At 45.1% G+C, this 227241-nt stretch overlaps 4 protein-coding genes and 1 long non-coding RNA gene across 11 annotated transcripts; 2 read left to right on the plus strand and 3 right to left on the minus strand.

The window, feature by feature from the left end:
- Positions 1 to 14814: 14814 nt before the first annotated feature.
- Ccz1 (vacuolar fusion protein CCZ1) lies at positions 14815 to 100258 on the minus strand. Its single transcript, XM_050174212.3, has 13 exons — positions 100037 to 100258; positions 92490 to 92587; positions 91504 to 91597; positions 89456 to 89578; positions 83850 to 83924; positions 78170 to 78300; positions 72492 to 72536; positions 66164 to 66301; positions 56558 to 56700; positions 48953 to 49064; positions 45750 to 45899; positions 34517 to 34644; positions 14815 to 14921 (listed from the first exon to the last, which is right to left on the minus strand). Exons 1-13 carry the CDS (start codon positions 100109 to 100111, stop codon positions 14866 to 14868), a joined length of 1368 nt encoding a protein of 455 aa, XP_050030169.2. The 5' UTR covers positions 100112 to 100258; the 3' UTR covers positions 14815 to 14865.
- A 278-nt stretch (positions 100259 to 100536) lies between these two features.
- On the plus strand, positions 100537 to 144093 carry LOC126526307 (phosphoribosyl pyrophosphate synthase-associated protein 2). Of its 2 annotated transcripts, XM_050174209.3 has the most exons (12): positions 100537 to 100747; positions 108265 to 108317; positions 115016 to 115039; positions 118078 to 118144; positions 121791 to 121963; positions 125673 to 125788; positions 126664 to 126751; positions 127331 to 127453; positions 133247 to 133317; positions 137232 to 137378; positions 137884 to 138070; positions 142155 to 144093. In XM_050174209.3, exons 1-11 carry the CDS (start codon positions 100668 to 100670, stop codon positions 138040 to 138042), a joined length of 1101 nt encoding a protein of 366 aa, XP_050030166.1. In that variant the 5' UTR covers positions 100537 to 100667; the 3' UTR covers positions 138043 to 138070; positions 142155 to 144093. The 2 variants fall into 2 exon arrangements, with proteins under 2 accessions (XP_050030166.1, XP_050030167.1); XM_050174210.3 differs by lacking the exon at positions 115016 to 115039 and having other exon boundaries at positions 100538 to 100747.
- A 10995-nt stretch (positions 144094 to 155088) lies between these two features.
- Positions 155089 to 203817, minus strand: LOC126526309 (uncharacterized). 3 transcript variants are annotated; one of them, XM_072289705.1, is made up of 5 exons: positions 201632 to 203817; positions 201007 to 201115; positions 185664 to 185873; positions 175828 to 175962; positions 155089 to 163978 (listed from the first exon to the last, which is right to left on the minus strand). In XM_072289705.1, exons 3-5 carry the CDS (start codon positions 185857 to 185859, stop codon positions 163239 to 163241), a joined length of 1071 nt encoding a protein of 356 aa, XP_072145806.1. In that variant the 5' UTR covers positions 185860 to 185873; positions 201007 to 201115; positions 201632 to 203817; the 3' UTR covers positions 155089 to 163238. The 3 variants fall into 3 exon arrangements, with proteins under 3 accessions (XP_072145806.1, XP_072145808.1, XP_072145807.1); XM_072289707.1 differs by having other exon boundaries at positions 175828 to 175959; positions 201632 to 203816; XM_072289706.1 differs by lacking the exon at positions 201632 to 203817 and having other exon boundaries at positions 201007 to 201606.
- A 4176-nt stretch (positions 203818 to 207993) lies between these two features.
- Positions 207994 to 211280, plus strand: LOC129386833 (uncharacterized). The gene is made up of 2 exons (XM_055075080.2): positions 207994 to 208181; positions 208438 to 211280. Exon 2 carries the CDS (start codon positions 209428 to 209430, stop codon positions 210700 to 210702), a length of 1275 nt encoding a protein of 424 aa, XP_054931055.1. The 5' UTR covers positions 207994 to 208181; positions 208438 to 209427; the 3' UTR covers positions 210703 to 211280.
- Positions 211281 to 220357: 9077 nt separating this feature from the next.
- Positions 220358 to 223516, minus strand: LOC140219806 (uncharacterized). 4 transcript variants are annotated; one of them, XR_011896014.1, is made up of 4 exons: positions 222694 to 223516; positions 222097 to 222557; positions 221380 to 221539; positions 220358 to 220562 (listed from the first exon to the last, which is right to left on the minus strand). It is a non-coding gene; the product is annotated as an uncharacterized lncRNA (long non-coding RNA). The 4 variants fall into 4 exon arrangements; XR_011896015.1 differs by having other exon boundaries at positions 222097 to 222553; positions 222690 to 223516; XR_011896013.1 differs by having other exon boundaries at positions 220360 to 220562; positions 222097 to 222202; positions 222329 to 223515.
- Between the last annotated feature and the right edge of the window lie 3725 nt (positions 223517 to 227241).

Here is a 227241-nt window from a genome sequence, read left to right on the forward strand (position 1 = left end):
TTAGGGGATGCTTTGACACAAGCAATGAGAAAGGCGCCTTACCTCGCAAACAACACTGCTCTCTTTCGAAACAAAGCCTTTTCGGCCAATGTTCTGCAGCCGCTGATTCTTCCGCAAGCCGTCACGCTTTCCTTGTGCTATAATAAAAACTGCATAACCATCTTCAGGCTTCTTGCTGCAGTTATATGCAGCAAGCACAAGCACTAGCACAAGACCACAGGAAACACAGCGTGCGACGTTCGCTGCGGCGAGCCAGCCGAAATAAGGAGAAAAATGGCTCCAACAAAAAAAAAACACAAGCAAAACGCAACATCTACGCCTTTCCAAGAGCAACGGCAGAGAGACCAATCATCGTGCAAAAAAAATCGCAGTTTAGTCCGAAAGGCTAAGCACCGATTGCGATAGCAGATTATTGGATAGCTGTAGGAAGTAGGGATAGTAGATTTAGCGGCTGTATAAACTTGTAAACATGCGCTTACTAACTAAATTAACAATGACAGAATCTGTAAGCGTGAGTGAACGAGGACATAGGAAGAAACACACAAAGAGACAGCGCTGTCTTTGTATGTCTTCATCTTTCTACGTCCTTGTTCAGTTGCGCTTACACATTCTATCATGCATTCAAACCAACTAGCCCGCCAACGTGTTAAATTAACCAGCATGGTCTCATGCGCGCAAGGTAAACATAAACACATCTCGCTCGATGAGCGCGGAAATTCGCTGTCAATTCAGGAGTGAGGAATCGCGGCAGCAGCAAGTGAACTGACGTTCATGCATCTATCGCTTCAACGCGAACGAAACGTGGAAAGCACAGCGCATACGAAGCTACCGGCACTACGCACACTCTGCAAACATCGCAGATAGCTTTGAAGATGAGGCCCGCGCGGGCGCGCACTTTCGCCGCGTCCAAGATCGCTTTCTAGACACGTGAGTGCCGGCAACGCGTCCCTATACGGCGTCCGCCAAAGGTACTACGGCGTTCTCCATTCGCGTGCCCAACGCCGTAGTAGACGCCTCGGTTGTCTCCACTCTGTGCGAAGAAGACAGAGCTATTTTCCGAAGACTTCAAACAAACTCAATAGTGACTCCTCTTTTCCGTCACTATATTCAAGGCCTACCTGGGCCACCAAAATGCCCGAACTTCATGGAATATCTGTCCCTAGAGCATTGCCTATGACATTGCCCTCATACTCAGTCCAAGCTGTAGTCAGCCCTCTCCACCATTCCCACTAACATCCAGCCACGCGGTCATGGACGTACTGGCTCACTCCACCACTCCAAGCAACTAACATTGTCCTACCGGTGCTTATCCAGCACGTCAGAGACGTGTTGGGTGAGGACTGGTGGCTGACCCACCAGAGGTGAGTGCCGGACGCTGGCGTAAACATAAAAGTTTTTTTCTTTCTCTCTCTGTGCGGAGCGGCGGGCAAGGAGGACATTGAGGCACTCTAGCAGCCGCCAGAGAAGAACGCCCCTCGTCCCTCGCCTGATCGACCCCCCTGCCTTGCGCGCCACAGCAGAGGTGGTGGTACAAACTTTATTTAGTGAAGGCCAAAAAATGAAAACAAAATTAAGATGCCGCCGTTCCGTGGGTGGCCTTCAGGCTGCCGGTCGTGGCCACCAGATCATGCCTGGCGGCGACTTCCGGTGCCCAGATCTTTAGCCGTAGCTGGACATCCGGCTCCGAGCTGGCCAAAGCAGCCTCCCACAGCTACGGACTATATACATGCCAAGAGGCAGGGGGAGAGTGTTTCGGGCATGAACAGAGAATATGAGCATAATATGCTCGTGGGTGTCTGCAGAGCGTGCATTCGGGTGAGAAGGCACCGGGGTGAATAAGGGCAAGTCGGGCAGGAGAGAGGAAAGTGTGGGCCTGTAAATGGCGCCACGTGCTCTGTTGGAGCTTAGAGAGGGATTTGTGAGGGGGAGGGAGGGCTAGGCGAGAGTGGCGGTAATGAAGGGTGATGTCATGGAAGGTGAGGAGGGAGTCACGCGTGTCCATCCCGGAGAGGAGCCAGCTCGGTCTGTCATCTCGCGAGCGATGGAATTTGCCGCCGCGTTGCCAGGGTGCCCCGCGTGAGCCGGAACCCAGAGGAGTTGGATACAACGAGAACCACAGGAGAGGGCACGCATCCAGGCCGCGTTCCTCACTCGCGCAGTAAGAATAGTACGTACGACGCAGACGCGAGACTGAACCGCGTTCGCCAGTGCACCCTCACGCCTTCACTCGCAGATGTAGCATACGGCGTGCGGCGACGGCTTTGTAGCCCTTGGACTTTATACGGAACCTCACGGAGACGCCGACGGCTGGAATGCGCCTGGAATGTCCATATAATTGCTGTCGCAATAAAACAGGCTCAAAACCGGTTCCCGCGGAGGGGGCGACCAAGGGGCTAGGAAGAGGCGAGGAGGAAGCGCAGCTTCGGCGGAGTTTGAAGATTGCAAATCATTTTAAATTATGAAGTGATTCACGGTGTTATGGCTGCCATCAGTTGTCACGGGGTGGCTACGTCAGGCGGCTCGATTGATAACTGTAGAAGCGTCATTAAAAACATACGTAATTATTATCCACATCTGGCGGCATTTTCTCTACTTCCTTTTTAAATAAAAAGATGTTTATTAATAAATATTTTTACGAACAGTTTTCGATTTTCCTCCCTGTTTGGCTGTCACCTTGGCTTTCTCCCTTAGTAGATCGCTTAATTTCTCATCTCCTTGCGACTCTTGTTTCCAGTTGCCAATTTTGCTCGAAAAGTGTTGTACAGTTAGGGAAAAACCAGACGAGGTAACGGGTGATAGTCATATTGCTTTTGGTTTGAACGGTTATTGCAATGTCTGAAGTTGGACGCTGTTTCCCAATATTTTATTTTCCACCTTATCTAACGCATATCGCGCATATATGGTTCCGAGGATCTGCCAGCGTCGCGGCGAGCCGTCACTCGAGGAAATAATGAAGCAAAAGGAAAAGTTAAACGCAATTGTCGTTTTCTCCGGCCACAACTCGTTCCACAAGCATACAGACCAGCTGACAATGAACCGAATCCCTTTCCTGGCCCCTGGATCAGTCTAAACAAAGAAGGTTGAACTAACGAAGCAACAGCGTTGCGCGTGATCGTTGAATAGACAGTGAAATAAAAATTGTGTTGGGCATTATAAATAAAATACTATAATTAAAACAATAAACTACGCCCTGCCTGCTGCAATAGATGGTGACAACTGAATTGATCTTGAGTTAATCGCGCGGGCACCAAATCGATGAGAAAATTAGCCTCCACACCCCAGAAGGTGCCGATAACTGCCATCCAGAAGGAGTGAAAAAATTGAATATTCTACTCTGTGAAGATGGAATGGCAGCGAAAGCTGACAGTCAAAGGTCTCAAACGAAAAGCAAAGTGTTTCACTTCGCTGCTGGTCGGCCTGAAGATACTGCAATATCGGGCCGACCGGTGGCAAAGGTGAAGCAGGCGTTAAGCACTCCCCCTACGTGGGCCGCTCCCGAAGATAGTGCGACACCGGGCCGACCCCCGGCGTAGGTGAAGCAGGCATTAAGAACACCCCATACGTAGACCGATGTCGAAGGTATTGCATTACCGGGCCCACCCGCGGCGGAGGTGAAGCAGCCGTTAAGCGCTTCCCATACGTGGGCCCATCCCGGAGATTCCGAAGGGCGCGTTATAAGTTCCCGAGTCCACAGGGGTATGTGCCATTGATCTTGGACCCTTTTTGCAGCTTCAGCCTCAGAGTTGATAGCAGCATTGGACTCTCGCCAAACTTGGATGGACTCCAGATAGAAATGGTGGCCCCACGAGACGTAAAGCGTGCCCATGCGTCAGCCTCTGGCTCAGACAGCGGCCCGGATCTTCGCGCCGAGTTACAGAGGCCCAAAAAACCTCGGCCTTCTTCGAGAGGGTCGAAGAAATCGCGTGTGTACTGCATATCTTCTGGAGTCGTTCCCGGGCGCCGACTTGAACAACACAACCAGGTCAGTTTGGTGATGCTTCTAATTAAACATGGCTCACACCCTGAACATTATTTTATCAAACCCACAGGGGTTGCGAAGTCCTGTGAAACAAGCCTACATTATCAGCGTGGCTCGCACAAACAATTGTGACATACTGTGTTTGCAAGAAACAAGTGTTTTCACCATTGGACATATTCTTACTTTCAAACGCACTTTTAACCTAGACTGCTTTTTCTCGTTCGCGACATCACGCTATAGTGAAGCTGGTATTATTATTTTCAACAGAGCACTCTTGCGAGATCATTATGTCTTTTATGATAGGACAGGGCGGATATTGGCATTTGATGGTGTAGTATGTTCATTTAGGTTGCGGATTTTGTGCGTTTATGGACCCGTGCAGGCCATTAGGTCCAATAATTTTTTCGTGGCCTGGATGTGTATTTCCTGGACGGTCGTCATGTGGTGCTTCTTGGGGATTTTAATTGCATTTTAGACACACAAGCACATGTGCAAGGCCTGGGCTGGGGTCGCCTTGATTGGAACGCATGGGAGTTTCGTCGCTTCGTCCAGCACTTTTCGTTGCTGGGTACATATAGACTTTTTCATGGTTATTTATTTGCCTGGACGTGGCGACGCGGCGCATCGTCAAGCACGTTAGACCGTGCCTATGTGCCAAGCAATTTAGCTCAGTATGTCACCCGATCTGATGTGATAACTTCACCTGCATCCCGTATTTCCGATCACAAACCAGTTATACTTGAAATTTACTTCCCTACTTCTTCATCTGTAAATCCTTGGCGTCTAGACATCCGCATTCTACATGACGCGCGCTTGCGCTCTTATTTGTCAACAGTCTTGCGCGCCTCTGTTTCTAAATCTGACCCAGAGTCATGGGACACGCTCAAGGTGCAGTGACGTCTGCATTGTTCAGTTGAAGGACGTGCACTCAGATGACATATGTCAGAAGAACTGGTGGAACTGCCACGAAGCTCCGTACTGCCCTTCAGGTCAGTCAACTGACTCCGTTGATGCTGTCATGGCAGCGTGAGCTATGGCGGCGTTTCCAACGCCTCATCGCAGTGTCGTCTTTGTCAGCTGCTGCTTGGCGATGCAGGCGTAATCCGTGTGCACACCCTGAAGGTCTGCGCTTTGCAAGAAACTCACTTTTTAGACAGCCAAATGCATTCGGTTCTGCGGCCCCAAGAGCACATCCTGTTACATCGCCTCCCACGCGTGATTATTCGCACTTTCTAACGCATTTTGAAAACATGGCGCATTCGACTTTGCAAATAGATCCTGGCTCTAAAAGATTTCGTACAATGCTTAGTGGGCTGCCTCAGGTTCCACTTGAGGTAGCTGACCATCTTTGTGCACAACAATCAGCTGATGAAGTGAAGGCAACATTATCTTCCATGAAGTGTGGCTTAGCTCCAAGGCCAGATGCGTTACACTTTCAGTTTTATCTAATGTTCTGGGAAGATATTGGTGCCACTTTCATATCTGTTATCAGCCGCTGCATTCAGAACTTTGAATTCCCGTCTAGGTTTTGCGATGGTCGTACTGTGCTGATGCCTAAGCACGATCCATCATCAGTTTGTCCAGAGGAATGGAGGCCAATCACGCTTCTCAACGTTGACTACGAAACCTTCACAGCTGTTGTCACCCGACGCTTGTGATGCCTTCCTTAATAGGACACCATCAGACATGCTCAGTCCCTGGCAGAGAGATACAGTCTCTCGTTCGTTACGTGTGACATAATGACATACACGCTGAACAGGTCAGCACGTGGTCTCTTAGTTTCACTAGATCAAAAAAAGGCATTCGATCGCCTTGAACATAGCTACGTTTAGTGTACTGATCTCGTTCGACTTTTCGTCAAATTTTGTTAAACTTACTAGGACTGCCTATTCAAATATCCGAAGTACATTGTTCCTTTATGGTCGTGAAAGTGTACCATTTCCCGTTACTCGTGGTATTCATCAAGGGTGCCCACTATCCCCAGTACTCTGTGTTCAGCCTTGAGCCATTTCTGCGCTCAGCAGTGAGAGACCCTTAGGCTACGTATGCGGTCTCCCACTGCCTGGTAGCGCTGTTGTGAAGGTGACAGCCTTCGCCGATTACATCACATTATATCTCAGGAATGAAGATAGCTTATCGCGTAGCCTTCGAATTTTCGCTGAGTACAGAAATATTTCAGGTGCTGCGCTAAATTTTTGAAAATAGTGTTATCTGTTCGTTGGTTCATGACAGACACACCTAAGTCCCTTTTTGCATCGTCAAAAGAGCGATTCTCTTCGTATTTTAGGCCTTGATTACGCCTATGATGGCATATTAGACTTTGTGGCTCTCAATTCTTGAAGGTGTAAGGCGAAATATTCAAGATGTTTAAGGGTATGATTTACCCCTATTAGAAAGAAGGTACTTAGCACAGTCTGTATTTTGCGGCTGAGTGTGGTACGTTTGTCACGTTGTACAGCCACCATTACGGGTTACTAGGCCCTTGCAGTACAGAACTGTTCTGTCACACGGCGCTTGGGCAACCACGCTCTCGCAGTGGGTTTGCGTTCCCATTCGTATCTGTCCGCTGCCGGCTGCTTGCTCTGCCATTTCTGCTCCGCCTGTTACAACGTGATCAACTCGCCTACTATTTCCTTGGCACAAAAATTCATTACAATGTACCGGGCGTGCATTTAAATCGCAGACTACAAGAGATAAACGCACCTACGTTCTACTGTACGGCCGTGGCATTTTATCGCCACATACAACAGGTATGTCCTGATGTAGACTTTCTCGAAAACCGTGTAGTAGATACTATGTCAGCCTTACAGCTTCCTCTAGTTCCCCCAGCATGCCTCGCACGTTCCAATAATGTGTCATGGGATGCGATAACAGCGCCATTTCTGCCTGGCCACTTACGCGGCCTCATTTTATGTCTAGAGTGGCAAGTGCTTCCAACTCGTGACCGGCTAGAGCGGTGGGGCGTTGTCCCATCTTTGATGTGTCCCACTTGCCCCCTTCAAGAATCCAATAAACATGTGCTGCTGCAATGCATCGTTGCCAGGACATTTTGGAGGGCCGGGCATACTGGTTTCCTTGGCCTTGGAGTTAACCAACTGGTCGCTGCTCACGTGTCCGCTTTGCACGACTGTTAATTGCTGCGGGGGCCTTTTGTCTGTGGTGTAACCGGTGTGAGGCAATTGCCAGGGGGCATCGTCACCGCACTCTGTTTCCACTTCTGGGCAGGCTCTACATTGAGCTACTGTCGTTTCTGTCAGAGGAGTTGTTCTTCCCTTGGAGAAGAAGAGTTCCTTCAACAGTGGTCATGCCGTTTCCTGTCGGTGGCTGACGGAGGCATGTGGCTTAATTTTTGACCAGCCTGGTTCTTGTCGCCAGGCCATCAGAAGTATTCATTTAATGCGCATAGAATGTAGGCGCCCGTGATTTCTGTGTGTGTGTTCTCTCATATAGGTACATGATGATTTTTGTATATACACATCATGCACATCACTTCAATATTGTGTAAAGTGTCTCTGTCACATCATCATTGTACATAACCATTGTGTACACTGTGTACATGAAACATCATTTTATACATGTGACACTTAGTTTATGTGTAACTGTGCCTTTCCGTGGGTCTATGTGATTATATCTTGGTAAGGACTCGGACACCACTTTGAAAACGTGTCGTGTATACAATGCTTTGTTTTTTATATGTTATCGTCCTGGTGGAATTGTGCCGCGATTGTGACTCGGTGTTTGTATCGTCTCTTGTCCAAATAAACTTTTTCTAAACCCACCGCCATAGCCACTGGGCTACCAAATCGGGTGGTGACACCCAAGATACGTTAAATATGCAGTGTTTGTTTTCCAAATGCTGTCCTTTATAGAACTAAAACTAGAAAAAAGGAATGCAGTAATTGGAGAGCGTCGTGCTGCGCGAGTGAATTGCAGTGAAGCACACCAAGAGTGCAAAGGGGTACTGTCACAAAACAAAATGTGTTCCCTAGTTATGGGCGTCTTGCGCCGGAGTTTGAGGTATAGTAGCGGTGCCTGGTGGCGGTGCGCGAAACGTTATCTGGGTAGTACCGGCTTGGGTAGTATTGAGCCCTGGATGTGGCGAAGCTCGTTCCTAGGCCGAGTTTTGCGTCGATTCGCACTTTTTTCTGCCCTGTTGCGAGTAGGAAAAGGCTCGTCACTTCTCACAGACCACGCTGACCACGCTGCGAGCTAGCCGCAGCCTATAGTTTAACGAAAACGGACTTTCCGTAAGACGTAATGCTGGAAGCAGAAGGAATCGGCGACGCCGATCCGGAGAGACTTAGCTCAGCCTCGAAAAATCGTCCCCGTCGTTACTTCTGCGTCGTGTGCTGCCATGAACAAGAAGGCCTGAATCCCAACATCAGATTCTACCGTTTTCCTTCAAGTCCTCACGAAGCGGAGCGTCGGGCGCGCTGGATAGCTGCAGTTCGTCGCGCTGGGTAAGCGAAATTTCGCGCCATGCTGACTGCTTCGCCTGTCTTGAAGCTTGCTTGATTACCTGCGTTCTAAAATTCGGCCTTTGGACCTATACGGTACCGACGGCAGACCGACATAGCAGCAGGCATGGCTGGTGATTCACAATTCCAGGCCCGGCCACAGCGACAATTAAAAATTAGACTGGCGAGAAGTGGTGAAGTGACCAGGTGTGTGCAAAGACCACAAATGGTCGGGCTGCTTCGGTGACAATTCACTACCCCACTAGGAGCAGCACCGGTTAGAGAGTTAAATGTGCTCATCCTTGACCTCAAGCCAGCATGTTGAGGGAGCGCAGCAAAGTAGTATTCAAGTTTCAAGTTTTATTGCTTCATTCATTAGTAGCACATATATGCAGTAGAACTTATACAGAAAGAGGTCCCACAGTTATAAACTGCAGCGGGACCTCTTGTTCTTAGTTACATAATAATGTATAAATAAAAAGGCGTCAGTTGCGGTTATAAACAAAGAATGGATTACACAATTTTTACAGTGTTAAAGTAATAAAACCTATGGCAACACATCACAACATAAAAGAAATTACATAATAAGCAACATAAACATACTTCAAAGAATAGATGCAGTTTGCAGGGTATTAATATAAGCTCTCAGTGAACGTTGGTATGACGATAATGTAGGTGAGGATTTCACGTGAGTAGGTAAATTATTCCACATTTTCACACTAGCAAAACCAACAGTTAGTTTGCCATAGTTGCTGCATGATTTTGGAAGTAAAAGGTTATTTTGTAAAGAGAACCTGGTAGTGTTAGGATTAGCAAGACTATTCCTGCCAATGACATAATGTAATTGTGGGTTTTGAAGAAGGCGGTAAATAACGATGCTGTGGTTGTACCAGATAATTTTATTTATAGTGAGGATACTTAACTCAGTGAAGATGGGGGTAACATGAGCGTTACAAGGAGCTGAAGCGATGATACGGACAGCGTTATTTTGGATGTGCTGCAAGGGAGCTATATGACAGCGATATGTAAGACCCCAAGAACTGATACAGTAATTTAAATGGCTATAAATGAAGGCATAATACAATGTTAGGAGAGTGTGCTTTTGAAAGTACTGTCTAGCCTTTAAAAGCACCCTGATACCATAGGCAGCTTTCTTTTTTATGAAGCTGACATGCAAATTAAACTTTAGAAAGGGGTCTAATTGAACACCTAAAAATGAGCACTCATTAGATGGTAATATTGGGTGAGAAGCTATGTACAGTGGTAGAAGGTTATGTCGAGGTTTACTGTGTGAACTAAAAACCACAAACTTTGTTTTCTGAGGGTTAATCAGCAATTCATTTTTTTTGCACCAACTACTGACATTATGTAGTTCATCATTTAAAAGCTCGGTTAGCGTAAAGATGTCGTTATGTGAGGCGTAAATAGTGGTGTCGTCCGCGTACAAAAGACATTCTGTAGAAGTTAGGCAGTTGGGGAAATCATTAATGAAGATTAGAAATAAGAGGGGACCGAGTATGAACCCCTGTGGAACGCCAGTATTAATTATTTTTGTGTCAGACAGCACTCCCGAAATGCAAGCCTGTTGCTGTCTGTCGTATAAATAGCTCCGCAGTAGTTCCAAAGATGGACCTGTTATGCCATATGCGCTGAGTTTAGTAAAGAGAATGTTGTGATTAATGGAATCGAATGCCTTCGAGTAATCGATAAATACAGATCCTACGAATCTGCCCCCATCAATTTCTGCTTTTATCTTGTCAGTGAGGGTGATTAAAGCTAGGTTAGTAGAATATCCAGCATGAAAACCAAACTGTCTTGGTGTTAATAATTGGAACTTGTCCAAGTAATTAGATAGGCGCTGTGCTCATAGTTTTTCTATCACTTTACTGAAACACGGCAAGATAGATATGGGCCTGTAGTTTGCTAGTAAGGTGATGTCTCCTTTTTTGTGCACAGGAATTATTCTTGACTTTTTCAAGTCACTAGGAAAAATGGCAGTTTTAAAGATTAAATTGACAACGTGACTGCAAGCTTCACATATGCTGTCAACAATTTCTTTGATATGATACGAGCATATGGAATCTAACCCAGGACTGCAATTTTTAAGATTCATAATTGTTGCTCGAACTTCACTGGGTGTAGTTGGGAACAGATAAAATGATTGTTGTGTCAAGCGTGGCATGTGAGTGTCATTGCCCCCAGGGATATCAGGCACAGTACCAAAAAAGTTGCTGAATGCGCATGCAATATCATCAGGGTTTGTAAGTGTGCAGTCTTTTTCTTTAATTTTCGTTATTCTATTCCTAGTAGGATTCTTATTCAGAAACGCATTAAGTATCTGCCATTGTTTCCGAGAATCGTTCCCGGTTTCATTTATTACATTTTCATAGTAAGTTTTCTTTGCTTGTTTAAGTAGATATGTCAGTAAGGTGCAAAACTTCTTGTACCGAAGCTTAAGGGATTGGTTAAATGGTCTATGTTTGCATTTACGATAGAGGTTTTCTTTCTTGCGCATGCTCTTCAACAATCCTGGTGTAAGCCAAGGGTTTGATGGGGAGGCAAAATGTTTACGGCACTTAACTAATGTTGTTGCTGAGGATATAGAAGCTTTAATTGTGCCAGATAACTCAGTATAAGAGGCTTCAGCGTCATTTAATGATGTTACGCGCGACCAATCTGAACTGTTAACTAGCTCTATGAAATGTTCTTTGTCAAACCTGGGTTTAGTGTACAGAGTTTCCATGGCGTGATTAAGACGTGGAAAAGAGAGCACAATTGGAAAGTGGTCGGTTATGTTGCTTCGTACGATAAAAGCTTTAGGGGGATAAAGCAGGTTTGTTAGTGCATGATCGATGAGAGTAGTCGAGTTAGAGACGCACCTAGTGGGTAGTTGTAACAACGACTCGATACCGTATCCATGACAGATGCTAATGAATTCTCTGCTGTAAGCGCAGTTCTCATCCAGAAGATTGATGTTTATGTCTCCCATGATAACCATGTTCTTGTTTTCATTCGAAACAGTGTGCAAGATTTCATCTAGAGCGCAGCAAAACGTGTTTATACTAGAGCTCGGTGATCGGTAGATGCAGCCAAATACAGTGCTTTTTTCACCGGTATTGAAACATGAATTATTGATTTCAATCCATACTGCTTCGCAATCGGGCATACTAAGATTTAAATCTATCCGGCGTTTATACTCTATATCTTGTGAAATAAAGATTGCGGAACCGCCGCGGTCGGATGACACGCGATGACAATATTCCGGAGTGTATGATGGAAATGAAAACAAATTCTTATCGCTATCGCTTAACCATGTCTCTGTTACACAAACCAGTGAAAACGAAATATTGATCGATGATAACAGCAGGTGAAACTCATCATAGTGTTTTTTCAGACTTCTTGCATTGAAATGAATAGCTGAGCAGCTGGGATTTGACAACAACGATGCCAGTTCGTTTGATTCAACGTAAGCCATGTTGGAAGAAGAGGAGTGCTATTACGCATGGTTAGTGAAAATCGCGAGATCTGCCTCGTTTCGAATTCGAAAAACCCTGCTGTCAGTGTTCTTCCTTGCCTTGATTAGGCAGTCGTCAGTCCATAGGAACTGCCAGTGATTTTCTTTTTTCAAAGATAGAGCTCTCGAAAATATCTTTTTGTTTTCCTGTGTCAGATGGTCGTTGACGTAAATCGGCTTAGACTCAGTTCCATGAAAGCCTATGTCTCGAGTCTGTAGACGCGCCTTACGCGCCTTGCTTACGAATTCTGCTTTCTTTGCCCTCGAGGTGAACCTTGCGATTAAATTTTTCGTGCTTGAGACAGATGGCACTCGATGGGCAATTTCGATGTCGTCCCTCGATACCGGGCAGTCAATTTTACTTCCAACAGCCTGAAGAATCGCCACACAGTTTTCGCCTTGAGTGCAGGGTACACCCTTTAGTTCAACATTATTTTTGCGTGAGTATTGCTCTAGCTCACTTACTTTCTGTTCCAAGGCTGCGTTTCTAGTTGTAAGTGCCACGTTTGTAATCTTCAGTTCCTCAAGAGTTTCATTTAAGTAAGCCAGGCTTCCCTGCAATTCCTCCAAGTCTTTCTTGAAGTTACCATCAAACGTTTCTGGTTCAGTGGCCATCTTCGATTTAACGCTCGCCAGAACTTGTTGAGCCACCGTAGCCAGTTTTCCCTGCAGAACACTTTCTAGCGCATCAAGACGCTTCGCGAGTTCAGCATTTGAGGGCATGATGGATACAAAGCACAGAGACAAAAACTGTAATAGTGGCAGCAGTTGCGATATGCAAGAGTTAGGAAAAAATGAGAACCAAAGCCCACCTGTGTGGGGAATAGCAGATGCTTATTAGCAGGAATGCCAGAGGCTCCCTCGTGCACGCTCGCAACTGCTGCCACCAGTGTCGATGACCTGGGCGCGTTGCGTATATATAGGCTCAGAAGTAGACGGTGCTGCCGCTGACGGAAGTGACGGTGCCTCACTGCGCAGAGGTTGGCGATCAGGCCTTAGTCCGCTGGGCCATGCGCAGAAGCAAACTTCAGTTCGGTGATCAGGCCCGAGTCCTCTGGACCATGCGCAGAAGCAAACCGCAGGACGCAGTGTCGCCGGATCCGCGCTCCTTGTGATATCTGTGTAGGGAATAGCAGATGCTTATTAGCAGGAATGCCAGAGGCTCCCTCGTGCACGCTCGCAACTGCTGCCACCAGTGTCGATGACCTGGGCGCATTGCGTATATATAGGCTCAGAAGTAGACGGTGCTGCCGCTGACGGAAGTGACGGTGCCTCACTGCGCAGAGGTTGGCGATCAGGCCTTAGTCCGCTGGGCCATGCGCAGAAGCAAACTTCAGTTCGGTGATCAGGCCCGAGTCCTCTGGACCATGCGCAGAAGCAAACCGCAGGACGCAGTGTCACCGGATCCGCGCTCCTTGTGATATCTGTGTAGGGAATAGCAGATGCTTATTAGCAGGAATGCCAGAGGCTCCCTCGTGCACGCTCGCAACTGCTGCCACCAGTGGATACAAACTGCTGCCACCAGTGGAGTATTGATTGCAGCACATCGATGTTCGAGAGCTGTCATTAAAAGCTACATCAAGCGAGCAGCGCACGAGCTCGCCCTGGAGCGCGATTCGCACGTACGTTACTGCGAGCTCATATGCATTGCATCAATTATTTATCAGTTGCTAAAGGGACAGATGGCAGCTACTACAGTGCAGGCATAACTACTTGTCTAGCGGCATGCAGTCAACAAAAATTGCAGGACGCCCGCCGTTTCGCGGCAGGTCGAAAGACCGCTGCCGTCGCGACGCGTACGATCGTGCGCTCGAGCTGTTCGTACATCGCGCCATGCTGAAAGACCGTTGCCGTCGCGGCGCGTACCGTCGTGCGCTCGAGCAGTTCCGTACACATGACGCCTGCTTATCGCTGCTGAGAATTCATTCATAGCAAGCATTTCCTCGCCTTTGTGCGCCTGAATCTAGCAGCGTGCAAACCTTACCTGAAGTTCAACTTCGTACGTGACTCGCTTCACTTGCGATTGACAATGCGCTAAAACTTCGCCGCTTATTTCTTGAACGGCGTACACGTATTCGGCGTTGCATAATTTCTTGCCTTTACGCAGCGTGCCACCCCTGAAAAAATCTTCGGCGCCCGATATTCGCTGCAAGCCGTGGTACAACAAAACCGAAAGCGGCGGGTCCATATTGTAAACGTGCTTTCCGAAGCAGACGACCGATCTTGGTACTACCCAGTTCAGGACAGAGGGTGCTTTTTAGCACCATTTTCGCAGCGCCCCCTGGGCAAACCAAGAGCCCCATACATGCGCGCAATCGCAGTCTTCCGTCACAGTAAGAGCATCGAGACGCCTAATAATTGTACTGGCAGGCTTTAAAATCTATTTCGGTTGTGGCTATAACACTTTGAGCCCTTAAGGTCAGTTAAAACCATGCATTCGTGTTTTCGAGGTGCCGAATTTTTCGGACATTTTTGCGGTCTACGGAATCGGAAAAATCGAACATTGACTCTCTTTGCTCACATTTATAGCAAGCATACTTATTCTTGACTCCCGTTACAGCTTGTTGGCATAGTCTGCATAGGGGCTGCGGATTTGTGACAGGGAAGCTGGTGACAAAGCCATGACGAGTGGTACGACAGCCGTACATTACACCATTTCCTGCACCTTTTCAAAAAATGGCTGCCACCTACAAACGCTGTAGAACCTGGTCTATATTTACCCAAAACATTACTGTCTGGCAGAAGTTCTGAGAATGGAAAGCAATTGCCTCTTAACCTAGCTGGCATTATCTTGTAGCGCACGACACCCAAAGCATCCATTCATTCTTCAAATAGTGCAAAAGATGACTAAGTTGACTCATGAAAAACTCAGGGCAACATATTTATTATGTACAGAGAAACAATGGCAATCGTGCTCAGTCAAGAAAGAAGATGTTCTGGAACTGGCTGGCACATAGCCTCTTGACTTCATCTGTCAAATGAATAAACAAGTAAGAAAATATTAGGTTAAGCAGTTCGAAGTTGAGCACCACAGTACTGCATCTTATGACATTCATACAGTACACCAAATGTAATTTGACATGCAACAGAAACCTATCTCGTTCAAGCAAAGCACTCTGCACCGGAGCTGTCCAGCTTCAGCAGTGTTCCACCCACAACAACAAATGACCACTATCATAGCAATGTGACGACAATAAAACATAGGAGTATGAAGAAAGCACCAAAGCATGTATTGAACCCAGGACCTTTCCTCTCGAATTGGTCCTCCAGCAAACTGTGCCGGGACAACATCAAGTGTGATTGCTAATACATCAGAAATAACTAATTAAGCATCATTTACCGTCCATGCAACAATATGAGAGTCTGGAGTTATGCACTATATATCCTGTGTGCTTTTGGCACCTATGATGAGCACTGAGCTGACTATGGCAACACAGTTCTGCAGAACACAGCAAAGTGAGGAAGGCTCATGAAAGTGAAAATTGTCATCCATCCTGCTCTACCACGACACTACAAAACAAACCTATATCAGTTTTTCAGAAAGATTCGCACTGATAAAAAACCTGTCCTGGTTTGGTTAGCTCTGCCATCTGAGCTAACCAGGAGGCTAGCAGAGGCTAGCAGACCAAAGTTATTTACAACTTAAAGTGCCACAAAGCACCGCAATCACGCCACTGGGTTTCCTTTGTAACATTATGCTACATTCGGATAAATGACAATTTTCCTTTTCATTCTTGTGTCCAGCTGCTCATGATTTTGTACTCACAATATTTTTTTTTACCTTCATGCCCTAAGTTTGTGTGTGCATGCATACCATGTGTCTTATTTTGCCCCTTCTACTTGGGCCTCCAAGACTGCAGTATTATAGCCAAGCCTGATTACCATATTTACTCGAATGTAACGTGACCGAGATCGTAACGCAAGGCCTGACTTTCCAGTCACCCAAATGTAATGAGAGATGAACGGAAAAAGAAATGGTACCTTTGTTGAAAGAATCACAATTAAGAAACTAGTCCTCTCATCATCATCTTAGGAGGAGGCAGAGCTTTCCTTCGGTGGTATTCTCGGATGATCACTTTGTGAGATAGTTTCATTATCGCAAAATTGAACGTGACTCGGCACTGAATGCCAAGAGTGTCGGCCATATAGTGATATAGTTCAAGTATCCGGTACAGGAACGAGCCGAGCCTGGCGAAAGCGAAACTACCTCTGAAAGATCGCCTGAGGATGAAATAATGTTCTGTGCCATGGAACTCGCTTCAGATTAAGCAGCTATTAAAAGACCGCACAACCATTTCATTCAGGGGCAGTAGCACTCCCTTACGAGGTCCAGATATAGAGTCATTTCGACCAGCTCCGCAATTAAATATGCCCTTGTGCTGATCCCACCATCCACGTAACACGACTCGTTGACGTTGAGCCGTCGAGCCATGGCGGAGTTTCCCAGCTCCTCGACTATCAAAATTGCTCGCCTCTCGAAGCAGGCATCATACTGAACATGCTGCATTGCCATAACGTCGCGAATCAACCGAGTCGAAATGTGAAAGGCCGCAGGGCACTGCAGCACTGTGACTGTAACACCAGTCGCAAGCACAGCAAAAATGGCATTGATTCTAACAAAAAACAAGTTTTGACTTTCGACGGCTTGTCTATGGAATGGATCGAGTCGTAAAGACAAAGATACAGGTTGCCTAAGTAACATAAACTGCGGGATATAGAATATTCGTTTTTCAAATACAGTAAACCCTCGTTAACACGAACTCGCATATGTCGAAATATCGGTTAAGTCGAAAGTTTTCCATGCCGCGCCTTCCCCACCCATAGGTGTTATGTATTCGCATCCGTTTATCTCGAAGCATTTTTCGGGCGTAATACGGATATCTCGAAATTTCGACCGGGATGGCTGAAGGCAAAGGCCGTTACCAAAAGGTGATACAGGCTCCGAGCGAGCGCTTGGTTCCTATTAAAGTGCCGAACGCGGTCACGATCGAAGGGCGAATACAAAATTCCCGCGGATGCAGCCGTTTTCCGTCAACCACGTCAAGTAACCTTGGAAGCAGTCACGTGGTGTGCGCCGCTTGCGCGCGGGTGCTCATGGGTTTTATCGGGTAGTCGTGCCACCGCATTTCGCACGTGCGGACGTTATTGTGCGTGTGCAATTCTGTTCTTTGTTTCGTCGCTCTGTGCGCACGACGCGTTGACTGCAATTTTTTTTTGTTGTGAGTGTGGTGTGTTGTCAACGGACGACGACGATGTCCCGCCCCAAGCAGTGTAAGTCTCTGACGCTGGAGAAAAAAGTCGCGTTAATCAAGGAAGTGGACAAGGCGGGAAGATCGAAAACAAGCATCGCCAAAGAATTCGGCATCCCCTTGTCGACGCTTTCGACAGTTTTAAAAAATCGGCAGAAGGTCTTCGATGGCTTCGAGCAAAGTTTTTCCAGCGAGCGGAAGCGGATTCGAGCCTCGAAATTCCCGGACGTCGAAGCAGCACTCATGCTGTGGCTCCGGAATGTCAGGGCAGCCAACCTTCCCGTGACAACCCAAATGATGATGGAGAAGGCAGACACTCTGGCGTTGCAGATGGGCCACACAGACTTCAGTTGCAGTAATGGCTGGTTTGAACGATTTAAAAAAAGAAATAACGTGGCCTCGAAGCCTATCCACGGCGAAAGCGGTACTGTTGATGAAGGGGCTGCAGACACCTGGCGCAACCACCGCCTCGCTGAGCTGCAAAAGGCTTATGCGGACAAGGACATTTTCAACCTCGACGAAGCAGCACTGTTCTATAAGATGCTGCCTAGCCACACATACACGCTGAAGGGAGAAGCGTGCTCAGGCGCTAAGCAGCGCAAAGACCGAGTGACGATACTTTTTGGAGCCAACTCCACCGGCGATGAAAAACTGCCGCTGCTTGTTATCGGTAAGTTGCTCAATCCAAGGTGCTTCCGAAATGCACGGCTCCCGAGAGATGCGACTTACCGCGCCAATAAAACGGCCTGGATGACTGCAGCGCTCTTTGAAGAGTATGTACGTGCTCTTGACCGCAAAATGGCAAGGGACGGCCGGAAAGTGTTGTTCGTTGTGGACAACTGCCCCGGCCCCGGAAAAATCAACAACTTCGAGGCAGTCACGCTGGAGTTCCTGCCTGCTAATATGACGTCCGTGCTCCAGCCGATGAACCAAGGAGTCATTGAGGTTGCTCGCAAGTTCTATCGGAAGAGTCTCCTGCACCGCATTTTGTGCTCATACGACAGTGGTAAGAAGTACGAAATAGATTTGCTGGGTGCAGTCCACCTGATCGCCGAAGCCTGGCGACAAGTACGGCCATTGACGATTGCCAATTGTTTCGCGCACGCAGGATTTTCGCGCGCCGAGAAATCGCTCGAGCAAGACACTAACGAGTTCAGTGATTGCGATGAACTTTGCGACGAAGTCCGCAAAGCTGCCGGCTGTGCCAGCAATGCCGAAGACGGCGAAATCGGATTTGAAGAGTACGCGCTCTACGAGTCTGACGTGCCCGTTACCGGAATGTTGTCCGACGCCGACATTGTTCAAATGGCAGTGAACGACGGCGATCACGCTGACGAAGAACCACCTAGAGAAGTGCCGACAACTGCAGAAACAAGGAACTTGCTACGTTTGCTCCGCAACAAAGTTGAATGCAGCGGCGGCGAACAACGGCTCATGCAGTGCGTTCAGCAGCTCGAGGACGCTTTTCTCGCGCCGAATGCCAACGCCAAGCAGGCAAGCATCACCAAGTTCTTTTCAAAACAATAAAATTCAGTTTTTCCTGGGAATTCTGCGTTTATTGCAAAAGCTCCCCTCGTGCTGTGGAGCGTTTGTTAGCAGTGCTGGTTATCACTGGCTCTTTCAGTGACCTGGTCACTGAAATTTTCGGCATTTTGCTTAACTCGAAACTCTGCTTATCTCGAAATTTTTCCCGGATTTTACAACTTCGAGTTAACGAGGGTTTACTGTAGTCAATTTTGCCATTATTCGGACGAGAGCATAGAGTTCAAGTCACGAAAATTATGAAAGAAAACTGGCATTACAATGAGTTTTTAATAATAACAATACAGTAAATCTGGTACGCCGAACCCCGTTAGAACCTGCTTTCTCTTCTTTTTTCAGAAAAGTCGATTGCGAGCTTTTTGCCTATTTAAATGTGCAATTCATGGGAAGAAGTATCGCTAAAAAGTTTTTCGTGCTGGAAAACTGGAAGTACCGGTTTAAAGTGTAATATAAACGTGCCCGAACTGTATAGCATTTTTGTTTTATGCGTTTAGCGTTATACGTAGGGGTGTGTGAATATTAGAGCATTATCACATATTATATCTTTATTATTCCTATTCGATTCGAAAAATCGATAATAAAAAATGTTACATTATTCGGTTGGATATGAATATTCAAATCAAATCAAATATAGTGCTTGCTGTGCGGGATCGACGGCTCTTAGCATTTGTTCCTATTTAATGTAAAAATATTGGGGCAATTTCGTGTTGAATCTTGCGATCATTTCGTGCGGCTAGCGAAATTTTTCCTGTAGAATAAACTTAGCCCTGAACGCCTAAACTGTGCGGGAAAGCCAGCTTCTCAGTAGCAAGGGGCACGTGTTTGCGGACAGCAAGGGTGCACGTTTAGAGCGCAGCTCGTAGGCGCCCGTTTCTACGGCGAACGTCGGCGACGGCTTGACCGAGCGAAGGAGCACAGCGAAGGATGAAAGAGTGAACGCGGAGCACAGCAGGGGATGAAAGACGCGAGGAGGAAAGTGGAGGAGGAGGGTTAAAACACGTTGGTGGGATAGTTGGTTTGAATCCACGATAGAGTATGTAAGTGCGACTGAACGAGGATGTAGAAAGAAATAGCTAGATAGAGGCAGTGCTACTGTCAACTATATATATTTGTTTTCTCACGCACCAATAAATATACACCGAAGGTGCGGAAACAAACGAGACAGCAAAAAGAAACATTTAGTGGAGCATGTCGGTGAACAGTACACATGTCCAAGGCATGGTCAAAGCGTACACTGCAATGGTTGCAACTATAAACTGAGGAATCATGTTCTTTTTTTCACATAGCGACACTGAAGACTTGCTCACGCACCTTTCTTCTAATTTTTGCCATTTATTAGGCCTCCACAATCTCCCTTGTCATCCTGCTATGAGCCCTATACAAAATAGAAGTACTTTCAAACATGGGTTTGCAGGGACAATCTCGGCAATGAATGCCCAAATCACCCAAGATTACCCTAGTGGTGTTATATTGATGCCCTTTTGGTCTCGTATTGATGCATCGGCCAGTTCGACCAGAATATGTTCTTCTGCACAAAAGTGGAATGGCATAGGCAATGTCAGTGCAGGTTACAAATTGTTTGCGATGTTGAGTAGGACATGCATTCCTTTTGTTATTCTCTGAATTAACCTGTTTGCATAGCTTCTGTAAACGCTCAGAAGCAGGGAAAACCATGTCCACTCCAACTTTGCCGCTATTCTTCTGAGATTAGGTGAAATACAATGAATGTATACAATGTATACAATGAATGTATACAATGAACTGCTTCCCTTTGATGCATTTTTACACTTCCTGCTCAAGCCTTCCACAATAGAGGTGAGCATAGACGTCGGGTAATCAGAATCTGCCAGGTGCTTGGCCTGATCTCTGAAACTGGTTTTCACTTTGTGGTCACATGACTTCATCAGAGGATTATTGAAACACAACGTTAGTACTGTGCATTTTACGAGTTTTGAATGAGTAGAATGAAATGGTAGGACTGGCTTATTGCCTCTCGGTTGCTAACTTCAGCAGACCTTTTGGGGTGAAAAGTACAATCCCATGTCTAAAAACCTTATGAACTTGCCTACGGGGACTCCATGCATCAACGACAAAGGAGAGTCAACACTTCAGTGAATGAGGTTACGGTTTTTGAAACCACCAAGTCAAAACTATCTGATTCGTTATTAAAAACAATTTAAAAATTGTCAACAAATCTGAACGCTTTCACGACATCAGTATCATTTTTCAGGCATTCATCATGAACCTGGTCACAGTTAGCTAAATATAAGTTAATAAAGCAGGGCGCAATACATGACCCAATGCATATGCCATCTTTTTGCTTGACAACATTTCCCTCCCAAGTCACACAAGTTGAGTTAAATAAAAACTAAGAAGTTCTAAAAATCTGTGGCAAGTCAAACTGGAAGAATTTTGAAATTGAACTGCTCCAACCTTGTCAATGCAGTCAGTTACACATTTCATCACGTCATTCTGCGGGAGAGAACAGTACAGGTCTTTTAAGTCAATAAAAAAGTGACAAGGTTCCTGTCTTGCCAGTCCTTAAAGAATTCCACCACTTGTTCAGACTTAGTTAACAAAAATGGGTCATCGATTGGCAAGAACTTTAAGTACTTTTGTAAAAACATCGCTACATGTTTCTGCGAGGTTTCATTCTGACACTATCACTCGGAGGGGACATTCCGGCTAGTGCGTTTTTGCTGAGAAAAACAAATAAAGGTCCCCTTTGTGCATTTTTTGATAGACTGGGATAAGCCATGTTCTTTGAAACTTTTCCAGAGCTTTTTTGCTTCATTTTGTACTTTCTGTGTTATGCCTTTGTGAACCCTGAAAGTTGGTGAAATGGCTTCCTGAGCCTTTGAATTATACATCGTTCCGTTGATCACCACGAAACCACCCTCCTTATCAGCGGCGATAAGTGTCAGTGCATTGTCTTTCATGAACATAACAGTCTTATTCATGGAGAACCTCTCGCCAAGAGGACAGGACTGCGTTAGCACATCCACTCACTCTGATACACAGCTTTCTGACTCGGCTTCAAATGCTCGCTTTGATGCTTGTTGTACCATTGCCAACAGATCGGGAGCAGACTTCTTCAGCTGAGTCGCAAACTTTGGCCCATAATTGAGTACTTGCTGTACCTTGTCCAGTAGAACCACGTCACCGACTATGTGTAGCTGGCTCATTGATGCTGAAGGCTTCTTCTGTACTTCCTGCCTCAGGCTTGGTAGAGCATGCTGCCATAGGAATTCCGTCGTGCGGTCGACGATGCGGGAGAACTGTCACCACGAGTGCTCACTTGTCGCATGTTCCAGAAGTAGCCGCAACTTTTCTCTGTAGATTCACACTTTAGCTGCCATTCCGAGCGTATCAGTCTCCAGATCCGAATCCAGTGGTTAGTTTAGGTTTGACAGCAACCGAATAATGCGAGAACTTCAGGTCGCAGAATTTTGTGTGAGATGCAGAAGCTGAGCATGTGAGCTCTGCAAGCTGCTGAAGCAATCAGTGGAACAATGCAGCATGGTTCAACGAGATACCATGGTGGAATGCCCGATGCATTATAAATGTAAACAGTTTGTAACCTGCACTCATAACGTTGTTAATGCCATTCTACTTTCATGCAGAAGAAGGTATGTTGGTCCAACTGGCAGATGCATCAACGAGACTAAAACAGCATCTCTATGAGTATCGCTAGGGTACTCTCAGGTCATTTGGGCGTTCATTGCCGAGATTGTCCCTGCAAACCCATGTTTGAAAGTACACTGCTATTCTGTATACAGCTCATAGCAGGATGACAAGGGAGATCATGAAATTGCAAAATTAGAGGAAAGGTACGTGCGCAATCCATCAGTGTCACTATCTGAAAAGGAGATACGATTCCTCGGTTTATCATGGTAACTATTGCAGTATATGTTTTGACCATGCCTTGGACACCTGTACGGTTCACTGACATGCACCACTGAATGTTTTTTTTTCTCACTCATTTGTTTCCGCTCATACCATATATATTTATCAATGTGTTCAAGAATAAAAATCGATAGTTGAAAGTAGTGCTGTCTCTGTGTATCTGTTTCTCTCTATGTCTTCGTTCAGTTGTGCTTACACGCTCTATCATTGAGGAGGACAGTGCAGTGGAACCATGAGGTGGAAAGCAGATGAGGAGAGTATGGCGAAAGCGTGAGAAGAAAAGCCTTGCATGGTGACAATGGCTATGAGATAGCACCAGACCAGCACGCATTGTCAGGGAGGTTTGTCTGCAGAAGCTGCTGTGAATTGCGCCCACACATCATACACACGCTGCCTCTCGTGATCTCCAGATTAGCCAGGCACTCGTGCAATACTTGGCTCAGTTTGCAACGTGCCACATGACACAGATTATCTGCGCCAGCCCATATATCGCGAAATGAAAACACGTATAGAGCTGTGTTCAAATTTCGCATTAGCGAATGTCATAATCGTCAATGAATTCTTTTCTTCTTCTTTTCTTTTTTTGCAGTGCCACCCCCAAGTCTGAGCTTATTGCTTGACAGCAAGTGCGATGAGTGATGATTGGCACAGAGTCAAATGTACCCCATTTTACTGGCATTTATGTGGTATAATAAGGCACAGGCTGGTGAGGACGGCTCGTGGGAATTACTAAATTTTCCAAGTTAACATCAGCCAAACACAGACTGTTTTAGTTTTTTAACACTGAAAATGTAATTGCAATGTTCCGAAATATAAAATGAACACAACTTGCGAACAAATGCATGCGCATATCAGTATTGGAAATTCGATTCAATATTTGTTGCCAAGTATTCACATTTGATTCGTATTCAAAAATTTTGGTATTCACACACCCCAAGTTATTAGCAAGTTTAAACAAGTAATATAAAGTTCTTAGAGCATTTTTAGCATGTTTCATTTCTTAGAAACATCCGCTCACACATAATGAGGGTGCATGACGCTGAAAACAAGCTTAGTTTACACTTCGCATGCTTTTTGCTCGTCTAAGGAACACCGGTCTCCTTCATTGTGTTTATAAGTTATAGTTTCCTCATAGCTAGCCGAACTGTGAAGTTGAGAGTGCAAAGGAAAAGGAAACAAAATTTTGATGGGAATCAATAGAAAAAGCCACTGTGTATGATGGACCCAGTAACGGGAGTGGTTCAGAAATTTAACCATTCCCTGGGAACTTGGAATGTAGATAGTGGCTGCAGTATTTTGCAGACAACCTCTGCAGTGGAAGGAAGCAAGCATACATCTTGGAATTATGTCAAACAATGTCTCACCTTGAATGAGCACTCCAATGTTATGATTTGGCAAAGGGCAATAAAAGATACCTACATCAGCCTTCCATTTACTCTCTATAGAATGACCTGTGCCATTTCAACAATGAATAGAGAGGCACACTTGATAAACTGAAACGAGTTAGAATAGCACCCTGCCTTTACACAATCAAAACTTGTCCCATAAATCACCAGCTGCTCAAAGCAAAGGCCTTTTGTCACAGTACTCGTGCTCTAAAACAAGCTAGAAAAAGAAAGACGAAGAGCCACACAGGTAAAACCAAAAATACCTAAACGTCCAGAGGACATGAGAATCTGGAGGGTTCCAGGTCTCCGAAATGCTTTCTGTGTGCATTTGCTTCAATCCTTTCATTGCTGAATTTGACAGAATTGATTTCTTTGTTTCATTTTTTTTTCATTTGTATACGTGCCAACCTGTGAACTTTACAATTCGTAAAGATCCCGTGAACATGACAAAAAGTAGGTAGGGGTTATAGTTAAAATTTTTTAAAGGTTTGACCTGAGTGCACACATTTTGTGGGATACATGTGCACAATGCACATGCATTGATGCAATAATGCAGCAAACTTGGAGCAGTAGAGAAAGCAATGCATGGTCTTTTGATCACAGTGACTTTTGCAGCGACTTTGCTGTTGACAATTTAGCCTGCTTCTGGAGCTTCCTTGAACAACCTTGCTTAAGCGAGTACCCATCTGGTATGTTGCATCTTGTGCTGCAACAACAGGGCAGCATAGGTATCATTAAAGTTGCTTTCTTCTATGTATTTATTGTTTTGCAATTGTGTGCCAACCCATCTCAAGACCTTAAGAATGAACAAAGTACTCCTCTGGTGTCCTCTCACAAACATTTTTCTAAGAGTATGTTGGAGAGAAACTAGGAAAACTTGTTTGCAAACAGCATCTATTTATCACATAACATGAAGTGAGATTTGTAAAATCATAGAACAAGCCTAATTTATAAAATTTATGACAATTTCAGGAGAACTGGCAGGTACGCGTACACGAATAAGTAGAGATTTTCGAGTGAAGATTTTTAAATTAAAACTTTGGACACATATCTCTCACATATAATTGGGTGCACCACGAACCACAACAAATAAAACTGTATGGGATCATTTTACAGAGCCCTACCTTATAGCAAGGCATATCTATCGCAAGAGCATGTAGCTTTCTTTTTATTTCATCATCACTCGCCCAGGATCGTTCAGACCTCGTTATCGTACCTGCCAACTTGAGCATGTTGAAATTCAGCAGATTTGCCAGGTGGGGCTACAGCAACATCAGAAACAGCTTTGAATGGCTGCCACTGCAGTTATTAGACCCCTTTCCGCCAATACATTTACCATCATCATCATCATCATCAGCCTAGTTACGCCCACTGCAGGGCAAAGGCCTCTCCCATACTTCTCCAACTACCCCGGTCATGTACTAATTGTGGCCATGTTGTCCCTGCAAACGTCTTAATGTCATCTGCCCACCTAACTTTCTGCCGCCCCCTGCTACGCTTCCCTTCCCTTGGAATCCAGTCCGTAGCTCTTAGTGACCATCGGTTATCTTCCCTCCTCATTACATGTCCGGCCCATGCCCATTTCTTTTTCTTGATTTCAACTAAGATGTCGTTTACCCGCGTTTGTTGCCTCACCCAATCTGCTCTTTTCTTATCCCTTAGCGTTACACCCATCATTCTTCTTTCCATAGCTTGTTGCGTCGTCCTCAATTTCAGCAGAACCCTTTTCGTAAGCCTCCAGGTTTCTGCCCCATATGTGAGTACTGGTAACACACAGCTGTTGTACACTTTCCTTTTGAGGGATAGTGGCAACCTACTGTTCATGATTTGAGAATGCCTGCCAAACGCACCCCAACCCATTCTTATTCTTCTGGTTATTTCAGTCTCATGATCCGGATCCGTGGTCACTACCTGCCCTAAGTAGATGTATTCCCTTACCACTTCCAGTGTTTCGCTACCTATCGTAAACTGCTGTTCTCTTCCGAGACTGTTAGACAGTACTTTAGTTTTCTGCAGATTAATTTTCAGACCCACCCTTCTGCTTTGCCTCTCCAGGTCAGTGAGCATGCATTGCAATTGGTCTCCTGAGTTACTAAGCAAGGCAATATCATCAGCGAATCGCAAGTTGCTAAGGTATTCTCTATCAACTTTTATCCCCAATTCTTCCCACTCCAGGCCTCTGAATACCTCCTGTAAACATGCTGTGAATAGCATTGGAGATATCGTATCTCCCTGTCTGACGCCTTTCTTTATAGGGATTTTGTTGCTTTCTTTGTGGAGGACTACGGTGGCTGTGGAGCCGCTATAGATATCTTTCAGTATTTTTACATACGGCTCGTCTACACCCTGATTCCGTAATGCCTCCATGACTGCTGAGGTTCTGACAGAATCAAACGCTTTCTCGTAATCAATGAATGCTATATATAAGGGTTGGTTATATTCCGCACATTTCTCTATCACCTGACTGATAGTGTGAATATGGTCTATTGTTGAGTATCCTTTACAGAATCCTGCCTGGTCCTTTGGTTGACAGAAGTCTAAGGTGTTCCTGATTCTATTTGGGATTACTTTAGTAAATAGTTTGTAGGCAACTGACAGTAAGCTGATCGGTCTATAATTTTTCAAGTCCTTGGCGTCCCCTTTCTTATGGATTAGGATTATGTTAGCGTTCTTCCAAGATTCCGGTACGCTCGAGGTCATGAGGCATTGTGTATACAGGGTGGCCAGTTTCTATAGAACAATCTGCCCACCATCCTTCAACAAATCTGCTGTTACCTGATCCTCCCCAGCTGCCTTCCCCCTTTGCATAGCTCCCAAGGCTTTCTTTACTTCTTCCGGCGTTACCTGTGGGATTTCGAATTCCTCTAGACTATTCTCTCTTCCATTATCGTCGTGGGTGCCACTGGTACTGTATAAATCTCTATAGAACTCCTCAGCCACTTTAACTACCTCATCCATATTAGTAATGATATTGCTGGCTTTGTCTCTTAACGCATACATCTGATTCTTGCCAATTCCTAGTTTCTTCTTCACTGCTTTTAGGCTTCCTCCGTTCCTGAGAGCATGTTCAATTCTATCCATATTATACTTCCTTATGTCAGCTGTCTTACGCTTGTTGATTAACTTAGAAAGTTCTGCCAGTTCTATTCTAGCTGTAGGGTTAGAGGCTTTCATACATTGGCGTTTCTTGATCAGATCTTTCGTCTCCTCCGATAGCTTACTGGTATCCTGTCTAACGGAGTTACCACCGATCTCTATTGCACACTCCTTAATGATGCCCACAAGATTGTCGTTCATTGCTTCAACACTAAGGTCCTCTTCCTGAGTTAAAGCCGAATACCTGTTCTGTAGCTTGATCCGGAATTCGTCTAGTTTCCCTCTTACCGCTAACTCATTGATCGACTTCTTATGTGCCAGTTTCTTCCGTTCCCCCCTCAAGTCGAGGCTAATTCGAGTTCGTACCATCCTATGGTTACTGCAGCGCACCTTGCCGAGCACGTCCACATCTTGTATGATGCCAGGGTTAGAGCAGAGTATGAAGTCTATTTCATTTCTAGTCTCGTCGTTCGGGCTCCTCCACATCCACTTTCGGCTATCTCGCTTGCGGAAGAAGGTATTCATTATCCGCATATTATTCTGTTCTGCAAATTCTACTAATAACTCTCCCCTGCTATTCCTAGTGCCTATGCCATATTCCCCCACTGCCTTGTCAACAGTCTGCTTCTTGCCTACCCTGGCATTGAAGTCGCCCATCAGTATAGTGTATTTTGTTTTCACTCTACCTATCGCCAATTCCACGTCTTCATAGAAGCTTTCGACTTCCTGGTCATCATGACTGGATGTAGGGCCGTAGACCTGTACAACCTTCATTTTGTACCTCTTATTAGGTTTCACAACAAGACCTGCCACCCTCTCATTAATGCTATAGAGTTCCTGTATGTTACCAGCTATATTCTTATTAATCAGGCATCCGACTCCTAGTTCTCGTCTCTCCGCTAAGCCTTGGTAGCACAGGACGTGCCCACTTTTTAGCACTGTATATGCTTCTTTTGGCCTCCTAACTTCACTGAGCCCTATTATATCCCATTTACTGCCCTCTAATTCCTCCAATAGCACTACTAGACTTGCCTCACTAGATAACGTTCTAGCATTAAACGTTGCCAGGTTCATATTCCAATGGCGGCCTGTCCGGAGCCAGGGATTCTTAGCACCCTCTGCTGCGTTGCAGGTCTGGCCGTGGTCAGTTGCTTCGCAGCTGCTGGGGACTGAGGGCCGGGGTTTGATTGTTGTGTTCATATGGGAGGCTGTGGCCAAGTACTGCACCAGGGTGGCCAATCCTGCTCTGGTGAGGAAGTGCGTTACCGTTTCTGGTCACTGGGATCAGACCCCACTCCAGGCCTGTTTATGCAATTTGATCAACACATGGATTTTTTTTTTTAATCCGGTGGAAAATTGCGCGGCACCGGGATTTGAACTACGGACCTCTTGCACGTGAGGCGGGTGTTCTACCTCTACGCCACCGCTGCACCGCAATAATTCAAACACTGATAATTCGCACTTTTGGTTAATTCAAACAAAATTCAAATTTTTGGTTGACCCGCTCTGTTTTCAATGTATTTAATAGCCGCTTAATTCAAACTCTGTCAGTCGGTTAATTCATACTTTTTGCGGGTTCGTACCAGAAAATATCCGCAAATTGAATAGCCTTCAGAATTAGTCTAAAGCTGATTGCCTGCCTGCAATTGACAAAGCGGTGAAAACCATGCGGACCACTGGTACAAGAACAATGCGCACCACACCGCACGATTGTGTGTCAACATGCCGTGGTGTTGCAAAAACAAAAAGGGGGGGGGGGAGCAGGCAGATTGGAGGCGCTTTCCACATCGTCTTCCAAGTGGAGCCTCATCTGCGCTGTTATATGTAACGATAACTTCATTCGTCGTGTAAGGATGCTTGTGTGGCTCGTGTGCCTGTGCCTTTGAAAGACCTCTGAGAAATTAAAGTCCTTTCAAAATGACACAGAGGAAGTTGCACGGTTCCGCTTGGAAGACACTGTAGAAAGCGCCTTCCCTGGCGAGTACGAAAGTGACGCATGCGGCATTCGGCCTACTCTGCCTTCCCAGTTTGCCGGCCAAGTCTGAACCACGTGACCTGCCTTCCCACCTGCTACGTGCTGCTGCGCCTGGTGTGCCGCACATTCCACGATCGACCAACCAGATCGCCATGAGGGAAGTACCGAACGCTATCCCTCAAAGAGAAATTGGCTGCTATTGAAGAAGTCCATGCTGGAGTTAAGAAAACTGCAGTGGCGGAGAAATATGCAATGACCAAAAGTACACTAACAACCATAGTTAAAGCCAAGGACAAGCTCAATTTAAGTAGAACCCTTTTTGTAACCCTCCAGGTTTCTGCCCCGTAGGTGAGTACTGGTAAGACGCAGCTAATATACACTTTTCTCTTGAGAGATAATGGCAACCTGCTGTTCATGATCTAAGAATGCCTGCCAAACGCACCCCAGCCCATTCTTATTCTTCTGATTATTTCCGTCTCATGATCCGGATCCGCCGTCACTACCTGCCCTAAGTAGATGTATTCCCTTACCACTTGCAGTGCCTCGCTACCTATTGTAAATTGCTGTTCTCTTCCAAGACTGTTAAACATTACTTTAGTTTTCTGCACATTAATTTTCAGACACACTCTTCTGCTTTGCCTCTCCAGGTCAGTGAGCATGCATTGCAATTGGTCCCCTGAGTCTCTAAGCAAGGCAATATCATCAGTGAATCGCAAGTTACTAAGGTATTCTCCATTAACTCTTATCCCCGATTCTTCCCAATCCAAGTCTCTGAATACCTCCTGTAAACACGCTGTGAATAGCATTGGAGAGATCATATCTCCCTGCCTGACGCCTTTCTTTATCGGGATTTTGTTGCTTTCTTTATGGAGGACTACGGTGGCTGTGGAGCCGCTATAGATATCTTTCAGTATTTTTACATACGGCTCATCTACACCCTGATTCCGTAATGCCTCCATGACTGCTGAGGTTTCGACTGAATCAAACGCTTTCTCGTAATCAATGAAAGCTATATATAAGGGTTGGTTATATTCTGCACATTTCTCTATCACTTGATTGAAAGTGTGAATATGGTCTATTGTTGAGTAGCCTTTACGGAATCCTGCCTGGTCCTTTGGTTGACAGAAGTCTAAGGTGTTCCTGATTCTATTTGCGATTACCTTAGTAAATACTTTGTAGGCAACGGACAGTAAGCTGATCGGTCTATAATTTTTCAAGTCTTTGGCGTCCCCTTTCTTATGGATTAGGATTATGTTAGCGTTCTTCCAAGATTCCGGTACGCTCGAGGTTATGAGGCATTGCGTATACAGGGTGGCCAGTTTCTCTAGAACAATCTGACCACCATCCTTCAACAAATCTGCTGTTACCTGATCCTCCCCAGCTGCCTTCCCCCTTTGCATAGCTCCTAAGGCTTTCTTTACTTCTTCTGGCGTTACCTGTGGGATTTCGAATTCCTCTAGGCTATTCTCTCTTCCACTATCGTCGTGGGTGCCACTGGTACTGTATAAATCTCTATAGAACTCCTCAGCCACTTGAACTATCTCATCCATATTAGTAACGATATTGCCGGCTTTGTCTCTTAACGCACACATCTGATTCTTGCCTATTCCTAGTTTCTTCTTCACTGTTTTTAGGCTTCCTCCGTTCCTGAGAGCCTGTTCAATTCTATCCATATTATAGTTCCTGATGTCCGCTGTCTTACGCTTGTTGATTAACTTAGAAAGTTCTGCCAGTTCTATTCTAGCTGTAGGATTAGAGGCTTTCATACATTGGCGTTTCTTGATCAGATCTTTCGTCTCCTGCGATAGCTTACTGGTTTCCTGTCTAACGGCGTTACCTCCGACTTCTATTGCGCACTCCTTAATGATGCCCATGAGGTTGTCGTTCATTGCTTCAACACTAAGGTCCTCTTCCTGAGTTAAAGCCGAATACCTGTTCTGTAGTTTGAGCCGGAATTCCTCTAGTTTCCCTCTTACCGCTAACTCATTGATTGGCTTCTTGTGTACCAGTTTCTTTCGTTCCCTCCTCAAGTCTAGGCTAATTCGAGTTCTTACCATCCTGTGGTCACTGCAGCGTACCTTGCCGAGCACGTCTACATCTTGAATGATGCCAGGGTTCGCGCAGAATATGAAGTCGATTTCATTTCTAGTCTCACCATTCGGGCTCCTCCACGTCCACTTTCGGCTAACCCGCTTGCGGAAAAAGGTATTCATTATCCGCATATTATTCTGTTCTGCAAACTCTACTAATAATTCTCCTCTGCTATTCCTAGAGCCTATGCCATATTCCCCCACTGACTTGTCTCCAGCCTGCTTCTTGCCTACCCTGGCATTGAAGTCGCCCATCAGTATAGTGTATTTTGTTTTGACTTTACTCATCGCCGATTCTACGTCTTCATAAGAGCTTTCGACTTCGTGGTCATCATGACTAGATGTAGGAGCGTAGACCTGTACAACCTTCATTTTGTACCTCTTATTAAGTTTCACAACAAGACATGCCACCCTCTCGTTAATGCTATAGAATTCCTGTATGTTACCAGCTATTTCCTTATTAATCAGGAATCCGACTCCTAGTTCTCGTCTCTCCGCTAAGCCCCGGTAACACAGTACATGCCCGCTTTTTAGCACTGTATATGCTTCTTTTGTCCTCCTAACCTCACTGAGCCCTATTATATCCCATTTACTACCCTCTAATTCCTCCAATAACACTGCTAGACTCACCTCACTAGATAGCGTTCTAACGTTAAACGTTGCCAGGTTCAGATTCCAATGGCGGCCTGTCCGGAGCCAGGTATTCTTAGCACCCTCTGCAGCGTCACAGATCTGACCGCCGCCGTGGTCAGTTGCTTCGCGGCTGCTGGGGACTGAGGGCCGGGGTTCGATTGTTGTATTCATATAGGAGGTTGTGGCCAAGTACTGCACCAGGGTGGCCAATCCTGCTCTGGTGAGAGAGTGCGTTACCGGTTCTGGTCACCGGGATCAGGCCGCACTCCAGGCCTGTTTGTGCAATTTTCTCAACACACGGTTTTTTTTTTTTTGTATTTTCCGGTGGAGAATAGCGCGGCACCGGGATTTGAATCACGGTCCTCTTGCACTGGAGACGGATACTCTACCGTCCCCGTAGGAGTTAAATTAAAAATTAATTTATGGGGTTGTACGTGACAAAACCACTTTCTGATTATGCACGCCGTAGTGGAGGACTCCGAAAATTTCGACCACCTGGGGCTCTTTAACGTGCACCTAATTCTAAGTACACGGGTGTTTTCGCATTTCGCCCCCATCGAAATGCGGCCGCCGTGGTCGGGGTCCGATCCCGCGACCTCGTGCTCAGCAGTCTAACACCATAACCACTGAGCAACCAAATAACGTGACTGTATTATGCCAAAGCTAACGTAAGGGAACCAGACATCATGCAATGCGTATTAGACCTTTCCCACATGTGTGCTCCCCAATGCATGTCTCAATATGAAGCAAATTGAGCTTGAGTTAGATTGCCTACATGCAAATGGCTTGAACTTAAATCGGATTTTGGTTGGATACTTAGCGCATAATGACAATTATGATGCGACTGTGCTGCCACATGCACAGTCGCATCCACATGCCTTCGGTGGCCCCAAAAGGCGCCTTTTAAAATAGTCTGCGAGGTTGCTGCGGCAGCATGTCAGCTTGAGAAATCCAAAAGAAACACTGGAGCAAGATCGCCACAAGCATCTTGCAACGTACTTCCCACTGGCTTGCACGAGAAAACCGCATGTCCGTCAGCCTTGCTTTTATGCAAAGCTTGCCAACATTCCTCTCCAAGGCATCCACGTGCTCCACGTAGTGAAGCAAAAGATCCCTCACGGACCTCATCTACAGGACCTCTTGCAAAGACAATGTTGAGACAGCCTGCCCTACCGCGTCAGCGTTGCCGTTGTGGCCGTCACTGTTGCTATCCAATGTAGGTACATTCGTGACGATTGCCTCATCACTTAGACCACTTCGTTTCCAAATCTATAGCAGTGCGCTTTCTTTTCACCAGCAATGTCGTGCATTGCCGATGATCAGCGGGCGGATCTATTGCGGAAGGGGATTATTTCAGTCCATTCCTGTTCGCAGTCCATTCCTGTTCGGAGGGGTAGAAGGACAACGGAAGAGATGCGTCACGCGAGGCTGGCGTGTATATCTCATGGAAAGTAAAGCACGGCGGCAGTTTCGGGTGGCGAGCGATCATGCAGTGGCTCGCATCTAACTTTTTCTTTTTTTCTTTTCAAGGATTTCGCATTCCATTACATTTCGGCACGGACACCCAGCAGCCAGACTTTATCGTTATGACCGATAATGCGGCCTAGGGACATTGTAGTAAGCGGGTTATTTCCCCATAGAAAACATACAGAAGTTGATTGCGCAGCAGTTTTTCATCACTATAACTGATATATTGTTAACACCGATATTGTTATAAGTGGGTTTGACTGTAATTAAGGGACATGCACATGTTTCATGCAGGCAGCTAATTTTCACTCTTAATGTGTTTCACCGCATAACACGGCTCTATTGCGGCGAAGCTGACTAAAGAGAACCGATACTTATGCATCTTTTTCGGCCCCAATGTAACTGTAGCCCTGTGCTCGGTTTCAGGTAGGTTTTAAGCGGTGCACACTTCCTCTTGTGCTTCGCCTGCTGCTCCGTGCATGTTATCTCCCATTATGATTGTGCAACCTCGGTCGCTTGTTGGAATGTATCCGTCATTGTGACGTATACATTTATCGTCTTCGCAGCAACTTGAGACAGCAAATTTTCCTCTGTACAGCTAAATTTACGTGACCGCCGCATTCAAACGCAATGTAAGATGCGGGAACATCACAAGACGGTAATGTATAAACGTGGGCATAATACATGGGAGTCAATGGGATTTGCGTCAAGACTGCAAAAATGCTATGTAGCAGGCTAGAAATTGCAACGCCGAGAAATGTGTCAACACAGGTCCACTCTACATAATCTGTACTCTTCTCCTTCTCTCAAAAAACCTTTTTAGTGATATGGCCTCATAGATTAAAACCTCGTTAAAATGAAACCACATCTGAAACAAAAATAACTTCGTTATAACCGATATTTATTATTAACATATATTTGTTACACTGTAATAGCAGCAAGAATATTTTTGTTCACTTCGTTAAGTCTCATAATTATGTCTGTTCGTTATATTGAGGTTCAACTGTACCTAAACGGGCATTCATTTGAATTTCCACCCATTTCCAGAGCTCGGATTGGCGTAATATTTTGCAGACACGATTGAACTTGTTTGCTAGCAACAAATTAACCTGGTAATGAGTGCTTTAAAATGTTGAAATGCACAACTCATATAGCATCCTTTATGAAAAAGGAATCTGTGAAAAACAGGGGAAGAAAAAAAATAACAAAATATGGCGCACCATGTATCTGGATGATGTTGGCGCTCTTCTGGTTGAGCACGACGTAAAACTCGCGCTGGTCCGACACCTTGCCGACCACCCACCACTCTGTGGTCGTCTTGGCCGTCATCTCGCCAGCGTCCTCGATCCTGCATTGGTGGGATTTACTCGCAATGTGGTTCACATTCGGCAGGCAAAGATAGAATGCTAGGAGTAAGATTAAAGTAAGTTCTGCTATAGAGGTAAGGATAAGCATGGCTATAGTTACATCGTTTCGCTCACATGCGTAACATAAATGTGCTAAAGAGTAACGAAGAACTTAAAAGCAATAATACAGTGGAATCTGGATCATACGAATCTCACGGGGTCACAAAAAATATTCGTATTAGCTGAAATTTGTATCATCGAAACACAATTAAAACTAGCTAAATTAAAGAGTCAGAGGTGAACTGACTCAGGCACACGTACGTAAAAAGCATTTACTTTTGAAGAAAAGGTCTCTAATGTCCTTCTGCTTCTTTTTCTTTGTCAGGTCACTTAGCAGACTGTTCAAATCCACAAAAACGTGTGCACGTGTCGTCGCTGATTTCATCTGCAGCAATAGCATGCCTCAGAACGTCGAGCGCGTGCCGCGTTTCAGCTGCCAGTGGTGGTCCTTCGCCATCGCCCACGTCTTTGTCATTGCCATCATCGCTAGAATGAGCAGCCTCGCATGTCTCTTCGACAATATCTTCTACGGTGCATGCACCACAGGCTGTGAGATTGTCACCTGCTGTGCAAAAGTCGTCAGCTGTGCACTCGACATTAAGCTGTACCCAATCCTCAATTGTATCTTCCGGCTCTGGGGGCACCTCTTCTGGACTCCTGAAGAAGCCACATTTGCCGAAGCAGTTCGCTATAGTAGTCGGAGTTACCAGATCCCATGCCATAGCTATAAAATGGATGGCGTCCAAGAGGCTTATTCGCAGGTCGCCTTAGTCCTTTCGATCAATTTTAGCAAGTAGGCGGCACACAAGAAGGCTCTTAAAATGGTGCTTTCCGTTCTTTATAATCACAGTGTCAAGGGGTTGCAGGTGCGTCGTTGTGTTCGCGGGTAAAAAGACAAGTTTGACGTTTTGAAGCGTTACTTGCCTTGGGTGGGCGGCGCACTGGTCAAAAAACAGAACAATCTTCAGATTCTTGCAAGCCATCCTCCTGTCAAGGAGCGACAGAAACTCTTCGAACAGCGTCGCCGTCATCCAGGCCTTTTTTTTTTTCGTGATAGATGCATGGCAAATGACTCTCGCGCTTGAAGCCCCGGAGCTTTTGAAACTTGCCAACTACCGTGAGCATAAGTTTCTCCGATCCGTCGGCGTTACAGCATAAGGGAACAGTAATGGGCTCATTGCTTTTTTTGCCTCCTTTGCACGCTTCGCCTTTTAAACAGAGGCTCTTCTCGGGTTGCAGGTTAAAAAACAGACCTGCCTCATCAGCATTACAAACATCACGAGGCTCATACTCCGCGATGAGTGACGGCAGCTTCGCTAGCCAGATGCTGACAACTGCCTCGTCAGCCTTTATAAACACTCTTATAAACAAGACCGTGCCTAGTCTTAAAACGCTGCAGCCACCCACCTGAGGCCTGGAATCCATCGATATGCAAAGCAAGTGCAAACCCGTCGGCTTTCTCCCGCAAAACTTTACCGTCAATATTTACACCAACTGCGGTAACTTCTTTAAACCAAGTCAGGAGAGTCTCCTCAAGCTTCACGTGCTGAGCGGTCTTCGCTTGCTTCGCGTTGACGTTGAATGAAAGCATGTTTTTCATGACAGAGTCTCGCTGTGCAACAATTGTGCTCAGTGTTGACGTTGCGAGGCCTAGCCCCTTAGCCAACTTTGTCCGCTTCCGCTTGGGATCCTCATCGACCTTTCGAAGAATGTCTAAAGTTTCTTTAAAGGAGAGCGCTTTCCACTTGCGAGACATAGCTCGCTGCGACTACGCAAAATGGCGCAAACACAAAGAATGCAGCCCGAAGCACAGCAGCCACTCTGTCCAATGGCACGCGGAAAAGGAGGAAAAGCAACAAAAGCGCTTCAAGCTCTTCGCGCCCAGTCGCGGCCTCCGCGCTGTCCGGCGCCACGTCTGTGCCTCCGCACCAAAAGAGAAAGGGAGAAATCGCGTGACTGCGCGCTATTCTCTTTCGTGGCTGTCGGTGGGGCGGCGTTTATTCGTATCAACCGGCGCGGGTCAAAAATCTATTCGTAACAACTGTTCTCTAGCACGCTGCAAAGTAATGGGGCTCTGCCGGGACCACAGAAAAATTCGTATCATCCACAAGTTCGCATTAGCCGTGATCGTATCATCAAGATTCCACTGTGTATAATAAAAACTAAAATAACACTTTTGTTCGTGCAGTCACTAGCACATGCTTGCACCAGTATTTGAACAATACACTTTTTCTCCTGGTATATTTCCCATTTATTGGCCACTTCATCCTGCGGCAACTGTGCCTTCTTTGCCTGCCTGTGCTCTCGAGATGATTTCTGTCGTTCTGCGATCGCTTCTCGTATCTCCCTGTTCCACCAGGTTTTCGGTTTCCTTTTTCCTTTCCAATGAACGTGTTGTTTCTCTTTCCGTATTTGTCGTTATTACACTTAGAAGCTCAGTACTATATTACCACTCTTTACTTGGCCATTTGCAAAGTTCTTCCTCGGCTCTTGTGACTATATTTGCTATTTGTTCAGCGTTCAAATTTGGACTGGCCATTTTGCTCTCCTTGCTCTCTTTCCCAACTACATATCCCATTTTCAAAATGATGCGTTTATGGTCACTCCCTATGCTGTTAAACCCTTCCTCATCGATGACCATTTCTCTCAACTTATGAATTCCTTCTGTCATCAGACAGTAATCAATGGTCGATTGCCGGTTTCCCACTTCCCACGTGATCTGTCCTTCACACTTAGGCCCTGTATTCACGATCACGAGGTTATGTTGCTCGCAAAGGTCTAGCATTGACTTCCCGTTATTGTCGGTATAGCCATCTAAATCCTGAATGTCAGCATTCATGTCACCTTATAGGATAATTTCAGCATCATTCCCAAAACTCTTAATATCAGCACTAATGCATCCACTAACTCTTTGTTCTCCGCTTTGCAATTATTTCCGGTCCACAGATAAGTAACGCTTAGCCAAGTTTTTTCCCCACTCATTGTACCTGATAACCAAAGATGCTGTTGACATTTTGAATTTACTCTTTCCCATTTGGCTCCATGATGGATGAGCATTTCAACTCCTCCTCCCTTTCTTTCCGACTTAGTTCTGTTGCACCCTTCCCAAACATAATTCTCAATCACTGGCGGCTCTTCCGAGTCTCTAAGGTGCGTTTCCGTAACCGCATACACCACTATTTGTTCTCTATGTAACTGCTCCTCTATCTCTGCCCACTTTTCCTTTCTTTGGCCGCCCTGCATGTTTATGTAGCCTATTGCATGGCGAGCTCTCTTTCTTGCTTTCCTCCTTTTTCTGTTACTGGCTGCGATGCTATACTGAGGTTCCCTTAGGGGACCTTCATTACTACCTACTCTGGCCTCCTGAGCACCTGTGGGCCCCCTAAGAAAGCCGCAGCGCGACCAGCAAGTCAATAGCCCACTTCTTGTGCTAGCATGTAATTGAAGTAGATCCCGTCCCGTTGAAACCCACCACACCTTCTCACTTGCCTTTTTACATCGACAACCTCGAAGCCTTTTTCTCTCCTCATTTTGCATATCGCCTCATTAGCAGCCACTACGGCTCTTTGTATGTGACTGTCACATACAGGCACCTCGGGCACCGTGCACACCACACTCTGCACCTGAGGGGACAGCTCACGCAAGTCGTCTACCCCGTTTGCCAAGCCCTGTCCCTTTCCGGTTTAGGATGTCATTTAGCCCACCTGCTACTATGACAAGGTTGCGCACATGGGCATTTTCCATGAGCTTTGCTTTTGCTCGCTTTATGACAAAGCCCAGTGTTCCCCCCCACCAGAAATGTCCCTACCACCCCTCTTTTATCACCTTTCACCCTCTTCAGAACTAGTTCTGAGCACCTAGCCAGGTTTGAGTTGCCGGTGATAATCACGATTTCGCTCTCTCCCTGCTTCCCTTTGCCCTTTTCCGCATGATTTGGACTCAACAAGGGGCACTGACCCCTGCGCTCCTGCTTTTTTCGCGTGATGGCCTCACGGTAGGTGCCGCTTTTTCCAGCTAACCCCTCCCCACGTTGCACTCATTCGACGTACTTTGCTGGCACTCCCTCCTCTGTCATGTTGGGGGGACTGCGTTCCATTGTCATGACCATTCTCATTCACAATGGTGGCCCTGTACAGCTTTCCCTTGGCTGCTTGAAGTCTTTTTTCCACTACCTTCCCTGCATTACGCTCCATCTCATTTTTGAGCTCTTCGCCCTGTTTGACAAGCTCATCCTGGAAAGCCTCAATTTTCTTCAGCCTAGCATTGACATCACAGTGTGTGCCGATTGATTTGATTCCCTCTCCATTTTCATCCATCCCCTCGTCTGCCTTGAGGGACCTCCCGCACACCGCACGTTTTCTAACATGTATTGCACGGCTTTTTCTAAGCAAATACTATAATACTATAATAATACAGAGCACGTGCCTTCTAGCAAAAACCGGTACGCACAGTATCTACATCCTTAAAATGCCGCCAATTCTCACCGATGCTTTAAAAGCAATCAATGCCACACAGACCTAAGGTATGTTATGTTTTTGCACATGTTCAACCACACGGCCACGCTCTCACTTTCCTACCAAAGCAATATTCCCGATAGCAAAGCACACGCAGTAAGCGCCAGCTGCATCACGGATGCAAAGCAGCTGGCGCCATTGTGTGGCACGCCGCGCCAACTTGTGATGCCCTAATCGGCGCGCTGGCGGAATAGAGTTTCATACAATAATTACTAGAGGGAACTCTGGACTAGTGTCTATGGAAGCTGCACTGAGAATGGTTGTACCAGCATGGGAATTAGGGGAAGTACATGGATTTGCCTAAACTTGTCTTTTTGGCTTCAAACAGCTTTGTGACTTTGTAAACTCGTCATTTTCAACAATGTACTGCATAATAAATAAATAAATCAACATGATTAAAATTGTCCGAGGGCAGGATTCGAACACAGGAACTCTAGCACACAAGCCTGACATTGAAACCATTAAGCCACGTATGCATGTATCGTCAAGCGAACGAAACGCGCTTATGAATTTATTGCGGGCATGCCAGTGCCTGGAGACGCTTGGTGCGTTTCGATTTGGCCACCTGAACAGCTGAATTGTTGCAATTAATAGCAATTGTGCGTGTTCGCGGCGTCTTCTGTACTTCGAATAGCATAGATTGCCCTGACATTTACGACGCTAAGACTTATATAGCGTAATATACAAAGCCACAAGAACGTTTGAATCCACAAGCACGAAGATCAGAGAAATCCATGTACTTCCCATCATTCCCATGGTGGTACAACGAATGCAGCGCCAGAGTTCCCTCTAGTAAGTATAGTAGGAAACTCTATGGCTGGCGATTATTGTGCATGGAAAACGTCACCCAAAAGGCAGAATTTCGATTGTTATATCCAATACGCGGTGAATAACATATCATTATATATGGTTTTTTTTTTCATAGCCCTAATGCATAAATTGATACTCTGAAGTCAAATCATCACTATAGCCGATATATCGTTATATGTGGTATTGTTATAATTGGACTGCACTGTATATACAGTCGAACCCGCTTATAATGATACCAGTTTTAACAATATATCGGTTATAACAATGAAAAGCTGCTGCACTGTCAACTTTTGTATGTTTTCTAAGGGGAAATAACCCGCTTACTACAATGTCCCCACGCTGCGTTATCGGTTATAACGATACGGTCTGGCTGCTGGATGTCCATGCCGAAAGGTAATGGAATGCGAAATCCTCAAAAAGAAAAAAGTGAAATGAGAGCCGCTGCATGATCACCCACCACTGCAACTGCCGCCACTCGTTTCTCTCCGTGAGATATACACGCCAGCCTCGCACACATCTCTTCCGTTGTCCTTCCACCCCTCCGAACACGAATGGGCTGCGCCCATAGCTCTGTGCCGCACCACCCTCTGAAACACGAATGCACCACGCCAACTGCGCTGACAACACTGCCAGCAGTGCTCCACGAGCCGTGTTCTGAAACAATCACCTTCCGCGACAGATCTGCCCGCTGATCATTGGCAATGCATGACATTGCTGGTGAAAAGAAAGGGCACTGCTATAGATTTGGAAACTAAGTGCTTCTAACCGATGAGGCGATTGTTGTGAATGTGCTTGCATCAGATAGCAACAGTGACAGCCACGACGGCAGCAGTGACGCGGTAGGGCAGGCTGCTTCAACATTGTCCCCGCGGGAGGTCCTGTATATGATTCAGTCCCTCATGGGCTCGTTTCTACGAGGGACCTTCCGCTTCACTACGTGGCGCACCTGGATGCCTTGGAGAAGGATGTCCGCAAGCTTTGCGTAAAGCAAGGGAGGCTGATGGATATGTGGTTTGCTTGTGCAAGCCAGTGGGAAGTACGTGGCAAGATGCTTATGGCGATCACGCCACAGTGTTTCTTTTGGATTTCTCAAGCTGAGATGCTGCCGCGACAACCTTCCCGCATTCTTTAGAAGGCACCTTTTAGGGCCACCAAAGCAATGGCTCAGCAGAGCTTGTACGTCACTTGCCACACGTGACCCTTCTTTGCAGTTGTTACCGTATATACAGGATTGTAAGTCGACTCGAATGTAATTCGACCTTCCCATATTGCATGTGACAGAAAAGAAAAGAAGAAAAAAGAAGGGCATACCCGAGGATGCATTCCGTAACGAAAATTTATTAGTAGCTGGCATGGCCACTGGATTCCTCGTCTTCACTTGTGCCATCATCCCCTCTAGTCCTGCCATCGTCATTGCTGCTATGGTCCCACAGCATGTCGTCGTCCAGTGAAATTCTGTATTCGGCAAATGACCACACCATGACATCTCGTGGAACAGCCGCCCACGCCGAAAGCACCCAACCACACGCAGCCGTCAAGGAGGCTCTTTTGACACATCCAGTTGGCGTAAGTTCACGATAATCTGTCGCCAGCTACTCGTATTCATGGCGGAGCAGGTCCTTAGAAGGTGAAGCTCAGGGCTTGTTTCATGACCATGTCACACATCACTGGCAGGGACCGATTAAGCATTTCAGCGACGTAAACCGCAAGCTTAGCCTCCAGCTCCGGAAAGCATCTCGACTTGGCCTGTGGAAACCTCTTCGCTTGCCATCACAGGTGAAAATTCTGCTTCACTGCAGTTGCCACTCTCGCACCACTTGTTCAGGAACATTGAACTTGCTGAGCAGTTATTTGTTTTTTCGGCGTAAAGGATGGCAGCCCTCTGAACGCTGCTGTGAACGAGCACTGAACGTTTAGCGGACCCGGAGCACTCATGACGACTGAGAAATCACGGAAGTAGCCCATGGCTGGCAGTCAAGTCGAACGTGTCAAACTGCTCTTCCATGAATTATCGATATTCCCTGCAAGCGCCGCCATTCTGAGGGTGCCGTCATGAATGGAACAGCGACACTTCCATCAACTATTGACACCCCGCCATGAGTGCTGTGTGTGCTGTAAAATTCTAAAAAATGTTGAAGAACCCTTCCAAAAAGCCAACAAACGTGCAGTATTGCAGAAAGCTACGGGTAGGGCCATAGATCAAACATAAAATTGCTCCATGATTTTACAGGGGACACTTGTTATAGAGATGGGGTGGTAAATTAGGTGGGGAATACAGTTGAGCTCATTTATAACGAACCTGAGCGTCATGCGGCGTCTGTTCGTTATATCCCGAAGTTCGTAGTAAGTGGACCACAGCTAAAAGAAGTTGCTAGTCAAAACAAAAATTTCTTTGCACAAAGGTCCATGATGCTTGTCTGTTTCTGCAGTGCAGATCTGATGAGGACAATCTCCAGTTTATTTAAAGCAGAAGAGTGTTCTTCACTGAGGCCCTTGGCATAGAGAAGTTGCCTGAGGCCCTCTATGTAGCCTGCCGTTACAGATGCGCTCACGAGTACTGGCTCCAACGTTTCATCGTAATCCCGTTCCTACATGTTGCTCTCGGCTCACACTTCACAAGCGATGCTCTCATCCGTGCACGGTTCCACAATATCAGCGTCTTCATCAGCAGAAATAAAGTCCTCCCAACCAATGTCATAGCCCCCCATGTTGGAGTCGACATGCGCTGCCACAAATCGCCGCCAGACTGATCCTCTTCGGAAGCATCTGGCTCTGCATCAGGTATTACAGTGACGAAGCCGGCCTTACAGAAACAGTTCCATATGCACGCAGCCGTCACCTCCACCCAGACTGCCTTCACCATCTCAACGACTGCATGCAAACTAAAAGCGGCAAGTTGGCAGCCGGGCAGTCAACAGTTATGAGCAAGCACTCCACAATGCAGCACCTATACGATGCCATAAAGGCATGTACAGTAAAATCTCGTTAAACCGTACCTACTTAAACAGTAGTTTTGTTTAAAAAAGTGGTGAAGTCCAATCCCCGACTCAGTGGCCATTGAACATGATGCATTTTGTATGTGCATAAACCGTACCAGCTTATTGCATACATATCGGTTATCACATAGTGTTTCCACTTTTCGGTGAGCAATCACGGCGGGGCATCGTCCCCATCAGGCAGCGCGCCCGTCAGAACAGCAAGCCTCAGAGCTTGGAACAACAGCCTCCAAGCACCCTGTGTGTTTGTGCATGAAGCCACATCAACATTATTTCGGCGTCATACAAGCAAGGACTCGCATCATGCCGAAGCTCAGATAAAAAACGGCGGGTGCTGAACATTGAAGAAAAATTGTACATTCTACTATTGAACTTGGCGCGAAGAAGTCGGTGCTGGCACGCGGCAGGAATGTTTTGAGGCAACAACAACAATGACTACAGTGCGTGGTATTTGGAATGCGAAGAAGTTGCTCAGCAGCACTGCTGCGACAGCAAAAAGATGTCGGATACGAGGTTCGACTTTTCGCCATCGTTGCCTCTGTTGCCGATGTGTCGCCAACGGCAATGTTGAGGACGACATAAAAAGCAACAGCATGGGCAATTCAGGCCTCACAGTGGCAGAAGCTGCGCGTTACGTCAGCCTCATGAATACAATCGTCGCGACGAGAACAGCACCCCGCAATGAAAAAGGCGCCCCGCGACTTTTGCAGCACTACTGCACCCGTGCATGGAGAATATGCAACGCCAAAGAGGAATCTGCCATGCGAGTGTTTGCCAAGAAGAGGAGGCTCACTGAAAAGCTGGCTTGCAGCTTCAGTAAATTTGAGGCTGCTGTCGTCACTGCTAGGCCACCGCGGCATCAAACGAAAATAAGACTTTTGTCATGCGAAGTGAATAAATACTACGTGTTTTTGCCCTTTCGTCGCACTCTCTCCGAGTTTCGTTTTTTACAAGTAAGTGGGTGATATGCTATTTCGGTTGAGCAGTACTACCGTTTATTACATACTTTTTCCGAGCTCCTGCCAACTACGGTTTAACGAGGTTTCACTGTATTATGCCTAAATCAAGCGGCTGCACTTTACAAGTGGTATTGGGCGGCAAGAAAAGTAGAGTAACCGCCGTCGGAGAAGTTCGCACGTTGTTGTTGAGCAGTTGTTGAGCAGCAGTTGTTGAGCATAAGCAGCATGTGCAGCCCTTGCCTCTGCATGTTGTAGTCAAACTCGCTGATCCACTCTGCAAATAAATCACGGGCCATCCACGCCTTAGTAGTGTGCCTGTAATACAGAGGCACATAGCCCTGAAGGCAACGCGGCTTCTTTGATTTTCTGATTACAAAAAGCACACACCGGTTGATGCCGTCCATATTAGAGCACAGAAATGCTGTACTGTGCACTTTCCTGTGTTTCCTGCCAGTGCATGAGTTGCCTTTCATAGTGAGCGTTTCGTCTGGCAGCATCTGATAAAATAACAGTTTTGTCTGCATTATACACATCCTGCTCTACACAGCTTGCAGCAATGGCTAGGTTTTTACAAGCAAAGTGGCAGTGTCTTGCTGAAGCTGCCTCATCGACAATCGATGCCGCAATTCCTTGCCACACTTTGAACTGATGTAGCCTGCCAATGCCTGGGCAGAAGTCAGGAAAATGTAGCAGGAATGTGAAGTTTTTGGCTTTGCCCAGCATCATTGGTCCGCCTGTTGTGATCCGATGCATCGACAAACCACTTGAGCAGCGTGTCCTCTACGTGAGCATAGGTGGCCTTGTGCAAGCGTTTTCTGTCCATTGAGTCAGCATCAGAGCTGGCGATCCTTTTCTTTTCCTTTAGAATCGCAAAGATGGTTGATTTCGACAAGTACTTCTTCACCAACTCAGTTTTTAGCACCTTGGGACAGTCCTGTCAAAATTGCTCGCTTCGCTGCCATGTCCAGCGCTTTTCGCTTCGTGACCACTGCAGGCACGGCAGGCTTCCCGTCCGCTATCCTGAATACTGTTTCCGACATTCTGATCGAAAAGAAGAATGGTGTACTTTCATGTTCTTGTGCATGCTTTATGAGAAATTGGCAGGACAAGCCGGTTAATCGCTTCACTGATAAAAAAAGTGATGGATTCACTGATAAAAAAAAAAAAGAAAACTTGGGTCCTTGTGCCAACAGGTAAACTGTGAAATACGTTCTGGCAATATACATGGAAAAAAAAACTGGCAATGTTTTGTTGCCAGCAAAACTGGGGTTGTGTACAAAGTTTTCTTCTTTTATAGTCGCTTCTACGCAGGTCGGGCAAGTCGTCGTATGGACAGCGCACCATTCCTGATTCCAGACTTTATTTAGGCTTAGTATAGCAGACAAAAAGAATTTAAAAAGCTTAACATTTAACACATCTACTGGACGCACCACCCTGCTTGGCATCAATGTTTTAAAACAATTAAACTATGGGGTTTTATGTGCTAAAACCCCGATCTGATTATGAGGAGCACCGTAGCGGAGGACTCCGGAGTTTTGGACCAGCTGGAGTTCTTTAACGTGCACCTAATTCTAAGTACATGGGTGTTTTCACATTTCGCCCCGATCAAAATGCGGCCGCCATGGCCGGGATTCAATCCCGCTACTTCACATCATCAATGTTTTTGGCAGGGTTACGAACATATTTACTATGCGAGTAAATAGGGCTGATGATAGCGCATTACAAATGCATAGCCAGCAAAAAGCAATGCCAGCGATGGCACACTCACTGCTTTAGATCCTCGTTGATGTCAGCCAAGAAGCGAACCAATTCAGGAGGCACCACAATGCCCGTTCTCCTCTCCGAGTGCACCGTCGACTTTTGAGCCAAGTTCATGCGGTTGAAATAGATGTACTTGCTCTGGCCATCCAGCGGGGAACTGAAACCCAACCAATCAGGATGCGTGCTGTCACGGTGGAAATGCACCACATATCTGAGCAAGCAAGAGCTTCCAACTAGCCTCCTTCGTTGAGTGTTGTTATAATGAACGACGTGAAAATCATCAAATACATTAGCAGAGGAAAAACTCTTTATAAGCTAAAATTCATTTCGAAGCCAAAATGTTACCTGAGACAACCCTTGGTATCTGAGTAGAAACAAATGTTGCCATAATGTAAAATAATGCGGCGAATCTCATGCGTGTTGCTGAACATTTAAGTACCACTTTCTTTCTTCGAGGAACTTTGACGTTTTCAAAATATACATAACAGATGGCACTACCTGTCCTGACAGCAGCGAAGGGAGACAAAGAAAGATAGCCTTCTCATCGAGGTGCTCAATTCGGTACCTAGGTTAAGAGAGGATGCAAGTCTTAAAAACCGAAAATAACGAAAAAAAAAAAGCTATTTTTGAGAACTACTTGTTTCGGCAACTGTAATGCCTAATCTACACCGTATCGAAAGAATTTGCTCCGAAACGTACTCTAAGTGTCTGAAAAAAATTATTTTGTCAGTGCAGAAGGCAAGAAACGACCCCAAAATCGTGCAGAAACACCGGAGTTCACGGAGCTATTTTTCGTCTTGCCCGCTGCTGAGTGCTGCCATCTTTTTATCGTTAGAAAGCTCAAAGTTCCGCCTTTTAGTTCCCTGCATCCCTGCTGACAATGGCCACATATAAAAACGCAAACATAAATCAATTAGGGACCGGTCTGACGAAGCTCGCATGCACGCAGCCCTGCTATTGGCTCAGTGTGCCAATGCGGTGAGAGGCGCCTTCTGATTGGCCATTGCTGTGGTAACTAGGCTAGCAGGCAAGCTCTTGTCTGCTAGGCCTGGCAGTGGGTCATTTCGAAAGCCGCTGATATGCAGTTTCATCGTTCATTGTATTGCGAATGTAAGCAGCAAATCGACCCTCTCTAAAAAAAAAAAAGGTTTGAAACCGAACGCGCGTCCAGGAAAGTGAAGCGCAAGCCGTCTCTGCTTCCTATGGCAAGAAAGAGGAAGCAGTTATCCCAAGGTTCAGACGTGCCGACAAGATTGCGCTGGAGATACGTCACTGCGTCGCGCAATCTCACACCACATCGGCAATAATGCAGCAGCCAAGCTAAACATTTTCCTCAGTCCTCGCGTGTAGGTTTACTTTGGAGACCGCACACGATGTGCCGATACCTATTCCGGTGCCTCTAGCATGTACATGGGTTCGCGCTGGTGCATTCCAGATTTTGCGAAAAAATTTTGCATTTTTAATTGTATTGTAATTATTATTTCCCAGTTATGAAGGTTGAAATTTATAATTTCCATGTTTTTTTTTTTCTAGTTTTTTTTGTTTTTCTCAAGTACAGTCGAACCAACTTATAACAATATCCAAATGCCACGAAAATTCCATTGTTATAACCGATAATTGATAAAACCGGGTTGCACGAAAAAGTGAAAGTAGGGGATGGCAGAGCTGATCTTAGCAAACTATAATGGCGGGGAGGCCATTGCCTCTCCCCACCACCTTTCTCCATCTGGCTCCCGATTGAGCTCTTTCGCTTAACTGCTTCCAGATCACACGTAACAAGCCGCGGCTGTCGGCGTTAAAGAATGGCACTGCTATAACTGTAAAGAGGGGTCACGGGTGGCAAGCGATATGCGAGCACTGCCAAGGAGGCACTTTGGGGGGGCCAAAAAGGGGCCTGTTAAAGAATGAAAGGAGGTTGCCACGGCAGCCTGTCAGCTTGAGAAATCCAGAAGAAATGCTGAGGCGAGATCGCCACTAGCGTCTCGCCACGTACGTTGCACTGTATTGCACGAGAAAACCCTATGTCCGTCAGCCTTGCCAACATCCTTCTCCAAGGTATCCAGGTGCTCCACGTAGTGCAGCGGAAGGTTCCTCACGAAAAGGAAGCCCCAGAGGGGGGACTGAAGCAGCTGCCGGGCCTACTGTGAGGACAATGTTAAGGCAGCCAGCTCTACCGCATCATTGTTGCCATCGTCGCCATTGCTATCCGATGCAAGCACGATCGCCTCATCAGTTAGAAGCACTTAGTTTCCAAATCTATAACCGTATGCTTTCTTTTCACCAGCAATGTCATGCATTGCCGATTATTAGTGGGCGGGTCAGTCATCGTCCGCTTCAGTGGCGAGTCAAAAGAGCCTGAGAAACTACGTGGCCAGGAACGATTTCGACGCAACCAACAGACAAACATGGGCGATTACGCTGTTTGCAGAACTGTGCTGAATGAGGAGCCAGTGAGCAAGATGCGAGTAGCACAGTTAGTGCAGTCCGTTTGTGTTTCGGAGGGTGGCGTGGCGTAGAGATATGGGCACAGCCCATTAGTGTTCGGAGGGGCGGAAGGGTGACGGGAGAGAGGCGTGCGAAGGCTGGAAAATGATCGTGCAGCAGCTCTAATTTCTCGTTTTCTTTTATTCTTTTCAAAGATTTCGCATTTCATTACCTTTCAGCTCGCACACCAAGCAGCCAGACTTCATCGTTATAACCGATAATGTGGCATCGGGGCATTGTAGCAAGCGGGTTATTTTACCATGCAAGACATACAAAAGTTGATGGTGCAGCAGCTTCTCATTGTTATAATTGATATATTGTTAAAACCGGTATCATTATAAGTGGGTTCAACTGTACTTAGTTATATCAAGAATTTCAATATACTGAAGTTTGTTATATCGAGGTTTAACTACATGCACCATGCAGAAGAAAGCTTTAGTACAAAATGTGCAAGGTGTATCTCTGCATTGAATGAAATGGACCAGCAAACTGTTTCAAAAGGTTCCACAAAGGGTAACCCTGTATTCCTAGCATACACGTACGTGTACGTTCATTTTCTTTAATAGATGAGGTTCAACTAAGAAGCTTTATTTCTCTCTGTATCACTTGACACATTGTAATTGAAAGTCAACCATTACATATCTGCTTCTTTGAATACGAGCAGCATGAGTTACAAAGGGTTAATTGCTGTAGCCGCCTAGAGAATGATTTCAAACAATGGCTTACAGGCTGGACAGCTTGGTACACTGCTTGCCGATCTCATTGGCGAGTGCCACGAATTCGGTGGAGAGGTAGCCCTCGAGGCTCTTGAGGAATGCCACCGTCAGCTCATGGCTCACTGCAGCAGCACGAGAAGGTAAACACTGAAGAGTGCAATGATGATGGCCAGTAAGCATGATGGCATATGTTGCACATTCAACTTTGAATTAGGTGGGTTCAAACAGTGAGACTTTCAATCTAAACTGAATATGAACATTCAAGAAAAATAATTTTCGAACATCAGATACTTCTTGTTTTGAAACAAAGTAAAATTTAAATATCTCTGCAGTCCACTTGGTGAAATAAACATGATGCATCTTTACATGATATGAAACTTGCATGTAATGCCGTTCACTATTGGACATTTCAAACTGGATGAGAAACCATTAGATCCTGTTATATGGTACACCATGGCAATGACGGTAATGAAAGAAGAGGACGGCACATCACCAGATGCAGTTGCACGTATAGTGTGCTGCGCTCATTGAAGTAGAGAAGTGTGATAGTATAGTAGCACACAATGTTTTAGAGGGACGTAAATATGGCGATAGTGGTTAAATAATTGATTGCTTCGTGTTCAACAAGAAAAATACTAATACAAAACTTCTGTTGTTTCGACCTTGATGGGACAATTGAAATTGTTCAAATTATCCTGAGGGTTGAACTAAACAAGATGCAGAAATAACACCAGAACAAACCACCTATTTAGCAGTATATTTGCCCCTGAATCAAACGCACACCAACTTTCTATGTGCAAAGTAGAAAACTAATGCAGAAATAGCATTAAAGCTCTCAAGCAAAGCACATGGGTGGAAGAAGGCTCTAGTTTTTGGAGCAGGCATGGGAGCAGCAAAAGTGTCATATTGGAGTAGCTTTGGAGCAGTGAAAACCCCATTTTGAAGCAGGTTTGGAGCAATTTAGGGTCTATTTCGGAGCACTTTTGGAGCACATTGAAGGCATTAGATGTAACTGAGAGCATTTCTTTTAATAGCAACTAATTCAGAAACTGCATGAAAATTGACTCTCTATTCCAATGGCCAGAATTATAAAGGAGTGAAATACATAAAAAAATTATTGCTCATGTTCATAAAATAAAAATAAACAAATGGCAGCTACTACAAACAGTAGTTGCACTAGATTAGCTATTAATTTCAGTTGAAAACAGAAAGAAAGCACAACATGATGGGGAAGAACTTTAAGTGAACTGAACAAAACCATTTCACTTCGCTACAACATCACCTACATAGATTACTATGACTGTGTATAAGAGCACACATCAGTGCAAAAAGAATCAGAGGTGATAATTGGCTTGCAGCAATGTAGTACCAGAAGCAACTAGCTACTACCATACGAAATACAAGGACCTCGCCGCTAAACATTAAAAACATGAATAGAGCCACATAATGAGGTCTGCACACAAACACCACCTTAAAGATTTCGTTGGCCTTCATAGACGGAAGAGCTAGGTCAACTGCTTTGATTCGCTGAAGCACAGAGGGCAGTTTAGAGTTCACGTCCCCGAGCAAAATATTGCCATGCTCTACTTTGTCTACGTCCCTGGCAGCCAGACCTTTTCTTATAAGTGCTTGTGCACTTGCAAGTAGAGCTTTTAGGGACGACAGTTGGTTTTGGCGGCTCGACTTCCCGTTGATCAGCTTCTTTCGCTCACAGTATTCAGTTGGCTCCTCCTCCTCATGCTTTTGCTTCTGGGATGTTGCAGTCTTTTCTCGTTCGATTCGCTCCCGGTATGCCCTGTAGGGTTTTCAACGCTTCTTTGAATGTTCCTGGTCAGAGGCACCTTTATAGCATCTCCATTGTACCTCTTCATAAAGGCCTTGGTTTGACCAATGCCTCCTTTACTAGATGCCTGCCGCGTCGCTAGTCTTCCCATTGGAGCGGAGGTTCCCGTAGTTCAGGGTAGTCGCGGAGGGACGGCGCTCGCAGCCGACCCACTTCCTGTTGCGGAGGAAGTGACGATTACTAGGCTGGCGCGCGCTCGACCAATGGCTTGAAGAGAGACCGCGGGTCCTGCCTCCGGGATCGCAACAGACGGCGTTAAAATCTCGGAGGCAGGGCTACGTGATTTAGGTTTGCAGCGGCCACCGCAGCTAGCGCTCGCAGCCGGCCCGGGTTAACCTGGGTGGGGAAGAGTAAAGAGGAGAGGGGCAGGAACCAGCTTCTCGGCTCACGCGGCAGGCATCTAGTAAAGGAGGCATTGGTTTGACGAAGACTGGAAATGCTTACTATAGACAAAGTGCTTCGTTGGTGGATTGTGACAGGACTGTTTTGACAAGATTAGTAAGCTTTGGGTATTTAGCCTGACCAGCAGGTGTCTGAAATGCAAACACGCTTGCCCAATGGGTGACCACATTAGGTGGCAATTCCCAGTCACTGGTTTCGCAGATCAGGGGATTCCACTAGTCAGCGAGCGATGACACATTGCTGGGTGGAATGACCCGAGGCAGAGCATTAGCTACATAGCACAGTGAAGGTGTGAAAGAATTCCCTTCTATGGCTGGGCTAGGTTTAAAAACCTTAACAGAAACAACAGCTTGTTGTCTAGTGGCAGCCTCGAGATCAGGTACTTCGCACAAGCCAAGGGAAACGCTCTTGCCCCGATGTAAAATGCCTTCTCTATAGGATTCCACAGTTCCATTGACTGCTCCATGTCCAGGCCAATTTCAGGTTTTGCCTTCCAATTTGTAGAGGACTGTACATCAAGTTCTTTCAGTTACGACCTATAGCTCCTCCAAATGACTCTTGATGGAGGAACCATCCAAGGACCTGCTTCACAAGAACCAACATCTCATCATAGAAAACATGCAGGAGAAGGTCCTTGCTTTGGAACAGTGTTTAACAGCGATAAATCTAATGCGCACCAAATTTTTTAGCAAGAAAAATGGGCAAGGGTTTAGTATGTGTTGCGCAATGGCATCCGGTTTTTCTAAAGTAAGCTTCGCCACAGTACACTAGTGTTACGCTGTGAAACGTATGCTACGAAGGCAGCTTTGGTTTTATATAATTGCACGGCAAGGCAAGTTTCGGCCCAATTTTCATGAAAAAGAAAGAAAAGGCTCATGTTAGAATCAGATAAATGCTGCAATCAGACATTGTGAGCTGTGGTTATTGCATTAAGATCTTCGTAGTCCAGACTGAAAGTAAGCATTCTCGACAGATGTGCGTTTAGTGCATTCTCCCAAGCTCCACCGAGACAGACGCTGTCACTAAAGGGATTGCCATAAATGTCATCATAGGGGTCAGGCACGAAAGGTGTCTACCAAGTTCACATTTCCGAATTCCCTGAGTTTTCCAGGTGTTCCCTGGGTGCCTTTGCAAAATTTCCTGAGTGACACAGAACTTTGTTTTACGTCAAGACGGGCTGACACCATGTTGATCGATGCTGTCACTCCCTAGTAAGTATGTTGAAAAATAAGCAAAACGACTTAATCATTTTCGAATAGTGACCTAATCAAGTTAGAATAGTAAGGAGTAGTGTTTATTTTATTCATAAAGAAAAGACAAGCGAGGGGTTAGTAAAATGCACAGCAAATAAAATATCTTCGAAAAAATGGTAAAACCCATTTTGAAAATTCTCAAATACGAATAAAAAAAAGGATGCATACTGAAGCAAATCTTTTAGAATATGAGCTATTTCTATAAACTGATAGCAAGCTCACAGGTATGAGGCCTGAACTTTGTCATAACTAAGATTGCCTCTCAACAGCTGGTAATTGCCAACCTTAACTGTCCTGACATGCTCTCAGCCCCCGCACAACGCCTGAGTGTTGCGTTTCCCTGCTTTAAAGAGTTTATTTTGGTTTGGATGGGGGACACCTGCATCTCGACGTCAGCCAACACATTGCTTTTTGAGCTCCAGCTCCTCCAAAGAAGCGGTGGCACGCTTTTTTTCCTGTATTTCTTAATGAGTAGTTCCTTTCTGTTGTCTTCGTCCTTGTGTCCTCGCGTTCGACCCATAGACCATTTGAAGCATCCTCTTAGTTGTACAGTCAACGTCCGATTTTTTGGACTCCCTAGGGGCCGCAAAAACGTCCGAAAGATCAGTCAGTTCTAAAAAATGAATGTATGTCTTTTACTGTCCTTAAGGGCTCAAATCGCCACAGGCACATCTGAAAAAGCTCCGAAGGCATGCCAGTACACTTATTAGGCATATCGTTTTTGTGCTGTAACAGCAAATGGCGAGTGCACGTGCGTATAATTAAGGAATACATACTGTGTCCCGTGACAATTGTCCCTTCCCACGCTTATTAAGCTTCTCTGCGTAACATTGCTAGATTGAAGCAAAGATGACTTTCGCAAACCAACATGCAACGCACCGTGCTTTTCGAGCTTCGAAACCAATCGCGAGGACCACAAAGGCGGAGTCGGTGCCATTGCTGACAGCGCCCAACACGGTACCGAACAGCAAAAGGCAAACGTCGAAGCAGCTAGGCCTAGCGTTGCCGCTGTGTTGGCTGCGGCTGCCAGCGGGACTGCCTGTGAGAGCGCCTATTTGCGTCAGCGAGGTAATCAAAATGGCGGCAGTGGTGGCTTTGATTGCCGTTTCTGACTTGCGGTCACTGCAAAAAGTCCGTAAAGTCGGTCTGCGAAGGGTTCTTGCACCCGAAATTTCAGACGTTCTTAAACATTGATTCTAGGGGTACGTGGTGGTGCCACGAAGCAGTTTGAATTATCGGGCGTCCGGCAAGCCGGTCGTTGACTGCATGCTGGCAACTCCAGCCGACGACGCGGCGTCAAAGATGATTCGTTACGATCCCTCTCTGTTACTCGAGCCACCATTACTGCGACTTTCGTTCTCTATCGATAAAATTAGATCATTTTCCCTGATAGAAGACCAATTTCCTGGGTTTCCCCCGAGTATTTCCAGACTATTCAAAATCCCTGAGAATTCCCGGTTTTCTCGGTTGGTAGACACCCTGGCCGCACGTACGTACTAACTGGTCAAGTTCAAAATACCTGGCGAAGGCCAATTTTAGGGTCGAAATAGTGAAAGCTTGAGCCCATAGAAATAGAATAAAACAGAAAATTGAATAAACCGGAAAACTGAATTAAGAGGGGACATGGCGAAGTCGAATTAACATAAGACTACTGTATAGACTGTTTAAAAGCAAGGCATTCTTGTTGAATGATTGAAAATTATTTCGCATAAGTTATCTGCCCCAAGTATTTGCTCAGAAGCTAGTGCACTTGTGTAAGAACAGTTGCTCCCCTGTACATGGTTGTTTTGTGCTCAGTTGAATGAGTCAGAACACTAATTGATGTTGTATCTATCTGCCTCCTTTGAAACTCCAATATGTGTGACATATATGACACTCCAACAGAAATGAATGTTGGACAATTTCAAATAGTTATGAGTCATAATTCAAAATTTTGAATATTTGCAATCTCACTTTGAATATTAAAGAGACTTTAGGGAGAAATACAATTAGGCTGGACTGACAGATCACACATCAGCAACGATGGATGTGTGAAGTCTTAGTGTTGTACATTTACCATGGCAGAAAGAATGCAAAAATAAATTTCAGCAGAACCTATCTACAATGATCATCGTAGTTATGCAAGAGCCACACTCACACAGCACACATACTCTATTCGACTTCCATTACAGCTGATTGAGTGGAGTGTAACGGCATGCCCTGTTTGGCCTCATTGCTTCTGCAGCCAAACGCCCTTTGCATACGCGTCAATATCCTGACACAGTCGATCCTCATTAATTCAAGCACGCTTCATTCAAACTTTCAGTTTATTCAAAGTGACACAGTGGTCCCGTTAAAGTTATATGTATGAAACGCCCGGTAATTCAAACGCACAAGCATTTCTAATGGTTAATTTGAACATACTGCACTCTGAAAATGCTCTCAGCAGTACACCAAATCATACGGCGGCACTTTCGACCAGCATTCCTCTGACTTCCCCACAGAGGAAGAGCTAGGAGAACCCACAACGCCAAGGAAATTTTTGCGCAGGCATGTGCAGGAGCGCATCACCAATTACTTCTGTTAGTGACGGGTGTCCAATTTTTCGGGCATGCCCAATAATTCAGATGCCTTTGTGGCACTGCCCTGTACCCCATAGAGTCAATGTATAAGAATGTCTAAAATTTCAGTCGCTGTAACATTCGCAGTGCTGGTCGCATTCTACGTTGGAATCTGCAGATAAGATCCCACCGCTCCACGGGCTTGTTCTTCGAGCCTGAAGACGCTCAGTGCCTTCTCCACCCTTTCTGCAATGTCTAGCTCAACTTGCCCGCCTGTGCCACCATGCACCTCAACGTCTTTTCCAAGCGCAAGGACAATGTGATCTTGCAAAACGCTTCAGTGCTATGCTTGGACAATCTTGTTGCCATTGTTGCCTACCTGTTCCCACCTCCAGTTGTTCAAGAACCGTCATCCTCTTGAATGCCTTCCGAAACGGGTAGCTTTGGACGAGCTGTAAAATTCACGGTGCTGGTCGCATTCTACGCTGGAATCTGCTGATAGGATTGCCCCGCCTGCTGCCGTTGGATACGTAACAACGAAAAAACCTTTGCCGTCCAATTTTCCGCACGTTTTTCCATGACCACAGGTCTGAAATGGCATTACTCAACGCCACCAACACCGCCATTTCGATTATCTCGCCGCCTAGAGCCGGCGCTATCGCACGCAGATCCGTTGGCAGCCGTAGCCATAGTGCAGCAAGGCTAGACCTAGCTACAACGTTCGCTACCAAGCTTCTAGCTGTTTGGGGCATTCTTTCACATTGAAACATTTCGCCGCTGTTAGCAATGGCGCCGACTCCACCTTTGTAATACTCACCAATGGCTTCGGAGTGCGGAAGGCATGATGCGTTGTATAATGCCGGGTCTCGAAAGTCAGCTTCGGCCCAATATGGTTGTGTTAGGTGGTGAAGCATACCAAAAGTTAGAAGGGGCAATTATCAGTGAACCTGGCATGTTTCCTTTAATTACACACGCGTGACCCCGCAGTCTCCTATCCCAGTATGAGCACCGAAACGTCTAATAAGTATACTAGCAGGCCTTTACAGCCATTTCAGATGTGCCTGTGGTGATTTGTGCACTTGGGGACAGTACAAGGCATGCATGCATTTGTTCAGACCGCCCGATTTTTTGGACGTCTTCGTGGCCCCTAGAGAGTCCGAAAAATCGAACGCTGACTGTAATTTGCAAACACGTTTGCATAAACCAGTTTTCTAGCCCTTTCGAGGTCAAACTATCGCGATTCAAATGCAGCATGATGGTAGCGGTGCTCTTTTGCTCTATTGTGGAATGTTTTTCTGCCTTTTCTCAGCTGTTGGTGTGGCTCTGAGGATAAGTACTTGCTTAGCATGCTACAGGCCCTGGTTTGATTCCTTTTAGGGACTGGATTTACTTTCTTTTTTTTTTAGATGGTTGAACACTTTTTCAAGACTTTTGCGTACAGCACTTGTGTTTTCCCATGATTATATCCTCTTGATAGCAATTTAGGTGTTCTCTTTTCATCCTGCTCGAAGGGGTACTGCAGACAGGCCAAACCAGTCACTGCTCCTATGCTGCAACTTCACACAAAGGCCCCTCACCGTTGACCAGGAGGCAAACAGTGGAGCTGTACGCCCTGAAGATCAGCAGGTGACACTGCTCACGCTGGCCCAATGAGTCGGACACATATATCCGCTGAGTCCGTGACAGAGTCTCTTCCTCATCGACTGGACCGTACAAGAACCTGCACAGTCACGGCGGAAGTCTTGAGACATAAAGCTTCACATAGGAAGCTCCTATTTATAAAACAAAACCACAACAACAACAAAAATTGTTCTCGGCATCTTCTCAAACGAATGTTTTCATTAAGAACATATTTGCAACTTCTACGTATTAAAGAGAAACCACCGATGCTCCTTAGGATGCCACAATTTCTTTACTAATGCTAAAGACGGAGGTGCTCACTTCACATGCCACTAGCTGGTATCTCCTTGTGAGTTGAGCAAGCAGTGGTCTGGTCTTATCAATATTCTTGCACCACCAATATATTACTCTTTTTATTTGATATTTATTTATGTGTTTATTTATACCTTTAAGGCCTACAGGGTGTTACAGAAGGAAGTTGGGCAACATTTACAGATCTAACAGGAAATGCAGCAGTCATGCATGAACAAAAGAAACATATGCGTTTTAACATACATATTCAATCCATTTGTAGAAACATATATAAATGCACTGCAAGTTTAAATACATCAAGCTAGCTTGCTGGCACAATGGAGGTTGGCAAAGAGTTTCAATCTTGACTTGTCTAAAGAAATATAGTAAAAAAATTTTGTCTTACACAAGGGAATGCAAACTTTGTACTGATAAACTGCACAAGAAGTATAACGTGGCTCAGAAAGAAGTACACTTCTCAGTTTCTCGTTCTGATGGTATATTTTTAAGAATAAAAACAGGCCCACGAGGCTGTCCCATAACCCTCAAACACAATATCATTGTAAAGGGGAGTTCTTGGAACAATAATGGCTGAAATATGACAAGGTATACAAATGTAAACTGAGCTAAAAGAAAGTGAAAAAATTATCTGAAAGCTAGGACAAAGGGTTATCGTATTTACTTGAATGTAATGCAATGCTGACCTTCTAGTGATATGAAAAAAAATGCTTCAAATGTAACACAAGACAAATGGAAAAAGAAATGGTACCGTTATTCACAGAATCACAATTTGGAAACGAATTCTTTTCACTCATCATCGCCGTCTCAGGAGGAGGCAGAGCTTTCATTGGGTGGTATTCTAGGCCGATCATTTTGGAGACAGTTCCACTTTAGCAAAATTTAGCCACTGGATGCGTCCCCAGCAAGTTGCTGTGCCAAGTTTGCGATCAGTTCCAAGAGTGCTGTCGGCTGTGTAGCCGTATAGTTCTGGGATCCGGTGCTGGGACGAGCGGAGCCTCGCAAAAGCGAAACTATTTCTGAAAGTTATCGACCGAGAATCAAATCATCGTCCGTGCTGTCAAGCTCGTTTGAGATTAAGCACTTACTAATCGTTTAATTTGGGGGCAGTACCAAGACACTATGAGGTCCACAGAGCCCTCCCGAGCAGTCCTGTCATCTGCGAATTATCGACTTGTTGACATCGAGCTGCTGAGCCTCGGCGGAGTTTCCCGGCTCTTTGGCCTTCAAGATTGCTCATCTCTCGAAGCGGGTGTCTTACCAAATGCACTGCACCACTGTCACGTCGCGAATAAACGGTGTCGAGGCGTGAAATGCTGCAATGTACTGCAGCCCCGTAATCGTAACACCAGTCAGCAGCAAAGTGAAAATTATATTTATTTGAATACGATTCGATCAAAAAACAAGTTCTCACTTTGGTCGACTTCTCTATGGATTGGATTGAGACTTAAAGGTACAGGTTGCCAACGTAACACTAAAACCCTCGGGATTTAGAATGTGTTTTGATATGGCCAATTTTGTTGTTACAGTAGACTCGCAATAATTCATCATCTTCATCATCATCAGCCTGGTTACGCCCACTGCAGGGCAAAGGCCTCTCCCATACTTCTCCAACAATCCCAGTCATGTAGTAATTGTGGCCATGTCGTCCCTGCAAACTTCTTAATCTCATCCGCCACCTAACTTTCTGCCGCCCCCGGCTACGCTTCCCTTCCCTTGGAATCCAGTCCGTAACCCTTAATGATCATCGGTTATCTTCCCTCCTCATTACATGTCCTGCACATGCCCATTTCTTTTTCTTGATTTAAACTAAGATGTCATTATCTTGCGTTTGTTCCCTCACCTAATCTGATCTTTGGTTATCCCTTAACGTTACACCCATCATTCTTCTTTCCATAGCTCGTTGCGTCGTGCTCAATTTAAGTAGAACCCTTTTTGTAACCCTCCAGGTTTCTCCCCGTAGGTGAGTACTGGTAAGACGCAGCTATTATACACTTTTCTCTTGAGAGATAATGGCAACCTGCTGTTCATGATCTAAGAATGCCTGCCAAACGCACCCCAGCCCATTCTTATTCTTCTGATTATTTCCGTCTCATGATCCGGATCCGCCGTCACTACCTGCCCTAAGTAGATGTATTCCCTTACCACTTGCAGTGCCTCGCTACCTATTGTAAATTGCTGTTCTCTTCCAAGACTGTTAAACATTACTTTAGTTTTCTGCACATTAATTTTCAGACACACTCTTCTGCTTTGCCTCTCCAGGTCAGTGAGCATGCATTGCAATTGGTCCCCTGAGTTTCTAAGCAAGGCAATATCATCAGTGAATCGCAAGTTACTAAGGTATTCTCCATTAACTCTTATCCCCGATTCTTCCCAATCCAAGTCTCTGAATACCTCCTGTAAACACGCTGTGAATAGCATTGGAGAGATCATATCTCCCTGCCTGACGCCTTTCTTTATCGGGATTTTGTTGCTTTCTTTATGGAGGACTACGGTGGCTGTGGAGCCGCTATAGATATCTTTCAGTATTTTTACATACGGCTCGTCTACACCCTGATTCCGTAATGCCTCCATGACTGCTGAGGTTCTGACAGAATCAAACGCTTTCTCGTAATCAATGAATGCTATATATAAGGGTTGGTTATATTCCGCACATTTCTCTATCACCTGACTGATAGTGTGAATATGGTCTATTGTTGAGTATCCTTTACAGAATCCTGCCTGGTCCTTTGGTTGACAGAAGTCTAAGGTGTTCCTGATTCTATTTGCGATTACTTTAGTAAATAGTTTGTAGGCAACTGACAGTAAGCTGATCGGTCTATAATTTTTCAAGTCCTTGGCGTCCCCTTTCTTATGGATTAGGATTATGTTAGCGTTCTTCCAAGATTCCGGTACGCTCGAGGTCATGAGGCATTGCGTATACAGGGTGGCCAGTTTCTATAGAACAATCTGCCCACCATCCTTCAACAAATCTGCTGTTACCTGATCCTCCCCAGCTGCCTTCCCCCTTTGCATAGCTCCCAAGGCTTTCTTTACTTCTTCCGGCGTTACCTGTGGGATTTCGAATTCCTCTAGACTATTCTCTCTTCCATTATCGTCGTGGGTGCCACTGGTACTGTATAAATCTCTATAGAACTCCTCAGCCACTTTAACTACCTCATCCATATTAGTAATGATATTGCTGGCTTTGTCTCTTAACGCATACATCTGATTCTTGCCAATTCCTAGTTTCTTCTTCACCGCTTTTAGGCTTCCTCCGTTCCTGAGAGCATGTTCAATTCTATCCATATTATACTTCCTTATGTCAGCTGTCTTACGCTTGTTGATTAACTTAGAAAGTTCTGCCAGTTCTATTCTAGCTGTAGGGTTAGAGGCTTTCATACATTGGCGTTTCTTGATCAGATCTTTCGTCTCCTCCGATAGCTTACTGGTATCCTGTCTAACGGAGTTACCACCGATCTCTATTGCACACTCCTTAATGATGCCCACAAGATTGTCGTTCATTGCTTCAACACTAAGGTCCTCTTCCTGAGTTAAAGCCGAATACCTGTTCTGTAGCTTGATCCGGAATTCGTCTAGTTTCCCTCTTACCGCTAACTAATTGATCGACTTCTTATGTGCCAGTTTCTTCCGTTCCCCCCTCAAGTCGAGGCTAATTCGAGTTCGTACCATCCTATGGTTACTGCAGCGCACCTTGCCGAGCACGTCCACATCTTGTATGATGCCAGGGTTAGAGCAGAGTATGAAGTCTATTTCATTTCTAGTCTCGTCGTTCGGGCTCCTCCACATCCACTTTCGGCTATCTCGCTTGCGGAAGAAGGTATTCATTATCCGCATATTATTCTGTTCTGCAAATTCTACTAATAACTCTCCCCTGCTATTCCTAGTGCCTATGCCATATTCCCCCACTGCCTTGTCAACAGCCTGCTTCTTGCCTACCCTGGCATTGAAGTCGCCCATCAGTATAGTGTATTTTGTTTTCACTCTACCTATCGCCAATTCCACGTCTTCATAGAAGCTTTCGACTTCCTGGTCATCATGACTGGATGTAGGGCCGTAGACCTGTACAACCTTCATTTTGTACCTCTTATTAGGTTTCACAACAAGACCTGCCACCCTCTCATTAATGCTATAGAGTTCCTGTATGTTACCAGCTATATTCTTATTAATCAGGCATCCGACTCCTAGTTCTCGTCTCTCCGCTAAGCCTTGGTAGCACAGGACGTGCCCACTTTTTAGCACTGTATATGCTTCTTTTGGCCTCCTAACTTCACTGAGCCCTATTATATCCCATTTACTGCCCTCTAATTCCTCCAATAGCACTACTAGACTTGCCTCACTAGATAACGTTCTAGCATTAAACGTTGCCAGGTTCATATTCCAATGGCGGCCTGTCCGGAGCCAGGGATTCTTAGCACCCTCTGCTGCGTTGCAGGTCTGGCCGTGGTCAGTTGCTTCGCAGCTGCTGGGGACTGAGGGCCGGGGTTTGATTGTTGTGTTCATATGGGAGGCTGTGGCCAAGTACTGCACCAGGGTGGCCAATCCTGTTCTGGTGAGGAAGTGCGTTACCGTTTCTGGTCACTGGGATCAGACCCCACTCCAGGCCTGTTTATGCAATTTTATCAACACATGGATTTTTTTTTTAATCCGGTGGAAAATTGCGCGGCACCGGGATTTGAACTACGGACCTCTTGCACGTGAGGCGGGTGTTCTACCTCTACGCCACCGCTGCACCGCAATAATTCAAACACTGATAATTTGCACTTTTGGTTAATTCAAACAAAATTCAAATTTTTGGTTGACCCGCTATGTTTTCAATGTATTTAATAGCCGCTTAATTCAAACTCTGTCAGTCGGTTAATTCATACTTTTTGCGGGTTCGTACCAGAAAATATCCGCAAATTGAATAGCCTTCAGAATTAGTCCAAAGCTGATTGCCTGCCTGCAATTGACAAAGCGGTGAAAACCATGCGGACCACTGGTACAAGAACAATGCGCACCACACCGCACGATTGTGTGTCAACATGCCGTGGTGTTGCAAAAACAAAAAGGGGGGGGGGGGGGGAGCAGGCAGATTGGAGGCGCTTTCCACATCGTCTTCCAAGTGGAGCCTCATCTGCGCTGTTATATGTAACGATAACTTCATTCGTCGTGTAAGGATGCTTGTGTGGCTCGTGTGCCTGTGCCTTTGAAAGACCTCTGAGAAATTAAAGTCCTTTCAAAATGACACAGAGGAAGTTGCACGGTTCCGCTTGGAAGACACTGTAGAAAGCGCCTTCCCTGGCGAGTACGAAAGTGACGCATGCGGCATTCGGCCTACTCTGCCTTCCCAGTTTGCCGGCCAAGTCTGAACCACGTGACCTGCCTTCCCACCTGCTACGTGCTGCTGCGCCTGGCGTGCCGCACATTCCACGATCGACCAACCAGATCGCCATGAGGGAAGTACCGAACGCTATCCCTCAAAGAGAAATTGGCTGCTATTGAAGAAGTCCATGCTGGAGTTAAAAAAACTGTAGTGGCGGAGAAATATGCAATGACCAAAAGTACACTAACAACCATAGTTAAAGCCAAGGACAAGCTGCGGAACAACGCAAGCTGCTTCGCCCTGGATGGAAAAAGGCTTAGAGAAGCAGCGCACCCTGATCTGAAAAGTCGGTTCTCCTTTGGCTTAAGTGCGCACGGAGCTCCAGCCTTCCAGTAAGTGGACCAGTTCTGCGGGAGAAAGCCGTAGAACTGTCTGCGCACTAGGGAATTGAAGGTTTTAAGTGCAGTGCTAGGTGGATTTCGTGATTCAAAGAACGACACAGCTTTGCCTTCAAAACAGTAAGTTGTGAAGCGGCAGCGGTCAATGAAGCTGTTTCTGCCGACTGGCAGCAGACGCGACTTGAGAGCCACCTAAATGAATACTCCCCGACTGGTATATATAATGCCGACAAAATGGGGCTGTTTTTTAAGTGCCTGCCAGATCATACCTTGTGTCGCAAGGGGGAGCGATGGACTGGCGGAAAGCTAAGTAAAGAAAGGCTAACCGTCATGGTTTGCACTAACATGGATGGAAGCCACAAGCCAGAACTTTTCGTTGTGGGGAAGGCAAAGTCCCAAGGTGCTTTACAGGCATTTGAACACTCCCAGTTGCTTACGCAGGAAACACGCATGCACGGATGATGCAATCCTTATCTGAGGATTGGCTCCGCAAACTGGATGGGCAGATGAAGAGGGCAAAAGGAAAAATATTGGACTTCTTTAACAACTGCCCGGCACATGGCGACGTGGAGAGGCTGGAAGTAATTCGCCGCAAATTTTCGCTTTCCAACACAACAGCTGTCCTCCAGCCACTCGATCGAGGCACAATAAAATGCTTGAAGATGAATTACAGGAAGCTGCTGCTCAAGAGAATGTTGCTATGCATGGACAATTCCATGCCATACAGTGCAACACTGCTCTCATCGTTGGGGATGCTCGCCGACACCTGGAACGCTGTAATGTCACCAACAATACGGAATTGTTTCCAGCATGCTTTATGCATCCCTGGCACTTTGCCCAACTGCCAGCAAAGTGAAGCTGAAGATTGCTGCAAGGATGACGACGCAAGCGTAGTGCTTTCTGCTCTGCAAGCGCACAACATAGCTGTCGACCTCAGTGATTTTGCAGCTGCTGATGACAACCTGTGTGTGCGCAGGGAGGACACACTTGACGACTTCAGAGCCGAGCTGGCGCGACCACAATGCAGCAGCGAAAGTGAAGAGGAGGAGTTGGATGAGCAACCCAATGTGACACCTGCACAGGCCTTCCACTACACTGCTCAGGTCCGCAAGTTTCTGACAGCAACAGAAAGCTCTCAAAACGAATTGGCTGCTCTTACTAGCATAGAGAGCGTCGTGCTGAAGGCACATGTAGCTACGAAGCACTTGACCATTCACAATTTCTTTAAAACGTCTGGTCAGCAATAGATGGCAATTGTTGTGGACTTTTCACCTCTGGGTCTGTATTCAGAGTTTTTCACTTTTGAAAGACATTTTTGATGTGACCCTATTGGATGACAATCACCAAACTCGTAATACGGATCCAGCTTTGTTTTTTCAAAGGTTTGGTTACCAGTAGGTGGCCAGTAAATTGGTTGTGGACCTTTCACCTCTGCCCTCTGTTTATTTTTTGTAGTTAAAGCATGGAAATTCTTAAAGATGTGATTAAAATGGATGCGTAAGCATAATGTGTACTATCATCCTGCCCAGAATCCTATATAAGAGAATTTCTGATAATTCGAACTTCCTGATAATTCAAACAAAATCCCGAGGTCCCTTCGAGTTTCAATTAATGAGTCTACTGTATTCGAATGTAATGCAATGGTCGAGTTTAAGCAATGAAAATTTAAAAAAAAACTTGTGCTACAATCCTGTAAACACAGTAGTTTCGAAAACCTAGGGTTGAATTCAGTGTGTTAGATGTGTATCTTTGCACTTCACTACTATCAGGATGCAGCGGTAGTAACAGTCAGTGAGTCTATTACTCCTTTTCAAACTTAGCAGGCAATGCTGCAGAAGCTACACAAGTGTGTGTTTCGCAGCATGGTAGCTTTTGATCTGAGATGCTTTTTACAGAATAATTACCTTATATACTGCACCTACAACTTGCAGGTGCAAAGCTGCATCTAATCATCCATTATTTATGCACAGTATTGTGCTTTTGCTGCAAACATGAGCAGTGTGCTGACGCCACTGCTCACTCATTCAGTGGTAAATAAGCTTAGATGTGCGACGCCTTCCATGTAATAACTAGACCATGTTCTGCTATTAAAGTCATCGACCGATTTTCTGGACATGCCTGATAATTTGGACCCCCTTTGCAACACCACCATGTAGCCCATAGAGTCGTCAATATATAAGGATGTTAATAAATTCGGACGTTGAACCCTTCAACGTCAGATTTTTCTGATTTTTTTCCGTCCCTGCATGTACGAAACGGCATTAATTGATGCCACCACTACCGCCATTCTCATTATGTCCCAGCCTTGAAACAGTGCTCTTGCACACTGATAGGCTGGCAGCCGTAGTAGTTTTGAGCTGTTGTTAGGTCTAGGTGCTCCGATGTTCGCTAGCAAGATTCTGGATATTTGGTGCCATGTTTTTCATTTCAAGAATTGGTCGCTGTCGGCAATAGCGCCAGCTCTGCTTTTGTCATCTTCGTTGATGGCATGTAATCGTGGAAAGCAAGATGAGGGCCTCAAGTGTTGCATAATGCTGGTTCCCTAAAGTGTGTTTCGCCATAATATAGTGGCTATGTTACGCAGTCAAGCATATACACTGTATTTCGGTGAAGCATTCCAACAGTGCAAAGCGGCCACTGTCACTGGACATAAAATGCGTTCCTTAATTAAACATGCACGCAACCCACCATGTCCTGCCACAGTAAGAGTACAGAGGTCCTTAAAGCTATATTGGGCTTGCTGTGTAGATTTCAGCCCTTGAGAGCAGTTAACACCATACATTTGTTTTATTGGACTGCCCGATATGTGGGATGTTTTCGTGGTCCCTAGGGAGTCCGCAAAATTGGACGTTGACTGCATAATGTTTGTGGGGATGTGCGACTCTCGCGCGTCCCCCAGATATCGTTTTCCCCCATCTCCTGCAATCCCGCTTCGCCGCGTGGCCTCCGTGACGCCCGCGGCGGTCGATGTGGTTGAAGCGCAGTGCGAGAGATGGCGCGAGTGTTGCGCTGCTACCAGCGGGGTTACTTGGGTGCGGGAGCGGAAGGCGCTTTCTTTTTGGGTCGAGACAGCAAGCAGCGCGGACGTGCCGTGCCGCGCGTGCGCCGACCCTTGCTTCTGCGAGACCGTCTCGCGTGGCCGCCTTCGAATGCGCCACCGTTCGCGTGACCGTACACGCAAATGACCAGGCATTGGGATCCAGCATGGGGCGAACATATTCGCTCGCTATCCGGTCGCGGTGAGTCGGACTTCTAGATTTGTCGCGCGCCCATCGGCATGTTTTGTGGATAGCAACTCGGCTAGCAGGCATTGATCTATGAAAGGTGCAATAAATGCCCTTGTGATTGTTTGCACTACTGTGTTGTCGTTCCTTTGTCCCAAGAGTACGGAGGAGAATCCCACAGGTTAAATGTTACATAGAATTTTATGAGGCATACCTACGCCATTCTTTCTCATGTGGAAGCTTTACTTTTCATCACAAACCAAAGCACTCAGCTGCATTGCCTGCTATGTGTGAAACAGAGTACATAAAGCATTGCCAGGGTCTCACCTGCACTGGGTGGCACCCGTTGCTGGTCTCGGTGCAAAGGTACAACCTGGAAGCAGCTCGCTCTCAACGGTGCTTTGCAACACATCGTGCACCAGATACTGGTAGAGCACCTGCATGTCCCCTTGCTCCAGGCCACTCCTGTACAGAGGCAACAGAGAATGAGGCACGAGCCAAGTTGTTTCCCTGCTCAACATTCCACTAAAAAACTGGTATACAAAGATTATGCAGATCCAATGCACAAGTTTGAAGCTATCTGAAGTGAAGCTTTAGTCTGAAATGGCAGATTAAATTATACACAGTCGAACCTCACTATATTGAACCCGTTTACATAAAATTATTTTGTATATCAAAGAATTTCTGAACAAGGTATAGTTACAATGGGTATATAAAGCAAAAATCATGCTTATATCAAACAAAAATAGCAGCGACTCCCTGTGTAAATAACGTCAAGCGGTGCAAAAAAGCCCCCAGAAGTTGGCTTTCCCACCCAATGGAAGGGAAACTCGCCGACAAGTCTCAAAAGTGTTTTAGTGCGGTGGCGCGGCTCCATCCACCCGTTCTCCCTACCATCACCGTGCCACCTTGGGTGAGCCGTCGCACCCCCCTCCAAAAAAATGATCCCAGCACACCCGTAGTGCATGCTCAGACAGCCAATCAGAGGCTCTTGTGCCCTCGTCGTGCAGTGCAAGCCGTGCAAGTGCAAGTTGTCTCGTTGCTTTTCTCATTCATTGTGTTTGCACCTTGTGGGCCTTCTCCTGCAATGTTGCCGTGATGGCTAGCATGAAGCGGTAGAATTTGCCTTTCACCATGAAGCTGAAATCATAAATCGAGTCAAATGCGGTGAGAAGTCAGATGTCACAGCATACAAGAATCCAAGAATCCAAGGGGGAGATTAGGGCTAAAGCGGACAAATGACCCAAGTATAAGACCCATGAAACGACGGCCATTTATAAGACTTCAAGGCAGCCATGTACAAGTGGTGACTCTGAAAATTCCGATGAGTGTGATGAAGCCACGAAGTTTGGAGCGAGCTGTCAGAATTTCCAGAAGCCACTGACCGATAAATGGTGGATGAGTTTGTGAGAGCGGATGATGGTGTCTCGGCCACGGGAGAGCCCAAAAACAAAGACTACATTGCAGACATCGTACTGAACACAAATGAAAGCGGGCACAATGAGGAAAGCAATGATGGTCCTTCGCCCACATTCTCCGAAGTGATTGGTGCACTCGCACTAGCCTGGCGCTTCAGCACGAATGTGGAAGGTTGCAGCCTCAGCAGCTCCAACTCTTTAGACAATGTGGAGAAGTGCATGCTGTTGCAGGCAGCATAGTTGCGCAAGCAGAAGAAGATACAGGACTATTTCATGTGAAACTAAGCTAGTTTCATCAATGAAGTGCTTTTATAAATGGTATGCATTTTTATGACATCCAATTCTTCAGCAGGCTTACCGTACTTACTCAAATCTAACTTGCACTTTTTCCCCATAGGACGGGTCCAAAAATTTCGTGCGCGTTAGAATCGAGTACGACCCTAAATCTACGTTACCATATCGCCACCGACATTTAGAAATGGCCACCTCATATGCGCTTCGAGCCTAGTGCTGTAGCTTTGTCCATGTGCTGTAGTATGTGTGCTTAGACAATGCTTCCTTTGGCTTAGGTTAGTGCACTATCTGTCTGCCCGTTTTCTGTGTTTGCTCTATCAGCATAGAAGTGCCGACTGCAAAGACATGCCGAGTTCATCATGATGCTGCAATTAAAAGGAAAGCGACCACTTGTGAAGAGACGGAGGGAAATCGGGCCGCATCACGGGCGTTTGGAGTTCCCGAAACTTGCGTGCGGGAATGGCGCAAACAGGAGAGGCGTTCTACACCGGCGGCTGCTACGTACGGCGTGGCCGTGTGGCCCCTACCTTGAAAGCGATCTGCGATGGTGCATCTAGGTGCACCGCACTGTGTTCTCGTCGCTTAGTTCGTGTCGAAGCAAGAGGCCGCACAAAAGTCAATTCCCTCGCTCCTGCTACCACAGTTCTTCAATCCAGAGTTTAAAGAGTTTCCGCGGTCACCGAGTGAGACGTGTTCATGTTTGCTTGTGCGCGCATGACATCATGCTTGTTAATTTAGTTATTAAGCAAATATTTAAAAGTTTATACGGCCTATAAAACTACTACCTTTACTTTTCATATAGCTGTCTACTAATTTGCTATTGTAATCGATGCTTCGCCTTTCGGGTGAAACTGCAACTTTTTTTATTTATCGCAACTTTTATGCATCGGGAAAATGAGAGAAAGTTGTATTTCTGTATGTCAAAATGAGCTGCACGGTACTGTAAAGGACACGGTAAATGGTCACGGTTTTAGGTCACGGTAAATGGGTGCGTGTTACAATCGAGGGCGTCTTTTTTTTCTTTTGGTCACGAAAACCAGGTGCGCATAACAATCAAGGGCACGTTAGAATCAAGTAAATACAGTATATCAAATTATGCCCTATATTGAACTGATAGATGTTTTTATGTTTCAAGTTCGATATAACCAGGTTTGACTATAGGACAAAACCACGGATCTGCCCATACATTTTTGAGGGGTGGACATTTTGTGGCTACGAAAAGAAAGAGGTTGAAAGAAAAAAACCAGTCACAAAACATAAAGGACAAGAGGTGAGGTTCCCACCACAACCTCTCCTTTTGTCCTTTGTATTTTGTGACTGGTTTTTCCTTTCCACTATGTACCAACTGGCCCGGATTTCAACCCTTCTGCAAAGAAAGGGGGGTGGGAGGGGGTGTACGCACGAGACTAAGCCTCTTCCTTTCTCTTTCTTTTTTTCCGATGTAACCATTTCACCATTTTGAATTGCAAGCTTACCAGTTTTGGATGCTACAATGATGAAATTAACATGAGTTGGCACTACATCCTACCACGATCGCAAAAGTGCATCACGACATAGAAATGAATAGCTTGTTATTGTCAAAATATGTGCGAAACATGCGCTTCCTGTGTGCTTGTGGCAGCAGTAACGAATCGCAACGCCAAGTTTTTTTTCATTTTCATTTACTTCTTTTGCTTCATTTCTGCACAGCGAAATGCAGTACAGTCGAACCTGACTATATCGAACTTGCAAAAAAATGCCTATGAGTTCGATATAGGGCATAATTCGATATAAACCTGCTAAAGAATTGGACATCATAAAAGCACATGCCATTTATAAAACCACTTTATTGAAGAAACTAGCTTAGTTTCACATGAAATAGTCCTGTATTTTCATCTGCTTGGGCAATTTCGCTGCCTGCAACGCACGCACTTCTCCGCATTGTCTTAAGAGTTGGAGCGGCTGAGGCCGCAACCTTCCACATTCGCGCAGAAGCACCGGACTAGTGAGAGTGCACCAATCACCTTGGAGGATGTGGGCAAAGGACCATCATTGCTTTCCTCATTGCACCCACTTTCACTTGTACTCAGTACAACGTCAGCAATGCAGTCTTTGTTTTCAGGCTCTCCCGTGGTCACGACACCATCAATTGCACTCACAAACTCGTCGACTGTCAACTCGTCAACAGTTTCTAAATATTCTGACAGCTCGCTCCAAACTTTGGCATCACTGGCAACGGCTTCGTTGAACTCATCAGAATTTACAGTTACCACCGGGCACGTGGAAGCCGGCACGTCTGAAACAATTTCAGATGAACCATTTATACACGACTGTGCATACTTGTCAGGCGCCACGGGCACCGGGTCACGAGTTTGTCCGCTTTAGCCCTAGTCTCCCCCTTATTCAGGACCATGCCGAGAGTGCTCCTCGGAATCTTGCACGCCGCGGGGTCATCCGACTTCTCACCATGTTCGACCCGATTTATGATTTCAAGCTTCACGCTGAAAATCAAATTCTGCCGCTTCATAATGGCAACACTGCGGGAGAAGAACCACAAGGTGCAAAAAAAGTGAACCAGAAAAGCAGCGAGACAACCTGCGCTTGCGCCATCTTGCACGACAAGGGCGCAAGAGCCTCTGATTGGCTGTCTGAGCAAGCGCTGAGGGTGGGCCAGGATCATTTTTTGCAGGGGGGTGTCGACGGCTCACCCAACGTGGCACGGTGATGGTAGGGAGAACGGGTGGATGGAGCCGCACCACTGCACTAAAACACTTTGAGACTTGTCGGCGAGTTTCCCTTCCATTGGGTGGGAAAGCCAACTTCTGGGGGCTTTTTTCCACCGACGCAGTGCGGTCACGGTAGGAAGAACAGTTGGATGGAACCGCGCCGCCGGTCTTTCCCGCCGCCGCAAGGGAAAGCCAACTTCTGAGGGCACTTTTGCACCACTTGTCGTTTCATATATTGGGAGTCGCTGCAATTTTTGTTCGATGTAAGCGTAAATATTTTGCTACATATACTCATTGCAACTATACCGTGTCCAGAAATTGTTCGATATACAGAATAATTCTATGTGAACGGGTTTGATATAGTCGGGTTCGACTGTACTATGGCTATTTGCAGGTCAGATCGCTCCATTTTAGAATGGTGGTGTTGCCTCAGTGGAAAGTCGCTCTTGTCACACACTCCGCGGTGCGATGGCACCTCCCGACGGCCTATTTTCTACTTGATATTTTGTTGACAGTGCAATAGAAAAGTGTTATTTTAAACTTCTACGTAACTTTCTTTCTTTCTGATATTTCCTCACATGTAAAAACACCTGAGGATAGAAAAAGAAAAGCATAATTGGAAATTTTGACTCGTCAACTGGAGCGGCAGGTGGTAAACCCAGTGCTATAGGCAGTAAACTGGAGCAGTGAGCGGAATTCCCACCGTCACCTACTATGGGGGGAATCCTGAACAGAAGTAAATGTGATGCATGCAACTATATTTATTTTCCTTTTACCTAACATGTGATCAAATGCAATGTTTACGTGCATGCACTACACCACTCACAAGCTACAGCCAAATACAAGCACCAAATCGGACGGATGCGCAGGTGTGGGACATCAATGCAGTGATGCCACGTCGATGAAAGTGACCTAAGATGCTTGTTGACTCTTGAGGCAAGAGTGGTGATGAGAAGTGCATGCATAGAGCGCTATGACACATATCTAAGTACACTCAGGGATTCTAATGCCTCTTGTGTCACAGTGGCACATAACCATTAAATAGGTTGCAACAGATTATCGATGATTACAGACAGCTGAACTCGTAGGCTTTCATACTTATGACAATAAAGTCAGGTACATGTTGAAATCAAGAAGTACGGATGATAGCTCCCTGATAAACATAAAAGCACAGTAAACTCTAGGTGTTCACAGCAACTACATTGTCCAGATGATAAGCTGATAAAACACAAAAATGATGCACGGCAGCCATGACGCATTTCTAGCTCCTGCAATCGCTTCCGATGCTTGCAGCATGCAAAAGCATGGTTTTTGATTTCAGCTTCAGTTGCTCCGAGAGAGTCGTCTCCTAAGGTGCAATTTCATCGCAACTCAGTGTTGTTAGACTGCTTCAAGGTTTAACTACTGCGATATAGAAAAAATCAAATACAAGTGCTCTACAGCACAGAATGCAGTCAAATTTTGCCAGCCTGATGGGGGACGCATGCAGTTTAACCGGCAATGCATAACTCAATATAGAAAAATTGGTGCAATGGCCCCTTTAATGCCTATTTGCATTTAAACAACACACAAAAGACAGTAAACCTGGATCAGCAGAGACTGATAAGCCAAACAGTGTTTTTAGATAACAGTGACTTTTTAGCGACTTTGATATTACGGTCGAACCCGACTGTATCGAACCCGTTTACATCGAATTACTCTATATACCAAACAATTTCTGGTCAAGGTGTAGTTACAATGAGTATATATAGCAAAAATTACGCTTACACAGAACAAAAATAGCAGCGACTTCCGATATATCGATCGTCAAGCGGCGGAAAAGTGCCCCCGGAAGTTGGCTTTCCCTCGCAGCAGCGGGGCTCTCACCGCTCTTCCTACCGTGACCGCGCTGCGTCGAGCGAGTCGTCGACACCCCCCTGCAAAACAATGATCCTAGCCCACTGGTTACTGGATCCGGCTCACTGATTATGGAGTGGCTGATGACATAGGCAAAAGGGAGAAAATAATTTTTGTACGAAACTGCCGGTTTTCTGCAGCACACAGTGGCATAACATTTGGCTCAAATGTTCATGGGAGCTTCATCTACAGATTAGGAACACGTTTTTTTTTTTACTATGTTCAAAAAATGTTTCATGGCCCCTTGAAATTGACGATACATCAGTAAAATTGTATGACGAGCTTCATGCCTAACTTTCAGGGAAATTCGGGGAAGTTGACAGGTGCACAGCATGCACTCACCAGACAAGGAGGTCGTTGCAGAGGAAGACGGAAGACCGGATTTGTCTGAAAATTAAATTTTACTTAATTAGGACACGCTGCTGTACTGGTACACTGAAAGCATAGTATTGGCTGTGCTTGTAAGCAATGAACACAACACACATCAACAACCTGCTTCAGCCTATTTCTACAACTTACTGCTACTAAGTACTGGTCAGTTAATTTAAAATACAGTCGATTTCCGTTATTTTGATTCTGACAGGATTGAAAAAACTGGTCGTATTATCTGGCAGATTGAATTTAAAGAAAGACAGAAAAGGCACCGAAATACGCTGTTGATTCACTTGGTAATATTTGCCTTTAAAGTTAGCTTCACCAAAACAGCGGTGTTATGGGGTGAACCATGCGACGCAGGGAAAGGTGCCACTGTTACATACGCACATGTGTCGTCTCCGATCACAGTACGAGCACTGAGATGCCTAATAAGTTTACTCGCAGGCCTTAACAGTTTTAGACAGACCCCGCGCTCCTTTGTTGGCTTTGAGCGTCCCCTCAACTTCTGCAGTCTTTTCATCTTACTGCCTTCCTTTTCGCTAGCTTTCCCAAAACGCAGACGAATTTCTCTCGGTGCAGGGCGTGTGCACCTGCGTATAATTAAGGAACGCATACCAGCTGGGGTCTGTAAGGGACAGTAAACAGAAATGACAGAGCAGTCTAAACCAATAAAGTATTTTTTTCAAACCGTTATTTTTGTTAATTACATGGTAAGAGGCTGATTACTACATAGGTCAAAGTTTCATTTTCTGAACTTCACGTCAAAACCACGGTGCTGGTTGGTACGTCATGGCTTTCAAAGTATCTTCTCCTAATTGGGCTGTCGGAGTTCAGTAACAGTTCCTGAAGCGTGCCAAAATCAGTGTTTGGCACTTTTAGAACACAAAGCAGTCCATCTTTTACAATAAGAATTTAACTGGCCGCGAGCAGACAACATTGCAATTAATGGTGTCACTACGAGAAACTTCAAGGCAGCGGCACCACCTGTCTTCTATTCTTGCGAATCTTTTTCTTTTCTGGCTTAGCTAGCCTCCCCTTGTAGTAAATGTGGCTTTTTGGTATTGGAGAAGCACAATTTACACATGTAGCTCAAGTTACTTTTCTCTTTAGTGTCCCTCTAACACGCACCCCCAGACAAAGTACACAAGTGTATTTTTTTTTTGTATTTGGCTCCATTAAGGTGCAGCCTGCAACAGCCAGGAATCAGACTGGAACATTGCAGTTTGTTCCTGCTCCCTGATAAACTATTCAGTCTAATTTCATCACAATGAAATCAGTGGAAAGTCAGTGCCAGGAATCTTACAAATAACCATGAAATAAAACATGTGGTTGGTTTAGTGACACATAAAGAAATTTAGTCCTAAATGTCTGGTATTTTGACATGGGTGCTCTTGTTAGCAAGCAGCAATAGGGTCTAAGCAAAATGTAAAGCGCGAGGCTGTTGACTTGCATCAACGCACCATCCACCATCTTGTCTACGGCAGGGCAAAATGAAACTGCTCGCTTGACAGCATAGCTACAAGCATAGCTGCTGCTTTCACCCATGTTTTATTGAACCGGTACTATTCGTTATGCAGGGACTCAATTGTACGGCACATAAAAATTGAAATTCAAGGCCATTCCACAGGAGACCGCTGGAATACATGCATCAGAACTTCACATTCTAAGTCACAGACTGACTGGTCCATAAAGTTTCACCCAGCTAATAAGAAATCAGCGAGAATCAGCCATCACATTATTTACTATCTATATCCTTTCCCATTTCCTTAAAAGTTCAAACAACTCTTTCGACTAGGTAGTTACCACATTTACTCAACTGTAATGCACAGATTTTTTACAGAAAAATTTTCTCTATAAGACATATGCACTACGATCAAGTATGAAACCAACATTGCAATAGGTGGTGTATACAGTTGAGCCCGCTTATAACGTACCCGAGCGTCACGCGGAATTCGTTCGTTCTATCCAGAAGTTCGTGGTATGTGGGCCACACACAAAAATTGACATCAATCAAAACAAAAATTTATTGAGAAAAAAAAATCGGTGATCGTTGTCTGCCTCGTCAGAGCACACCCAATGACGGCGGTTTCAAGCTTGTTCAAAGCTGCGATGTGTTCGTCACCCAAGGCCTTAAAATACACAAGATTTCTAAGTGCCTCAATATGGCTCACTGCTGTGGTCACGCTTACGGGTGCTGGCTCCGACGGATCGTTGTCATCGTCCGATGCTTCGGCGTGGCTTGATGCCCGCACTTCCCGGACGGCGGTCTCGTCGCAAAACGACTCCGCAACTTCAGCAGCGTCGTCCACATCAACAAAACCTTGCCAATCAAGATCGCAGGCGGCCAGGTTAGCGTCAACAATGTGTCGCCACAAGTCGTCGTCAGGCTGGCTTTGTTCAGTGTCTTCAATGCCTGCTTCAGGTGCGTCAGCGAAGCCGGCCTTGCGAAAACAATTCCGGATGCATTCGGGTGTCACTTCCATCCACGCCGCTTTGATCATTTCTATCGCCGAGTACAGCGAGACCTGCAGAGGCACATTGGCAGCGGGGCGATCAACTGCAATCAGCATCCGCTGCACAACACGGCGCCTGTAGGCCGCTTTAAACGACCGTATTACACCCATGTCCAGCGGTTGCGCTTTTGAAGTTACATTTGGCGGCAGAAAAAGCAACTCAACTGCCGTTAAGACAGCTTCGACATGGTGGACGGTACAGTTGTCGAGAATCAGAAGAACTTCGCGCCCTTTCTTCGCCATGCTGCTGTCAAAGTCAATAAGCCATTCCGCGAACAACTCGCGTGTCATCCACGACTTCGAGTTATGCCTGTAACGCACTGGTACATATGTGCGGAAGACGTGGCCTCTTTGATTTACCGATGACAAATGGCAAGCTTCGATCGCTTCCATCCATGTTGGTGCACAAAAGCACAGTTATGCGAACTTTGCTGTGCTTGCCGCCAGCACATTTGTCACCCTTCATAGCGTGCGTTTTGCCAGGCAGCATTTGATAGAATAGCGCCGTTTCATCGGCGTTATGCACATCCCTTTCAGCATAACTTGATACACGGGCCAAGTTTTTAGACATCCACGTGTTGATATCTTCGTCACTTACCGATGCAGATTCGCCGTTGATGGTCTTGAAAATAATTCCGTGGCGGAGCTTGAAGCGATGGAGCCAGCCATTGCCAGGAGAAAAATCTGGGAAGTCCAGGAGGAACGCTAAGTCCTTTGCTTTGGACAACATCAGCGGCCCGCTGATGGGAACATTGCGTGCTCGAGTATCAAGGAACCACTTTAGAAGTGCGTCTTCAACGTCTGCATATGTGGCTTTCCGTAGGCGCTTCTTCGTCGCGGAGTCCGTGGCGGCACTATTGTAGATTTTGTCCTTCTCTTTTAGTATCGTGGATATTGTCGATTTCGACAAACCATACTTCTTCACCAGTTCGTGGTTTTTCGCGCCTTGGGAAAGGTCTTTCATGATCAACAGTTTCGTGGCCAAGTCCAAAGCTTTTCGCTTCACTGTCGAAGTAGACGCTGGCGAATCTGCCATCTCGGATAGGCACAGGAGCACACCAGTAGGAAACAACGCCGACAACGCTAGCACAACCACAAGTAAGAAAAAGACAGTCCCGCAGTCGTGTGAGGTGTGAGGCGCAGCGTTAAGGGGGGGGGGGGGGGAAGGGAGAAGAGGGGGTACGAAAGCACGTGATCACGTGCTACGTTGTCAATTGGTGGAAAAGTTCGCCGCTGCCCTGACGTCGACGATGGCGAGTGGGGTCCCGTGGCGAATGAGCTGGCACTTTCGACTTGTGTGTTCACGCTGCTGATGCGTGCTGCGCCGGCATTTTTTTTTCTCTCTCTCTCTCTCGTTATTGCGGCGATCCCCTCGCCGCATCGCCGCTCCTCCGTGCCTCCAGCGAGACGCCGCAGGAAAGCCAATTCTCAGAGCGTGCACAGCACAGGGTCGGCGGATCTCACCACGTGGAAAGTGGTCCGCGACACCAAGGCGTTCACTGTAGCCGATCGGCAAGGCTCGCGGGCGTTCGTTGTAGCTGAGACCGAGCGCCATAGCCTAAACATATATTCTGACGGTCATGCCGGACTTGTTCGTGATAAGCGAGCGTTCGTCTTAAGTGGGGCCGTTATAAGTGGGCTCGACTGTATACCCAACTTCCCCAATATCTGATTCCACCTTCCATTTCTCGAATGTCGTGCTTTGCCAGGCTGTGGATGTTGGAAGCTCCTGCGAGTATAGGAAGATTGCTATCATTGGACGTCACCTATATCCAGTGCCCAATTAGCACCTTCAGTGACTTCAGAGTTTGATTTTTTTTGCAAGAGAGAAAAAAATCGCTATTTCTCTCTCTAACTATAAAAACCTGGTCAGGAAATAACCGATGGTGCTAAACTATGTTCTGCATTTTTCAAAGTATAAAAATCGGGATGTTTGTCATAATGAAGTCCTCTGCATTTTAGACTGCAGCTCTTAAGCGCTTGTTCCTGCGTTCAGTGTCGGCTGCATTACACCTCTTAAAAGAGCGAACGAGCACAGGCGAAAAATGAAAGCGAATGCGGAAAAAAGAACGAAAGAGCGGGCGAAGAGGAAAGTAGAGGAGGAGCGGAGGGGAAACGGCCTACTCATGCACCGAGTTGCTGGTGGCCACAGCATCTAACACCACGTGGGCAACCTCATCTACACTTTCGAGGGAGGGCCTAGGTGGCATGAGGTGGGGAGGGCTACGCTCGTCCGCGGCATCAGTTGCTGAGGTCAGTCCGCAGTACCAGCGTGTGTGATGTGTATCACTCCTGCTGCAAGGGGTGATGGCGAGCGGATACGAGTAACGCTCGATGTGACACTACCTTGAGTGTTACCGCCACTGACACTGGTGGCACGATTTCCCTGCAACAAAAGGTCGCTCTCATCATCGGTGGAACGAAAGCATGAGAAGTATAGTGCCACGCGAGACGGGCTGTGCGGCTATGATGACTAGAATATGGTGGCAGGATAGGGGGCGTCGTCTGTACGGAAACAAAGTGCACTACTCACAGCACTCTTGTCCTAATATAAACCTATATAATCATAATACAAAATATTCACATGCGAAATAGAAACATGTACTATAGAGCTGCGCTCATATTTCGCATCATGGAGTATCGTAACTGTCAAACTTTTTCTCACATCTGACTGAAAAACCGGGTGCTTGTCACAATCGAAGAGGTGATAGAATCGCGTAAATATGGTAAATTATCATCATTAGTGCAATACATGTGATGACTGTTGCCTGTGCTGTGGTTGGGGTACAGATCTTTTGCTAGGCATGTACACTTTTAGTTGTCACGTGTCATTGGAACTTTCAAGAAAATAAAACACTCGATCAGTCAATTTTCCTGTGATCGCCTGCCTACTGTAGCATTAAGAATTTCTTATGAAACTCTTTATCAGCACTCGGCAGAGGCTTTCAAAGAATCCCCAAGTTAAAATGTTTTCATCACAGCAACAGAACTGATAGTTGGTAGAATTGGTGATGATTAATTGTGTGAAATGAAGTAAAACAATGTTTTCATCATCACTGAAAGCAGCGCTTGACTGCAGAGACCTACAAGTGCAACACTTCCAGTGTTGACAAAAGCGGCCATCTGCCTCACCCAAAGCGTCCCTCAAGGCGGTTGACAAAGCACTGGACTCGGAGGAAAGCGTGCTTGTCCAGGGGCAGGAACTGCACTCCTTGGAACACATCTAGCAGGTCGGCGTGCTGGACACGCAGGCGGGGAATTTGCTGCGAGACAATCGGACAAGGGTTGGGGTTAAGACACCACTACAATAACATGATTTTACTAGGGGTGTGCAAATATCAATGTTTTTCAATATGAATTGAATATGAAATTTAGCTTTGAATATCACTATCAACAGGTGATAGAGAAATGTGCGGAATATAACCAACCCTTATATATAGCTTTCATTGATTATGAGAAAGCGTTTGATTCTGTCGAAACCTCAGCAGTCATGGAGGCATTAAGGAATCAGGGTGTAGACGAGCCGTATGTAAAAATACTGAAAAATATCTATAGCGGCTCCACAGCCACCGTAGTCCTCCATAAAGAAAGCAACAAAATCCCAATAAAGAAAGGCGTCAGGCAGGGAGATACGATCTCTCCAATGCTATTCACAGCGTGTTTACAGGAGGTATTCAGAGACCTGGATTGGGAAGAATTGGGGATAAAAATTAATGGAGAATACCTTAGTAACTTGCGATTCGCTGATGATATTGCCTTGCTTAGTAACTCAGGGGACCAATTGCAATGCATGCTCACTGACCTGGAGAGGCAAAGCAGAAGAGTGGGTCTAAAAATTAATCTGCAGAAAACTAAAGTAATGTTTAACAGTCTCGGAAGAGAACAGCAATTTACAATAGGCAGCGAGGCACTGGAAGTCGTAAGGGAATACATCTACTTAGGGCAGGTAGTGACGGCGGATCCGGATCATGTGACGGAAATAATCAGAAGAATAAGAATGGGCTGGGGTGCGTTTGGCAGGCATTCTCAGATCATGAACAGCAGGTTGCCATTATCCCTCAAGAGAAAAGTGTATAATAGCTGTGTCTTACCAGTACTCACCTACGGGGCAGAAACCTGGAGGCTTACGAAAAGGGTTCTACTCAAATTGAGGACGACGCAACGAGCTATGGAAAGAAGAATGATAGGTGTAACGTTAAGGGATAAGAAAAGAGCAGATTGGGTGAGGGAACAAACGCGAGTTAATGACATCTTAGTTGAAATCAAGAAAAAGAAATGGGCATGGGCAGGACATGTAATGAGGAGGGAAGATAACCGATGGTCATTAAGGGTTACGGACTGGATCCCAAGGGAAGGGAAGCGTAGCAGGGGGCGGCAGAAAGTTAGGTGGGCGGATGAGATTAAGAAGTTTGCAGGGACGGCATGGCCGCAATTAGTACATGACCGGGGTTGTTGGAGAAGTATGGGAGAGGCCTTTGCCCTGCAGTGGGCGTAACCAGGCTGATGATGATGATGATGATCAAATAATGATATGCACGTGTATTTATTAGCAAGTTGGGCTAATTTGTTATGATGCAACATTGCAATTACATTGTCAATGTTAAAAAACTGCACTAGTAAGCCATTATACTAAAGCATTGCATGTTTGGCTCGCGTTACCTTAGAAAATTTAGTAATTCCCACTAGCTGTCCTCACCAGCCTGTGCCTTATTATACTGCATCAAGTGCCCATAAACTCTGTGGCATTTGACCCAGTGCCAGTTGTAATAAATCTTGGATGCCATGGCTGACTGTGCTTAGTGCCCACAGCCATTGTGAGATGGCGCCCACAAATTACATGAAATTATGCAGATCCAATACTTACATCGGAATCTTTGTGAAGTGAAGCTTTCATTAAGCACTTAATAAAATGCCATAAATTTGCCCATTTCATTCCTGCCCCTCTGTCATAAAGGAAACTAGCACGTGCATGGGCTCTCGCGTACCTGTGCTAGGCAATGTTACAAGTCTTATGTAGGCTTGTACAGTGCAGTCCACATATAACAATACCACATATAACGATGCATATTGGTTATAACGATGAGTTGACTTAAGAGCATCAACTTATCCATTAGGGCTATGGGAAAAAAAACATATATAATGATATTTTATTAGGAAGTGCGAATATTCGAAAATTTCAAATATTATTGAATACCGTATTTTTAATCTTCATAGTTGATTTGAAAACTGGTTATTTGCAAGTTTTCAAACATTCGACTGGATACAAATATTCGAAACAAATCCAATATACTGATGGTTGTGCGGGAGCGATGATTGTTCTTGGCGTTTATTTCTGTCTAATCTATGAAAGTGCGTCTGATCTTGTGCTGAATTTTGTGATAATTTTATGCTGCTGGCGAAATTTCGCTTGTAAAGCACGCTTAGCCACTGGACGTCTAAGTTTTGCAGGAAAGCCAGCCTCTCAATGGCAAGGGGCATGGGTTTTCAAACGGCAACGATGCATTCTTTTGCAGGTTCCACCCACAATCCTGAGCTTATTGCTTGACAGCAAATGCGATGAGTGATAACTGGTGCAGGGTCAGATGCCTCTGAGTTCATGGGAAATTGATGCGGTATAATAAGACCCAGGCTAGCGAGAACAAAGAACTAGCAGAAATTATTCAATCTTTTCAAAGTTAACATGAGGCAAATACACAATCTTTTTTTATACCTGCTTACACGTTTAATTTTTTTACCAATGACAATGTAATTGCAATGTTCCAACATATTAAAATAAACCAACATGATAATAAATTCATGCACATATCATTATTTGATATTCGATTCAATATTCAATGCTAAGTGTTCGTATTCGATTCATAGTGGTACTATTTGAAAATTTTGATATTGACACACTCCTATAAATTATTCACCACATATCGGACATAACAATTGAAATTTTGCCTTCTGGGCGGCATTTGCCATGCAGAATAATCATGACATTTATGTTGCTAAGTTCCCCTTAAACGTACGATGCCCAGACGAGGCAGAAAGTTTGCCTACGCGAGTTCGTATCTGCCGCCATTACTGCGTAGTGCGTCCCGCCCAAACACAGATTGCAAAAGCCACAGAGAGCAACTTGGTTTGGGAGTTATGAAGATGCTCGATAGTTTCTTTTTTTGTTTTTTTAATAGCAGTCCAGATATAGCGATGATCGATTATAATCACTAAATTTTTTTGTTCTTCTTGATATCATTAAGTGGACTCAACTGTATTTCTTCACTTCTTATTTAAGCGTACCATTCACTTCTTGGCCAGTTCCCCATTGTGGGCATGTGCCATTGCATGGAAATCATAATCCACAAGCGGCGATCATCTCAAAGAAGTAGTTGATGTTGGCACGAGAGAATTGTATGTGCGGTTGTGATCTAACGGTTAGAGCATTAGGCTGCTGTGCTGGGGAGTGAAAGTTTGAATCCTGCTGCCAGTCATGTTTTATTTATTATTTTCTTCAGGCGAATGCAAATCTACTTGGGCTAATGGCGTGAAACAGACAGACCTAGGCTAAACCACGGAACGGCACGCAAGAAAAGCCTCGCTTAAAAACAAATGTGTAAAAACATAAAAAGATCCAGATATTCATCCTGAGAAAAGAAAAAGAAATGTGAACAGTTTTGCCAGAAAGGTAGAGCATTTATCGCGATGGCAGAGAGACAACAACACGAAGTAAGGTTCATGGTTATATCAGTGTCACGTACGGTCAGGCAAACACGAGCAGGGGACATATTTTCGGACTATCACTTTCGAGGACGTTATTGCTTTCGTGAGACGTAGTGCTCAACCAGACAATCAGCTCATCCAGCTTTGCCATGCCAGCCAATAAGCGTGCACTGAAAGTGATACTGGGAAAAGTGACTGTCTGAGATCGCTCAAAAGCCCCAGATCTCACTCAATGACCACGGACACTCGGTGCCACGACACCAGCTAAAACCTTGCGCCGTGCCTCGCGTCTCAGAAAGTTGAGATGAAGCAATTGCCAACACTAGAAGCGCAGGAACACAATGCACCTCAAGGCATCAACCATCTTGGCTCGAGCTTGCTCTAGCCATAGATTACCTCCGAGATATGGTGCGTGGCCCACGTATAGACAGCTATGTGCAGCCATGGCAAGGGTAGAGGAGATGCGTTTGTTAGGGGGTGAAGGCAGATTGCGAGTGGGTCTCCACCAGCACCCTCTCCCTCTCAAACTCTCTTGTGCTGAAGAAATCGCCATCTCATGCTCCTCTCAACGTTCCGAGCTGCCGCAGGCAGTGCAGTCTGAGCAAATTGTTTACCAATGCGACAAATGGCGCAGCAGGGTTTCCTGAACACCGCATGCATCGAAGGCGGTGCATGTACATCGACAACATTTTTGAAGCTCAAACTTTTAATGTGGAAAGATGCTTGCAAATAACTTTAGCCTCGGCCATCATTTCTATGCTTTTTTGCTAGATTTACCAACCATCTGGGCTCCAATTACATGCTTGAAATGGTTGCTTGCAAACTGCATTAAACCGAAACCGTGTCACAGAAGTGCTTCGTTAAATTGCAAAAAAGAAAACAGGTTTCTAGAACTAAGATCCAGAAATTTAAATAGCTCGTTACATTGCAAATTTCATCAGATCCAGGTTAGTTATATCGAGGCTTGACTGTAGTAGTGACTAATACAAGGGGAGACGGCGACAATGTGCATTCGCAAATTTGACAACAGAGCAAACTAACAGTTGTTAGTTCTGCTTTGTCCTGTGAACCTGCATTTCTATTTCCCTTTTTCATGTAGTGCCTCAAACGCCAAGACATTTCTTAAAGAAACCCTACCTGGACCACAGCAATGGCATGTTAGCACAATGCAAAGGTTTCAAGGAATTTTCGGAAATTTGGAAAGTTCTTGTTCAATAATATATTTCTCAAAACTGACTAGCTTGAGACACTGGTTCACTTATGATGCAGAGTAACATATTTATCACCAACCAATTACCCAGTCTCGATAAGACACTGTACAAATCTCGTGACTTCATGTAGAGCTAGCCCACAAGCTTTTCAAAGCTTGCACTTTTTTTTTTCATCGTTTCTGGCTTATTAAGATTCCATTCACAGCAAGATATTTACGGCATTTGAGAATTGTAATTTGTCAGCTCAGGGACAGTGAAGGGAGAATTAAATCCACTTCTGTTAGTAAATTGCCCTTCTACAATACAAAAGAAAGCAATATTAAAGCCATTTTAATGTGAGAAGAGGCCTGGTAAGCCAGATAATAAATGCAAAAAATTAAAGCTGGATAGTGACACCATCTTGAAATTTCTCACACAAGCTTGCCTGGCATAAGGATTTTTGACAGCATCTACTTAGTCATAATTACTTTTTTTTTTTCGGTAAAGATGGACCACATCGCAAATGAGCCAGAAGAATTAACTTGACAAGTTTTGCGACCATTCTTTATGCTACAATGGCTCAAATTCAAGATAGTGCATTTAAATCTGTGATGTCACATGGACATACATCACCTTCGGCATAAGATTTGAAAAGTGGAAGTATGGCGAAGAATAAATTAAAAAGAGCGCAAGAAAAAGAAATAAAGACATAGACAAGACAGGAACAGGAAAAGCTCTCTACTGTTCCTAAAGTTTCACCTTCAGTTTCCTTTAGAGAAATCAACATCTTAGTGCGAAATATGCGAAAATACATTTTCAAAACAATTACTTTATAAGCCTAAAATGATTAATGTTTCACTTTAGTGTCCTTTTGAGTTCATTCTAACTTTTAGCATTGTTCTAAACGACTGTGCAAAACTCACCCAGTCGAGAAAATCTTTCAGTGTGCCCTTTTTGGAAGAATCAACGAGTACCTCAGATAGTGAGCCTGCAAACATCTGAAAAATAAAAGGGAGAAAATTTTTAAAGCAAGGACAAGTAACCTTCTAAGCTAGAAAATGTTTCATCAGATGTCATCGGAAACTACGAAAACTGAGGAAGTTATAATATAATACCAAACTCAACAAAGGCCCTTTTACTGGGGCACTTGCTTAACAAGTGAGTGCTGCCGGACTGGACAGTGACTTGACACTTACTGTGTCCTTGTACAGACAGTCATTTGGGGTGGGGCCTCTCAACTGACCACCGGGGGGAAGCAGTGTGAGCTTGTTTGATAGTCATACTGAGTTGGAATCAACTGTAGCGCAACATGGAAAGAAGGACACAATAAAGAATGACAGACACAGAGCTCTGTGTGTCATTCTCTATTATATCCTTGTCTTCATGTTACGGTATGCGTCATACCACTTCAATGATGCGCTGGAAATTGTAAAGCACCACCCAGAGGTTCTTCTGGAGCAAGAATTTTTAAAAAAGGCTCGCTCCCACATTCTAGAACATTCCTCCATGCAGCCCTCCACCTTGACTCGAGGAAGTGGATGGCAGCACTGCCCATTGGCAGAAGTGGTCACTGCACTTCGCTGACACTCCACGGCAATTGTTGAGAAGCACAGAATCTTCAGTCGAGAGACGGCAACTGTGCTCAACTCAGTGGAGTGGAAGAAGAACTTCGAGTCAACGATCGTTTGATAACATAGGTTAAGTGGTAGAAGAGATAGAAGCACATGAAATGTTGAAAGGAGCTGCACTACCCTTCCCGCAAGCAGAGGCCTTCTCCCCATGTCTCAAACAGCAAATGCATTGCAAGTTGCAGAACAAGAGTGTAGAAAGCTGCCAGTAAATCAGGTACATATAAATCAAGACATACATTACAGTCTATTCATATTAAAGGGAACAGCAAATAAGTGTACACCAGCACCAATTACAGCTCAGTTCTAGTATATGAAGGTCTGGGAAATATACATTTTTATCAATAGAATTACTGTTGAACAGAACCAAGTGCTTTTTTTCCTCCGAAACTAATGAATTAGTGACGTTCATTAGTACTGAACACCAATGAGGTTCTCAGTTTAATAGTGGACCTGTGTCTTGCGGCAATCATATTGCATGTTTTTCTTTCCAGTTTTTCTCCAAAATATAGAAAAGCCAGCCCAGCTTTATGGCAGGTAGGTTATGGCAAGGCCAACCTGCACGACAGACGAAATGACTCTACATCACGTGGCTTATTCATCGCTCCACGCCTAGCAGCGCCGACGGTAAAGAGCGGTCACTGTCGGGTTCGGTGGGTGATTTGCCATCTGTCAAATATTTTGAAATCCAGAGGGTCACGGCAAGTTCGAGGGTCGCAGCCTGACTGCAGTGTAATCAGCACTCCATTTGCGTCGAAAACTAAGTGAAACGCTACCTTGGCGTCATCAAGCACAAGGGGTTTCGTAGCGCACGCAACACAAGGCCCTGCACGGGTAGCCATATCAACTATATATCAAATATTCGAAAAATCAAATAGTAGATATTCGATTAGTAGATACTCGAGCACCCACTATTCGATTTCATTTCATGATATTCGAGCATTTGCACTACCCTAATTTTGAAGCAACTCCACCCACAGTGAAGTTTTCTCTATTGTGCCCGTTGTCAGAGCATGAATCCTACCAAAAATTTGAAGGCACATATGTCCCATTATTTCCACCTCATCAGTGGATGAGTGTGTCTGGCTTTGGTAACTTATGTAACAGTTTGCGCACAATGCTGTGCATATTTTGCACGTCTGCTTCATTTTCTGGTGATACGGAGCTTGATTAGCATTTCAAACACAATTTAATATCTAAGTAGAAACACTAAAATTATCATGGCACCTTGAGACCTAGTTGTTTGACCTTTTGCCAGTGCTCCTTTTCACCAAACTGCCATTCTTATCAAGTCATGGCTCAGCAAAAAACATGCCTGCACGTATACAGTATACTCTCATTAATTCAAACTCGAAGGGACCCCAGGATTTTGTTTGAATTATCAGGAAGTTTGAATTATCGGAAGTTCTCACATATATGACTCTGAGCAAGATTACAGCGCACATTACAATTAATTATCCACTTAAATCATATTTTAAACATTTCACTCTTTAATTACACAGTAAAAACAGAGCAGAGGTGAAGGATTCAGAACAAGTTTAATGGAAATCTATGGCTGACTAGACCGTTTGAAGAAATCATGAATTGTTGATCGTTTTTTCTTTACATGTGCATTAAGAACAAAGTTCTCTATTCCATTAAGAGCAGCCAGTTGTTCTTGAGAATTTTCTTCTACAGTCAGAAATTTGCGGACCTCGGCAAGGTAGTGCTCAGCCTGTGCTGCTGTCACAGAGGATTGCTCTTCTGATTCCTCTTCACTTTCGCTGCTGTACTGTGCTGGCAGCACCTCAGCCACCAAGACGTCCAGGGTGTCTTCCCTGCACACGCAGAGGTTATCATCGGCAGCCGCAAATTCACTGAGGTCAGCAGCTATGTTGTGTGCTTGGAGTGCAGAAAGCACTAGCCTTGCTTCATCGCTCTCTATTTGGAGGCAGTCTTCACCTTCATTTCGAGCGCAGTCAGGCAAGGTATCACTGGTGTGGCCTGGTATGCGGAAGGCATGCTGGAAGCAGTTCCGTATTATTGCCGATGTTACTGCACTCCATGCGTCAGCTAGCATTCCCACAGACGACAGCAGTGTTACGCTGTACGACTTGGAATTATCCATGCATATTAGCATCCTCTTAAGGAGTAGCTTTCTGTAGTTTATCTTCAGACATTTGATTGCCCCCTGATCCAGAGGCTGGAGGACAGCTGTTGTGTTTGGAGGGCGGAATTCAAGACGAATTGCCTCCAGCCCCACCACGTCACCGTGAGTGGGACAATTATCCATTATCATCAGCACTTTTCTTTTATCGCGCTTAAACCGCACATCAAGTTTCCGCAGCCAATCCTCAAACAAAGATTGTGTCATCCATGCACGTGTATTTGCTGCATAAGAAACCGGAAGAGTTCGGACGCCTCTAAAGCATCTCGGACGCTTCGATTTGCCAACAACGAAAAGTTCGGGCTTGTGACTACCATCCATATTGGCACAAACCATGGCTGTGAGCCGCTCCTTGCTCAGCTTTCCGCCGGTGCAACGTTCCCCCTTGCGACACAATGTTTGCTGAGGAAGGCACTTGAAGAACAGTCCCATTTCGTCAGCATTATAAATGTCAGCCGGGGAGTATTCAAGCAGTAGGCTCTGAAGACGCGTCTGCTGCCAGTCGGTAGTAACCACCTCATCGACCGCTGCCGCTTCTCCACTTACTGTTTTGAAAGTGAGGCCATGTCGCTCCTTGAATCGCGACACCCATCCATCACTACACTTGAAGTCTTCAATTCCAAAGCGCAAAGACAGTTGTTCGGCCTTCTCTCGCAGGATTGGTCCACTTACTGGTAGACTGCAGCTCCGAGCGCGCTTCATCCAAAGAAAAACTGCCTTCTCAAGCTCCGGATGCGCTGCCTCCCTAAGCCTTTTTCTGTCGGGAGCGAAATGGCCTGCGTAGTTTCGCAGCTTGTCTTTCGCTTTCACAATCGTTGTCAGCGTACTTTTTGTGATTCCATACTTCAATGCCACAGAAGTCTTCTTCGCTCCAGCCTCAACTTCTTCTATGGCTGCCAATTTTTCTTTCACAGAAAGGGTTCGATACTTCCCCCGCAGAGACATGATGCTACCAACGCGGGCGACCGACCAGGGAAAGAAAAGTGCGAGCGGTCACGTGATTCGGAATCGGCCGATGCTACTCGCGTCACTTTCGCACCTTTTTTTTTTCCTTTTCTCGTGCTCTTTGTTTTTACGTCAGGTTTTACGTCAGTTTTGAGCGTTTTGACAAACGCAGGTGGACAGTCGTCATTTCCACAAGTTTTGAGGGTTGTGCGTTTTAATTTCGAACTTCCTGCTTTGAACTGGCTAGCAAGCATGCTAGCAAGCCACAGGAAGTTGAGCAACAATGTGCCCTTCGGGAGGCTTTTGTTTCGAATGTTTGTTTGTTAGGCTCTTGTTCGCTTTCTTTTATTTTTTTAGGCCATAGTGCGCTTATTTTAACATTTTCCGCTGTTGTGGTGATATAAGAAGTCAGATTTTTCACCAGTGGTGGCAACGATAGCCGATAATTTTCCGGTATGGACAAGCAAAAAGTACGAATTAACCGAATTGCGGTGTTTGAATTAAGCGACCTTAAAATACATTGAAAACATGGCGAACCAACCAAAAATTTGATTTTTGTTTGAATTAACCGAAAGTACGAATTATCAGAGTTTGAATTATCGCGAGTCTACTGTATAAAGTTTCTTTGAACATCGCTGCCAATCTAAGAGTGAGGGAGCTACATCCGATAACATCACATGCACCTAGAAAATGGCAATGCACGCTCTCAAACACACAGGAGCATTCGCGAATGATTTAGAATGTGCTATGAATTGTGTAAACAGTAAACAAACTCGACCTGCGAGATTAGGTTTTACAGCCAACAACATTGCTTGTTGCTATCGTGATATGAACGTTGCTTGTCTTTACGGGCCCCACTTTTGCCAAATAAGGAGGTAAATTTCTTAAGTCACACTTTTTGCAACAATTTGCTTCTTAGTTTTCATCACAATGTGACAACTATAGGAAAATGTTGCAGTTTCACCCGAAAGGCGAAGCATCGATTGCAATCGCAAGTTAGTAGACAATTATACAAAGTAAGGATGGTAGTTTTATCGGCTGTATAAACTTGTAAACATAGGCGTACTAAATTAACAAGCATAGTGTCATGCGTGCACAAGAAAACATTAGCACATCTCACCTGGTGACCACGGAAAGTCATTGTCAGAACACCAGAGAGAAGAAGCATGGCAGCTGCAGCAAGCAAATTAACCTTCGTGCTGCGTCCCACACGATGCGAACTGAGCCACGAAAACACAGCGCGCGGTGAACTCTGTCCACATCGCACATGGCTTTCAAGATAGCGTACCCGGGCGGGCACATGTGGCTACGCAGCAGCCACCAGAGTATAACCCTCCCCCTCCCCCTACACAGCTCCCTCCGGAGCTGTGCGCTCAACAGAAGATGGTGCGCTTCCTCCTCACTTCCCTCCCTTGAGTGTGGGAGACTGAGTCACCATCCCCGGCTCACCCTTGCATGCTTTCACTCGCACATACAGCATACAGTGCGCAGTGATGATTTTATTGCCCTTTGACGGAACCTCACAGTGACACCAGAAATGCACCTGGGGTGTCCATATAATTCCTACCGCAATAAAAACACAGGCTCAGCGAATATTAGGTACCATTCTAGAAAGCAATCCATGTTGCAATGCCATAGCAACCTGTGCAGAGTTTCATTTCCTTTCCTTGGCAGATTCCCATTTACAAAATCTGAACATCACTTGAAGATTGAGGTGACTACTCCATACAAGCCAGTGAAATTCATTATGATGCTAGTTATAAACCATGTTGAACTCTGTCATGATATTTGCGGGATAAATGATACCCACCTGGAACATCTTGTAGACCCCCTCGAGGATCGCCTGGTACACATGGTCCTGGATGTCATCAGAAAGGTGTTCTACGTATAGTTGGTTATTGCGCGTCTTTTGCTGTGTTGGTAGGCCTATTGTCTGCAAGGAGAAATGCAACATTCAGTATCGAATGTGTCCACAGGCCTCCTCGCTCAGTCATAGAGTCTGCCAGTCATTCCGTGACTCTTGTAAGAATTATCAGTGATGCGTACATTGTTAGTGAGAATGCGCATTCAGCAACTTATGACGACAGCACGCAGCACAGAACAGGCACACACGAACACAACAGAAGTAAACACAAGACAAAGCAAGGGCTGTCATACAGTGCTTCTACTATACTTCAAACACAAGACAGGCAGTAAACGTGTAATATACTAGATGAGTTTCGAGATTAAATTTAGGAAGCTAACAAAAAAAGAAGTCATCTTGCACTGCAGTGCGTTTACATTGGCAGGCATGTGGACAGCATGGTAAACCTAACAGCGCAATCGTTAAATATGTGGTTTTAAGTTCTTTAAGAGATTCAACATGTAATTCTTGACAAAAGTTGACATGCATATTAGTCTTGCAAGTCATGAGTCGCGTCAGTTTACTTTGCACGGTGAAGAGTTGCAGTGAGTGATCAGACATGTGCCAGCACGATCTGACTGGATATGTGCCTCTTGTGGCCAACACAGGAGAATAGTGTCAGACGTATATTGTTTGTTTTTGTTTTTTCGCTAGCGATAGTCTTTCAGTGAGTTATCACCATTAGCCAGTTATCACTCAACGAAAGACGCACCACAGTGTCTGAAACTTCATTAATGTTGTTGATAATTCTACACGGAAAGAGTTTCCTCTAACGAGATTGCACGTTCAATACGAATACTGCTGCACATTCTCGAACGTACATCAGCACTTGCGAGTATTTTGCAATGTATGGTGATACATATATATAGAGCCAACAGAGTTGACCTGGGAGTTCAGATTCGTCGACCGACGACTGTTCTGGATGCTATCATTGTGATCTGAGTGTTTCTTATTTTCTGGGCACTTGTTTGGCAAATAAGAATTATACTCTTAACTCATGTGTTTGTCAATGTTTGCTTCCTCGCCATGCCTACAGTGTGACAATAGATGGATGAATATGAACAACTCCTCTAACACAGAATAGTGGTGGATGCCACCTAGCTCGACACATTTAACTTTCTTCTGCACCAATTCTCCTTCGTTTGTGCCACCAGTACTTCTGTACTCTTTTACTATTCTCGACTGCAGATGCATTAAGCTTATCTTTACTATCCCTAAATCCCAATGCTTTGGGCAGGGTACCTATGTCCTCGTCGATCTCTGGACAGTTACTGCAATATGCTAACAAAATATGCCCTGCAGTTTCCTATTTACCCATGAAGGGTCTTCTTCGGTTTATGAAGGAGACGGACTTGGACAAGCGGCTGTGACAGTGATGTCACTTACCGCGCAAGAGTGACAGACTGTAACTAACGATGTGTGTGCCGTGTTATGTGCTCCCTCTATCTCTTCTCCCAATCTTTCATCCCCCCATCCCGCTCCCATGTGTAGGGTAGAAAACCAGTTAAGCTAAACTGGTTAACCTCCCTGCCTTTCCTTCTCCACTTTTTCCTTCCTTCCTTCCTTACACACACTATGCAAGTATTTGTAACTGGCAAATTTTCTTCTACATTAATGATAAGTGCTGCATGCACCAGCAAGTAGGTCATGCAGAATACCAGTGACCTCGCATAGGTTTTTACGGTCTTGAGCAAGCTGTATGCTTAGAAGCCTCTGCAGCCACTATTCACACACCAAACGGGAATTGAGAAACCCATTCTTTACGTAGTATGTTCTCTTCGAGGAATCTCTCTGCGATGCTATGAACAGATAGTTGGTCTGATACAAGTGCTACTTGCAAGCAAAGTGCTCTACGAGTCTACACATTGTTATCGTCCATGGCTGGTAAACAGCTGTGTGCATGCCAGAACAAATGCAGCAAGAGTGTAAATCAACACAAGTGGGCAGGAACACACCATGACCATCCAGAAGTTTTCCTCGGGTTGAAGGAAGAACTGTCGAGTCTTCTGGGTATGCAGCACTTCACAGGGTTTGGAAGGGGAAAAGGTCCTGCAAGGCAAAAGAAAGACTGTCACCAATGGCCCACATGAGCATTAATCATGGACAGCCAATAAGACCTTGCACAGAGAAAGCATTTTCCCAATTGTCTGGTTCAACAGATCATTTGGCCTAAGTATTTATCTGGTCTGCTTGGCAGCGAAGAAAATTCCTCAGCATAAGTAAGCCCGGAAGCCACAGCAATAAGTTCCGCAAACAGAGTCGATTAGTGTAGCTATCTGTAGGCAGAGTATAGAAACTGTCCTCTTCTGTGTAACTCTGTCCACTTCATTGGCCACAACACAACAGGCCACAAAGGAAACGAAGCATGTTAAGAAAAGTAGCTGCTTCACTTTCTTCATGGTACATTACAAAAAACAAGAACCAAGTTACATAAAGTCTACACACAGATGGCAGCAACACTTCTTTCAACTAGCACTCCATGACATGTCTGCACTTACCTGCTTGATAACACAAGAAAGAAATAAAGGTCAGATAATTAAAAATCTTGTTAATTAGTATTACTCACTACAAATAGTCGGATGTATATATTCTATGTTGCTGCTGCTATTTACCCCATCAAGCAACACCACGAAGCAGTATCTCTCTAGTGCCATCAGAAATCACTGTAGCCTGCACCATGCCTTGGCGGATTACTGCTGTAGCCATACTAGTACTACATTATTGCTGTAGCCACACAAATACTGCATAAAATTTTGTTACAGCATCAAACCAAACCAAAAATAGACTGGCTGCCAATGGAGACACACGTGATGACACCTGTTGGCAGTTTTGCGAACTAGGCCCAGCCCACATCACAGAAGAACACCATAGCCACTGAGCCACTTTAGGATGCAATGGAAACATAATGAAAGTGAAAAATCAGGTGTTGTGCACCACTTACTGTGTAAAGTTAACAAGTGCCTCACAGAGGCCAACATTACGTAATTTCACATCTTGTTCCGCATCCTCGGGGTAGTAATAAATTATCTTCTTGTGCTCCTGTAGAAGATAGAAAACGTCAATGTAGAGGGAGGGTGTACATGATTAAATAAGTAAATACATAACTGTGACAGAGAAGAAGCCTGTAATGCCCAAGCACAGTTCCAAATGAAGAAAAAAACAACTGGTTCTTCATAATTTATGGACACAAAGGCCTATATTTTGGTCTTAAGTACAAAAAAGGAATAACGTAATGTCACCAAAGTAAAAACTCAATAGTAGTATAGTAAATTTTTAACAATCAATTGGTTTTCTAAATTCTCAACTGAAGTATTGCTCCAGCATATCAAAAATGCTAGATACGGAACTCAATGTAGCCTAAATAATATGCGGTGCATTAAAGCTCACAATTTTGCTTAAAAGCAAAATTGTGAGCTGAAAGCAAGTACATAAATTTCTTAAGTGAGGGCAAACTTTGACTTTACTTCATTTTTTTGTTTTTCTAGGATTTCTGGCTGGATGAAAATTTCATATGCACAGTGAGAAATATGCACATGTTTTATCTAGCAATTACCACCGATGAGCTAGTATTACAGCTGTTATTAGAAAGTATTTGCTCAATGCAGACAGAAAGAAATCTAGACCTGTCTTATCAGACTTACTTTTGCAAGACTGGTACGCATAAAGTCAGCTGGACCAGAGAAAAAGTTGGATGTTTCTGCATCATTTGCACGCAGCCTGGTGTTCATGTCAACACAGTGTTGAACAGTTTTAATGGCTGTGGGCACAAAGTGCTCAACTTTCTCATGGAACCCATGCCCTGTACACTTGTGATGCCAACTGAACATATTGCAGTTACTTGGACCTAGCCATCATGACAATATACTTAAATTGACATTAAACTGGAACAGTAAGTTAGTACAATTGTACAAAACATTTTTTAATACTCTATTTGCATTCATCTGGAAAGAAATCTGGCTGTTACTCAGAAAATTATAGGCAAAGCTTTTTTTTAGAATTTAGTGCCCAAATCTATGACACCACAAATTTCATTTGGTTACACCCAATGTTGTTCAGAAATGATTAGCAAAACTCACTGCATTGAATCTTTCACTGCTTTAAAACAACAATGTACTGATGTCTGTCACCAAACTACTTGCCAGGCCTATGCAGAAACTGTCTAAATCTTGTGATATCATGAGCAGATGGTATGGTAACTTCAAGCTTGCCTCATTTTTGCACCTTTTATGGCTTACCAAGGCTAAACTGATCTTTCTGGCATCAAATATTTGTAATGTATCAATTAACCTTAGCAATTTTCTTTATTTGCTTTTGTACACTGTGTTTTGGTGGATATTTCTATTCCAACAGCCCCCAGCACCATTGCACAGGAGAACAAGCTTCCAGATAATGATGAAGGTTATTCAGCACACTTTCTTTCACCACAGAGCCCCAGTGTTTATTGAAATTTTTGTGTCTCCATAGCTGTATTTATTGTTTTCTATACACATTTAGTTTTTTTCATTGTATTTTGCGCAAATATACTTAACCAAAAGCAGATTTGGTCCGTGGCTCTGTCATCTATTTGTAATTGCTGCTTGACAAGTGCTTCATCCCAATAGTGTTACTATTCCTATGTGCTACATCCTACGACACGTAAGATGCAGCTAAAGCCCGACCTGCACAGAGTGCTGCATGAATGCCTAGCTGCATCTCGAAAGTGATAAGCTGTGCTGCCTGGGGATACATGTGGGTGTTGTATAGATTTTGAAAACACTTCAACACTGCCCAATAAAAAGGTTGCAGTTTCACCTGAAAGGCAGAGCATCACTTGCGATAGCTAATTAGCAGACAGCCATACAAAGTGAGGATTTTTATGGGTCATATCAACTTGTGAACACTCGCTTGCTAACTAAACTGACAAGTATGGCGTCAGCGCACACAGCAAACATGAACACATCACACACTCGAAGACCTCGGACACTCGCAGTGAAAACGCTGGCGTGAGGAAACGTGGCAGCAGCAGTGAGCAAAGTGATGTTCATGTTGTCTATCACTTCAAGGCAAAGTGAGTGCAGAGAACACACAGCATGCACAAAGCTACAAGCTGCCGACTCACCTAGACTCTGCCATCAATGCAGATCGCTCTCAAGATATGGTCAGGCGACTGCGTGCCACCGGCACATGTCATGCGCAGTTGGAGCCAGAGTAGAATGCCACCCACCCTCCCTTCCCCACCCCCGGTGCCCTGCAATGTTGGTTGCCTCGCACGTGACGGAAGACAGCACACTGCCTCCCTGCTTTCGTCGGCTCCCCTCACATGCTTTCACTCGCACATACAGCATAGGGCACGCGGCGACGGTGTTGTCACTCTTGGACTTTACATGGAACCTCATAGCGACAGCAGAAATGCGCTTGAAGTGTCCGTATAATTGCTCTCGCAATAAATATAATGGGGCTCCAATTATTAAACTTTATTTTACATACAGCGTACAGTGTCATTAGAAGAACTGTTTCCTGGAATCCCAGAATGCAGTATTCTTGGAATCCTACTCTGTGTACCCTAGCCCACTCACACGTAACGTACTCAGCGATTCGAATGTAATACTTGGGAGTACCGAGCTGATGCACTGTGACTGCATTTGGCCTGCCAGTACTCATCAGTAGCGCGAAAAGCGCCGGCAGCCCTGTGCTCCAAGTACTGCGTTTGAATCGCTGAAAACTGTACCCCGCAAAATGCAATTGAACTTCATTATTTGAAGTTACATCTGACATGGAAATGTTTTTCTTATGTCCAATACTCATTGCAAAAATACACGTTGATAGCAGTAAAAATATAAAATTACAATCAGGTCTATGAGAAAGAAGAAACACAAGCATGATGCCTCCGAAGGGCCTGCAAATAGTCTCCTGTCACTTTTGATGGGCTGGCAGCAACTTGCGGGGTGCAACCTGGCTTGTGAACAATACTCATTGCTAACACACTTTTCATCGTCATCATTATACAATTGTGCGATTCATATGATCACACAAGAACGGCACGTTAACTAGCCGGCCATGGGCCAGTCAAGCCATGCAGCTGAATAAAATGTGCATGGACATCTACAGTGTGTTGTTTGTTTCCAGTTGCTGTTGCTGAGTGTTCGATATTTTTGCAAACAGAATACACATGTTGAGCTGCAAGTGCACAAATCCTTTAATATAGCCAATGTTGAGTCATCTTGTATTTTCGGTTTCATTAATCAACAGAATGCTGACTGCAATAAAGTATGCCAACCAAATATTGGATTCACTTCGTTATATTAAGGCTTGACTATATTGTGGTTATGTCCTTGCCCCGTTGAGCACACTTCGGGCCCCATAACATAAAACTATTCCAATATGTTTTTATTCCAACCTCCTTACCTCAAATTTGCGTAACCACAGACGCAAGCATCGGGTGGTGACCTGTAGAGTTGTCTGAGTAAATGAAATGCTTTCCTCATTTATAAGAGGTCACTTTTGTTTGCTTTAAAAACGAACAGCATTGCCTACACTGAGCGGCTTGTCTTATCTAATTGGCTGACAAGAGGAGAGCAGCACGGTTTAGTGGAAAGTGATTCAATGGGGCCAAGCCAGTGCACTGAAAATCAATAACCGGATGAAGAGGGTGGTGCCAGCGTCTGTGATTGGTCTGCTTTCCCTTACTTATCTTGCGGTGGCTGGTCAAAAATCGCGACGGTATGCAGCGGAAGGTTAGGAATGCCGCTAAAACATATCCTCAGCAAACAATAGTTGGCAGAACGAGGTTGTAAACATGCTGAAAGTGCTCGAAAATGTTACACGGCTACACAAAAAGCTTTATTGTATGCAAATAAACCCACACTCTCCGGCTGGTGCGAGTAGCCAGTGCCTGAGCCATCGGCAGCAGCCATCTCTTATTGCTTTCAGAACGAGGCAGCCCGTGCCTATTCAGAAGACAACTCAGTTTTGCTCAGAATATTAATGCATCTTTAATGCATACAGGTCACTTTGACGTGGTGAGTTCTCACGGTTTTGTAATGGCGCGTGACAGGCAGGTGAAGTGGGTGTCGCCCGAAAACTTTTGACCAATAGTCAAGCGCTAATGGCGAAATGGCATCGAATCTTGTACAACTATTTTTCTTTTGTTCTTTCCAGTCATGAATAATCAGTGTGTTCACGTCATATCAGATGGGGAGCTATCCACGGTTTTCGTGACGTCGCGTGACAGACAGGCAAAAAAAAATAAACTTTTTTGTGGTTCAAAAAAGTTTTCGAGAAATGGCGGAGGACTGATTGCAGAACTGGAATAGAAAATTTTTGAATAGCTTTACGTTATAGCACCCTTGCATGTGCTAATGGAGCCTACTACATGAGAGGCGAGATGTTGAGCATATTATTGGGCCCCTTCGATTATCCGTCCCTGACAGTCCTGGACTACTTGGGACTGGTATGCCACATTCGATTTTGCTTAGACAGCTTTGGAAGCTCTGCCCACCAGTCAGAGAGCTGCCACAATTGCGTTTGTTTTTCGCAGACCAGAAGTAGAGGACTGTCTGTAGACTCTTGGATCTGTCAGCCGATTTTTGCTGAGACCAGCACAAGCAGCTAGCAGATGACGCCTGTCCCAAAAAAGATGCGCGCGGCATTCGCCACCATGCTGTGAAGAATGCCGTATGCTTCTGTATAGTTTGCAGGCACCAGACAGCAAATATTGCACACTCAGCTATTGGGTTGTTGGATTGGTGCTTTGTGTGCTATCAGGCAAGCTTTTCATGAGCCATGAAAATGCTGCCGCTTTAGTCTTCGTGTTTCTTTAAGAGACAAGCACAGCTATCAGGCCCACCGGCTTGCTTTTCTAGATGCGTTTCCCTAAACCTGTCATGCTCATCGCTATATGTGTAGTGAATCGGAGGATTTCACTTTTCACGTGACTGAAGCTGGTGTGGGAAGAAGCATATCATATCGGATGTGGCTATTTCAAGCTGGTAGCTGGGTTGGTACAAAATCAGAGCTTCATTGATTACCCCTTCTGCTGCCAAGTTTGAGCATTTGCATTATGATGTGCAGGATTAGTAGACAATGTACACTTGCTCTGTCCTATATTGCCATCGGACGTTTCATCGACAGTCTCACAAGCTTTGAGGCTATCAACGGGCATTTTCTGCGTGAACCACAATGATCATGATTTTGCTTCAGTTCATGTGGAAATTCTGCTTAAATTTTGCAGTCAATGAGCAAGCTTAATTACAGTGGTGAAGTGGCACGAAGTGAAAGAGTGTGTTGTAAACTGTGCTTTGCAAACACGTTCTGCGCTCTGAGGTTGCAATTGCACTATGCAAGCGTTATAGTTGCGTCAGTGAAATGGCATTTGAGTCTGCACCATCTCGAAGGCCACAATAAAGAATCTACTGAGTAGTGGTGCTATCTACAAGTAGCTCCAAGCAGATGACAGCAGCCAGGAAAATGACTTCTGGTCATACTGCTATCGGGTGAAACCTTGGTCAGCCCTGGACAGCTGGATCACGTGACTGTCACATGCCCTTCTGTAAGGGCTAATCAGGCTGGAAGCTGCAGACGGTTTGCTGGCAGTCCGAGACTGCATAATCGAAGAAGCTCAGTATGTTATGTCAAGTCGGTGTATTCATTTCAATCAGATCGCTCAGATATCGGCAATGTGAAGCTCAGACAGAAGTCCAATAGCTGATCAGTATGCCTCTGTGGTGGGGCTGATGCAATGGTTCAACCGAACATGATGGCCTATCCCGACTACCGAGGATCAGTGAGTACTCCCATGTGGCCATTGATGCTATCATGAGCAGACAATGCAGGTAGTCACATTTTCCATAGTCAGACTTATACATGGTGCACAATGTGGGTTAGCCCTGATTCTACTAGGCTTGTGTTAACTGAAAAATTTTGCCACCTGTAATGCAGACCACTTATGGCCAACATACCGATCTATCTACCACCTTACATCAAGCATTGTTCATGAGTGGGTAGATTTAAAAAAAGAACCGTTTTCCTATACACTAAATTATAGTATGTAAATTCCTTTACAATACTTCTCAGTGTTTACTGGCTCTGTGTTTCCACTTCAGCTTCCCTTCCTTGTAGCAATAAAATTAATTTTACCACCGTTTTCATGCTGCCTTAACTACTTCATTTGTCATTTGCCACAGATGTCTCCTTAGCACCCTATGCTCTCAGGCCTCATTCTATATACTCATTTGCATATAGCTCTTTAATATGCCCTCAGTATAAAGTGGATTTTGAACCTTATTATGTTGTGTAGGAAGCCTTCACTGCTATGCACTGCATGTGTGCAATTACTAGATGCTCAGCAATCACACATCAGTAGGTAAATTCCACACCTCGCCAATGAGCATTATTCACACTGATTTGAATTTATAGGTCTTTAAAGGCCACAGCCACAGTTTGGCTACGAGGCACGTCAAAGAGGGAAGCTCTGGATTAATTGACTGCCTGGGGTTTCTTTGAAAGAAACTGTACAAGGATGCGCAAGATCTTGCGTTAACCAGCTCACAGTGTTAAAGCTGAGCTTACACGAGACACGGATGGCACAATTTCTTGCCAGCTGGGGTGATGGTATGAACACAACAGTGCGAATTGTAACTCCTACTCTTACCGCGTTGAAAGGGGTTTGTAAAATTATCATGCGTAGATTTTCTAGCGTCATTCTTCCATTACACACGCGATTAGAGCGAGTCTTCCCGGGCGAAACACGGAGCACTTTTCGTAACGTTACGCAAGTAACGCAAAATTTTGTAACGCAAGGCGTTACGAAATTTTCTACTGCCAGCTTGGTTCGTGTTTCTTCTGATAGACGTGAGATATTTTTATGAGGACAAATGCCAGCGGTACCGGTCCTAACCAGCGTTTCTTTTTTCCGTCGCAGCAAGCGAAAACACCGGATCCTTCATTTACATTCGTCCTCTCGCGGAGCGGATGTATTAACACCTTGTTCTTGTTCCCTAGTGAAATGGCGCAACCTACTCTGGGGGAACAGCCATGAATTTGTCGCAAACGGCTGAGCTATGCTACCTGTCTTCTTCAATGCCCATGAACTGCAGCCAACGAACGTCGCTGCCTCGGGCTTATTACTGGCGCACCATCGCTCTCCAGTCAGCGCCTGTCAATTCCACGGCAACAAAACAAACAGCGGGTAGCTTCCTGCTGTATTGCAGGCCGGCGATGGAACAGTATGACAAGCATACTAATGAACCCATTCACGACGGGCGCGCTTCCATCGAGAAGTCCCGTCACCTGGTCCCAATCATGCAGACGAAAACCCCAACGGAGCATGACGATTTTATTTATTTATTTACTTAGGAATACTGCAGGCCTTAGAAGGCCCAGGCTGGCGGGGAAAGGTACATACAACGATGTCACAAAAGTGACTTTGAAACGAACGCGGCTCGCTCGCGCCCTTGTTGACATGCGCAGGTGGGTGCTAGTACGCGCCTACTGAAGGTCAGTGGTCGTTACCTCGTCCTCCCGTTTGCCGTACGTGGGGTTGTAGACGAAGAAGTTCTGCAGGTACACCTGCGTCTTGGCTGCCATGCCGAGGGAGCAGCACCACCTTCGGTGCAGCGATAAGCGGCGCACAGTTGTGACATTTAATCGCAGTTTGACGGGCCTCCGAGCGCGCAGCGGCTCATCCTCGACGATTAAAGCGAGGAAGCTGACATGTTGGCCGCGCACTGCAGCCAACGCAAGACGAGTCGAATCGGTCGTTGTGGCCGCTGTAAACCTATCTTTAGTAGTTTGCACCTTCATATCTAACTGTAAAAACATAATAAATACTAAAATTATTAGAAAATATTATATATTATGTCAGTAAAATAAAATTGTATTATTTTTCAAAGAATTATGTTTTCTAAAGTCAGCACACAATGACAGCACTAACTAGTTGCTTCAAGGTAACCGCGCATGGATGGTATCCATTGGTATCCACTTTTCAGTGTATGCACATTCCTCTAGGGGTTTGTTTCTCACTGTGCTTTTCAGCAAGCAGTCTGCTGCGTATGTTGCACAGCGAAGTCCTGTAGAAGTGCTGTGAAACTGCGCGTGTCGTGTGGGCTTCTCTGCGTCGTCGTCAACCCCTAATCGTACCAACATGATGCAAATGGAGCGGGCCTCGGAGATAATTCTCCTCGCCGGCAATTCGCACGTGGATTTGGCGCAGAAGATCGCGGAGTAAGTTCATCCCGACCAGCAACTTCCCTCGCCTGAGGAGTGTTGTTTCGCACTCCACCTTGCTTGCAAACAACGCACAGCGCTTGACCGTTCCGCATTCCACTCTGTTCAAGCTTAATGTTAATTCATTTCAACTGCACCTTGTGTGTGTCTATAAGAGTCCAGACTAGTCCGGACGTCGTCTTTCAGCTTCTCGGAAGGTCAAGCCGTACGTTGCGATAAAGGGGCGCATCATGTCGCCCCGGTGTCTGAGAAGACGACGCGGCCTGATAAGGCGCCTATCGACTTGCCTTGCGGCGCCCCTTGTTTATCGCGTGGTAGACATGCGGCATTTTTACCTTCTGTGCCTTAATTACCTGCAAAGTAACCACTACTGTTAGACACGCTTTTGATAACTCGCCTACGAGCCGCCTTTTCTCGCGATATCTGGTCTCGCAGACGGTGCTGCCTAATAATCGCGAACCGTGGACCTTCTGACAACCCATAGATTAGAGATAAGGCTGTGTTTTAGTGGTTACTTTAATGGACATTACCATGTCTTCATTTCTGCTTCTGGACGGGTTACCGTCATGTTACTGTCATGACTTCGGTAGCTGTGTAGCTTTCCTTGGCGTTATACACGCATGTCCACCTTTATAATATCCGAGTTTGTAGCGCTGAACAGGTGTAAACCGGAGAAATAGGCAGACGCATTAGCTCTATCAGAGTTAAAAGTAATTGTTTGGAACCTTCTTCACTGACTTGTAGTGCAGGACGAATGTTAACGAAAACGAGCAGACACTAGGCCGCATTCTGCCCTTGATGTGCATGCATTTATTCATGGCACTACGGCATGCACTGCCCTAGTGCCTCCTGGCCAATGCTGGTTCCCGATTACACTAACAAGGGGTTGCCTATGAGAGGAAAATGAAGGGGCAGAGGATTAGAGGGCATGATGAGGCTAAGAGAGTTTCAGGTATATAGAATGCGACTTGGCAGACGCAGTGATAATTGGCAATTTAGGTGAGAGGGCTTTCTCAAAATCCAAACCATTTTGGTAATAGATCTTTCGCAGTATTGGAAGGCATTTGCTTCGAAGTTTCAGTGTGCCTATATTTCCAGGAGTATTAGACACGTGCGCTTGTTTATCTGTCTCTGGTGACCGCCTTCACTGGCTAACAAATAAACATAAGTTATTGCTCAGCGCAAGACGGGCCTGCATGATTTGTAACTTATGCGAATGTTATCGTTCATTCTATCTGTTGTGTATGTTCTTGACCAACCTTGGATTATCATACTGCATGCACTACACGAATTGTGTAGCAGTTTCTGGAAACCGCACGAGCACCAGTGATTACACTAAAACTTTTGTCAAGCTGGTCAGTTTTCAACGATTGCCGACTGTGTTCAGCGCTTTTGTCATGGTTTGATAGTTGCTTACTTTTGTGAGCACAAGTTTGCCCAATAAAATTTAGTTTCGTCATTCACAGTTTTGCTACTGTGAATTCCTTAATGGTTGCTATAATGTGACATTATGAGCAGAGAATTCATATAGGAACATGTAATAAACACCAGAAACACTTGTTAACTGCCAAAGATAACCCTGTGGCTATCGTCGTTGCAGTGCGGAGCTCAAGATAGCTGGTTTGATCCCAGCTGCGGTGGCCACACTTAAGTGAGGAGTAAATGTGAAGAACGCTAGTGTATTTAAATTTTGGATCATGTCCGAGATTTCCAGGCAGTCAAAATTAATCCAGAGTCCCCCAACTAAGGAATGTCTTATAAGGTCTGTTCGATTTGCATGCACCACTGTGAACCAATTCATGGCAGATGTTAGGGACTGCGCCAACTACGGACAGCTAGCGCCACTTAACGTCAAGAAAATACTGGTTTGTGCAAGGGCCCAGGAGGGAGTGAGGGGGAGATCATAGCACTGCGAAAGTTCGTTTTCTATGATAAATACCCTTTTTGTTCCAACTAAAAGCATGTCATTGTCGTGACTTACGGCTGACATGGCGACGAGGACTCCAAAAACGAACCTGAGCCGGATGAAAAACTGAAGGCTCTCCCCACCGAGGCAAGCCGCAGCGAGTGCAGCCAGCAACTACGACTAGCATGGGAAGTAATCACACCGGAGGGAACAACTATGCTGATCACAGATGCAGTAGGCTCTGGCACCAACGATCGGCAGCTTACGAAGCCACAAGGTAACTTTAAAGACAGTCTCTCTACAACTCTCTTGGCGACTGAATTCGACAAGCTGCTGCTATATTGTCAATGGGTTGCCTTCGTTGACGCAAGAATGCAGCGAGAAAACAAAAGTATGACCAACTACATGTACGCACGCCTCCAGCGCATCAGACATGGTTCATACAATCTGTCCGATGACAACGTGGTCAGCTGGCTCATACAGGGAGTGCATGCAGCAAGTGCAAAGCCAACATTGACAGCCTTTCACGATCTCCGACATGGAACCATCAGCGAGTTCTTGCATTACATGCAACAGCTAGACCACCGAGATGTTGGACTGAACAACGACAGAAAGCCTTCAACACTCAGCAAAACTCCGAAGCCTACCAAGAGAAATACAACCGACTCTGCGAACACTACGGTGCCGAAATACACACGTCTACTGGTCGACACATGTGCCCATTGCAACAAGAAGAAACACAGAGCAATAGACTGCCCAAATCCAGACTCATGCACAGAAGGGGGAAAAGCAGCGGCTGTGCAATGATGTCAGGTGAATAGCTCATCATAAAGCATCAACAGTGTCTCCATCCCAGACACAGGTGAATGCAGAATCATACTACTACGAGCCAATGTAGATGGCATCGTGTCGCATGCATTCTGAGATACAGGTTCTGCAGTGAAGTTAATTGACCGACAGTTTGCACAGAGCCACAACTTTGAGGTTGCTACGGACGTGGACTGTGTACTGGGCAGTCCATTTGGCAACTCGGGCAAGCCTACTGGTGTGACTCAAGCAAAGATTGCTATCGACTGTGCATGCGCAACAGTGGAAGCAAAAGTAATCAAGAACCTTCCCTACGAAGTCATGGTAGGCCTTAACTGGCAACAAGCTATTCCATTTGACTACATTGAGTGCTTTGACAATGGCATCCACCCTATTGAATATATTCCTAAGCGGAGAGGATGCATACAAACTGACAAAGGATGCCCTGGAACCACAGCCCTCGATGTCAAACTTTGTAAGAGAACTTCAAAACCCAGACAACCTCACAAACCATAAAGCATTGAGATCACAAAGCAAATTTGCAGTCGGGCAGAATTTCCCTCAACAGACCCAATCGAAGTGCGTGAAACTATTGATGCAAAGACAATGTTCACATGGAAAGCACCCACACTAACTTTAGCAGAAGAAATCACCAAGTTGATTCAACGTAAACCTGTTCCTGCTGACTTCACGGAGTGTCAAACAGAAATGTTGAAGGCTTCTCTGCTGAACAACATCGATGTCTTCACCCACCCGAACAACGACATAGGCACACACGTTGAACACACAATTGAGCTCACCAATCGGAAACAGTTAGGATGCAGCCCTACACCACAAGTGACCCCAACAGGAAGTTCATCCGGCAAGAGACACAAGAATGAATTAGAAAAAGGTATAATTCATCTATCAAAGTCTGCCTATGTCTCCCCAGTAATTGTTGTTGACCAACTGCACCATGAAACTACATCAAAACGATTGTGTGTAGACTACGGATTTTTAAATGCAAAACCAGTCAAGCGAGCCTACCCCATGCCAAAAGTCAACACACACATTCAAAAAGTTGCAGGATCACGATATCTGTCAAAGCTTGATGTTAAGAAAGCCTTCTTGAAGATACCACTATGTGAAAGAGACATTTCTAAAGCTGCTTTCGTAACAGAAGATGGATGCTTTGAACCATTTCGAATGCTTTTTGGCCTATGCACTGCTCCCGCAACAATGCAGAGTGTCATGAATGAAGGTCTTCGAGAGCTCGTTGACAATGTCGATGTGATTGTCTATGCATATTCAGAGACCGTTGAGGAACACATCAAAGTGCTTGACAAAGTACTGAAGGCTCTTCATGACCTAGGTCTGTGTTGTATATAGCAAGTGTATGTTTGCCAAAAAACGGACACCATTCCTTGGATTCTTGATATCACAATGAGTGACGATTGATTCACAGTGCATTGCAGCAGTAACGAGCTACACTGTGCCTCAAACAAAAAGTGAGGTGAGGTCAAAGTACTTGTGTCATATTAACGCAAGTACATGAAAGACTGCAAAAATTTCTCAACCATTGACACTTCTCATGAAGAAAGACACCTCTGTTTAGTAGACACCCGAATGCCAAGATGCCATGGACACACTAAAGGAATGACCAACCGAGGCACCTGTCCTGGTGACATTCAAGTCTACCGACGCAAGTACACGTTGACGGTCCCACAGAGCGCTTGGAGCTGTCCTTACCCTAAGACACGGTGACACCACATGAGTAGTCAAATATGCAAGCAAGAAGGTCACCGAGGGTGACAGCCACAAGCACTCGACAGTACTTCAGGCAATTGCAGCTCACTGGGCCATAACAGAACGTTTCCATCCTTACCTCCAAGAACTAGAACACTTCGAACTCAATTCGGACAACTGGGCTGTAGCACACATTATGCCGAAAAAGAACCCCAACAGGCAATTTGCACGCATAATCACACAGGAACAAGGTTGGCTCCTGCAACGCAGTTAAAGTGTTTCTATCGGAAAACACAGGACACAACTGCAAGCTGACACTACCCAAGCTACTCAAGCCCCAGTGGTTGCCTATGACCGGCCCAGACAAGGAAAGCCACCGCATTGGCTGGAAGATTTCGTGACAGATTAGCGTAATGTGAGGACACAATGTTTAGGAGCCCAGGTGTGTCGGGGGTTGTATCGGCTATTGACAACTAGCACCACCTGGCATCAAGGAAGTAATTCAGGACTGGTTTGTGCAAGCGATGAGGGTGAGGAGGAATCAGGAAGGATGTGCTGAGCCAAAGCTCATGGCACCGCAAAAGTTCTAGTTTTCTGTAGTAAATATCCCCCCCCCCCTGTATTTTCCAACTAAAGGCGAGTTATTGTTATGAGTCATGGCTGACACAGGGCACGAGAAATTCAAAAATTGTCCAGCTCGACTTTGGTGGTGCAGGCACAACGGGACACTCGAAACAAAAGCTCAAGTGCAGACGTGGTGCAGGCCTAATGTTTTGTCTGCATAATATGCACTGTCCGTGCAAGTTTGAGAGGTACCAAACCGCAGGTATGGTCAGTTTCCGAGTTGTAAACAAGGTGCCCTACAATGCGTAAAGCTTGTAAGCAGGGATTCAATGGCACTTAAGCATGTACTGCATCATCTGCTAAAATGCCAATTCGTGCCTTAATGTGTGCACCAAGTCGGCAACATCAGTAAGGTACAGAGAAATCGTGAACCAGCCCAACACCTTTGCTGCACCCTTTGAAACTAATATGTGGTTTAGGGGGTGCCATTGCTGATACGAAAAGGTGCAGCACCTTGTAAATTGGTTCAAGTGGTGCAGACAAATTGAACCGACCTATAATCAGATTGTACAAAAGACCGCACAAAGAACGATAGAATGAAAAATTATAGGTGTAACGCCAAGAGACAGCAAGAGAGTGGTGTGGATCAGAGAGCAAACGAGCATAGCCAGTATTCTAATCGACATTAATAGAAAGAAATGGAGCTGGGCAGGTCATGTAATGCGTAGGTCAGATAACTGGTGGACCGTTATGGTTACACAATGGGTGCCAAGAGAAGGGAAATGCAGTCGAGGTCACCAGAAGACTATGTGGGATGATGAAATTACGAAGTTGGAATCGGTTGACGCAGCACATAGGTAATTGGAGATCGGAGGGAGAGGCCTTCGTCCTGCAGTGGACTTAAAATAGGTTGATGATGATAATCAGATCGTGGTTTTAGCACATAAAACCCCAGGATTTTTTTAAGGACATGCACTTGGTGGTTAACTGCTGTGACCCGCCGGTAACCCTAGCAGAAGTGAACATGTTGATTGGAATCTATGGAGCACAGCACCAGCAGACATTGGCAGAAAAGAAAGACGCACTTGTGTGTCTCTCCTAATTCGCTGGTTCTGTGCTTTGAGAATGAATGCATATAGTGTCACATTGAAGTGATGGTGAGAAGCAATGACACTGCAAGAAAGAATGTATAATAAAATCTCAAACACTCTAATGAGTGAATTTTTGCTCTAGTAGAAAAGCAACACTAAAGTTGCAATGTTAAGAGGTGAGCACAATCAACAGCTATCAAACCTGATCGTACAGGTCAAGCCTGTCTACTATTTCTACTTAGTGTCGCCATACATTCTATTGAGATTGTACAACCAGTATTCGCATCTTACGTGCAGGCTGATTGGACATGCCTCTCTTGCTGTAGAATTACCACAAGGTTAAAATTTCGGATGAATTTCAGAGTGATAACATTGATAATTCAGTAAAAGCGGTCGCCCACAGAAAGTAAATCCACACATGCATGGCAATATCAACATGCCCAGATTTCAGTTATATTACTGTTGAACAGAAAATGCTTAACTTTGACAAGGGTATTATATAACGTGAATACTAAACTCTGGGAGGAAGCACTCACTATTAGAAAAAATTGACCCCTTTCAGGCTTATTGTCCTCCAACGATAATCATTGCCTATCTCGTGTGAATTTCCTTTTCTAAAGAGACCTTAAGGAGAAAAATTATTTGAGCTGTCTTAGTAAATTGCCCAACTAGAATACCAAAAAAGGACACTCTTTCCATGAGAAAAGACTCTGAAAGCCCGAAAAGATTCAAAAATGAAAAACGGGTGGTGATGCTGCCTTGTAGTTCCCGCACCAGCGTTCCACGGCATCATAGGATGTGACAGTGTCTGCTCGGGATTAGGTTAGGTAAATTTTTATCGGTGAAGACAGACTACATTATAGTCTAAAGCTCTCAAAGACTGAACTTGGAGATTCTCAAGAGCCTCTACTGAGCCATGATGGTCAAAATATGAGAAAATATACTTTGAAATTCGTGACATCACACTGATGCACTGGCATGGCGTTTTGGTGCAACATTTCAAAAAGAAAAACTCGTCTTCATTCTTCCTTCTAATAGTCAACCTATTACCACAAAATAATGAAGGTGGGCTGCAAAAATGTAGAGACTGAAAAGTCACTGCAAATAGTTACCATCATCTCAAAACATTGTGTTGCTAGCAGGTCAGTCTCTGTTCTTGCAAGTTCATTGCTGCTGGTGTGTGGCATCTACAGGTAAATAATGGTGTTTAAAAATTTGTAATAACCTTCCACTTTGCCCCCCCAGGGCCAGGTCACCAGGATTTCTGCAAATAATAAAATTCAGAAGTTGAGAGGTAGGAATGATGAACAAACTAACATAAGATCTCATATTTTAACTTTACAGAAAAAAAAAATAGCAAAAATTCCACCTGATTGCGTGTGTGTGTGCAATATTTTTTTTTTCCCTCTCTACTCGCCCAGCCGCCTGGGGATCAGGGTTGGAAACTGCACCGTTGTTCACTCAGCCAACAGAGGTAAGTAAGCCTGCCCTCCAGTTTTGAATAGGATAGCACTGGCATGCACCAGCACCACATGTAGTTGTTGCCTTGTGGAGGCATGTGTCACAAGCATGCAAAATTAGTGTCATGGCACCCCGTAACAGCTTGCTCTTTTGCAACAGCTCTTCGGTTGTACTGGTGTGCACAGCTTGGAGCTCCCGAAGCGTGGCCCGTTCCATTTAAACTTGTCTAACCATTTAAAGTGTCAAAGCAACACCATCGTTTGTAAGTGTCATTCCAATGACACTGAAGAGTGCAGCCAAGTGACACTTGTTTTACACTTTTGTGAAACCTCCTAAGTGGTTTCAGATAGTTACTGGTTTGTGCACTGCAAGATTTTTACACTCTTTAAGGTTTACTTTGTCCCGCAACATTTGTCTTCCATCTTATATGCATTTCTTTTTAACACTGCATGCTTGATACATTCCTGCCAGGAATGCCACGCTCGTGTCGACTCGTATTTGACAGCAAAGTGGCAGGCACAGGGAATTGAAAAAAAGAATATGCGTATAAGATTGATAGAAATCATTGTTAATAGTAATGATGCTATTATGGAACTTTTCGCATCCAAATTTTCAGACATGAGATGCTACTTAATAGGTGGAGAGTGCAGGACACCTGGGGCGTTTATCACCAGCATGTTGAGGGCAAGAAGACAAGAATGTCAATCTAGTATTGGGTGTATTAAAATTATTCTGCATGGGTAGTGCCAGTGCCTTCTGTAGCTTGTAGACTGATGGTGCTCTAAGCTTCATGTGCGTTGAGACAGGAGGAAATGTATTGATAAGTATGAGAGTAGAAAGTAGTGTTGTATGCATAGGCATGCGACTTGTGGCTCTTTCCAAAGCGACACAAAGTCTTGTACCTGACAAGAAACCTGGCCAGCAATCTTTTGCCAGTTACCTCCTCAGAGAGCAAAGGCTGGTCGTCAACTGGTTATTTGCACAAGTTTTGATAGTCACGTTCAGTAAGCAACACCTGGTGTGCCTAATGATGGGGGCTAAGCTCTGCCTTCACTGGCTCTGCATCATGATGTGACATCGTGTCATCTACTTCCGGTTGTTTTGGGGACAGCGCGCGAGGCCTCTCCAACTTTTCCACTAGCCACTTGGCTGTCGATCCCCCCTCGAGAGCTATTCAAGCAGCAGGTGCTGCGATCATTCAGTCGCAGTGCCAAGCGTGTCCGGTATTCCAGTAAGCACAGGTGAGCTGGGCATATTGATGGATGGGTGGAGATGTAAACTAACGCCCCTCCATACTGCTACCACTGTAATGAAGGGGTTTAGCCTAAATGTGTGTGGCCTGAGCAGTGCAGACACCTGGTGGCATAGAGCTTAACCAGTCATACACAGAGCTACTATTGCTGTTAACCAAGTATAAAGCCTTTTAAACATTTTAAAAGACAGTGTTTTCATGATTGCACTCAAGCAGCAAAGTGGAATACACTTGGTTACTGCTATATTAGCTCTGTGTTTTTCTGGTTGAGCTCTGTGCCACCAGGTGGCTGCACCATTCAGGCCATTCACGTTTGTGCCTCAGCTCATGCTGTAAAACGCCCAGTCCGTTTACACTTGTGTTTACCCAAATACCGGGCACGCTAAAACTCTCTGTTGTGGTGGTAATCTCACGGTGTGTAGTGACAGCCGCAAACATGTCGATCCTGGCGCCGATCGGATACCGACAGCCCGACGCACTGCAGCCACAATGTAACAAGGGCGATCCATGGTGCTTGCGAAAAGGAAGCTCGAGACCTGCACTGACCACACAGCTGATGTTAACACGAAGATTGTTGTAACACAAACAGACGACACTTGCTGTGTGCTGGAAGTGCTTGAGTGTAGTGATTAATTGGTGTTGCTTATTCTCTTTGTTACTTATTTATAGTTTTAGAGGAACAAATTAATGAACATTCCAACCATTATGAACAATATTTGTTCACCATAAATTTTGAATAATTATCGATGATGTGACCACAGTAGCCAATCAGATAGCTTGTCCAACTTGATGTCAATTGGAATAACTACGTCAATTGGGAGGCGGCGGCTGAAAACACAGGAGAATAGCGCTACTGCGATTGGTAGTGATGCACATCTTTAAGCTCTTATAATAAATTGCACGCTTTACGCAGAGCACTTAAATGCAGCACTACCCTGACGACGCAGTGTGTTTGTACAAAATCGTTTCTGGGTGCCTTTATAGGTGTTCATGGGGGAGGGGGGGGGGCAATAGTGCAAAAAATTCTTTCTGGTAGCACCTGCACTGTCTTCTTGTGGAAGTTCACGACACCCTATACCAGAGTACTTGCTTTGACTAAGTTTATTTAGACACATTTCTGAAGCAGGCCAACTCGGTAACAGTAAAGTTGCTGAAGAAGTCACTTTGTATAAAAAATGTTGCTTGTCAATGTCCATTGTTTCAAGCTTGCAGCTGCTTGCATGCTGAACCAAACTTAAAATCATCACTGCACTTTCCTCTACCGATCACAAGTATAGCCGTGACTGGAGTTCATACCAGTGAAGCCTATGACGACTATAGTAGTCATTAGGCCGCATTTCTGGGGAATCTCTGCGAAATTTAGTCCAAATTTCATCATTTTATGCAGTGTGGAGAGGGTTAATGAACTGCTTATGCATTCCACAGAAGGTTCTTGCTCGAGTAAAAAAAAACTAATGCTTGCTATTCCCCTTCTCCCCTGTTCATGTCTGCGGAATTTTTGCAAAGTTCACAGATTGGCAAATATGCATATGTGCTTAGGAAGTGGTGCAAACCAATGGTTGCTTGAACACTGCCTCTTTTGACTGAGGAGCATGTATGGACCTTCCTTCACACTCGGCTAGGGTTAGGTGTGAGCACTACCGCTGCTGCCGCGGTTTCAGCATAAAAGTTGGATCACATGACAGCTTGCACTGGGCCATGGTAATTTGCATTTTTAAGAGGCTTGTTTTTATTTGCTCATTTGTAGATTATTTCCTCTGTCAATAACTAGTCCTTGCGGTTGTATTTGCAATGACAAATGTTTCGGAACATTCAAAGGGCTAATTTTTTAGTATGCAGCTTCTAAACACCAAGTAGGCAGCCTTGGCCTGTCGACATTGGGTATTTTTTTTTTCCCTGAGAGTAAATTCTCCAGAGCTTTTTTCCTAACCTTGAGAACAATATGTTGGAGATCCATGCTCCTGGCATTTTAGTGAGGCATGTTTCACAACATTTTTTAACAGGTCATCGACATTGAAGGTGTGGACTGCATGTTCACGATTGCGTTTGCCATTGCCAAGAAAGTGACCTTTGCATGCTTAGCTTACCAGCACATAGCATAGAATATAGGACGCTTTTGCTATGACATGGTAACAACAGTAACTATATATTAAACCCCCCCCCCCCCCCCCCCGCTTTGGAGTTGTTTTTCTTTAAAACTGCACTGATTCATATGTGGGCCGCAGAGTTTACACACATGTGAGGTCAACTGCTTATCTACGAAGAGAGGTTAAGAGAAACTTGCACTGCAGAGCCAATAAAAATGCACAGAGCTTTGCAAATATCTGATGGCAAGTTATGCTGACTATGCAAAAATATAGAGATTTGCAACACAAAGTTAAGCAGACATGAAATTGCATATCACCCTTAACAGCCAGACAGGTATCTGACTGAATTGAGCAGGGTAACATTTATGTGCTCATGTTGACTGAAAAACGTTGCTAGCAGATTTTGTCAGGGCTTTCTTTTGTGTTCAATCTAACACAAGGCCACAAGGTTCCTGTGTGCTTAGATTTAGGTGCATGTTAAGGAACTTCAGGTGGTCCAAATTTCTGGAGTCCTCCACTATGGCATGCTACACTACAATGGTGGTTTTAGGTCAGGCATGGTCACAGAGAAGGCACAATAGAGTTCCTAGGCGGAGCATCCTCCAAACGCAGTTTGCCACTGTTTTTGGTTTAGCTCACTGTCGGCTGAGCATCATTTGCTTCATGTTGGCACCCATTTCATTCTTGATAGCTGTGTCGTCGTTTGTCTCAGTGTGCAGTGTGCGAATTGCTATTGTAGTATTGTAATAGCTGGCACGGTCACGTGATTCGCTGGAGTTTATTCGTCAGGTTGTGCATTACATTATCTTTAATGGGACAATAAAAAGAAAGATTGCATGAGTTTACACTGATAAAGTGTTATTTGAAAACTAAATTTTCACGGTGGTGGATTGGTTATTAGAAAAAACAATGAAGGTCAGATCTTAAAAGATTTCACACTGAAGCTTATGTAGAGCGATAAATTTATTTACAGGAAGGCAGAGAGGTTGGCCTGAGCTATAACTTGCTCTGGCGTGCTAGCAGCACGAAAAGATATAAGGAAGGGACACTGATAGAGACCGAGTAAAAAGAGCGCAGACTTACAGCTGTGTATTCTACTGACGATGTTAGGCATACGTACACATACAGAGTGCCAGTAGGAAAGGGAGAAAGGAAAAGAACAACAATCGGCATGAGTGGCACAAGGTGATATTGCCAAGCTCCTACTCGCCAACCATCTAAAAACTTGGCTCTTCCTTGGCCAACGTAAGGGATGGCATGCTTACACACCCCTCTCCTGCACAAGCAATCTTGACTGCCTTAATAATCTCCGACGTACTGACCCTTGTGACGAGAAACAATCCCGCTTTTTTCTAAACTTGGGCATGCATGACTTGGTAGACTTATCATCACATTTATGGCAGTGTTAGCTAAGCTGGCCCTGCTTACTGTCACTTATATTCTTGTGCTCTTTTTGTCTGGTGTTATTGCATCTGCAAGTGTGGCCACTCTATTCACGTCCACAAGACAACGGCATACGATAAATGATACGGTCTCTATCTTCGTCCCATCCTTACTTTTTTTTTTGTGCTGTTACATAAGTTGCAATGAACCAACTAAGCTAGCAAGCAACCATTCACACTGAAGTTCCAGGTGCCAATATGTCAATGTGACGTCAGGGATATCAAATAACTTTTTTTTATTGGGCCATTGTGGCTCAGTAAAAGTCCTTGAAACTTTTTAAGTTCAGCCTCTGGCTATATTGGAATGCCAATAAAAATTACCTAGGCCCAAGCAGTTGTCGTCAGAATTAGTGACGACATAGTGAGCTGTTGTGGAAACCTCACATCATTGTTACCACTGGTCTTTTGTTTTTGCATCTCTTCTGTCTTACCAAGCCTCCTTTTGTGGCAAGAGTGGCTTTCTTGGTGTTTCAGTGGGGTAATTTACTAATATAACTTGACTTACATTTTGTGTTTAGTTTCCCTTTAAGAATGAAATATTCCGCTAGTAGAGGTGCTTAAATATCGCCAGCAATATTTTGATAGGAAAATTGCTTTGATTTATGTTAAAGCATTTGTTCAGTGGTATGCTCATTTACGTGGCAATCACTTGTGTCCATAGTGATCTACGAGCTGAATGGTAGGTTTTATGGGCAGAGTGTTGTTTCCTTCCGGTCTTTTTGCATGGTCTTTACGCTGTGGCACTGAACACGCTCATAAGTGCTGTCTTCAACGAAGGTGAAGAAATTGTGGTGGCTTTGTTTGAGCAGTCCACAGGATATCGTCTTGCATTACATGATGCTAAGGACAGTAATGTTAGCTTTTAAAATTAGCTTGTGCATACCTGCCAACTCTCCTGAATTTCTTGTGAAGTTTATGAAGTTGGACTCCTTTTACAATTTTATGGATGTTGTGTCAAATTTTACAAAAAGTAAATTCTCTTTTTGAGAAAGTTTCTCATCAATCTCCAAATGCTCTGATGACAAAGGTATGCCAAGGGATACTTTCTTCGAGCAAGTTTATACAGACAAGTTCCTGAAGCAGGCAAAATTGGCAATAGAAAATTAACTGAAAAAGTCACTGTGATCTAAAAACAATGTGTTGCTTGTCATTCTTTGCTGCTCCAAGTTTGCTGCTGCTTGTGTGCTTTGTCTAAAGCTAAATGATATTTCAGAAAGCTCATATGTATCCCTCAAAACGTGCATATCACCGCAAGCATTAAAAAGAAAACCTCAGTGCAACTACCTCCCCGTATACTTCTCGGTGTTGTGTTCAAAGGGCAGAAAGCATTTTAGTGCACCTGCTTACGTAATTGTGCACCGGAATGTGTCTTAGCTTATGCTACTTCATACTGGTGTTGCAGTGTCATCGCAGGGTTTCCCATTTTCTTTCTCATTTGTAATTCAGGATGGTTACAGTAAGGTGAAAGAAATGCTTACCTCGTCCTCTTCAGTGCTTATGTTACATACATAAAAGCGTAGCAGCAGGCTACTGTTTTATGAATGCGGTTTTTAATCAGCACACAAGCCTTAGTCACTGATATTATTGAATGTTTCCCATTCATGGGATTAGAACCTTTCGTACTTAAAGGTTGCCTAGTGTGATTATAAGTGTAGCTTGGCATAGTGCCTTTGCACGAGTTGCTATAATTTTTATTCTCCACAATCTTTTAGCCATTTTTGTCCAAATCGACGAGGTGCTTGATCTTTTCTTGGCACGCAGTGACGTCCATGCTGGCGTGCTTCAAGCTAGCATGTGAAGTTTTATTGTGAATGAAATAAGGAAACGGTGTTTGTTTGTTTTATTTCTGATACCAGAGGCAAAGCCAGCATATCTTTCGTTTTTGTTTGCTCTTGTTTTTCTTTTTCCTTCTTCCCCCTTCTCTTCGCAGTTGGCGACCACACAAACTGCGTGGGTAAGGCTGAGTCTGCGAGTAAAATTGTCTCTGCTTTTGCTTAGCCGTCTCACTGTCTGTCTCTCCAGAGTCATTTGTCTCACTCACTTTGTCTGGCACTCTTTTGCCTTCCTTTTCATAGTTGCTTCTGCCATCAGCTTTACTTGTCATTGTCGTGTTCCTTGTATCTCTTTGTTTAGACACCTCAAGCTTTGAAGAAGGAAGTGATCGCAGCTCCTCTTGGAAATTCAAAAGTGCTCAGAAATTCTTTGACGAGACCTTGTGTGTGTGCTTGACTTGGCATCAGACTGTGGCGTGGTGGCGTGTCAAATAGCTCTGTGCTGCTGTAGTGGCAGATCATAGTGTGACTTCATCAATTTCACAACAGTGGCACACTTTGGCAATTCAATGCTGCAGCACAGCACTTAGCATAGCTTCTCGTAACTTCTTGGCAGCTGTAAATACAATACCTACAATACCCATACCTACTCCCCCACTTTTTTAAGTTTGTGAGACAAGGAATGGGTGTATGGAATACCCACGACTGTAACTTCTCATTACTTTCTGCAGCTGTTTGTGAACTGTCAGAAATTAACTTATTTAAGTGTTTCAAAACGTTGGCTAGTGCTACGCAAGGATAAGTTGCTGCCAGTAACATGGTAACTTCCACATTAAAACTGTTGCACCAAATGAGTGCCAGCTTCAATGCCAAGTTGCACACTTATTAGCAGCAGGCTATTCTCGCATTGTAATAGCCGATGTTTCGGAACACTTAAAGTTCATATTGTCTGCCTGTTTGCCCAGGCACTGGAGCTTGGGGCAAAACGGAATTAGATGTGTGCATGGATTTAGTGCCAGGATGTTTCACTCCATGACCACTTACCCATGGTTGCCCGAAATGTTTGTACATGGGAAGAATCGCACAGATAACAGGTTTATCAGCCCATTTGCCTTCATTTGCTTGTTAGAAAGGCTTTTCAAACAATGTTTGGCGAAATTCATAAATTGAAAAAAAAAAAAGATACGAAATGTGATAAAGCAAATCTTCGACAGAGCTCATATTGAGAAATGGGAAAAAAGTTAAATTGCTAATAATCTATTAATATTTAGGGTCAAGGGATCTACTGACTTGCTCAGTTTTGAACTGAAAGTCTGAAGTTACCACCTTTAGTGTCCCAAGGAAAGACAAACCTAGGCAACCCAGAAGCAGGCAGTAATGATCGAAGCCAAAAAAAAAAGGAAATAAAGAGGCCAGGTTGTTTTTCACAACATGATGCTGCCCAAAGCCCGCAATTTCATTTTGTTTAACGCAGAGTTTTCATGTTTCTTTTGATATTTTATCCCTTTCTTATACTGTGTTGATTTAATTGTTCATTTTGCGCATTGTAATGCCACAGTGCTTTCTAACTTGATGTTGACTGAATGGTAGACTGCATGCCTGATAATGAATGCTTGTGGTGTCTGGCATGCGGTGTTTGGCATGGGTAGCGCATGCATTAGTGGTGGTGGCTGGGGTAGTTGCCTGTCCTATGCATCTTGCCCATTTGTGTATAGTAGTAGGTGCTGAGAATGTGTCGCAGAGCTTTTTTGTGGTTCCTGCTATTAGAGCACATGGTCATGCAAAACTAGGTTACACTTCTCACTGGAGATGGACTAACTTTACACAAGGTGAAGTAGAAAGAAACTTGGAGGAAGATTTGAGAGAAAGTAATGCTGTGGCAAGATACGGGCATTGCTGTCATGGTTGACATTTGCTGTGTGGCGTTAAAGGGCCCCTCACCAGGCTCTATTAAAAATTTCTGATATGCACTGGAAGTTGCAGGGTGTGCCCTCTAGGAAGAGTTCTGCTGCAAAAAAAGAAAGAAAATGTCAAATTGCTTCATTATTAAAAGAGGTAGTAGGAATTGAAACGTCGCATTGTCATGTTGCCAGGAGGCAAGTTTCATTGCCAGCATAGACACTCCCCTTGCTTCGACTAGTGTCCACAAACGCCGTTTCTTCCATGCTTTCTTCCAGCTGAGAGAGTGCGTCACATTTATGTCGCAAGCCCTGCCTTTTTTATTTTTCTTCTTCTCTTCCTTTTTTGCTGTGTGACGCACTTCCAATGACAGTATTGCGCATTCTGCACTTAGTGATTTACCAAAGTCACGTGCCGCAATTGGTGACTTTGCAGGCAGTGCGTTTTAGCTAGAGGCATTTGTTTGTGCAACCTTGACTTTTGCTGGAAGTGGGGCTCCCTCGAGAGGAAGAGTGCGCAAGCCTTTGTTTGAAATTTTAGCTGTTTTCACACTGTGCAGCCATTAAATACCTTGCAGATAGAATTACCACCGCGTAAACTTCGCACCACATTTGTTTATTTGCAATGCCCAAACCTACTGAGGGGCCCTTTAATGGTTCAGCTGCTGATTTTCAACCTGTGAGTGTATCACTGCAGTTTTGATCATATTTGATCATATTTGTCAGAGTGTAAGAGAGGCATAAGATAATAAACAGAAAGTTTTTCCTAGCATCACTGACTGTGCTTAGTCTATTGTACATTACCCCCTGTGCATTATGTGGGAGCTTGTCACATATATGTGCATAGTATCATTTTTTTTTTAATTTTATTGCACAGGTCATGGATAACACACTGTCTCCAGTAGTCCCTTTGAAACTTTTTAGACTTTAGCTGTAGCAGCTGATTGGGGGCCTAGTGAAGCATTTCAGATGCATTTTCCAGCAGTACAGCTGTACTGCGAATGTTAATTAAGCTGGGATAGTTGGAAACATCAGCACACTTAGACCTAAGTACAGCTAAAATCACTGCACATGTTTTCTGCTAACCATAGTCTGTCATGCAGTCTTTTTTTTTTTTTCTTTCTTCAAATGCTGTTGACTGTAGCAGAGGTATGGCTTGTTCTTTTTTATGTGCCTGCCTTGTGTCTAAAGCAGCAGAAGAGCATTATTTCTGAAACTGTACATCTGTGGTGTCAGCAACTTGCACAGACTGCTCTTCATACTTGCATTTCCTGTTTGTGGTGAAAGGCTTGATCATAACTTGCCTTTCATATGCTTTGCAGAAACCCTTGTTGACATTGGAGAGTCTGTACGCTCCAGAGATGTGTACATCATTCAGACTGGATCCAAGTGAGTGTCTTCTTTCTCTTTTCAGCAAAGACATTTTTGGCCGCTCACTTTACTGAAACCAGGGCATATTCCCAATGTTGTTGGCTTGGTGGGCTATATAATATTTGTGTAAATATACTGTAGACAGTTGTAATGTCCAAGCTGTATACGTTGCATACTGTTACGTCTCAACACGGCGATGAGCATTTCTTGGATTTTTTCCACAAGGCTAACCTGTAATCGGCGTGCACCCAGACGACAACGGCGCCAAACATAGAGTGTGACACGCAAACAAGGGAGCCGACTTCAAGGCGACAACAAACGCCGCCCTCCGTAGAAGCAGTAAAATACCGCGAAGACCACTCTACCTGAACCTGATCCCCGGACAAACTGAACTAATTGATGAAAGGGGCCAATGTCAAAGGCTACCGTGGGAACAGCGTCGACCTTGAATTCCCAGATTGCTGCAGACTTGTGCCATAAAAGGGTGCGAAGGTGCAACATAGGAGGCAGAGTCCGGTGAAACGGTGCAACAACATGGGAGGGATATTGCGACCGATTCGATGATTGTGATTGGCCGAGATAGTCATCAGATTCTCTAGTGTAGTCTCCTAGGGAAAAAGACTGTTTTAAAAGCGGAGACGTTTGGTACAGTGAGAGATGTGCTAATGTGTCCTGACTAGAATGACTACTTGTTTCAATATGTAAATAATGTAAAATAAACCCATTATCCTTCACTCCTACTTCCAGACGTACTTATCCCTGTGCACGGATTATCCCTGGCCTAAATGCTACTCAGAGTCCCAACAATAAAAAGTTTTCACTTAAATGGAACCAAGCAAAAGTAACTGCTACTTTTTTGTAGGAATGGGATCAACAGGATATTGCCTGCAGTTGCTTTGAGCTACTAAGCATATTTCTTGTAGCCTGTAGCATATTTCTTGTAGCAGCCTGTCAGATTAATAGCTGAGAGCAGTTCTGTTCTTTTTACGCAAATTCTTGTTAAAAATGTTGTAAAGCATATTTAAGAACACCATGTTCTTTGTTACCGGGACGCTGTGTCCCTCTGTACAGTACCCTTTTTCTGGATTCTGAATATTGGAACTTACCACTTACCGTATCAGTTACCATAGAACATGTCACTTACCATTTGTTCTCCAGAATGGCAACACACAGTGTGTGTGTGCCTGCCACAGAACAGGTTGACAAAATAATTTATTTTGACTTTCAGCGCGAGCTTGATGACATTCCAGTTTCACAGTGAAGTTGCTGACAGGACTGTCTGGCTCGTGCACCATGTACAGCACCACGCAGCCAGCATGGTAGTTAATTACACAGCTGGGCCCGGCATACAATTACAAGCCAGACAACCCCACCAGCAGCTAAATTGGTAGCTGACCCTGCCTTCGAAACATGCAACTGCATTTCGATGCGGACAAAATGCAAGAACGCCCGTGTGCCATGCATTGGGTGCACGTTAAAGAACCCCCAGGTGGTCAAAATTAAACGCTACTCCCCTACTGCGGCTTGCCTCGTTATCATATTGTGGTTTTGGCACAGGAAACCCCAGAATTTAATTTTTAGACATGCAGACCCACAGTGAAGTCATTTTTTCCTACATTTGGCCAGCTGCATTTCAAGGCATGGAAAAAAGAAAACACAGCAAAGATTGCTTATCACAGTAAAGAACTGCTGCAGCTACATATGCAACAGGACTGCTATGTGAATATAGACAGTCTGCTGTCAATATTCATGTTGTACCGTGTACCATGCTTAGCACTGCAAATATGTCCTACCAATGTACAGTAGGGAACAAAAAGGTATGATATTGGCAATTTCAGTGAAAAAATTTGTTACCTACATTTGTTATCAGTTTCAGTTTTTATTTTCAATATTTTCAAAAAAGGGTGTGTGCTGATACCGCCAAGGCAACAGAAATGGACAATATTTACTTTATTTGCGGCGCCATCAAGCCCTCACTGTTGCCTAGATTTCCGAGTTTGAGTGCGAGTAGGTGTGTGCACGTTTTCTTTTTTTTTTTCCTTCTTTGATCGCATGTAAAGTATTCAATATGCAGTGGCACTCCAAGCCTTTTGCTCAGCTATCCTCTCCGGTTATCATTAAACATCTCACCAGCATGCATGTTTTCACATACTGGTTGAAGTATGTGGTTTCCTTGTACGGAGTATGTTCTTGAAATATGCGAGTTGGGTACGCGATGCGTAATCTAAGCCATGTGAATAACAAAACATGGCAATGAGTGTTCTAGGTGCTTTTGCACAAGTCTAGCTGCCATGCATAACGCAGTGTCAACTTTTTGAGCAGTTCAGCTCAGAAAACCGAAAATTCAAAATTTCTTGTTTTTGTTCAACTACTGTATTTGCGAGTTTTGTAGGCACTTGCTACATTGCTCTCTTTATGGGAATATCACTTTGGAGATCTCTTCTGTCACCCCAGAGCTGAAAGATGACAGCTCTTTCATAAACAAGGGAAGGCAGAACTTATTGATTTCAACTAGTAGTTTCTGAAGTGTGTGCCATCTTAATTCAAGAACTGTAAAATGTTGTGTTCTTGCTTTCTCTGTGTGGCCATTAAGAAGAGTGTGGAAGGGTAAGCATCGCTCTGGCAGTGGAGGTGGAATGCCTGTCTGCTATATCATTGCCAATTTTAGATTAATGATCTAAAGTCTATTTGAAACGATTTGCAATTTTCTCACTTCGGCATGCCACGTTCTGCCAGACGTGAAATCGTTGCAAGTAGAAAGCTACCCTGATTCATTAGCTGCTTTGAGAAACTGAAACATAAAGTGCTGTCAGACTTCACTAGTAATGTGTGCACAGAAGCTTCACTATTGTAGCTTTCTTTTTATTGCCACAGAAATTTTTCCATGAGTTCGATTGATTATTCCATATGGTTAACTGGCAACTAACTGCACTGTTGTCATGCGATACTGAACAGGGATGCTGCAAAACTGGCATGAGCGAGACAAGCGAACACTTACAACCATTTATTACTATCTGATGTTTCATTTTGTAGAGGTTTATAGCATGGGTAGAACAACAAAGAAACAAAAAGCAAATAAAAAGAAATAGCAGGCAACGCAACTCTACTATTACTCGTGCCTGCATAACTTTGCTATATCATGGTTACATCCTAGACTATATAAACGCGATCTCCTTCAATGAAAAGCTGATAGATGGTGCACTGATGCATTGTTAGGGTCCTTCCGATACCGTTTTGTACATTTCAAAGGTTTTGCCGAACACTTATCATTTTGAAGTCCAGGCTTAACTGGGTTGACATAAGTAATTAATGGGCAGCACGGCATTTTAATTTGTTTTTAAGGCTCGCATTTTTTTTTTTTGCCAGCTGTAACCCTACAGAAATGCTGTACATGGGAAAATAATGAACTGTTTTAAGTCCTCGTAACATTTGCCTTTCTTTGTAACTGTCAATAGCACAGCTGCCAGACAATTGGTGCTGTTGTCACTTTTTCACTGTCCTGTTCTTTGTTGTCGTCTGGCTAGCTATTGCTGGTTTGGTTGCACAGCAGACTTTCATTTGAGTGTCTTTATATAGTTAATAATAAAAGGCTTTTAAACTGGTGTCCTGTTGTACAAACCCTGTTTCAATTTGCCCCCCCCCCCCCCCCCCCCCCTCCACGCAGGGACGTCAACAACAGCATCATGGAGATGCTCATCATGGCCTACTGCTGCAAGACGTCCTGTGCCCGCAAGATCGTGGGCGTCATCCCGTACCTGCCGTACGGCAAGCAGAGCAAAATGCGCAAGCGAGGATGCATCGTCTCCAAGCTGCTCGCGCAGATGCTCGTTAAGGCCGGTGCGTCTCGTTCGTTAGCGTTCAACTTCTCTTGTATTTGTAGTCACTACTGAGCATAATATCGCCTCATTTGTTGCTGACAAGGGCTAGATTTGGTGAGGGTTCACATGCAACCATGTCAAGTTTGCCGAGCTTTGCTGCTCACCAGAGAATCCTAATGCATAGTTCAAATCTTCCATTCTGTGTTGATCGTATCGTACGACTTTATGTCAAAAATAAGTGAATGAGAATTGGTCATGCAATCGCATAAATTTGATGTCCTCCCTTTGTAAAGATAGTTCCAGCTCTGAAAACTTATGAGGGGTCACCTAAAGGTTGGTGCCCTTTCTCAAAGAAGTGTGGTACATTGCTGTACTGCTAGAGGCCGTCTCAGTGTGAGTAACAAGGTAAGCTTGAGATTTTGGTAATATACAAAGATAAAGGCAATTAATTCACGTCATTCGCTTTTGTGATGGTATGTTGATACTGTTTCACATTGGCCACCTTGACCAGCTGTGTGCATGTGCTTGTCTTTTGGCGTTTTCGTGTGCATGTACGCCGCATCTCTTTTTATCTATATTTGTCTGCACTTGCACTCAATGCTTTTGCTCAGATGGGAGGAGATGGTGGCACACATTTTGCTTCAATGTGGCAGGTTCCCCATTATTCAGTCGAAAGTGGCACGTCACTTGTGACAAACGAATTTTTAGAAAGCTTTAGGATCAGTAAGCAGTGATTGTCATGAGTCTTTTCGTGAACTTGTTATCGCAATTCAGGGGCATCTGTGGCCTTTATGTCCATGGACATTCTCCTATGCTTTCATTCGTTGACCCACTTCCACTTGGGTCTTTAGCCTGTTGCTTCATCAGAAATGCCTGTTTTAGTATTCAGTGGGTCTGTGCTGGCCTCTTTCCCAGGGATAACAAGATGTTGTGTATATTCTCTAGTCTTTCACTGCACTTGTATCAAGTAATGTAAAACAGCATCGACATACCATAACAAACGTGCCTGATGCCAGTAAATGCCATTATTCTCACCAACAGAAATTTCCGACTAGCTCACTGCTCATGCTAAGGGCACCATCTAACACTAGAGCAACAGACCACCCTCCATCAAAGGAGCAGCACATCTATGAGAACTTGTGGGACAATCTTTTGGGATGCCTTCAACTGGCTTCTGTCCCAAAATAAATTTCAAACCAGTTGGAGTCATTTCGAACCAACTATGTTTTGGAACAACTGACTGAATGGGGAAGCTGAGAACTTAGACTTTGCATTTAGAGCTGTGATTAATGTGTGTCTTATTCATAAATGCATTGAAATGAAAGTGGTATGCGCACACTTGTACATCTCTAATGTTGCAGAGGAGTGTGGTTTTAGATAAGAGATTTGACTGCCGCTAGTGCATGTTATTCGTCTTATTATTAGTATTTACAGCACCTTACAGCCCTACTCTAGGTCATTGATCAAGCATATGTCACATGGCAGCAGCCTTACTATGACACCAATGCATTTTGCCACACACTTTGATTTCATATACAGTAAAACCTCGTTAATTCGAACTCAGTTTATTCAAAATCCCGCGTAATTCGAAGGTTTTTGGCGGTCCCAACAGTTTGCATGGAAATTTTGCTGGATAATTTGAACAGCCAGCGTGCCCATATCCAAATAATACGTCAGTTTAAACCATGGCCTCCGTGATCCGCAAAAAAAAAAATAGTGTGCCAGTCTCTGAGGCCAGTCATCCATCCTGTTTCTGGTGAACTTTGTGCGCAGTTTTGTGGAGTGTAGTGGAGGTAACAGTGAATTGTTGCGCACTTTAAGCAGACTGGAGGACGCAGCCTACAGTGCGGCTAACTACCGCGCCAAGCAGTCACGCATCGATGACTACCATATTTACACGATTGTAAGTCGACCACTTTTCTTTAATTTGAAAATCTGAAGTGGAGGGTCGACTTACATTTCAAACCAAAATGTGGCAAGGCCAAAAAAGCGAGACCAACGGGAGCTACAACGTAGTTAGAATTTTATGTTTGCTCTATGGCCCTACCCATAGCTTTTCGCTATCCCGCATGTTTGTTCGCTTTTCGGAACGGTTTTTCAACATTTTTGAGAGTTTTACAGTGCACACAACACTCATGAGGGGGTGTCGATAGTTGATGGAAGCACCGCTGTTTTATTTGTGGCGGCACGTGGGTGGCACCCTCAGTACGGCAGCGCTTGTGGGGAGTATCGGTAGTTCATGGAAGAGCAGACACCACTCGCGGGTTTCTCTTTGCCTGTTGCGCTTAGCTATCTCTATAGTTTGACGAAAGGCATTGGTTTGACGCGTTCCACTTGACTGCCGGCTATGTGCTACTTCTATGCTTCCTCAGTCATCATGAGTGCTTCAGAGTCATTCGGCACTCGTTCACAGCAGCGTTCAAGGGGGCTGCCCTCCTTTACGGCTAAGAAACAAATGACTGTGCAGCGGGCCGCAAGTTCTGTGTTTCTGAACAGGTAGTGCGAGAGTGGTGACTGCAACGAAGCTAAATTTTCACCTGTGACATCAAGTGAGGAATTTCTCACGTGCCAAAGTCTGGACGCTTTCTGGAGCTTGCGGCGTACGTCGCTGAAATGCGCAATCGGTCCCTGCCAGTGAAGTGCGACATGGTCATGAAACAAGCCCGGATCTTCGCCTTTTAAGGACCTGCTCCGCTGTGAGTACGAGTGGCCAGCGGTAGAAGACCGCGAAATTACGCCAACCGTACCTGTCAAAAGAGCCTCCCTGATGGCTGCGTGTGGTTGGGTGCATTCAGCGTAGGCTGCTGTTCCACAAGATGTCATGGTGCGGTCGTTTGCCAAATGTGACATTTCGCGGGACGACGACGCGCTGTGGGACCGTAGCAACTATGACGATGGCAGCACTAGTGAAGATTAGTAGTCCAGTGACCATGTCAGCTACTAATAAATTTTCGTTATCGAACGCGCCCTCAAGTATGCTCTCCCTTTTTTTTTTTTTCTTTCCTGTCATGAGATACGGGGGGGGGGGGGGGGGGGGGGGGTCGACTTACATTCGAGTCGCCTTACAATAGTGTAAATACGGTACTTCAAGTGACTGTTTTTCAAGCGAAATAAAGGTGCAGTGTTGATACAGCCACATTTCGCATGTTTATTTCTCGTTTTTCGTCCATTTTTGATAATTCGAAAACCCTGTTAATTCGATGATTTTTCGCGGTCCGACGGACTTCGAATTAACGAGGTTCTACTGTAGTATCAGGAAACTGGTACTAGTTATAGAACTGGTTCCACTTCATTATGTCCTACCTGTTGATGGCCTACAATTCTGTCATTGCATCATGTGGCCTAAAGGCAAAAATTAAAAGGTAATTAGCGGGATTTTGTCCATTTTCTACTAACATTTATCTACACTCTCCTACTGTCAAAGTAACCCAGTTGGGGAAGTGGAATGCTGATATCTGGAACACTAGATTTTAAAAAAAAATTTGGTCATAAAAAGAACATCTATATACTGGGCTCAATACTGTGCTGCCATTTGGCTTTCCCCGACAGTAAGAATACTGAAATTACTGTGTTCCGGCTAGAACTGGATGTGCATAAGTGAGGTATGAGAAATTCGAACTGGCTTTGCTGTTAGAGTGAAAGGGTTTAGTGTTTCCGTGTTGCAACTCGCCCCACCTTCTTCCCCCACGTGTTCCTGTAATGTGTGGTGTCTCGTTTTCATTCCACAGGTCTGACGCACATCATCACCATGGATCTTCACCAAAAGGAGGTGCAGGGGTTCTTCGACATCCCCGTGGACAACTTGCGAGCCTCGCCCTTCCTGCTGCAGTACATCACCGAATGCGTGCGTAGGCCTTTCTTTGAATTTCTGACATCGAAATTAACTCCCCCAACAGTGAATTTTGGTCAAGTAGAAAGAAAGTTCGTGCTGCATTGCAGCTGCCATAGAGAATGAGAGCAGTGCAGTTAAGCACACTCTTGCATTCTTGCTTGCACTACGTATCAAGCACCTCATCATTTCTGGGTGAAAAACAAATATAGAATCATAGAAGAATTTGGGCAGAACTCATCTATGCAAGAATGCAATTAGTATTCTTTTGAGGTGAAGATGAATTTGTTGTACATTGAATGGATGTTTGTTGTTCTATGTACACAGAAGTACTGTGGCAGCACATTAATGACACTTGTGTGTTGAATATGCAGTTATAGATCATGTTGGGAGCTTCATGGAAATGATTATATAGCCTAAAGGAAAACTGGTATGGCAGTGCCAAGAATGCTAATTGCAATAATAAATGCGTTTTCGCCTGTAAAGAATGCTGTTCGCATACTTAGCCGTCGTAGATGAGTTCCGGCTGAAATTCTTTTAAACTGCACTACCTTCGGGATCGGATCATATTTCTAGCCAGATACCCGGAACGAAAACTGGTCTGGGAATGCCAAGAATGCTGTTGACATCAAAACAATCCTTATGATATACAGCCTCAGGTGCATATTGTACTGGTGTTTGGCATGGAAAATATGGCTGTTGGTTTGTCACACTACTTGATCCTTCCTCGCAATCGGTCTCATGATTGGGCTCTCTCAATTGACCTCATGTATAATTAGACATTGCAAAAGGCATTATCCCATCAATTTAGCACCATTGGTGTCGGAGTATGGCATTCAATGGGAATGCAGAGGCTGCGGTTGCTCACTGAAGAAAAATATCTGTTGCAGATCCCAGACTACAGAAATGCAGTCATTGTTGCTCGGAATCCGTCCACTGCAAACAAGGCCACATCTTACGCTGAGCGCCTGCGACTAGGTGAGTTGTTGGGGCACGGAGGTGCTTCGCTTCAAATGCCATGCAAGCAGTGCTGCAATCCTAGTGAATATTTGGCTTGCCTAACGGGAAACAAAATGCTTTCAGTAGATAGTGGATCTTGCATGAAATTTTCAGTGCACTTTGTGGACATACAAAAAAACACTTAGCAGATTTCAGTGTTTCTCATCTTGCTTTATCGCAGTTTGCTGCTTTGGTGAAATGTGTAAACAAGGACTGCAGGTCTTGTCAGTGTGGATGTTGTGCCCCCCCGCTTCTGAACAGTAGGCAGGCATTGGACCCCTTCCGGTGGCAGTTACCAGCCTGCTCCTTGCACTCCCTTTCCCATTTTGCAAATGTACACGTTTTCAAACCTCTGTTCAGTCATTGACAGTGCATGATCTCTTTCTTGGCTCTCTTTAGCCAGACCTGGCCCTTGCATTGCTAAACCCTGCACATTGTCATCCTCATTTCCCAGAGCACAAAACATTTACTTCCTGTGCAAACTCCCCGGAACTATAAGTAAAATATTTCAATGTAGCAATTTACGATTGGTCTGTTGTGTTTTCTTTTCTTGCACAGGCATTGCGGTGATCCACGGTGAGCAGAAGGAGTCAGAGTCGGACATGGTCGATGGTCGTTACTCTCCTCCGACAGTTCTCATGTCCGGGCGCACCATGGAGGTTGGCCTTGACATCATGCCTGGTAGGCACCATGGCCGAGGCCGCCCTTTCGTTACATTTAGGTGCAGTCCTGGGCTGTACTACAACGCTCTGGACAAGCCTAGCTCGTCAACGCTATATTGGTAAACATTGCTCTGTCGTTCAAAGCATCTTTCATCGACAGCTTGCACATGCGTCGCACATGCAACAGAAAGCTGCCATTTGACTCTGAAACACTAGCGACAGTGAAAGCAACAAAGGGGTATTGTGCTTCAGTTGAAGAGGATGATGACAGTGCTGTCTATTTTTCTACCTGAAGTGATGATAAAGAAAGCGAAGACGGCATTGACCATTCGTGGAAATGACAAATGCGTATATGATTCGAATTCTGCGAGGATGCTACGAAAATTCTAATAATACAAAATTCAAATAGTCCGACATAGCGTGTGCATTCTCACGCTACGTCACGTTGGTGGGAGCAATTTCTATAGTTCAATGCAGTGGCGTAGCCAACGTAATCGGACGTGGCCAACGCAATGCGACATGCCCAACGTCGAGATGGCTCTTGCACCATCTGCGCGTTCGTCACGCTGACTGCGCCGACCCACGATGTGTGGCGCGGAGAAAAAAAGGTGCCCACACTGCTTCACTGACGGTCACAGACAGTCGTTCAGAGGGGTGCGCGAGTTGGGGTTCATTCTGCGCATGTTCCTAAGAAGCCAACAGCGCATGCGTTGAAGTATGGAGGGGACAGCATTTGAGCTCACGCAGCGCAAGCGGCATAGCGTGACTGGCCACAAGTGATGCGCGCTGAAAACGCACCTTTGTACCGCTGAGAGAGATGGTTTGTGTTGAGAAAGGATAGGTTAGTGCTATCTTCTGCAGCCCTTGGGGAGCATGGCTCAGCACCAACAAGGGGAGGAAAGCGAGTGAAATGGAGGTAGGAGAGGAGGAGGGCCGCCAACGCTCGCCGCAGGAACGAGAGCTGCACTCTAAAATGCACTCGCGAAATGCACCACAACCTGCTGCGACGTTGGTCTCCGTTGTACTTTTGTAGCTGCACGCTGCTGAGTTCCACTATACATACGAGTGGTGTCCAAACAAGTATTCCAGTGATGCTTTCCTTTGAGTAACAACCGCAAATCTCAAAGGCTGTGCTTTTTGGTAGTGAAAGCGCCGATAAATGTCATGGCCTCCATGTTTTCGACATTACCTGGTGCCGCTTCTCGGCAGAGCACCTCATAGAGAAAGCACATAGCCTCCAATATGTAACATGTAAAACAGAAATAAAAAGGAGAAAGAAGTGCAGCACTGTGTCTGCGTTTTTATCTTGAAGGTTGTGAGAGAGGGCTAGAACTGACCTGCAACAGAGGTGTTCGCTGTGCCTGGCCAGGCATTACAGAGCCTCTCTGCAGTCAGGCCTAAACAAAACACTGTAGATGTAAAGAGCAAAGCTGTGCAGTCCGCACGGCGACACCAGCAGCGCCAACGTCTCCCTGCACACTAGCACTCTCCCCATCCACAATGACGGAGAGTTCGAATTATCAGTGGCGGTGCAGATTTTAATGTGAATTAGCAGGATACGTTATATATTGCTTTCAATATATTGTTGAATGGACTGCGGCAGCTACTTTGAATTAAATTTTGAATTGACGAGTTGTGAATTAACGAGCTTTTACTTTATGTTAGTGAAGAGGTAAGGAGCTTGCGCCTCAGTTATAAAATGAATTGGTCGCTTGCTCATTTGTTTGGGCTATTTGCTTACATTGACAATCATTGCCAGTGGTTTCTGCATAACTTTGTCTGTTAAAAGCTGCTCCAAATTCGTAATTTAGTGCTCCAAGAACTAGTTTTCTTTCCCCGTAACCTGCTCCAGATTGACTTCCCTGCTCCAAGAGTTGCTCCAAGAGTTGCTCCAAATACTATTGCAGCTGTTGAAACCCTTATTGTACTTCCATTCAAATGCGAGAAATTTTATGAAAATTCAGCACCTCCTCGGTGGAATTAGATATACAGTGCAGCACAGAATACAGGTCCTATGTGAGGGCTTGGCACATTCTTGGCCTGTCGAAGGCCAACGCTGGGCACCTGGTTTTAGTGTTTCTGAGGGTGCAGTTCAATAGCAAAATCACAAGTTGGGTACCAGCATAGGTCATATCTTAAAACTAAATCCCATGAAGAGGAATCTTTAAATAAATACTGAAACAACTACTTTGTGCCCTGCTGTTTAAAAAAAAAAAAAAAAAAAGGTCAAGCATCTGTCAACTCCACAATTACGGTGCAAAGCCTCAGTTCCTCGGAAGCAACACAAATAGTGATTCATTATGGCACCTTTTTTTATGACCTGTTCGAAATGCGTATCATGTGCAGCTTCGGACGTGAAAAGGGAAACTCGTCATATCATCGAAAGCAGAGGTAGTGGTCACATTGAACTTTGAACGTGATTGAACTTTGAAGGCCATGACAATGACCATTGTCATTGAATGCTGCCAAACAAGCAAGTTTGCCAGTTGTGCGCTTCTCTCTGAAGCACAGGGGGGTTAATGCTCTTTCCTGTTGTCTTGTTCAGTGCTGAATGGACTCAGTTTTTTGAGTCCATCGAGTCTGCTTTTTCATGTCCAAAACTACATTGCTCTTGGCTCCTGGTTTCAAATGGTGACGTCAAAAGTGACTGTGTGAAAGGCCTCCCAGTCTGATAGATGCTCCAAAAGAAAGTGTGGATAACGCTCAATCTTTTCACCAAGTGGCTCCTTCACTGAATGGTCAAGGAGCCACTCAGTGAAAAGATTGCCATTCAAACTTCCTTGTACAATGTGTTTAGACTGGGAGGCCTTTCGCTTTCTTCAAGCATTGTGCCAATGTGCTCTTGCTAATGAACAGACGTAGTTTCCACGAGCCATCCACATTTGCAGTCAGTGAGACTGAAACACTCGCGTGAATTTTTACTCCATGGGATGTACTGTCCTTCAGATCCAGTGTCTTCTTTGAAAGCATCTGCCAAAACAGTGCCGTTTTGATTTCGTCGACATTCTACCTGTCCAACGGCGCGAGAAGTGATTGCGTCCCCACTAGAAGCACACTTGCTGGGGCACAGTGCAGCGTTCGATGGCAGGGAACGGGAGTTCGATACACGTGTTGTACAGTGTTATACTTTTTCATGGGGTCTCCAAGACAATGTTATAGCTGTTCGATGCAGTCTGCTCCTGTTCATTTCACCTCAGTTATTTTAAACGCCCTGACAAGTCCCGGCAAGAAACTACACATTGTTATGAAAAGAAAACTTGTTAAGTTTGAATACAAAAGCATGCCACTTCGGTTATTTCGACCCTCACTGACCCCAACTGGTGCCACCTAAAGCGCATAGTGGTGGTAAGTAAAACCTTGAAAACATAAGAAATTTAACAGATGATGCCACTTCTTTTATCTCCTTTCATAATTTTGTTAGCACCAACGACAGTGTTGCGGCTTCTTAGCCTCTCACCGGCGACAATCAGATAGTTGCTGAGCAGAGGCTGCAGCATTACAAGAAAAAGCACATCATTGGAAAGCACATGGTGTCTAAAGCAATGCTTGAGTGTTACGAGGGGCTCATCAAGGCTGACCGATGCCTCAGAAGAGCACTGATGAGATGAGCCTAGCTAGCTGTTTCTGACTTATGCTAGCTCTAGCCTTGCTGAAAACATGGCTAAGCTGGCAGCTCTTAGTAAAGAATTCATAGCATGCAAAAGGAAACGCCTGAGCAGCTTCACATAATTTGAAATAAACGAGTCAAATCTCGGACAATTCAAACTCAAAGGGGCCTGACAATGTGTTAGAATTAAAAGAAGTTGAAATTGAAGGAAGCTAATTGAATGGCCGTGAAAATGTATGAAAAATCGGGCAGTCCAAAAAAATTTGATAGCATTCAAAGGTCCCTGACTGCTTCTCGCGCTTCCCGGCAACTGGAGCATATGTAATCGTAATGTTCATCATGAAACGCTTGCCGTGAACGCTATGCACGAAGGCAAGCTTTGTGGTAGAACCACAACCTCTTGCGTGGGCCACGATGCGGCGGAGACGAGCACCAGCTGGAGTTAATGCAAGGAACCAAGCGCGCCACTCTGGGGTCCCCAAGACACCCATCGCGCAGGCGCGCACAAAATGGCAGATTCCGTGGCCAGTTTGTGTGTGTGAAGGGAATTTTTTTAGTTTTCACGTAACAGAATTATGTTTTCTCGTATGGTCCAATTACAATCCGAGAGCTATCATGTCTGTAGGTTGTGTGCAAATCATAGTTTACGATTTTTCTCCGTATTCTTGCTTGAGAAATTCAATTAGTTCAGTGAACTCCTTGCATCATATGGAAGGCCTGCATATACATAGTTCAAAAATCTTGCCGACGTGACGTCTGAAGCCGGACGCCAGCTTTTCTGCGACTTAGGTTCCTCAATGCTATCGCGTTAAAATGAACACATGCCTTTTACTGCCCCCAAGCGCTCAAATCGCCACAGGCACATACGAAATGGCTCTAAAGGCTTGTTAGTATACTTATTAGGCGGATCGGTGCTTGTACTGTGATAGGAGACGGCAGTTACACGTGTGCATAATTAAAAGAAACATATGATGTTTCATACAATTGCCACTTCCACCTTTTTGTATGCTTCACCGTGTAACACGGATGTATTACGGTAACTCAAACCTGACTTTCAGGAAACAGAATTATGCAACGCGCCATACTTCCGCACTCCGAAGCCAATCATGATGATTACAAAGGAGGAGTCGGTGCCATTGCTAACAGTGGCGAATTGTTTCACTGAACAGCAAGAAGTTTGGTAGCGAATGTCGAAGCAGCTAGGCCCAGTGTTGCCATCGTGCGGCTATGGCTGCTTGCCGATCTACGTGCAAGAGCGTCAGCTCGAGGCGGCAAGATAATCAAAATGGCGCTGGTGGTGGCTTCGATTAATGCCATTTCGGATCTGCGGTCATGGCAACAAGTCCGGGAAATCGGATGCCGAAAGTTTTTTGCGTCCAAAATTGTAGACGTTCCTAAACTCGACTCTATGGTGTACATGGTGGTGCCGCAAATGCATCCGAATTATTGGGGGTCTGGAAAATTGCTCGTTGACTGCACAGGACACTCATCGCTAACAGAGGCAATCGGCGATGCTCGCCTGCACACGACTGCGCACAAATTTCCGCCGTGTTTCTTTTTTTATTATTATTATTATTCTTGGCATGCGGTGTTGAGGGGTCTCTCCTAAGCCTTTTCTCTATGGCAGGGTTAGTGGAATGCTGGTCGTAGGCACCGCCGCATGATTTGGTGCGCTGCTGAGAGCATTGTTAGAGTGCAGTATGTTTGCGTTCGAATTGCCAGGCATTTTTGCCCATTAGGATACACAACTTTGACAGGACCACAGCATCAGTTCAAATAAACCGAAGGTTCAAATTAAGTGTGTTTGAATGAACGAGATTCGACTAATTACAGGACGCTGTGTGAACATATTTGTTGTCTTCATTTAAATTCCCTGTTCTTGTATTTAGAGGTAGAGCAACCTTATTTTAACGAGCAAATACATTCTTGAATAATGTTTATCGAGTTTAATTTGTCAAGTTTAACTGTTCAAGATAGCCGAGGGCGTGTCCAGCAGTTCGCATGCTTTATTTGCTCCAAAGTGCTCCAATCTGCTCCAAAATGAGCATTTTGTTGCTTCAAAAATTGCTTCACATCTCAGTTCATCAGTGGCACCACTCATTTATGCACTCTTAGAATAGCTATTCATGTAATTCAAAAAGTAAACTACTATCTCTGTGCAATATTTGACCATTGAATTTAATTTCTACTACTTTTCTTTTGCAGTGCCTGCAGCAAAGGAGAAGCCACCAATCTATGTGGTGGGTGACGTTGGTGGCCGCATTGCCATCATGGTGGTGAGTATTTAAAGCGAATAGCTTTCTTTCTTGTTTCTGTGTGCGTTCACACCTAGTACCCAAGATGAATTGTGACCAACTCGCCCAACAAGACGCCCTTTTAAGCTTTCTTTGGCTCTTGTGCACATTTCCTTGAGTGTGGTATCGTGCCCAAGGGAGAGAGAGAGAGAGCAATACGAAACCACTGGCGACAGCCTTTCTCCTCTCCCGTCACTCTATCCTGCCACGGTGGCTGTAAGAAAGGAGGGCTGTCACCTTCCACACCACCTCTCGCAGACCGCACCTACAACTAATCGGCTTTTACAGCCACCTACAGTAACATTGCAGATGTCCTTGTTGCTCTCTATGGAATTACACAACAGAAAACAAAACTGAACTACAGTCGAGCCTGTTTACATCAAATTATCCTACAGTAACATTGCATATGTCCTTGTTGCTCTCTATGGAATTACACAACAGAAAACAAAACTAAACTACAGCCGAGCCTGTTTACATCAAGTTATCCTGTGTATCGAACAATTTCTGAACACCATATACCATATTTATTTACGTAATGAACGCACGCCCTACTTTGCTACTGTGCAGTCCCACGATCGAACGGCTGTGCTGTAGTCTTTCGAAGAGACTAGAATCTTTGACTCTCGCACAGGGGTTTAAATAAAGCAAGCACACTTAATGCTTAAGGAGGAAGAGGTGTTCGGAAACTTTTTTTTTTACTAAATTTAATGAAAATTGTCACCCAGACAGTTTTTCATGCTCATTTCAAAAATATAATTACTCCTTAAATTGACTGAGTGGTTCCAGATATAATGAAAAATAATCACCTATTGTTTATCAGAACAATTGTAAGAACTGTAGGACTACTGTAGAACTGTAGGACTACTTTTTTTATATTGCAGGTATTGCTATTTTAGAGCAGTTTCAAGTTCAATCTCCAGACATGGCAATCATGTGGCCTAATTGGTAGCCAGATTTTGAAATTTACAAAAGCGAAATTTAAAAATCTGCTCCTAGCATTGTGTAGTACACACATGTAGCAACATGCTGCTGTTAAAATTATGGTTCTATGTGCCCTGAGGACAGAGATAGCACTTCAACAAGTTTAAGAAACACTAAAGATTACATTCTGAGAAAAGTTGAAAAAACAACATGAGCTTATTTTTATAACGGAACACCACAAAATATTTGAATATATAAAGTGCTATTGCATTAGTAGCCTCCAGGAATGTAGTCTGTCTGGTTAGTGTCACTACGGTGATGCCTTTTGAGCACCCGCTGCAAGTTTTCAGCAGACGCATGCTCAGGAGACGTAGCCAGTTCGTTTGTTCCGGCAGCAATGTCGTCAACACGATCTAGTAGTTCTGATTTTCGGTCAGTAGCAGGAGTTGACGCTAATGCTTTAAGTTTTCCTTTAGCTTCACTGTCAGTACACCACAAAAATTCTGGCTGCAGAACAGTAGCGTCATGGCAAAACGTCGATGAAACACAGCCGTTTAAGGAGTGCTTCAGGGGACTAGGCGTAACGTGCTGTCGGGATCTCCGGCGTCACTCGGCTGCGGGACCGGGCTGTTATTGATGTCATCCGGAAGCGGTGCGGCAAAGTGTCGTTTCTCGAAGTGGTACGCCGACTTCCTCTTCCTTTCTTTTTTTTTTTTAGTTTGTACTTCGTAGCAAACTTTGGAGTCGCGATCAGCATTGCTGTCAGCGGGGGAAACCTTGCTGGCATGCCCGGCATGTGTGCAGCGGCTGCAGAGTGATGCAGACGACACCAATCTAGCCAATGGTGTGGCTAGCTGAGGGTCACGTGCCTTTGTCGACCAATTGCAGCATGCATTGGGTCTTCTTTTCGAGGCGGAATTTCTTCACTGCCAACGTGCAGGCGGAGCCGGTAGTGAAAGGAAAATGAAGACGAGAGACTGCTCTTTCAAACGATGTACGGGTCGGCGCGACTGAACGACTGTGGGGGCCGTCACGCGCCATAGAAAAAGCGTTTTTTTCCGAAAACGTTGGCTCGTATTTGGCCGACACTGGTGCCAAAAACTTATATTATGGCTAAAATATTCATTTAGAATGCGCAAAATTTGGCGAAGTGGTAGAATAATTGTTAGAGATTCCGAAAATACCATTTTCGATATATTGTTTTCTTGTTTTAGATTTTTTGGTCTCTAAAGCCTGTGTCCCCCCCTTAACACATCCTTTCTGCCAGTGCCAGCGCAAAGGCACCTCGCAGATTCAAGAGAGAGAAAAATGCATCAGGCACGCTGCAGCAAACGCAGTTTAATTACTTCACGCTGATGTAATGGGAGAGCATGTGCGTGGGATCCGCGGTCGGGTGTGCTGCCAGGGAGAGTTAAATGAAGGAGTGGCCGGCACTTGATCGGCATAGTGGTCATAGTCAGGCATAGTATCGAATTCGTGTGTCTGTGGCTCACTTTTCCACCTGCCTTGAGTTTCGATGTGTGTGATAGGCATTAAGTTGAGTTATACGCCTGCTGTGGGACATGGAGCTTATCTGCTCGCTTAACGGAAACGCTTATCAGACACCAATAAACTTTGACATGCCAATGAATAGGACGGTCGAGGAAAGAGATGCACACAGCGTGCTTGTCAAAACAGGTCCGCGCTTCAACGTGATGCTTGCAATAACGGCAGACGGCCAGAAGCAGCAGTGAAGACGAGCTGGGGCGCGATCAGAGATCGATGTTTGGAGTGTGCATTCAGTTTCACTTCACGCAATTGGCCTAGGCCACGCTTACTACGCCCGGCTGATGCATTGGTTTTTTATTCTGTGGTGGAACCACAATGTGGATGAAGTGGCTAGTGTACGGCAGGTCTGATGGTTCCGATGCAGAGTGAATTTACAGTTTGCAAATGGTATACATGTATTTTTGCTGCAAAGATAAGTTATCTTATGCATATTCCAAATCATTACCATCTTACTTCTCAATTTTCACTGTTGCGAAAATGTCTCCATCAAATTTACCCCGCATAATGAATGCACCTCCCAACTTTGCTTCGGTATATTGGGAAAAAAAGTGCATTCATTATGCAAATATATACATATAATGAGAATATATAGCGAAAATTCTGGTTGCACCGAAATAAAAAAATAGCAGCGATTCCCGATAATATAGGATGTCAAGTAGTGCAAAAGTGGCCTCAGCTGCTCCGACTCTTTGGACAGTGTGTAGAAATGCATGCTGCTGCAGGCAGCGAAGTTGCTAAGCAGAAGAAGATATAGGACTGTTTCACGCAAAACTAAGCATGAAACTAAGTTCCATCAGTAAAGTGCTTTTATGAATGGTATGTGCTTTTGTGGCATCCAATTCTTTAGCAGGCGTATATCGAATTAGGTCCTATGTCGAACTGATAAGCTTTTTTTTTTTTTTAAGTTTGCTGTAGCCGTGTTCAACTGTGTGGATATTGTAGGACTGAGGAGGGAGTCGTACGCCTTGGCACACCATGGTGGCCGTATTTCTTCTTTACACCCATTGCCTGGTTGAAGCTCGGAAAGCACAGGAAAGCAGTGTGTACACTTGAAGATAGTCTTTTATGCTTGTAGCTAACACTTCGAGCAGGCCAGCTGGCCATACAGAACACCACTAAGGGATTCTTATAAGAGAAGCATGCTGGGTAACAGGGCATTTCCATATTACAGGTTGTGGGTAAAGGCAGCCACAGCGTCTGCTACAGTAACGTTTGCTTCAGACTTTTGCGGTGCGACTCCTGCACCCCTTCGAAGGCAATACAAAGAAAGCGTTAAGCAGTATAATTTTTTATTAGGCAGTGAGAGGCAGGCTTGTAATCACTAGCACAGATACTAGTTTAGTTATGACAGTTTACATGAAACAAAGTTACAGGCCTGCCGTTGCTTGCCTAAAGTGCCATTGCACCTTCATTTTCTTGTCACCCAGGATGACATGGTGGATGACGTGCAGTCCTTCGTGGTGGCTGCCGAAGTGTTGAAAGAGCGTGGTGCATACAAGATCTACGTGCTGGCCACCCACGGACTCCTTTCCAGCGATGCACCGCAGCTCATCGAAAACTCGCCAATTGATGAGGTCAGTCGCTCGTGTCGAGAGTCTACTCATCCGGTTGTAAATACTTGGAAGTGAGCAAATAACTTTTGCGAAAATCTGAAAATTTGCCTAAGTTTCGTGAAAGGGAGAGTTTTTGTCCACCCACGAGTAGCACGAAGCTACAAAGAAAGCCCGTACAAGTTCCTCGGAAAGAACTCGTGGAAAGAACTTGACACTGTTATATCGTGCATATTACTCAGTACGACAGCAATGGAGGCATTACCCATTCTCTGCCTTTCTTCCATCCTCTTCTTCCTCCCCCTTGGGCGGCTCCAAGCACGTGCCTTCTCATGGCGCTGCCTATCGCAGCGCCATGAGAAGGCACATGCTTGGAGCTGCCCAAAAGGGAGGAAGAAGAGGATGGAAGAAAGGCAGAGAATGAGTAATGCCTCCATTGCTGTCGTACTGAGTAATATGCACGATATAACAGACACTTTGACAATACAGAGCAGTCCCACTTATTGGCGGTATGCACCCTCCTGTACAGGTGGTGGTGACCAACACGGTTCCGCACGAAGTGCAGAAGATGCAATGCCACAAGATCAAGACGGTGGACATTAGTGTGCTCCTGTCCGAGGCCATCCGGCGCATCCACCACAAGGAGTCCATGTCCTACCTCTTCCGAAACGTCACACTCGAGGACTGAGCACACCTAGGAGCCTGGTTTTTAGATGGTGGGTTGTGTGTGTGAATCACCTTGTTCTCAGGTGATTCATTCCCGGTGTTCCTTCATTTTTATAGGATTTTCTGCAAGATCTACTGCACCTTAGTCTTGTTTAGCAGCAAGGGCATACCTAATGCACAAGTGGTCTTTCTATCAAATCATGAATTATTTTAGCATATAACAGCACTTGTGGTGGACTATAAATTTTTCTAACAGATTATAACTAGCTTTCTAATCTTAGCAGATTAAAGAATTCAGAGCTGAATGTAGAAATGCAACTGCTACATAGTGGCAGGCAGAGAGTAAAGCATGTGGAGACCTTGATCCTTTTGGTCGTAAAGGTCACTTTTAGAATATTGCTTTCAGTGTGCGCTCGTTAGCTGGCTGAGCGAAACCAGTTGAGCTGATTATCTGCTTGTGCTATACAGCTCGAACCATCTAACGATCCATGTACTACATCACAAGAAAGTGATAGTGTCACTGAACGTGATTTTTCTAGAATACTACTAACCCTGCCAGTCTCTCGACACAACCGCGAAGTAGGTGCTGATGAAAAAAAACCTTTTTAATTGAACACTCATTAAATCAGAAAATCTGATAATTTGGACTGGCAGGCATATGGCCTGCCAGTCCATGCATATGGTCCTGGCAGGCATATGCTTTATTTAGTAGAATCAAACTCGTTAATTCTGATATATTTGGCCGCACATCGGTTAATTTGGACAACTCTCTGAGCTTGGCGAGTGCGGAGCACCACCACAAGAAAGCAAAAGTGGCACCAGCGTATGCAATCGGAATAAATGTCGGAACGCTTCGTGCCAGTTCCTGCCTTTATAGCCTTTATTCTTGCATTTACCGCAGTGCATAACACGGCGTCCGCCGCGCGCCTTCAGAACCGCGTGGTTGCCGTCCATGATCGCTTCGATAGTGACTGCGGTTTCATCCGCACAGGTTGCATCTAACAGTAGTTTCGTTTTGATTCGGTGTGCGTGTTGGCCACGTGTCTTCAAAACTGCGTGGTTGCAGTCCATGATTGTGTTGGTAGCGGCTGCGGCTTGGTCAGCAGCCATGGCAGCAAACTGTAGTTTCCTTTCGACTCAATGCAGTGGTTGCATGTGCAATGTGATAGACTTGGCGGATGCTGTCAAGGATAAAGACCGCCAGCTAAATCGTCATGGACGGACGATTTGCTGTTGACCAGCTCATTGGCAAAAAAAAATAATCGGGATGCACGCGCAGTAGTGAAAAGCGTGTCTCGGATGAAGCCGCGGTCGCACTGGGAAAGAAGTCGCGAGGCCTTCGCTGCTCAGTCACGAGATGACGAGAATTGCAGCTTCCACACTGCTTTAATTCCTAATACAACCTGGATTTGCCTATTCATTCAGTAAATGAAGGTGTGCCTATATAGTAAGCATTTGTTTACCTTTTTCTTGATACCTTTGATAATTTGATATTCGGCTAATGCACACATTTTCAAGACCCATCGAGTCAGTAGATGTCAAGTCTGCACATCTCAAAGGCCTTCGCGCAATGAGGATGAACACCCTTGCCAGCAGTGTTTACGCTAGCATGTAAAAAAATTAATTGGGGAATGTGGCATGACGCGGTGCTGCCGCACAAGGTTGCAAAGAGTCGGTGGTTACAGTTTGTTGATGCTTTGTTTACGTTATTGCTAATAATGGCTCGCAGTGGCGTTCTACCTTTCAAGCTTCTCACTTTTTCGGCCGAAGCGACATTTAAAAACGTAACTTCGCGGCTCTCGGAGCGCGTGTGGCCAATGCTGCAGCTGTAATGGCAAGTCTTCTGCAAGGTGCCGGCATGCCGGAGTAGTTTCCGCCTCCTGTCAACTAGAACACTTCACTATCATATAGAGAATCCACTCGTCATGCTGATAGCAAAATATATCACACTCTTGATGAAAAAATTGCGGCTAATACACTCATCGTCTAGAAATAGCAGGTGGTAGGAACTGGCTGTGGGCACGATTTTGAAGGGTCTACAATGCCCATTTCGCTTTAGATTACATTTTTAATGGGAACTTGTAATTAGATGCAAAGTGGCGGCAACAAAAACGAAGGTACTGAAAATCCTATTTTCTGGCCAAGGTGGTGTCAAATCGTAACTGCTGACGCTAGCTACAGTGTCGTTAATTTTGGTGCATTGTGAAGGCCGAGTCCAAATATAACGAACTACTGATACAATGACCACTTTTCACGAAACTATCAAGTTCGTTATAAGCGGATGTGACTGCAGTTGCAGAAATATAATGCCAACATATTATTTACTTAGTAAAGTGTACTTACTTTCTTGTGGAAGTAACAGCACAGGTCCCACATCGCAGCAAGAATTCTGTATCTCAAGGCCTCCTTGTAGTCGGAGCACTGATGCACATCCTACCATCCTTGAGAAAATTTGTAGGTGCAACAATTATTTGAGTATTATTTCAATCATTGTTTCCGTTAAAAGCAATCTGCAGCAATAAGAACATGTTGTTTAGACATTTAAATTATTCCAAACTGCTTGCATTCAAGAATGCAGAATTGTCACTAGTGATGGTGGTCGCACACATGCCTGTCATCAGATTATTGAAGCAACTGGATCATTAAATTTGCCATATGGCAGCAGTACAACTTCAGTTTTGTTGATTTCGGGAACCACGAAGGCCATCGTCTTGATAGCCATTGACGAGTCCAAAACAGTCCGACACAAGTTGGCACGCTTTGTTAGAGCATGCTCGTGATGCTGCACAACACCCTGGTGATTGCTCCCATCCGTGAGGCAATGTGTTTAGGTGAAGCAAATGCCGTGGCATATTTTATTGCAAGCTGTCGCCAATCCTGCGGCTGCGAGTGTTCACGAGACTTGTTTGTTACCAAGATGCTATGCACTGCACGAGATTGAAAACTGAACCCTGTAATGTCACCCATTGTCTTTTATTCATTCCTTCTGCCTGCTCAGTACTTGCGGTTTGTTGACAGGCACTTAAAAAACCTCTCCCTTACATTTCTTGTGTGCCTTGATTGCCCGTGATTTGCAGGCTTTTATGTAAGCCACAAGAGTTGCTTAGGTTTGAAAGGATGTTTTTGTTCCTTTTTTCATTTGTAATGGTTGGTGTAGTCCACTTCCATTATTCCGCCTTAGTGGGACAGAAGGAACTCATTGAATTATTCGTCCGCCATCGTGGTTCGCTAGCTGGATTGTTGTTCTAATGGGAGTGGAATACGAAAACGCTTGTGTACGATGCTACGGGTGCACATTAAAGAACCCCAGGCTGTAACGATTCTGTTGTAATTTCCCAGCCAGCTGTCTGGGTCTCCAATTGATGATCCACGAACGGTCCTTGGCACCCTAGGTTGTCGCAACACGATTGCTGATGCCAACACTGTAGCTCTCATTGTAACTCTCATCTAGGAATCTGTACACCGGCAAAAGTCCTTGTAGCCTGCAGCTAGCTCGTTGGTTCGTGGTAACATTAGCATTGTCATCGTGTCTTTGACTTGCATGTGGTCTCTGGTGCACAACGAAGGAGCACCTCCACCTGATGTAACATTGTAGTGAGCGTGATGCACATAACTGCCAAAAAGCAATAGTTAGCAACTTTTTATTGGGCAAACTCGTGCATAACAAGAAAGCCTATACACAAAGCACGGTGGTAGCAATGAGCACAGTCATCAGTAGCTGAAATCTGATCTACAGGTCAAGTGCGCCAGCTATTTATACATGACTCATCACACATTCCAGCTGGTGCTTACGTATGTTTGAAAATGAACACCACCATTCGAATTGTACACACAATCTGATTAGATAACACTATTTCACTATAATATCTGCAACAACACTCTGGAACTTTGGGATACATGTAGGCAGGTCTTGCACTGAGGAGTAACTTTGTAACAGTGGTTAGACGGACAATGTATGCATGTCGGCACTTGTTCTGTATAGCAAGGTTGAAGCTGGAGGGGATAATGGCAAGTGTAATCTGTGGTGTCTTCTGCATTCTTATCCTTCTTACTAATGCATTCAACATATTCTTTGGCTTATCCAATGAATAAGTGTGTATATCTCTGAGTGCAACTGCTTTGGATACTTTTCAGGCCACATACCTGGTGCAGAAGACTTCAGCGCTCACATTGGGTGGATTCCACGAACTATCTCCCGATTCAACACTACTGTTTGTAAAGCCCAGCTTCAACAGTACGAGAAGAAGTTTGTCCAAGAAGTAGTTACTCTTTTGTATTTTTATGCCTTATTTCTTTCGTCACATCTTATTTCGTTTGTCAAAATTATGTTCCGATTTTTTTTATTGTGCTTCCTGGTGATGTAAGTGACATCTTCAACTTTGCGTTCAGCTGTGAAATGTGCACAGCGCTTTCAACGCAGAGCAGCCAGAAGTGATGTGATCTCACCATTGCTTGTCAAAGCAGTATTGCATCATGTGCCGTGATGGAAGACGTCACAAATGCATAATGTGGGTGCTGCTGATCAGCTCAAAGCTGCCAAATTCTTTGCTAAAGTTCGGAGCCATTCTTCCTCCTATTGTACTTATTTTGAAAGTTGCATCAGTTCAATGGCTCAGACACATATAAATGCTTTAAGTTACTGTTAACCAACTGTTAAAAACTCCAACTTTTTTTTTTACATTCTTGGGACTATCCTTAACCAGCGTGGTTGCTGTGTTCTTCAGCTGCTGTCCGAACTGCAGAAAGGTTTTTGACGATGGCAATTTCACAAAGATGGTACCTTACATTTTTCTTAAACCTGACAAACAGTTATGGGTATGGGCACACATTCAAGATATCTAAATAATTTGTTCTGCAAAAGGTTGTTTGAACTTCAGATGTCACTTGTGTTCTAATGCATGCATTCTTCAGTGGCAGTACTTGCTCTGTCTGTAAAACTTGTATCAAAAGCACTGAAAGTTTGGCGAGTTGGTACATATTCATAACTGGAATGTTTAAAGGAGCACGAGATAACGCAGACAGGGGGGCAGAGAAACAAAAGACAAGCACTGCATTAACAGCTGAAGTTAATTGAAGCAGCATGTAATGATCAAGGAAGTCAGAATCATAACAGAGCTTTGCAAACTGAGGCTGGATGATGCATCTCACAATTTCTCATTTTTGCATAGTCTGTGCAGTGTGCTACTTCTGTAAACTTAAGTTGTTGGTGCAGGGCTTGTCTTGTCCGTTTCTCTACCCTTCGGTAAGAGTTGTTCTGTGCTGCTTTCAACATTCCAACCATAAAACACATTGCATTGTGGGCATGCCAAGTTATTTCATTAATATTGTCTATTTATATCTGCACTATACAAGACAGTATAATTTCCAAAGCATGCAAGGCATTTGAGTGCTTAGTTTTATGCACAACATCGAGGTAAACAAAATATCCAGCACCTTTGCATTTTAGTAGTGTTGCCACACTTTTATCTACGAGAAACACAGAGTGTGGGATTTAGATATTGTGGCCAACTTTGTGTTTTGGAAAAGTTTTGCCTGCTTTACAATGTGCTATTTACGGAGAGTTCTTTCTCTTGTCCACATTCAGCACTGTACTTGAGTGCAGTGGTAATTTCTGTGCACACCGTACCAGTATGTTTTGATAAAAGGTGTATACATTGCTTGTAAAATGTCGTTCTTATCCCAAGAAGCTGGTCAGATGATTTGGTACCGTATGCTTCTGTAACCACACAGCCAAACACTTGAGCTGTCAGAATGTGGTCAACAGGAACATTTTGGTTAGGCAGCATTCTTACTTTGAGCTGCTTCAATGCTTCAGAATCCTGTGTTTGAAACTGAAATGATGTGGGGCCAGTATATTTTTTTTACTGGACTTGTGCATGGCTTTAGTGTTGTTCGTTCTGGTATTGATGCATAGTCAAAAGTGTATAGACCTTGTAGTCAGTGGTTCTTTGTTTAGACATGTTTTGACAACTAAGCTTCTATTGATGTCCAACCTTTCATTTTGTGGTGTGGGAAAGCACCTGTAGGCAGTTGGCAGCTGTCTTATTGTGAATAAATGAATACTATTCACTAATTGCCTTCATTTTCCTTGAAAAGGCTCACAGACAAAAAAGTGACCATAAAACAGTTTTAAGTTGTGCATGAATGGTTTTATTTAATAGGAGAGGTCTTTAATAATGTCGAGGGCCAATTTTAAGGGTACTGTGCAAACCCTGTAATTTATTAACAAAATTTTGTGTCCCCTGCTGCATGCTTTATTCCCTCCACTTCATTTGTTTCAATGTTGATGCCTTGTATGAAACTTGAATTTCAACAAAACAATGCACAAGCATTTTGAATTGGTATATTTTTGCTTAGTAATTTCAGGGGTGGGACTCCTGTGCCAATTGTGCCATTTTGATACAAACGCAAATTCCTGTGCCAAACGGAGAAAATGGACCGAAATTGCGCCAGGTTGCGCCAGAACGGCTTCGGCATGTGTGCTCCGAGTGGCCGCAAACAGCGAGCGGATTCGTTTTCCAAAAAAGAGTGCAGCAGTTCACATTTTGCACACCGCGCGACGGTGCCTTCTGCGCAGTTTCTCGTAAATTCGCGCTTATAACACTGGACCTTTCGGCGCTTCCGACAAGTGGCCAGCGTGCACGTGGCCACTTGCTGTACTAGAATACGGTCGAGTGGCGTGGCGATCCCTAGCTGTGGCGCAAAACGCAAAGTAGACTGAGGGCGCTGCATGCAAACGAGATATTAGGGAGGCGCAGGTTCAGCAGGCGGGCGTCTCTGTCCCCACGGCCAGTATAACGTAAAACAATTTCAATGTTTTTATGCCCATATGGGCCAGGCCTGAGCCATTTTAGCCATCACACAGGGCTAATGGCAGATTGGGAATAAAAACTAGCAGTTTTTCCCTATAGGCGAAGCGTCGATTGCGATAAAAAATAAGTAGATAGCTATGCAAAGTAAAGATAGTAGTTTCATCAGCCGTATAAACTTGTAAGCATTCTCTCACAAACTAAACAAGTATGATGTGACTCGTGCACAAGCAAGCATAAACACATCTCACTTGATGAATGCGGAAACTCGTAAAAACTATGGAGTGAGGAAGTGCAGCAGCAGCAGCAAGCAAATTGACCTTCACGCTGCCTGGCTTCAACTCAAACTAAGCAGCAAAAATAGCGCACAGGAAGCTATCGGCACTGTCCCCATCACAGATCGCTTTCAAGATAGGCTGCGCCATATGCTGCAGCCGCCAAAGTAGAACCCCTCCCCCTAGTGCTTGGCACGTGACGGAAGACTGCATGTTTTTTTCCTGCTTTCCTCCCTTGCACACGCAAGATTGAGCTGCCATCGTCGGCTCACCCCCGCACACTTTCACTCGCACATAAAGCATGCAGCGCGTGCTGACAATGTCATCGCCCCTGGACTTTATACGGAACATCATGATGACGACGACAATGGCAGAAATGTGCCTGAAGTGTTCATATAATCGCTATCGCAATAAAAACAGATTGCAGTAGTTTTATGTTATGCCAGCCCCGGGTTGACTGCTTCTCTGAATCTGCAGTGGCATATGCTGACCCAGAAATCATTTTACCATGGGGATTGGACCACATAATTTGAGAACATTTTCCACTTTTGTCATGCGCTTCAGTAGGGGAATATATACTTCGATCATAGTGGCACCGATGTTTACAGCTTTACAGGAATGCTTGCACCGTGCTGCCACTCAATGCACTGTTCTATATTGTAGTATGCTACAGCTACAAAGCGCGCTTCTGTGTTTAGTCATGGTTTCGAAGTGCAGTGCCATATTTTATTATTCCAGCAAAATTCATATTGGCCTGCTCTAAACTGCTTCAAAATGACATTTAGTCTGCTCCAAGTTGCTCCAAAATGTTTTGTCTGCTCCAAACTGCTCCAAAACGCAGTTTTACTTGCTTCAAAACTTTCTTCAAACTGACTGGGCTGTCCCACCCCTGTAATTTCTTTGCCTACAAAGGAAGGAGTATTGATGAGCGAATATTCAATATTTGAAATATGAATTGAGTAGTCTGCTACTTGATTCAGAAATTCGCATTTCGAATTGAATATACTGTTAAACCTTGATATAACGAAGAGCAATGTAATGAAATTCTCAACATAACGAAGTAATTAACTTTTTATAACTGGTCTATAGAATGGCATGTATTTATAACCTCATTATAAGATATCTACACAGGTATTCCCAACATAGCAAAATTTCATTACCATCGCAAAGGAATACCAAGGAAATAAGGAAACTCACGGATGCAGATTGTTGTGCAATTACAAGCGGCTGCTTGCCAAATGAAATGCACCTCTCAAATCATGTACTGCGCTGCCATGAGTGACTGCCGAAGTGGAGCAGCATCACATTCTGTACAAGGTCCAAGTGCAATAAGAGCCTATCGCGCTCCATACGCTACATGCTTTGGGTGCAAGTGAAAGCATGTGAAGGTCAGCCAAGAATGATGGTAATAAGCGCTGTCCTCCAAGGGGGGAGGGGAGCGAACTCGTGGTAATGCGATGAAACGGGTGCGATGGGAGGAAGTGGAGTGCAGGTTGGTGCGTTTTTTTCTAGCACGGCCATGGTTGTGCATAGCTGTCGGCACAGCTGAACGCATACGCAGCTCGCGTGCCCCTGTTTTCCCGCATGAGCGGGTGGAGTTGCTAATGGCACATAATCCCAGTTGGGAGCAGTGTCAGGTGGAGAGTAAGGATAGTGTGGAGTCTCTGGCAGAGGCATTTAATGAAAACGAAGGGATAGGCAGGAAGGGACACCTAGAGGCCATAGAAGCACAGACGGGAGCTGGTGGCAGCCAGCTTGAGACTCCACAGCGCTACAGTGATGTAATGCAGCAGGCTTCACATGGGGCAGGAGGAGAGGCAGCTGCATACGGCAGGTGGATGGCCAGGTAGCGTGAACCGGAGGGCAGCAATCGCAGGCTGGAGGCGAACGATTTGAGCGAAGAATGGTCCTCGTGTTGGGGCACTCCAATGTAGCGAGGGTTGAGGAGGGCATCTTTACAAGAGTGAAGGCACACAGGCAGGTGAAGGTGGAGGCCCACTCAGGGAAGTGCATGGTGGAAGCAATGGCCAAAGCCCAGGAGGACAACACGTAGGACGAAAACCTTGTCATTATCCATGCTGTTCTCGGTGTGCTGAGGCGACATTTATGAGCTTGGAGGAGTGTGTGGGATAATTATACTATGAAACATGAATGCGCACATGGAAGATATGGGCGAGTACACAGATTTAACAGTCAGCATGCTGCTGAATATGTGTGAAAGGCATGACTTAGTTGTAACAGCACTGAGAAGTGTGAAGGGCACATAACGTGGGAGGTAGAGAGCCTCAAGTTAACAGATTATGCACCTATGTCACATAAGTTGTGTGATGGGCTAGGGATAATGAACATAGGTGAATATGTCTCCAGTAGTCTAGGTATAGTAATCACGATCGTATCAAGCTTTTTCTTACTCTGAAAAGCAACTGGAGACAGCAACCAAATTGAAGTAATTTCTGACGATACTGAAACAGAATGGACATACGCAAATTTAACAGGGCTATTTGAGCTACAGCTTGCAAAGGTACAAGCCAGGCCCAAAGAAAAAGAAAGCATAAACCCAAGTGGTGGTGGGATGAGGGCGTTAAGAAGGCCATAGAGAAATGTTGGGAAGCCTCCAGGGAACACATATTCTAAACAGAGGGGTGAACAAGAAGCTGATTTAGAATAAAATGGGATAACTTCTTAAACTGTAGAAGGGACGCATCCCATTTGATCAATAAGCTGATTAGAAGAAAGGGGACCCAACGGTTTTCAGAATGTTCATGCGCAAACTGTTTTCATAGACTTTGCAAAGGCGTTCGACAAGGTATGTCACAAACTACTTATTTTAAAGCTTAGTAAACTGAATCTTGATCACAATCTGTTTGCTTGGCTAGAGAACTTTCATCTTAATTGATCAGTTGGCTTCATGTAATAACCGCTTCTCTCCATTTAGCCCTGTTCAATCTGGCGTTCTCTAAGGATCAGTTTTAGGCCCTCTCCTCTTTCGAATTAACATTAATGACTTCATAAAATTTCTTCTAACATTAATCTTTTTGCCGACGATTCCATTATTCTTCATTAAATTTCTGACACTGCTGATGCTAACATCCTGCGAAATGACAAACGCTGTCTGTAACTGGTGCGACTTGTTTTTAATACAACTAAACCCACCCTAACTATGCATGTAACCTGCCGTGAACTTCTTCCGACCTATTGCCTTAAGGTTACTACCATGCAAGCCGTTACATCTTACAGATATCTAGGTGTTCATTTAACCTCTACAGTTTCCTGGTCTTTACACATCAACAGCGTTATCAATAAAAGTGATCGCACGTTAGGTTATATCCGTCGATACTTTCGCTCCGTCGTCACTAAAGTTAACTTTGTACAAGATGTTAATTAAAAGTAAAATGGAATACGCGTCATCAATTTGCAACCCGCATGCTGAAGCACTAACCCAGTCTCTCGAACGTGTTCAAAATAATGCCTTGCGTTTCATCTTAAGCAATTACAACTGTGTGGCGAGCGTAACTTCTATGAAAACCATTCTGCAATGTCCACCACTTTCTGCTCGTTGCAAATGCTTCTGCTTAGCTCTCTTATAGTTGCAGAATTCATATCTATATGATGTCTGCATATCTACAAGCGTGTTGCGATCATGTCTGCTGAGCATGTTGTCTGGTGTCAAAGGCCTAGTCAGGTGGCCTTTAGTGCCGCCTTTTGCCTTGGCACCAAGACAAACCGCTCTTGAGCATTGTTTTGTCAATAAACAAACAAAGAACATATGTCCTTGCATTGATTACCATAAAGTTGGAGTTTTGGAGTGTCACACTAGAGTTGTCGCGAGTCTTTTGTTCCCAGGGCCTGTCAAGAATGGAACCACCTTCCCGGCGCGATGACTGCCATTGAAGACGACGCAGTTTCGCACGGCCATAATCGACACCGTCGCTTCGGGCATCACAAGACTATTACCATGTCACTTGCTGCCTTTCTTTATTCTTTATTTTGTAACCTTTTCGTTTTTTTACCCCACTCCCCTCTGTAATACCCTTGCAGTCTTGAGGGTATAATAAATGAAATGAAAAGGAGTAAACAAAAAGGATAAATGTTTCTAAAAATTTTTAACTGTTTTTCTAAACTCGTTGAGTGAAAGATTAGCTTAGATCAGAAGTCTATAAATACAGCTTTCGGTGTTTGGCTAGAAGAAGATGAAGCATTGGAATATATAAGAACAATGATGACATAAAAATTTGAAGAACAAATAGACGTTGCAAGTATTTTATCGGGCTAGGATAGACCGGTTAGTGCATGGGCTCCACTTGAACGAGAGTGGGAAAGGGCAGAGAAGAGGGTTCCTAGTAGAACGTCAACAGGACCCGATGGCATCCCACTTATGTTAATAAAGACACTGGGCCCAAAATCTAAGCAAACATTGAGAGGCAGTGAGCAAAACGATAATGGACGGTAAAGCCCTCGATGGCCAAAGACTAAGCAGGATGAGCATGATGTACTATAAGGAAAAGGGGGACAAAGCCAACAGTTACCATCCCATAGCGATGACGTCAGTGGTTGACAGGGTGGTGATACAGTTAAAGGACAGACTGCAGGCATGGGTGGCGAGTGCAGAGGTGTTGGGGGAACTACAAAACGAGTTCCAGAAGCACACGAGCTTGGAGGACAATCTGTTCTTATCGATGCAGTGTATCGAAACATATCGGACAAGGAACACGGGCCCCTATGGCTGGCATTTCTGGATACAAGGTGTCTGCCAAGTTGACATTTATGAATTCCCCGAGTGCTTTTGCGAAATCCCCCGAGTGGCACAGAACTTTGTTTAATGTCAAGATGGGCTGACACCATGCTGCCCGATGGTGTCACTAGTAAGCATGTTAAAATATAAAAAATAAAAAAGACAACTTAATCCAGTTTGAATAGTAAGGAGTAATGTTTATTTTATTCTAAAAGAAAACAAGGGAGGGGTTAGTAAAATGCACAGCAAAAAAAAAAATATATTCGAGAAAAATGGTAAAACTCGTTCTCGAACATTCCCAAATACGAATAAAAAGAAGGTGCACACAGAAGCAAATATTTTCGAAGATGAGCCATTTCTATGAACTGATAGCAAGATCGTTGGTGTGAGACGAAAACTTTGTCACAAGCGAGATTCTCTCTCAACAGCTGGTGACCTCAACTGTCCTGGCATACTCTCAGCCACGTGACGTTCATTTGAGGGATCACCCGACGTTTGTGCACAGGGGCGAGTAAAAACGGCCACGAGAGAGGAAATCTCGGGGCTTTTGCTCCATGAATACATGGCTCTGCCTAGGCACTATGGAGGAGGTTTCTTAGCGCACATTGTACGCATTTGTTCCTAGGCATGCCGGCATTGTGGAGTGGGGTCGAGTTTGTCTACGCTCGGATGTTGGCTGCCTGAGCGGTGAAATAGGTGAAGCAGCAGGCACTGATGCCCCATTTGGTGACCGCTGTGTTGGACAAACTGTCTCACACCTGCAGCGCTGGTGCTAAGTCATTCATGCCGGACCGTAGCTCTCTCGTGCATTATGGCGATGTACTTTGGAAATAACATCGCAGATGTTTCCGTGGGACCATCAGGGACTGTAGTAGAGACAGGACTGCACATATTGAAAATCTAGACATCAGAGTGCCTTAGCAATCGCATGTCAACGCAAGTGGCCGAAAGGCTACCGTTGATGCTCAACCCCTCTGCAACCACTATGAGAATACGTCCCGCTATCCTAATGCCTCTTATGCTAGCCTAACATTAACCTAAGCAAACGTGGCCGAGACGAAAAGACAATAATCCTCACGGTGTAACTGCTGTGAGAATACGCCGCACCACCCTTACGCCTTCTACGCTAATGTAACCTAACCTAAGGTAACAAACATTACCTAAACCTAAGCTAACCTAACCTAACGTGAGTGAGATGCAAAGCCAATAATCCATGTGGCCTGAAATCGGGCAGTGGCGTTCAACCACAGTTGCTAAGCAGCTGTGCGCTTCACTCAAACAAGACCACTCAAAAATGCTCCTGAAAAGTCGTGCACAGCAGCGTACGAAAAGCCTGCCAAGAGCAAAGATAGTACACCTGGAGAGCAGGCCAGGCCTCTACTACAGACCTTACTGCTCCCCCGGAAAAATCGATGTTTTTTTGAAGGGAGAGTGCTGCAAGGGGCAAGAAAGGTTTAATCCGGCATGACTTACTCAGCGCCGCAAGCGCGAGGAAGTTTGTCCGATATGCCTTCAGACACAGCGATCACCAAATGGGACGTCCGTGCCCAATGCCTCACCGTGCAGGCAGCCAGCATCAGAGTGTAAACAAACTCAACCCCACTCCGCAATGCCGGCATGTCTAGGGGACAAACGCATACAACACACACTAAGGAACCTCCTCCGTAGTGCCTAGGCAGAATAATACATTCAAGGAGCCAAAGCCCCCAGATTTTCTCTCTCGCGCCTGCTCTTACTCATGCACGAGCAAAAACGGCTGGCGATACCTCAAATGAACGTCTCGTCTGCGCGCATCGTCATCCATGCACAGTGTATATGGAGGTGTGTTAGAGGTTATCCCTGCTGCTGTTTTCAGCTATCATGTATGCTTTGAATACTGTAAGTGAGCAGTGCAAAAGCTGCATGCAGAATTTTGCTATCATCTTAAAAGACCAAGTGCTAGTATTTTTCTAGCTTATATGCAAGAACCTAGCTTCCACTAACATTTTAGTGGTTCTGAACCAGTTTGAACTTATTTTAGAATTTTAGGCTGCAAACTAGTACGTAGTCTTCTTTTTTTTTTCATTGCTTTGGTGCAGCCAAGTATCTACTGAATCAAATAAATTACGACTCAACATTCCAAAGCAATTACCACCTGGGTTGTGAGAGACTCCCCGGAATTTTTAACATGCACTTAACCCAAATAAACAGGGATGTTGCATTTCAACCCCATCGAAATGCGGCCACCACGGAAGATAACCAAACCTGCGACCTCATCCTTAGCAGCACAATGATAACCACTTGGCCATCACGCGGCTAAGAACCGTTTGGAGCAAGGAAGTCGCACTTGGAGCTGAACTTTCTGCTCCCAAATAATTAAGTCTTGATGTTGTTCACCTCTCCTAAATCTTAGTGAAAAAATGTTTACTAGATTTGATGCCCTAGGAGGCAACATTTTGTCTATTTCAGCAACACGCAAACTTACCTTTCCTGCAGAGTTACGGTGTGGCCGTCAGTTCTTTGCATAGAAACACACACGCCTCCAATCGAGCTTTATTGAGGGTGATGATGCAGTCTAATTTCACACAAACAAAAAATGCGGTAGCCCTAGAACCTTCCCCTGCCAGATTCTGCGAGCATGAAGCAAGACTGTATGTGCTGCCAAGCTCCGCAAGTGCCAGCACAGAAATCTTGCAAGTCATCACAATTTGCACAGGCGCAGGCGCGTAGCCAGGATTTTTTTTCAGAGGGGGAGGGGGGCACTAAGGGTTCATTATTAAGTTTCATAATAATACTCATAATAATAGTAATATTCATAATAATAAAACTATTACCTATAGCGGGCCCTTGGTCTGCCTAAAGGCGTGTACAGTCCTGTACTTGTCTGGGGCAGGCGTTTGAAGGATATGTGCTTTTGTTCATAGGTGACATGCCAGGCATAAAAGGGAGAATGGTGTTGGAAGGAAAGTTTCGGGGGGAGGGGGGGGGGGTGCTGAAGCCCAATTAGCCCCCCCCCACTGGCTACACCACTGCACAGGCGGGTTCTTTCAAAACTGCTTGTTGTGATCTCTCCAAGCGTAAATTTGCGGTGATTATCATGTACGCTATGTGAACATATTTCGAAGAATTGTTTCGCTCTCCTTTTCTCGGACATTATACTATAGATATGAGCGGAACCACCATATCATTGCATCTTTAATAACCATTTCTTCATTGACAACCTAGGTGAAATCACACTTGAGGAACTGTTGGTAAAAGTGTCGTTCGCAACACAACTGATGTCCACTCCTGCTCTCATCGGAGCCGAGATCAATGCTGGTTTAGGCCCCCTGACCTACAGTTCTGAATGAAGAAATAAGTGTGCATGTTGATCTGTGAGGAAGAAATACCGCCACTAATTGAATGCGGCCTCCAGTGATTCTGAATTGGAGATGAGCTTTCATTAACCTTGTCATTGAAATTGTTGCCAGATCTTTTAGCAACTTCTAGACGCGCAATGACAGACACCTGTAGCTTTTTACTGCACAAAATTACAGCCACAGGTGACAGTTTTTCCCTCTGTCTACTTTATTTGCTGTGCACTATCTGCCAGAAATACCAGGCACATGCTGTTCAGTAACTTTCTACTGTTCTACTCGCCATATTTGCATTATGATGCAGAGAACTGGTGAACTGTGCTCCAGACAGGTCGGTCGGCACACCTACTTCTCTAGCCACCATAGCTGTGCCAGCTGCCACACGAATTCAGAACACGCAGAGTCTATAGGGAGCGCAGCAACCCGCAACAAAAGCCAATCACAAAGGACACGAGAATTCAGTTCAGAGTAAGACTAGCCGCTCCCTGAGGTGATTCTTTTGCATGTTAAAGATGTAGGAAGCAATTTTTAGAGCCAGAAACATGAACTGGTAACCACGTGTCACCCCAGCGACAGTTCCTTCAACACAAGAGGGGGAGTGGGCATATTGGGGAGAGCATGAGCCAAACGTATCAGCTCAAGATGTGATGGTCATGTCAGAGCGCACAGAAAGTATTAGCACTCCCGCACTAAACACAGAGCTACTACAGGGCCACCGAGCAAGTGTTATTAATAAAAAAAACTACCAGGAACCAAGCATTCCCAGCCAGCATGCCGATTCTCAGAAATCGCCACCAGAATGGCTTCACAGGGAGTTCGTGGGCAAAGGCTGGCTGTGTGAATTAATGCTCTGTCCTAGTCGATTTCCTGCCTTCGGAGGGGGAGTAAGGTGAGCTCTCGCCAAGCCATGGCAGCACACAGTGGTCCGTGTGGATGAGTGCATATGCGGGTCACACACCCTATCTTGGAGGTAACATACGGCAGGTGCGAAGGCTAAGGGAAAGTCAAGATGGGTTCTGCCTTGATGTGCACTGTGTTCCCATGTGCCTTGTTCACTGGAGGTTGTGCGATTTCAATTCAGAGAGGGGGTGAATCGAAAGGCAGCACGAAGCGTTCGCTCTCCATTGCTGGCTCTCTTCATCGCACCAGTGTTGCGACTGCAAGTTTTCGTGGTCATCGAGTGAGATCTGTTCATGTTTATCTGTGCATGCATGAAACCATACTTGTTAATTTATGAATGCGAAAATATTAAAGCTCCCATGAGGAAGAAGATATGACGTGATCAAGCTACGGTACCAAAAATGGCCAACACCACAAAGAGCAAAAACATATCAAGAAGTGCTTGGACTCGCGTCACATTTCTCAGGGAGGTTCCTGTAAACAAAGCAAATTAATGGCTATAAAAAGAAAAGTTGGTACATTTTGGTCTGGCTGGGAATCCAACCCAGGCCACCGGGTGCGAGACGAGCACACTTCCCCGACGCCACGGCAGCTCCATGGTTCTGCCGGACTAAAAGTGTGCCTAGTACATGCGTGATTGCACGTGTCACGTCGCAGCCATCTGGCTGACTAAAGGTGTGGCCTAGAGCGTACTTCATTGGACACGTGATGGAGCAGGCAATGGGGAGAAGGTGGCACCACATCATGAGTGTACAAGATGAGCGTGCTGCTTCCAGTACGTCACTTTCGCTTCAGATTTCGTCAGTGCTGTCTCTACTGCGATAGACCCCGAAGCAGTTACCTCAGTTATAGCCGTGCAACGTGAAGATGACGATGAAGAAGACATAATCATGACAGACCTGCCATTATACATAGAAAATCACGTAGCTTGAAATAAAATTCATCGCTCTGCTGCAAAATGGCACGAATGTTTCCGGTCTGCGGCCAACATATATGCAAACACACACACACACTGAATCAGCAGAAAGAACTTTATTGCAAGTTGAAAACAATAACTGGAAACATTTCACCGAAGGGTCTGCTATACTTTTGCATTCCCACACGTGAGCAGTCTTAACTGTCTCATTTTTTTTTTAGTAAGTGAATGTTTAGTCAAATTTATAACGCTGATAACACCACGCACCTGACTTTATGCAGTTGTCTAATACTGTACTATCACTATCAATGCTTTGGCATTTGGGAGAAACTGCGACATCGCTATCTGCTGTGCTTTCTGACAAACTATCTGATCTCATGCTTGAATGCCAATAAAGTTTACAAGTGTGAACATGTTGGCAGCAGGCTTCACGCACTGTCTTACTGCCAACCACCCCACCGGCTGCACTGCTTTGGGTGCTAGGCCAAACCAGTGCCGCTTCAATGGCAACCAGTTGCAGTTTGGTGCCGGTTGACATGACTGCACCTATGCTCAAAGCTGCCATGTTTGCGACAGCGCACGCACAGCTTATGGCCGAAATCGCCTGCAGCATCCGAAATTTCGGGTATTATTGTTATCTACCACCATCACCATCGTCCACCTAGGGGTAGGTAATGGTGCCGCAGATAATGTGCGGGTTTAAAAATTGGTCCGCATCTGTACCTGATGTTCTTGCTGCTGGAATATATATTTTCAAGCATGGGGCACTAACAAACATTTGCTTCATTATAGTTAATTCTGTGACGGATCCCTCATTTCTGACTTCTTTATACCAGCAGAATAATCCACACAAATAAAGCATGATACAGCAATTTCTGTATTTATTAACTTTTTTTATATTATCCCATAATTTGTTATATATCCAGGTTCAACTGTACATGAAGGAACATTGCACAAAGAAAGACAAAGAAATGCACATTTTATAACAGAACTTGCAAAGCAGATCATTCAGACATCTGTAGTGTAATAATAAACACTACAATGCATTACATTGAACATACATATCTTGTAAGGGTACGAGGACAATAATTTTGTAACAATCACATTACACTGCAAGAAAAAGGTAGGAAAAATAACACAGAACAGTGAGTGTGATATCAATGGTTAACAAGGGTTAAAAGAGTTGAGTGAGTGCCTGAATTTTTTACGGTCAGTTTCCGCAACTATGTTGTCGAGGAGGCTGTTCCAGAGCCCAATGGCATGGGGAATTGCAGACGAGTTAAATGCTTCTGTTTTACCATAGATGAGCATGAAGCTATGATGATTTTGTAATCTGTGCAACGTGTGTGATGACGTTTCTAGGTGTAGGGAGCGTTTGTTAGTGCGGTGGGCGTATTTATGAAATAATGACAAAAGGGCTATGTCGTGACGATTCCTTAGCAGCTGAAGTGCAAGGTGAATCTTTATTTGAGCTACGCTAGAACGGTAGTCATAATTCCGGGAAATGAAACGTGCGGCTCTATATTGAATTGATTCAAGCATGGTAATTAGGTAATTTTGGTGGGAAGACCAGACTGGAGCGGTGAACTCAAGTCGAGGGGGAACAAATGTTTGAAATGCCAGTTTTCAGATAAGTGGAGGCGAGTTCTGAACGTTACATCGCAGGTAACCCAGTGATCGAGAAGCACTGGCACAGATGGTTGTAAAGTGAGAAGTCTAGGAGAGCTTTGTTGAAAGATTTACACCTAGATATTATGATGATCAGGTCCGAGATAATGGGACATTTTTAATACAGTAGGATAGTCCAAGTTAGTGCGTTTGTGGGTGAAGGACATCACTTTACATTTTGATGAATTTAGAGTCATTATCCAGGTATCGCACCAATTAATAATTTTATTTTAATTTTACTTATAAAAATATTTATTTTTGGCTACATTGACAGCGGAGCAGTATGAACTTAAACAGCTAAGATACCTTTCCCAAGCTGACAGGGTGCCGATTTGCTTTGCAGTTCTGTGTGAACGTTTCTTTTTGTTTCTGAGTAAGTGAAGGGACTTAGTGAACCACGGTTTGTTTTTGTCTTCAGTTATTCTGATTAAAGGAATGTTCAGCTCAACCAATGCGCATAACTTATCTCTGAACATGACCCAGTTATCATGAACAGACCTGGTGTGGAACGAAGGTGGAAATTGATATTCAAGAAATGATTCTAGCTCAATGTTGATTACTTCGTAATTTCCCTTGCTGTAGTCACGAACTGTCTTTCTTGAGACACCTGTAAATGGTAATGATACTGATGGATAGATTGAGTAATCTGTGGTCCCTGAAACCATCCGAGCATGTTACATGTTCTATAGTTTCCGGGGCGTTAGTATAAGATCTAAGACGTTGGAGCCACGAGTAGGTTTTTTGATGATCTGGAACAGATTATAATCTAATGTTAGGCTAAGGAATTATGATGATAAACTGCAGGATGATGACAAGTTTGGCCAATCAATGAGAGGAAGATTAAAGTCGCCAATAAGGTATGTGAACTCAGTTGGACAGAGCTGGGTGGCTTTAGCAATGCTGTTGCACAGTTCATCAATGAAGCAATGACTATAATTTGGAGGGCGGTAACAAATGCCTATCAAAACTTTAGCAGAACGGCAGCGGCATGTGGCCCAGACCTGAAGATGTGCCAATAATGTACGATGCGATAGTCTTTTTTAATAGCCAGGAGGAAGCCACCACCTCTTCTATCTGAGAGATTGCAGCGATAAATATTATAGGTGAGCTTAACGGGAAGAATTGTGCTATCGGCTAAGTCGGGGGAAAGCCAGGTTCCGGCGAGAGCAAGAATAGTGCAGTCACAGTCTTCAAGATAAGATGAGACGAGTTCGTGTTTCAACATCAGGCTTCTAATATTAGTGAATGATATTGTTAACGATGTAGCAATGCTATGAGTTAGCGGCGCTTCACGTGTGTCGTGGTCTAGCTATCTGCTGATTTCCACTACTGAACGCTTTGTGGCATCATATACATAAGATTTCATCATATAAATCATATACATAACTCTTAACTCACAAAAAGATTAAGGTAGGTTACATTGATAGTTATGTAGTAGAATAATGACAATCCTTATACCCTTACAATACAGCAGAGCATAAGTTGCCAGCGTTGTGAATGTCTGCACCATAACAAAACAATATTTTTGCTAAGGCTACAGAAGTGTAAAACAAGCAGACTGAGCTGCTGCGCATATCTAAGAATAGAAGCATGCAACCAGGATGTTTGCATTCATTTAAATTTACAAATGTTGAAAGGACCCACAGTCCTTGCATGAAGTAAACAAAGTAAAACAAAAAAAGTGGGACGGATGGAAGTAAGTTGCTGACCAAATTTTCTGACTTACTTGATTATTTCAATTTCCCTCAGCACCGCCATCAACTCCATGCAACTAATGTAGAACAATGATCAATATTTCGGACACCGTACAGTAGCTCGTGCTATTTCTCACGCTGATTCGAGTGTACGCAATATCGAAAACATGGTGACTGCAAAAGAAGCTGCCGTCATTCAAGTGCTGCCCATGCCACCCATGCCCTCCCTCTTGTTGTCGAGGTGCTTTCTCCGGTTTCCTAGTGCTGTACATCAATTCGACACGTTCGAAGGATTCGGCACGAAACCACGACTTTGGTCACCAAGTCCCAATAAGGCACCCTGATTAGGCTTAGCTAGCGGGGTTAGGTGGCATGCCGTCGTGGAGATTGCCCTTGATATGCTTGTACCCATAGACGATGAGATAGAGATTGGGCATGTGATTGTATGCACAGGCTGAACTGACAGCAGCGCATGTGAAGCGGAGTTTGGTTTCTCGGGTGACCAGCTGCAACAACTACTGCGAATGCCTACCAAGCTTCTATGTGTGCATACTGGTAGGAATAGTGGAAGCTCGCATGTGAACATAAAGCCTAAAAGCTTCGAACTAAATTTGCGGAACATTGCTTAAACTGAAAGCAGTCAAGGTAGTATGCGCCGCTGAGGAGCACTTCAGCAAAGATTTCTCAGTCGCCTAGGCAAACCCCCGCGTGCGCATCACGCTGCCGCCACCATTATTATTATTTTTTTCCTTTCTTGTTCATTCACTCTGCGTCTTCTCCTCTGCATCATCCTCATCGCTTTGCCTTTCAATCGGTAGTGCACCTCGTTGAAAAGCAGGCTCTAGCACGCTTGTTCACGGAAACTGCATTACAACTGATATTTCGTCTCGCACAGCTGCACTATGAGCAGTATGTGTATATATGGAGTTCTGTGGGAGGGTAGAAGGGAGTCAGAAAAGACCGAATTATAGCCGGTTCTGCACTAGAAGCAGTTATGCTATAAGTGGTCTAAGCTGTAGGTTATAAGGACATTCCACCTCCACTACCACAATGTTGCAACACCGGCCAACACTTCTAGAATTAATCGTGCACACTTACAAAAAGAAAAAGGGGGGAGGGCCTGTTTAATTGTCCAATGGGCTAACCAATTATTTAAACAAAACCTTAATAAGTAAAGCACTACGCAGATAATCTGGAAGATGTGACCAGCCCCGTGGCACGCTATCTTTTCATTTCCCTTTTCCTCATTATTTTGCTCTATACTTTCTCCGGCTTCACTGTCTATTGCCTACACATACGCAACTACACTACACAACTTCAAATAGGCGGCAGTACATTTGGATCACTAATACAGTTGAGTGAGACATCTAATTATCAGAATTTATCACGACTTGAAATTTTATCGCACATTCAGTTGTTTGAAAGCATGTCCGATAGATGAGCATTTATTTGCTGTGCCTTTTCAGGAAAGAATATCACATGAACATGGCCACTGTAATGTACAGCAATCTCATTGCTAAGCATGCCCCCACAAATGCCTAGATTAGGTAGGAACATCATGCAAACGGGCTTGACAGTCCCACATTTAAAGGGGCCCTGAAACGTACCATAGAAAGCTTATTGAGTGGCACTGATGGCGATTTTATGTATTTCATAGGCAGTGATGCTACTATCATTGGTTAAAAATGTAACTGGTGATTTACGTTTGCACGGTATTGCAAATACAGTAGAACCTCGTTGATACGACCTGGTTTTGTACAATTTCCCGAGGCTAATGTTCGCGATTGAGAATATAAATACAATGACCCGATTTTGTGCTTCCTTTTTACCAGTTGAAGGGCCCCTCAAACGCATAGTGCATAGTGCATAGTGCATGGTGCGTAGTGCATAGTGCATATGCATAGTGTACAGCTACAGTAAAACATATGCACCACAATTTAAGTGAAGCGTGTCATATTTACAGAGCCACGGAAGATTACAAGTTATCCTCCTATCTTGCCATGCTTTTGCTCTTCAACTCATTTGCCAAGCAACGGGGGCTAAGCTCCGCCTTCACTGGTTCAGCATTATGATGTGACGTCATGGCATCTACTTCCGGTGACTTCGAGCCAGAAAGCAAAGCCTCTCCAACTTAAGACACTGGCCACCTGGCCGCCGATCCCCAACGAGCACTATCAAAGCAGCGTGCACTGTGAGCGTTTTGTTGGAGCGCCGAGTGTGTCCAGTATTCTGGTAAACACAGGCGAGCTGGGCATTTTGACGGATGTGTGGAGCATAAACGTGAGCAACCTGCGCGGTGCAGCCATCTGATCGCAAAGAGCTAATATTGCTGTAACCAAGTGTAAAACATTTTAAACGTTTAAAAAGAAGTGTTCGTGACCATGCTGCGGCCGAGAATTTACATCAGCAGCAAAGCAAAACATACGTCAAGCTGCAACAGCATGTTGCAGCTTAACTTGTTACCAATCTTCGCAGCCCAAAATGCAACACGGGCGATTTATGGTCGTCGCGAAAAGAAACCTTGAGACCAACACAGAGCAAGCTGTAACACAAGGAGACAACATTAGCTGTGCGCCAAAATACTTCAGTGTAGAGATAAATTGTCGTGTACCCTCTTTCTGTTAATTCTTTCTATAGAAACAAGTTAACCAACATTTGTCTACCACAAAGCTGGAAAAATTATCAGTGACGCTATTGGATAGCTTGCTCGACTGTCATGCACGGCAGCTGCTACGCAGATGGTGAGAGAGCAGTGGAAAGCTCAGCGTACCAGCACTGCTGCAATCGGCAGCAATGCACATTTTCAAATCTTATAATTAGAAATGAGCGAATATTCAAAATGTTTTAATAATGAATCAAATACTGTCCTAGTCGATTCAGCCTTCGAATCGAATAGTCACTATATGTAAATACAAATAATTTTCTAATAGTTTTCAAGTATGTTAAAATGTCAAATCTGTGCAATCAAACACAAGATTGGAGCAAAAGTACAACAATTTTTATCCCCGTGGGCGTAAGATACGTATACAAAACTTGAGAACCTATGTAGTGCAACAGGCTGCAATACAGGGATCATTTTCCCTTTCCGAAAGACCTGTATGTGCAAAGACTGCTTAATTGCTTCTACGTTTTTGCACATCATGACAGAAATATGCTAAGCTTATGACTACTACGATGTGAATACAACTTTACATCCATCGTGAAAATGGCTGCTTATTATTCAAAAAACTATTTGAAAAATATCTAATATTCGATTTGATTTGCTTGTGGCACTAATTGCTTCGTATTTGATTGGGCCTCAAAAATGCTATTTGCACATCCCTACTCATAAAGAATTAATGTGCTGTACAAGGAGCACTTGAAAGTCTCACTCAATGATCAGAAGGACCTGCCCAACAACTCAGTATGTTTGTACAAAACTGCCAAAATCGTTCCAGGGTCCCTTTCATATGTTCCCGGAAATTAAGATCTTTCGCCACCAGCATTCAGTACATCGCCAAACTGCGAATGTTCTGCGGCCCCTAGATCCTATGTGACAAGAAAAGGTGCAAGACACATGGCGAACGAGAGCAGTAGGCACTTGCCATGGCAGCTTCCTCTGCAGTAATTGCTGGTACGCGCCAAGTGAAAATGATGGCACTTGGTTTCTCATTCAGAAACCAGCAAATCTCGTCGGCTGTCGCAGGTTGCATTCACAGCTACCGCAGCCAGCCCTATTGCAATAAGTATCTTTACCTATATGTTTCACAGCACCTGTGGAACAGTGTTGTTGGAAGCGTAATGCATGCTTTTAACAAGCGATAACCCAAGCACACCGCTGTTCCCTGCTGCAGGCAGCGTAAAGTGAGCATTATGTTTCGCTCTGGCGGCATCGTATCCTGGCATCACTCACCAGCTCGATTTCGTTTCCGTTTTCCATCACCGTTTTTAAACACTATGCAATTGGAAAACAACATAACGTATCTACGTCTGCTTGAGCAACCCTAGCTCGTTGACGCTCACGCTGCAACGATTCTCGCCGAGTAAGCGTGTCAAATCTTCCCACCAAAATGCCCCGCTCAAAGCTGCTGACCCAAGCCAAATTTGAAGAGTGCAAACAAGAGTTTGCGGAGCAGCAAGAAAGACAATACTCAAGCCACTCGGGCCCCACCAGTTCAGCGTGTCAGCGATTCATGCTGCCCCCATTTGTGCAATGTGTAGGTAGATGTCGACTACACTTGAATCTGCCCAATGTTTCAGTGACTTCATATAGTATGTTTGCCCAGTTAGAATGCTTTTTCTAGCATCTTTTTCTGAAAAGTTTAGGTATACTACAATAAAAGCTATGGCATTACGTTTTACAACCATTTAAAATAACGCACAGCCATGAGCAAGGTGTTGCAGTCATGAGAGTCGCACATCCCATGCCGAGCACTATGGCGCCGAAAGGTCATGGCATCACTACAGAAGAGAAGCCATGACGCCCCAGATCAGACAGTGAGCCACCAGATCGTGCAGGCTATGAGCAGGCTAAGAAATTGTGGCGTGCCGACTTCCACTAATGCCCTGCTGCTATTGGTGTCATCACACGAAGTCATAGCAAAGTGAAATCTGGTGTTTAGAGCAGCTAAAATTCCAGCAGGGGTTGAGGTTAACTTTCATTTGGCTTGTATTTTCAATTCTTTATGAGCCATAACATGGGATTGTGTGAGTAGATTTCTATCGTTTTTTTCGCTCTTCGTTTTATGATACCCTGAGAGTAGATCTAGAGCATGACCAAGAAAAGGCATTCCAGAGTCCCTTTAAGAGTATATGGAGCACTTGTACCACCTGATGAAGCAGAATACCCTGCAGTACGCTCAACATCTATAGATTCCAAATTGGAACTCTAGTTCAACATGGCTGTTGACTTACTCTACAGTATCACGGTGTTGTGTTTTCTTATGTCTGCTCAAGTAATCAGCCCGCGTAAAGGACTTCGAGCAGACGGTGCAAAAGTATAGTCGGCCACCTGTATGAATGTTTAGGTGTAGCTTCATGCTGGAGTTGCGCGTGAAGCTCCGAGGGCATGAAGGGCATTGAAATGGCTTCTCATCTGTGTGGGTATGCAGGTGTTTCTTCATGGTGGAGTTGCGTGTGAAGCTCCGAGGGCATGAAGGGCACTGAAATGGCTTCTCGCTTGTGTGGGTGTGCAGGTGGATTTTCAGGTGGGTCCTTCGTGAGAAGCTCTGAAGGCATAAAGGGCACTGAAATGGCTTCTCACCTGTGTGGCTGCGCAGGTGGTCTTTCAGGTGGGTCGGTTGTGAGAAGCTCTGAGGGCATGAAGGGCACTGATATGGCTTCTCGCCTGTGTGGGTGCGCAAGTGTTCCTTGACCTTGGACTTTTGTGAGAATCTCTGAGGGCATGAAGGACACTGAAATGGCCGCTCACCCGTGTGGACGGACAAGTGTCTCTTCAGGGTGTCTTTTCTTGAGAAGCTCTGAGGGCACAAATGGCACTTAAACAGACACTCGCCGCTAGGGACCCTGGCGTATGCTTCCAGACGAAACAGTTTATCAGCCTCACAGTCACAGAGATGATCTTGGTGGAAGCATCCCTGCTGTGAATTGTCACCGTTGGCTGTTGTTGGAGAAATAGAAGGCTTCGATGCTGCACGAATTAAACAAAAGTAGTATTACGAAACGTGAAAAAAGAACACAGATACTAAAATGACGAGCTTTTTCTTTTTTTTTTTTTTATTTGGGAGCTCTTGAGGGTGATTTCAGGTATGCTGGAACAAAGGACGCATAGTGGTCCTTTTTTATTTACTCAATATTTCTGCAAATTATTTTTCAGAAAGGTAAAAAAATACAAAGTGAGAGAATCTGGAGTGTTTGAAGACTTCCATGGATTTCTATGTGCCAAAAGTGCCAAAAGCTTCAACCCAGCTTGCTCTCTGATCCTTTACGAGCACTCAAGATTTGAAGGCCATACCTGGCATTTGCAAAACTTGCGAACTGCTGGCACAACAAATTTCTCATATGAGACTTCATCAGTGGGTTTCTTTTTGATCACATGCCGAACCTTGGCATTGTTTTTGTAAGTTGAGACTGCAAAGAGCAAGCTAGGACATACCGTATTTTTCTGCGTAGAACCCGCCAACACGTAGAACCTGCACTGCCTTTCAGAAAAGCCCAGAAAGTGAATATGCAATACTTCTGGGAGATTAAAAAAATTCAGCAGAGACACTTAAGACTGCTTATGTGAGGGAATGCGAAAGCACTACAGCCCCTTTGGTGAAACGTCTTTTTCTGCACGTTCCTTGTCTGTGCAAGCTCTTGCCTGCATTCTAACTGTACCTCGAGACGGCTAATTCAAAACACGCCAAGCGTCTCAATGCGTTCACTTGCCCGCAAGGAGTTCATAACTCGAAGAACCACTCAGCGGTATTCAACAGGACATAAATGCTTTTTATTGTATGCTCATTTTGCACACTCATGATGTGATGCCACCTCCTCCCCATTGGCTGCACTGTCACATGCTCACTTACGCATGCACCAGGCCACACCTTCAGTACGACGTGACGTGTGCAATGATGCACCCATTAGGCACACCTTTAGTTCACCAGAACCGTGGAGCCGCCGTGCTGTCGGGGAAAGGTGCTTGTCTGACACCCCAGGGGCCCGGGTTCGACTCCTACCCAGACCAGAACTTACGAAATTTTCTTTTCAATGTCTTTGATTTACTTTGTTTACAGGAACCTCCCTCAGAAATTCGACGTCAATCTGAATATTTTTGACATGTTAGAACTCCTTAAACTGTCAGTCATTTTTGGTACGATTGCTTGGTGGCAACGCCGACACTGCCAGATTTTTGTGTAATGGGGCATATAATGCTCTCGCATCAAAAATTACATGCGTATAACGCACGGAAATAACTGCATACAATGCTCAAATGTTTATAAAGTCTTCCCTTGGGGATAAACAACCGGTCCATGTCCTATCTTTGGCCAGCGACTCTGTCCCCCTTATCGGTTATGCTGCTGGGCTGTTGAGCGCTGTTAGGAATGGCCGGACGGGGTGGCAACGTGCCAGCTATTTCAGCCCGCTGCACGTGTTCCCAACCAACCGGACGGGGCGCACTTCAGAGAACTGCGAATAACCGGCAGCCACGTGGTGCGGGGTCAGCTCAGGAATGTGCTACCTGCCAGCGCCACCCTTGACGGAGCAGAGTTCTACGAAGCCCTCTGACGTCGGCTCCAGACCTTTACACCTGTGTGTGTGCAACATGAGTATGTGAGCCCGCCTCCTCCAAAAGGGCGGGTCATCTTCGGTGACGTCGAATGGTGACGTCGAACGATGACTGGACGAACGTTTACGTTCGCTTGGAATCAAGGGGGGGACAAGTGCGTATAAGCAGCGGTTGTCGTCTGCGAGAGTGTGCTCGTGTGCTCGTCGTGAACTCGTCGTTGTGCTCGTCGTAGTGAGCTGAGTGCTCGTTGTCATGCTCGAAATGTACTAGTGAGCTGTGTGCTCGTAAGCTGTTTGCTGTATGCGTCGTCTTGCGGGCTCCATATGGGAGTCACGCTAGACTGTCGATGTATGGCTTGTTTTAAATGTAAATCCTGTAAATAAATCCTGCAAATAGACCCTGTCACACCAAGGTCCTCCCAACGACTACGACCGCCCAAATCCCTACAACTGAATGGCAGCAGTGAGATCAGCCTACGGCTCCTAGATCGGCCTACGACTCGGAGACAGCAACGGCAGCTGACGGACGTTGGCACATGGTGACCAACCGGTATCCTGATCAAGTTGGACGCGACGTGAGATTGACCACCTCTTGCAACTGACTGGGTACGGCGGAGAAGGACTGGCGATATGGTGCTGCTTCAGTGGGTAAGCGTTTGGTTTTGGCTGTAAGATTTACCAGGCTTCAATTTCTCTGTGTTTTGGAATTTGATTCGCTGGGGATCTTTTACTTGCATTTTGATTTGCGTGGGTATCGCAGCAAGTATTGTATGACAGCAGAGCCAAAGCTTAAAGTAGCGACCATGGTCCTAATGTGTTTGACGGGAGCTGACCTGTTGTGGTTGTGTGAAGAGCTCGAGGTAGACGTAGAGAAGGACTTGACGGAAGCAGAAATTCGGAAAACCATTCTCGCAAGTAGAAATGATTTGAAATTGATACAACAAATTGGCAAACGAATTCTAAGCAAAAGACAGGAACAGGAATCAATTAAGCAAGAACACCAAGAGCGCGAGCGAAAACGCCAAGAGCGTGAGCAAAAACGGCAAGAGGTTGAAAAGGAAATGGCAGCAGTGAACAAAGAGATACAAAATTTGCAGCAGTTAAACGCACGAAGTCAACAGCGGCTTGAGAAATCTGTAGGCTGGACGCAGCGAAAGTGGGAGGAAGTAGACAGTAGATTTCAGTCGAAAGCCGAGAGAAGTAGTAGTACCTGTGAGAGTAGCAGCATGTTCACAGGTGAACTCGAAGTGCTAGCAGCTAACGATGCCTTAGTGGCAACAGAGGCCGTTAAAGGCCAGAGTGAGAACGACGAGGTGCTGTGCCAACAGAGGACTGTAGAGACAGCCAGGCCAGCTGCGAACAAATTGCCACAGTTACCGACAGTTACCACGCGTGTGCGTCGCATCTCATGGTAGCAAGGTCGTTAGCGAGGTACAGAATACTGTGGACTTGACAGACGCGAGCACCCATGTCGAGTCAGATCTCCGTGCCGAAGAGAAGTGCCAGCTGGACGATGCAGTTGAGAGTAGTTCTCGGGATGGCGAGCTCCGTAGCACACGAGAGAACAACTGCATTGTTCAGGCATCGGTGCGGCTCTCCGCCAGTCTAGGTAGCCAAGAGAGGAATGATTTAGTTAAGGATCATTCAGACTGTGCAGGTAAGAGACCGATCCAGGCCGACGAGATGTGTAATGGCCAGCACGAGGCGCGAGATGACGGCATGAAAGAGAGTTCGAGGAGAAAGCGCCGCAGAAAGAAGCGCCGAAAAGATCGGAATGCGGTGGCTAATGTGAACTGGGAACAATCCCAGTTGTTTTGGATCCCCTGTTTATTGCTCCAAGTTAAGTGCCAAAACTGAATCGTATTGTTATTTGGGAAGTTGCGTAATGATGCGTGGCTGTCTATCGCATACAAGCGTGCGTAGAGCGCAGGGCACTGCGGTTCTAGACGTACTGTGCTCACCGCAGAAGGTTAGAGAAACACCCACATAAACACAGCAGGGAAGTGGCTAGGTCAGGCGGTTAGACTCATAACGGTAGAAGTGTCATTCAAAACACATGGAATCCTTCTCCACTTATGGCGGTGTTTTCTCTACTTCCTTTTTAAATAAAAAGATGTTGATCCATCTATAGTTTCACAAACAATGTATAAATTTGCTAATTTTCGTTTTTCCTTCCTGTTTGGCTGTTGCTTCGGCTCTCTCCCTTAGTAGACCGCTTAAATTCTCAACTCCTTGCAACTCTTGTTTGCAGCTGCCAACTTTGCATAAAAAAGTTCTGTACAATTAGGGAAACACCAGACGAGGTAACGGGTGACATTCATATTCCTTATGGGTTAAAGGTTATTGCAGAGTTTGATCATGGACGCTGTCTTGCATGATTTTATTTTCCACCTGACCTAACCTATATCATGGGTATATGGTTGCGAGGATATGCCAGCGTCACGGCGAGCCATCACTCGAGGAAATAGTGAAGCAAAAGGAAGAGTTTATTTATTCATTTGCTTATTTAGTTATTTATTTAAATACCTTCAGGGCCCGTGGGCATTACAGTAGGGAGTGGAATGCATGAAAAACAAATGTATTAACGCAGAAAACAAAAACAGAAACAACAGTTAACTGTGTTGCAGCAAAATGCGGATTACTGAAAATAAACAATAGCTTCAATAGGAGATTCAAACAAGTCAGCGTCGGTAATTTCGGCAATTGAGGTGGGGAGGTGGTTCCAATCGTGACTTGTCTTAGGAATGAATGAGTAAACATACGAGTTAATTCGAGAAAATGGGACACCTACATTATGAAGGTGATCTCTACAGGATGAAATGTACTCTGGCTCAGATAGAAGGACTTACGTAAGATGGCAATAATGATAAATTTTGTGAAAGAGTCACCAAGACACTTTCCTTCGTAAGGAAAGAAGAGAGAGGTTCAAAGTAGCTTTCACGATGGACAGGCTAGATAGATGAGAGTAGTTGAGAAGTATGAAACTTGCGCTGCGATTTTGCACCAATACCAAAGTTTGAATGAGACACTCAAGACTGGGATATCGCACCGAGCATGCATATTGCAGTTTTGGGCGTACGAGCGATTTATAGAGTAGAAGTTTTCATGAAGATGGTGCCATGGAGAAATTGCACCTTAAGCAACCAAGCATGCAATTGGCATTGTTGGCAACGCAACTGGCGTTGTCTCCGGCCACAACTTGTTCCACGAGCATACAGACCAGCTGACTACGAGGTGAATCCCTTTCCTGCTCCCTGGATCAGTCTAAACAAAGAAAGTTGAACTAACGAAGCAACAGCCTGCCCCCCGGGTATATGCCTGAAGAGAGGTCTAAGTGCATGTGGTTTGTTCGCTTAGTGTGGCCATGAACCACAGCAGGGGATAATGTTCCTGCAAATGTGCTCCAGCAACGATCAAATTCTGAGAATGTAGGTAAGCAGGTGTTGCATTCTCCTATGTTCCAAGGACAGCTCATTACTCTCCGAGTACTAACTGGGAATAGGCAATGTCCTGTAGGCACCAGTTGCTAGGCGTAGCCCTTGATTATGAACTGGATCTAATCGCCGGAGGCACAGCTGTCTAGCCGAGCCGTAAAGTATGCAATCAGAGTCCAATTTACTGCTTACCAAGCAACAAGAGATACATAGAAGACATTTGTGGTCGGAGCCTCAGTGCTTCCAGGACAAGACTTTGAGAATGTCAAGTGCCTTGCTTGCATTAACCTTCAGACTATTTGTGTGCTAGAAAGTTCAGCTTCTTACCGAATATAACTCCTAAATACTTGTGGTCTTGCTTGACTGGCAGTGCGGCTTCATGTAGTTTCAAGATAGGGTCCGGTTGTAAACCCCCCTTTTTTTGAAAAAAAAAAAAAAAACACACACACACACAGCAACAGCTCTTTCACTGGAGAAACGGAAGACGTTTTTATTTGCCCATTGGGTCATTTTATTTACAGTGAATCGAATTTGCCATTTGCAAGTTCGCAGCATGCAATTCGCAGCATGCAACTTGGAGATCATCAACACATAAAGAATGGATTAGAGAAGATGGCATACAGTTGAACTGCGCAATAACGAAGTCGACGAGGAACGTGGAAAAATTCGCTTTTGCAAGAATTTTGTTGTTGCAAAATGAGACAGCACAGATGGGTAATGCGTCGCGGAATGAAACATTATTATCAAAATTCCGTTAGACTATATTGGCAAGCCTTGCCACATCGCCGACAGCCGCACTGCTGTGGAGCAGTATTCATGGTCAATTGCTTTCAGAGATATGATCACTTTTGGACGATTTTGTGTAACTTGGCACCGGACGCAGAGCAACAGCGTTCCATGCAAGCAGTAGCGTTTCTCCAGCACATGCTGTCGCCCATAGACACCGACGCGTCCGGTGTCGAGCACGAAAGTGATCGTATCTCGTATACCCAAAGGCAGTCTATCGAGATTACGGCTGCTTAGCGCAAATCTATGTCCAGTTGTGAAATCCGCACACGATGCCTGTCAGGTGGCACCAAAACCAGTGTTCTTGAAGTAAGGGACGCGTATTGCCGGATGATCGCTTAATCACGACCCTATCTGTGGCACTCCACAATGTGGCCGCCATCTCAAGCGCCACATTCCACTTTGGTGGGATGTGGATTTCTTTGTTTTTGTTGCATCTTGCTCATTGAAGCGCACATTAAGCACTGCACTAGGTGTACAAAAACCACTGTCACATGTCGGTAGCAACATGTGTGCCACTTCGAATGAGCGATCAGATGGCAGCCATGACGTGTTTCCGGCACACATGATGGCTCCCGGCGTACTGATTGTTTTTGTAAACAAAAATGGCAGTGCTTACGCAAGTGTGATGTGGTGGTATTTTACACAATTTTAGTGCAAAGCAATAGCATCTGAGCACATTTTCGAGCCTGCTAGCTTTTCACAAGTAAGTAATATGTGCAGTTGTGTTCCGGCAAATTTCGTTGATGCAGGATTGTTGTACAGCAACATTTCGTTGTCATGAAGTACTAAATGCACTGAATCCCATAGGCGTTCGCCGGGGATACGAAAATATGTCCTTGTCTAGAAAATTTCATTTTCGCGGGGTTTCGTTATCGTGGGTTTCGACTGTAATTCTGTTTATGGAATTCATTTTTACCATGAGAAGTCTTGTGCTTAGAATACAACTTTGCGGCAAACCGTTTTCCTCGACGAATATGCGTGAAAGCACTGTGCCCAGACGCACCTGAAATGTTCAATTAGACATAAAGTCCACCAAAAACCTCAGCATCTTGCCATGAATCTATAGGTCTACCAAATCCTGCAATATATCAAATCTCCATGTAGTATCGTAGGCTTTGTCCAAATCAAAGAAAATTGTGGGACAGTGTTTGTGTACCAAGGCATTGCGTATTTCATGTTTTATTTGAACAAGGCGATCAACTGTTAAACAAACCTTTTTTATACTCGCACTGATGATTCTCCAACAGGATTTGTGTATCAAGGGTAAAGTTAGTCCGGTGTTCAGGGGTGCGATCGGAGATGGTTGTTCGGCGCGTTCGTTCGGTTACCGGCATGTGCGATTGGCCTACTCCGTGCCGACGTTGCCAGCCGCGGGGCGCGGTCACGTTTTTGGTGACATCAAAATGACGACACGCTCCTGTCAATCATCCTCCCACTGAGCATTTCGTCTGCTAGGCGCCGAACCCGACGGGAGCTGGGAAGTTTGGAGCGATCATACGGCTTCGCATGGCGCGTCTGGTGGATTGGATTGGATCCAACAAGCGGCTGCGGCATGGCACGTTTGAATCCAATCCATAGTTTAATTCGAAAAAAATGGCGCTTCCGTTGGGAACTTAGGTTGTTGCGCTGGCGTTTCTAGAGGAAGGAGGAGAGTGGGTGGCGGTGCGAAACGCGCTTGAAGAACTGGCAGAAAGTGTATTCCGGCGTCGTTTTTGTTTCTTGAAACAAATAATTCGTTGGTTGTACAGAGAAATTGACCCCATCATCGGTGCCAGCGAGCCACTGGAATGTTGTCGCTGCCTCTTGAAAAGTGCGCCACTCTTCCCGTCGTTTTTTTTTTCTTTTTTCTTCTCGCTGTGCGCGACACCACCTAGGGACGACGCAAAGAAACTAATAGTTATAAATTGCAGTAGTGACACGTACTACTATTTGAAAACGTGCTTGGGTTCGAGAAGAAAAAGTTCATTTTTTTAGATAAAGATTTCATTCATTTGGAAGACGACCAACATTTCGTTTTGCAGTATACTGTCTGCAAGCAGACGACAAACGACGGAAGTAAACTTCCGGGGAGGTCACCGCTTCCTGATTGGCTGCTCTCTCCGCCCCGCTGTCACAAATTTTGCATACTGAAACTTTGTGACGTTGCAGCAACTGAACAGAACGCGTATTGAACAAAATATCTCCGATCGCGCCCCAGAATACTTTCATAAGCTTTTGCCACACACTTTGTGAGAGCGTTAGGACGGTAGCTGCTGGGAGATGTTGGGATGTTGTTGGGGCTTTTAGGAATAGTGCTATTATTGTGATTTTCCATACTATCGGCATTACTACTGTTTTCCAAATCATGTTACAAAATTCCAGCAGAGCTTCTACGGATGCTTGTGATAAGTGGGCAAGCACTGAATAGTGGATGTCGTCAAGACCTGCTTCCATTTTCTTGCCAGCAGGAAGTACTCTGTTTAATTACAGCAGTGGCAGGAGCGCATCATACCAGTGTCTTAGCCAGAAATTTATTTGGGAGGAGGGGTGTTTCTGCCGAGAACTACCACTCCTTCCCCTCTCTCTCTCTCTCTCTCTCATGATATATATATATATATATATATATATATATATATATATATATATATATATATATACATACAGGGTGTTTCAGCGAACACTTCCAAAATTTTTTAAAGGTTGCCTGTGGCAGATAGCTCAATTCTAGTTTATAAGCCAGCCTAGTCGAAGCGGCAGACACTATTTACACAAATAATTGAAATGCAAAATCGACTAATTAACAAGAATTCACCAACTTTTTTAGCTAATTATCTTATGACCCATATTGCCTTTTACAAATTCTAGCAGTGGACTTCGCAAGGCGAAGATCCACTTGGAACGAATTCTCAGTACGAGACCAGTTTCAAGATATAAATTCCCCAACATTGCTGAGAAATGCATTGGCGTTCCAGTTAGTTGTGTGCTTCAGTGCATCAAACGACATTTTGTTAACAAATTACTGGAATGCCAATGCATTTCTCTACAAAGTTCGCGAATTTATATCTCGAAACTAGTGTCATATTGAAAATTCGTTCCAAGTGGATCTGCCTTGCGAACTCCATGGCTCCACGATACGACAGTAAAACTTTTATGAAGATGTGTATTTTTTGGCCCTAAGTTCATTTTTTGAAAGCAGAATGCTTCTGGCAACAACTTATTTATGATGTCTTTGATGTCACCTAGGTTGTGGATCATGACTTTGCAATTCCAATGAATGATGAACGGCATTTTAATAGAGTTGAAAATATTTACTTATTCGTGTGAGCTTAGTATAGTCATGGGTGACGAGGTGGTGGATGATCGAGAGCCACGCGCCAAGACACGCATCTCGGGCCATGGAGTTTGTTTCAGCTTCAGGCCCTGCAACACTGCGATCCGCCGGTCCATCTTCCATGATGATGGAGCGGCACTGGCTGCTGCCACCTAGGAGGCAGATGGAGTTGCTACAGGAGTACCATACGCGGACCATGTAGATCTCCGAAACCGGTGTGGCATGGCCCTCTGCTGAGCCGCACTGACATACTTGAGGTAAGTGCCCTAGCCTTGCTTCATAGAATGAGATCTTTTCCCTTTTGGTGATGGTGATGATTTCTTTTTCCCTCTTCCAGCAAGGGCACCTCTGTAAGCTGGATGATCTCTCTTGCAATTGACACATTGTACAGGAGCATCGCAGTTGTCAGAAGGATGTTCGTTGGCACTACACTTCATGCATGTTTCTTTGCATCTACATAAGGACGAGGTCTCCACTTGCCATCTTTGAGGCTTTGTAGCCAGGTCCAATCATGTTTGCTAGGTATTTAGCTACTAGGAAAGGTGACAGTTTTCTTAAAGTTGTGTTGCCTTCAGTGTGAAGGACACGGTACTTTGGGAAAGTGTCTGCGTTTTGTTTAAAAAAGAACTCGAAAGTTGCTTCAGTGCACCATATTTCTAGCAGGCAATATTGAGGGGGAGGGGGAGGTGAAGACACCAGCCATGCAACGCCAGTATAACTTAATATATATATATATATAAAACAGATTGGATATAGTACTACACAAGGTTAACCCTAGCCTCACGGAAAATCAGAAATTAAAACAAGTGAATAGCAGACAGTGGAAGAAAAAGGAAAAATATTGAAGAAGGGGATAGGAAAAGGCAACTGCTCCTTTCCTCGGGATGGGTCAGTACAGAGGTGCCGTCTATGTGAAGCGGAAGCCAAAAAGCTGTGTTGCCTCCACTGAGGGGCCATAAAAGTCCAAACACCTGATATCGGCTCAACCCCCAAGATCTCGTTGTCCCTGGACACTGGAAACTACACGCCGGACGGTCCAACCCCCATGTGGTCAAGTATGTGGTAGCACAACATCATCAGCTAAAGGTATTACATAACATAACCTAAACATCTGGACAAAAATAAAGGAGTCAAGTGCGTACAATGTTAGTTTCTGGTTAAATTTGGGTTCAGCCTTATGCTTGGTTTTTGCAAGGCATAGTTGTCTGATGACCGCTTACAATTTTGTTGCATCTTCACACGTAGGAATACCACATGAACATGGTGGCTGGAATGGCTGGAAACAAAAAAACTTGGCTTGACTTGCATATGAACAAAGCAGTTGGACAAGAAACAACAGGATGTAGTGGTTATTGTGGATATAATGGAGCAGTTCAGAAACTATGAAATTCATGAAGATCACATTATTGAACAAGATTCACTTGCAATGGCTACGGCCACACTCACTATATGCTCCTCACAAAAGCCCCCATACGACTGCGATCACATTCACCTCTTACTGTTTCAAACATGGGGATTGAGAAACAATCGCAACTTCAGATAAAAATATTCTGATAAAAAATGCTGCACAGTATTTCCCATGACACCACAGCAGTACTGGACACTCTGAGTGGTAAGCTTCCCATTTCGAAAACGAATAAAATGGGTACCATAAATATTGGTTGTCAGTCCCCTTAATAAAATGTTCACTCTCACCTCTGCCTCAGCCCCCCGCCCCCCCTGCCATGACAGCATAGTTTTTATGCATTTCAGCGTTCACAGGTCGGCAGATAATTCCCTGAAGCACCAGAATGCCATGAGGTTACTGCAGACACATTTAGAATCCTAGTTCCGCTTCTGTTATCTCTATCCGGTATACCGAGATGACTAGTTTCTTTACTTTGCTGTAATAGAGTATAACCCCACTGATACGTGTTTCGAGGGACCGCGGAATAACAGCCGCGAGGAAAGCCGCAAATCACCACAGCTATTAGACATCTCGGTGCTCGTACCGTGACTAGGGACCGAGCGTGCATATGTGTATATGCTAAGGGACACATACAATGTTCCATGACAGTTGCCCCTTTCAACTCTTGATGTGCTTTACTGCAATACTTTGCGCACACTTCACCGCATAATACAATGCTATTGCAGCGAAGCTGACTAAAGAGAAGTGGCGATTATAGAATGCATACAAGACTCTTGCAGGCCCCAAAATAAATGGAGTCTACCGCTCCGTGGTTGTTGCGTGATGCATGATTCTTGATAGTCTTCACCACTGCACACTTCTTTGGGTGCTTCAATAATTGCTTTGTGCAAGCTTTCTCCCAATATGCTCGTGCAGCAGCTGGCTTGTGCAACTTCGGTCGCTTATTGCAAACTTTGGTGACATGTAACACACAAGTCACTTATTGCTACGTGTCAGTCTCTTGTGGCAACTTACTCGCTGGATGCACTGCTACATTTATGTGACTGCCATGTTAACATGCAATGTAAGATGCAGGACTTCACAGAATGGCAATGTATCAAAGGACAACATAATATGTGGAGCCAATGGGGTTTAGGGTGGGGCCAGGAAAATGCGATGTAGCAGCCAAGAAAATGCAACACCGACGAACGCATCAACAGGGTTCCACAGTATTGTGATTCCATGTTCGAATGCATCAATTCACATGCGTAACCTGCGCTGCTGTGACTTAAAGCTGCTCTTGTGCAGAAAGCTCCGACAGGAGAAGTGCCAATGATGCGGTTTCTCACCTGTGTGCTTGCGCTTGTGTATAATGAGAGCGGGCAGTCTGGCAGTCGCATAGTCACAACAGTCACAGTGGTAGAGGTGGCTCTGCTGTGACTCCTTGTGCTGGAGCGTTAGTGTGACATCATGATGCCTCCCTGCTGGCAGAAGCATAAGAAGTGATGTTTACAACACAAAATTATAAGAAAACTCCTACACAACCTTATCAGGCCCATTCTTCACTTATGTAAAATAAGCAAGATTTACAGCATCATGGAGGAAATTAAGTTTATTTGCTACAAGCATGCAAGGTAGAAAGCGATCACTGAAATTGTATTAACATGTTTTGGTCACATTGGTTTAATATAAGATGCCAAAACAAAGCAAAGTTAAGCCTCCTTTCCTACACAGGGAGCTTTGGGTACACCACTTTAATACTATTGAATCACTTTTTTTTACACGAGTCTTCAGCTTCATTCTTTAGTGATTCATCTTGTCCTGCTCAGTTCAAGATTGGCAACCCTTGCTTTCTTGGTTGTTTATAATATTGCTTTTTGAACAAAGTTCTCTCTTTGGGTATAACATTCCCCTTTAGGTACAATGAACCTGCCTGGGTTCAAATATGCTTCTTCATCTCTTGTATTCATCCTCACTCTGGTAAGAAACCCTTGATTGCAGACATATGCATTAACCTTATTACTAGTACAGAGGAACCCGATTATATCGAACTCACAAAAAGACACTAAGTCGTTCAATATAGGGCACAATTCAATATAAGCGTTTCAAAGAGCTGGACCACATAAAAACATGTACCATTTGTAACAGCACTTTATTCATGAAACAGGCTAATACTAGTGTCACATGACTACGTTCGATTGTGATCGAGCCCGGTCCATTTAGAACTTCATGACCACAATTGGCTCCCTCCCACAGCTTTAGCAAAGGAGCCACTCACAACAAAGAAATTTGATCTGGACCGGGCTTGATCGTGACCAAAAGTGCACCGTGCGAAACCTGAATTAGGTCAAGTTTACTGTGGTGCAAAATAGCCATGATCCTTCTTCTAATGAAATATTTTCTTTGCCAGGAAGAGCACTCATTTTCCATGTTGTTCAAGGATTTGGCAATGCTGAGGCCAAAGCCTTCCCACAGAAGTGCCGCTACAGGGTGAGCATACACATCATGTCAGAGTAATAAGGCACACGATTCGAGTTGTCCTTGGTGCTCCTTTCACTAATGACGTGAGTCACGATGTCAGCAATGAAGCCTTCATTCTCAAGCCCTCCAGTGGTCGCAGCACCTTTAGTGTGCTATACTTAAACTGAACTGAAAACTGAAACTGTATTTTTTCAAAAACATCAGAAATATATGTACAAGAATATTTGGACCAATAGCCTAATATGGCTAGTGGCCGGTCCAGTGCAATATACAACAAATATGCACAGGTCAGCTAGAGAATAAAAAAGCATGCAAAAAATACTAAGAAACATATACATTCATAGATATATATACACATATATACACATATACATACGCATATATAAGTATACCTATAATACGTAAGGAACATATAGTGAACATAAATCCCGGCCATGCCTGTCAACAGACTCGCAAGTTCACAGATCTTGCATAGACAGAAAAAATGACTTGCATGCTAAGCCGAAATTACGGGCAGTTTTTATTTCAAGGAGGATCATGTTCTAAATTTTAGTTCCATTAACTTCTACTAATCTTTCCCCATAAACGTTACGACATTTGAGCAGGTTAAAGTTGCCATTTGAAGCAAGACACGTATTGCGTATAGGAACGGAAAAAAGATCAACAGGAAGAGGCGCAAAGGACAAAATAAACAAAACTGGTACACATTGTGCACATGTGTGTCAGTTTCTTTTATTTTCAGTTTCGGTTTGCTGTTCATTCTACATAGTTGCTTGTTAGTAGTAGGCAGGTGAGGGTCCCAAAGTCAAACAACTGCAGCAGAACCATCGGTTAACAAAAATATTGGTACAAAATGATTAATTAGTACAGCAGTGTAACGTTATGCAATCTATAAGTAAATAAAAAGTGAAGTAGTGAAAAGGAATACATTCGATTTTTATACAAGGAGTCATACATGTAAAATAAAAAACAAATTCCCACATTACCAATCTAAATTGCATACGCATATTTAACAAATGAAGTACACATTCAGTCCTTTGTGTAACAGTAAAGCACTGTAAACAGCACAATGTCAACGGAAAAAAACTTGCTGAACTGTCAATGGCTTCCGGAAATGCTGACAACTCGCTCGAAAGTTCTTGGAAACCAGCGAACACTTCATTGCAATGGTCAGAACACTTTTCAGAATGGTCACAGGGACCGTAGAAGCTCGCCCCCCTTGGCTGCAGGGTATGTTATAGAGTTTTGTGACTAAATTGCTGCAGGTTATTTTCTTTTCTTTACAGCTTCTATGTTAGCGTGTTGGCTATACACAGGAATCATTTGGATGATATTGTCGAGAAATCAAGGACACCGCATGCCACCGATGTCCTGCGCAACGAGAGACCAAGGAAACAGCAGCAGCCACCAGTGGGGCATCAAGGCAACGCTCCGCAGCGTCACGGCACAGTAGCTGCTCCATCGAGGCCCGCTGTTGATGTGGCGTTGTGGCAATGCCCTCTTCCTCACACAACACCTGGTGCACAACCGTGGCAGCAGATGTTGCGTTTCGCCCGCTCTGCACCATCAAAGCCCGAGCCACCAAGCCAGTGCCACGAGTGTGCGAGGCGCACTTGCGATGTGGCATTGTAGCCAATCAGAATTTAGGTGCTGTTCCACTGCTACAGACGCTGCCGGCTTTTTCACTTAATGGGCTAGCTGATGCTTTCGCTTCAAAAGATTACCCTCTAACAAAGACACCACATTCTAGTTGTAAACTTTGACTAGGCTGTTTTGAACTTTTCTCTATCCACACAGCACACAGAGTAGATCTGTGCTTCTTATCTAGAACACAAAGCAATGCTTAGTATGTATGTAGAATCCTACTGCATCATGTGGGGGCACATGCACCCATTTCCTCCCACATGCTCATGTCGTCGTGTTCACACATTGTGCACATTGACCTAGACCTTAACAGGACCACCGACCTAACGAATACCCACCGCAGCCTGTGAGTGACATCATTGCCTGGCAGTCACGAACAATGAGGCAAGCCAATAGGCTTGCCTCATTGCTAATTACCTATTACAGAGTGGACTTTCCCTCTGCAAGTATACTTATTGCATGCAGGAGCAAATGTGAATTGACACTGCTGGTTGCCCGCTGCACACTAATCGCGAGCACCGACGGACCTCAAGAAACACCATCCATCCATCCATCCATCCATCAGCAAACCGAAGTTTGCCGAGATATTTGCCGTCGATCCTTACTCCTAAGCCTTCCCAGTTTAATAGCTTGAATACTTCCAAGCATGCAGTGAATAGCATTGGAGAGATTGTGTCTCCCTGTCTCACTCCTTTCTTTATAGTCATATCATAAGAAGCCAACATCTTATGATATGACTAATAAAAATCGGGCCGCTCGGTTAACCCCCTTTCTTCTTGTTCCTTTTTTTATAGGTATCTTCCTGCTTTTGTTATGTAGAATTACGGTAGCTGTAGAACTTCTGTGGATATTTTCCAAGGTATTTACGTAAGCGTTCTGTACTCCTTGATTACGTGATGCCTCTATGACTGGTGGTATCTCTACTGAGTCAAATGCCTTTTTGTAATCTATGAAAGCCATATAGAGAGGCTTATTGTACTCTGCGGATTTCTCGATAACCTGATCAATGACATGGATGTGATCCATTGTAGAGTATCCCTTTCTGAAGCCAGCCTGTTCCCTTGGCTGACTAAAGTCCAGTGTTGCCCTTATTCTATTGGAGATAATTTTGGTAAATATTTTATATAATACTGGGAGTAAGCTAATGAACCTATAATTTTTCAATTCTTTAACGTCTACCTTTTTTGTAGATTAGTATAATGGTTGCATTCTTCCAGTTTTTCTGGGACCTTTGCAATCAATAGACACTTCATATAAAGAGCCGCCAGTTTTCCAAGCATTATGTCTCCTCCATCCTTGATTAAGTCGACTGTTATTCCATCTTCTCCTGCCGCTCTTCCTCATTTCATGTCTTGCAAGGCCCTTCTGACCTCATCGGTAGTTATAGGAGGAGTTTCTGTATCCTGTTCATTACCGTTTCTAATAGAAGTATTCTGACCCCTCTGAGTATTGTACAGGTCAGTATCGAATTCTTCCACTTCTTTTACTAGTATATCTTTGAGATTGCTGATGAGTGCGATAGTTTCACAACTTTTGATTAAAAATTGGTATAGTCAACTTCCGTTAATTTGATTCTGACAGGATTGACGAAACTGAGTCACCTGGTAGGTCGAATTAAACAAGAAGCAGAAAAGACACCAAAACAGACCGATGATTCATTTGGCAGTATTTGCTCGACACTAACACACCCCTGAATCAAACGTGCACCCACTTTCTATTGAATTACTTGTGGTTACGCTTACTTGTGCTTGAGCTTGTCGCCTTCAAGCTACTGTCATGCCTCCAGAAACATTCCTTCCTTTGCTATCTCTGCTTCTGGCAACAAGGGGATTGCTGACGCTACCTACTATGCAACTTGGTATGGAATCACCAAAGCTCTTCCGACATCCTGCACAACAGACGTTGCAGAGTTCCTTTTGCATGACATCATCCTTCATCACGGTGTACAGACCGCAGCTGGTGTTTCCTCTCCAAAGTTGTGGATGATCTACTCCGTTCCTGTGCCACCAAACACAAACTTACCACTGCCTACCATCCACAGACAAACGGCCTCACTGAGCGCCTTAATTGCACCATCCCAGACATGCTTTCAATGTACGTGTCTGATGACCACCGTGACTGGGACAGTGCTCTCCCCTTCATCAAATTCGCGTACAATTCCTCGCGCCACAACATAGCAGGTTACTCATCATTTTATCTATTGTACGGCTGCAACCCCATACAGTGCAGTCCACTTATAATGATAACACATATAACAATATATCTGTTATAACGACAAGTTGACTTCAGAGTATCAACTTATGCATTAGGGCTATGAGAAAAAAACCCATATATAACAATATTTTATTCATCGCATATTGGATATAACAATCGAAATTCTGCCTTTTGGGTGGCGTTTTCCATGCAGAACAATCGAGAAATTTGTTTTGCTAAGTTCCGTTTAGCCGAGACAGGCCGAAAAGTTTGCCTACACGAGTTTGTATCTGCCACATTCTGCCACCTACAGCGCGTACCGCCAGCGCGCGAAAGCATGTGCAGATTTCCTACTATTTCAGCGCACCTAACGCTTGACACGCTGTTTAGAGGTATAAATAAATGTCTCATTTTTCACAGCCTTCTTTCTACAACGTCAATTTTTTATCGTAGGTGGAAAATTCGGTTTCCAAGTTATGAAGGTATGTTCGGCAGCTTCTCTGAAAATTTTTTTTACAGCAGTCCAGATGTAGTGATGATCGATTGTAACTATAGGATTTTTTTTTATTCTTGATATCGTTATAAGTGGACTGCACTGTATTACTTTTCGACACCATCCTGCCCATCATTCAACATTCTGCACTGGAGCAAGCCTGAGATGTCATTACCAGAGCCAAGCAGACATGTCAAGTTGCTCATCGTCGCGTTTCTATGTCCCAGGACAAGCAGATAACCTATGACAGCCGCCACCATGATGCCAACTTCTTTCCCAGGGACCTTGTCCTTCTATGGTCTCTGACCCGTCGCGTCTGCCTATCGGAAAAAGTTAATGTTGCTCTACGTCGGTCCTCACCGAGTCCTCCGCCAGGTGACAAATGTAGCATATGAAATCTCTCCGGTCAACACTCCCGCTTGCCATGCCCAGCCTCCCCGTGACGTCGTCCATGTTGGCCATCTTACTTAAACGCTACCAGTCTTCATCCACATAAGATGCACCAGAATGGCATTTCCACGCCAGAGGGACATATGTCACAATGCTGAAAGCAAGGTGGAAGAAGGTGAGCACAAGCTTGGGCTGAAGACGACGATGCGAAGGACTTGCCTGCTCTGCCTGTCTGATGTATATACCTTGTAAATAGATTTCCACGTTTCTCTAATCCTTGTCACAGTATAGCTGAGATTCTACTGTAACAATTTGGACTGCTGAGATGTAGTGCAGCCTTTTTACATGTTATTTTTGTATTTGTTTATTATTATTAGGAAGTGACAAAGAACACACTCAAATACCAATTAGTATCAATAAACATTATGTAAACCATTTTGCAACTCTCCTGCAGCAACCGAATGCACCTGAATTACCAAGGTGTTGCAAAATACCTTTAGCACAATCTTACTATGTTTTCCCTGTATACTGTGAGCCAAAATAAACAAGCTTTGTTGTTTGTTGTTGCCGTGGCAAACATGGAACCTTTGCAAACTTTATGCAAGCACGTGTTAATACTGCTAAGGGTGCAAAAACAACATGTCAGGGCTTGACTTTATTATATATATATACAGTGGAACCCCGATTATACAACTTTCTTGGGACCGCGAAAAAGCGTCGTAAAATGTGGACGTCGTAATATCTGAACATAAATTATGCCTATAAAAATACTACTTATTTCACACGACGGATTTATGAGGAACTTCAATGTAAACTACTAACATACGCTGCAGGGCTTGGAAACCCAAATTACCAAAAAAGTAAATGCGATAAGAATTAATGCTGCAGTACAGGTACCAATCATGCTTTATTCAATCGAACCCTTACAGCACTACACTGCCCACTGCCGTGATTCCCGCCAGCCGGCATTAACTTCAAAAAAAGTCGGTAAGTTTCTTTTGGACTTTGTTTGATCTGTGAACCACGGGCAACGTACAAAAGGAGGTCCTCTGTGGCGTCGCATGAACAGATGAAGTTCCGGATGCTATCTATGTGCCGTAGCCCCTCGGTGAACATGGTAGGCACAGGCATGGCATCTGTGGCGTCGTCATTGTCCTCGTCTGATGTCGCAGCGGTGTCGGCACTAGGCAAAGCCTCCTCGATGGTGTCATCCAGCGACACCTCACCGCAGATGGCAATGTTGTCATCGGCCTCCACGTACTCGGTGAAGGTTGTGCTGAGGTTTAAACGCTCGAAATCGTCGTAGGTAAAGCCTGCATCGGCCTCGAGCGGCATCGAGGTTGTTGCGTCCCCAGCAGAAGAGGCAGCCTCTCGCTTAAAGCCATAGTGCTTGAACGAGTTAGCGATTGTGCTTCGCGACACTGCGTTCCACAAACTGGCAATAAAATGCATGGCATCGAGCACAGTGATCTTTTTTTTCCGACTTGCTGCGCTCCATAGCCGCCAGCCGACGCTACACTAACCGCTTCCGGTACCCTTGCTTGACGCACTTAATGATGCCGGCATCCAGTGGCTGCAGCCGGCTTGAGCAGTTGGGTGGAAAAAAAAAAAAAAACCTTTATGTTCCTCAGGCTGGATGTATCAGGTGGGTGGCACGGTGAGTTGTGCACGAAAAGCAATACTTTTCTCACCTACCACCCATTTTGTTATCCAGCTGCTGCAAAAAATTGCTGAAGAGCGAAGACGTCATCCAGGCCTTTTTGTTGAAGTTGTAGCTGCACGGCAGCGTCTTCAAGTTCTTAAAGCACCATGGCTTTACATACTTCCCAACAATGAGCACAGGCAGCCTCTCGGAACCGTTCTCATTAGCACAGAATAGTGCCGTCACATGCTCTTTACTACGCTTGCCACCATGACAGCTGTCACCCTTAAACGCAAGGGTTTGCTTGGGCTGCATATGGTAAAAAATACTGCTCTCATTGGCGTTGAAAACATCGCAGGGCTTGTATGCAGTAAACATCTCTGGCAGTGACTCCATCCACTCGTTCACCATCGAAACGTCCACGAAAGTGCTTTCTCCGCAGGAGCAGCTGTATGGCTGTATGCAGGAGCAGCTTTTCCTTTAGAATGGCGCCGTCAAAGTTGATTGTAGAGCTCCGTGCTTGATGCAGCCACTTGATGAGAACTTTTTCTAACTTTTCATGCTGTCCTTTTTTTGACGCTTTCCGCTTGAGCCTTAACTTGTTGGCATTCTGCAATATCACAGCTTTGTTTGCCAGGATCGTCTTAAGCGAAGATTTGGGTATGTTAAGGTGCCGGGCAATGCTGGCTTTCGTGGCTCCATGCCGCTTTTCCGCTTCCTCGATAATATTCAGCTTATCGCCGAGTGACAGAACTGTCCGCTTTCGGGACATCGTGCCTCGCGTTGCTCCACACAACTCAAAACCTCCGCTGAATGCTGGTCGCTAGGATTACGATGAAGCACACGTGCGATAAACCTAGGCCTCTCCGCGCTACCTTGTCAGCGATCTGCTGCTGGAAACTGTAAGGAGAGAAACGCTTCCCCAACATGACGAGAGACGATGCCACCGAGAAGAGAGGGAGAAAGTGATTGTGAAGAAGAAAAGGCGGTGTCAAGTGCTCCGCATGCGGAGAGACGGAGCAAAGGAAAGAGACCTGCGGCACTTTTCTTTCGTTCGCCGTTCTGTCCCGCGCTTTGCGAGGGTTGTCGTATAGCGCGGGTCAGGCGTAAATTTGCATCGGATAACTGGGGTTTTTAATGCATTGCTTCCATGGGGACTTCACCGGGACTGCGCTAATCCGTCATAAAACCCGGGTCGTCGCAAAACTGGGGGACGTATAACCGGGGTTCCACTGTATGTGGTGACATTGAGGAAAGGACGCTTATTTCTGTGGCGCATCTGGGAGCACGGCACCACTTGAAAACAATGTGATAAAATAGGTGGAAGCGTTTCCGTGAACAGAAAGTGTAACAGTGTAACCGTCAATTTTCACTGGAAGCTTTGTTGCAGAATGGCTACCCCATTGACATTGAACTTGAAGACACTGTGGGAGAACTTCTTTGTGAGTAGCGTGCGCGAGCGCTACCAAAACAGCAGATTCAATTCATTGCAAAGACAATTGAATCTGCTCACAAGTATGTCATTTCTTGAAGTGAAAAGGCTGGGCTTTTCACATCAGCAAAGACGGATGATCTTTCACACATTGTAACAAGAGTGCTGTGGAAGAACAACTATGCACTGGGACAAATTGACGGTATGGAAGAAGTCTCGTCAACCAATGCAGCCTGCAAACACTGCGTGAAAAACATGAAGCTGCCGTCGACGGAGACCATCAAAATAAGTGCATGGCCAGCAATCACTTGAATACAGGTAGGCGGCAGTCATCCCTGGCCAGTGCCCAGTGCATGCTGCTCATTGCCTGATGACACTATAGCGCATGCCTTGTCCTGCTTAGTCATCACCCATTTGTATGCTGTCGGATGTCATGACACACAGCCGTCCCAGAAAAATAATCCTTACAGTTGTCTGCGGTTTTCTCTTCTCTCACTGAATGAGCATATTGATAAACCAAAGTATGTTTTGTACTTCACTGCATAAAACATTTTTGGTTTCAGTTTCATTCATCTCAAACACAGGAGTGGACTTACATTCCGCATTGATCTATATTCCCGTTTTTACACTAATATAGGTAGTGATTAAGGCATAACTAAGAGACTCACTGGGTTCAACATTATCGTAAAGCAATGCAAGGGCTATAACAACACCAGGACGAAAAGGCTCTAAATTAAGCTCTACCACCTACGGTGCCTCAATGTGCTCAGTAAAGTAGTATTTTTGCATTTTGCCCCAATCAGTATGTAATACATACTCCAGCAGGTCATACCAAGCTAGGCAGACTTGGCCTTTTACCACAAACTCACACAAGCAAGCAAAAGTAAGAGAAGCGCCTGTCATTGCCCACCTGAGGTGGAGCTTGACTGATCCACAGTCTCCATAGTCTGCACGCTCCTCGACTCGCTGTATGCTTTGAAGGAGCACTCAACAGACTTGTCAGCCAGAGGCAAGCTGCACTGCATGCCAACCTCGACCTGACCAATGACCTTGGAAGTGGGATGGCATGCCACTTTGGCAGCAGTGATGCATTCACCAGGGCTCATTGTGCTTGTGAGGCCTGCAGAAAATAATTGAAGTGATTACACTCCTGTCACAGCATCAAGAACAAGAGGTAAATACAACAATAGAATAGATAAAGGGGCGCTTTACAAATTGGGTGACTGTGTTTGTGGCACTCGGTTATGTGTCACTCTTCAATGAACATTTCTTTTTTTTTTTTTTTTGACGCCAACTTAGGTCATTGGATATGTGCAACTCTTAAGTGACCTTGGGCAGCCTCTGCCAGTGGTGTCCAATTACCCCTGTCTTGCTCTAGCCAATTTCAAGTTGGGCAAATTGTGCCTGCTAATTTCTTAATTTCATCATCACACTTAGCTTTCTGCTGTCCTCAACTGTGCTTTCCTTAGCACCCACTCCGTAACTCCAATAGATCACTGATTATCTGCCCAATGCATTATATAGCCTGCCCAGCTCTATTTTTTCTTTTTGATGTAAACTAAAATGTTAGCTACCCCTGTTTGCTCCGAGATCCACACTGCTCTCTCCCAGTCTCTTCAAGTTGCACCTAATCACCTTTTTCGTTCCATCGCTTGTTGTGGAGTCCTTAGATTGTTCTTGAGCACCTTTCTTTTGCCACATCTGCTGGTACCAGTAGAATGCAATTATTCTACACTTTTCTTTTCAACGATAGCAATAAGCTGCCAGTAACGATGTGATAATGCCTGCAGTGAGTGAACTTTCAGCATTTTTGTTTTTTTATTAGATTCTTTGTTGCTTGGGAGAGCTTACCTACTCGTTGCCTTTTTGCCTTACCTCTCACTTCAATTCATGCTTCTGAAATCATCCTAGTAACAGTTTCATTCCTTACCTTTGTTATTTTTATAATTCTGTTCTAAAGCTGCATATTTGTTTGCAAGCACAAGCCTGCATTCATCTACTTTCAGCCTGACCGTGTCTACGTTGGCCTATTTCCTCTTGACTAATTTGGTCTATCTCTTTTCAAATTGAGAACAATCCTAGAGCTCACTAAACTATGGTGTGTGCACTTTACCATACCTAACACATCTACATCCTGCACTATGCTAGGGTCGGAAGAGAGCAAAAAAAAAATTTTGTTTATTTCTTGTTTATCCATTTGGGATTTTCCAGGTTCACTTCCTGCTATTCCACCTAGTCAACTTCCTGTCATCATTTGAAGATGCTTCCTTTCCACGAACTCTACCAACACCTCACGTCTACTACTCTTAGTGTTGATGCCATAGTTGCCAGTTGTCCGTTCTCCCATCCAATTTTCCGCCACATTTGCATCAAAGTCACCCATGACTACAGTATACTGAGTTTGCACCTTTCTCATTGCTAATTCAACACTCTCATAAACTGATCTATTTCTTCATCATCATCGCTGGAGGTTGGAGTAGGCTTTTACTACCTGTAATCTATATCTCCTAAGAAGTTTTATTACGATGGCTGTTACCCTTTTATTAATACTGTCACATTGTAGTGATGGTGAATAACCCTAGCGGCACAATGCATTAGGCAAACATGTCAGCAAAACCAGCAACCAGTAACATTCAACAAAATGATAGCGGCGAGCACACTCATTGATCATTGACATTTGATCTGCGGGTCAAGCGCATCGGCTTTTATACATGACTCGTCAAAGGTTCCCGTGTAATCGCTGGTGCCTTCATGCTCTCAAGAAAGTAATAGACAATTCGTGTCATGCATGCAATCTGATTACACAAGGTTCGACGACAACAGATAGAACCAGTGATAAAATTAGAGAAATTTCCAATATAGAAAGGTGTCTTAAGTTGAATGAAAACACTGTAACAGAGATTCGCCCATGAAAAATGTCCACTGAAAACAAACTAGTTATACACGTGTCAATACTGTAGAATCAATGTTGCCCGTTTGTCTTCATGAATTAGAAATCCTACGCTATATTCCCTCTTATCTGGAAGACCTCTCTAGCAGAGGACGTGGCCGTAAGTCAGCTCTGTATAAGCTTCACATTTTTCTAACCTTGTTATGGCTAATGAAGTGATTCTAAGAACAGACTTCTTGACAGTCCATTCTGCACTAATGGATTGTTCAACCTGTGTTCCCTGCCTTGAGCTTCCCCAGACTCTGCCGACACTGCCGCGGACCCTTCCCAACTTCAGTGCATTGAATTTATTCGGCTGCAACCTGATGCAGCGACCTACATCCCCATGCCTCATTTTCTATCTCTTTGCGATGGACAACATGATGCTCTATGACGTTCTCCTGACACAACGAATAGCCCTTCCCAGCGCTGTTGTCAAAGTTACCACCAATCATGTGTGGCTCCCCCTTCTTGAACTTTGGGTCATCTCTGCAAGTTCTTGCCCAAGGTGTAACAGTCAGTTGCTGTACCCATTCAATGCTGTACCCATTGAATGACTTTGCGGTTTCTGCGTTAACACTTGATCTAATGTCTTACTCTGGTGAATCTTTGACGCCCCCCAGTTCTTGTCGAGACCAGTTCAATAAAATGATAGCTCTCAACCCGAGTCCTGTATATGCCGATGAATTCCACTGAATTTTGGTGTTCCCTTATCGAGCGCCTCACCTTGGAAAAGCAGGGTGGTTCCCTCTGCCTGTTCCTACTACAAGATGACACCATTCGGTGCAGGTCTTGGCGCAGGCAAAAAGACAATTTGGTGCAGCAGCAAGCACTTTTGTCTCAGGGTCAAATGCATACATGCAAATATTATCTGATATAGCTGATAAATTGTGGAGACAGGTTTGTGCGGGGCTTATCCAACGAGCATGGTTGCAAAATGATACGATGCTTCTCCACACCACAATGCAGGAAGGGTGCTATGGCCAGATTCGTTGACTCTCCAATAAGGCGAAGAGGACTGGATTCCGAGGGAAGGGAAGCGTAGCAGGGGGCGACAGAAAGTTAGGTGGGCAGATGAGATTAGGAAGTTTGGAGGGTCAACATGGCCACAATTAGCACATGACCGGGGCAGTTGGAGAAGTATGGGAGAGGCCTTTGCCCTGCAGTGGGCGTAACCAGGCTGATGATGATGATGACATTTAAAGATGTGTCTAGCCAACACTTTCAGTTTCGGGGAGGATGTTTCATTGCCCCATCATGGATGACATTAAGACAAGTTAACGACAACATTAATTTACAGTCGCCGACTTACTTTTGCACCTGCTCAATTACTTGAATATCAATGTCACAGCACCACTAGCTTCACTCTTGAACCAGTGTATGACGACAACCTAAGTTCGAGACACCTAAAAATTTCTGAATCAACTTTTCAGACAGACACATGCACGGCATCATTGAAAATGATGGTCATAAAGGAAGTCTGTTCCTATACTCTCACTTTCGCAGGCGAGATGATTTCTCTGTTTCCTGAGAGCCCAACGATCATTTCAATTGCGTTGACTCGGTAAGAAACTGAAACACCGGTCGCCAACACCAGGCAAAGAAGTGCTCGTTAGGCCTAACAGCAGAGGCACCATCGGACACATCGCTTTAGTTATTATTGAACGTACCTGGCTAGATGTTCAAAGCAGCTCACAGATAGATCCTAATAATGTTTTGTATGAAAGGACAGCTTGCTGTCAGTGGGAGTGGCATCCACACCCGCCACCTTGCATTGGTGGTGCTCTAGAACGGCACTACAGTGGCAGTTGTCTCAATGTCCACTTTCTTGGGTAGATGAGTATATGCATTAAGACATGTGCGAATAGTGACTTGGGATGAATATTTCCAGATTGAATGGAAATTCCATTAATTCCATGTTGGAATTAATTACTTGTCCTGCGGCAGTGCGAGACCAAAATTTTGTGCAGTGGAACATGTTAACTAAATCTCAGATACACAGAGGCTGATGAATGGGAAAGCATGATGCAGCTGCCTTAGTGCATGTAGGAAGTTAAATAATGCAAAAGTAAAACAATTAACACATTGAAAACGTAGATTATTGCAATGACTAGAGGAACTGTAAACAGAAGAAAGTGTTGTACCACAGCTTTTATTATAATTAGAAGTCTCGGTGTTGGTAATATGGCTGTAGACGGCTGTGCACATCTGTATAAGGAGAGCTTACTAGACCATTTTCCACATTTAACATGCTTCACTGTACCGCAGATATGCTTCACTGCATAACAAAGCTGTATTTTAGCAAAGCTAAATATACAGGACCGATAATTGCTCTTATCAAAGTCAAATATATTGTTATTATGCTAGTGTTAGGAGTGTCAAAGTGAGAAAAAGCATACATGTGTGAAGTGTGGGAAGCCAGTCATGTGGCAGAGTTAAAACGGCGATGAGAGAGCTCAGAAAAGCATGTATGTGTATACGTGCCACATCAAGTGCCTGTTTTTATTAGCTTGTAGTGGATAAGTTTCTTCTCGATCTTGCCTCATGAATTCCTTGTTCAAATCCCCCCCCTCTTCTTTTTTTCTTTCCTCCTCATTCTTATGCTGTCCTGATTGCTTCGCTGGAGCGCAGATTGTACAGCGGTCAGGGCATCAGTCAGGCGCATGCTAGCGCCTTTAGTCCTGACCCTTCTGGTTTTCTTTAAGCAAACTGGAAAACTTGTGAATAAAATAAAATTTGTACATACATAGTGCGACTTATGGTGGTCTACTCTGGAGCACCGTTGGTTGCACTGCACTCCTCATAGGGGCAGGACGTATCAAGTGAGCTCCTGACAACACTTTGCAATGTGGTGGAGGACTGTAGATCTAAGAGCCCAGAAGTGTGAAGTAACACCCCGTAACACATCCTTCTTGTATTTGGCTCTGAATTGCCACTGAAATTTTTTTTAGGTGAATCTCGAATAGCAAAATGTTCAAAACCACTATTTGGAAATTCTCTTGTTTACATGACACCAGAATGTGTGTTTAACCTAGACTTGGAACTGCTTGCCAGCAACCTTGAGGTATCATGGCAGATGTGTGTTTCAGATGTAGGGATTACAGTGCAGTCCACATATAACAATATCAGAGAATTAAAAATGTTGTTACAACCAATCATTGCTATAACTGGATTGCTTTAAAAACAAAAAAGGAAAGCTGGCAAATATACCCTTGTATCTTCTAACACTAATTTGCCACTTGTGCTATAAAATAGACATTGTAGAAAGTACACTGTGAAAAATAAAATGTTTGTTTATGCTTCCAAACAGCATGTTCAGCATTAGGCAGGCTGCCAATAGTCAGAAATCTGCACTCCCTTTTGCAGTATTTTCATGTTTACAACTGTAGTGTGCATCGCATCCAGCAGCTGTGCGAACACTAGCGGCAATCCTCAAGTGTGCACGAAATCAATGAGTGACTCGATCGACGACAGTGCATTTTGCGTGAACATTGGGGTCGAGGGCAAAGACAAGCCATTGTCAGTCTTGTCACTGCTGCTGCTGCTGTCACCACAAAATGCCTCTATCTGTCGCGACAATGATCGCCTCGTCGGAGATTTCTTCACAGAACAAGGCAGCACTATCTGCACTGAGAAACTACTCCAATGAAGCACCATCTGTTTCACCGTTAGTAACGTTATAGAGGCTAGAAACAATGGCATGCTCCCAGGGCTTCATAATGTCCAGCGGCTTCCACCATGTTGGTACCACTAACAACCAAGTGGTGTTTCGCCCTGGCGCAGAAAGCCTGCCTTTTTGAAAGATTTGAAACATTTGTTTATAGTGAAAAGAGGTCCCTAACTGTTATATTCAGTTTCGTTATTCATTTCGGTTCTTTATTCCCCAGGGGGCGCTTCTGTTCATTATATATATTGGTTGTATATGTTAAATAAATGGCTTTTTACTTCGGGACGGCTGGAGTCTGACTTCCACCTTCGGTCAACACCACATTGGCGACGAAGATGTCGTGAACGTACCCCCAGCCCCGCTGCGCCGTCCGTATCCGCCACCATGAGCTTCACCGGGCTTGCTCCGCCGCCGTTTTTCCTTCCGACGCCCGGCCGTCCCTCATTGCCATGGGAGCAGTGGGAGCAGATGTTCAACGTGTACTTGCTGGCATCCGGAGCCGCCGCATTCAAGCCGGAGCAACGCAAGGCTATTCTTTTGCATTGTTTGGGGGCGGAGGGCCAGCGTATTTATCAGACGCTACATGCAGGGACGAGCGCCGCAGCACCGGCCGCGCCAAGTGCCGCAGCACGCGCCGATGACAAGTCTGCCGTGGCCCCTCCTGACGAATACGACTCTGCACTCGCCGCATTACGGCTACAGTTTTCGACGTCGCGCAACGTTATCATCGAGCGTCATCGCTTTCACCGCCGCAGCCAACACACAGGCGAGTCCGTTCATGACTTTGTTGCCGCTCTACGGGAGCTAGCGTCACATTGCTCGTTTGCCTCGCAAGATGATGCTTTGCGGGACCAATTCGTTGCCGGCGTAGCTTCCCCTCGCGTACGTGAGCGGTTACTGCTCGAGGGTTCCACACTTTCATTCGAGAATTCTGTTCGAATTGCACTTCAGTTTGAGCAGGCGGCTGAAGAGCTAAAGGAGCTTTCTGCTTCGGTCGAAGCAATTTCATTGCGGCAGCGTCGAAAGCCATCATCGCATTCTTCGAAAAAAAGGAATTCACGACCGGCAGTCACCGTAGAGCAAAATTTAACGAGGAGCGCGAGCGGCTCACGTGCGCCGCAGTGGAACCGCCCCCCTCAGCGGTACCAAGAACAGAGTAGCCGCTCCGGCTCGCCACATTGTTTCCGATGCGGTTCGCGGGACCACATCGCGTCAGCGCCACAGTGCCCAGCGCATGGCAAGACTTGTTCGTTTTGCGGTCACAAGGGCCACTTTCAAAGGGTATGCAACCGCAAGCTAACCCAAATGCAAGGCCGAGTCCGTGAAGTTGAATTTCATGAAGATGTTTCGTCATCCAGCAGTGCTGAGGAAGTTTTGACTGTGCAACGTTCCGCGCGTAGCGGAATCCATATTCAATTGCAAGTCGCGAATGTCACTTTGACATTCCTTGTTGATTCAGGGTCGTCTGTTTCAATCCTGTCGGAACAAGACTTCAGTCGATATTTTCAGAGCGTTCCGCTCCTGCCTGCTCCGCATGTTAGTCTGTTTGACTACTCTCAACGGCTGATTCCAGTGCTAGGTTGTTTCCAGGCAGACGTTCGATTTAAAGGCCGCACAGCGTCGCTACGTTTTTATGTTGTTCACCGAGGCACTTCTCTGATCGGTCTAGACGGCATTAAAGCCTTGGATCTTCGCATTGAGGGTTCTGCTCTCAAGTGCCTATACACGTCCGTTACTCCGCAGCCGACTGTTGTTGACCCGCTATCCTGTTCTATTTCCACATCGTCAAGCACGCAGCCCCATAACAAAGCTCTTCCGCCAGCCTTAGCACATGAGTTCAGTTCACTTTTCAGTCCCGAGTTAGGTCTTGCTAAGGGGTTCACGCATCGAATCAAGACACGGCAAGGCGTGCAGCCTGTAACTTCGAAGCTTCGCCGTCTGCCGTATTCTCTCCGTTCACCAGTATCAAATGAGCTTCATAGGTTGCTGAGCCTTGACATCATCGAGCGGATCGATGCTTCTGAATGGGTGTCCCCCATTGTTGTTGTTAACAAGAAAGATGGTAGCATCAGGATCTGTGTAGATCTTCGAGAGCCGAACAAAGCTATTGTTCCAGACAGTTTCCCATTGCCCCATACAGAGGAGCTGCTTCACGCTTTGGTAGGCGCTACACACTTCTCCAAACTTGACTTGGCTTCTGCTTACCATCAGGTTCTCTTGCACCCTGACAGCAGGGATCTGACAGCTTTCATCACCCATGATGGCCTTTTCCGTTTTAAAAGAGTTTGCTTTGGGTTGGTCTCTGCCCCAGCGGCATTTCAGAAGATGATGGCGAAAATCCTTGACCGCTGCTCTGGCGTGTTGTTCTACATTGATGATGTCATCATTTTTGGCAAGACCGCAGAACAACACCTTTCAAACTTGAAGACCGTGCTGCAAAAGATCAAGAACGCAGGTCTGAAACTGAACGACAAATGCCTTTTCGACGTTCCAGAACTTGCCTTTCTAGGGCACAAGGTCACTGCACGTGGTATCTTGCCACTTCCAGAGAAAGTAGACTCCATAGTTAACACACCAGTGCCAACTGATGTGGCCGCCCTTCGTTCGTTCCTGGGCCTCGTAGAATACTACTCCAAGTTTGTTCCACACTTGGCACAAGTGGTTGAGCCTATGAGAGTCTTACTTCGCAAAAATGAGCCATTCATCTGGTCTGCCGAAGCAGACAGCAGTTTCCGGAGGGTCAAGGAAATACTTTCGTCAAGTACAGTCCTCCAGATGTTCGATCCGTCATTGCCAGTAATTGTGTCGACCGACGCGTCCGACTGTGGGCTGGGAGCAGTCCTGCAGCAACAAAGTGGCCACGAGCTCCGCACAGTCGCTTTCGCATCTCGTACACTGTCGCCTGCAGAGAGAAAATATTCAGTCGGTGAACGAGAAGCACTTGCGTGCATTTGGGCGTGTGAGCGATGGCACACGTACCTGTGGGGTCGCCATTTCACAATTCGAACAGACCACCAGGCACTGGTGTCCTTGCTGTCGTCACAAGGACATGGAAGACGCCCACTTCGAATCGCACGCTGGAGTGCACGACTGCTTTGCTACAATTTCACTGTTGAATACCGCAAGGGGTCCACAAACACTGTAGCAGATGCACTTTCTCGGCTACCAGCACCTACCTCGGAGGCAGGGATTGCTAAGGAGGAAGAAATTGTCTCGTTCATTGAGCCAGCCTGCGTGACTAAGGAGAAGTTCAGGCAGGCCGCCCTCGACGACAGTTGCCTGGAAGCCGTCAAGTCATTCGTGCTGAGTTCCTGGCCGCCAAAGAAGTCCATACCAGAAGAGGCGAAACCATTCTACGCCATTCGGGAAGAACTTTCTGTTGTCGATGACTTGCTTCTGCGTGGAGAGCGCCTCGTTGTTCCGTCCTCCCTCACGGCTCAGATCATCAGCACCGCGCACGAGACACATCCGGGTATCACGCGCACGAAGGCGCGACTGCGTGAGCGGTTCTGGTGGCCACGAATGGATAAGCAAGTGGAAACGGCAGTAAAAAACTGCCATATCTGTCTGGAGGCAGATAAGTCCGCCAAAACATCACAAGCACCGTTGCAACCTGTTGAATGGCCTGAGCGACCATGGCAAAAGCTTGGCCTAGACATTGTTGGTCCTTTGGAGCATGCAGCCTACAACAGCAGATTTGCTGTAACGCTTGTTGACTACCATTCGAAATGGCCAGAGGTGTATTTTTGCAGCGAAGTGTCCACGAGCACCGTGAAAGACTTTTTAAGAAGTGTTTTTGCCCGGGAAGGCTACCCGGAAGAGATCGTTTGTGACAATGGACCTCAGTTCACTTCGCGTGAGTTCATAACTTTCCTGCAACACAGAGGCATCAGTCTTTCACATTCTTCAGTATACTACCCCCAAGCCAATGGGCAAATAGAACGTTTCAATCGCACATTGAAAAACTTCATTCAAGTCTCACTCCTCGAAAGACGACCACTCCGGCAAGCTGTCACAGAATACCTTGCCATTTACCGCTGTACTCCGCACGCCACCACCGGAGTCGCCCCAGCAGTTCTGCTGCATGGTAGAATGCCCCGAACCAGGCTCGATATCGTGGGTTTCTCGGCACCAGCATTTGCGGAAGACCCAGCCAAGGAGTTGGCGCGACTTCGTCAAAGGGTTCGGCGTCAGCAGCAAAGCAGCAAGCACTACACGGACAAAAGAAGAGCCGCCAAGAAGACGAAGATAGCCGTAGGCGATTTTGTCCGTGTCAAAAAACCGTCCGTTCGGTTCAAGGGAGACTGCGCCTTTTCTTCACCCACTGCGGTAATCAAGAGGAGGGGACCAGCCTCTTTCCGACTTGGAGACGGCCGTACGTGGAATGCCTCCAAGCTTTCCAGGGTTCCGGAGAGGGGCACCTGGGGACCAGGCCCACCTGCCACGCCGCAGCCGCGGTCTCCTGATGGGCTGCAGCCCGCCACGTCGCAGCTTCCTGAGGCGCTGCAACCTGCCACGCCGCAGCCGCGGTCTCCTGAGGCGCTGCAACCTGCCACGCCGCAGCCGCGGTCTCCTGAGGCGCTACAGCCTGCAACGCCGCATCCGCTGTCTCCCGACGTGCTGAGGCCTGCCGTGCTACAGCCTCCTTCTCCCAGGACGCAAGAACTGCGTCCTGGCATAGCGCAGCAGCAGTCAACGAGCCCGTCGCCAGTGAGACGTCCAACGCGGCCGACCCGAGAGCGCCGGCCACCGGCCTGGCTCAAAGACTATCAGACCAATTAGTTCGTGGTCTGTCATTGTGTACATAGGTTGTAAATATGTGTAAATAAGTACAGTGTGCATGCTTTGGGGTTTTCGTTACTAATACTTACTAACAACTAACTACTAAAAATAAGGGAGGGAGTATGTTATATTCAGTTTCGTTATTCATTTCGGTTCTTTATTCCCCAGGGGGCGCTTCTGTTCATTATATATATTGGTTGTATATGTTAAATAAATGGCTTTTTACTTCGGGACGGCTGGAGTCTGACTTCCACCTTCGGTCAACACCACACTAACCTTTTCTCCATTGATCGGCATGGCAACTGCGTTCAGCTTCATGATCACAGCACTCCCAGTTTTCAAAATCGTCAACGACTGTATGAGCTCATACTTCTCCAAGTCTTGCAAAATTTGCAGCTTCATCTCAAGCAACACAGCTTCCCACTTTGTCGGCCCTATAATCTACAAACTGGGCTGTCCACTGCTTCGGGCCTACTTCCACGGCCAATTTCCCACATATATTCCGTGCTCAGTGAGAGAGAGAGAGATTGTAGAAAGGGTGGGTACCACCGCGCCACATTGCATTTAACTTTTAGCCTTATTTTTTTTTTTTCTCTCTCTTTCTCTCTGGGTAATATGAAGTGTCGTCGTGAGCAACATGGATGCAATGCAGCTGGCATCATCTTGTGGTTGCTGCACCAAGTCGCGACGCTCTCCGTGGCTTTCGCAATCGGCGCATGGCTATGCAGGGAAATGGTGGCAGATACAAACTCACGCAGGCAACCTTTCCACCCTGTCTCAGCATCGTTTATTTAAAGGGAACTTAGCAACGTAAATGTCAAGGTCAGTCTGCTTTGAAAACCGCATCCAGAAGGCAAAACTTTGTTGTATCTGACATGCGGTCATATATGTTTTTTTTTCTTATGTAGACCTAATGCAGAAGTTGATACTCTAGATCAACTCATCGTAATGACCGGTATATCGTTATAGGTGGTATTGTTATAAGTGCTGCATTGTATGTTGCATAACTGACCAATAGACCCTTTTGTCCAACCTTGAGGCACCAAGGCGACCAATGTCAAAACCTTTGCAGTCAGTGAACGAGAAAAATTGGGGGAGCCAAGGAGCTCAAGTTTTTGTTGGTAACAACTATATGAAGACAAGAGACAATAAAGAGAAGGAAAGCAATTAAGCATTTACAGTAAAACCTCCTTAAACTGTACCCGCTTAAACAGTAGTTTCATTTTAAAAGAAGTAAAGTCAAATCCCCAACTCAGCGGCCATTGAACATAATGTGTTTTGTATCCGCATAAACCGTACCAGCTTATTGTGTACGCATCGGTAAAAACGTAGCGTTTCTACTTTTCGTCGCGCAAACACGGCGGTGCGTCATCTCCATCGGGCGGCCCGGCAGAACAACAAGCCTCAGAGATTGGAACAACGGCCTCCAAGCGCCCTGTGCGTTTGCGAGTGAAGCCACATCAACACCAACATCATTTTGATGCTGTGCCAGAGAGCGTTGTGGTGTCGTGTTAGCGAAGACTCGCGTCATGCTGAAGCTCGAATAAAAAAGACGGCGGGTGCTCAGCATAGAAGAAAAATTAGACATCATCCGTGCTATCGAACGTGACAGGAAGAAGTCGGTGCTGGCACGCAACAGGGATCTGCTGTTGACTACGTTGTGTGGCATATTGAATGTGAGGAGGTTGCTCGGCAGCACTACTACGACCGCAAAGAGATGTCGGCTACGAGGTTCGACTTTTCGCCATCATTGCCTCTGTTGTTGCCAAAGTGTCGACTAGCGACAGTTATGAGGACGACACGGAAAGCGCCAGCACGGGCAATTCAGGATTGATGGTGGCAGATGCTGCGTGTTATGTCAGCCTCATGAATGCGATCGTCGCGATGAGAACAGGGGCGCGATAACGTAACTCTATTCCAAACGAAAAGTATTCCAAACTCCGACACCCGGCAATGAAAAAGTAACACCAACGTAACAAAAAATACGTAACACCAACGAGGAATCTGACATGCGAGTGTTTGCCGAGAAGAGGGGGGCTGGCTGAAAAGCTGGCCCGCAGCTTCAGTAAGTTTGAGGCTGCTGTCGTCGTGCTAGGCCGCTGCGGCATCAAACGAAAACACTTTTGTCGCGCGAAGTGAATTAAGACTGGATGTTTTTTCCCCTTTCATCGCACTCTCTCTGAGTTGCATTTATGACAGGTAAGTGGGTGATCTCATGCTATTTCGGTTAAACAGTACTACCGTTTAGTACGTACTTTTTCCGAGCTCTGGCCAACTAACGTTTAACGAGGTTTCACTGTACTTGTAGGTACTCAAAGTGAAGGTGAGGAATGATGTATACAAGGTGAATGAGTGTTAACAAGTCTAAAATTCAAAAAGATGTAATAGACTAAATGAGACAATGAGGTGAGAGAGAATCTGGAATGACCAGATCCAGCATTGGAATCACTGCAAGAATTCAAGATTTCTAAGCATTGCAGTTCGTGTACAAAATGGGAAGGGATGAAAACTTCACCTTTATGAAGGCAATTAGATGAATTGCTATGATAAAATTACCTTAACAAACAGTGACATGACATGGCAACATAATGTGTTGATATCAGCCGGACTCATTTTGTCATAATCCCTGCTTACAAAATGTGGCGGGGGATTTAAATCAATTAACTGCAATAAAAAGGAAATACTTTAATGTTGATAAAAACGTCATGTTACAAACACAGAATGAGAAGTGGGTTGCTGCAATAAGAGAGGAGAGACAAAACTACCATATTTATTCTTATCTAGGCCGACAGATTTTTTCCAAATAATCGTACACCAAACTCTAGGGTCAGCTTAGATTCAAAGATTTTTAAAAAATGCGCCAGTTTTTAATTGAAAGTGATAAATATGGTGCATAGCTAGCCCCATCTAGAAAAGTCGGTATCACTGCCACTATTAGCTGCACCAGTAGGCAACTGAAGTACACAAGTGACGTCATGATTGTGACCTGTGACGTATCGGCTTGCGGCGTGACATTATCGTAACAGTACCAAACAGGTGTTGCCACTATAGTGCAGCTTTCAAATGAAAAGTTCTGCTAGCCACAGAGGCGTTGTCAAATGTTCAGGCCAGGCGGGACTTCAGCATCGATGAGAAAAACGTCCATCATTGGAGGGGGCGACAGCAGATGCTTTTTGCGAGGGCCTCAACGAGGATGGCATTTACCGGACCACAGCAGTAATGACATAGAATGAGCTCAGCATGTTCATTTTCAACAAATGCTGTTTTCATTTTAGGAACACTGTGCTCATTCTTTTGTTTGGCATACATTCGAGGCAAGTCTTTCTTATTTTTATCTTCTTTTTTTTTCTGGCTTCGCACTTTCGGAGACAGCTTAGAATTGGGGTTGACCTAGATTTGAGAAAGTATGGTATATCAAAGATGCATTTTGGCCTCTGAAGTTCCCACAATCTTAGCAAGCAAGAGTGCAACCTCTTGTTGGTAAGGTTGCTGGCTTCTTGTTCAGCAAATTAGTGTGTGAACTTGTGCACAAAGGAATTGTGCAGAAAGCATAGGAAATGAGTGTCACTGTAAGCGAATAGTCCAAACAAATGAACAAGAAGGTGAATGAACAAAAGAACAAGCGAACGAAAGAACAAATAAGAGCGAACGAACATTTTCCTTGCCTAGTCTGACTGCCAACCACCACAGACCTCCAACTAAAGATGATAATTGGGGAAAGAGCCAAACAAAGCTATTCACTTCAAAAGATTTCATCACAGCCACATGTCCATATCAGAATGAAACATACAGAGTACACTGCGCTGCTACACATAAAGCCCAGAGCAAGTGGCAAAGCTGCAAGAATATACCACCATACCAAAAATATACCAACAGTTGCCGATCAAAACGAAGACAAACACCGAGACATTTATGCCTACCTACAGAGCTATTTCTCATGTGGCTGGGGCAATTTAAGGCCTTGTTTCAGCCAACAGGCGCTCCCTGTGTACAAGACCTAACCTAGCTAAAACTTTCATACACCATTTACATGCATTGCTCATGGTGCAGCCATTGTATCATACAGATAGACACAGCCTTATGACTACAAGTCAGATGCTGAGGATGCAGTTGGCCAGTGATAGCGCCCCTTATGCAAAAGACGTTGGTGAACAACAGTGGTCCCATTTAAAAATATCTGACTCGCCATCCCAGCCCTGCAAAAGTAGATGTCCAGTAAAGCTGTTGCAAAACCATCACTACAACAGGTGAGGCCGGTATGCAGTGCTTTATTGATGGTTCGAATGCATGTTTTGAGCTTGTTCTTTAATGAAACATATGCTGTTCTGAGTGTAGTATGGGCGATTTCAATGAATGTATGCGCTGTTCGATACACTTTGCTGAGTGCTTTTAAGCTCTGCATTACAAGGGGGATGAATCTTCTCATTTTTGCTTGCTTAGGTAGTTATGAGCCATTGCCGATGGTGATAATTTTTGTTCACGTATGGTGAACGATATCTTACAGCTGAGAATCAACGTTGGCAGTTTGCAACACAATTCTTTCTCTAAGATTTATTGTCTCGAGAAAGCTGGAAACAAATTTTCTTGATTCTTCTTCTACTGTGCCTTTTGCGGTGGCCCCAAGCACAAGTGCAACATTACAAGTGTCTTGGCCTACAAAATTTTATACAAGAGTGGGGACATTGTGGGGACTTCCAACACTTAAATGGCAAACCTTAATAGCTTAAACATGTGAACAAGCCTTTCTACCTGTATAGCACTATAGCAATAGGGTGTCATACATCACTCAAGCCACCATTAATTAAATCCTTTTTTTACTGGAGCAGCACAAGCACTAGAAGCAACAGCACACCTCGAGCGAGTCTATATACATACCAAATTCCGAACTGAGCTAACCAGCAGCAATCGGGCACTTGTGGCTATTTGGTGTCAACGATGCAGAGACAGGCTAGATCTTGATGGGTACAACAAACATCAGCAGAAGCTGTAAGGACAGCAGCACAGTAAAGGAGATTAGACAAATGGCTGGACACAAAGCCAGAAATATGGGCCTAGGGCATTTCACCATGTAACTGCCGCAAATTTAAACATATGCTCCTCCTACAATCAGAAAAAAGGTTCTTAGGATGTAAACTTCACAAGTGTATAGAGTTGGTCTCTGAAGTTCGTAATTGATATCTTAGAAATAGCACAGATAAATATTAAGGCAGACACAGTGCCTGTGTCATCTGTTTACTTGGCTTTCCTTACAAGGTTGATCGCGGATGCAAAGTTACGCACATGATATATGAACAATAAAAGGCACAGACATGCGCATTAGAGTGAGATGAGCTGATTTGTGCACTCGCATGTGTTTGCCTCTGGAAGTACTCGTAAGTAACAGCAGCAAGGAAGTGAGTTTGTTTACTTGCTTGCTCGCTCATCGTGTACACATGGCATGACATAACCCCACGGCTAACACATAATAGCAGCTAAGAAGCTTTAAGTGAAGGAAACATACTGTCACTATCCGAGTGCCACAAATGGAAAGTGCTGACGCCCTCAGCTACAGTGGTCAGCACAAGCAGTGAGGAAGGAAAAGAAATGCAGTCAATGTATGTGGCTACTGCTGAGCACAATAGCACAACCAAACACCTAGTGACCTCTGCATAAGAGACTCATAACCTATAGTCATCTCATAAAGGTGGAGGAAAAAAAGACGCATGAGACAGCATTTGCAGCACTAACGGTTGAGTGCATAAGCATGTATTGGTGCATGGGAGCTGCCACCTTTTATTGCAATAGCAATTTTATGGACACTCCAAGCGAACTCTTTGCGTCATCGCCGCCGTGATGTTAAAATTAAATTATGGGGTTTTGCGTGCCAAAACCACTTTCTGATTATGAGGCACGCCGTAGTGGAGGACTCCGGAAATTTTGACCACCTGGGGTTCTTTAACGTGCACCTAAATCTAAGTACACGGGTGTTTTCGCATTTCGCCGCCGCCGTGATGTTCTGCATATCTTTAGGTATACGTATGATATATGCCATGCCCTGCTATATTACATGCGGTGTCTGTGGGCTACAGTGCCACAGCATTCTATCACTGAAGTTGCTCATACCAAGTCTTGCATTCTTGACGTTATTCCTCAGAATTTCAAGAATGGCAGCCCACAAACAGATGTCATGAAACAAAACGCCGACAGCACATGCCTATCATGTTAAGGCTTCTCTGACTTCAATATTAAAAGCGCGCAACAATAACTGAGCTCAAACCTCAAAATTATGTAACTTCATTGGTGCGGCTGTGCACTACCTCCAGGATCGGCCCCGAAAGAGGTTTGCAACATACCCCATACGGAAAAGTGGTGGCAAATTCGCTAAAAAAGATGTTGGCTTTTATTACTAAACATGAATGAAAGTGTCCAATAGCATTATTAGACAGGGTAACCAACAGCTCATTTTTACTTAGTCAGCTTACGTATAGTTCAATTCATACTGTCACTACAGTTACGAGTCTTACATTTCGTGTAATATTTGAACATGCTGATATCGTATTTCGCACGTATGGCTAAACTGTGATACTTTCTTTTTAACATCGCGACTAAACACACGCCAGTTGCACACCACTGGCAGTGGCACTTGTTTCAACTATAAGGGCCGGTCATAGGTACTGCAACAGTGCTCGTCGAAGGCGCACATGATTATCCTGCGATCTCTGCGTGACAGCGGCAACCGTTTCGCGCTAGCGGGAATTTCGAGACACTGTGCGAATTCGTAAACGCGATTGCTTCTACAAGTGTCAGCAAAAGAACATGGGTACGTTCGATTCGCCTGCACCACTTGAACCAGTTCGCGAGGTGCTGCACCCTGCCATTCGTTTCAGCGGTGCAGCAATGGCACCCGCAGAACCTCGACATTCGTTTCAAAAGGTGCAGGAAAGGTGCAAGGCTGGTTCATGATTTTGCTGCACCCGCTCCACTGTCGGTGCCGACTTGGTGCAGGCATACAGGTGCGACGCAGCAGACGACGCAGCACACGGGCGCGAGCACCGTTAAAACCCCGCTTACGCACGTCTGATGTGTCTACGCAACTGTGGTGTGTATTTACGCCCCAGAAACCGATCATACCTGCAGTTCAGGACCTCTCAAACTTACGCACTCCGTGCACATTAGTCTGACATAGCATACGGCCTAAACCGCGTCTGCACCTTTGCATTCGTTTCGAGTGTTTCGCTGGGCCTGCACCTCCGGAATCGAGCTGCACAGTTTCTGAACTTGTCGTGAACCACCGTGAACTGGTTCGCAGTGGTGCAGGCGAATCGTGAACCGCCGTGAACTGGTTCGCAGTGCACCGTAGCACCGGCCGCTGGGCAACTAATGTCACCAAGCACTGGCCCAGCGCGAAGCCCGGAACTCAAAGCTTCTAAACAAGTACAAGAAAAGACGCAAGCCCCACCACTACATGCACTAGCGCGATGCGCCCACAGAATAAAGATGCGCGTGCGAATGAAACGAATCTGTCCAAATCCTTTCGACTGTGAATGTACCACAGAACACCTATACAAACTTAGAGAAGGGAAACTGTACCTTCCACAGTGCTACGGAAATAAGCGTAGCGGTGGCGTCGTGAACTAAAGTATGTGACCACAGGTGGCGCTGTACAACAGGAAACGGAAACCCTGTGGCTTTACTGGGTTTCTGGCTGCGTGCGTCTATTTGTCGTACAAAAATCCCTCACGTGACCTGATCCTAGGCGCCTAGGGACAGCATCGTTTAGGGATTTTTGAGAAGGCGCGATGCTGGCGCCGAACGACGCCGTGGCGTGTTCGTCCTGGGCATGATCGTTCTCTGGACCGCGCGTTGTTCAACATTGCACATGTGATTGTACGTGCGTTGCTTGTGTGTTGGTTGTAGGTTCTGTGTTACTTGACGGAAAGCCGTGAGTAGTGGTGGTGCGGCAGGGCGGCTTTGGCCTCGGTGAGCTCTGGCAGTACAGAATCTGCGTTGTGTGACCCGGGCTTTCTTGAGAACCCGGCGGTGACCACTTGCAGAAGTCGGAGCCCCACCTAGCGCGAAAAATGGGAAGCTTGCGCCTCGCCGCTTGGTTGGAAAACATCCCGGCTCCAGCCTTGCTTTGGTACGGCGGCATCGAGTGGCGACGTTGTGTTTGCTGAGCTTCTTTCACATTTTGTGAAAGCGTCGACGTTCTTCTGTAGTTGCATACGACCTGCCTTAATTATGATTGGAGATGACTTCATTCCCTTGCCGTTTTTGCAAATGGGACGGTTAACTGACTTCTCAGAGTGCCGGAAAACGAGCGACAATGCGCGGGGTTAACTTCATGCCAACCCTGCGTCCGTTTGTCAGGCACACCACCGATGGGCTTTAAAAAAGGAAGGTTAAGTTAAGAACATAAAACTTAAAGTAAACACCGTGGAACTTCCACTTGGCCTCATACGAGCTACGTACACGCCATCCACGAAGTCGGGCATCTACGTGGTTACAGCATGGTTCACAAAAGCTATTGGCGACATTGCCGGAGAGCACTGTGAATGTGTGGCCGGATGAGTACTTTATGCCTGTCACATTCCCCGAACTCTTAGTTGTTGCATAGAACAGTAGATGTACACGTTCTAGCTTGCAAATTTGGTATTTGTCTCGTGCTGTTTCGCCAAACTGCTGTGTTGCATGCTCGTGGTGTACGAAGCGGTATTCCAAACTTCGCATGCGCTATATGTACGCGGTAGGTTATTCACTGTGTTTTTGCGAGCGCTAAGACCTCAAAGTTTACGTCAACCTACATTATTATACGTTGTATTAGCTTAAATATGGGCAGCGCGTGCGTCCTCAGGCCAGTACGTTCCCGCTCACTCGCGAATACTCATCAAGGCAGATAGTTGGGGGAATTGGTTCGAAGTCATGGTGGAAGAGAGCGCAACTTAACTGAAATGTACGGAACAAAAGAAGACGAGCGCAGACTCACAAATGACACGAAGTACCTAGACTGGCCGCATCTGTTTGCGCCGTTTTTCACAAATCGCTTAATCGTACTCGAGTGCGAAGGAAAACTGCATTCTTTATATTTTACAGCCTTAGCGAGACCTGCCAGCACGTCGCTGGCCTTCTGCTCAGCGTTGCAGAACTGGCAGAAGATGACAAGGAAGTGGAAGTCGCCTGCACAGGCCACAGATCCTAGAATGCACTGTTAGCTGCCACGGCGTGCCGTCCGGGTTCGACCGCTTCACCGCAGCCGTCCACAAACTTCTCCTCTCCACATTACCTTCGAGGGTGGAAATCTGAAGAAATCTTATTTCCATTTCCATAAGCTCGTGCAGCCGAAAGCGACGCAGTTCGCCAGCATGTCACGCCCGAGCTGTGCAGTTTGCTTTCCAACCACGGAGACGGCGCTCACGAAGCGCCGCCCCGCAGCCGGTTTTGGCGCATGCGCAGTCGTACTTCTGCAAGTGGTCGAAGTGGCCTAGCGCCTTGGCAGCGAACCGCCATGTGGCGTCGCCGTGTCCGACTTTGCTTAACGGACATCGAGGGATGTGCTGCTCGCTGCAAGTCATGTAAATGCAACTGCGTCGACCGCCCACTGTTCAGCGCTGAATTTGTGTTTGGTGTGCTGTGCTTGAAACGAGTGGTGCAGCCGTGCAGAGGGGGTGGCGGAGTAGCAGAGTGGCTTAGGGGCTCCGTTTGCGCATTCACAGACATGTGCTCCCGTCTTGGTCTCATTAGCGGCTGTCGCGGGACTGTGGTGTGCTAGCTCCTTGCCTAGTATGAAGTGATGTGAAAGCACAATTTTTATCAAGGGGACAAGATGTTGCCGAGATGGTTGCAGCACAGCTTTTTTTTCTTTCTTCCAGGCACCTTTTCTACTTGAAGCTTCCATTGCAGTGTTTCGAGCCTCTTTGAACCAGCACGTAGTATATATAAAAATTGGACACTGATTGGGAACATCACCTAAGTTCATGCCTATCTATAGTAAAAAGCTGTAGCACGACCAGACAAAATAAAAGGGGGTTGGCTGCAGCAATACTAAGTGTTAAATGGTGCTTTATCCTTTCCCTGAATTTTCTGTTTCTGTGCTTTTTATGGATCTTCCGCAGTAACCACGCGAGTGCCGAACTTGAGCTTATTGGTTTCAAGTCTCATGGTTGTTACTAACAGAACGGTGTGATACACAAACACGGGCTTCGAGGCATCCGTTCACCTTGCTTGCCTCATGGTGCTGCTTCATAAGCACCGTGAGCATCCAGGCCAACTAGGAAGGGAGGTTTGTTGCAATTGCTTCTGAACTGTATTGCCACCAAACCAACAGTGCTCTCAATGACAGCTTCTGGACAGTAGAATGCTTGCACCCAGCAAAATCGTAAGAAGGAAGCATTCAGGATGTGCAAAGTGGGCTTTTGAAGCTGGCAGCATTACTGAAGGGGCTTTGCCCTCTTAGTATGCTTTACTGCATGATGCTTATTTACACCCCTGTATTGCGGTGTAGCAAGGTACAAAAGAAACGTTGCATAATTAGGCTTTTTACGATTATCTTTCTCGCAATACACTAATATTTCGCGGTGAAGCCTAAGCAATGTACTGCGGTGAAACATACTAAAAGTGAAAAGGGGCCACTGTCACCGGACATAATAAGAGTTCTTTAATTATACACTCGCGCACCCGCCGCCTCTCGGGTCGCCTAAGTGGACATACTATGCTGGCTGATAGCGGCCCCCTCCCACTTTTAGTATGCTTCACCGAGTAATTAAAATGTACTGCAGCGAAGAAGCCGTACATTTTTATTGAGTGAATAAACAAATGGTTTTGCAACAGTACAGCAATAAACGCGCACCATGCATCAGTCTACCACACGGAAGAGCGTCGCAGCATACGGTAGCTGATTCACACAGACATGTGTTTATGTTTACGTTCGCACTCCTTGCGTAATAAGACTCCCAGAACTTCCACAATAGAAAGTAATTTACAACACACAAACGCAAAGAACACAGACATACGTCTCGTTTTCAACTCGGCCGTCATGCAAATGACATATAGCGCGGAAAAACGTGAACATGCTGTGTGTTAGCGTCGTAAACTTCATACTAGGCAAGGAGCTAGCACACCACAATCCCGCGACAGCCGCTAATGAGACCAAGACGGGAGCACATGTCTGTGAACACTCAAACGGAGCCCCTAAGCCACTCTGCTCCTTCGCCACCCCCTCTGCACGGCTGCATCAATCGTTTCAAGCACAGCACACCAAACACACATTCAGCGCTGAACAGTGGGCGGTCGACGCAGTTGCATTTACATGACTTGCAGCGAGCAGCACATGCCTCGATGTCCGTTAAGCAAAGTCGGACACGGCGACGCCACATCGCGGTTCGCAGAACTTCGCTGCCGAGGCGCTAGGCCACTTCGATATTTCAATCGTCACCACCGCCGGTTCTCAAGAAAGCACGGGTCACACAACGCAGATTCTGTACTACCAGAGCTCACCGAGGCCAAAGCCGCACTGCCGCACCGCCACTACTCACGGCTTTCCGCCAAGTAACACAGAACCTACAACCAACACACAAGCAACGCACGTACAATCACATCGACATTAGCGCAAGCTTCGTCGACGCTGCGGAGTACAGTGACGGGAAGACCTTTGCCGTCGTTGTGGTCGACTCGGGCGGCAACATTTCCAATAGCGCCTCAATTCGCACTTCAGACTGTAGTATAGTGTCGCCCCCTGTCGGATCTCTGTGTCATCGCACATGTATGTTTTGTAATTGCTTAGCTAGATGGCGTACCCCCCTTCTGTCATGTGACAAGCTTGGACCAATCGGGAGGTGTCATCTAGCATGTGAAGCCTTTATAAGTAATAAACGGCCGTGCGTCGGTCGGGTCTTCGTTCCGGTTTTCATCGGGAGCAGTTAGCTCCGAGTCTCCTTCACTGCGCCGGCGCTAGCCGCGCGTTCGCCCGTCGGGGCCCCCCGCTTGCCTGCCGCTGCCGACACAACATCTTTTGGCGACGAGGATGGGATTCCCGCAGCGGTTCCGACCGAAGCCCCGGGAAACCAACGAGCTTCGTAAGTGAAGCGACCCTTCCCGTGTCCGCACGGCAGGCAAACGCCGCCGACGCACTCGGCGTCGCGAGGCTTCCGAGCCTAGGCCTTCTCGTCCCCTTTGTTCTTCCTTGCCCATTCCTGCGGCGAGCTCCGGCTTGCCTCCTGCACTGTCTCCTGCACGCTACCAGGCATGGCTTTTACGGCGAACCTTCCCGTTTTTCTTGAAGTGCCCGGCCCACCGTTAATCCCTTGGTACCGCTGGAAAAAAATTTTTCAGGCCCACCTCGAAGCGGCCGGCGGTGGCGACTGGACGGACGCGCGACGAGCGTCCGCGCTCGTCAGCGCTCTCGGGCGTGAGGGACAACGGAAGTACTTCGCAGACGAGGAGCAGGAAGCAGCAAGGCAGTTAACCGGCGCAGCGTCACCGTCAAGTGAAGCAGCAAGGCAGTCGACCGGCGCAGCGTCAACGTCAAGTGATGCGGTCCCGCCAGTGTCAGAGTTTCCGAGACTCTTGGAGCGGCTTGACCGGCTGTTCGCCGCGTCAACAAATGTCCTGGCGGAACGGCACGAATTCACCAGTCGAAAGCAGTTCGAGGGAGAAGGATTCCTGGAATTCGTGACCGCATTGAAGGAGAAGGCGGTACAGTGCAACTTCGCCGCAACCTACGACGAGCGCGTCCGAGACCAGATAATACATGGCGTAGCGAACGTCAGCGTTCGCGAAAAGTTACTGGCTCATGGCGAAACCCTGTCCCTGGACAAGGCAGAAGAAATTGGACGCTCGTTAGAAGCCTTGCAGCGAGCGAACCGCGCGTTCGGCTCCGAAAATGTTCGAAGAATTGAGGCATCTCAACTTGGCGTTCCGTCGACGGGCCAAGATGGCCGACTTCTTCCGGGGAGCCGCCAAGATGGCCGACGTAGTCCGAGAAGCCGCCGAGACGACCGACTTCTTCCGAGAAGCCGCCGAGAGGGCCGACATTTCACACAGGGCTCCTCCGGGAACCGTGGTGCATGCGATCGGTGTGGCAGCACGAAGCATATTGCAACGTACAGGAATTGTCCAGCAAGGAACCAGCGGTGCAACGCCTGCCACACGTTGGGCCATTTTGCATCAGTATGCCGAAAAACCCGTACTGTTCAACACGTCTCTTCCGCAGAGACGCTGTCTTCAACTTCCGCAGGGCAGCCGTCCGCGTCTGTCTTGGCGGTAAGCGCTTTCGAAACTAAAAAAGATTTGGAAGTTCCGGTCGTAGTGAATGGCGTCTCCATGCGACTGCCGGTGGATACGGGAGCATCTGTCTCATTGATGACGGCCGAAGATTTTGGAAAGCACTTTGGTCGACAGCACAGACTGTCACAAACAGTGGACTTGAAAAATTTCTCCAAGCAACGCATCGACATTCAAGGCCTGTTTCAAGCCACTGTCCAGTTTTTCCAAAGGTCATGCTCCGTCACGTTCCACGTAACGACTACAGGAACATCACTGCTGGGTTTAGACGCCATCCAACGCTTGGGCATACAGATCGACGGTACGTCGTTGACATGTCGTCTACCATCGCTTCCTTCAGTACAGAGCCCCACAGGTGTGCCTCCGGGTTTTCATCACCGTTCCAGTGACGAGTTGGGTCTCGTCAACAACTTTGTGCACCGAATTCATTGGCAGCAAGATGCGAAACCAGTATCCTCAAAGTTGCGCCGACTACCCCTGGCTCTCCGTGACCAGGTCACAAATGAATTGCGACGTCTCGAGGACTGCGACGTCATCGAGCGCGTCGAGGCTTCCGAGTGGGTGTCTCCACTCGTGGTGGTGCGCAAGAAGGATGGAACCATGCGGCTCTGTGTAGATCTGCGGGAACAGGACAGTCTTGTGTCTCAAGTTCAAGAAAAGGTCTTGCAGAAACAGTGGCAGACTAAACAGTGCGTAGACAAACGTAGAGGTGCTCAGGCAACTCGTATCAAGGTGGGAGACACCGTCAGAATAAGATTTAACAGGAAGGGATTTTTTAAGTACAGTAAACCTCGTAAAGTCAAGGCTCAGATAGGACCATCTACTTTTCTACTCAGTGATGGGCAAACGTGGCATGTGTCTAAGTTAACCGTAGTGATGAAGGATCCAGCAAGTAGTACATTGTGTACAAGTGATAGAAACTTTTTGTACTCATATTCAAACTTGGATAGTCATTCCGATGACTCGTCTGTAGTGACATCGTCCTTTCATAGGCATCAGTTAAGTAGTTCGTCTGGCTGTATCACTTCCGAGTCTGCACAGTCAGCAGTCGTCTCTGATTCCGTTGGGGAATTGGTAGCCTCCCAGGACTTGTTGGGACGTCGAGAGGAGCTTCCTGGGCAACCCTCTCCAGCTTTGAGCGACAACCACATTCAGCTTTCCAACCAGGGGGAGGTAAATAATAGTGGGACGACTGGGTCTTTGAAGTCGACCGATACGCGTCGCAACCCCCAAAGTTCTTCTGAGGTACGCACGCGTCCTCATCGTGACAGAAAACGGCCTCCGTGGCTCGATGATTTTGTTTCTGTAGTGTAGAGCGTATTTACGTCTTCGAAATGCCACGGCTAAGGGCCTCGTTGTGACATTTAGCAGACAGTCCACATGTTTCATTAACACAGGTATAAAATGTGCTCCTTGTTGCGGTGCAGTGAGTTTTGTGCCGTGTTTCTTGTTCGACTTTAGTTGAGTGACTGCCTGTGTTTTGGTGCCCAAGACTGGTGCACGTGTATGTGAACTTGGGCAGGGACGGACTGAAATTGTTGTGGACTTAAGTGCGTGCTTTGTGTGCGACTGGTGTGCGTGTGTGAACGTGGGGGTGAACGAACTGAATTTGTCCTTGGACTTAAGTGCGCGTGATGTGTGCGCGTTTCACTGTATGCTTACTTTGTTTCCAGGGGGGGGATGATGTAGTATAGTGTCGCCCCCTGTCGGATCTCTGTGTCATCGCACATGTATGTTTTGTAATTGCTTAGCTAGATGGCGTACCCCCCTTCTGTCATGTGACAAGCTTGGACCAATCGGGAGGTGTCATCTAGCATGTGAAGCCTTTATAAGTAATAAACGGCCGTGCGTCGGTCGGGTCTTCGTTCCGGTTTTCATCGGGAGCAGTTAGCTCCGAGTCTCCTTCACTGCGCCGGCGCTAGCCGCGCGTTCGCCCGTCGGGGCCCCCCGCTTGCCTGCCGCTGCCGACACAACACAGACCCCGGAGTCGCCGAGCAAGTCGCCATCGCCCTCGCCCTGCTAGACGGTCGTGGGTCCGAAATTTATAGTGATTCCAAAACGGCAGTTAGGGCTTTTCAAAAGGGTTGCATCGCCAAGGAAGCTGTTAGTCTTCTTAGCGGCTCGAGTCCACATGCTCTCACAAACCATTCAATTCACTGGTTTCCCGCTCACGTAGGATCGGTCGAGGGTGCTCCCCCGAACCTCAATGAGTCTGCCCACGAGGCTGCGCGTGACCTCACCGACCGCGCTTCCTCTATAAGGAGCACTGACTCCCCTCCTCTCTACGGTCACAGGGACGCTCCCGCTACTCACAATGAGATTATTAAATATTTCTACATGTCCAGAAGGGTCTTTCCACCCCCTCACCCCAAGTTGAATAGGGCGCAAGCCGTTTCACTTAGGCTCCTACAGACCAGCACATATCCGTGTCTGTCCGCTCTCCACGAGGCTTACCCCGACGTGTATCGCGACGACGCCTGCCCGTCCTGCGGCCAGACCTCCACTCTACCTCACATGCTCTGGGAGTGCGGGTCGACATACCCCAAGTTCATCAAGGAGGAGTGGGACTCGCTTTTGCGTAGCCCCGCTCTAGAAAAGCAAATCCTGGCCGTCCGGCGTGCCCGCGACCGGGCCGGTGGGCTAGACCTGCCGGTCCCGACGTGGGACTAGCCGGGTGCGCGACGAGTTCGCGTCCTCGCCGGACCTACAATAAAGTTTATTCACTCACTCACTCACAATCACATGTGCAATGTTGAACAACGCGCGGTCCAGAGAACGATCATGCCGAGGACGAAAAACACGCCACGGCGTCGTTCGGCGCCAGCATCGCGCCTTCTCAAAAATCCCTAAACGATGCTGTCCCTAGGCACCTAGGATCAGGTCACGTGAGGGATTTTTGTACGACAAATAGACGCACGCGTTTCTGGCTGCTGCGCCTCGATCGTGCTCCCGCCAGTTTACTTGCTGTGTAGCAAACGTAGCGCCTGCATATTTATGTAGGCGCTACGTTTGCCACACAGCAACCAAACTGGCGGGAGCACGATCAAGGCGCAGCAGAATACATGTAGCGCTGAGTCATATCGAGTTAAGGCACACTCTGAACTGACTTTTAAGGGCATCCCGAGCGGTTTTTCGTTTATTACGCCGCCGTTACCCTGAGTTAAATTGTGCCGCCGCGCTCCAGCTGTTGCATTTCGTGTAGGGCGACTGACAGAATGCGGTTTCCAGGTGGCACGATGGCCTCGACTGGAATAAACGCTCACGACACCAAAGATTGAGTAAGCCTGAAAATATTTATTTGCATTTTACAAGTACAACAAAAAGCACACGTCTACGCATCCACACAAACGCAGTTACATAGTCAAGAACATAGTCAAGAAATGGCTCATTAATAAGGGTAGCACAAGCGCACAAGAAAGAAGACCTAAGCTACAAAACGTACGGTCGGCTGCTAAGTATAATAATTTCCCTGTCACCGCGCGTCACTTTTATACAGCATCTTTACAGCACTACCAGGCCGGGTAGTTTGGCGGAAAGAACGCAACAGCTTATATATACGGCCGTCACCTGCCTCTTCCTTACGGGTGTCATAATTATCCTAATCTCCGCATCAACGTCGTGAAAGTTCGCATACAGGTATCTGTATCTGAACCATATGTGCCAGCTTAATACACGTGGAGTGAAATTATGATAACCACTGCGTCTTATCAAACGTATTGGTTTTGCAAATGCGCATTACAGCTGACGGAACGACATACTGTAAGTGAAGCACAAGAGAACAAGGACAAAAGGAGGATACAACACTTGAAGAAATGAAGAATTAGTAGGCATACAGCAAACAAGCGATGACGGAGAACACACAATGATGCATCGGGTGTTCTGTGACATCGGTTTGCGTACTTACGGTGTTATGGAGATCAACGGCATAAAAACGTACCTTCAAGCGTACTCCCTCAACCTCCACCGCATTCATTATAATCAACGCCTAAACAAAATGAGGCACTATTCTTTGCCAAGAGTAGACCTTTTTACAGCAAGTCTATGTAATGACTCGCAGACGAAACCAGCATGCTTTCGAAAATGTTTTACCGCCGTAGTATTCGAACGCCAACGGCCAGGAAACACATCGATACCAATAGGCTGTCGGCTGTCGGTGGTTAATCGAGCACAAGAACCTTGACGCTATGACTAAAAAGCAGCTTCAACAATCAAATTAAAAAAAAAAATCAACTGCCTATTTGCCTGAGATAAAAAAGCATCCTTAGAGACCTCGATTGTTCATGTCAATGGTTTGTGTAAATTAAAAGGCCGGCGTTGCGCGTACCCGGTGGTTCGAACGGGTGCGTTGCGTTCACCCAAATAGCCAACTAATACTGATTTGGCTTGGCTCCCGTTGGATTTTTAAAAGGCAGCGGTAGTGCGCTTTGGACATTTCTTGTGAGCGACTGTGAAACAGGGTGTAACCTTTCTCTATGGTGAAACCTTTACGAGGTGTTTCTGCGTTGTATTTTCGATTTAAGTGGTCTTCACTGCCGTGGTTAGTTTGTTTGGCTGGTTAGTACATGTGCAAACGCTCTTTTGTGATGTTCTGGAGTTGTGGAAGGTCGTCGCCCCTATTGCAAGTACTTGCGTTGTCGCGACATCATTCGAACACTATACAATCAGAGCAGAAACAAGTGCTATAACGTACCCCGGTGGTCGTGTAGGCGTCAGCTCTCGAAGTATTGGGCAATGCACGGTGGGAGCCCGTTTTATCTGCGGATGCGTGCTTGCACCAACTCTGACGAAACTCTGATCATTTGGGACCTATGAAAGCAGTGCTGTGTTGTTTTTGTTCCCTGTTTAGTTCGCCTGTTTACATACTCGCCTGAATGTGTGCTATTGTGATTTGTAAGTTTTCCCCCGTCGGTCTGTACCAGATACCTCGCATTCAGCTGCTTGTCACCTGTGGTCGTTTTATAACTTTGCTGCAAAATTTTGTCCTTAAGTCGAATAAACTTGGGAAGGAAATCGTGAAGCTTTACTCCCGGAAAGCGCTTGTACGTCCATAGAATTTACAGTTCAAATGCAACACATATCCTCATTTAAATTTTAGAAGAATTTATGATTTCAGTAAATTGAAATTGCAGTTAAACAGAATTCAATAACTTGAAGATTTCTATATGCACACCAAATAAGTTCTGCAAAGTAAAACTGTTTGTTACATTAAAGTTCAATATATGGAGGTCTAATTGTACAAAATTGATTGATATAGGGGTTGATTGGATACAGGGTGTGCATATTCACACGCCTGCTCCCTTAGTCAGTCTTTACGTGCCGGTCTACTTGGGCAATAAACCAAGCAACAATGTTAATGTTTTCGAACTGTTCATATATCGGGAGCACACCAAGAAGGTGATCTAAAACCTCCAGGCATATGGTGACTTTCTGTTCCAAAAGAAAAAAAAGTAATAGTAATAATGTGTACAGTGGCACAGCAGAGTAAACAAACAAAAAAGCTGTCTTTTTAAGGCAATGCTACATTTTTTTTCCTAATTACAGCAGCCGTGCAAGGTGTTCTAGATCAGTTACAATATTTGAAAATTCATTGTGATGGGCCAGTCTGTTTCCCTTAGTGTTATAATGGCCTCATATTCTTGTGAAGTTAATCATATTACTCCTGTATCCTTACCACATTGAACTCCTGAAATGTTTTATCTTGGCCACTCCTCCTCATCCACCATGCTTCTTCTGCTTAATAGTTCTCAAGGCAATTATATTGCCCTCCTCTCCCTATTATTAAGGCAAAGAAACAGATCCACATGGCCATCACAAACTAATTTTCACTTGCACATGCCCTGACGTTCAAAACATTGCAGTTGAGCTAGAAGCTAGAGGGAAGCTAGAATTAGCACTAGTGAAATGTGAAGGTTGTTAGCAAAGGTGCCCACAGTGTGTGAGGCCACAGTTTATGCGAAGATAAAAGTTTTGAGAAAAATTATATAAATTTTGCAGTTGATATTGTTGTTTAATTAATGCTGCTCTTACTTTAGTTATCCTTTTTTTTGCCACCATATGTGTTAAATGTCACAGCATTTGATATTATAGCATTGACATATATCAGTGGGGGGGGGGGGGGGGGGTCCTCATCTGGATAGTTCATTTCTAATGCATACACTTTGCATGGCTTGTTCGCGTTGCCAACACCTACTGTATTACTTTGCAATTAAAACCTTCACAATTGTTTTTCACACAAAAATAAAACAAGCAATCTAAAAATGTTCCTTTGTATCATGCAATATAGCGCTCCTCTCACCTAAAGCTGTATGTTCTCGAGACACAAGTAAACAGCTACATGTTAGCTGCAAAACCTCTTAAATTTGCAACAATATCGAATATATTGAGACAAAAAAAATACCTTGGTGAACATATTGCTGCAGATGCTGACCAGCACATGAGTAGTGCTTCTTTTATTACAAACATTTAATCACCTTGCAGAGAGTGTCTACCACTTAAATCACAATCATTTTATTGAGATATTTTTGTGTCATTTGCATGTGGCAGAAGCAGGAAATAGTAAGCTGACTCTGCCTTAAAGCTAACATATGCATGAGAGAGCGCTTAAAGCATTACTTGTTCAAACCAAGGCTTTGGTGTCTAGACTTCACGACGAAGAGAGTAAAATGTGAGGTCACTTGTCCTGTATTCTGAAACCATCTATGACTGGAAGCTTCATTCCACTGAGCTGAGCGCAGTGCCACCCCTCGACTGAAGCCGACGCTGTGTTTCACAGTAATTGACATGAAGTTTAATTAAAGCTAAGCAACCACCTCTGTCAAGGAGCGGGGATGCTGTGTATTTGAATCCAGGTGGAGTGGTGAGTGGAGAATACAGGAGTTAGTCATCTTTACCTATCCTCGAGCTTCTTAAGAGATTTCCTACAACATTTAAGCTCAGCCTTTCTGTTTTCTTACAGCATGGTTATTACAGGTGGTACAAAACATTCCATTGTACAGTTTCTATAATTCTTTGGGAAAACATCCATCACCTCACTAAACAGGAATAGGCTCAATAGGTTCACTGGTATCATCTATAGTGTCTCCATCCAAGACCTATTGCTATTACAAGGCATTGCAGACATTCAGTGACATAGCCAGAAATTTATTTCAGGGAAGGATTCTCCACTGGCCATTACCACTCCCCCATCACCTCTCTCTCTCGCACTATATAAATGTGTGGAGGGTTTTACATCACACCAAGACAAACTCCTAGCACTCCCCGGACAGGAATGCTTTAGCAATGAGGATGCACATTTTTACGTTGTCAAAACAACTTTGCTTAACTTCTGACAAAAGTTTTTCATTGCTAAGGCATGCAGCCACTATGCTTAAAATTATGCTATCATCCTTGTGCTGTTTTTAAAAATGATTATATTAAAAATAACATTTTGTTTACAAATTGATGTACTTATATAATGTATATTATGACCTAGTTGGTACATTACTTAGGAAAGCAAACTGTGCTAAAAACATGACAGCGCTCTGTCTTGTGTCTTCTTGTTTGCAGCCCAGACTTGTTGCAGCCCAAGTAACAGTGGAGGTCAGCGTTATTTTCTTACCAGGTTTGCTAGTGAGTGGTTCAGCCATGGCTGTGTATGGAAGAGAGCGGGCACTATTTTGCAAGTCGCCTATTACTTAATTGCAGACATTAGGGGCATGCTGCCCTGACACCTGGCTATTCTAAAGACTGCAGAGCAGCAAGCACAGCACATGCTATGACAGGGTAGGCGAATCTCGGCTAAGGCAACTGGCCACGGCCATCTGGTGTTGAGCGATCGAGCAGTGATGAGACAATCCCCCTATGTTCCATAATTTTTCACTTAACTTCATTCTTGACTCCCTTAATGCGCATCACCACCCTAGCCCCCTTACTTTATCCACCTCCCACTCCCTGGAGCTCTCTGAAACTCTTTTCAGCTAATCACTGTCGCACTTTTCAACATTCATGGGGTTGTTGAATGACACAGCATTCTGTGTGGACATCGAAGCCATTCACCTAGCTCCCCTAGTTTGTTGTGGCGGCTTCTTAGCTTCCCTGGTCCAGCACCCCATCCTTGATATAAATTGCCGCGCGCAAATCAACATTCTGTAGGCCTTTCTTTCTTGTCCTGTTTTCTCTCCATTTTTTCATTCTTAGCAGTGTGTACAAACTAGCCTGAGAGCAAGCTCTTCTGAAGTTCAGGGAGTGCAGCACTCTAGCACTCGATTTGCCAGTGCAGCTAGCGCCACCTGCACTTCGGCACTCGATTTGACGTCGTGCTGCTCGAGTTCATGTACACTTCGGTACTAGACCCTCCGCAAGTTCTTTTCTCGTGCACGTAGTGCAAGGCTTTTGATAGCAGACGACACATGCGGCTCCGTGGCCATGCGGGTGTTGGTAGACGGCATCAACGGCGCCTACTATTAGTAACGCAGCACGGACGCCAGTTTTCTTCAGGATGTGTACGCAGCATCTTGTTAAGGGCGGTTTCCGGGTTCAACTGCTGCTAAGTGCACTGAAGGCCGGGATTTTCCCTCAGGTCACAGTCGTTTGTATTAATTTTCACGAGCTTACCGCTACCTCGACGTTAAGTTTGCGCGAAACCACATCGGTCAGTCGTTTGAAACGTTGTGCCATATATGATTCAGAAAGGTGTGGAAACCACGCTTGGTCATGCTTTCTGAATAATGACACACCAACAAAATAACACACCAACAAAAGGAAAGCCACAGCCACCCAGTCGCAGCAGACGAAGGCCTGTACGTTTCTGCACTTTTGTCCTCGATTTGACCGCTGCACCGAAAGCGCTAGCGTCGCGCTACACTCGCACTTCAAGAACTAGCGCTGCACTGGCACGACACTTTACTGAACTTGTGCAAAAGGTGCAGCCAAATCGAGGAGACCTGGTTTCTTGTAGGCGTTTGTCCCTAGGCGTGCCGGCATTGGAGAGTGGGTTTCCAATGCCTCCTTTACTAGATGCCTGCCGCGTTTTCCTGTAAACTCGGTCCGTGCCCTCTCTCTTTTCTCGTCTCTGATGGGTGGATGGATGATTGAGGCTCAACCGGGTGGCGGCGGCGCGCGCTACCTAGCCTTGAATGGTACTATATATGCATGCATATACCTATGTATTTACTCCTTTACTTTTGCGTTGATATTATCCATCAATCAGATAGCCTCCGTTTAGTTATTTCCACCTGTTCAAAGTCTATTTTACTTTCACTGTCTTTAAAACCCAAAGCATTGAATAGTTCCCCGTTACATTCAACTGCAGGGTGAAGTAGTTTACAAGAAAGTATCATATGTTCAGCCGTTTCCTCCTCCTCTCCACACGCCCCTCACAACAAATCTATCTCCTGGTATCTGGCTCGGTATGTTTTAGTCCGCAGTGCACCTGTCCTGGCCTCAAACAAAAATGAGCTTCCTTTAGAGTTATCCTAAATATTTTCTTTGGCTATTTCTTGCTTAAACGTCCTGTATGTCTCTAATGCTGATTTGGTTTGCACCTCTGCTTTCCAAATACCCCTCTCTGTCTCCTTAACCTTTTTCTTGGCAGATGATTGTTTACCTGTCCTCCCACTGCAGCCCAAGTATTTGCTTGTCAATCTTCTAGTTCGCTTCATCCACCTTTTGTCAACATTCCTCGTGTATAAGTAACTGAAAACCTTCCTAGCCCACCGCATTTCCCCCATTTTTCTCAATCGCTCCTCAAATGCTACCTTGCTACTAGCCTCACTGCCCTCGAAAGAAGACCATCCCAGATCCCCCTGCACCCCAAGATTTGGTGTCTTGCCATGTGCTCCCAGAGCGGGCCTAAAGCTTTACTAGCTCGTACCTATTGTAGGCCCACAGTGCCCTACTCTTCATATTCGCTGCATTTCTGTTACCTTTAGTAGTTACATATTTTTCGTACCCTGTCAGATATACTCAATGCCATTATTTATCCACACCCCAAGGTACTTGTATTTATCGACCATCTCCAGCATGGCCTCCTGTATCTTATGCTTGCCGCAAATGTGATCATTAAAGATCATGACGACTGATTTTTCTTCGCTAAACTTAAGCCTAATCTGTCTCCTTCTGTACCACATATGTCCATCAATCCCTGCAGATCTTCTGTATTATCATCCGCGTACATCAGTCCTGGTAATGACTGTTCAATCAATTTTCCTTGTTTGAAAAATGATAGGTTGAAGCCGAGTCCGCTTTGCTGTATTTTGGCCTCTAAACCTTGTAGGTACAGCATAAATATCAGAGGTGACAATGGGCACCCCTGCCTAAGCCCCTGCGGAATCATTACAGGTTCCGAAACCTGCTTTTCCCATTGTATAATCACCCGGTTACATTTATATATATCTTTTAAGAAATTGGTTACTCCATCTTGCACTCCTAAAGTTCCCAGAATGCCCCCACAAGCCCTCTTGAAGTACACTGTCATAGCCCAAGCAACAAAAAGACCGTGGCAAAAAGTCGGCCCGACGTCTCCGGCCGACTGCAAAACGGTTGGCCCGACCTCGGCAACCGAGGGCGGCCCAGCTTTGGGGATTGACATTGGCCTAACGTCGGCCGATCGTCGGCATTCGATGTAGGCCCGACCACTGTGGCCGACTTGGCCGACGGCGTCCCATACGAGGGCCTACCAAGGCTTTAGGTACGTAGTCAGTCGGCCAGCCGTAGGGCCATTCTATTTGGCCAACGCAGCCGAGCGCATGCCACACGCGGGCCAGCCATGGCCCTGACGACAATAATGGTCGGCATTGCACCGGCCCGGTGCTGAAAGCCGACGTTGCTTTTGACGCCCCAAATAATCGTAGATTTTGCATCATGCATTTACAACAGCATGCGCATCATGCATCATGCTTGTGTGGTGGCCGGCATAGAAGTACCACACGAAAGCGAACGCTTTTTTGTACTTTTCATGCCACATAAATGCCAGGCAAAAGATTCTGATACATGTCTTTATTTCTTGTAATTGTATATGTACACCGACACGTTCACAAGTTTCAAACACTAGTTCATACTTGGTGGGCTTGAAGCAGGGCCACGGCGCCTTCTTTCATTCCGGTCTGCATCCCTGTCAGCTGCTCCAACCAACCGGCGTTTTGCGACTCCAGCCACTGATGCTAGTGAAGCGTCAGGGAACGTGCTCCTCACAGATGCTGCAAAAAAGCGGCACATATAAGAAAGCTGCCCCCGCTTTATAGTTCAGTTGGTGAGTCGCATTCCATTTGAAGAAGTGAAACAATCAAAAAGATCATAAGTCGGATATTCACGAAACATTAAAGAAACGACAACAAAGCAATATTAGGGACGTGCAAATCAGTATCGAAGCTGTCAGGAAGAGTGGCTGGACGACACAAATCGTGTAAGTACCGGATAGTTGGTAATTTATATGTCGTTAGCAATAGGGGGAACTGAACACGGAACCATAGCAAAACACGCATACACAGTGGCTACTGTGTCTATAGGTAGCGCGGCTATTTACACCACGATAGGTCTTGCTGCTTCTCGTGAGCACTGTATGAAACAGCCGAGTTGAAACGCTGAGACAAAGAACGCGCCGGAGCCCGGAGCGCGCCAAGCGGCACAAGGAGGTGAATAGGTAAATATCTGGAGAGGCAAGAGGGGAAGCTTATGGCATGATACATATACTTGCTGACATGATGGCAACGATGATAGGTCTATGTTTTGCAGAAAACAGTTAGCATACATGGGTTAAAGCAGAAACAGCATATACAGCATATATTATATGGTGAAGCAAAACAAACTCCTCAAAAGCAGTGGCAAAATATGGACGCCGCAAGTAGAACTCACTTATTACGGCATTATTTTATTAAAGAAAATGCTGATACTGGACGCAGCAAGATGCAATAAGCAGCAGCTTGTTTGAATGAAGAAAAAAAAAACTAAGCATGCAGTTGGTACCGATGTTCGCAACGTGCACTAGAAAGCTGATTGTTATGCCGTATTTCTTACTTATATTCGTGATGGCCATGAGCTTCACGAAGGCGTGCTTCCTCCCCTGCGACCCTTTCCAGCTGAACTGCAGTGCAGCTTCATTTTTAAGTATGCCCTGCAGAATAGTGCTCACGGCACGACCGGTGTCCGTTCCTCCGTATCTGGAAAAAAAGTTCACCTGCACGAACCAGTGCACGTAGAGTTAAACCAGACATCCAAATACGTGGTTATCGTGGTCTGTAAAAAATAATGGCCAGGATAAGAAACGCTCTCGTTTTAAATGTTTTAACCACATAAAACAAATATATCTAGAAACAACGTTCTATGACAGAATGGCATATGGCTGCGGTATTGTATGAATGACAAAATGAAAATCAACCAAATATTAAACATGAATACATAGTTTCTCTAAAAAGAAAACACAGCATGTCATTCACCATCTGTTCCATGCGGGAATCTGAAGCTAAATATTCCTCTAAGATACGCTTTAGAGCCGCCCAAGGAAACATGAGGACAGGAAGGATAGGTTTACCGACTTTGGTCGGAATATCAGTGAAAAAAAAAACCATCCAGGCAGCGCGATAAATGAATACAACACATAGTTGCACAAACAAAATAGCACGCAGACTGCCACGAGACAAATGTATAGGTATACATAACGTCGAGACCTAGGTGACAAAGTATTACACGTAAACTACGAAAATGCAACAAAAGAAAAATTGAGGAAGAACTAACATATGGGCTATCCGCAGGGTTTCACATACGTGTCTTCTTGTCTGATGTTCCTAGATCTACTCTAGTCCACATGCGGTGAAGCGCGCCACACAAAATCCATTCTTACCTGCAATGCACCAGACGTATATCATACAGGTATTTACAGTTATGTTTTTTCATCTGTGGGAAGGAACGAAAGCAACTTCTAATTAATTATGACTTTTCCGCAATAATAACCAGACAAGCGTCTTACCCAATTTCTTCCCGAACGGTGATAACAGTTCCGAGCGTAGCAGGTCATTCGCACACTGTGCTTCAATTTAAGCAGTGTCGTTCCAGTGTTTCCTAGAGAAAAATTAACGAGAATACAAGACGAAAAAATAATATTAGAAATATATACATGAAAGTACGTCTCACATTTCCCTGTCCCAACTCTCGAACGCTTGATCCGTTCTCATGTAAAGCCTCTTTTTTTTTTCTTCCTGTCAGAAAAAATAAGCCCGAAAGACAAGGAGTTTATCATACGTTGCAAAACCATTTACACAATACAAAGCGACCTTTGTTCACTTGAAAAAGACAGTCATGCATTACACAACGTGAAATTAAAATGCCACTTACGAGTACGCATATCTTGAACGGCGAGATACGGCGGCTCCACTGCATGTAAAGGGCTTGCGCTGTTCTTGTCCATGTCACTTTTGTGTAGCTTGCGTTTATATGCGCAGTCCATGATAACAGAAATGCACCAACTAGTCTACCATGAGACGCGGAACGAGCTGGCATCCAGAGCTAGCATTTGGCGGCAACTCACGCACCCGCGCCATTTGGCGGGAACTCGCCTGCGCCCCTGCAAGCAAGCGGCGTTGGCCTGACGAAGAAAAAATAGACAGCAAGGAAAGTCCCGTTTCGCTTTCTCGCCCGGTCCTCGCTGGTGGGAGCTGATGCTGACAGAGAGAATCGCCCGTCCCTGCTTTCCAAGAACCTCTTCATTCCTTCTGGGAGTGGGAGAGGCGACAGCCCAAGACGACCTCGGTTCCCCACACTTTTCCTTTTTTTTTCGTTTTTCAGGCGCTTCCTGTGAGCGCGTTGCCGTTTCCTTTTGGTGTGTGTGCTGTGCACGTGCGTGCGTGCGTGTGTGTAATGAAAATCTGCGTTCTATATTTTGCAGGGATTGGTAGCGCTATACGAATATGTATATACCTTATGTGAACAATAATTTTGACCTCTTCAACGTGTCGAACAGTACTTTGGGTGCTATGTACGTTAGCATGTAGGTTCTGTTTTCTTGTTTGGGAGTATTGTACAAATATCGTATAATCTTGATTGGTTTCCTTTTGTACTTGCTCAGTATTGTATACCTGTTATTACCGGGTGCAATTGTCTTTGTTTTAAAAGTGTCGCTGTAAAGGCTCTGCCAAGCGAAAGGGCGCTGCGGCTTTGTCAATCTGTATCTCACAGCTTTTTCTGCGCCTCTGCTGTCTGTACCTTTACAAGGCAGAAATAAATAATTTGAATTTTAATAAGTATTTATCGTCAAAGCATCACGTCTATATGTGCACGAAGTTCGATAGGTGCATGCATGCATACACAGTCAATACGCTTTCCAGAGAGCTTTGCACGAAAATGGTAGATATGCTTCACAGGAGACGGCGCTTGAAAAAACACTCATGATATACCATGAATTTATTAATTCTTAACTGCTTGATTGTTGAACGTCATTAGTTAATTGAGCGAAAATTGGAAGAATTTGATCTAACTCTAGTTCTTCCCAATCAAATCCACGTCGACAGCAGAAATGCTCTATTTTATGATTTACATTGATTGGCATGCAGCCTTAATTATTCTTAGACGAATCGACAATAGCTAGAAAAATGGCAGATTTTGACATCTCTTCACAATTCGCCTTCGTATAATCGCTTCTTTCACCCTCCCCAGTGAAAACATTCAACTGAAATGTTTCCTAGAACTGTACAGTCCACGAGTCGCCTGCGCTTAGTTCGTTAGACGATTTTTTCTGTGCTGTGACAGGGCCGTTTACAATTAACGCGCCGTTCGCGAACAATTTTGCTTGACTCTTTCTGCAGTTCAGATGACTATTACGAGAACTGTCTAATGCAATATCCACTTGATTAAATTTTGTTCCCCGTTAAATAGTTATTTTCTCGATAGTTTAACTACAAAAGAAGAAAGCAATAATGAACGACACAATAGTGTTGCAAACATATCCGTTCTTGAAGTATTGAAATCTTGTGCTTTTTGGTAAAGCAAATGTAATACTTACGCGATATGTCTTCTTCTTGCGACTTGCACACTGGTCTCCACGTACTCTTGCTCTCATAATAGTGGTCGTTGCATGCGCACCCGCATATATGGCGAAAATAAATTTGATTCTGATTTCATTATTCACTCTAATTACTAGAGTTCTATCAGTCCAGAACAAAACACAGAACCATCCTTTAGCCGGAAGGTGATCTAACTGCCAGATGAACTGTCACTGACGTCTGTATGTGATCGTTGCTGTTTTTCCCCGTGTGATGAACCGCCGTCATCGCTTTTGTATAGCTGGTATATATTCCGTCATTATATATATTCGTCCTTCAACATTTGTTACGCAAAAGCAACAACAACAAAAAATTGCTGCCTCTCACTTCTTCAAAGGACTGCGCAGCCTGTCGGAACGCACTGGCGCGTGTGAACGCATGGCCTGAAGGTTCAATTTCAAAGTGTTGTTCAATTGCTGCCTGAACCACTCGTGAAGACCTTTCGTGCCCCGTTACTTTATTATGCTAGCTTTTCTTGTGACCGATGACAAGACATTAAATTTGGCGGCCTCTGCAAGTCTAAGCTGCATCAACACACCTTCTTAAATATACGAATTGGCTCAGCGGCTGTCGGACAGTGTGCATGGTTCCTTGTGGCACGTCACTAAAAAACCAATTAAACGCTTAGCGTATATGCACAAAATGACGCGACCACTAATATAACATGAGAGGGGACTTTCGGTCTCACAAAAAAAAAAAACGATATATATATATATATATATATATATATATATATATATATATATATATATTACACGAAGTGCGCATGCGCACAAGCATGATGCATGTGCATCATGCATCATGCTTGTGTGGTGGCCGGCATAGAAGTACCACACGAAAGCGAACGCTTTTTTGTACTTTTCATGCCACATAAATGCCAGGCAAAAGATTCTGATACATGTCTTTATTTCTTGTAATTGTATATGTACACCGACACGTTCACAAGTTTCAAACACTAGTTCATATTTGGTGGGCTTGAAGCAGGGTCACGGCGCCTTCTTGATACCTGATAATATTTTTTTTCACTGGCCTCTTTCTATAAGAAGGACGAACATTCTAGGCAGCGAGAAAAGTATGAGACATATTTCATCCTGGGGTAAATCTTTTATTCATAATATTCATTCCCAGAAAATATGATACAATGAAACGTTGATGCTTAAAAGCAAAACTTAAAGTTAAAGCGTTTTCAGATCACTGAGAAAGCGTAAGTCTTTATACGAGTTTGGTTTAAATGCGCAACGCAGTAAACAAATCCTTTAATGTAGTTTACACCCATGATATTTCTTTGCTTGTTCTTGGCTTTAAGTTGGTTGCACTAAAATTGGCCATATGCCGCCGGATATGTTACATCTTGCATACCATTAAGGCATATGCACATCACTAGTGCCTTTTCTAGGGATGTGTCATCGCTCATCTCAGCGTTTTCCTGCTGACGGCCGCATATGAGGAGCCTTGTTTCCCCCCAGACACTGCATGACCTTATAAGGTCGCTTAGCGCTATCTGAAAAAAAAAAACATTCTTTATACGCAAAGTATAATACTTTAGAGATGAAAATATGTTTCCTTTAGGCTAAATGTGTTTAAACTAGTACCTCTTGCTTTTTCACTGCTTTAACATTGATTGCACTTCTGAGATTTCTCCTACTGACTGCTCTTAAAAGGTTGCGGTCCGGAAGTTTTTAGAATTTGGGGATATGGGAAAAATGGTCAAATCACCGCATTAATGAGAGCATGCATTGCAAGCCTGCTTCTGAAGCGACGAATGAAGGCTCAGAAAATTTCTGTATTTTTGATAAGATCAGAAGGAACATTTTCAATTTTGTTCATTTTTATCAATCCTACTTCCAAACATTTATTTGCTTTCAAATGGGACCTGAAAAACAAAATAACGATGGGCAAAACGCAATTAGGTGAGTCACATAGCTGCAACTGATATTATTCCATTATACTCTTGATAAAAATAAAGTTTAAAAGTTCGAACACAAGTGGCAACGCTTTTGATAGAAGCTTTCATTATAGAAGCAAAAATGAGCTATAAAAACGCAGTTACGCTTAATTCTAAACCCAATGGAGATGGAAATTCTGACAAGAATGGCATTCTACGTGAACTTATCACACGTGAACTTTCACTGTGGACAGACATGTTTGCAGCTGGAAATCAAGAGCTGCAAACGGGCAGAGTACATTCGTGTTCATCGAACACAGTCACACTTCCTCTTTTTAAAGCTAAAAATGTAAAATATGCAGAGCTACACAAGATAGATATCCTAATGCAGAGTGCAATTGAGGTTACAAATTAAGTAGCGCGTGTGGTTGCAACCTCGCATGCAGCGCTTCGGAGATGCAGGTTACTGTCAGTCGACAAATAGCTCACAAAATTATGAATTTTTACATTATAGGCCGCAGTATACTATGAGCGGCATACGCGGCAACTACACGGCATACACGGCACACCACATCGATGCGTCACTAACAGAGTTCTAAACCATGAGAAGAAGCACAGTGCAAAATGCAGTGACAACTCCAAGCTCGCCACCCTTGCCCGAGGCGAACTGGCAGCGGGCACAGAGAGAACGGTGAGTTGGCGAAGATAAATTAAAAACAATAGAAATGGTGTGAATTTGGTACTTCAGCGCAATTAGCTGAACAATTCAGAAAAATCCGACAGCCCGGTGTTAAAACTTGTTAAACAAGCACGATGATGACTGCTATCTATTTCGATCAACGCTACTGCTCGCTTTTCAATAAATCCACCATTACGGCAAATTTTGCACCACACATCATACAAGCACATACCGGAAATCATGACCAATTGGCAGTCAGCCGCTATTTAACAAAAGCGAAC

This window comes from Dermacentor andersoni, chromosome 8 (genome assembly GCF_023375885.2).
Source record: "Dermacentor andersoni chromosome 8, qqDerAnde1_hic_scaffold, whole genome shotgun sequence".
NCBI lineage: Eukaryota > Metazoa > Arthropoda > Arachnida > Ixodida > Ixodidae > Dermacentor > Dermacentor andersoni.

Coding starts and splice junctions, on each gene's coding strand:
- Ccz1 (XM_050174212.3), bottom strand. CDS start 100,111: ATGGCAGCCAAGACGCAGGTGTACCTGCAGAACTTCTTCGTCTACAAC. Junction 66,302..72,491: donor TGCAACGACCTCCTTGTCTG/GTGAGTGCATGC, acceptor GCCTCTGTACAG/GAGTGGCCTGGAGCAAGGGG. Junction 45,900..48,952: donor TGTACCAAGCTGTCCAGCCT/GTAAGCCATTGT, acceptor GTTGGGTTTCAG/TTCCCCGCTGGATGGCCAGA.
- LOC126526307 (XM_050174209.3), top strand. CDS start 100,668: ATGATGCAAATGGAGCGGGCCTCGGAGATAATTCTCCTCGCCGGCAAT. Junction 127,454..133,246: donor TGGCCTTGACATCATGCCTG/GTAGGCACCATG, acceptor TTTCTTTTGCAG/TGCCTGCAGCAAAGGAGAAG. Junction 137,379..137,883: donor AAAACTCGCCAATTGATGAG/GTCAGTCGCTCG, acceptor CCTCCTGTACAG/GTGGTGGTGACCAACACGGT.
- LOC129386833 (XM_055075080.2), top strand. CDS start 209,428: ATGCGACTGCCGGTGGATACGGGAGCATCTGTCTCATTGATGACGGCC.
- LOC126526309 (XM_072289705.1), bottom strand. CDS start 185,859: ATGAGCCCTGGTGAATGCATCACTGCTGCCAAAGTGGCATGCCATCCC. Junction 175,963..185,663: donor TCAGTCAAGCTCCACCTCAG/GTGGGCAATGAC, acceptor TGCTTCTGCCAG/CAGGGAGGCATCATGATGTC. Junction 163,979..175,827: donor ACACAAGCGCAAGCACACAG/GTGAGAAACCGC, acceptor TAATTCGTGCAG/CATCGAAGCCTTCTATTTCT.